Consider the following 285,762-nt stretch of genomic DNA (forward strand, 5'->3'; position numbering starts at 1 on the left):
TGATATTTTGGGGTTACTGGTTCTAGCAGTCAGCCTTCTGTGTCTCCTACAGAAATCAGGACAGAAGGTGGGATGCTGGTATGATGAAAGCCTAAAAATGTGTGGTGTTGCTTTTGTGGTCAAAAAGCAGACAGTATGGAAATAAATAAAGCAAGCTAGAGAGTTAGAAAGCCTTGATACTCTCCAGCCAAACATTTCATAAGTTTCATCTGCAGTAACAGAAAGACCACATGCTTCTGAACCTGAAGCTGTGAGGAAAGCGGATGGAAAGACCTAGAGGGAAAAGCATGTTGATTACTCTTAAGTACCTACAGTATTGGAGCTTAGGCAAGAAAGGAGTGCTCTTCATGCAGAGACTGAAGGGAATGGAAAAAGTATAAAAATCAAGAATCTCACAGATTTGTCAGAGTTGACTGAACTGTCGTACAAACAGTAAGAGTAAAGACTGGACAGGATCCTAAGTTACAGAGGTCCTCTAAGACTTCTGCTCATATACTGACTTTGGAGCAAAGATCAGCATAACAGAGTATCTTGGTATCCAAGCCTATTGTTTCAGGGAGGTTCAAGTTAGCTGCCAGGAAGTTGGGATGAAAGAATAGAAAGAAATCAGGCTGGAGCATTATGTTTAGGGAACAATTTGCATATGGTTACTTATTAGAAGAAAACAAGTCAGAAGTCTGCTGAGTCCCTGAGTCAATTATATTGCCAAACTAATCACAGGCTTGTACTAATGAGAATCCTGATTGTTTAAGGCTTAAAAACATTCTTGAGCTCCTGAACTTACATGAGCAGGAAGCAGGCTGTTAAGGCTGTAAAGCTTACAGAAAGACTATATTGCTTTGTGTACACTTCAGATGAAGCCATGGAGGAAAACAGAAGGAAAAAACTTCCAGTTAGGGTAAATCAAGGGTCATGGAAAATGGGGAACACAGCACAGACTCTGGATCCACCAAGTCAATTCCTCTGCTATCAGGGAAGGGCTCTTCAAAAATGTCTGGCTAGGAAGATTTCAAAAGTATAGCGGACCAGTGACTGCCTTGTATAGTCCATTCTGCCCCTTTTTAAATAAACATTTAAGTTGTATATAGCTTGACCATTGCCAATTGAGGGAAAATGCGGCGCCATGGAGGGGTGAGGAGTGGAAAATGATAACTTGTTTTTTCACTTCAGAGGTCATCAGAGGCTCCATATCCAAGCCTAGTTAGGATTTTCAATCGCCCCGAAGTCCTGGACTTTGAACTGAATGTAGGAATTGGCTGGAACTTAGGGGAGTCTCCCTGGGCAAGGAAACAATGGGTTCTATATATGTGGAAGGATGACTGAAATTAATATTTAGTGACCAGAAGATAGACTGTGGCATAGATTAACTAGCCACAAAATCTATTTTCCTGCTGTGACTCAACCAGACTGCTTCTCCAGTCTCTTTTGCATGTGGTCAGGTTCTGGCAGTTAGGAATATGAGCAGAAGTGATGTGTCCACTTCCAGGCCTGGATTGTGAACAGTCCCAATGTGTCAAACTCACCCCTTCCCCTCATTTGCTAGCTGTAAGCAGAGAAATCAACAGAAGACTCCAGAAATGGCAAGAAGGAAGGAGTCTAAGTCTTTAAAGGCAGAAGTTCCACTTCTGCCCACCCGCCAACACTGACAGCCTTGATGTGAGCAGAGTAAACTTCTGTGTGAAGCCACTGAAATCTGCAGTATTTTCTTCCAGCAACAAGGCTTCCCTTATTCATACATGTAGGCAGGGCACCAACCACTCATACTTAGAGGATCGTTAATTGAAGGAAGACCCAGAGACATGGACCTCTGAAATAGGTATCTATTCTTTTTCCTCCTGTGAGTCAAACACTGAATCTCAAGATAAGAAGGATCCTGTTGTGTAATAAAGGAGGCCTGATTTTAAATCTATGGTCTGTCACAGATTAGGAGCTAGTTGCTGGGTATCAAATCACTCTGAACTAGTTACCTTCTAGAGTTGATGCGAGGATGGAATGAGGGAATGTGAAGGCACTTAGCATAATTTCTGGCAGTGTTCTCTTCCTTTCTTCTTTCTATAATAATAAAGCAATGCTTATGGAGCTCTTTCTCTGCAAAAAGTGCTCTAAGCACCTTAAAAGCTTTCTTTAACTGTATCTAAACTATATAGAAAAAGCAAGTGTAGCTGTATATCTGATCCTGCCTGATGTACTCAGGGAAACTCAAAAGAAGCAGGCCCCTCAGGTCTCCATTTTCTCCTCTCTGGTATCTGCTAAATTGGCCTCCCCATCCCATTCAACAGACACATACTTGGGAGGGAGAGTAATGATTTCCATGCCACCTATTGGGTGACCCGGTAACAGTGGTTCAGAAATCCAAGAGTAAACCACCCAACAGAGCATTAAATCTAGAAATTCTCATCACTGATCATGTCTTCAGCAAACCTGAGAGCAGAGTGTACCTTCTGGATTGTGGGGTCCCCACAGCAGGAGAAGATATTCATCCAGGAGCTGAGAGTTTGCAATGAGTATTCAGAGACACGGCTTCTTCCTGGCCAATGGCACACAGCCCACATGTCCAACTGATAGGCTTCTAGCCTATTTAGGAGATATCCATCTTTTCCTCTCTTGCTGCTTCTCTTCTTTCAGTGGTAACCTTACTGTGGTACCATTGTCAACATCAAGTGAAGGCTTATTAAGTCTTGACCTTTTGCCATTTTGTTTACTATTTTGGTTTTCTTATCCCTTCCTAATCCAAAATCAACTGTCTTAACTTTTTTTTTTTAGTATAAAAGTCTGTAGCAGCAAAGGCGAAGCTTAGCTGAATGTAATAGGTACAATTAAATTGAATCCAACCTTCAGCATATATTAGTGCCAACCACTTCCCTGTACACACACGCACGTGCACACACCCACTTTACATTTACTGTTTACCAGAGTGATTTTCAATTTACAAAATGACCCAATTCAAATTTTCCCTTTTTTAAAATAATTTTTTTAATATAATTTTTTATTTTTTATAAACATATATTTTTATCCCCAGGGGTACAGGTCTGTGAATCACCAGGTTTACACACTTCACAGCACTCACCAAAGCACATACCCTCCCCAATGTCCATAATCCCACCCCCTTCTCCCAAACCCCCTCCCCCCAGCAACCCTCAGTTTGTTTTGTGAGATTAAGAGTCACTTATGGTTTGTCTCCCTCCCAATCCCATCTTCTTTCATATGAGGAAGTGGTGTTGCAACATGGTGGCTTAAGTGGGTATGAGAAGAGTAAAATAATTTTTTTAAAAACTTTATTTATTTGAGAGAGAGAAAGTGAGTGAGAGAGAGAGCACGAACAGGGGGATTAGGCAGAGGGAGAAGCAGACTCCCCACTGAGCAGGGAGCCCAATGCAGGATATCAATTCCAGGACCCCAGGATCAACACCTGGTAGGCACATGCTTAACCAACTGAGCCACCCAGGTGTCCCCAATTCAAATTTTCAAGTGATTTAAGCTATTCCTCTTCATTCGCCATAAGTTCTTACTCAAGTTTCTCAAATGCAGTTGTATGGTGATTATCAGATTTGTTTGTGCATTTTGTAGATGAGTGCTTAATTTGCAACATTCATAGGAAAAAAAAAAAAAGAACAGCACACATGACATTTGCTGCTAAAAATAAAAAAATTAAAAAAAAAAATTTGCAACATTCATTAATACCCCCTAGAAGAAAATCAAAGAGGAATAGTCTGTTCTGTCAACTCCCAGAGAGTTACAAGTTAGTTTTCCAAGGAAATCTGTCTCATGTTCTTTAAAGGAAGTTGGGAGAAACACCTTATAAACACCTTATCTTACCTGGACAGAGCAGAAGCCACCCTGTGTGGTATGAAATCAGCATAGTGATCTTCTAATCATTGTTGGTAAAGAAAAGTGTGCAGAATACTCTGTGGGTTTGGGTAAAGTCACTCCAGACATGGGCCATGGTTGGTTTTTGTCCCTACAATGATGACAGTAAGATATTACAGTAGTACCAGTGGGGCAAACTTTAAAAGGAATTATTGACCTGGGAGTTAGAAAAATCATATGTATTCAAAAGAGACACTAAATAAGCAGAACTTAGTTGATGGAATTATCAACTATCCGACTACCTCCTTAAAATGTGTTCATATATAAGGTGGAAGGGTGTTCTTTTCCAAGCCCATGGATAAAAACACAAATAGTTCCATGACTTTATTTAGGATGAATGTAATTCTATATTCATCCTAATCTTAATGCTGTGTTAAAAGTGTCTACTCCTACATTACCACAGTTTCAAGTTAAATCCTTTCCTAGCTATAAGCAGGAAGCTGGAGAAAAAACCACATGGTCCTTCTTTTCTCTTCTCCTATCCCATGCTTTCATCCCTCCCTCCTCTTACTAACTGTGGTTTCCGACACACACCCCCACCCAGGGTCAATCTGAGGAAGGAAGGAGGGACACAGGGATGTTCTGTTTGAATGGGTACTGTTGTAAGATGCCTACATGGCTTCTGAAACTGACCTACTCTCTAGCAGGAATGGTTTTTTTTTTTGTTTTTTGTTTTTTTTTTTTTGCTTCCCCAGGACCACTCTATGACCAGTGTTGGGGATTTTTAACCTGTAGTTCTCACAGAGTAGTTGACTCATTATTCCTGATCATGTTACCTAGTCCTCCTACACTCCCTAGGAGTCCAGAAATATGTTGAACTTATTTTTTTGCCCCTTTAGCTCTCTACTGAACAGGGTCTCATGGGAGTCCATGCTGGTTTTCTTTTGAGGTGGCCCACTGTGAGCCACAGGAAGTAATTATCTGTTGTTTGTCCTCATAGCTCTGGGAGTGTAGGCTGGGAGTATAGGCTGATCCTAAAGCAGCCCCCTTCACTTGAGCTCATCTGTCAGAATCTACACTGTCCATCACTCTCTCTTTCAATTTTTCAGGTAGAAGTCAGACATAAGTCTATTCTCCTTCAAAGGGAATACACATCAAATTCTTCCAGTCAGCCTCTTGAAACCTTTTTTCTTGGCTAGAGAGGAAAGAGAAGTAGCCCTCCACCTCTCCTCCTTGATGGAAACAGGACTCAACAGTACAAACCTTCTCAAAGAAATCCCTCTGGAAGTCCTACCCTATGATCTTCAGCAAACTGGCACTTTACATTCTCACTGTGGATGAGAGGTCCCAAACTTGTACACACTTATCACTTAAAATTTGGGGCCTGTGGGATCACATGATGAATGTAAGAGTCATTGATAATTTGACTTCCCACACAAATATAACCATTAAGCATTTGGAGGAATACTTGTTCAGTCCTCTTCTTTTGCTTAGAACCACACTTAAAAACACATACTTTGGGAAAGTAGAATTACACTGTACATATAATTTGTAAACTGTTCTTTTTCCTCAAATACTCTGAACAACTTTCTGAGTCAATAAATGTATTTTTACATATTTGTACATGGTCGTTCCAGATATCATCTTTGGACATACCACTCCTGACCCAACAAATTATTTACTGTTAGGTTATTTTTCAACGATTCCTTTACATAAAAAAACACTCTTATGAACATATCTGTTCATAGCAAAATATAAATAATAAAAGTAGAATTATACTTCACAGTAAAAATAAGTAAAATATAAACCCTACCATTTAGGAGAAGTATTTCAAGCTGTAATCAATAATCGCAACATGTGCATTGTCATAAATTAAGAACCTAAGAGCATATTTTGACTAAATGTCCTATAGAGAATCCAAAACTCACAAAATGGATTCCAAAAGACCCATTTTCACAATTTCCCCCCAAAGCTAGTCTTTAATTCTCACCATTCTCACCTAAAAATATCACTATATACTATTAATGCTACTCCAGAAATACTTTCTGCTTGTAGTCCTGTGTCCCCTTCTCCTCTATCATTTCTTTCATTCATGCCATCACCATTTCCCACCTAAACTCTATAATCACCTCCAGACCCCTCCTTACCTTCCATTCCCATGGACACCCTTAAAGCATATCAATTCTTGTATTACATCTAGAGTTAAGTTCTATGCTGGTTTCAGAGGCTAAGAAAGTCAAAATGCATCTCACAGTAATTCAAGGCATTCTCGATGGAGCTCATTCTTGTTTCCAGGGTTATGTCTGACTCTTTCATTGTCCCCACACTGCAGTTTATGCTTTAGCTATGCCCAGTTTCTCACTGATTCTGAGACACATCGAGGTTTTCTAATGGTTTCTGTACATACATTCCTTCCTTTGTCTGGAGTGATCAAGCCTTGTTCTTTATTCATCTTTCAAACTAGTCCCTACTATCTCCTATCTCTTCTGCTGAAATGGCTAGGTGGTATCCATTGCATGCTCTCTCTCCCTCTCTCTCTCTCTCTTTCTCTTTGCTAGTTCCCAGTACAGTGTTTAGTTTCATTCTTGCCTTTATCATGTTGTATTGTTTTTTCTTTGGCCTGCCTGTGTCATCAGACTGAAAGCTGCTGGAGGGCAATGACTTGGTCTCCTTGGCGCTCGCACCATTAAACAAGTAGAATATGTTTGATAAATGAGAATGATCACTTAGAAATCTTTGGGGCATTCATATAATACTTAACTCATAACATAATAAAAAAATAAGTATTCCTTTCTCTCATATTTTATAGCTCAAAGAATAAAGCTAAGGGCAGGGGAAGTCACAGCCTCAAGATAAAGCATAGGAGTGTCTGACTAACAAGAAGATCTAACAATTATAAATATTTATACCCCCGACATGGGAGCAGCCAATTATATAAGCCAATTAATTAAAAAATCAAAGAAACACACTGACAATAATACAATAATAATAGGGGACTTTAACACCCCCTTCACTGAAATGGACAGATCATCTAAGCAGAAGATTAACAAGGAAATAAGGGCTTTGAATGACACACTAGACCAGATACACATAACAGATATATTTAGAAAATTCCATCCCAAAGCAACAGAACACACATTCTTCTCAAGTGCACATGGAAAAGTCTCAAGAATAGATCATATCCTGACTCACAAATCAGGTCTCAACCGGTACCAAAAGACTGGGATCATTCCCATCATATTTTCAGACACAGTGCTTTGAAACTTGAACTCAATCTCAAGAGGAAAGTTGGAAAGAAGTCAATACATGGAGGCTAAAGAGCATCCTACTAAAGAATGAATGGGTCAACAAGAAAATTGAAGAATAAAAAATTCATGGAAATAAATGAAAATGAAAACACAACTATCCAAAATCTTTGGGATGCAGCAAAGGACGTCCTAAAGGGAAATGTATATAGCACTATAAGCCTTTCTCAAGAAACTAAGTTCTCAAATATACAACTTAACTCTACACCTAAAGGAGCTGGAGAAAGAACAGCAAAGAAAGTCTAAGCTCAGGAGGAGAAGAGAAATAAAAAAGATTAGAACAGAAGTCAATGAAATAGAAACCAAAAGAACAGAAGAACAGATTAACGAAACTAGGAGCTGTTTCTCTGAAGGAATTAATAACATTAATAAACTCCTCATCAGACTTATCAAAAAGAAAAGATTGGGGTCCCTGGGTTGCTCAGTGGGTTAAGTCTCTCCCTTCAGCTCAGGTCACGATCTCAGGGTCCTGGGATCAAGCCCCTCACTGGGCTCTCTGCTCATCAGGGAGCCTGCTTCCTCCTCTCTCTCTCTCTCTCTCTGCCTGCCCCTCTGCCTACTTCCGATCTCTCTGTCAAATAGATAAATAAAACCTTAAAAAAATAATAAGATAAAGGACCCAAATAAATAAAATCGTGAATGAGAGAGATCACAACCAACATCAAAGAAATACAAACAATGATCAGAACATATGACCAACTACCTGCTGACAAATTAGACAATCTAGAAGAAATTGATGTATTCCTAGACACCTATAAACTACCAAAACTGAACCAGGAAGAAAGAGAAAACCTGAACAGACCCATAACCAGCAAGGAACTGCAGCAGTAATAAAAAATCTCCCAAAAACAAGAGCCCAGGGCCAAAGTGCTTCCCAGAGGAATTCTACCAACACTTAAAAAAGAATTAATACCTATTCTTCTGAAGCTGTTTCAAAAACATCAAAATGGAAGGAAAACTTCCAAACTCTTTTTATAAGGCCAACAGTACGTTGATCCCAAAACCAAAGATCCTACCAAAAGGGAGAATTACAGACCAATATCCCTGATGAAACACAGATGAAAAATTCTCACCAGCATAGTAGCCAATAGGATCCAACAATACATTCAAAGGATTATTCACCACAACCATGTGGGATTCATTCCTGGGCTTCAAAGTTGGTTCAATATACACAAATCAATCAATGTGATATACTACATAAATAAAAGAAAGGACAAGAACTATATGATCCTCCAATAGATGCAGAAAAAGCATCTGACAAAGTACAGCAAACTTTGTTGATTAAAACTCATCACAGTATAGGGATAGAGGATACATACCTCAATATCATAAAAACCATCTATGAAAAGCCCACATCAAATATCATTCTCATCAGGGAAATACTGAGAGATCTTCCCCTAAGGTCAGAAACATAACAGGGATGTCCACTAACACCACTGCTTTTCAATATAGTACTAGAAGTCCTAGCTTCAGGAATCGATAAACAAAAAATAAATAAATAAATAAAAGGCATCTAAATCAGCAAAGAAGATGTCAAACCCTCACTCTTTGCAGATGGCATGATACTTAAGTGGAAAACCCAAAAGACTCCACCCCATAATTGCTAGAACTCATACAGGAATTCAGCAAAGTAGCAGGATATAAAAATCAATGCACAGAAATCAGTTGCATTTTTATACACCAGCAACAAGACAGAAGGAAGAGAAATTAAGGAGTCAGTTCCATTTACAACTGCATGCAAAACCATAAGATACCTAAGAATAAATTTAACCAAGGAGGCAAAGGATCTGTACTCAGAAAACCATAGAATACTCACAAGAGAAATTGAGGAAGACACAAAGAAATGGGAAAATGCTTCATTCTCAAGGACTGGAGGAAAAAAATATTAACAAAATGTCTATATTACCTACAGCAATCTACATATTTGATGTAATCACTATCAAAATACCATCAACTTTTTTCACAGAACTGAAACAAATAATTCTAAAATTTGTATGGAACCAGAAAAGACCCCAAATAGCCAAGAGAATATTCAAAAAGAAAACCAGAGCTGGTGGCATCACAATTCCAGACTTCAAGCTCTATTACAAAGCTGTAATCATCAAGACAATATGGTACTGGCACAAAAACAGATACATAGATCAATGGAACAGAAGAGAGAACCCAGAAATAGACCCTCAACTCTATGGTCAACTAATTTTCAATAAAGCAGGAAACAGCCAATGGAAAATAGTCTCTTCAACAAATGGTGTTGGGAAAATTGGACAGCCACATGCAGAAGAATGAAACTGGACCAATTCCTTACACCATACACATAAATAGACTCAAAATGGATGAAAGACTTAAATGTGAGATAGGAACCCATCAAAATCCTTGAGGAGAACACAGGCAGCAACCTCTCCCACCTCAGCCACAGCAACTTCTTCCTAGAAACACTGCCAAAGGCAAGAGAAACAAAGGCAAAATTAAACTATTGGGATTTCATCAAGATCAAAAGCTTTTGCACAGCAAAGGAAGCAGTCAGTAAAACCAAAAGACTGACAGAAGAGAAGATATTTATAAATAACATATCAGATAAAGGGCTAGTATCCAAAATCTATGAAGAACTAATCAAACTCAACACCCAAAGAACAAATAATCCAATCAAGAAATAGGCAGCAGACATGAACAGACATTTCTGCAAAGACATCCAAATAGCCAAGAGACATATGAAAACGTATTCAGTGTCACTCATCATCAAGGAAATGCAAATCAAAACCACAATGAGATACTACCAGTCAGAATGCCTAAAAAATGAACAAGTCAGAAAACAACAGATGTTGGAAAGGATGTGGAGAAAGGGGAACCCTCCTACACTGTTGGTGGGAATGCAAGCTGGTGTAGTCACTCTGGAAAACAGTATGGAGATTCCTCAAGAAGTTGAAAATAGAGCTACCCCATGACCCAGCAACTGCACTACTGGGTATTTACCCCAAAGATACAAATTTAGTAATCCAAAGGGGCACCTGCACCTCAATGTTTATAGCAGCAATGTCCACAATAGCCAAACTATGGAAAGAACCCAGATGTCCATCTACAGATGAATGGACAAATATGTGCTGTGTCTCACATACACACACACACACACACACACACACACACACACATACACACATGCACACACAAGTACCCATGATGGAATATTACACAGCCATAAAAAATCTGAAATCTTGCCATTTGTAAGGACATGGATGGAACTAGAGGGTATTATGCTAAGTGAAACAAGTCAATCAGAGAAAGACAATTGTTATAAGTTCTCATGATATGTGGAATTTAAGAAATAAGACAGAGGATCATAGAGGATGGGAGGAAAAAAATGAAACAAGATAAAACCAGAGAGGGAGACAAACCATAAGAGACTCTTAATCTCAGGAAACGAACTAAGGGTTGCTGGAGGGGAAGGGGTTGTGGGGATGAGGTGTTTGGGTGATGGACATTGGGGAGGCTATGTGTTATGGTGAGTGCTGGGTGTTATGTAAGACTGACAAATTACACACCTGTACCCCTGAAACTAATAATATATGTTAATTAACTGAATTTAAATTTTAAAAATAATATTTTTTTAAAAATCTGGGATTGCCATCCTGCTTGCTAGCTTACTTGATAGTAGCTGGTCCAACTTGACCTTAATGAGGTACATTACAGAAAAACCTCAGATTACTAGGTTAAAACTGACACCTAAGGATTTGAAAATATATTTCTCCTCCCACTGTGCTGATCATGTACAATGATAGCATACCTGGTATAGCTAAAATACAAGCCCAGATAAGCATTTCCAGGATGAGTGAAATAGCGCTCCTATTCAAGTAAACATCGTTTTTACTGCGTGCACTAAATGATAGATTTAAATTAGAATAAAAAGACAGAAAACAGTATGTGAAACACTTCATTACCTTTTACATTTCTGTGAAGCCTAGGGTAAAGGCAAGTACTAAAATAACAAGATTGAAAAGTGGCTGGTGGAAAGGTCTTTAGCACTTCTCAACTGACATTTTTAAAGGGGCTTATTAATGCAAAAAGCCTGAGGCTTTCAACAGGCACACACAGATCCTGACTCTCTGAGGCACAGACAGGAAAGGAAATCTGCCCTATTTGAGATATTCAATAGAAAAGGGTGAAAGGACACTGAAGCTTTTATTCCTTCAATGTCTCTTCACCCACCCACTTCCATCACCACATCCCCCAAAAGTCAGGCTGACAAATTGGGTTTCAATCCCTATCCTAAATGCTAGCTTCGCCAAACTCTGCAGGCTGCCACGCCTCATTGCCTGGCACCATTACAGGCTGCTGGGTGATGCTGTCCATCCCACTGCTAAAGGAGTTACATGATAACTGTCACTTTTCCAAGGGCCAAAGTGGGTGGTCAACCTGGCTTTCTGGTATTTTTTGACAGAGCATGAGAAATCCCTTTTACAGAGGTCAATCAGTCTCTCTTCTTTCAAAGCCAGCAGAAACCAAGAGCTAGCTTGCCGGATTCTCTAACATCACATCAGAGACATCTTTAAGAAAGACTATAATAGCAGCGTTCGAATTTGGAACCTTGAAACTTAAGGATACACCTGAGGGACAGAGCAGCTAGAGAGACTTTAAATTTCCAGGGCATAATCAATAAGGAAACTGTGAGGGTCTTCAGAGATGTGGAGACAACTACAGCATATAATACCTGATTTCTAGCAAACATGATGAAACTTGCTCATGCAAACTTGTGTTTTTTGTGTGTGTTTTTTTTGTTGTTGTTTTGTTTTGTTTTTACCTCAAATACTCACTCTGTAAGAAATTTATCATTTATCCTAACACATATATTTGAACTTCTCTTTGGAGATTGTTATCAAAGCCTGTGCAGAATTCTTTTTAATATATTTGGTGTTGGTCATTGTTTGTCTTCAAGGTGGATTTGGTTATTAGAAACAGACAAAAGTCACTCTTACCTGGAAGAAACAAGATAGGTAGAATTATAATTTTTTTGTTTTACAAAATTGTATATTGATAATGACACCAATTTTGTGAGTTGTTCTGAATGTGCTTCCAAAAGTGTCATTTCAAAAATAATCTAAGGAACGGCAGAGTCACTGGAATAAGGATATAATCTTCCCAGGTAATTAAAGCAGAGTCAACATTCATTGATTCAAATAAGTTTTGGTATTGTGATTCAAAGACTAGCTATAATAAAATGCATGCTGTCCTTTCAATGATGGTTGAAAAGATGTTTAATAGCTTAGAAAATGCTTTTGTTAAAATGGTAAATTAAAAAAAAGCAGGGTATAAAATTATACATCGAGTTTTATGGTAACCACAGAAAAATACAAATAGATAAAGATTGGAGGAACAGATACCAAAAAGTAAAAGTGAGGGTTTTGTGTAGTGGAACAGCTGGTGACTATCTTTCTACTTTTCAGAATTTACTTATTTTGTCTACTGAACGTGTATAGTCTGTATAATGAGCAAAGCTTTAATTTCTTTCTTTTAAAAACTCAATTATATGTGAGCATTTTCTCATAACAAAATACTTGCTTATATTGGCCTCCAACTATGATCACTTCCCAGCATAGTTCCTCACCTCTAACATGACGTGGTTGGGAAGTTACCATCACTCTGAAAACTTTAGTAAAGACCAATATGAAGCAATAATAAATGCTAAGAATAAACACCTAGAAGAGCCACAGAATAATCAAATAGTAGGGTTGATTCTAGTAAGTAAATATTTTGTTTACTTAAGTATGTTGTACTATAATTAGACTAAATTCTGCAACCATATATTTTAGACCAGTGTGACCATGTGTTGGTTAAGAAGCTTAAACATAGGGGCACCTGGGTGGCTCAGTGGGTTAAGCCGCTGCCTTCAGCTCAGGTCATGATCTCGGGGTGCTGGGATCGAGTCCCACATCGGGCTCTCTGCTCAGCAGGGAGCCTGCTTCCTCCTCTCTCTCTCTGCCTGCCTCTCTGCCTACTTGTGATCTCTGTCTGTCAAATAAATAAATAAAATCTTTAAAAAAAAAAAAGAAGAAGAAGCTTAAACATAACCGCACAGAGCAGAGCAAGACTTAAAAAGACGTGACATTCTTTAATTGAATAACCTGTTTGCCTACTACTCAATTCATTCCTTCAGTAGACATCTGTCTGGTGTCAGAAAACACCCAGCACCCAGAAGATCTATGAGCAACTGTTATCAATGCATTTATGGGATAGTTTTTCCCATGTTCATGAAATACGCTCATGTACATTACCTCGTTGATTTTTCACACACTTCTGTATTCATCTTATAGCTACTATCAGTGTTCATCACACTGAATCAGAAATAGTTTTAGGGTCAACTATTAATACTTTGATGGCATGGGCCATGTCTCATTTGTCTTAATGACCAAGAAATTTGCCAAATTAAATACTGATTGTGCAAATTAGGAAACTGAGGTTTGGGGTTGTCATGTGGTTTGTTCATGGTCATAAAGCAACATGAGGCTCCACTTCTTTTCTATTCTATGCCTTTTCTATAATAATACCTGTATTTTTGATACCTGTGATACCATTTAGCTGTGGTTAACAGAAAATTAGTTTAATACTCAAGAATCTATATTCCCAGAAGGGACAAAATGTACAACTAAGAGAGTGATTCTTTACAAAAATGCCTGTAATTAACCACACGAACAACTAAGGATGACAATTTACAGTTAGGCAATTACAAACAAAAAGTGCTATCAGAACATAAATAATAATGAAGTATGCAAGTTGAGTTTAGCCTCACTAGGAAAAATAAGACCTGGAACTGTGACCTAACAGAAGCTCTCAAAATCCTAAAAGAAACCAACAGAAGTTGAGAGATACATCCTTTATGTGGGTAAAGTACTAACAAAACTGTCCAGAGACCATCATCTAAGAATAAAAAATGAGAACACAAAGGATGAAGGGGAGCCTATCTTCTCACAAATAGTAATAAACACAGCTTCCCTGGATCTGACCAGCTATGAGCTCAAATGTCACACATTTCTTCCATAATATCACTGAAATGAAGCCCTCTACTCAATGATGTGTTGTAAATGTTCACAACCAGATCTCTGGGGTGGAGGGAAATGCATGCACGTATAAATGCATCTATGTTTATTATAATTTTGCTGATATAAAAGATATAGATCAACCGATTTGAATAGAAGTAACAAAAATGTTATTGTTTATCATAAACTCTGCAGTCAATTGATTCTCATAGAATGCTATTGTTGATTTTTTTCCCACATTCTTGTATCTATCACCAATCTATGATTGCAATTAAACAAGTTCAGTTCAGACTCACTGATGTCACTGAATATATTAATCAGGAAGGGACATGCAGTAAGGCATCATATATAGTATTTCCACCATACAGATATAATAATGTTAGTAACCACAAAAACATATATAATCATAAATGTAGTAAAATGAGAAAAGTGATGAGTTTTGTGTATGTATTATATCAGTTTCCAATATGATTTATTTGACTTTTAAGTTCACGTAATTGAATTCTTAAGAACAGCTTAAGAATTGTTCTGTTCGGCAACTTAAGAAATGTTCCACAATTGTTCTTGCAAGTGGCTTGCAAAATTCCTCTGGATTTAACAATAAGTTCTCCCAGGCTAGCATGAGACAGCTCCTGCACAACACAGTCCCACTGCACGCCATCACTCTCTACTCTTACCCTGCCTTGTTTTTGTAAATGGTTTTCATCATTCAGATTTATATATATGTTTATTGCTTGTCTCTCCCTGCATAATGGAAGCTCAGTGAGGGCAGGAATTTTGTCTGTCTTGATCATTACTGCCATGATGTCTGGTACTTGATGGACAGGAGTGTGAGGAGGCCAGGCTCTATCTGAGGGAGCATGGGTAGCGGAGTTCAAGTAATTCATGCCATCATCTTTGTGTGCTCGGCAGACTGACTCTGACGTGGAGATTAGAGTGAAGGAGTTCATTAGGAGATGTTCTTAGCAACACCTGCAAAGAAAGGTGAAGGAGGAAAGGCTGGCACAGGAAGAATTTAATACAGGCCCAACCACAGTGTCAGCTTACCCACAGGAGCTTGGAACTGCGACAATCCTGTGGAGTTGCCCTGAGATGGGGCAGAGTACGAGCCTTTCCATCCTCACATCAGTCATTAGATGTGGGCTGCCCCCAGGACGGGGTATGACCATGAATGAGGAAATTCTCATATTGATAAGTGGATGACAGCTAAACAGGGTCTGCGGGCAGTACACTTAGCAGCAGGGGAGCGTGTCCTAAGGCAAAGTTAGATCCAGGACAAGGTGGCAGTGCCAGCAGGAAACTGTAGTGCAATGAGAAAATGAAGAGGAAGGAATCACAGGAAGTTGCAGGAATCACAGGAAGGGATCGCATCTGGTGGGGATCGAGGGAAACGCTCAGCTTGGAAAGCACCTGAGTTCCCAGAGCTTGCTCCACAACTGTTTTCTGGAGTTGGGAGACAATGATAAAAATCAGGGTAGGAGTACACAGCCAGTCTTTCTAATTTACCTCCCTGACTTACTCTAACACACAGGACCTAGGTAGTGAATCTCTATACAGGAGTCTTCAAAGCACAAGTCACTCAAAAATATTTACTGAGTATCTGTTATGTGTCAGGTCCTGCACTGCAATCTACAAAGGAAGGAGTGCATTAAATAGACACAGTCCTTGTCCCAACGGAGCTTATGTCTCGTGTGGGGGGTTCTTCACCCAACTTCACGTTAGTACCTCCTGCAGAGCTACTTTAACATGGCCAACGCCTGGCTTCCTGGCCTCATCACCACAGATTCGGATACAATAGGTGTCAAATGCAGCCCTGGCCTCAGCATTTTCTAATTCATGTTACTATGTAGTCAGGGTTGAGAACCAATGCTTTCCGCCATTGAAAGAAAAGAAAGTAAACAGGTTACAAACCCAATACTCCCAAATTCAAACTGAAATGCGTACACTCTGGATGCAAAGAGACAAAACCAAAGAAATAAAAACCCAAACAATTGCCTGGTCCAAAAATATGATTCCACCTGCTTCTCTGTACCCCAATCTGAATCAACAGTCATGACTAGAGCAAGTCATTGATATCACATCTCTGGGATGGACCATAAGTAAATTCCTTTGCTGATCATTTCAGATTACACGCTGTACGTATCCCCTGTGTTGTGTTTGATGGCTCAGTAGACATGCCTTGCATACATCAGTAGACATCAGGGCAACCCAAACATGTTCCAAACTGTTCCTGCTGAAAATTGGCAGCACCTTGGGCATCTGATTCCTGATCCTGTTGACAGTAAGTCAGCCTTTCTCTCTGAATTCCCAACTCTAGTGCCCAGACACAGTATTTAATTAGTGTTTCAATTATCATTTAAATGTTTGCACATCAAGTTCAATAAAGATCAGGCAGATGAATTCTGAGACAAGTGGGTGTATCATCAGTGATTTCCGCAGAGATAGCTTATGTGAAGGTTAACAATTCAAGCAGAGGGCCTCAGAAAGTTGTTAATTGGTGTAAATACTTTCTCAGCTGCAGAAATCAGCAGTGTGAATAAGTGACTAGCTCCTTTGATCGTAATGAATTAAGATGTTTTTCATGCATCACAGCAGCTGGTTGGGTCCTAAACTGCAGTTACCAAGAGCACAGAGGTCATCTCTTTTCCAAACAATCTTTCATATTGGCTAAACTCTGATAACCCTGTATGCAATTAGCCATCAGCTCACTAGAATGACTTTATTGCCTGAATGTTTTTAAAAATCATGCAAATAATAAAAGAAAACTTGAATGGAACTCTTTCGGAGTGGAGAAGCCAGCTTTATATCACTATCGGAAGATGAAAGAGAAGTGGAAGCTACCGGGAATGGGACTAGCTGTTAATATTACCTTATCTATTTTTGTGCTTAAAGGGTAATAACATTGTTTATGATCAAAAGCAACATGTGGGAGATAGAAGGAAGGGAGGAGAAAGGAAACTTAAATGGCATATCTACCCCCAGCACTTCATCAATACTAACATGACTTTAAATGCTATAAAGATTCATTGAGAATATGCCAAGACCACTACCCTTGTTTAGGGAGGTACAGTCGGATTTTCATTTAATTCTGAGTTTTCCTGCCCACAAGCCTTAATGGTTTGGGGCTTTTTTTCAACTCAGGTTCAGTATGGAGAAGGTAATGTTTAATAGATCATCAAAATCAGATGAAAGGATTCCAGAAAGCTGAAGATACCAAGAACTAAGGCAGATTACCCGGCAATGCCTTGAAATGAAATCTTGTATTTTTATAGAACCTCAGGCTCTGTCCTCTGAGCATCTGATAATTAAAGAGGGAAAAGAAATCACATAATGTGTCTGATTCTCCCATGAGTCATTTCTTCAAAACTTAGATTCACCTTACTGTGTCCAAAACATATTGATATCCAATATTTCAGAAATCTTTTCAGGATTCTTCTAGGACTCAGGTACTCAATTGTTGCTGCTGCTGCTGTTGTTGGCTTCTCCACCCAAAGGAATTTGCTTGCTCTCTATTGCTGGCTTTTCCCAAGGCCAGAGTTGTTATTATCTTTTATGTCATGTCACCTTTTCTTACACTCCATCCTTAAGAAGAGAGAGTTGGAAAGGATCTTAAAGCTGGCAACAACCTTATGAATCACTGAGTCCAATTTCCTTACTTTAAATACTACTGATGTTCAGAGTGGTTGGTTGGTCTCCCAAAGACCAATATTCTTTGGCAAGCAATGACTGAGAACCCTAGTCCAAACCCCTCTGCACTGGTTTTGACACCAGCACCAACACCATTTGGTTTAGGAACCTTGTGAGAGCTCCTTAACCTCCCTGAGCCTCAACTTTTGAAACTGTTGAAACAGGAATAAGAAGAGTACTCTCCTGTAAGAAATGTGAAAAGGATCTAATGAGAGTTTTCATGAAAAGCACTTAGCCCAGTGAATACTTGAGTATCTGTGGCTGTTATCATTAGAGACAGAACCCAGACTAGGACCAAAGATTCTGACTTTCAGTACAAGCTTTATTCCCTTCTGTCATGTTGAACAACTTTTTTAGTTGTTAGGGCTCTATCATGAAACTCAAAGTCCTCTTGCTCCAGAAAGAAACAAGTTTCCTTTCCTCTGTATTTGAAGATGAATACAAACTCCCATAAAAAAAGTGAGTTAAAAAATGACTGTCCCTTAAAGGTGGCCCTTCCAAAGTGTCTAAGAAGAAGCAAAATGAAGTATAGGGTCACTGCCCTGGAGGAGTGAGAACAGCCCTCATTATTTCTAGCTGCTCTGCAGTCAGGCCATGTTGGACAGAATGTTCCACCTTTGATTTCTTGCCTGTTTTCCCCCTGACTACATGGTTAGTCAAGTTTGGCCCTCAGCTCCAAGAACATCTAATTTCTAATTATGCTCTTTTAAAAGGCAACCAACACATACAGGGTAGAGAAACGTACCACAACACAAAGTCAGAAGTCCTCCTTCTGAAAGATGGCTCTGCCATTCCCAAAGGTTATTCTCAGGATCACTCACTTAGAAACTACAACAGCATCTTCCTAATAAAGAAGGCAAAACAAAACACTAAGCCCACCACTAACATTGATTATGTTGTCAAAAAGAATAGCTTCTGAAGTGTGTCAAGCATGAAAAGCCGTTAAGGTGGAACGTTTTCAATTTTCGACCCTGGTTCATACAAGATGAGTTTCCCTCTTCTGATCTGTGTCACTGTGAGAAACTGCCGCCTCTGACGCACCAATCAGAGCCCTGGGTGGGAAGGCAGTGCACAGACCACCAGGCGGCTCAGCTGTCAAAAACGTTTTCAGGGAAGCGGTGGTTGTGTCACTGTGGAAAACGTCAAGGGAGCAAGGGAGCCTACTTACAACACTGTGAGGCTCACATACAAAGACAGAAATGTTCTGAAAAACCATACTCCCAGCTCTGTCAACTGGAAGGGTAAAAAGTAACATAAAGCTCACACTGAAACTTAGAGACCCTAGTATCTTAGAATATACCTGACTCTCCACTGAGTGAGCTTTAAAAATTACACCTTTAGAGGTCGAATCAGAACTAAAAGAATCTTCAGAAGCCACATTAGAATCTGTGAGCTCTCTCCCACCTTGGACTTGGCTCACCTCTGCTCCCTTGTCTAGTCCGTGATCACATTCTATTGGTCTTCCTCTTCCATGTTTCTCAGAGCTGCCTGTTCCTCTCACTTTCACCACCACAACCCCAGGAAAAATTCTTCAGCGTTCCCATCTCAATTACTGCCGCATTCACTTAGTTGGACTTCTTTGATATCAACTTCCTTATGGACCAAACCAACTTGTATTGTGTTACAGGACTGATCTTCCCTAGGTCATAATTTCCATTCTATCTCTTGCCTGTCTGCAAGGACACAATTATTCTGACTTCACGCGGGTACTCACATCCCCCCCATTTTCGAATACAAGTAGCTCCATTTCCAGAGCACCGTTACCTTAACATGTCTTGAATTTGCCTCCTTCCTTCTTACCTCTAGGCTATTTATTACTGTGTTTTCTGATGCAAGTTTACCTCTCCTTTTCTTCTATGCAAATATGACACTCTTTCCTTCTGAAGGCTCCTTCCCTGGGAGTAACTTCACCCACTTCGGTACTCATCACTTCATCTTTGAGCTCAGCTGCTTCTCTTATTCTCTGAACATTTCTCACTTCTTTACCACTCTATCCCTTGGTGACTCCACCCCTCCTTGTCCTCTGAATACACAGGGTCCTCAGAAGTTCCCCTTTCCCCCACAGCTTTGTTCCTAATCATAACCAATCTCCTGGAATAGCATGAAACATACACCTGACTGAAATACTCAAAAAAGCCTGGGACAGGGATTCCAATGTGACTACTATTTCCAGCAATACTTCTAGGTATACAAAATGCCTAAAAATTCTGGAAGATATATAAAAGCCTTTTTTAAAAAACGCATGGTTAAACTGTCTGGAAAGTGATAGATGACGTCTTTAGAGGTCAGAATAAAGAAGAAATCTCAAATCCAGAAACTGGCTATCAGACTTCGTCAAAAAGAAATGAAAAGTCAGCCTCTGTCTTCTTCCCACCCTGATGACCTTGAACTTCACTTAGCAAACCATGAGGAGATAACTGGGGGTACTGACATCACAGACACTCAGATCAGGGATCGCTATATTAAGCCAGGCTCCTGGAAGCTTCTGAGAGTAAACCTGGGAAAAAACTGCCTCAAAGAGATGTGGGAGAGATAATTATCTGACCTGGCCTTGGCTCTGAGAAAAGGAAAATGACTGCTCTGAAATTTTAACCACAGTCCTGCCCTCAAACAAATTTGAGGCTAAAATCCACATTAATTTTAAGAAACATTTTTTAAAAAGCACACACGCACACACTAAAAACGACGTTTAAATCAGAAGGTGGCAAACTGGGCGCCTGGGTGGCTCAGTGGGTTAAGCCACTGCCTTGGGCTCAGATCATGATCTCTGGGTCCTGGGATTGAGTCCTGCATCAGGCTCTCTGCTCGGCAGGGAGCCTGCTTCCCTCTCTCTCTCTGCCTGCCTCTCCATCTACTTGTGATCTCTCTCTGTCAAATAAATAAATAAAATCTTTTTAAAAAAAAAAGAAGGTGTTAAACTATGGTTCATGATCAACCAGTCTTCCACCTTCTTAAATATAGTCCATGAGCTAAGATAACATGGTTTTTAAGTGTTTAAATTGTTGAAAGACAATCAGAAGAGGAAAATATTTCATGACACATGTAAATTATATTAAACATTTATCAGAACATAGTTATGCTCATTCATTTAGACACTGTCTACAGATCATTTCGCATTATAATGATGGGGTTGAGTAGTTGTGACACAGACTATATAGACCAAGATGCCTAAAATATCCTAAAATATTTACTCCCTGGTCCGTGACAGAAAACATTTGCCAATTCCTCATTTAAAATGATCAAAATCAAAAGCAAACACTAATGGTCTCTGGTAAGCAAACTTTAAACAAAAACCTCAAGGAATGCCACAGGTAAAGTTCTAAGGAATCTAGGCATACAGTAAAACTAGGAAGAAAGAGAGGCAGAGGGAAGGAGAGAGAGAGGGACAAAGGAAAAAGAAAGGGCACTAATATCCAGGAATAAGCACAGGTGACAAGAGAAGTAACTAATCAGCGAATCGGACCTGCAAAGAATGCAGATGGCCTAAATATCAGACACGGAAAATAAAATATGTTTTATCACACTTACCCAAGTCCAGCTGGGAGTCTCCCTCCAGTCATATTTATGTATATATCTGTTTGTTTGCTCATCTATTTTTCACTTGCTGTCTGCTTCCTTTATAGAGAGTGACTGATGGTAGTTTGGGGTTTTTCTGTTTGTTTTTCCCTACATGCATTATAAATGTCATCCCTTTTATAGACCATGATATTTTAGAAATTAATTTTAAACTTTGTTTAAAATAGATCCTGGGGGCACTTAGCTTCTAGACACAATCCCAACACTGGCATTTCACCTACTCAGAATGTAACTGTCCACAATGGAATTATAAAATTCTAGTCTACTGGTGTACTTACCACTAAGAAGTACTGCAATCCGCTTAGATTCCTAACCAGGACAAGTTTGTAAGTTGTATTCTACAAGTACTCGTGAAATTGGAAAATCTTAGATCTATCTGACCTTCCAACAGGTCAGTCACCTACAAACACTAAGTCATGCTACCCGATGCTAGGGGTCATGCTCGTCCCCTAGATCACTGAGAACTCAACTCAAATGTCACTTCATAAGAGAGGACTGCCTAAGTACCTTTTTAAGAACCCCTACATACATACCTTGTCTTTCACATGACCTATTTAATTACCTTCAAGACCCTTCAAATTATCCAAATATTATCTATTCATATATTCACTGTCCATCTCTCTCTCACCCCCAGAATGTAGGTTGCATAATAAAGGGATGCTGTCTTTGTCACACATATACACCATTCCGGTATAAAGACTACTTTTATTCCTAAGACCTAGAAAAGTTCCTGACCCACAGGTATTTTTTTTTTTTTAAGATTTTATTTATTTATTTGAGAGAGAGAGAGAGTGAGAGAGAACATGAGAGGGGAGAAGGTCAGAGGGAGAAGCAGACTCCCCATAGAGCTGGGAGCCCAATGCAGGACTCGATCCCAGGACTCCGGGATCATGACCTGAGCTGAAGTCAGTTGCTTAACCAAATGAGCCACCCAGGCACCCCCACAGGTACTCTTAACAGTTTACTCATCAGTGGAATTTTGCCTGAAAAGATGAATGTGGACACACTGAGCCTTTGAGACTAGCTAGACGTTATAGATTTTTTTTCTTGCCTCTCCATAAAAGCCAATGATCTCTGGTTTTACTTTCATCTCTAAGAATTCAGGGTGATTGTGACACACCAGACTCTAGATTTATTTTCAGCCTTGAAAACCTAGAAAGAGGAGTTTATAAGTTTTCATGTTTAATTGCTCTTGAAAACTGAACTCAATCCTTCTAGTATACTACACTTTCTCCCACCAGGTAATAGGAAAAACAACAAATATTTGGCCATTCCCAGGACCATGAAACATCCCCAGTTAAGCTTACCAATATCAATGAACAAATCACCATGGCTCTCCCACAGTGTGGTGAACTCCTTTCTCACCAGAATGCACCCCTGAAGATTCTGTCCTTGTAATTACGAAGGTCTAATTCTTGGTGCTAATTTGTCTGCCTACAGACTAGAGATGAGTATACATTATCACATTATCCAATTATCAGAAAGGTGACTTTTTTCCAGTTACTGTTGCTTTGCAACAATCTACCCCCAAATGTATGGCTTAACACAAGAGCCATTTTATTTTAAGTATGGATTAAGAGTACAATGGCAGTCAGCACATCTCTACACCATGATGCCTAGCACCTCATCTGAGAAGACACAAAGACTGGGGAGGACTTGGTGGCCAGGCTGGAATCATCTGGAGGCTTTCCATGTCTGGTGTGTGGCATGCTGACCAGAGCACTGACATGAGGGCTGTCTCTGTAGCTTGACTCCGTCACAGCACAGTGGACTCAGGTTTGTCAGACCATGGTGTCCATGGCAGCTTGGGGCTCCAAATTGGAGTGTTACACTGAACAAGGCAGAGCTTCATCACCATCTAGAACCCAAGTCAGGAGTCCTACAGCATCACCACCCCCATCTCCAAGTTCAAAGCAGTCAAATCCCTCCACACTCAGGGGAGGACTGTCAAAGACTCTGCAGACAATTTTATAAACTGCCACACTCTCCTTATCTCTAAAATTCGCCCCTCTCTCAACAAGCTAGCTGAGTGTATCTAGCACTAAGGTTTAAAAAAATTCCTATCACTAACAATCTGGGTAAGGCTGGATAACTCATCTGCATAATAAAGGTGTTAGACTTGATGATCTTCCTTCCAGCTTTTACATCCCATGCTTCCACTATTATAGTGTGTTGAATAATGCCATCCAAAAATTCTTGTCTGCCTACAACCTCAGGGCATGACCTTATTTGGAAGGAGTGTCTTTGTAGATGCGGTTAGTTAAGGACCTCAAGATCAAATCATTCTAGGTGTAAAATGAGCCCTCACTATAATGGCAGATATCCTTATGAGAAGAGGAGAGGACACAGAGGAACACAGAGAGGCCATGTGAAGACAGAAGGAGACACTGGAATGTTGTTACCACAAGCCAAGAAATCCCCGGAGCCACCAGAAACTGAAAGAGGAAAGGAAGGATTTCTTCCTTAAAACCTTTCAAGGGAGCATGGCCTTGTTGCCACCTTAACCTCAGAACCCTAGCCTCCAGAGCTAAGGATAAATTTTCATCATTGTAAGCCACTTACCACTGTGGTAAGTTATTAGGACATCCCGAGGAAACAAACATAATTACCTGCTCCACCTCCTCCTTTCCCAAATCAGGACTCAAGTACCAAAGGCAAAAAGCTCTTCCTGACTCCCTGCTCCTGACCTGCTCCACAGTGATGAGTTCCTTCACGAGCCCAGCGGCGAGAAAGTAAAGAACCGAGACACTAGGGGAGTGTGCTCATGTTTTCAAGCTTTGGTGCACCCAAGTCACCTCATAATTGTTTTGTCGTCAGTTCCCCTGGGCATGAGAAAACATGAGGCTGGGGCTGAGGAGTCCTATTGTTTGGAAGACACAGATGTGCTCTGACGCAGGCTCTTGGGGAACCTTCTCTGAGGCAGGGAAGATGGGACTGTGTACGTTGCATCTACCGTCCATGCCTACTCCTTGAGAAGAGAAATGGCACAACTGAGAACCCCAAGTGCAATTATCTGTATTCTCAAGACATGGAAACCAGAATAGCTTCGCCCTGATACAACAATGTCTTGGAGGCAGGAAAAACAAGAAATAAACTTAATTTCATCAGTCATAAATAGTCTACAAGTAAATCATAAAGCTGTGATTTATTCAGCAGTTCACATTTTGATGAAGATTTTGCAAGCAGCCAAAGGCTGGCTGCTCCTTCGCAGCTTGAGGGATGCTTTCATCCCTTTCTCTCCACTCTGATGCAGCTCTCCCCACCCCCAGGACTGCTGAGTCCAGAAACCAAAGCTTTCTCACAGGAGCACTCCCCTCCCTCTCCCACATCTCATTTAAATTTCTAATTCCCCAAAGCTTAAAAAAGAGAGAGAGAGAGAGATGCCCCAAGAGAAGCCAAATTGAGAAACTCAAAGTGAATAGTAATAAGGGGTTCAATTACAGACCATGTATTCTCCTTCTCCGGGGGACAAGCACACTCATACAATTTGACTTCCTGCCCTCGTTTTACTTCGAAAATGATTCGATGGCCTCCATATATTTCAAAGAAAGCATCTTGTCCACCATTTCTATCTACATAGATCACATGCAAACTAGCCTAAAAGGAGAAATTTTGTTTTGAAGATTTAAAAAACTGCCTTTTCTAATGTTGTCAAGTTAGTGCTAATACGTACAGCTATTCAGTTATTTAGAATATAGGGCCTTACACCATTTAGAGAGTATTTTTTTATTTGTGCAAACCATTTTGAGTAGATTGTGGGGAAAAGGAACATATGTAATAAGGACATTAAGCTTTACTTTACAAGGCAGAAGATCACAGGGGACAGCAAAGGAACTGAGCTGTTTATCATGGGACTTCAACTGAAAAAGGGCAAAACAGGCTGGCCATCCCAGCACGCAGGTCAGTGAAAACTAAGACACTGCTCAGAGCCCTTCTGGAAGCTGCAGAAATTAAGCCTTTTGTTCTTGTATTGTGGCCTGGTTGACTTTGCACCAGGTCGAAGCAATGATCTGTATAATTGCAAACTCTCCCTATTACCAGCGGCTGTCACTTCAGAAGTGATGTCTGGGCTCCAAGCCAGATTTTGGTTTCACCTTAGCTTGCAGGATGCTCCATATTGATAAAATTAAGTATATTATGATGCATAAAGGAGGGAGAGTAGGAGCAGGAGGTGGAAGGCAGAAAGAAGGGCAAAAGGGGTGATGAAGAAGGAGGGGACCAAAAAGATTGAAAACCACCAGCAGAGGAGGTTGGACAGAAGGTGGTCTGCAAGATGGTGACATTGTTTTCAAGAACAGCGTGTCCGTAGTTTGAGGAAAAGCAGTGTGAGGACATATAGCAGATTTCCCTCTAACCAAGAGTCTACATCCCTCCATGTTTTCCACCACAACTTGTGCTCCAGCACCCCCAACTTGGGAAGCAACTCCATCTTGTTACAAATGAAGCTCCACCAGAAATCATGCAATTCTGGCTCTAGTGCTGACTCTGGTGAAGGCCAAGGAAGTAGGGGTATCCAACAGCTTGCCTGATCTGAGTTCTGCAGGAAGGTGTGGATGGAAGAAGAGCCTTGCATGGAGCCCATCTGGGCACCTGGAAGTGTTTAAAAAAGTTGTTGGATGAGCTGAGTTCAAAGAAAATCTATTCTGCATGTAATAAGAATACATGACTCACGGGTGCCTGGGTGGATCAGCGGGTTAAAGCCTCTGCCTTCAGCTCAGGTCATGATCCCAGAGTCCTGGGATCCAGCCCCACATCAGGCTCTCTGCTCAGCAGGGAGCCTGCTTCTTCCTCTCTCTCTCTGCCTGCCTCTCTGCCTACTTGTGATCTCTGTCTGTCAAATAAGTAAATAAAATCTTAAAAAAAAAAAAGAATACACGATTTAATTTTTAAAAATCATTAAAGTAATGGTATAGCATAGGGAATATAGCCAATGATCCTGTAACAGTGTTACATAAGGATGGATGGTGGTCATACTTGTGAGCATAACATGACATACAGAGATGTCGCATCCCTATGTTGTACACCTGAACCTAATGTAACTTTGGGTGTCAACTCTATTCAAATAAAAAACAAAGTTTTAAAATCATTAAAGTAAGGTCTAATCTTGAACTGAACTATATTCAATAGTTTGAGGATTTTGGTCTTTTTTTATTTTCCCTGATACTCATCTGAAGGTTGAATCTCTGAGCCCATTTCTCCTGGATCCACACAGAAAAACCCATCTAGATCATCAAGATTCTCATGGATCTTTACAGGTTCTGTGGTATTTAGTGGTTTTCAAAAATTATAAATTGCAATGCAGACAAAATATAAAATTTTTTAAAAAGCAGTAAGAGGTATGATAGCATCAAAAGATTATCACTCTCTTGGTATGTTTTGCTATACCTGTCCTTTGGGAGAACTATCACCTTTATTCTTAATATTTGCACTCAAAAAACTATCATCTTAAATCATGTATCATTCATTATTTAAATTGCAAAGTAAGTGTACAGAAAACATTGTAGCATGGGAAGAAGGAACAACTCAAATCCAGTGGAGGCAGGGCATATGAAAGAATAATGCACTGATGTGTAATCACAACTCCACTAAGTAATTCTGTAGAAATTATTTCTTCTGAGGAGTATTTCTAAACCATAAAAATCCCTAATAGAAGCAAAACAGGCCTATTCCCCCTAAAACTCAGAGGTTGCTGCCATCTTCTTCCCTTGACAAACACTGACCAACCTTCCTCTTAATTTGTTTTTGCCCCAGGCTGTTAGTCAACAATGAATGGCAGGAATAATCAGATGATCGATACTGGTGAATCTGCAGGAATAGGTAATTTTCTCACATTCACAGGACAGGGGAGGAAGAAATAATACAATTGCTTTTCTCACTGGCAGGTGAGCAACTCTAGCAATGGTGTACCCAACTCCATTACATTCTGCCTCTTTATCCCAGGGAAAAGTGATACTGCACCTTCACAAAGCCATGAGTGGACAAGATTTCCCCTCTGTATCCTTGGAATCTCCACAGTATCTGGGTACATGGCTCACACCCTCAGTAGCTACAACTCTCTTACTAATATCTTTTTTTGGTTCTCCAAGTGAATTCACATAGACTAGTTTGCTTAGTCTTCTAATCATTTTGCTCTCACTAGGTGAAGAAAGTCTCAGAGATACTAAGTGATTTGCTCAAGATTTCAAGTCTAGTAAGGAGGGGCCAGAAACCAGGTTTCTTCCCATTATAGAAGAACTAAACTCACTTAGCTGCTCAGAAAAAATAGCATTTTGGACTGGACAATGGGCTAACAACAACAACAAGAATGATGATGATGATGTTATCACCTAGGAAAGATAAGTAGGAAGTTTTTTTAAGTTGTGTCTACCATAATTAAAGATATGACTATCTGATTATGCTTGATAAATGGAGAAGAAACCAAGTATAGCTTTTTATGCCACCATTCCTATGGTATATGAAAATTAGATCATTAATAGCTTTCTACAAGAAAGCACCTACCTCTAGTTAGCACTTCTTTGTATTGGTCTAAGCGAACCCCCCTTACCATTCCTTAACTTTTGCCCATCCATCTGAAACCACCGTTTCACATTACTGTGATTCTGTTGTTGCAAATGGAAATATGCCTTTTTGTTTGTATATCAACCAACACACTTATTACAGTATTTATTGAGAGTATATCATCTTAGGCACCAAGGGTAGAACAGTGATCAAGACATCAAAAGTAATCATTCCTACTGTGATTATGGAGCAAAAAGTACCCATATTATGTAAAGTCACTTGTATTATCAAAACTTGTATGGGGTTGGTTCGTCTGTCTTATCCACGTGTGGATGGCTATGCTCCAACATCAGCAGGAGTGGATATGGTGACTCTGTCCAAGGTACCAGCATAAACAGTACCCTACCCCTCATCTCTCAAGAAGATGAGTCAATACTTAAAGTGCAAAATCTGGCAAGATTAGATATATAGAAACCCTAATTATAAGTACATAAATAGAGGAGATGATGTGGAGTAAAATCCTGGACTAACAGAGTAGGTAATAAAGTAGGTATTTACTTCAGTTGGCAACTTCAGCCTTCTTGGCAATGCACCACAGATTGCATTTTAAAGTTTTCATTCTGTCAGTAGGATATTTTTTCTAGATGATAAATAAATACATTGATCTCTTATCAAAAATAACCCTAGAGATCATTAGAACATTTTCTTACAAGTTACATTACCTTTGAAGTTTATTGCTGGTAATTTATTGCAGCATATTTAACAGAGCAACGGAAGATGGAGTTAGGTCAGACTCACAAAACCACCCATATTTCAAACATCAAGGATTCTCTGGAATTTCTTATTATATTAACTGACTTGATAGTCTACGTGGTTCAGAAGCTCTCTCTTTTATTCTCCCACTTTTATCCATTTACATTATGTCCACTCCTAAAAAGAATGTTATACGATTTAAATACATGCACTTAAAAATTAAGATTAAAGAAACAATTTTGGAGAGAAGGAATAATTTTGTCCATTATCAGGATGAGAACATTACTGCAAGTAAACACTTATTTTATCTCCCAGCTTCCTAGTAGTTGAGGCTAACATTAAACATAATATTATATAGCTATGTTAAAAGAAGCCCACAATTTTATCTGGGAAGACATTTTCATGGCACTAAATTCCTGGACAATGTTCTCCATTCTGTGTTGCAGTAAGCAATAGAGAAAGCACAATAAAAAATAGAATTCTGGAGGTGATCATGAGATATTCCTCAAATAGCCCTTCCTAGGTCAACATCTAATAAAAATCCAACAACATAAATGTTTGCATGTAGGTATCTCTGTGGGAAGTTCAGAGAACAGTCCTGGTACATAACATCCCGAGGATCTTATTCTACACAAGGATAGAGTTTGAAGAACCTAAAGATAAGACGAGGTGGCCTGCCTCTTAATCACAATCTGTCAGCTGTATTTGAAGGGATGCTATTTTATAGGGGACACCGTGAGTCTGAGATCTTTTACACGTGCCTAATGTGCTGATTTTCTCTGCTGTGGGTTGATGATAGTCTTGAGTTTTTGCTGTGCACATGAGATGGATCTTTGTTAAATCAAAGTATCGGTGAGATTCCCTCATGTTGATTACAGGATACTAACCTGGACACCACCCACCCCTCTGGTACCTCAACCTGAGTGAGTTGTGCTGTCTGGAGAGAGTGATTTCACTGACCCACTAGCTGAAAACCATCAAGAGAACAGGTAACAATTTTAGTTTGAACAACCTGTGTGTTAAGCATCAAATCTTTGTCAATAATTCATTTGTCTTTTAAAAGACCCAGTCAGAGAATTGGAATCTTAAAATTGGAAGGTACTCCTTCCATGTTGGAATATGAACAGCAACCGGTAACTTACCACTAAAAGAGACAGCTTGTGGGGCTTTAAAGAAAAAAAAAAAAAAAAAAAAAAAGATTTTATTTATTTATTTATTTAAGAGAGCGAGAAAGAACATGAGCAAGGAGAGAGGCAGGGGCAACAAGAGAAGCAGAATCCTTGCTGAGCAGGGAGCCCAATGCAGGCCAATCCCAGGACCCCGAGATAGTGACTGGAGCCAACGAAGTCACAGGCTTAACCAACTAAGCCACCCAGGGATCCCAAACTTGTGTAGCTTTTAAAACACTCTAAATATGAGAATTTTTTTTATATATAATGCCTCCCCGCCTCATACAACTTACTTCTGCTTAACTTCTAGCTACAGCCCTTTCTTTCGCCCTCTGATACATGCAGGATATGCATGATAAATAGAAAACGTCCATTTCAAATCACAGCTATACTGAAATTTGAATTATGCCATGAGTGAAAAGTTTATCTTTGCCCATAGCGGTGTGTGGTGCACCTATATCATTTCCACACAGAGAGCTCACGGCACAACTGCTGGCTGTGGTGCGAACAGCATCATTATACTATTCTTCTCTATCAACTTAATGCTCCTCTACTTCCCCCTGTGGTGGGATCTTAAGCTGTATGTTTTTTGGACCTGTCCTTCGTATAGTTCCTAAAGAGTCAGTCCTATGACTAGGATGCTAAGCTAAGCTAGGATGGGTTGGAATATGGACAAATATCCCAACCAAAGTCTTACCAATCAAAAGCCCAACTGCTCCGGCTTACACACAAGAACTGGTCCCATAACATTTTCTCAATATTTCAACTAACATACACACTATGTCGTTAGTAAGTGGGGAATGTTGAAATACCAAGATCATGCAGATTGGAGGCTGTCTTGGCTGTCTTAGCAGTTTGAGGGGTTGCCCGGAAACTGATAAATAGGAGAAAATAAGTATTTGGAGAAAGGAGAGAATGTGCACAGAAGGACCAAGTCTGTAGTTCCTCAGGCCCTGAGTAACAAAGGAGACAATTTGACTCCCAGTGAGTCTCATTTCCTAGTTACAGCAGCTCCGATCCTCAGATCCCTATGTGAGCCCTGAATCCTGACAGTGTTCTCTCATCTCTACTTGACCTCATCTCCCTGGGCCTCTGTTCTTCACCAATGAGACAGCCCTGACTGAAAAGGAATGGGACAGAAAATCCCAAGGGTACAGATGGAGCACCCAAGCTGCCAAGCTGCAGAATGAGATCAGAAGCAACAAAGAACACTAAGATCCACATGCAACACTGGCCGCTGAAAGCCTCCCCTCCCAAACTCCATTTCATACAGGCTAATTTCAATAACACAGATGGTTTTATGCACCTTATGCACAAAAAGGCAGACTTCTGATTAAAATAGATAAACCATGATTCCAGTGATCTTCACACACAAAGCATTAAGTGCACTCAGTACCACAGACCATCACCAGGAACTTGACTCTATTTAATGGTAAGATGCTGGCCACACTTCCCACGAACAGTGTGGATCACAGAATTTATGGGAAGCTTCTTGGGGACTCCTCCTCACACACCTCTCATCTTTGGATGTGTCATAATTCCAGGAGGACAGGATTATGTCTGACAGAGGGACGGTGAGGGCAAATGAGGGACAGAACAGGTCATGATCACTGTGAGGAAAAGATATGGATGACGTTTGAGAGCCACTGGTTTGGAACATGATTCATAGTATTTTCCAAAAGGGAGTTAGTACCTCAGAGCACACAATTTCATACCATGCTGTATGTATTCATTTTCAAGCTTCTTGTCCAGCCTCTTACAGAGTTTCAGTGAGTCATTCTTCACATGTGTTGTATTATTCTAGAAACCAATTATTTTGAAAAACAATATAGAATAAAATGGTCTCTCATCATTCTGTATTCCTAGGAGCAATTGGTAATTTCATTTGGTTTGTAATATTTCTCTTTCTTCCTCCTCTTTCCTTTTTCTTTTTTTTTTTTTTTTTTTTTTTTTGGTTCTTAAAATGTACCCATCACAGAAGCCTCAAGGTAATAATGCATAAAAAATAAAAATATTAGGAAGCAAAATTTACCCCACAAAGTTCCCATACACTAGAGAGTTTTCTATTGGGAATTAGAGTGGGAAACAAGAGGGAGAGAGCGAAGACCAGGACTTCATAGTTAAAGTGATTGCTAACTGGCACGGGGGAGGAAAAAAAAGGGGAGGCAGAAATTATATTCAGTAAAACCAGAGCAAAAAGTGCAAAATGAATCACAGAAATAATGTCTGCTCAGAATCTGAAAATTAAAATACTGCTCTGAACAGAACAGATATGATTCCCAATTGAACAATGAGCTGAAATCCAGGAAGCCTTCACAAAAAAAAAAAAAAGGTAATCACAGTGAAGAATAAAGGTAAGTGCACCTTCTCATTTACAGGAGCGGACAGTAGTTCCTCAACTACTTGCTTATTGAAATGGATTGTTAACCAGACTACAAGGAGCAAAATGAAATGGATCATAACGTTGCTCATTTGAACGCTACATTCTCTCAATGAAAATGTATTTTTAAATTAAGATATGATATGCGAGATGAAATCTCAACATCTGAGTGATCACAGGACTGAGAGGGATTTTGAATTAGCCAACCTACTGTTTGGGGCAAAGTGAGTTTTTCTTTAAGTGACCCATCATTCTAACACAAGGGCTTATTAGAAGATTTCTATGTGTCTTTCTCATGCACCATTCCTGACTCTAGGTGACTGTAGCTCTGTAGTGTTCTCCAGGTGACTGTAGCTCTGCCCTCTTTAGGCAGAATGACTGACTCAGCCACAGAACGACTCATGGGGGCGCGTGGGAGATGAGCCCTAGCCTCAGTGAGTTTTCACATCTGTCAGTGGGTTATTCATTGCTGGTGAACAAACTATTCTCAAACTTAGGGACTTAAAACAAAAACAACTTAGTGGCTCATGATTCTGCAGTTTGGGCTGGGCTCCCTTGGGCAATCTGTCCTCCTCTGATCTTGCCTGGCACCACTCATGGCAACCTGACAAGAGGTGGGTGGTCCAAGATGCCCTGATGGAACTAGATCTGAGGTGCCTCATTCCCTCTCACGTGACTTTGCCACGTTTCTTACATGGAGACAGCCGCCTTCCAAGAGGGCAAACCCCAACTCTCAAGTGCATATTAACCTCTACGTGCATCATTTTTATTGCTGTCCCACTGGCCAAGTCACACAGCAAATCACATAGCCAAACCCAGAGTCAACATGAGAGGGAAATCACACCAAGGCGTGAAATTCCAGAAGTCATGATTCACTCTGGGGTGTCAATGTAACAATATACTAAAACTCTCATTCCACATTTTTTTATATATCTTTTCAAACCATGTATTCTGAAGTATGCTTTGAGTAAAAATGTTCTTGTTGAAGAAAAAAAAAAAACTTTAACTGAGGGTACTCATTTAAAATAAAGCATATCAGAGGGGAGATGGGGGCAATGGGTGAAATAGGTGAAGGGGATTAAGAGTACACTCTTTTTTTTTTTTTTTTTAAAGATTTTATTTATTTATTTGACAGAGAGAGATCACAAGTAGGCAGAGAGGCAGGCAAAAGAGAGTGGAGGAAGCAGGCTCCCTGCTGAGCAGAGAGCCAGATGCAGGACTCGATCCCAGGACCCTGAGATCATGACCTGAGCTGAAGGCAGCGGCTTAACCCACTGAGCCACCCAGGTGCCCAAGAGTACACTCTTGATGAGCATGATCAACGACGTACAGAACTGCTGAATCTCTATATTACACACCTGAAACTAATATAAAACTGTATGTTAACTGTACTGGATTAAAATTAAAAACTTAATAAAAATAAATTTTAAAAATATTTGTTTTAATTAAAACAATTTGGGGCTCCTTGGCGCCGACTCTCGGTTTCACCTCAGGTCATGAACTCAGGGTCATGAGATCAAGCCCCAAGTTGGGGGCTGAGATGCTGAGCACAGATGCTCAGCGAGGAATCTGCCTGTGCTTCTCTCTCCTCTCCCTCCTCCCTTACCCCCTCTCTAGGATAAATAAATAAATCTTTAATTTTTAAAAAATTAACTCCTATCTCCAAATTTCGGAATCATTTCTTTGCTTAACATTGCTTAACTTATAATATTTATAAACAGAATACAGAATAATAGAAAACAGAATATAGAATAATAGAAATAGAATATAGAATAGAAAAATAGAATATTTTTAATTGTTTAAATACTTATTAATATAATAAACATTTACTAGAATACAATCAGGGAAGACATTCCAAATAATTGAGAGAACAAACTAATAGAGAGTGGCTTAAATAAAATAGTAAGCATTTTATTTCATTTACAATCATCATAGATTTAGCTAAAAATTGATTTTTAGAAATATTTCAGGTTTAGCTTAGCCAAAATGCTTAAAGAGGATTTTTAGTAATGTTTTAAAATGCACATGTGTATAAAACCTTACCAATAGCCATTGAAGTGAATGTTTTTGAGGAAACTATGAATGGTAATCTATAATGTAACCCTTTTGTTGGTCTACTTCCTCTGGTTCTAAGGAAGGTTCTGCTTTTCTCCTCCAATCACTCAAATGTCCAAAATGTTACATACTTTTGGCCATAGATAATTTATATCTATGGTCATAGATATAAATTAATAGAGTCAAGAGTGGTGGGAGGAACTACTTCTCTGGAGTACCTGGGTGGCTAAGTCAGTTAAGCGTCTGACTTATTTTAGCTCAGGTCATGATCTGAAAGGGAGCCCCATGTCCAGCTCCACACTCAGCGGGGAGTGTGCTTGGGATTCTGTCTTTCCCTCTCTTTCTGCCCCTCCCCACCCTGTTCTCTTGCTCTCTCTTAGAAATAAATAAATAAATAATAAAATAGAACTAAAAAAATAAAAATAAAATAAAATTCCCATTCTAGGTTCAGCAAAGAATATACAAAGTCCTTGGCCGGGCAATTCTCTCAAATCACCTTTTCTTTCTGGCCCCTCTGAGTCCCACAGAAATGTTACAAAACAAAAGCAATCATATTCTTCAACCTGAAGATAGACTTCCTTCTGTATCAAGAATTCTACCTTCTCTTTGCTGAAAAGCCCTCTTAAAGCCTCCACTTCCCCCATCTAGCTCCTTCCATCTGCCAAGAATCCTTGCCATCCTTCAGGGCCCAAGTCACAGGGTATGCCTTTCCCAAACAATTCCATGATTGTCCCAACAAATGGGTATTTTTTCCCTTCTTTGAATGGGTATTTTTTCCCTTCTTCTGTATCCAGGTAGCACAGTATAGGAGAAATGACCCAGGCTTTGGAATGAGACAGATCAAGTTTCAAACCCCAGCTCTTTCAATCCTCGTTCAGGTTTCTTAGCTGTAAAAGAGGTCTACTATGTACAGTTGTTGTGAGGAGATTAAGAGTAATAACATGGTAAATGTCCGGTAGATTACATAACATATGATGGTCCTATAGACCTAAGCACTATTAGGAAACACACCAATTTTGTGATACCGAGGTTTAGCTTTTTATCCTCTTATTTTGTGAACAAATGTGTTCCATCATAGAATATTCATCCTTAAAGAAATAAATAACTATTGTACTCCATTTTATTGCTCAAGTCTGCCTCTCCTTCATTTCAGTGTCCAGAACTTTCTTGATGTTAGTTGAAGATACCTGTATCTTTTGAGAGGAAAGAAGGAAGCAGGGAGGGGAGGATGATTGATATCCACATTACATTTTAAGATTTTATTAATTTATTTGTTTATTTATTTGAGAGAGAGAGAGTGTGAATTGGGGTAAGGGGCAGGGGGAGAAGGAGAAGCAGACTCCCCACTGAGCAGGGAGCCCAATGTGGGGCTCAATCCCAGAAGCCTGAGATCACGACCTGAGCCAAAAGCAGACACTTAACCCACTGAGTCACCCAAGCACCCTGATATTCGCTTCTTAAAAAAATGACACAGAATATAATATCTCTATTTATAAAGGGCAAGTAAAGGATCACTACCTGGAAAATGTTGCAACTGCTAAACTGCTACAACATACTAAATGTCATTGCAGGAAAAGTTTGTTTGTTTGTTTGTTTGTTTTTAAACCATAGTACGTTTCTATTTGATGAAAGACAACTATCATATGATCTCCCTGATATGAGGAAGTGGTGATGCAACATGGGGGCTTAAGTGGGTAGGAGAAGAATAAATGAAACAAGATGGGAATGGGAGGGAGACAAACCATAAGTGACTCTTAATCTCACAAAACGAACTGAGGGTTGCTGGGGGGAGGGGGTTTGGAAGAAGGGGGTGGGATTATGGACATTGGGGAGGGTATGTGCTTTGGTGAGTGCTGTGAAGTGTGTAAACCTGGTGATTCACAGACCTGTACCCCTGGGGATAAAAATATATGTTTATAAAAAATAAAAAATTAAAAAAAATAAAATAAAATAAAGTAGAAAATAAAAGTAAATAACAAATGAAAAATAAAAAATAATAAATTAAAAAGAAATATCATAGATTTATAGACCTGGAATGGATGGTAAGAGGTTGTTTAACCTAGCTTACCCTTCAAACAGATCTGCACCTGCTTCATATAAATGAAGGCGAGGGCTGCCTTCACAGGGGAGGACAGTGAAGCTCCTGCAAACAATCCATGGGTTGCCCAAGGGCCTCCACAGACACTGGCTGCTGAGACCACATGGAAAATGCTGGTGGTGGATTATGTCCAGTAGATCACCTTAAAACTGCTTCTTGTTTGGCCATATATGGAGATCTGTCTATTCTCATTTGGAGTAGTGCCAGAAAGTTCTTGGGGAGATAATGAGACACAATGAAGCTAACAGGCAAGTAAACAGGACAACAGGATTCAAGCTGGGAGGTAGGGACTTGGATAAATGAATTTTTTTTTAAAAGTTGTCAAGATCAAATTTCCATTTCTATGTAAATATCCAAACATCTTGATTTGCACCGAACTATGTGAAACTTCTAAGGATATTAATAGATACAGAAAGACAGGATACTGTCTAGCATCACTTACTTGTGAAATCCAAAAAAGAAAAAAGAAAAAAAAAAGTCAAAGTCAGGAACAGAGTAGAAAAGTGGTTTCTGGGGTTGGTGGGGGTGGGAGGTGAAAATAGGGAGAGGTTGGTAAAAGGATACAAACTTCCAGTTGTAAGATGGATAGGGTCTGAGAATATAATGTGTAACGATAGTTAACATTGTATTGTATAACTGAAATTGGCTAAGAGTATAATTTAATGTTCCCCTCTACCCAGAAAAGTAATTGGTGAAGGAATGACTCTGTTAATTAACTCAATAGTGGGAGTCCTTTCACAAGATCTTACAACTGTCAATTATATGTCCATAAAGCTAAAAAAAAAAAAAAAAAAAAAAAAAAAAAAGAAAAGAAAACACAAAAATCAGTCCTTAAAACATTGCAATATTCCATATTCAAAGGTACTCAGGATAAGATAAAGAATATTAATTTTATGAAAGCCTTTTTGAACTTTAGAGCTCAAATTAACTATTCAATCAGAACATTAGAAATGAAACTTTTGTTAATTATACCTCAATCCAGCTGAAAAAAGAAGTCATTGCTAAAGCCAATGCCATGAAGATTTTTCTTTGTTTTCTCCTAGATGTTTCACAGTTTCAGATCTCACATTTAGATTTTCAATTTATTTCAGTTAATTTTTATGTATGGTGTAAAGTAAGGGTCCAATTTCATTATTTTTTATGTGGGTGTCCAGTTTCCCTGACACCATTTATTGGAGACTGTCCTTTCTCCACTGTGTGGTCTTAGAACTCTTGTTGAAGATCATTTGAGCACATGCAAGAGGGTTTATTTCTGGGATCTCTACTCTGTTCCATTGGTCTATACATATGTTTTTGTGCTGGTACTATACTGGTTGGTTACTGTAGCTTTGTGGTATGTTTTAAAATCAGGACATGTGAGATCTTCAACTTTGTTCTTTTTAAAGATTGTCTTGGCTCTTAGGTTCTTAATTGTTTTAAGATAACTTTTATAATTTTTAATAATTTTTAATAATTTTAAAGATTGTCTTGGCTCTTAATTCTTAAGAAAATTCTTAAGAATTTTCTTCTATTTCTGTAAAAAAATACCAATGCAGTTTTGGTAGAGATTACATTGAATCTATTGACTGCTTTGGGTACTATGAACAGTTTAACAATGTCTTCCAATCCATAAACAAGAAATACATTTTTATTTACTTGTGCCTTCCTCAATTTCTTTCAGGAATGTTTTGTTGTTCATTGTTAGTTAGGTTGTTCATTGTTAGTGTATAGAAATGCATCTGATTTTTGTGTGTTGATTTTCTATCTTTTAAGTTTGCTGAATTTATTTATTATAACCGTTTTGTTTATGCATGTGTGTGGAATCTTCAAGATTTTCTTTCTTTGTTTCTTTTTTTAAAGATTTTATTCATTTATTTGACAGAGAAAGACACAGCGAGAAAGCGAACACAAGCAGGGAGAGGTGGGGAGGGATAAACAGGCTTCCCACTGAGTAAGGAGTCCAACACAGGGCTTGATCCCAGGACCCTGGGATCATGAACTGAGCTGAAGGCAGATGCCTAATGACTGAGCCACTCAGGCGCCCCTCTTCAAGATTTTCTACATATAGAGTCATGTCATCTGCAAACAAAGATTTTACTCCTTCCTTTCCAATTTGGATGGCTTTTATTTCCTTCTCTTGCCTCCTTTCTCTGGATAGGACTTTCAGTAGTATATTGAACAGAAGTGACAAGAGTGAACATCCTTGCCTTGTTCCTGATCATAAAAGAAACACTTTCAGTTTTTCCCCAATGAATATGATGCTAATTGTGGACTTCTTACATGGCCCTTATTATATTGAGTTACTTCCTTCTATTCTAGTTTGTTGAGTGTTTTTATCATGAAAGGGTACTGAATTTTGTTCAATGCTTTTCCTGTGTCAACTTAAATGATCATGTGGTTTTTGTCCTTCATTCTGTTAATGTGGTATATTACATTGATTTTTAGATGTTGCAGCATTCTGGCAATCCAAGAATAAGTCCCACTTTGTCATGGTATATACTACTTTTAATATGTTGTTGAATTCACCTTGTTATTATTTTGTTGAGGATTTCTGCATTAATATTTATCAAAGACATCAGTCTGTAACTTTCTTTGGTTTTGATATCAGGGTCAGGGTAATACTGGCCTTATAAAATGAGTTTGGAAGTGTTCCCTCCTTTCTAATTTTTTGGAAAAGTTTGAGGAAAATTGACATTAATTCTTCTTAAAATGTTTGGTAGAATTCCAGTGAAGCCATCTAATGCTGTGCCTTTCTTTGTTGGAAGGTTTTTGATTACTTATTCAGAATCCATATTGGTGATAGATCTGTTCAGATTTTTTTATTTCTCCGTGATTCAGTCTTGGTATGTTGTATATTTATGGGAACTTAAGCATTTTTTTCTAGGTGATCTAGTTTGTTGGCATATACTTGTGTTTAGTAGTCTCATCACCCTTTTTTCCCTGTGATATCAGCTGTCATATCTTCTCTTCTATTTCTGATTTTAGTTGAGTCTTCTCCCTTTTTTTCATAGTAAATCTAGCTGTTTGTCAATTCTAGTGATTTTTCAAAAAACCAACTCTTGGGAGACATGGGTGGTGGTCTGGTTAAGCAGCTGACTCTTGATTTCAGCTCAGCTCATGATCTCAGGGTCCTGGCATCAAGCCCCGAACTTGGCTCCCCACTCAGCAGGGAGTCCATTTGAAGATTCTCTCTCTCTTCTCCCTCTGCCCTCCCCCCTACCCCGATCACGTATGCTCTCTCTCTCAAATAAACAAATTCCTTAAAAAAAAAAAAAGTGTGTTTTTTTTTCCTGATTGTTTTTCTACTATTACCTGTTTCTATTCTAATCTTTATTATTTCCTTCCTTCTATTAACTTTGGGTGTAGTTCATTTTTTTCTAGTTCCTCAAGGTATAAAATTGGGTTGTTGATTTGAAATCCTTCTTCTTTTTAAATGGATTTATTTGCCATTATAAACTTAACTCTTTGTACTGCTTTCACTGCATCTCAAATGTTTTGATATACTGTTTTTATTTTCATTTGTCTCAACATATTTTCTGACTTTACTTGTGATTTTTTTCATTGATTGGTTGTTTAAGAGTATGTTGTTTAATTTCCACATGATTGTGAATTTTTTTTAAGATTTTTTTTAAAGATTTTATTTATTTATTTGACAGAGAGAGATCACAAGTGGGCAGAGAGGCAGGCAGAGAGAGAGAGGAGGAAGCAGGCTCCCTGCTGAGCAGAGAGCCAGATGCGGGACTCGATCCCAGGACCCTGAGATCATGACCTGAGCTGAAGGCAGCGGCTTAACACACTGAGCCACCCAGGCGCCCATGATTGTGAATTTTATAGTTTTCCTTCTGCTACTTAATTCTAGTTTCACTCTATTGTAGTTAAAAAAAAGTTCTTGGCATGACTATTAATAAGTTTAAAAAGTCAGTCCCCCCAAGTGACATAGTACATGTTTTCATTTATACAGCATACAGAAAGGAAGAAATTACACAAATGGAGATCAGGTTAGTAGTTGCCAGGAGTTAGGATTGAGAGGAAAGTGAGTGTGGGTCTAAAAGGTAGCAGGAGGGATCCGTGTAATGGGACTATTTTGTAGATTGACTTAGCAATGCCAATATCCTGGTTGAGATACTGTACTATAGTTTGTAAGATATTATTGGAGAAACTGGGTGAAGGATCTACACTCTGTATTTTTTTGACAACTGCATGTGAATCTATCATTATTTCAAAATTAAAAGTTTAGTTCAACAAAATCCTAAGAGAGACAAGTATAGCAGTTGGGAGTTCAGAGTTTGTTGTCAGGCAGAACAAATTTCCATTCCCAATTTCATCATTAATAGTTGTTTGACTTTGGTCACTGTCTTAGCCTCTCTGAACATAAGTCCCTTGTGTGTCAAATGGGGTTAGTAGCACCAATTCCACAGAGGTGTGGCAAGGATTCAGTGAATGTGTAAGAAGTCTATTTCCAAAGCCAGGCACATAGTAAGTAGTCCAAAGAAAACCATGCTTAGTTATTATTGCACCCCTCCCCTCTCTCAATACAGTCTCCAGTCAATGAGCATCATTTTAGGGACAGAGGAGAAAAAGCAGGACAGAAAAATAGGAAGACTTGCTTTTCACACTGAAGTGGGGCAAAGACTTAGTGTGAATATGTCAGATGCATAAACTGTGTCTCATATAATGAGACAGAAATGCATTTATAATTAAACTAAACAATTTTATGAACTGGAAACAAAATCACTGCCCAGGTTTTTGTACCTTTCTTTTTTTTAATGAAACAGAGAACCAATTAAATAGCCTGAGTAGAAGTCTAAATAAGTATTAAACAGAGGCACAAAAGTGATAAAGATAATTCCTTCCTAGTTTCCTAAATTGCTAGCAATAATAAGCAGAATCAATTAAAGTTTTCCTAAGATGACCTTTCTTCTTCCTTGGAAAGAAATCTCTGAGATACTTATACTCATATGAAATAAATTCCCTATTGTTCTGCATGGTCTTCCTTTATGGGGATTCCCTACCTCCAACCCCCCAAATCAGGAGAGGCTATAAGATACTCAAATCATGTGGACATCTCTTTTCAAGAATAGTGGTAGATGGGGATAACACAGGCAACTGAAGTCCCTTATATATGTTGTAATGATTGTTTTTGTCTTTTTTCCCTACCAAACACCTAACCAACAACCAAATGGGCTGATCAGCATTTGCATGTTCTATCTGTCCTGATCACCAATTCCTCAAAAGGGAAGAAAAAAAATACCCTGGGTCAGGATAAATTTAAGCAGTCTGTAGAGTCAAGGATATCATGACTTCCTTTGTACTTTAAACCATCATAGATTCAAGAACTCATGGAACATGAAAATTAAACTCTGAAAGAGAGAAAAAAGGAACCCCGTATAACATGGAGCATATGATTTTCTTAATGAGATTTTACTATTTGTGAAGATGAATCTATTATCCTGTGAAATGGATAGAGCACAGATACTGAAATCAGAAAAAATGTAGTCAAAACCCAAGCTCTGCCAATTACTTGCTGTGTGACTGAGACACATTATTAACCTGTTTGAGATGCAAAACTATAAAACTGCGATTAAAGCAGCTATCTTCTGGCAGTTCTGGGAAAAAATGAGAGCACTTCTGTGCTCTAGCTCAATGGGTAGCTCAAAAGTGGAGCCCAGGACAATATTCGATCTTTTCTTTCTTTGCCCTTGTACTCCTTGTTCTCTTGTCATTGTGGCTTATTACTAGGCCAAGTGACTCCCAGCTTTTGATTATGAAATTGTTCCTCAAAGACTGAGCCCTGACTTTTCAAGGCAATGCTGAAGGAAGACATGATGCCTGTCAAATCTCAATATTCCATTTCTCTTGTATTATTAAGTAAGTCCTTCTGAATCAATTGCATCCCACACATACCAAAATTCACACAACATTCATTCTTTGGAATATTTAGGAAAGAGAGATAGGTAAAGGGAATGGATCTTAGAGAGGAGTTCGAATCCAATGACAGGGGCCCCTTCAGAGACCAATGGGTTCATTCCCACTGACCATGCAAAGTGCATGGTCTCCCCATAACATTAAGTGAAGGCCTCTGACTGATGCAGAGAAGCACAAACATCCGTTTCTAACCCATTTTCAGCCACCAAAAACTCAGGAAATTGCTAGTGGTAAAGTGGCTGTCTCCTTGAATGAGAGAAGGAAGATGGCACCTATGGGTCAAGAAGCAGGAATCTGGTTTTATGCCAAGGTCAGAAGCTCCTTTGATTACTTATCCATTATGTATTCACTTCCTTATGCATTAATTTTTTTAAATAGACTAGAAACAACATGCCATGGCAGGACATAGTCAGATATGTAAGCAAATGTTAATATTATCATGTGCATGAAATGGCCATCAGAAAACTGATCCTTTCCTAAGTTTCTGCTTATGCTGTACCAGAAAGTTAGACATCCAGCCAAGAGCCAACCATCCATCATGGGAATGAAGGCATCTAGGACTAGCCAACCTCATGTGGATCAATCAACTATCTTAGAATATGAATGAGCCAACACTAAAAAAATAGAATTTCCTAGGTGAGCCCAGCCCTGTAATACTGTGATTTACAACAAGAAATACTTATTTGGTCTTGTCTCTATTTCTGGTGCCTCCTAAAGCCCTTGGAATTTCCTAAGTGATGAGAGAAATAAAGGAGCCCTTTGTTATTTAATGGGGTGATTTTGGGATACAGCTAAGGACCTGGTCTAGTCTTCCCCAGGATGAAAACCATGTGATCAGGGAGCTGAAACTCTCAGTCCCACCCCACTAACCTACAGGGAAGGGAGAGGGGCTGGAATTTGAATCAATCACCAACAGCTAATGATTTAATCTATACTGCCTCTTAATAAAGCCTCCCAAAATCCCAAAATGATGGGGTTCAAAGGCTCCCAGCTTGATGAACTTGTGGAGGTCCTGGGGGAATGGCATGCACTGTACCCCTTTCCTCATACCATGCTCCACAAATCTCTTCCTATGACTCTTTCTGAGTTACATCCTTTTATAATAAACTGGTAATCTGGCAAGTAAAAGGTTTCTCGGGAGTTCTGTGGGCCACTCTAGCACATTCATCAAGCCCAAGGAGAGGGTACTGGAACCCCCAATCTATAGTCAGTCAAAGCAAAGGTGACACCTGAACTTGTGATTAACATCTGAAGTTGGGGAGAGGGACAGTCTCGAAAAATACCCCTTAACCTGTGGAATCTGACACTGTCTCTAGGTAGATAGTACCAGAACTGAGTTGAATAGTTGGACACCCTGCTGGTATCAGATAGTTCCTTGGTGGTGGAGAAGGAAATAACATGTTGTAACTGGATACAGTATCATAAATCCAAGTTGCCAATGAACAGAATTATAACTAAATACACAGTTATAGTTTTAAGCCACTAATTTCTGGCTTGGTTTCTTACCTAGCTATAGATAACATACTTGGTGAAAGGATCTCTGTATGCTTTTGATACAACAAAAGACACAGGAAACCTCTTACTCTCACCCCCATTTTTCTTATATCTAACTGCCTTTGTTCTCTCCTTTTTTTCCGTATTTCTGCAACTTTTGAGATGACCGACCACCTTCTTTTTGAACTATCTCCCTTGATTGTCTTCACTGCTCTTTCCCGTCACCCCCATCTCATCAAGTCTCCTCCTTCCAGCCACTTTTGCTGGTCTCTCTTCCTCCAGATTTTCAGCACATCACTTCTTGACCCTCTGTTCTTCTTGTTCTGTCTCACCCCTTTGGTGAACTCAACCTGATGGCTTTATCCTGAGAATTATCCTCTCTATCCTGAAGACATGTAAGTTCTTACTATAATCTTGATCTCTGTATATCATTGTTTTCAACAATTACCTGGGAGCTGCTTTTCATACAGAAAACACAATACAGGCATACCTTGTTTTATTGTGCTTTTCAAGTATCACATTTTTTATGAATTAAAGGTTTGTGGCAATTTTTCTAACTGTAGCATTTTCTCACTTTTTGTTTCTGTGTCACATTTTGGTAATTTTCATAGTATCTTGAACTTTTTTATTTTTATTATATTTGTTATGGTGAACTATGATCAGTGATCTTTGATGTTACAATTGTAATTGTTTTGGAGTGCCCATATAACACAGCAAACTTTATTGGTAAATGTTGTGTGTGTTCTGAGTACTCTACCCACCAGCTGTTCCCCATCTCCCCTTGTCATGGGGCCTCTCTACTCCCTGAAACACATAAATATTGAAATTAGGCCAACTGATAATCCTATGGTGGTCTCTAAGTATTCAAATAAAACACTTTATTCATTTTTATACAAATAAAACACTTTATTCACTCACTTTAATCACAAGCGAGAGATGACTAAGCTTAATGGGGAAAAGTATGTCAAAAACCAAGATAGGCCAAAAGCTAGACTATCTGCACCAAATGGTTTGCCAAGTTGTAAATGAAAAGGAAAAGTTCCTGAAGGAAATTCAAAGTGCAACTCCAGTGAACACACAAAAGATAAGAAAGCAAAATAGTCTTATTGCTGATATGGAAAATGTCTTGATAGTCTGGATTGAAGAGCAAACTAGCAACAACTTTTCCTTAAACCAAAGCCCAATCCAGAGCAAGGCCATAACTCTCCTCAATTCTATGAAGGCAGAGAGTGAGGAAGCTGCAGAAGAAAAGCGGGAGGCTAGCATAGGTAGGTGTCTGAGGTTCAAGAAAAGAAGTCATCTTCATAACATAACAGTGCAGGATGAAATAGCAGGTGCTGATGAAGAAGCTGCAGCAAGTTCTCCAGAAGATCCAGCCAAGGTAATTCATGAACATGGCTACACTGAACAAGAGATTTTCAGTGCAGACAAAACAGCCTTCTATTTGGAAAAGATGTCATCTAGGACTTTTATAGCTAGAGAAGATAAGTCAATGCCTGGCTTCAAAGCTTCAAAAAACAGGTGGACTCTCTAGTTAGGAGCTAAGGAAGCTGGCCCCTTAAAGTTGAAGCCCATGTTTATTTACCATTCTGTATAATCCTAAGGCCCTTAGGAAGTCTGCTCCATCAATTCTGCATGTGCTCTAGAAATGGTACAACAAAGCCTAAATAACACCACATCTGTTGACAACATGACAATGAGATTAATGCTATTATCATGATGGCTAATACAACATCCATTCTGCAACCCACGGTTCAAGGAGTAATTTTGACTTTCAAGTCTTACTATTTAAGAAATACATTTCTTAAGATAGTGGCTGTCATAGATAGTGACTCCTCTGATGGATCTGGGCAAAGTCAATTGAAAACCTGCTGGAAAAGATTCACCATTCTAAATGTCATTAAGGACATTCATGGTTCATGGGAAAAGGTCAAAATATCAACGATCACAGGAAACTGGAAGGAGAGGACTGCAACCGTAATGGATGACTTTGAGGGATTTAAGACTTGAGTGGAGGACGTAACTGGAGATGGGGTGGAAAGAGCAAGAGAACTGGAATTAGAAATGCAGCCTGAAGATGTGACTGAGCTGTCTCAATCTCATGATAAAACCTGAACAGAGAAGTTGCTTCTTATGGATGAGCAAAAAAAAGTGGTTTCTTGAGATGGGATCTACTCCTGGAGAAGATGCTGTGAAGACTGTTGAAATGACAACAAAGGATTCAGAATATGACACAAATTTAGCTGATAAAGCAGCAGCAGGGTTTGGGAGAACCATCTCCAGTTTAGAAGGAAGTTCTACTGTAGGGTAAAATGCTATCTAACAGCACTGCATGCTACAGAGAAATTGTTTGTGAAAGAAAGAGCCAATCTATGCAACAAACTTCACTGTTGTCTTGTTTTGAGAAATGGCCATAGCCATCCCAGCCTTCAGCAGCCACCACCCAAAGCAGTCAGCAGCCATCAACCCTAAAGCAAGACCCTCCCATTAACAAAAAGATTACGACTCACTGAAAGCTCAGATGATGGTTAGCCTTTTTAAGCAATCAAGTATTTTAAAATCATGGTATGTACATTGGTTTTATTAGATATAATGCTATTTCACACTCAGTAGTGAAGCATAACTTTTATATGCACTGGGAAACCAAAAACTTCATTTGATTCACTCTAGTGTGATTCTCACTTTATTGTGGAATATCTAGATATTCCAAACTTAAAATATCTCTAAGGTAGGTCTGTCTTTACACAGACTGTGATTCTCAGAAGTCATGTCTGACAAAATTAAAAACATCTGGAAGTCTCTTAAGGGGTCCTGATTTCAAGAGAAGTTGTTTTCTTTGTTTGTTTATTTGTTTTGCTTTTAAGATTTTATTTATTTGACACAGAGAGAGAGAGAGAGCATGAGCACGGGGAGTGGCAGGCAGAGGGAGAAGCAGGCTCCCCACTGAGCAGGGAGCCGGTGTGGGACTCAATCCCAGGATCCTGAGACCAAGACCTGAGCCAAAGGCAGACGTTTACTGACTGAGCTATCCAAGCACCCCTCAAGAGAAGGTTTTTTTGGGGGGGTTGTTTTGTTTTATTTTGTTTGTTTTTTGTTTTTCCCACCTGACTGAAATTGCATAGTAAATTCAGGGCAAAATATTTCTCATCCTCGATGAAGAAGCCAAAAACCAACAAAAAAGCCAGTACGAGTCAAACTCTTCTGGTAAACCCAAGGACACAAGATAAATGAGATTCAAGTCCTACACACTCAATTATAACTGCTGCTGAAACACCGTTTTGTACTTAAGCATTCAGAGATGCTTCTGCCAGTTCCAAACAGGAATCCACATGTAGCTCTGGGCTTCAAAGAATGAAATAAAACAACAATTTCAATTTTATAAGTCCTCAGAGTGAAAACAACTGAGATGTAGCCTTTTTCTGGCTGTTGTGTGTTCTAGTCCCTGCAGGCCAATTAAGTTCTTTCAAAGCCCCAGCAAGGGCTTGAAGGTTAATTAAAATGTGTGATTTAGGAAAAGCTGAGGATAGTATATAGTGCACATACTCCACCAGCTGCCTTCGAAGCAACATTTAATTAACCAGCAGTGAAGCTCAGCACCTGCTTTTTTCCCTATTTCTACACAGACACCATGGAAGCGGAGAGCCAAGGTCTCAGTAGGTGATGCACATAAAGACAGTGAGGGGAACATCTCTCTATTCCCCACTCCCACTACCTCTCCTCCCCTTAGAGATGGATCCTGCTTTTTGGTGTCTCTATTATCATACTGTCCTAAGACTTTCTCCCACAAATGACAGATCTGTCCCCATTGCCCCTCCTCCAAAGCCCCACCTCCTGCTCTCCCACCACGCTACTTCCCATCTCTTTTCTGCATTTATTTCACTGTGGCAGCTACTTGGCTACTTAGCCAGTGGTCTGCTGAGATGCTAACCCTCACTGTAAATATCTGCATGTTAACTGAAGGGTCTATATGACTTGAAAGCCCATCTGGAAAGCAGTAGCCAGTCTCAAAGACAGCCCCCAGTGATCCCTGTCTCCTGGTATCTCACACTTGTATAATCTGCTCCACATATTTTACCAGGGTTGGTCTGGATGGTCAACAGCATATAACAGAAGTAATGCTATATCATTTCGGAGATTAAGTTATGAAAAAAACTTCCATTTTAGGAGAGGCCTTTCTGGTCTCGTGGCCTGAAGAGTTCCTGCAGCCCTCGTTATGCCTTCAGAAACTAAAGACTTGCTGGACTGTTTGGCTGCCACTTCGGGAGAGATCCAGACCTAGTCCCCCCCAGGTAAGCTGCTCCCAGATTCAAAACCTAGAGAAACTGTGAGAGAAGCATTTTGTTGTCTTAAACTACTAAGTTTGGGGGTAATTTGTTATGCAGCAGTCGACCGCTAATACAGAATATTGTATCTTTCCCATAGGATGGAAACATATAGCAGCACACAGAGGTGACTTGCTGTAGAGTGAGCTGAGCACCCTTCCTGGGGGTTTCTAAGAAAAAAGGACAAGGAGAGCAGTCACTTCAGGAAAAATGTCCAATCAGAAAGTGTTGCTAGGCAGAATCAGCTGCCCAGGAGAAGGAAAGAGGTAACTGCTCAGGAGACCGGCATTTTACTTTGTCACATTAGGCTTTGAAGCCTCCTCTATTCCCTACTTTCTCTCTTCCTTATACCTCAGCTGCCCTGAGTCTATAGACTGGCTACACTTTGTTTTGTCAGACACCTATCTCACATTACCTCTGTCAAGGTATATATCTCCTCTTTCTCCTAACGTTTCCTTTGAGGAGATGATACACATCTGTGTTCCTTATGCATGAAGTGAGTTTTTGTGTAATGATTCCCAAATGGTTAGTTAGGAGGAAGAATCTATGGCACATGAGTGGAAGATGTGAGTCCTGTTTGGTGAACTAACAGACTCAGATGGGAAGCTTTACTAGAATATGGATTGCTCCGTCCTATTCATGCTTTCATTCATTTCACATATAGTTGCTCAAAGGTTTCAGGCATGGGTACAGGTACAAGGATGAAGAAGTAAATGAATCAAACATCCTTGCCTGAATGAAGCTCATATCGGAAATTTTTATTCAGGAGATTTGACTTTTCCTTCTATGGCTCTGTAGTGCTGCCAGGCTGATGAATGACTGACCTGATCCGACCTTGGGCCCAACAATGTGACTTCCTTTTTGATACAGTCACTCTTTCTTATTACAGAATATCTGATATTTACTAAAGAATGTAACATCTATATGAGTTATAAAATATAGCAATAAAATGAATGTCTGTGAACCCCTTATTAATTTGTGAGCTAGAACATCACCAGGGCTGTCCCATCTACTTTTGCTTTCATCTCCTCCATCCTCCTGCTTCCACCAGAATCCTCCACCTCCTTGGTTAAGTTTATTCCTAAGTATGTTACTCCTTTCAATGCTCTTAAAAATGGGATTGTTTCTCTAATTTCCTTTTTTAAAAAGAAGGACCTCATTATTAGTGTAAGAAAACACAACTGATTTTTAAAGTTGATTTTGTACCTCGAAACCTTGATAAATTCACTTTTTATTTCTACCAGCTTTGGATCATGTACCATGACCAAGTGGGATTTATCCCTGAGATGCAATGATGGTTCAACATATGTAAATCAATTAATGTGATACAGCACATTACCAGGAAGAAGGATAAAAACCACATGACCATCTCAACAGATACAGAAAATGCACTGGACAAAATTCAACACCATTTCATGATGAAAAACTTTCAATAAATTAGGTATAAAAGGAACTCACCTTGACACAAATGAAAAGGCCACAGCCAATGTCATACTAAAACTGAAAGCTTTCCCACTGACATCGGGAATAAGACAAGAGAGGATGTCCACTCTTGCTATTTCTATTTAACATCATCTAGCCAGAGTAATCAGGCAAGAAAAAAAAAAAGGTTTCAAGTTAGGAAAGAAGAGGTAAAATTATATCTGTTTGCAGATGACATATTATCTTATATGGAAAACTTTAAACACTACACACACACACACACACAAATATTAGAACTAATAAATTAGGTAAAATTTTAGGACATGAAATTAACACATGAAGATCAGTTGCATTTCTGTGACTGTCTTTTATGATAGATTGGTGGTAGGGGGCTACTTTGATTAGTGGGAAAGGTCCTTGGACTGAACCTCAGATAAAGGGCTGAGGTACTTTGGTACTTTGAAATCAGTCTTGGGTATAGGTGTTTTTTTTGGGGGGGGGGTGCTGGGGTGATGTGCAGGTATTTTACATAAAGCACTGTGCAGTGGAAATAGCATGAACTTTGGAGTCAGTGAGACCTGAGTTCAAGTTTTCTTCCCACCACTCCATATTTTCTGACTCTGAGAAAGCCATTTTCTCTTTATGAACCTTAGTTTCTCATCTATAAAATGAGGCTATTAATATTTACTTCACACCTTTATTGTCTGAATAAGAAATGACATGGCATATATGAATACAGACGGCCTCAAATTTAATAGAGAGTTCCATATAATGCGGCTGTGAGTGGTGGCCATAGTAGAGTAAGTATTAACAGTAAAAGCAAAAAGCTTTATCAAGGTTATATTAAGTTTTATGTCTTGGGTACCAAGCTCTAAGAAAGAATTCTCCCCCTCCAAACACTGGGACTTTCAGGACTCTCCTCCTTCCCTAAATTCCTTAGAAACTGGACAGGAAAGATGTAAGCATGTAAGTATGGAAAGAGGTTAACAAGGTAACAAGTATATCTACTCCCCATGGTGCTCCTGAACTCAGTCAAACCCACAGTAGATTCCATGTCTTTTGACTGAGAAGCAACATGGTAGAGTTGGAAAAGTATGTTTGGGTACCAGATGCCTGGGGTTCTAATGCAGTCTCTGCAGTTTGCTTACAAGCAGTGTTAGGAGGGTAGTTCCATTCAGACCTGCTTTACTCACCTATAAAATGGGAATAATATCTCATCCATTGCAAGCATCAAGTCAGGTAATATACATAAATCTTTAAACACAGTTCCTGTCATCAGGAAAATCCTCGCCAAATATTAATACTCTTTCTTTCTGTTCCCCCATCTGAATGACACAGCACAACTCTAGTAACTCATGGAGATTTAGAAGGAACTCCAGGGCTTATTTATGATTCAAAAAGGAGGAGAGGTATATTAAAACCCATTCAGATGTGCAATCACTTGTCAAGAGAGAGGAAATCCGTTCTTTGCCCGAATTGTTATGTTATTTGTGTTTTACCTCCAAATAACACTTAAAATACAGAGGATTCAAATAAACCAACAAAATTATTCAAACCACAGATGAAGCATATATGGGTTTTTAACTATTACTTATGTAACAAGGACTACCTCTACGGAAGACCTAGTGATGAAAGGGAACTTAGAGCAACACCTCCAGGCTAACTGTACATCCCATATAGAAAGCCCAACTAGAACACCTTTTAGAGACAGAACAATACTAGAATGCCTGGATTCAAATCCAGGCCTTCCCCTCATTAGTTGTAGGACACTGGGCAACAAACTCTCCAAGCCTCAGTCTTTCCATTTCTTAAAATGGGAATAATTATAATATATAACTCATAGCGTGAGAATTTTTTTAGGAAAGAAAAAAACGCTTTATGTAAAGTGATTATTTATACCACTGCCTGGTAATTTAGTACATGTTAGTGGACACTATCATTTTCAAGTGGCCACTGAGCTCTAGCTTGAAGTTTCAGGAAAACTCAGGACACACAGGTCTCTCATCGTTAGATAGGGCTGGTCCTGTCGTATAACACAGATTAAAGGGAGGATGTTCTTTACCCACCCAGGTGGGTCCCCTGATGCTTTCTCTCTCCTGTGGCTTCTGCCGTGAAGGTTTCTAGCCAACCTCCCCACTCCATTCCCCAGCTTTCCTGCTCCAGTTTACTAGTGACCTTCCTAGAGTGCATCACGCAGCATTAACCAAGTGCTCAGGATGTGGCCGAGCAAAATTGGACCAGGGTTGCCACTAACAAAGAGTGACACTGAACCTGTACCAACAAAGAATCCCATTGGGTTAGGTTTTGTTTTGTTGTATGCAATATTATAAGATCAAACTTATTTGGTGCTACATATAGGCCTTATCTCTTAGGTTTTTACCTTATTAGTTGATTTCAATGTTCCATCTATTCTGTCCTCCTAATAACACTTTGAATTCTTCTTTTCCCACTTGTGTGTCAGCTACAAACAAAGCTACAAACGAAGTAAGAAGCTTCATCCAAATCATGAAGAAAGGGTATTTTCTTAAATTGCTGACAGTAAAGAGGAATGGTGCCCCACCTCAGTTTGTGTGACAGAAGGAGGGGTTGAGGCACATTATGGACCCAGTTTACCAAGGATAGGGTGGCCTGGAGTAATCTCTGCAAGCCAAGAAAAGCTATTAATCAACAGCAAAATTAATTTATCCATTAATCAATCAATCAATCATTGGGGAGATGCCTGAAAGAAGAAATGCCCAGGCTAAAATTCACACTGGGTAAGAAATGACCAATATCAGATACTCTGAGAAAATGTTTTATTAGAGAACAATCATTGGATTCCTGAACAAGGTTAAAAAAAAAAAAAAAAAGTTATGCAAAACAGGAAAACTGAAAAAAACCCATAGAAACTGCAGTTAGTTCATAATTCACTATGATCTGCTAATACTTGCAGGACTTCTTTTTTAAAAAATGTTGGAAGGAAAAGACTGCTGTGACTCATAACAGATATAGATTCTTAGGCTACATGATTTACACCTTCCATATATGAAGATAACTAAGAGACATAAAAGATGGATTCATTTCCCTGAGGGATTTGTGTTAGAATTAAGGAGAGAGAATGAAAACACATAAATAAAATACAGTCATATTAAATACTGAGGAGAACCCAAGGGAGACCAAAAAAAGGGGAAGTAGAGAGGAAAGCAAAATATTATTGAAAGCCTACCGACTATGTGACAAGTGATTTCCATCCATGATCTCTTTTACTCCTTGCCAAAATTCTTTAGTATAAATAACCCATTTTTATAGATGAAAAAACTGATGCTCAATGAGTTTAAGTAATTTTTTCAAGGCTCACAGGTAAGAAGCCAAACATGACTCAAAGTAGGTTTATCTGCCTCTAAATCCTACACTCCCTCAGTGCAACAAATTGCCTCCTTGGGTTACAGTCCATCTGGGGAGAGTGGATATATACAAATTGGACAAAACAAATTCTGCCAAAGAATCATTTCTCAAGAATATTTGTTAAGCCCTAGGATGGTGCATGATGGTGAGTGTAAAGGACAGAGAAGAAAAAATGGCACCTCCAAAGTGTAATGGCAACACCACTGCTGAGGGTCAAAGTAAAAGGTAAAAATGCTTTTAGATGAAAGATTGAATCAATTTCTTTCTGAATTACTGAATCTAGGATGATAGTGATTTACACAACTTAAATTCTTTGTAGAGGAGACCAACAAAAGCTGGTGAGAAAATAGGGCCTAGAGTTCTGAGAGGTACTTCGACATTGAGGTAGTTGCTGAACTTAAGGCTCTCACTGACCAAGAGCAGAACATAAGAGACAGAGTACTGCTGAAAATCTGTAATTATGTAACTAGTGGGTCCAATGAAAGGTCACCAGAAACCTTCTGAGACGTCAGAATGAGGCAGAGTCAACAAAAGCCAAAGTAGGAGAGGGTCTCAGGTGTGATACAGTCCATGAGTGGCTTCAATTCTCCACCACTCCCTACACCCACATCTCTGCCAGGGTCTCATCAGTAGTGAAAGCACTTCTCTTCCAAAGACTTGGGGTTTATCACTGTGACTTGTTTGACCAATGGTATATGGGAAGAAGTTACAGTGTGCCAGCCCCAAGCCTGGCTTTTGAGAATTTTACATGTTTCTGCTTAGCGTCCTGCGTCTCTGCCATTACCATAAGAAAAACACGGCTCAGCTTTCTCACTGATGCTAGGAGGAGAACAATCAATAGAAGAGCCTCCCTGGTCGAAAGTACAGCAGAGCCCCTCCGGCAGCCACAGCCTGAAGAGAGCCACCAGCCATGTCCGTCCTAAACCAGATGAACCCCTAACAACCTTCAAAATGTGTGAGCAGTAATGCCTAATTATTGTTCTACATCACTGAGTTTTTGGTTGGTTTGTTATGCAGTTGAACCTAAACATCAGGTGAGTTGACTTTGGCAAATATGTCAGACATAATATGGAGAAAAGATTATTGAACTTGGAAGCAGGTAGTCACTAGAGATCTCTAAGAATAAATGATACTTCAGGAAAATTGTAAGCTCGAAAATTAGATTTCAGGGTATTAAGAATAGCAGAAGAGTCTAGGAAATGCAGTCGTAAGTAAAGAAGATTTAGTTGAGAAGCCTCGAGGTTAAAATAAACAGGATAATTGTTAGTGGGATAATCAAACATCATATCCCAATAGAAGTGTCTTGTGCATATCTGGAAGGATGGGAAAGAAATCCGTGGGGCGGTCAAGGGGGGCACCGGGAGGCTGATGATCGTGGAGCACAAGAGCCTAAGTGTGGGGGGAAGGGGCCCCAGAAAACAGACAGAAGTGAGGTTCAGCACAGAACACAAAATTAGTGATTCTGTAATCATCAAGGAGACATAATGAAGGAACTAAAGTCAGTTTGAGTCAATAGGCCACACTTCATGGACGGGGTGTTTTCTCCAGTGAAATCCCATGAATGTGTAGACAGCAATCTGAACAGGACTCTGAAGAGGGAAATATCCAATCAAGAGATGTATCCAAAGAGTTATAATAGAGTTTTCATGGTAAGAGAAGGAATTTGACATTCCAGTCCACAGCTTTGAGTCTTTCAAAGTGTTTCTAAGAGGGGCACCTGGGTGACTCAGTCTGTTAAGCATCTGCCTTGGGCTCCAGTCGTGATCCTGAGTTCCTGGGATCGAGTTCTGTATCGGGCTCCCTGAAGAGTCTGCTCCTCCCTCTGCCTCTGCCATTCTCTCACGAATAAATAAATAAATAAAATCTTAAAAAAATAAAAATAAAAACCAAAGTGTTTCTAAGTGGCTAGTCATGATATCAGATGGGGATGTGAGTTTCTGGGGTCTCAAGGAAAGAGGAGCACACGGTGTTGGGGTATTAGCAGAGAAGCATGGTACACCATTACTGTAGGCTGCCACCAGCCCCCCAGGCTAACAGAAGTTGCCTGTCTCAGGGTTTCTAACACCTGGAACTCTGAGGTTTCCTTTTTTTGGCCTAACTTCATAATCCCTAGCCAACTATATGAATGCATCTGTCTGAAGGTTTTTTATTATTTATTTATTCTTAAAGATTTTATTCATTTATTTGAGAGAGAAAGAAAAAGAGAGAGAGAGAGACAACAGGAGTAGGGGGAGGGGCAAAGGGAGCAGGAGAAGCAGGCTCCCCTATGAGCAAGGAGCCAGATGTGGGGCTCGATCCCAGGACGCCAGGATTGTGACCTGAGCTGCAGACAGCTGCTTAACCGACTGAGCCACCCAGGTGCCCCGAAGGCCTTTTAGAATGGCGTAATAAGACTATGGAAAACACCTATGAACAATTCATTGATGAGGCTGGTTCTATTTTTGATCACTGGTTTGCACTGTTGTGCCCCAAACTAGCTGAGACCAGTGCATCACAGCCATGTGAGAAAAACGGAATAGGAGCCATCTTCCAAAGGTCTCCTCTAGGCAGGACTGCTGCTGACTCACCAGGAGACAGAGTCAGCACCACGGTGCCTGGGCTGTCACCGGCAAGCTGTTCTGCCTCATTTCCACTCTAATGGGGAGGCAGGACAGTATTTACTATGCCTGCTCTGACACCACTGGGATATTATGAAGCCTTCCCTGCAGCACAGCACTCCTTCTGGCCCTCCGCCCCAGACTGCGTGGGGACTATCAGCGAAAAACTGAGACCCAGATGCTTGGTGCCGCTGGCCCATCAGCTGCATCCGTACTTGTGATTCTGGCCAAAGTTACCCCCAGAGCACCGATCAGGTGGGCAGAGCATAATTGTCACAATGGGTTCGTGCAAGACGAGGAAGTGACGCTGTTTGGGGTTTTCCAGTAAAGGAAAAGCAGACACACTGCAATGTGAGATGAGAATTCGGCAGTCCGGCCTGCTCAGGACCGTCATTTCCAGCGGTGTGCCACAAATGCTGCTTAGGGGAAGGAAGAAGCATGTAAGGCAGACCTAGCCCTGATAGCGAGGACACCCCTAGCGACCCTCGGTTCAGATCTGAAAATCTGCTGTTGCAGCATGTCAGCAGGTTTATGACTGGAATAGACTACATTAGCATTCCTATTCCTACAATAGCATAACTATTCCTACAATAGCAGGAATAGACTACATCCACCAAAAACTTAGAGCAGCTCCCTAACCAATGAGTGAACAATCTGTGCTGGGTATTGTTTGTTGGAAATCAGAACCTTCCTATCTTTTTTAAGCTCTCTTCTGCCCTGCAGGGATGAGAAGCTCAAAAACCACAGTTCCCAAACCTCCTTGCCAGTGGGCCCAGCTCGATGTGGCTGATGAAAAGCATTTGTTTGAGATCTATATATAAAGAAAACAGTGTACCTGAGAGGAGGGAGTTCTTTAATAAATGGTAGTCAGGAAAGGCCTCCTGGGGAAGGTGATCTTGGAGCAGGGATCTGAAAGAAATGAGAGAGTGAGTCACGGAGCTGTGTGGAAGAAGAGCTTCCTCCCGGCAGTCTTGGAGGCCTGAATATGCCAAGTCTGAATGAGAAAATGCTGTGGCTGAGGTAAAGTGAGCCATAGGGAAGAAGAGAGAGGTTCAATCCGAAAAGTGAGAGGGGTCCCTATTATGGACAGTCTTACAGATCATGGAAAAGTTTCTGGCTTTTACTCTGAGGAAGATGGCAAACAGCTAAATCATTTTGAATAATACCTGTCATTCTGCTTTTGTACTAAGGAGAAAACTTTAGAACCTTATTGGACACCTCAGCAAAGAAGATACAAAGATGGCAAATAAGCATATGAAAACTTGCTCCCACATCATAGGTCCTCAGGGAAACATAAATTAAAACAGCACAGGGATGCCACTGTACTTCTACTGGAATGGACAAGTGCTAGCAAGGATGTGGAGCAAGAGGAACTCTCATGAGCTACTGGTGGGCAAAATGGTACAGCCACTTTGAAAGAGGGTTTGCTGTTTTTGTTTTTTTAAAGATTTTCTTTATTTATTTGAGAGAAAGACAGTGAGAGACAGCATGAGAGGGGAGAAGGTCAGAAGGAGAAGCAGACTCCCCAGGGAGCTAGGAGCCCGACATGTGACTTGATTCCAGGACTCCGGGATCATGACCTGAGCTGAAGGCAGTCACCCAACCAACTGAGCTACCCAGGCGCCCCGGTTTGGTGTTTTTTTATGAAACTAAACATACCCTACCATACAATCCAGCATTTACTCAAAGGAGTTGAAAACGTATACTCACACAGAATCTTTCATACAGATGTATACTGCTTGATTCATAATTACCAGAACTTGGAAGCAACCAATATACCCTTCGGTGGGTGAATGGATAAACTATGATATATCCAAACAATATGTCATTCAGCCTTAAAAAGTAATGAACTACCAAACCACAAAAAAAAAAACAAGGAGGCGACTTAAGGGCCTATTATTACTGAGTGAAAGAAGCCAAGTAAGAAGGCTATAAACTATATGGTTCCAACTAGATGACGTTCTGGAAAAGGCAAAACAATAGAGACAGTAAAAAGGTCAGTGGGTTGTCAGGGGTTGGGGAGGGAGAGATAAAGAAGAGATTTTTAGGACAATGAAAATATTCTTTATGATGCTATAATGGTAGATCCATGTCATTACACATTTTGCCCAAACCCACAGAATGTACAGCGGCCAAGAGCGAGGCCTAACATCAACTATGGACTCTGGTGACGATGGTGTATTAATGAACATTCATCAGTCGCAACAAAGTACCACTCCTGTGGGGACTGCTGATACTGGGGGAGGTGAGGGAGGTGTGGGAGAAGGGGTGAAAGGAAATCTCAGAACCTTCTGTTCAATATTGCCGTGAACCTAAAACTGCTCTAAAAAATAAAGTCTATTTCAAAAAACAGAGCACGAGAAAACACAGACATAGCATTTTATCCTCAAAAACCACTCCGCAAGCTACTTCCCACCAGCCCACTACTCCTCCCATATAATCTACTGGCTTCTTGAGTTTTATTTGAAAACATCAGTTTTTGCCATCCTAACAAGCTGGCTTATGAATGATTGTGAATTCTAACATCAGGCTCTTACCAGAATTTTCTGCAAATTGCAGAATAAAAGCTTAGACCCTGGATGGGCTACAAGACAATGTTAGATTTAAGGAGAGGCAAGAGATTCAAAAGTAATAAGAAGTTCATGCAAAGCAAGTAGATGCCTGGATTTGGCTGAGACAATTCCTCTGGGAAGAAAGCCCACTTGATGTTAGAAAATCTCTCCCTGGAGGGGGCTCCAGCCCAAGACCCGTGAGAGTCCCACAGCTGCCCTCCGTTCCACTGTGCTGAAGAGAGCCTCCAGATGAAGAGGTGCTCTCATGTGAGGACTCACTTCAGTTCTTAGGGGCTGCCCACAAATACTGTGCTAAGTAAGACTTGCCCAAGCGTAGGGCCTCTGGCACAAAATCAAGCTTCTGAAACAAGAGCTGAAAACCAAAGAAAATCGCAAGAAAGTGCTAAATTGAAGAGGTGAGGAAAAATGTGGATGAGGAGTGGGGGAGGGGAGGAAAAGAGGAAAAGAAAAAGGAAGAAAGAAAAGGATTTAGACTATCCCAGGTAACACTCAAATAAAGGATTCTGTGGGGGGGGGGGGGGGGGATATCCCCGACAAAACAAAGGAGAGAAAAATGTCTGAGTTTCATTAACTGACCTTAGCGAGAACTCAAGCAAAGAAGAATGCCAGGCTGACTTTAGAAACTTTCTCAACTGAAAAGATGAGAGAGGTTATTAGAGCTTTTATTTGTCGCTTGGTTCAATCAAACCCTTTCCCCAGTAAGCTTCTCATCTAAAGCCCCATTTGGGAAAATAACATCTAGTCATTAAAAAAAAAAAAAATCTTCCAGTTCTATGTAGACATGAAAATAGTTTAAAACGCCAATTGTACAGCCAGAATTCAGAGGGCTGTTCACACACAAATAACCCAGGTTTTAAAGAGGCACTCCTGGCTCTAATAGCTCACCTTGTCGAGACCCTGCTCGCCCCCCTCACCACACAGTGCCCACCACACTCCTGTGGCTCCTCCCACGGGCTCTGTATGTCCCACACCAGCCCATCCACACACACCAGCTTGTTCCTCTCATTGATTTAAATGCGTGACACACGCTGAATGGGGCCATCGACATCTGGGGCAGTCTTCTGCCTCAGTTACTGTGTTTGTGGCACAGCCGGAGAAACACTGAACACCTCCTGCCCCAAAGGACACGGTATCTGTTCATCTTCTAGAGATTCTCGCTATTCAGAGTAGGTATGTGGACCCCCAGCATGAGTATCACCCACTTGTTAGAAATAAAGAACCTCAGGTCCCACCCTCAAACCTGCTGAATCAGAGCCTGCATTTGAACAAGAGTGGCAAGTGTTCTGTCCCCAAGTGAGCTCTGAGAAGTCCCGTTCCACAGAGGCCTGCTTTGGAGCCACACAGAGCCAGGCATCAGATAAAGGGACTGTTTTCTTAAGTTCTAACCGGAAAGAGTCCTGAGGACCTTCTTTGATATCCTCACTCTGGTATCAACTTTGGACTTTGGACATGTCCAAGAGAGGGAAAGGCAAGCTAGCTGCCTCCTCACTTGTGCCTTTTCTAGTAGCCACAGTAAAAAGTCAAAAGAAACAGGTGAAAATAATTTTAACAATGTATTTTAACCCAACAAATACAAAATATAATTATTTCAACATGTACTTAATACAAAAATATATTAAAGAGATATTTTACATGTTCTCTTATACTGTGTCCCTGAAACTCAGTGAGGATTTTATAGGCAAGCACAACTCCTTTGGGCTCACCACACGTCAAGTGCTCAGTAGCCACATGTGGCTTGTGGCTTCAGTACTGACCTGTGTATCTCCCAAAATTGCTGTGCATCAAAGAACATATGTTAACAGACATTCTGAGCACTAAATGCTGACATTTGGAGAAAATTTATATATTAAAGATCACTGGAGTCTTTTGTAAGTTTTGCAAACTATCGTGGCCCCCAATTTACTTTGCTCCCTGAGGATGAGCCATGAACTGCACACACGGCCACACGCGTTTGTCTTTGGTGCCATGATTTGGTCTCTGAAGAGCACAGAACGTGCTGTCAGGATGCACACGGTTGTGTTTTTGACCATATCCTCATGGAAGGACTTTGGCCGAGTCCAGTTTCACTGTATAGTCTCAGTTTCCTTTGTTCTCTAAAGGAAAATAATCTCTCTTCCGTGAACCCCACAAAGTTGTTGCGAAGATAAAACGAGTATAATAGGTGTATGTAAACTATTACAGATTATGAATTACTGCTTCTTGTCCTACTTGCATTTATTAAACCTAGCATGCCCTCACATAATTCAAAACATAGATAATTATAGGTCTTTTGATGTTTTAGTACATTTCCTATTCACTGCTTCCGCTAGCAGAAAGCTACTTTTAAGGTGTTAAGGTTGAATATGCTGTGCTGTGCTGTCAGATGGGATGCCTACAGACACTCCCTCTGCTTAGAGAACATGTCCTGGGCAGACTCTTTCTGCAGGGGGCAGAGGAAAGCCAAGAGAAATTGAGACGGGAGCTGTGCCCAGAACATGGACTTGGAGTGAGAAAGAGCAGGTAAGAATACTGGTCCCACAACTCACCCTCCAAGTGGTTTTTCTTTCTGAGCCCCTGTGTCCCCATCTGTGAAATATGTTCCTACCTAGAATGGGAGTGGGCTTTACAAGAGAAAATCCTGTACAACACGGACCACTGTACCCAGCCCAGGGTCCACTCTCATTAATTTGTAACTTTTTCTATTATTTCAACACAGCAGATGTCTGGCATGTCATCTGGAGAGGGACAAGCTGTGGTGAGGTTCTAAAGTGGCCTGGCCGTTCATCTTGTTAGGCGGTTTTGTGTGGAGGCTGTTGGCGTCTGTGTTTAGCAGGGACGGGCTCTCGGTTGGCGCTCAGCTTTATGACTTCAAGCCACTTAACATCCTGCTGGACAGAATCATTATTTCTGAAGAGCTAGAGAAGCAGCTCATGAGATGGATGGCTCCCTCCAGTCTGGCCAGCTCCCATGGGGCCTCCCTCACAGCATCTGGTCTCTCACAGAGAACCCTTCTGCTTGATCGATTTGGGCAGCTCTAGTCCCTCCTCCTGAGTTCTCCCTTCCTAACTATACTCTATGAGTTTGTGATGGCGATGGTATCCTTCTGGGTGGATAGCCATAAGAAGTCTTTTCAGCCCACCTGGTGGGGAAGCCTCTGCAGGAATGAGAGCTTCCTGGAGTGGCCTCGGAGCTCTACACGGAATGGATCAGGGCCAGAGAGGTACCATTTGCAGGCATTTTTAACTGTAACACTGGGCTTTGAAGGATAGAAGTCTGAGCAACCAACTGTCCTGGTTGCTGGAGACTCAGAAGGTTCCCTGGAATGCAAAACTTTTGTCAGATTATTGGGAAGCCTAGATGATAGATTTCATCCTAAGGAGCAGCTGGGTAGAGCAGGGCTTCTCCAACTTTAGTACACATATGAGTCACCTGGAAATCTTAATAAAATGCAGATTCTGATTCAAGAGGTCTGAGGTGGGAATTTGAGATTCTTCATGTCTAACAAGCCCCCGGTAGTACTGATGCTGGGATTCACAGGCCACGCTCTTGAGTAACACTGGGTTGGCGTACTTGCACAAGGCTCTGGAAAGGCCTGGGCTGGCTTCCTGGCCACACCTGTTCCCAGATGGGATTCTGCGAACTGCACTTTCCTCAATCATTCTACTTCTCCTGGCCCTGAGAATGAAACCCATTGTTCCTAACCCCCTAATCTTCCATCATCCTAGAGAGCCATGGTCCCCCACTGCCTTTTACCTTCCCTATTCATACCAGTGCTTACACTTTCTCATAGTCCACAGTCACAGTCAACACATACAAGTTTCCTCTTCTCATTTCTCACACCTCCAGGAGTGGTGATTCCAAGTCACCACTATTAAAGCTCCCCCTCTTTTCAACTTACCCACTTCACCCATTTCCAATGTAAATTTGGATTTAGCCCTCATTGTGCTACAAACATTCCCCTTGTACATTAGTGGGCCCTAGTTGGAGGCTTTTCCGCCACAGTAGACAGAAATCTAAGCTGATCCCCAGGATTTCTAGGCCCCAGGGTATGTGTACCTTCTGCCAGGAATGCAGTCAAACACCAATCTAGGTGTTGTTATGAAGAGATTTTGCAGATGTAATGAATTTTTCTAATCAGCTGACTCTAAGTAGAAAGATGGGGACCTTTTGGTGGGTCTGGCCTAACCAGATGAACCCTTAAATGGGACAGGGCCTTTCTTGGCATAAGAGATTAGAACTGTAAGAGGGAGAGTCTCCTTCGCAGGCTTTGAAAACAGAGAGTGCCATGTGGAAGGGAACTGCAGGGTATTCTGGAAACTGAGAGTAGGCCCTGGACACCAAGGAAACAAAGATCTCAGTCCTCCCACTGTAAAGAATTAAATCTGGCCAACCACCTGAACCAGCCTGGAAGCAGATTTTTCTCCATAGCTTCCAGATAAGAATACAGACCAGTCAACACCTTGATTTTGGATTCTGAGACTCTGAGCAGAGGATGTCATTAATCCATGCCTGGACTTTTGATGCACAGAAATTACAGATGATAAATGGGCAATGTTTTAAACAACCAAATGTATGATAATTTGTTATACAACAATGGAAGATTAAGATATTAATGTATCTACCTAGATTACCAAAACAGGAGAATTTATGATTACCAGTCAATTTGGCTAGAATTTCACTTGTATAATTTTTTCCAGGAATCGAAGTATACTGGGTCAAGGTATGAGTGAAATGATATGATCAGTGCATTAGAAGAATGTTATAGAAGTGGTGGACCATGGCATAAAACAACACCCCTGATTCTTTTCTGATCTCACCTTTTACCATTTTCCCCTCACTTCCCTTATACTAATCATACCAGCCTCCTTAGTCTTCCTCAAATACATCTTGGGTGCACCTCCCTCAGAGCCTTTGCACATGCTGATCCCTCTGCTTCCATCACTCTTCCAGGCAGTTGCAGCACTCTGTTCCTCACAGGCTGTAGGTCTCCATTCACAAGCCTCCTTTTCACATTTACAGTGAACATGATTGGTCACACATGTGGTCAACTATTTAAAATATCAATCCTCAGGGACACCCAGGTGGTTCAGTCAGTTGTCTGCCTTCAGCTCAGGTCATGATCTCGGGGTTCTGGGATCAGGCCGAACATCGGCCTTCCTGCTCAGTGGGGAGTCTGCTTCTCCCTCCCTTCCTCTCCCTCATTTACTCCCTCTCTCTCAAATAAATAAATAAAATCTTTTTAAAAATAAAAATATAAAAAAAAATAAAATACCCACCCTTAAACCCTTCTCCACCAACACCCACCAACATTCATATGTATGCCCTGGCCCCCTGCTCCCCGACAGTTATCAATAGTCATTTATTTATTTATTTGTTTGTTTCCCCCTCTCCTCTAGTAGAGCCTAATTTCTGGGAGAGCCCAGTTTGATTGTCTCTTCCCTGCCATAGTTCCAATGCCTTGCAGAGATACATGGTGGGCCCTCAATAAATATTAGAGATGGGGATTATTGTAAATTGTGTGATACAGGAAGGCCTTCTGTACAAGAGGACAACCATGGTTAGCCAGACTGCAGGACACATCAGCCACAAAAAGAAAATGCTTTCTGACTTCAAATCCCTTTATAATCTCTTTCTATACTACTTTTAACTTGTAATAATAGCCTGATATACTTGAAAATGCCTACGTGTCTACGTTTTCACATGGGTACCCAGGCACACACTCATATACACACATTCATGCACATGCACATGTGTACCCACACACAGCTTAGTAACAAAGAGTGAGCACCATATATGGGGGGGGGGGGGTTGATGAGGGGGAGGGAATTCTCTACAAACCCTGAACAGCACAGCAGCCACTGCCTGAGCACAAAGTAGGGGAAACTTCTGTTGATGGGAAAAGTGGTCCTGAGCTTGGACTCAACTGAACTTGGATGAATTCACCAAATCTCTGTGTTAAGCACAACAGAGAAGAAAGCACATTTCTTTCTTGGCAAAGAGGTGCTTTGACTATTCCACGGTCGCCTTAATTTAGTGCTAATGGATTAATTTCCAGGTTGCACGTCCTCTCTCCTTAAATAGCACTTAGTGTAATTGATGCCAGGTTAATCACTATGCTAGCCACAGGAAGTGTCCATGGGGCAGGAACCACATGCTGTCTCACCTGTGCTTAAAGAGGAGAATGTCACACCTCTCTGAAGAAACAAGGATGCCTGAAAACAGTGCTGAGTCTCAAATGAGATCTTGGAGAAAAATAAAGCATGAAGCAAAATGTGGCAAAGAGACCAAACACTCACCAGTACCTAAGAATCAGAGTGAAGATGAGGGGGATTCGTTTTTTTCTTCTCTATATTACTAGATAGTTTCCAAAATCATTACAATAGGTATGTATCCAATTTAGAATTACTGACAGTACAGTGTTATGGCGAAAAAAGACATATGGAAAGTATTTCCAATCTGAGTTGGGACTTATCTTAGTCTGTTAGGGCTGCTATAACAGAAGACCACAGACTGGGTGGCTTATAAGCCATAGAAACGTATTTCTCATAGTTCTGGAAGCTCGGAGGCACAGTAGACTTGGTTTCTGGTGAGAGTCCACTTCCTGGTTCATAAACAACTGTCTTACTGCGGTCTCACACGGCCTCACACGGCGGGAGGGGTCAGGGAGCTGTCTGGGGTCTCTTCACTAAGGGCAATGACCCCATTCAGGAGGGCTCCACCCTCATGACCTCACCATCACCCAAAGTCCAGCCTCGCCCCTCCCCCATTCTTCATACTATCACATTGGGGGTTAGGCTTCCACATATACATTGTCGGGGGACAAATAAGGAACAACAAGACTCTATGGAAGCACACTAAAATGTTAACAGTTGATCTCTCTCAACACTGAGATCATTGCTAAATGTTATCCCTCCCCTCTTGGCTTTTTATTATTTTCCAAGTTTTTGATAGTGAGCTTCCAGAACCTAGTAGGGTATCACTCAGCTCAGTAAAAACCAAAGTGGTCAACACCTGACAGACTTCAGGTAGTAAACGAAGGTTTAAATGTACCCTAAAGGCAGTAAAAAGAAGAAAAAGAACATTTACTCTCCAAAGTAGGAAGGGTTTTAGAAGCAAAGAGAACATTTTCAGGATTTAGTAAGACTTACGAATGACAACGCACAGGCTTCTCCAATGACAGGATGTACATAAAATGCAAGGCTAGTTTTTCTTCTGTCCTTTCAATCAAACCAATTAGATTCTCCTCAATAGCTGGGCTTACTCTGTGGAACAGTCATTTCAAAAGGACTTGGGAAACCACACCACACCACTCACAGACATGGCAGCTACCAGAGTTGACAGAAATTTCTCTACCATCCCCATTATGAAGGCCTCCAATGCTAGTTTTCATATTTTCCCATCCAGAGAGGCCTTTTCTGAAGATTTCAAATTGTCTTTTTAACCTCAATCTTTGACCCAGTTGAAACACAATGCAAACAAGACAAGCACGGTATACCAGATGTCCTTTCTCTAAATGTTTTCTCTCCTATTCTAAAATGGAGGGTTTGAGTTTTCTTCACAGGGTAAGAAAACAAAAGGTCTCTGAAGACAATACTGTAGCATTGCTGTCCTATGTGTCATGGGGTGGGTATAATGGACAAAGATATCTACCTAGTTCTCATAGAGCTCCAATTTTCTTAGATGCTTCCCTTATTGGAGGACAGGATTCTCTTCTCAAGATAATCTCTATTTCTCTTATTTACTAACATCAATACCTAGACTAATTTGGTAAAAAGACGGCTCTTCTGACAGAGTTATCCAGGTTGAAAGGAAATATATTAAGGGCTTTCATCTTTAGGAAAGGGTCTTAAATACAGACATGGCTTAATATGCATTCATTAAGTACTCCGTGGAAGACAGACTAATGCCTCTTCCCAAAGATATTCACATCCTAATTCCTGAAACCTGTGAAAATGTCAACTTACATGGCAAAAGGCACTTCACAGATGTGATTAAACTAAGAATCTTGCAATTGGGAGATTTATCTGTATTTTCTTCGTGGGTTCAAGGTAATCACATGGGTTCTCATAAGTGAAAGGTGGAGGAAGGAAAGTCAGAGTAAAAGAAAATGCAAAGGTGCTGCAGCCCACTGCTGCTACCTTTGAAGATGAAGGAAGGGCCACATGCCAAGGAATGCAGGCAGCCTTCAAAATGCAAAAAGGCAAGGATACATATTCTTCCCAAAGCCTCCAGAGGGCATGCACCACTGCTGACACCTTGGTTGTAACCCAGTAAGACCCTTTCAGACTCTGACCTCCAGAACTGTGAAATATCAAATCTGTGTTCCTTTAAGCCACTGAGTTTATGATCATTCATCTCAGCAGCAGTAACAGGAAGCTACCACAGAAGCCCACTGAAAAGAACATTTGAGAAGTACCCAAATCATCCTTCATCCCTTTCTTTAAAGAGAAGATTGACAGAAAAAGCAACCCCAGAGACTTCTAGTGTGAACTCTTCCACCAGCCTCTCCCAACAAACCCGTGCCAGAAGGACTTGTAAGATCAAGCACATAGAACCACGACCACCTCCACTTGGGCTAATGGGCATTTCACAAAGTCATGTGCAATCAGAACAATCAATTCTAAATGATAGAGCTTTTTGTTCTGCAATTCAGCTTTCTGGCCTCCTTTTCACTCCAGATTATAACAAATCCAAATACCTCAGTAGCACATGAAACAAAGACATTGCCTAATGTGTAATTTGGGAGGGAATTTAATGATACATCTGTCTGTTTTGACAAAGCACAGTCTTGAAGTATCTATTTAAAATAAAATCAGCAGATTGGCAGCGATTAAAAATGAAAGTCTATAAAAAGTTTAGGGAAAAAAGCATTAAAGTCTAATAGCTCTTGGTTTATGTGCCAGCACTATAGTAAATATTTCTAGCACCAAATTTCTCTCCTAAAATTTCGGCATTGGCTACTGCAAAAAAATGCCACCATTAAACACATACCAAAAAATCCATCTTTTATAAATATTAGACAATGAATCTATCTGGGATGCAGTAAGACTGGGTATGCATAATATTTCAAGATGTTTTACTGGATGTTGCTAAGCATTATCTTTCAAACCAGTAAGGTAGGAACAATAAGCTTTTACTTTGTTTGAAGATTGCCTTGAAATCTTTTTGATACTACACTAATGTTATTATGCCTGAGCAATTTATTAGGGAATGTTGGAAGTGTGTGAGTTTAGGATGCTCTAAATGATCATTTGGAAATATACTAAATAATCTTTTTATATCTGTTCTCAAAAGCTTTAATATAGTTTACACCTTAAAGCAATAATGTACTGACAACCAGAGCTACCAAAATGAACTTTTAAGTAATTTAGTCATGAAATTGCAGAAAGTACCAGTGCCTGAATGGCACTTGTAAGAAGTCTCAGGGTAAATCTGCATATGCGACAGCCTCAGACCCAGAACCCCATCTTAAATCACATCCCAGTGCAGACCTCAGTCCTCTCTTGAGATTCATCTTACTTTACCTTCTGGCTCCAGTTATGCTCAGTGTCTCCTTAAGTCCCCTGTGTCCCTTCCCCAACTTCACTTACTGAAACTGCTAGAGATTTGTAAGAATCCAGTCCTTACTTTGTATCTTTTAACTGGTATCAACCTGGTAATACAAATTCTCTTATATGAGCTCCTTATGCTATAATGAAACCCTACCATCAGTGACTCTCCCAAGAATCACAATGTGAACTTCAAAATAATTTTACAGCTTTATAAAACTTGTTAATTGTATAAATGGCTACAGATGGTTTAAGGCTGGCATAGGACTGTGCAAATGTGGAATTTTAATACCTTTGTTATTTTTTCTACTTCCTTAGAATATAGTTGTCCAAAGCTTCTCCAAGAAGAAAATACAGGGAGAAGAGAATATGATCAAAGAAATCATGTTTATTCATTTATTTAATATATATTTATTGTATATCCAGTATATATTATGTCTTGTGCTAAGGGTTGAAAATATATTGAGGACAAGATGGACATGCTTGTGGCCTTTCTCCTCACGGTCTAAAATGACTGCTAAACCACCAGCCATCAACAAATGCATTCCAGTCATTAAGATGTAGAGAGGAATAAAGAATAGCATTCTTCCCTCTGTAAGGGAGGAACTGTCCACATTACCATTTAAATCTCATTACAAAAATTGGTTTCATGTTTCCACTGAGTTGCAAGGTTGCTAAAGAAAACAGATTCTTAGCAGCATGGTTAGTGCCCAGCTCAAAATTAGGGCCCTTAAAAAAAAAAATAAGTGCCCTTATTGCTAAGGAAGGAAAAATGAATCTTGGAGGTTAACTAGCATACTCTGACATAGTAACTTTATCCCTTTATATTAAATAGCACATAGCCTGACTTCAAGCATTGGAAAGTCTCCAGTTAGTCTGAATAGTAATCAAGTATGACAACACATGACACAGCTTTGTAATATATAAAGTGCCACATAAATGTAAAATATTATCATTGAAGTAAAAACCCACTAGCTGTTAATTCAGGAAATTGGCACTTGAAACACTCATGGTCTGAAAGATGTTTTAGGATAGAAATAGATCAATCCCATAATAGATTGACTTATTTTCTGTTAACAGTTCTTTCAACTTCAGGTTTATTTGGTTGCTAACTTTTACAGAGCTATTTCTATTAACAGACTGTTTTTCTTTTAAAAATATTTAAGAGTTTGGGTGCCTGGGTGGCTCAGTGGGCTAAGCCCCTGCCTTCAGCTCAGGTCATGATCCCAGGGTCTTGGGATCGAGCCCCATATGGGACTCTCTGCTGCGCAGGGAGCCTGCTTCCCCCACCTCTCTGCCTACCTGTGATCTCTGTCAAATAAATAAAATCTTAAAAAAATATTTAAGCATCATTCTTGTATAAAACACTTGTCCTTGAGTTTCTTTCTTGAATGCATTGCATATTCTCCTTATTCATCAAAAACGACTCAGGGATAAATTCACTCATTCAAGATATGCCTATTGAGTACCTACTGTGAAGCAAGCACTGTTCTAAGTCCCAGATAATAGAATACACAGTCCTTATTTTTAAATGCTTTCAGAGTTTATATTCCAGTGGAAGAAGAGAGAAAACAAAGAACAAAGAAAACTTTAGTCTTGCATTTTCTGTGAGTGATGCAAAGAAAAAGAAACACCAGTTAATGTCCCTTGACGTCTGTGATGATATAACAAACATAACGTGATCATTAAATAAACAGGGGGGAAGGGAAACCTTTGCGGGGCTGAATGGACCGGCTGAACAGGGGGTGACTTTATGGTAAGGGCAGGAAAAACAATAGAGAAGGAAAAAGCTGGCACATGTTCACGAGAGAACACTGCATTATGAAATGAAATGTTCACGAGAGAACTGCGAATCGTGATAGTGCAGAGTGTTTTGCTGATGAAGGTGTAAGACTCGTTGGTTCACCAACTCCAGAGCTTCCAGGGGAGAAATCCGAAAGTGGCCCCGCACACGGAGGGCAAGGACAGACAGACGACGAGGCAGCCCCTCAAGACGGCGGGTGTATCAGAGGTGGCGGGTTTAAGAAGCAAGGGAACGGACACAGGAGTCTTGTCTCCAGAAGCCACAAGGTGCGGAGATCGCCACACCGGCCGGCCAGAAACTTCACGGTTCACAGCGACGTCTTACCTGGGCTAAGTCAAGGCTACCGTCTCGGTGGTCTCAGCACGGCATGGCGCGCTCACAGCTGCCTCCTTGAACATCACAGGGTTCCCTCGCGGGGAAACGCGGACAGAGCGTGAGGAACGTGCGGAACGTGCGGAACGTGCAGACGTGCGTTCCAAGGACGGGAAGTGGGGAGGAGCCTCTGATAGCCGAAATCCAGCTCCCACCTCAAGGGTCAGCCGGCGGTCACGTCCATGGGATGACCTCCTCCAGCAGCTGAGAAAGGCTGGAAACACCGTAGCTTCTTTTGCCCTGTGCTGTCTTAGACTGAAGAGCTCACGAGCCAAGCGAGCAGAGGAGGGGCCAACCCCAGTGCGGGAGGAGGGGGCACCTGTGATGCAGAGCTGAGCCAAGGCCTTTATGCACCCCTGCATTCATGCTGCTGCTGGGGCCTCAAGCCTTCCTGTGGTGTCTAGTTGAGGGAGGGTTTCAGACACTCTAGGAACAAAAATAAATATAAATCCTACTTAGCACCCTGAAGGCAAAGCAAAAGGGTGATGAGAAACGATGACATGTCATCTGGGGTTAAGCTGGGCTTGTGCGGGGAGGGAGCGATCAGCAGAAACTAAGAAGGAGGCATCTGAACCCAGACAAAAAGAATGAATAGACGGTCAGCTGGGCGGTAGAATGGGCTACTTCTGAGAAAGCGTTAAACACTGGCAGTTACTGGTGAGAAAAGAGATTTTGGTGACTGAAGTCATTCAAAAATTCCCAGTGTCTGTGTGCAGATGACTCATTTGAATGTTGATATATAATGTAGAATATTTTCCATGAGTTAAATTTAGTATATCCCTAGCACTGGTGTGCTGGGCTAGCTTGAACTGGCTCACTAGATTCCACTGTAAGCATCTCTTCCTAAATCTGTGTTCAGTGATGTCAAAATGGTAGCTTGAAATTGGCCTTGGTCGGAGTCTTTACATCATGGGAACTGAGAAAGGCTATACCTGAGAGCTTTTTTTTTTTTTTTTTCCCTTTCAGAGAGCTGGTTGTTAAACATTTACCAACACATCTGCTCTGATGTCAACAAATGCTAGGATGGCAAGGCAAGAAACACTTGGAGAAAAGCAATAAAAAGCAGTAATCTAATTAAGCTATTTTAAGTAAAAACTTGATACAGTATTTTGCTATTTTGCTAATGGTTTAACTTCCTCAGAGAGAAGGTATCAAGGTTATTTGGGGAACAAAGGGAAAAATCACACATTTAAGTTTGCTACATCTGTAGCAATTTGCTTAACAACAATGGTTCTAGAATTTACCTAAATCTAGTAACATCACTTTTTTTCCTTTTTTTAAAAAATAAGATTTTATTGATTTATTTGAGAAGATTTATTTGAGAAGAGTGAAAGGGTGGTGGGGAGGGACAGAAGGAGAGAGAGAGAGAGAGAGAAGCAGACTCCCTCCTGAGCAGGAAAGTCTGATGTGGGCTCCATCCCAGGACCTGTAGATCACGACTTGAGCCAAAGGCAGACACTTAACTGACGGAGCCACCCAGGTGCCCCTGATAACATAACTTCTAAAGAGAACGTTGTAATTTTTTGAAAACTCCAACACATTTTATTGACTCAAATTACTCCTTATTTATTCAACTATAATCATTCAAAACCCGTCTTCTGATTACTAATTATTGTGCCAGGCTCAGCATGGGAAATACCAAATGAGAATAAGGATCCTAGGACTCAGTGAGTTTTCAGTGTAGTTGGAATAGGGAGGCTTTAAAATAAGAAATGTTTAAATATTGAAAGGGTACCAATATTAGTGAATGGCTCAAATATTATGAGATGTAAGATAGAGAGAGGTAACCACAGGCAGAGATGATGAGAGAGAGATGTCACAGAGAGCTTAAATGGGCCCGGGCTATCAGAAATGTGCAGAATGTGATTTTATTGTTACAGAACAATCTAACATATTGCTGCTGGGAATATAAAATGGTGCAGCCAATCTGGAAAAGAGTACGGAAATTTCTTACGCAACTAAATATGGGTTTACCATAAAATCCAACAATTGTACTCCTGGGCATTTCTCCCAGAGAAATGAAAACTTAATGATCCCCCCCAAAACCTATACACAGATGTTCATAATGACTTTATTCAGAATAGCCCCAAACTGGGCAGGGTAGTGGTGGTTCAGGGATTCCAGTTTCTTTGACCATTTAGCCTTGAATGGAATGAATGACTAAACAAATCAAGGTACATCTATACCATGAAATACAATGTGGATAGATCTCAGGGGGGATTATTCTGAGTTAAAAAGCCAATCGCGGGGTGCCTGGGTGGCTCAGTGGGTTAAAGCCTCTGCCTTTGGGTTAGGTCATGGTCCCAGGGTCCTGGGATCAAGCCCCACATCAGGCTCTCTGCTCCGCAGGGAGCCTGCTTCCTCCTCTCTCTCTGCCTGACTCTCTGCCTACTTGTGGTCTCTGTCTGTCAAGTAAATAAATAAAATCTTAAAAAAAAAAAAAAAAAAAAAAGCCAGTCTCAAGAGGTTACATACGGTGTGATTCCATTTATACAGCATTTTTAAAATGACCTAAGTAGAGGAATGGAGAACAGATTAGTGGTTATCAGGGGTTAGGGAGGGGCAGAGGGGAGGAGGTGGCTATGGCACAAAAGGATAGTACAAGGAATTAGTTTGTATCTCAGCTGTGGTGTTGGTCTTATGAATCTACACATCTGATAAAACAGCTTAGAACTAAGCACACACACACATATACATGACAAAAGTGAGTGCATTTAGAACTGGAATCTGAATAAGGCCCATAAATTATATCAATATCAATGTCTTATTTGTGACATCATACTTCAGTTTTTCCGAGATTTTACTGTGAGAAGCGAGGTGAAGGGAACACAGAAAACCTTCTGTATTGTTTCTCCCAACTGCATGTGAATCTGTAATTATCTCAAAATAAAATGTTATTAAAAATTATAATAGTAGAAAAGAGAACATAATCTCCATAATACCAATTCACTGTTATAACAATAATGGCCATTTCTTTTATTCTCGTGGGTAGTAGCTGGATAAACACAAAGAACAGGATGGGGTTTATTTGACTATCTCAAATAATAATGTATGATTTTAACAAGGCACCAATTGCAGCTTTAATTATTCTCTGTATAAGAAGAAAATAGTACTCTCATTCAGGCTACTCTACCACTGATGAGTGTAAGTCTCAGACCACTTCCATCCTCCATGGCTCTCCGGACTAATGTGAAGAGTCGTAGCTACGACTGCAGATACCATTTAGGCCATCTGGGCAGAATGCTATACAAGCAGAGTGCTTCCTTCCCTACCATCTCTTAATTTTTTAAAACAAAGATTTTATTTATTTATTTGAGAAAGAGAGAGCAAGCAGGGGAAAGGGGCAGAGGGAGGCGGAGAAGCAGGCTCCCCACTGAGCAAGGAGCCTAACTTGGGGCTCAATCCCATGACCCCGAGATCATGACCTGAGCCAAAATTGGACCCTTGACCTACCGAGTCACCCAGTGCCCCCTTTCCCTTAATTTTTTAAGATAGAAGACAATCAGGAACTTTGTAGCAGAGTGGATCCAGAGCCTTGGCCTGCTATTGCGTTAGAATGTAAAACTTAAGGCTCGGAATGGCAGTGAAGCCTTATTTTTCATTTCATAAGGGGGGAAAAAAGGCGATAATCTGTTTAGTTGAAAATCATAATTGAAGGGTTTGGATCTTCATGTATAATATCCCCCACCTCCCCACACACACACTCAAAAGAGACACCTACTTTATGTTCTTCTTATAAATGAATATTGAAAATTATCTAGAACTTACTGATGAAACCATGCCATAAATTTGACATTTGAATCAGTTCTCTCTTGAGTAGCCCCAGGTAAGATCCAAAAGCCACAATTTAATTTTAGACCCATAGTGAAAGGTTTATGACCGTGTTATTCAAACAAACACATGTTGCTGTGAAATACCACCATGGCCAGGCCATCTGTTTATCTGGGCAATTTCATTTAGTACACAGATCTGACGGATAAATCAGCTGCCTTTTGGCATCACCGGGCCTGCAGAAAAGGCCAAAGTCTGTAATTCAGTTTCTGCTCATCACTGGTCAAGCAAGAAGCCCTAATCAGAGGAGAGCGGTAAATGGCTGATTTCAAACTGCAGCCTCTGGTCTTTCTGTCTGTAAGCTGTCTTTCTAGAAGGTCCTTCAAGTTAGATCGGACATACAACCATATATACCTCTGTATGACTCACCCAGGTAGTGTCTTGAAAATGCTAATGACATTGTTCAGCATTTTCGGCTGTTCCTCAGGCCACTGTTTTCAAAGCAAAGGTATTTTAAGATATGAGGTCAAAATAGAATCATTGGTATTACTGGGCATTGTTGTGTTGGTCAATAAGGATCTCATGTGGAAAATTTAATAAATATACATATGCCTTATGAATTTTTTAAAATATTTACGTATTCAAAACAAATTCAGATAGATTATTTTTCTGTACTTCTTTGTGTAGGATAGGGGAATAAATACAAATGTGAGATCAACGGACACATGTTCAAATATCTACTCTCTTTCTTGACCCGCTCTAAATTGGGCAAGTTACGACACCTCTCTGAACATTACTCTTTGAACCTCTTCCCTCATCTGTAAACAGGAAAACTACCTCTCCAAGTTGTGTAAGAGTTAACCCAACAACAATTACACAGTTGCAGATTAAAAGCTTGCTCAAGTCTTTCTTCGAGCTTTTCTTAGGTAACAGATCTCCTTGGGTTGTTGTGAGAATTGATCCAAGAGTTGGCATACAGTAGGTGCTCAATAAATGCTTGCTCTAGCCCCTTACTGAGATTTTCTTGGGTAACCAAGTGCAACCACTGAACAGGAACAGCTGTTAATTCAGGGCACTGTGTACGGAGTGGTTCAGAGTGCGGATCCTGAGGCCAAACTGCCAAGCTGTGAATACCAGGCTCTAGCACTTTATGTGTACATAACTGGGGGCAAGTTATTTCATCTTTTTCATCTATGAAGTGTGGATAATAATAGTACCCCTACTTCAAAAGGATTAAATGAATTAATACAAATATAAAGCGCTCAGAGCAACACGTGGCATGCAGCAAGTGCTGGGTCAGGGTTAGCCCCCACTATTATCATTACCATGTGTTGTTTAGAAACCTATACTTCATGGCTCATATCTATTATTTGCAATGACCGTTTTTTTTTTTTTTTTAAATCAGTCATTTAATAGATCTATTTCTTTTCCCATTGCTTTATATTAAAAATACCTGAGTAAATCTGGCTCTCTTTTTTTCCCCCGTCTCATCAAGTCTTCCTGGGTGAAATTAGGCTTCAAATGAGGGAATCGATGACCTTTATGAGTCTCTGCCAGGAGGAGAAGCTGGCTCTAAGGTTCTTTTGAATATCTGAAAAAAAGGGGGATTTTTCTAGTAAATCTACCCTCGGGCTTGACATTCTCTAGGGTTCCTTCCTGCATTAAAATTCTGTGAGGAAATCCTTTTCCACTCTTGGAGATGATTACGGAGAAAGAAACACGTTTATCTAAATCTCCATGGGAAAGAAATGAATAGTAAAAATGGAACTAAGACACCCTTACTCCCTTCTCTTCTTCAATGATGAGTCCAGTAATGTATTTCAAAACCATTCTAGCATATTAACTTTCACAAAGCTTCCTTTTTGCTTTCCTCTTTTGGGAAACCGCATATTTAATTATATTAAATGAAAATGTCTACAAGCCAGATTAGTAGCAGTGGTCTTCGAAGAGAAAAAGAGGGTACCGATGGGCTTGTATTTTGCGTGAACTGGTGCTGGGATAATGGATTTGCACTCTTCCCAAACACTCTTATGCTCTACTTCCCTTTGACCAAGGTAACATGTCATTTGTTTAAAGATTTTATTTATTTGACACAGAGAGAAAGACGGGAGAGAGGGAGTGGGAGAGGGAGAAAGAAGCAGGCTTCCTGCTGAGCAAGAAGCCAGGAAGGCTGACAGGACTCCATCCCAGAATCCTGGGATCATGATCTGAGCCGAAGGCAGGTGCTTAATGACTGAGCCACCTAGGTGCCCCTGACCAAGGTAATATGTTTCGGGGATGGCTGCCTCAGGCTACACACGTGGGTTTTCTCCATAGCCACAGCACAAAGCAGAGCCGTTGTGGGTCCACACCATGGAAGCTCCTGAGGTGCTGGGGACACTTCTGTGCTTTACTGACCACCCACAGACTCGAAGACAGGGTAAGCCACCAAAGCAGGTATGGGTCAGAGCTCATTTCATTCATCTTAGCGATCCTCCAAAGTAAGGTGACCGAGACAGGGGACCACATTTAAAAGACATCCTGGGTGGGGCGCATGGGTGGCTCAGTCAGCTGCCTTAGGCTAGGGTCATGATCCCAGAGTCCAGGGTCATGATCCCAGAGTCCTGGGATCCAGCACCACATTGGGCTCCCTGCTCCCCGGAGAGCCTGCCTCTCCCTCTCCCTCTGCCTGCAACTCCTGCTTGTGCTTGCCCTGTCAAATAAATAAATAGGATCTTAAAAAAAAAAAAAAAAAAAAAAAAAAAGACACCTTGAGTCTTTTCTCTTTCTTCCCCAAGACAAACTTCTGTGCTCTCATCCTATTTCCTAGTCTGGGTCACAACACAACATTTATGAAGCACTTGAACCCTCGTGGAACTCGGGGAAACCCAGTTTAAAGAAAGAATTCTCAATGATAAAGCTTCTAGGAAGAGGGTGCCCGACACTGGGTGTGGCTCTCAAGACTTGGACAGGCCGCCAGTCGCCGGTAGTTCCCTAGCTCCGCCCCCATTGGAGCTGATTGCTCAGGCACTGCAAGTAACTTGCACCTTGAGATCAATTGTTTCTGTCTTTAGTAGACCTGTGAAAAACTGAAGGCTACCATTGAAAGATAGGAGAGGACAGATTTTTTTTAACTGCTTATCAAATATATAGACTTTCAAAAGCTTAGCAGTGAAAATACTCAAGGTCCTTTAGGAATGAGCTTGGAGGTGGCTAAATACCACTGGCCTACTAGTTCATAGGTGACTAATTCTGCAGCAAGCTCTCCTGGGAGCAGCAGCATGAGTGAGAAGAAGGCGGGCTGCCCATTGAGGCTGGAGTAATCTAACTTGGGTGGGGAAGGGGGGTTCCCAGAGCAGACGCCACTGATGCTCCAGCCAGACACACAGTGACCATAAGACCCAGCTACACCAGGATGGTTCGATGTCATGCCTTTTTTTTTTTTCCCCTCAAAGAAGTAATTTGCTAAATATAACTAAATAGTATCTAATTTTTATACTGAAAAGACTTTTCCAAGACAAATTGGGAAAAAGTGTCCTGTCCCACATGTTCTGGTTTGAGGTTAAGAAAATATAGCCTTTAGAGTAAGGAATGCATTAGCCAGAGCCTGGAAACTTTGTGTCCTGCCAAAGGAAGAGAAGCTACAGACAGCTCCAGAGCACCCACGGGTTTGGGAGTGGGGTCAGAGCCACTCTTCACCTGACCAGAGCCTGGGGGGGTGGGGAGGCAATGTGTTCAAGAAGTCCCCCAGCTAGGCCTTCCAACTGGAGCAGGTCTGCCAGAACAGGGAGAACAGGGGCATCCCGAAGGCACGGGTTACACTCCAGCTGCGCTTTGCCTCCAAAAAACCAAACCACATGCGGGGCCAGCCCAGGAAGGCGTCTGAGGTTTGCTGCCTTGGCTCATCTGCTTTGTGGTCCATTCTCATCCTCTGCAAAACACAAGACTTAAGAGCCGTTGCTCTAGGAAATCACTCAAAGAGAATTCATTTCAGGGACAACAATTTTTATTTATTTTTTAATATTCAGAAGACACCCATTATTCTAGGAGCTCAGAATTCCTTCCAGCCTTCTTGTATGTTTCCTTAGTTTCTGAAAGGCTTCACAGTCCACGGAGTTCATCTCAACAAGCACAATTTTACACCATTTTTTGTTTGTTTAAAGATTTTATTTGTTTATTTGACACAGAGAGCGAGCACAAGTGGGGCGAATCAGAGATGGAAAAGCAGGCTCCCCATAGTGAGCCGGAGCCAAACTCAGGGCTCCATCCCAGGACCCTGGGATCATGACCTGAGCCGAAGGCAAATGCCTAACCGACTGAGCCACCCCAGTGTCCCTACACCATTATGAATATTCTGCTCCACACTGATTGTTCCTTTTGCACATGAGAAAACATGTTAAACACATCAGCTAAGAAGCTAAAAGGGTGTGACTTCTCAAGTGAGGAAGGGGGAAAACTCACTGAGAGAAGCACTATTTTTTGTGGACTTCCTTCCTGTCAAAGTGTGAAGTTATCCACCACTCCAGCCACTAACAATGTTTACCTTGAACTCAAGTGTAACCGCCTTTGTGTGTTTAATGCTGTTTTTGAGACCATAAAAGTAATACATGTTTTTTATAGAAACTCTGAGAAAGGCGAAGCCTCTTACACTGTTGGTGGAAATGCAAGCTGGTACAGCCACTCTTGAGAACAGTGTGGAGGTTCCTCAAGATGTTAAGAATAGAGCTACCCTATGACCCAGGAATTGCACTACTGGGTCTTTACCCCAAAGGTTCAGATGCAGTGAAAAGAAGAGGCACGTGCACCCCAATGTTCATAGCGGCAATGACCGTGACAGCCAAATTGTGGAAGGATCCGAGATACCCTTCAACAGATAAATGGATAAAGATGTGGCTCATATATACAATGGAATATTACTCAGCCATCAGAAAGGATGAATACCCACCATTTGCATCAACATGGATGGAACTGGAGGGGAATAAGCTAAGTGAAATAAGTGAAGCAAAGAAAGACAATTATCATATGGTTTCACTCATATGTGGAACACAAGCAGTAGCACGGAGGACATAGGGGAAGAGAGGGAAATGCAAAGGAGGAGAATTCAGAGGGGGAGATGAACCACGGGAGAAACAATCTAGAGGTTTCAGAGGGGAGGGAGGTGGGGGGAGGGAGTAACAGGGTGACAAGTATTGAGGAGGGCATGTGCTATGATGAGCACCGGGTGTTATACTTAACTAATGAATCACTGAACACTGCATCAAGGACTAATTGTGTATTATACGGTGGCTAATGGAACATAATAATTTAAAAAATCTTAAAAAAAAAAAGAAAATCTGAGAAAACACACAAACATAGATATAAAATAAAAATCAATTTTAACCCCATAAAGGAAGGGCTGATAACATTTATTTATATTATGTTAACATGAATTCACCCAGTTTTACTTATACAATACATATGTACACAGTTTGTGATTGTGTATCACACCACCCATATGCCATGCTACGGCAGCTATGACACAACTGAGATCACAGAATTTTGAATCTTACCATTTCACTTAATAACAGATCATTAGTATTTTCTTTGGTTTAAAATATTCTTTGAAGATATTTCAATGGATACCTAATGTTCCATAGTATAAGTGTATAATTACATATTAACTTTCCTCCATTAATGAATTTTTGTATTTTTCCAAATATTTGCTTTTTTAAAATAATTTAATACAAATGTTAACACATGAATCTTTGCCTAATTGTTTTACTATATCACAGGGTAAAGTGCTCAATGGGAAATTATTAGGTCAGAAAGTGTGGGTTTCCTTTTCGAAAGATGCGTTCGTTAGTTTATATTCCTAGAGGTGGTGTATGAAAGTATGATTTTATTAACCTGCTTTCAATACTAAATATTATAATTCTTAAAAAATTTTCTGTTACTCTAAGGAGTGAAAAATGGCCATATCATTGTTGTTTCAAGTTTCACAGTTTCTAAGAAGTTTCGTTTTTCTAGGAAAAAAAGCACGATTGCATATATGGCATATTTTCTTCAATACATCTATAGTAGGTCTGTGATGCTTGGCCTTATGGAAACATCAGAGCACTGGCTGCCAAAAGGGGAAGGGCAAAGGGGGCAGTTTGGGGAAGGGGCAGGCTCTCAAGCCTGGAGCAGTGGCACAGCAAGAAGGCTGGGTCAGAGATGGCTGGGAAGAGGACTCTGGACACTGGGGAGAAAGGTGCTGGAGGGGAGAAGAGAGAGTCTTCAAGGATGTGATGGTCTGGAGACAAACACCGTGTGATAGTTTGTCTTCCTGAAGACATTTGTTTTGGGAAGCCAGCCTAGAATGGATGCTGGGATGGGCAGGAATCATGAAGTCCTCCAGCAGTGCGTGGCAGACTAGGGCTAGGAATGCAGCAGGTCAGACCTACCCATCTGGTAGCAGATAGTGGGAAGAAGTTCATCTAGGAAGGCTGAGGATGTATCCAGAGGGTAAGGTGGTGGCAGTTGTCCAGGTAGACAGCACTTGGCATCAAGCAAGTTCACTGAGTGGTCCTTGATAGGACCTGGAGACCCCCAAATGTGAGGCGAGATCAGGGTGCTGCAACATGTAAAGGCAGACCCTGGACCCTTAGCTGTGGCTCAGGGGAGAGACCAGCAAGGCTAAGGGGGGACCCTGGATGATCTCAGGATCTGGACAAGTTAGGTCAGATCCTTGGGCATCGACATCCAAAGAGGAGGCCAGTCACTACAGCTGACGTGCAAGGCTTGGGCTGGCTGGACAGGAATATCCTGAAGACTTTGGCACCAGCTTCAAACATTCTCCTGGCAAGGCCTGGGACCAAGCCCAGTTGCTGCCTCCTGTTGGGGCCCGAGAGATCTCAGCTGTGGGGACTGGCAGACGGAGGTGGCAAGGGGCCAAGAATGTCATCAGAGAAAACAGAGAGAGAGCTCTTGAAGACACCCCAAATGAAATTCAAAACACTGCATTTCATGCTCACCGTGCATGCTCTTGAACAATTGGAAAGTTCAAATGATAAATTGCAAGAGATTTATGGGTGAGGGGGAAAAAAAAAAAAAAAGCGTGTACTAGAAAAGACCCAATGGGGAAGGAACAGAAACTAACCAGTAAAGCACGCTAACCAGAGTGGGATGAGCAGTCTAATAAAGTATGTTTTGATACCAGCAAGGGCAGGGAGAGGGGGGTCTGAAAAGCAAAAGAAAGATTTGTAGGGACATATATATATTTTTAAAAGCCAGATTATAAATCAAGAGCATGAGATTAGTGATGACTTTTAAATGGCTAAGGTATTGAACTGATTTTCTTAATCTGTCTTTAATAAGAAAAATGGAACCAAGCAGTCGTTTCAATTAGGTAGTAATGTAGAGTTTGCAAAAACGTCCACAGCTGGTAAGAAAAACCTGGAGACTGTAAATATGCAGCTCAGCGGGTCTCGATGAAATTCATCCTTGAAGTCATGCCTGTAAATAATCCACACAACTTGGGGAAAGGGGTAGACAGAGTGGTGAGCGGGTGGGAGCCATGAGGAAGGCGGGAGAAGGCAGCCAGCTCCCGAACCCCTTGGAGAGTGCCATGGGAGTGCCGTGGGAGTAGGTGTTATGCCAGAGACATATGAGAGATCTCACCATGGCCTTGGGAGGCAGGCATGATAGAGCACTACTGCTCCAGGAAACACCATAGGCTGAAATGGTTCAGAGCTCGAGCAAGGAATTGCAGGTGAGGGTCAACGTCCTTGTGTTTTCTCATGTGTCTTTAACACCTTCAGGACAGTTTGCCAGGTCGCTGTGAAAGGCATTGATGGAAAGAGCTATCTTTGTCTTGAAGAGCATATGTTGCATTTTGTTCAACCCAGCAAATATTTGACAAACACATATTATGTGCTTCTTCTGTTCTGGGGGAGCGATGGAGGAGACAAAAATAGGTTATGACTTTTTAGAGCTTATGAGCTCATGGAGACACCAAAGACCAAATGAGGAAAGACCACACAATGGCGTAAGCTACGTTGTCAGCACAGTCGGTGCAGGCCGTAGGGGCCAGGTCAGAAAACACACTCACATGGACTTTCAACTAGGGGAGATGTCAAGAGGGGAAACTTGAAATGGGCTTGAAGGATGAGAAGGATCCCAGACAAGAAGAGAGTGTAGACTCTCCCTGGAAAGGTTAGAACAGCAGGTAGTGTGTGCTGGGGAAATAGTACACTGGCTGGTGGGAATAGAGAGCCTGTGCTGGGAATTGGGAAGGGATAAAGTAGAGAGGAAGAAAGTCATGTTGCAAAAGGTTAGAGTACCAGAAAACAGGATAGAATGTGAGTTGGTCAGCAAGAGTTATTGTGGCATTCTTGAGCAAGACAGTGACATGTAAAAAAGATGTTCAGTCCTGGAGAATGCAGGCAGGATCAGAGCATGGAGAGATGAATAGGAGGGTATGCCTTCAATAGAAAGCCACTTTTCCTGCCACCACCAGGATCTAAGCCACCAGACTTCTCCATTAAATGCTTTAGCCAGCCTCTAAACTAGACTCCATGGTGTGCTTGCCCCTTTTTGGTCAGTTACAAGATGGCAGTCAGAGTGATCCCGTTAAAGCATAAGCAGATTATATCTCTCCCCTGTCACAGATCCCTCCAATGGATCCTATCTCACAAAATAAGAAGCCCAAGTCCTTACAATGACCCACAAAATAGTACCTGATCCAGGACCCACCTCCCATTCCCTCTCAGGCCTCATCTACCTTTTCTCCCCCATTCATTGCTATTCCAACTGTGGTGGCCATAATCCTGCCACAGGACCTTTGCACTTGCTGCACCCTCTGCCTGCATGGTTCTTTCCCCAGGTACATGGCTCTCCACCCCTTCACACTTTTACTTAAATATCACCTTGTCAGTGAGGCCTTCCCTGGCCACTCTATCTCACCTGTAAACTTTGTGCCCCCCTTCCCTACTTTGTTTTTCATTTATACTTCTTACAATTTTTAAACTAAATTTTTACTCTCTCCACCTCTGTCCCCATGAGACAGAGATTTTTATTTGTTCTGTTCATCATCATACTCTTAGTACCTAGAGCAGAACTTGGCAAGGGCGCAACCCTACGGACTGCATGAGTGAGTGAATGACTATTACAGAAAGCTGAGAGGGGTTGAGGGTGCACAGTGGATGAGAGCTGTAAGAATGGAGAAAAGGGGGGCGCCTGGGTGGCTCGTTTAAGCAGCTGCCTTCGGCTCAGGTCATGATCTCAGGGTCCTGGGATTGAGTCCCGCATCGGGTTCTCTGCTCAGCAGGGAGCCTGCTTCCTCCTCTCTCTCTTCCTGCCTCTCTGCCTACTTGTGATCTCTCTCTGTCAAGTAAATAAATAAAATCTTAAAAAAAAAATGGCGAAAAGGGGGATCACTGTATGAGCAACTGTATAAAGCTGCCAGAGCCTAGATTCCCGAAGGAAGAGTTAAGGAAATGCACATCCTCTCAGCAGAAGCCCAGCTGTTCCTCGAGGAGTCTGAATCCTGGGCTGATAAGGTCCGAGGCTGTAAAGGGGAATCATCTTTGATGCATGAGACCCATTAAGTGACCTGCTACATGAGTAAACCTCAATCTTTTCAGGATATTCCTAATGAGGTTTTGAGACACGTACTTTCTCTCCTTTTATCTTTAATTCTGCTTAATACTACTACAAAAAAATCTATTTTAATACTGTTCACAATTCTAAAATCAGTAGTAATGCATGTTCTACACACCCTAAGAGTTCATTTTTTAAAATAGCATTTAGAGGTTTCAGGTTGCTTAGGAGAAACATTATAATCCATTGTTTTATAATGAGAATTCTTAAAGACGCTCACATATATGGAAATTGAAAATAAGGAAGAAAAGAGATTATGGGATGAGTGATACGAAGGGAATGAACGTGAATGTGAGGGTGAAAAAAACAAGAAACAGATGGAGTCAAGGTTTTTCTAAAAGTGCTCCTGTAAACAAATACTCGTAGGACTCGAGTCAAGGTTAGATCCAGGCAAGAACTGGCAAGTGGGTGGGGGTGGGGTGTGGGTGGGGAAAGAGAGGAGCCACCGCGGGGCTTCGCATGAAGTGCTGCCCGTCCTCTCATCCGTCTGGCCTTGTGTGTAAGCACACAGAAGGTACCTGCGGAAGATGGGATCTGAGAGGACCTCAGCAATGATGAGTCCATAAATAAAGAGCAACCGGTCTAATGAAAATAACTAGCTGCGTTCAGTGTCTCTCCCGGTGTGAGCAGGGAAAGGGAGGAAGAGCTCATTGCTCTAGCCCTCAGCCTGTGACCTTGCTGCCGGGGGGTCTCCTCACCAAAGAGCTGGGGTGGACGGGGCATTCATCTCTAAAGAAATCTTTGCATACCAAAATCCATCTCAGCATCTGCTTCCAGAGACCACAACCTGCCACAGTTCTTCTAGTAGTCCTAAAAAGTGGTCAATAAGATGGGATTTTTGGAGCCAAATCACTAGCCACCTGGCAAGCAATGAGGATTCGGCTGGTGACAAACAGAACAGGGCATCCCCTGGCCCAAGGTGATGGTCCAATAGGCAGTTAAATGAAAAGATACATCCCTGGAAAGGGACCAACTAGCAGGTGAGGTTTATCCGGTGTTGAGAAGGGAGAACGAGTAACTAAGAAGACAGTGGAATTGGAGGAGTATTGCTTAAAGCCATTAACACACAAAAGGCAGTGAAAAGCTGCAGGCAATGAATAGGCAAATAAAAGTGGAAGGTGAGACCCAGAGAATCTCCTTGGTAGTTACAAAGAGACTCTCACATCCTGCAGCTGAGCCCCAAGCCTGGAATTAAATCTAGTGCTGATCTCCAGACACCGCTAAATATCCCACCAAGATAGACCCTAGGAGCTATGCACCCCACTCAAAAGACCTACCCTGCCTCTTCTGTTGGCTACGAGGCCCATGGTAGGACTAGGTCACAGAATGACCACCCGGGGTCAGGATCCAGAAGAGGGACTCTGGTCCAGAGGATCTACAAGGCCTAACCAACATCTACTGGCCAAGACCAAGGCCATGTCAGTGGCACTGGATTCTGGGGCTGCTTGAGCAAGAGCAGCAGGGACATACGACTGTAGGGAGACTACTGATTTGGCAGCATTCTCCTGAGGCACAAGATTCAGACCTTGGCAAGACCCTCATCCCCCAGGAGATGGTTACCTTGCTACTAGGATGGTTCCTAGGTGCATGAAGAGAGAAACAGCTTATACTCAGTCAAGCTGAAATGCCAGAATTTCCTTAGCAGACTGAGGAAGAAAAAAGGATCAGGAATGTAGACATGCTAGAGGGTCTCCATATATATTATAATATATATTATGTGAGGCCCAGCAACCCACCAAAGGATTAGGTTCCACAGAAAGGCCTGGAGGACATGCTAGATACCAAGGCCGTCAGGAACACGCTGGTGGGAAGGGCTCCAGCATCTGTTCAGCCATGATTAAAGGACCACAAATGATGATAGGCGAGAACCCCAAATGGTAAGACTCCCAAATAACAGAGGCCAAGTGGGAAACCGCCGGCAGCAAGCCAGGTTGCTATTGGCTCATTGAGCAGGTGGGGGACAGTAGCAGCCACAGGGGCTTGACCTTCAGCGTTGTGAGCAGCTTACAGGATCCCTGGGCCAGCGGCACCAGCACCTGGGAACGTCTTAGAATTGCAACTTTTCAGGACTCCATCTAGACCTACTGAATCAGAAACTGGGATAAAATCGGAGCTTCGTCAAGCTGTGCAGGTGATCGTAATGCAAGCTAAAGTTTGAGCACCTCAGGATAGAACACAGGTTTAACAGGACTGACTTTGGAAAGCAGGGCTGTGCCAGGAAACCCAAGAAGTTGGAATGAATTACAGCAGGGGATACCTGGGCTAGGATGTCCTTTGCATTTTCGAACAAGTTCTGCTTTCTCTTTAGCCAACAGAAGCATAGGAGTTTACAAAAAGTCACAGAGCCTTCAAGTCCCTTTACCCCCACCCACACTGCCACTTGGGAAATGTATTTGGGTAACTGACAATTTTTAGTTCAGAGCAATGAGTAGCTCCACCCCTTGATCTATTAAACAAAGTAACGTAAGACCTGCTTCTACCCCAGAAGCTGGTTCTTTTCTTTGATCTGAGCAGATGAATAGAGGTAGGTCAAAAGCACCAATCCCATACTGTCACTTTGGGTTTTACCATCCTTAGGAAGGGGAGTGTGTAGAAAATGGAGAGGGAGCCTCAGGAGACCGTGGACAAGAAGGCAGAGCTATTCTTAAACACAGTTCGTGAACTGATAGCAACGTGGAAATGTATGAGACTGGAAATTCAAAGGGCCATTTAAAGTCTGAGGTATGAACTAATTATTGTCTGGATGATTCACCACCTAATTTCTCTCTCTAGCTATTTCAGAAGGTATAAAAGGACTTTTCCCCACTTGTATGTGCTTTTTGGTGAAAGCATAAACCTAAAGTCGAGGCTTTTCCCAGAACCTATGGGAAGAAGAAACTTGCAGGAAAATCCCTGATTGCAGGGGTTTGCAATTGTGTATTTAACCACCAAGACAAATCTTCCCCACATGTGTGCCCTTGCACATTTGTACTCTTGCACAAACCATCTACATGTGTAAAATATGTCTGCTCTTTTGTTTACCAGGTCATTTCCTACCTATGCAACACCTAGCTAAAAATCTATGTCCAGAAAGCCTTTTGGGTGGCTCAGAATACGTTCCCTTGTGCTACTTTATCGTTTTATTCCAATACATTTTTTGACATTCCGAGGAGTGAGATGTGGCTATGCTCCCAGAGTAATGAAGGTCGTTGGGGAGTCTAACAGTACAATGGGATGGGTAGATATTCTCCCTCCCACTAGCTGCCTATAGGAGTGGAAGAGATAACCAAGGACAGCCTTGAGGGTGGTGGTTACAGTTCCTGATCACCATATGTCATACCAGTTAGAGAAGGTTTGGGTCGGGGACCTGCTTGCAGCCGCCAATTATGCATATCCCTTCCCAACTCCAGTGATGGTGTGTCCATAGCTTCAGACTGGCTACGGTGAGATACTCCTACTGTGGGAACCAGAAAATGCTGTAACCAAGTTTTGTTTTGTTTTCCAAATCCAACAAGATTTATCAGTACCTTTATCACCTGTATTCTTTTTAACATTCTACATCTCCTTTGAAGAGGCTCATGCTTTCCTCTACATTCTTGAATATAAAGAATGTATTTATAATACCTATTTTAATGAGTCTGTCTACTAATTCTACCTTCTAGATTCGAATGTTTGGCTAACTATGGATCTAATCCAGCCCAAGTCCCGTTTTTATATGGCCCATGAGCCAAGAATGGTTTTACATTTTTAGAGGGTGATAGACAACAAACAAACATTATTAGCCATCAGGAAAATTCAAATAAAAACCACAATGAGATCACACTTCATATTTACTAGGATAACTATAAGCAAAAAGATAACAAGCATTAATGAGGTTGTAGAAAAACGGAGCCCGTACACACTTTTGATGGGAGTGTAAAAAATGCAGAAGCTTTGGAAAACAGTTCAGAATTTCCTCAAAAGGTAAGTAAGCCATAGAGCTGCCATAGAATCCAGCGATTCCACTCTTAGATATATATGCAAGAAAAATAAACACATATGTTCAAAGACTGGTACATGACAGTTCATAGCAGCATTGTTCATAATTCATAATTTCTTCCCCAAATTGTAAAGAACCCAAATGCCCATCAACCAATGAATGGATAAAATGTGGTATCTCCATACAATGGAACATCCCTGGAATATTATTCAGCAATAAAAAGAAGTGAATGATAAATGATACAAAGCATGGATGAACCTTAAAAGCAGGCCAAGTGAAAGAAGCCAGACACAACGGGCCACATAGTATATGATTCCATTTACATGAAATGTACAGAAGAGGCAAATCCACAGAGACAGAAAGCAGTCTGGTGGTTGCCAGAGGTAGGGGCAGGGGTGGGGTGGGAAGGTGGGTGGGAGTGGGTTTCTTTTGGGGAAGATGAAACTATTCTAAAATTGATTATGATGATGACTACCTAACCCTGGGAATATACTAAAAAAAAAAAAAAAAAAACAAAAACCCACTGAGGGGCACCGGGGAGGCAGTTGGCTAAGTGGCCAGCTCTTGATTTCAGCTCAGGTCATGATCAGGGTCCTTGGGTGGAGCCAGCTTCTGGCTCACTCATGTTGGTTTCAGGCTCCGTGCTTGAGGATGAAGTCTGCTTGAGGATTCTCTCTCCCTCTTTCTCTGCCCTTTCCACTACTGGTGCTCTCTCTCATATAAATTTTATAAATAATGCATGAATGAGTAAATAAATAAGTAGTGCTTAGTCGTTAAGCATCTGCCTTTGGTTCAGGTCATCATCCCAAGGTCCTGTGATTGAGCCCTGCTTTGGGCACCCTACTCATTGGGGACCCTGCTTCTCCCTCTCCTGCTCCCCCTGCTTATGCTCGTTCTCTCTCTGTCAAATAAATAAATAAAATCCTTTTAAAGATTAATAATTAAAATACTGAGTTTTATACTTTAAAAGGATGAATTTTAGGGTATCTGAATTAAAAAAAAATTTTTTTAAAGATTTTATTTATTTATTTGACAGAAATCACAAGCAGACGGAGAGGCAGGCAGAGAGAGAGAGAGGGAAGCAGACTCCCCGCCGAGCAGAGAGCCCGATGTGGGACTCGATCCCAGGACCCTGAGATCATGACCCGAGCCAAAGGCAGTGGCTCAACCCACTGAGCCACCTAGGCGCCCCCATAAAAAAATTTTTTTTAAGTGGTTCCCAGACTTTCACATTTCAAAGACCAGTGAGCATCCATTCCTAAAACAAAATTCAGGGATCTATGATAGATAACCAATTTATTTTGGGTAAGTAATAATCTTTTTTTTTTTTTTTTTTTTAGATTTTATTCATTTATTTGACAGAGAGAGAGAGGTCACAAGTAGGCAGAGAGGCAGGCAGAGAGAGAGGGGGAAGCAGGCTCCCTGCTGAGCAGAGAGCCCGATTGGGTAAATAATAATCTTAAAGTTACTGGGGTGCCTGTGTGGCTCAGTCAGTTAAGCCTCTGCCTTTGGCTCAGGTCATGATCCCACAATTCTGGGATCGAGCCCCCTGTTGGAATCCCTGCTCATCGGGGAGTCTGCTTCTCCCTCTGACTCTCCCCTCTTAGCCCTTCACCCTCTCATGCTCTCTCTCTCATTCTTTCCAATAAATAAATACAACTTAAAAAAATTTTAAAGTTATTATCTAATACAAGTATTATTTCATAAAAAAAGGATATTTTAATACCTAAGGATTAATAAGGAATGAAGAATTCTTTAAGTGGAATGAATTTAGCTTCACTGAAATATTTTCACAACCACTTATAATAACATGTAACTGATCATGTTTCAAAAATATTTCCAATATGCCTTAAGAAAGTACTTCTGTTGCTATTTTTATTATCTTTTTAAAAAATGGATCCCAGTATAGAAATTTACCATTTTAATTAAAGATGTTTTCAAATCCTGAATTTTACAGTCATGTAATTAGGTTATCACTTTTTGTATGTATTTTAAACATAACTGATTTATTGATAATAAGGTAAATGAAAAACTTCAGTTGATAAAAACTTTATTCAAAACATGTCAAGAACCATACGGTTCAAAAATAAAAGGTAATTTCTGGTAACTTAAAAATAAAGAATATCTATAACAACCACATTAACTCTACTATTTATAATACAGTCTCAAAATCAAAACTAATTTTTGTATTTCTATATTTTGCCACATTTGAGCTAAAATCGTCCTTTCCCCACTACCTTGTTACGCAACCCTTTTAGTTTTAACACTTAAATACAACTTGAGCATTTTCTAACAAGTAAGAATATATACTATTGGTTTCTTTCTTTACATAGTTCAAATTCCCAGAAACTAATTTTTACTAAAAATATTTTTAAAAGAAAAAAGGAGAAAAACAGGTTAGTAAAACATTTTTATTTGAAAACAATGGGTAGATTAGTATTCTGAACTGAGCTGTACAAGAATACATTTCTGCTTGAAGACTCTCCAGATTACTTGTTACATGTTTACGTAGTAGGGGACACATCTGCAAGATGCTTTCCAGCACTTACTAGCCAAGACTCACGACCCGCAGGTGCTGTGAGATAACAGAATTAACCTCAGTTTATGCAGGGAAACCGAGGCACATGATCAGATCTTCTCAGGGCCAGAGTGAAGTCTCACTAGACTAGCTTCTGACTTATGCACAGAGCCAAATGTTTGCATATGTACTATAATTCGCTGAATGGTGGGAGTAAACGTAGGTGGGATCTGCTGTGGGAGAATTAGTTTTGGCTCTGTAAATAAAAAGTTCAGAGAATGGATAAGGAGAGAGGACAGCTTCACTGTAAAAAGGGTTAATGGGAAGAAAGTTAAAACCAGAGGAAGCCTATTCAGACAGAGATCACTTTCCAGAATTAAAAATAGCAAAACAAGAATAGGAAAAGAATTATAGCTATAGTATTTCTCATTTCTAAGCCCAGGGGATTTTATAAGATAACTTTAAAAGTAGGACCTCACTTGAAGACAACCCCAAAGTATCTTATTTGTCCCTCCATAAAGTCATGTGAGGTACAGAGTACAAACTTACAGGTAAGACTGAAGACTACAGAAGTGAAGATGTTAAGACCACTTCAAGAGGGAACAGGCTGGAACAGACGTCATGTCTTTAAGCACTGGCTTAGGAGTAGAAACAGAAGATAGAGGATAAACAGGAACTTTTCTGCACGGACACGTGGAATAGTCCAGGGATCCAGTAGCCACAATAGCTACTTAACTTTTTTTTTTTTTTTTTTTTTTTTTTTACACAAAGGACTTGGAATTTCAAGTACACAGCGAAACCTAAGATGGCAAATGCTCTTCTGGGTATTGAATACGCAGTAAATTCTCATAAGACCGCGGGAAAAAGCAGAGGCATTACTGAGCCACAGTGTGGGGAAGTGCAAACCAACGCATTGAGGGCAAAATACTGCTGTCTGTAGCCAGAATATGAGGGACACCGAGTTTATCAACATGTCTTGAGAGAGGAATTTAAATTAGCCTGATCAGCGTGCTAGGGCGGGTTAAGGAAGAATACTGGTCGTTTCTGGAACCATTGTTAGAAGCCAAAACAGTGACATTCCATCACTTGACCCTGGGCTTCATAGATCTATTGTGAGTTATTATGGGACTTTAGGGATGTTTGAGGTATATTCCTAACTTCTGGAGGAGACTCACAAAACATCTCTTCATGGCCATTGGACATAGTTATAGTAGCATGGGTCAGAGTTCTAAGCCCGTGTAGGACATCTGATATTCTGGATTCCCAGGCAGTCTTTCGTTCTAGGTGTCACAGTTCAATCCCATGTCGTGATGATAAATACCACCAGTTCAGGCTATGATACCAAGGATCCTGCTGGGGAAAACCTCAAGGGGGCAACTGTTTGGTAAAGAATACAGAATATAGCTAGTTCTTTTTAGTGCAGGGAGGTAGGTAACTTGACACATAACACGGCCTTAGACCCCAAACATGGATTAGAAAATTCCTGCGAGTGGACCAGTGGAAGGGAGGTATTCCCAAACGATGACATGGAGAATCCTTTTCTTTATCCACGGCAGCTTCCCTTCTCCCTGGGATGTGGAAGGAACTCCCACATCATGCTCTCAGTTGATACTGGATGATAAAACGGTACGTAGTGTCACCTGAGGTTTCGGCATTCTTTCTCATTTTAGATTACTTGGTGCCACAGTCAAACTGAAACTTGAGAATAACTAACTTAGTAATGAAAATGCAGTAGAAATAACCCTAATGTTTTATGTATTTTGACCATCAAAGTAAATAGAACCTTTCTTTTCCTACTCCTAAACTTTTTTTTTGGAGAGATAATGTTAAAGCAAATATGATAAAATGCACCTGAAAGAGTGAAATGTTTGCAGATGTGAGGGTTCTTTTGTGCGTGTGAATGGAAAATTAAAAAAAAAAATTTTTAAGTGGACCCTACTCCCCTCTGTCTCTCACACATATCGTCCCTGCCTCTTTCCCCCCAAGAAAGGAAAGGTCCTCACTAAGGAGAAATGTTAGCAGGTGTGATATCCTGAGGAATCCTGAGCAAATTCTGTTACATTATATGTAATTGAAATTATTTTGGCAATCTTTAATTAGTCCTAGTAAACACCCTGGAAGCCATTAGTTAACATTCGAAGAATCCTGCTGGGGGGTGGGGGTGGGTGGTGGCGGATAACATCCTCAGAAGGCTGTTAGCATTTGAAAAAGTCTCTTTAGAGGCTTCTATCACCAGTGTTTTATCGGTAGCTTAACTCCAGAGACTTTGTGAATAAATGCTAATTTTCAATGGCCAAATTACTAGCATTAAAGGTACATGGACTGGCCCAATACTCCAGGCCTCCCATCAGTAGGATAGGAGACTCAAGTAAGCCCACTAGCCCCGGATCCCTTGATTACTAACCTATTCTGTGTCTAGCAGTTAAAACAGAACTGGGTCGCCTGACACTAAACATTCTGGAATACTACTGGATTTGCTTCTAATAAACCTTTTGCGTAAGATGCTGTTGAGTTCCCTAAAAGAACAGAACTGGGACATTTTCAAGCTTACAGGACAGGCTGACTTGTTACAGGATGCCTGCTTGCTTGTAAACATGAATGATGTAGAAATTGGTCTAAAAGCTGATTTCAGTGTAAAGAATCACCTGGTGAGGTTGGGGGATGAGCTGCAGCCCTCACCCACCTCTACCTACTGGAGGCTACCAGAACACCCCAATCCTTGCAAATGACCAAACTGGTCAAGTCCAGTTCACGACAATTTTCTTTAATGGAGAAAATGTAAATTCCTTTCTAAGTATCATAACAGTAATCCAGGCAGAGTCTATAGTCAAATAGGCTTGCAAATAGCAGTTTCTAGTTTATCAGAAGAATGGGAAGTCCCGGGTCCTCCTAGAAGATCAGCAAACAGTCCAAGGATGAAGAATCTTGTCAGCTAAGGACACGGCTGAGCCACTGGCAGGGACCCCGACATTTCTACCTCATAGTCCTCCTATTCTTCTTCTGGTTTTCTACCAAATCTAGCCAGTCTTCCATCTACCCTCCTCTCCCTGGGAGTTCAGTAAAGGTGGGACACAGCAAACAGCAATCAGTGCATCAAAGAACTAAGGCAGAGGTGTTCCGATGCTGGGGCCCAAATTATTCTAAACCAACTGGGATGCGGTGGCTTTAAGTACTGGATTGTTTTTGCAGCTCCAGTTAATCTAACAGATGTAAGACTCTCTGAGCATTTTGAGAAGTTCAAAAGCTAAGTAAAAATGAGCACGTGTGCTTCTTTTCATTTTAATAAACATTTCTTACGGGTTTTCTCCTGTGTATTTTCTTAGATCTCCGCTAAAAAACAATCAAGAAAATGTATTCCCTAACTCCTCTCCCCAGCAGCAGATTTTAAAGAAGTCACAGCTGGCCAGCGATTGGCACGGTCTGTGAGTGTGTAGCACAGGAATGGTCTGTGAGTGTGCAGCACAGGAATGGTCTGTGAGTGTGCAGCACAGGGGTGTGGGGCTTTCCATCCCCACAGGGGCTCCCGGAGAGGGGTCGACACAGGAGTGTGGTCCTTGTCCATGGGGGATTCAGGTAAGCGGCTTCTCCTGGAATCCCGTCTCTACCAAAAACTCACTAATGTAGCTGTTATTAGTAGTAGTCTGCAAACTAAAAGCAACCACTGGCTATGGCAACAGGCACCTGCAATTTTAGACCAAGCTTAAGAGGCTAAGCTCCAGATACGAAGCTTTCCATAAGACAAAATCGGTGTTATCGTAAAATAAAGTGCAAGTCCTACTGGCACTCGTCTATACTCAGACTGGGTCAAATTGAAGTTCTCGGGTTACCACTGGTTCTTCCCAGTGCTGGTGAAGGTTTTAGAAGTTTAGGTCCAACATTTAATCATAATAGAGTCAAAGGACTTTTCGATTGGAAGAGAACTTCTAATTTCCCATCATCATCTTGTTTAACCCTCACATTTTGGAGAGGCTGGGTAAAGTCTCTGCTTTATGGATAGTGGGCAACTGAGGCCCTGGTGAGGTCAGGTGACTTGCCCAAGTTTTCATGGCTAGAAAGGGGTTAGTTGGGAGTAGAATCTGTTCTTTTAATTCTTGGCATATGGTCTGTTCTCGATACCCCAGGGAATAAAAGGCTACAATGAAAAATGAAAGTGACTTTCAGATTACTATGAAAGAGAAATTAGGATAATATATATCCGCAAAAGATCGACAAAGAAATTGTGCTGTCCTTGTGAGTACATGAGGCCATGAAGGATTTACGAGGGAACTAGTTCATTTAGTTTATAGGGCATTTATTTCTTCACTATCTACCATGTGTGTATTACAGGGAGGTCTAGCACAGGTTAAGAATTTCATGTTCCAAGTCCAAAATGCATAGACTTCTTCAAACTTAGAAAATACGAGAAGGCCAAGGATGGGAGAACCCTCACAGAAGAGCGGCAAATAACTGCCATTGAAGAATTAATCTCAATTAATTTTCTGCCATTGAGAATTATCCCATGATGTTAGAGCAACCCTAGACAGTACAGAGGTGTGGTGTGCGAAGAGCCTGATGACACGGCGATGATGCACACTCCTGGAGCCTGGGCTGCCTACACCCCGCAGGACTCTGGGGCTGCAGGTCTGAGAGGGAGCACGTCCCCACCCAAAAAAAACGATCAGCTGCAACCGTTAAGTGGGTAAGCGCTCTGGGGATTTATTTCTGTTTCAGTGTGTTTTAGTAAACCAGTTATGGGAAGAGTAGCTAGTATCAGTTGCGGCTTATAACACTCATTGACCTTTAAGGGCCTAACTTCCAAATTTAAATAGCCATCATCAAGTCTAAATGTAGAGATTGACAGGCTAATTTCAGATGGCATTTTTTTGGTTGAGGGGACTGGCTGATCAAACCCTTTTAAAGCTCCTTTCCGTTCTACTCAGTATTCAGAGAGAACAAACGGGAGACACCGGGATAAAGAAGTATATAGCTATCTGACCCATGAACAACAGCTATAAAACCTACTGATTCATTCAAGAACTATTGAAGCTGACAGAGAAGCTAGGAGGTTGGTGGCTATAAGAGAGCTGTCTACACCCTGAAATTTCTTTCCTGTAATGACATCAAAATGTTAAAAATTTTATAGGGCTCTGAAGATAGGCCCCTAGGCTCCTAAAACCATCCAGCCCTTCTAAATTTAGCAAAATGAAGAAATCTTTACTCCCCTCCCCTACCCAAGGTCCAAGATGAATTTTTGTGATGCTAATCAGCAACCCCCTTCCCGGAAGGAGCCTAGAAACCATCCTTCATGTGTTAAGTCTTTTTAAAGCTTTCTAATGGTAGTGTCATGGCACCACATCTCTTCCTCTGCAACATCTAGGATTTACAAAAACTGCTTCTCTCTCAAGGAGAGCTGACCAGAGCCATCTCTCTCTTGTTGGGAAACAATTGTGGGGACTCCTCCACCTTCAGCTACACTGTTCACTGATGGGATCGCAGGTAATAAAGTCAAATACGTTCTTTCAGCGTCATCTTGCTAAAAAAGGGCAGCAAACTCTAACTGAGGTAGCACAGTGACAACAGCGAGGAGGGTCCTTGGGGTTTACCCTTTAATTCCACGTGACCAGATAGCCTTGTCAATTGCTAAAGCACTGAGTTAGAGTTTAAGCATCTTTTCGCCCAGAACCGTCGGTCCCCCAGGCAACAGGGGCAGACTGTGGGACTACTGTAGAATAACCTGGATAACTTGTCTGAACGAGCGTGGCACCTAGAAAAAGGAGACAAACACACAAGCAGGAACCAGAGCAGGCACATGAATCGCAAGGTATCTTTGGTATCTCATTTGAAGTCTATATTCATATTCTCCTGTTCCCCTCTACACCCGAAACTTCGGCTGGAAGCGTGAACTCTTTTATTAGTACTTATGTCATTCTTTCCTACTATACAGCAAGTCTGTAGTGTTTTTCGTATCTGTGACATACCTCTCATCCTCCCGAACACGCAGGAAAACAACGCTTCCCTTAAGATGCGAGGGGAGTGATCGACATTTGGGAGGGTACCTGGGCCCCCTCCTCTGCTCACACCACGAAAATCACTACCTTCAATCTCAGGGAGGCTACCTTGGCAAAGAGGGTGAGAAAACTCAAGATGGCTGTTTGCAGGCACCAGAGTGCTGCACTGCTAAGTCAGTCACTACACAATTCGCTTTTTAGCATCCCTTCGCTCCTGTTCTTGACCAGGTAAGAGCGGGTGGGAGGATCAAGGGCAACATGGGGGTCGAGCATATAGGCCATACTGGAGTGGCACTTTAAAAAAATTTTTTTTTCACATTTTCTACCTGGCTTTTAAGAGCAGGAGTTATTTCACGGTGATTTTCCAGCAGGCTTTTCTGAGGTAGATAAAACTTGGATGAGAAGCAGTCTGAAGAAGCGTGAGTGCAGTGGAAGCCTTTGTGGATAGGATTAGTTTGACAGGAATTTCAGAAGGCAAAGGTAAGCTTGTCATATACAATCCTACAGAAAAGAGGGACAGGGCTCAAGTCTGTCCACCAGGTAGACAAGGCTTTTAGAATGGAATAGGTGGGAAACAGGCTAATCTGGCTAGGAAAGAACAGAAGTGTGGGAACAACAGAGCAGAACCTTGGTGAGCAAGCAGCTAATCCAGGCTAGGCAGTGAACAGCACAAAACATGTATCCCTCAGGACCTTAGCGATCCAGAAAGAACACAGATTGCAGTTATCACAAGACTTTCAAAAGCAACCAACAGGCTTGAGGGTTTCAACTGCTTTTTTGTTGTTGTTTTTGTTTTTGGATAAAAAGCAAATTTTGCCTCTTTCCTCAGGCCTCCTGTTTGCACAGGTACTGTAATTGCATTAAGCATGTTAGGGAAAGCCAAGTCCCAGAGAAATAATTAGGGAGATGGATTCTGAACTCTTTTTTCTGCTCATTTGAGTTACAGATGAACAGGCTGGCCTTCCTAAAACTCAGCCAGGCTAACAGTCCCAGCTGGGGCCTTTCTTTCTGGAGAATCACTGCTGCCATCACGGGCAGATGTTCTACGTTTAACGAACATGCCGTCGGCCAAATATTAGTGGTTAAACACTATCATCACAGAAACAAGTTCACAAACACAGCTGGTGGCTAAGAAACTCTTAAGGAAGGAAAGAAATTGGCTATTGGCTCCAAGCCATTCATCACGACTTCTGATACAGGTAAACTGGGATTGTTTTATACGAGAGAGAATAAAATGATAACCATTGACCTCAGTTTCTCTCCCCAATTTAAGATAAAATGTTTGTCAGGACATCCACTGGAAAGAGAGGGAAATCACACGTAATGTTCTCGCGGGTTGATGTAGGCTCTCTCGGGCTCGTTGCTTTGACGATGTTTGCCAGGACTCCGGTCTTGGTAGCATATCTGACTGTAAAGGGGGTACATCTGCTGAATCCCATCTTCCCCCACGGGGCTCTCATCTTCATAGTCCAATCTCCTCCTATTTAGTCCATTCTAAAAATTCAAATATTACTTACATTAGCAGAGCAGCTTGTTTGCATTTTCCTAGCACTTTGGTAAAAACAGGCAAAAAACTGGATTCATTATCTTCTGTGTCTCTGATTCATTATCCCACAAGCTACTGAAAGGCAAGGTAAGGTACAACAACTTATCATTTTCCAGTCCTGAGTTACTTACAATACCTGAATAAGAGTCACAGCAGCTCCTCAATAGAAAGTTATGACTAAAGGGAATATAGTCAATTTCAGGTTTCAAAATTTGGAACCAGTATCAACTAAACTAGGGAAGAACAAGGCTGTGAACTTCCAGAGTTCCTTGGCAGGCCTCAAGCTGGGGATGGGTGGCTGAAATACACAGGGAATTACATCCAACAGCCAAAACAAAACCAAAAATACCTCAGGATTCAGTGCTGGGGAATTAGGGAAAAGACAGTGAAATGAACTGGTATTTGACCATACGCCCAACATAACTGAGACTCACAAATGCTGTCATAGCTATCACCATCAAATGAACCCCCAAGATGCTGCTCTGTGGCATCTCTGGTACTAACCTTCTGCCTGGTTACTGGTTTCATAAAACTTGATTACTTCTAAGATGGGCAAGCAAGCTCAAGGAATTTACAAAATCATACTATGGATGTTCAGATAGCAGAGAGGTGAAAAAAAAAAGCAATTTTCATGGAAATCAAATGATATTTTAATAAGTATAATAATAAGTCCACTTGGGCAGACCCCCACAGAAGGACCTCGTTACTTACAGAGTGCTGGAGACCGCCAACCTCCCTTTCTTTGAACTGAGTCTGCAAAGGCAGGTGTTCGGTCTGGAGGAAGAAGACAGAACAAGACAAGCATTTTAAAGAACCAAGCACGCAGTGGTACACATCAACCAAGACCATCCATGAAGATGCCTAAAGCCTGTCATGTCTTGCCAAATGTATGTCAACTAAGCAAATGTTCCATTTGAGGAGGGGATAAGTAAATACATTTCTTGAGTTTGTCTCTCTCTCTCCCTACTCCAGATCTCCCCCCTACTCTAGACTTCTGGAAGGAAGAAAACATACCAAACATCGCCTGCAGAAACTCGAAACTCTCATGCAAATTTATACACATCTTACTTGAGGGAGGACTTTGCATAAAAGGTCTCTTACCTCTTCTGCAGAAGAATCAGATACTTTTTTTTTTTTTTAAGATTTTATTTATTTATTTGACAGAGATAGACACAGCGAGAGAGGGAACACAAGCAGGGGCAGAGAGAGAGGGAGAAGCAGGCTTCCCACCAAGCAGGAAAGGAGCCCGATGCAGAGCTTGATCCCAGGATCCAGGGATCATTACCTGAGCCCAAGACAGATGCTTAACGACTGGGCCACTCAGGCACTCCAAGAATCGGATTCTGTGAATCAGCTAAAAGTGACTTTGGGGTGATAATGAAAAGTTATTTTTTGTCCTTATCTATAGATACATACATAAGGTCAACCTTCTCTTCCTGAGAGCTACTCTCTGCCTCCCATCCCCTGCAGACCATAAAGGGGATTCCTCATTTTCAAACTTCACCCTAGGAAAAATCCCTCTCGGCTTCCCCTTGGCTTAAAAACGCATCCTTACCCTTCAGCCCCCAGGTCAAATATTAGCTCTTCCAAGAAGCCTTGCAGAAAGCATATATTATCGCAATTATTTGTTTATATTTGCTTGTCTCCTTCACCAGGATTGAGGGTGCTAGTTGGAGTATTTTACAAACATCATCTCATTCATAATCTCCCTAAAAATTCTACAAAACGGATGTTTTTATTTTACGGATGACTAAATTTGAGGCTCAGAGTGATTCAGTAAAGTGTCTCCGGTCACACAACTGGGGAGTGATGGATTGTGATTCACACATGGCTCTGTCTGAATCCTAATTCTATATTCCCATATTCCCTGCCTCTAGCTCAGTGTCTGGAAAATAGATGTTTAGTAAAACAGAAGAAGGCTGGAAAATCCCAGCATGCAGGCATATCTATCAACATGTCCTCCTTTTCAATGCCTTTCCCCCCATGCTGTCCTTCCAGCCTGGAAGGTCTGCCCCTTAGTCTCTGGCAGTTGAAATACGCCATCCATCTCAGCTTGGCTGCAGTTATTTTTTTTTTTTCCCCTCCTACAAGGCCCATCAAAATTAATTTCTTTACTCCTAGTTTTCTTAATTTTCTTGTTTAGATCTCTATCAAAGCACACACTATTGATCTATCTGACAACATCTGTTCCTTTTGACCCTAGTGAAGAGTGAGAGCCTTTCCTGGCCATTGTCCTCCAGCTCCACACCCTAGCCTGAGCAGGAAGTCAAGAGTTAACTAATGAATTTAGTTAACTAAATGATTAAGTCTTGATATCGCATGTTAAGGTTATCCAAATTATAAAGTATGTCAGACAAATTCATTCCTTTTATCACATTCTGCATGAGTCTAGGGTGCTTTCCACATGACCACGTGAGATGGAGAGTACATACTGGTGAAAGCCCATGGCAGGGCCAACTTCATGGAGTGTGACCAGTCACACAGGGCCTTGTGTTTGGGTCTCACTTTAATGCTCAGTGGTTGTTGCCATCTCAGATTCTGTGTTTTGTAAGTGCTCTAATGAAACAGTGGAGCATCACTCAAAGGTGTCCTCTTCTGCTGCTTGTGTTTGACTTGGTTCTTGGTCCTCACCCTTACCCTGGTGTCCCAGATCCCCCTTGCTTTCCCCTCTCTGTCCCTGTCCAGGGACTGTGCTGTCCTCACCCTGGCAGGGGCCTGAGTGCAGGTACAGGGAAGGCTGGTGTCAGGACTGCACACCCCCCACATCATGGTATTTCTGGCAGGTGACTAGAGGACACATCTCAGTGAGGACAAGTGTCTCACCCTCATCTAGGAACCTGACATCACCGTCTTGACATTGGCTGGAAAACAGGGAAAAAATAGGAAAATAGGGAAAAAAAAAATACTTTAAATTTTTTTGCTGTTTTATACGATCCTGGTTGCTGTTCTTCTCTTCTATCAATATAGGTAATTGAAAAATTATTCTACATCAGTGCTGTTATATAATTTGACAAGAGACAGGCAGTTAGAAGCTTCTGTGTATAAAGGGCAAGTTCCTTTCTTCCCACTGGTGGCAGAGTGTAGAAAGCAAGGGTGCAGTCAATACTGAAAAGAGACCATGTTCTAGAAATACAATGATTACAGCCTTAAGAGTTCAAGAAAATATTGGGTTGGAATATGTGCTGCTCTATGTTTATGCTACAAAATTCCAAATGGCATATTTAATATGACTAGAAAATAAATTATCATCCAGATTTTCCTGAACACTCAGGGTCACACTTATTTGGTCATTGTCGGTGAAACACAGCGACAAGCCATATAGCTTTGGAAGCCAGTGTTCACCATGGGTGGGATGAACCATGTAGCATCCTGAGTAACAATATAGCCAGTAATATATTAATAGCATTAGAGCATTATAGAGGCAAGAAAATCTATTTCATTTCAATAAAAAGAGACTGCAATGTGTAATAACAGCATTGTAATAATAGCATTGCTACCTTTTTCTTAAGAGTAGAAGATGCATAATTAGCCAGAAAGGTACATGTGAAAATAAAGGACAAGAAGAGAGAGTTTCTAGAACCGGGCAGACAGAAATGGTGCGTGGACACTCTGAATATATTGCACTTGCACTGAATGGACGACAAGCATGTGTGTAAGGTCCTCTTCTCTAACCAATATTGTAAACTGTCACTAACAAACCACCATTCCTCATGGGCGCCCATGAATTTTGTAATATAATATTGAACCGAAATCTATGGAAAGAAGTACGACACATCCTGGAGACAACCCTGCTTTAAGGATCAGGGGTTATGGAAAAGTATGCTGCCCTTACCTTGGCATTGTGCAGCCCTCCGATGTCTGACAAGAGACATAAGGAATTTCATTAATCTAATGGTGGGTGGGAATACGTGTTCTATAGTCTCTGCACTCCCTAAACTACTTGAAATGTTGAATATCTGACTTTAGAAAAAAGTTAATCACCAGTATATTGAAAAGTGTCTTGTGTAATACCTTACTTATGCTTGGTGCTTAGTATATGTGTACTAAATTAACTTACAATATTTTAACTAATGGATACACGGCATATATTATTCTATTAGTCTTACATTTTTTCGCCCAGAAAGCATTGAGCTACTCTGAATCCCTAATACATATTTTGATTTCCTCACTGGTGTGTACTATCTTTTAACAACTTTTGAGCTACTGAGCTACAACCCATAAGCACTTTCCTCATTTCTTAAGTCATGTAGACTTTCTGGCTCTAATGCTTCTTCCTTATAATGACAAGTGATACATTGTTTATTTCTGCTTCAGTCATGATGGAGAACTAATACCACACTAGCCCTCGTGTCACAAAAGACACACCATAAAACTGGACATAATATAAGAAAGAACAATTTTCAGACACTGGATAACTGTGCTGCATGCAACTGGGATCTGAGAGGTTGAAACACACATGGTGATCCTATAATAACCCCGGCGACTATCTGACTTTTCTGCTGATCAGGGAAGAGAAAAACCCAAGAAGAGCACAGAGCCTTGCTCAGCTGCAGGGACAGACTTCAGCACTCAGGCAAGCTGAGCTGATGTAATCTGTGGGACAGGGTATGGAAGAGAAGGTGAATCCCCATTGGATATGCGAGACATTCAGTAGAGGCCCTAAAGTCATGCTTTAAGACTAAGGCTAAAATAGCTCCAGAGTACAGAGTATTCTAGAACAACCCTAACAAAGCTTAAAAACAAGCTTCCAGAAGAACAAGTTGATCTTAAAGTAATTTAACCGACGGCCAAAAAACAACTCGATCCTTATTAAGGAATGACAGCAAAATTCAAATAATTGACAAGGTAACATTCACAAAATGTCCAGCATTCAATTGAAATCTACTGAACATGGGGGGGAAAAAGCAGGGAAAAAAATAAGTCGATAGAAACAAACCCAAAAGTGACAAATAGGGAATTAGTAGACAAGAACTTTAAAACACTTATTATGAATAAGGATAAGAATATAAAAAATACGACCACAATAGGAGAACCAAAAATATGAAAGAACTGAATATAACTTCTAGGACTAAAAAAATACAATATCTGAATTGGAAAAGCCACTGCAGGGCCTTAACAGAGACCATAAAAGAAAAGCTCAAGGCACTTGAAGACAGAAACTATCCATACAAAGAACAGATAGGAAAAAAGCTTAAAAAAAAAATTAAACATAACTTTAGTGATCTGTGGAATAACATCAAGAGACCTATCATTTGGTATAACTGGAATCCAGAAGGAAGGAAAGACAGAAGAAAATATTTGAAGAATTGCTAAAATTTTCCAAATTAGATGAAAAAACACATCAATAGCTCTAAGAAGCTCAATGAATTCCACTAAGGGTACATATAAAAAAATGACTCTGATACATATCACATTTGAATTGCTGAAAATAATAATAAAGAAAATCCATGATGTGGCCTGAGGAAAAAGTAAGATACAGTAGATACAGAGAAATAAAGATAAAAATTACACTGGCCATTCACCAGAAAAAAAATGAACTCAAGCCCAACCATGACAATAAATATATTTAATAAAAATAGACTAACCAGGGAAACTAGGTGGCTCAGTCGATTGTCTGCCTTCACCTCAGGTCATGATCCCAGGGTCCTGGGATTGAGTCCTGTGTCTGGCTCCCCAGTCAGTGGGGATCTTGCTTCTCCCTCTCCCTCTGCCTGTTGCTCCCCCTGTTTGCTCTCTTTCCTTCTCTCTCTGTCAAATAAATAAACTATTAAAAAAAAAAAAAAAGAAAAAGAAAGAATAGACTAAACACTGCAGTTAAAGTCAGGGATTTGGGGGCACCTGGGTGGCTCAGTTGTTAAGTGTCTGCCTTCAGCTCAGGTCATGATTCCAAAGTCCTGGGATCAAGCCCCGAATCAGGGTCCTTGTTTAGCAGGAAGCCTGCCTCCCTCTCTCCCACTCCTCCTGCTTGTGTTCCCCCTCTTGCTGTGTCTCTCTCTGTCAAATAAATAAATAAAATCTTTTTAAAAAATAAATTAAGTCAGGGATTTTCAGACTGGGTAAAGAAGCAACTCAATTAGATGTTAGCTGTGTGAAATGCATTTTAAATATTAAGATTATAGATAGATTACAAATAAGAAATGGAAAAACACATACCAGGAAAGCATGATTCACTAAAAAAAAAATTTTAAACTGGCGTGGGTATAATATCGAAGTGACTACAGGACAAGGAAAGTTACCAGAGATAAGAATCTTTCAGGGGTGCCTGGGTGGCTCAGTCAATAAAGCATCTGCCTTCAGCTCAGGTCATGATCTTGGGGTCCTGGGATCGAGACTTGTGTCATGCTCCCTGCTCAGTGGGGAGCCTGCTTTTCCCTCTCTTTCTTTCTATTTCTGATTTTGAAATCATAACAGAGTTTAGTGAGTAGTCGATAACAAAAACATACCTGGAATACTCAAAAGTGTTTAGAAACTGAACAACATACTTTTAAATAACTCAATGGCCAAAGGAGAAATAATAAGGGAAACTAGAAAGTATTTTGAATTAATTATAATATACCAAACTTTTGAGATTTTGAAAAAGAGTACTGGTTAAAGAAAAGTTTATAGCTTTAAATGCTCATATTAGAAAAGAAGAAAGTCTCAAATTAATGACCTAAGCTGAAAAAAGAAGGGCAAATTACAACCAATGGAAGTTGAAAGAAAGAAATAAAAAAGAGTGAAAAATCAATAAATAAACAAGGGGTAAACATTTTATAAAATTAATGAAACCTGGAAATCTGGTTCTTAAGATTAATTAAATTGGAAAACCTCTAGTAAGAAAAAAGAGAAAACACAAACCAGTATGAAAATTAAAAAGGTGATACTACAACTGATCTCATATAAATTAAAAGAATAAGAAAGATGTACTATGAACCATTTGATAACAATCTCAAAAACCTAGATGAAATGGACAAATGTCTTGAAAGACACAATTACAATCCTTTCCACAGAGAAACTCCAGGCCCGGATGGAATCACTAGTGAATTCTCTCAAACAATTAAAGGCATCTTAAATTCTTTCTGCAAATGGTGTGAGGGGGTCTCTTTGTAACTCCTTTTATGAAATTAGCATCACCCTGGTACCAAAACAAAAAATATTAGAAAAAAAGAAAACTAAAGATTTTTATTCATAAATCTCGAAACCCAAAACAAAAATAGCCTTCAATAGTTGAAACAATAAATAAATCATAGCATGTTCATAAAATGGGATACTACACAGCCACGAACAGAAATTTATTCATGCAACAACACGGAACTCAATAACATTATGTTGAGCAAAAGAAATTAGACACAAAAGAGCATGCTGTGATTCTCTTTATGGGAAGTTCTTTTTTTAAAAGAACTAACATACTGTGATAGAAATCACATTAATGGTTGCCTGAGGCAGGAGGGTGTTGGAGGAGGGAATGGTGGTAGAGGGTATGTATGACACATTTTTCTAGTCATGGAAATGTTCTTCACTGGGGTAGTATTCACATGAATGTAGAGCTTTGGCAAAGCTTATAGCATAGCATTATGTAAGTTATATCTCAATAGAGTTGAATATTAAAAAAACTATACCTTCCATTTTATCATAGTTATTCAATATTGTAGGAACATGCGTGGGGAGGCAAAGTAGAATGGGAAGTCATTGACACAGTCTGGAATCTGTGATACAGGTACCTAGTAAATTTTTAATAAATACTTCACCAGATTGTCCTTGATGAAGGAGTTTCATGGTAGTATCAACTGCTTGCTTTGTTCTAGTGACTGAGTCCCATTCTGTAGAGATGATTTCCCAGCACTAACAGAGGAACACATGAAGAAATGGCTACCAAACATAATACACAAAAAATGGACTCCTTAAGGCATCTAGGATATTACATTCCTAGCTATTAAGTACCTCTCTGAAGGAATTTATAAAATATTACTAAAAGATGAACCAAAAGTCAGTTTTCCCTTTTACTTCATTTTTAATAACTGTGAGAGTGTTGACATGTGTGAGCAACAACTATAAAGTGTGTTCTAATCAAGAGAAATTTATAACATTAATTAGGTACTTGTTTAATGAGATACATAATTGTTACTGTTCTCCATGATAATTAACCATAAAAGCAAGCTATTCACATAAATGTCTCTTATTATTATAGTAGACCGTTGGCCTTCATAGATTTAACATTGCTGGTTCCAACCATTCATGAGTGAATTTAGAAAGGTTATGACAGGTTGTAAGGTTGTAATTTGTAATTTTGTTGAGACACAAATTTGAATCAAGACGGGGGAGGCTTCTGTGATGGGATAATCATTTAGCTAGTTAATGAGCTTAGCAACTGCTTCAATATCCACTTTTCAATGTGTCTTTGTTATTCTCAACTCTTATAGATGAGTTTTATAGAAGATGGGGTATTTAAGAATATAGGGTTTCTCAAAATCTTGTGAAGTATATCCTCTAGGAATGTCAATGAGGAGTGCTATATTATTAATCAAGCTTTTCCTTTGAAATTTAGAAATGGTTCCTTATTTTTTTAGTTAATTCTTATTTCTGCAGTATCTACCATCAATCATGATTAATGCAGATTGCCACGACACATTCTATAGGTTGAATATATAAATTCGGTCTGGATCTTATTTTCTAAGACATGGGATTTATTTACTTACAACTCCTCTTTCCCAGTGTCTGAGAAGTAAGGTTCATTCCTATGTTCTGTCTGCACACCCCATCCTATAATTCCTTTACTGTTAACCCTCTAAGAGACAGGGAGGTTTTTCCTAAACCTCATGTGGTGCTATCACACAGCAGATGCTCAGTTAACACTGGCTATGTCTGAGCCATGCCATGCACAGGATCTGCCTGGACTCCATCTCTTCACTAGTGGTCCCCACAGAGGTCTTGGGTGCTAGCCCATGTTGGGAAACCTGGTTCAATTGAACTGGAAACCTCGGGGTCTGACTTCCTAACTTCAAGGAACACGGCAGAGTTTCATCTGAGTTGGGTCAGGAGAAGGCGGTGAGCACCATAAAAATAGATTCTAGTTCCTTAGTACTGAGCAATCTTGTAAAGAAAGACTGAAGGAGAAGGTCTAGAAAGAAGTTGGCTCAGTAATGCCAACGTGGTGAAAACAGACCTTCGTTCCATTCATCATAGGCAAAAGAACAACCATAACTTGTAAGGACTGACCAAAGATTCTCCCCCTCCTCCCTGCTACTTAAAGTAGGTATTGTACAAGATGCTTTAATGTGCTCAGGGTCTTATACTGTCTCCCCGAAGTAATTCTATCATTGTTTCCATAAAAGAGGCTTGGAGAGAAGTAGCAGTGTTTCCATGTTTGCAGAGCTAAGATTCAAATCCATGTTTATGTAATTACAAAGTGCATGTCTTACACCATAACACGAAATTGCCTATTTTCCGTCTTGAATATATCCTGTCTCTTCCTAATGTGACTGCAGAAAGGGGACTGAAAAGCAGGAGGACATTGAGCATGTGAAAGGGGAGAGGACAGGAACTAGAGGAAACCTCAGTCCTCGCCAGCTTTGCCACCTGCTCTGCGTTCTCTACATCTGAGCGGGTCAGATAAAAGCTAGGGCCTGTGTTACTACTTCACCTCCTGCTGGGGCTCCAGCCTCGATGGAAGGAAAACAAAGAGAAGGCTTTCCTTGACACTCTCAGAGTTTTTAATCTGCTTCAGGCCATCGATGAACACAGAATGGTCTAATACTCTTTAAAATTAGTTCAGAGGTCATCTTCCCTCCAGTTTTACTGTTTGTTTATAGTTTATATAGTTATATAGTTTATAGTAATATAGGTAGTACCTTAAAATGCAATGTCCACTTCTCTAAGATCTAGTATCAAAGACAGGTGCAAGAAGAAAGGACTACAGAATGTCTTATGGTAAATTCTTCAAATGTGTGCTTAAATCATGAGATTTATATGACAGAAGAATATTAGATAATTTATCTCACAAGGTAGGATTGGATTTTTCTCAAATCACCAGAGAATTATAACAGTCAAGTTGTTGTTGAAAATGTTGTATTATCCAAAAGGGAGACAGTGTTCCTCCTTATTGTTGGTAAATAAATTTCATTACTTCTACGAGTATACATTCTAGATTTTAATTTTTCAAAGTGAAATTTGATATGACACATTTTAATGAGAATTCTTACCTTGGTTTTGGTCTCAATCCTTACATTAAAATACCAAGACAGTGACACTTCACTAAATTATAATGTGAATGCACAGCCAAGCATCTAATTAAGGAGACAGATGATAAAGGTGATGGAAAATTATTTGTGAGCAAACTAGACACCCACATTTAATGCTAAGATGTCCCCGATCATAAATCCTACCCATTTCCAGGACACAACTGATTATGCATGCATTCATATACACTATTTTCCATAACTAAATATTTTAACATCAGACTGCTATGCTGGCCCTGCCACAATGGGCATCTTTGCGCTTCAAACCCTTGCCCTACTGCTATACCATTATTACCCACTCACACCACTTTATCTCCAAATTTGCTTGCAAGGTAATCTTTCAACTTAAGACTGTTAGTATAGTTTCCTCCACACACCAAACACCCTCAAAGAAATATTAATTGCTTTTTAGACATCAGGCACAGTATTATATCCCCCAAGACACTCTGCAGAAATATTATCCACCATTCTGTCCTATATACTTTTTGAAGATATGTATTCTCAGAGAACACATGACAAAAATGGTCCCATTTCTGGTTTAGTTGTAGTGGTCAAAATTTTACACGCTAAAAAAAGAACCCAACTCCAGCTCCTCTCTAGAAACTATTAATATGTGCCGCCTCTCCAATCTCATATTTAATCCAGTATCTAAGTTCCTTAACTTGTAGTATTGAAAAAAAAATATCTGGCAAGACTTTCTTTGTGGTTAATAAATTATGCTATTCTTAGCAAAAAAGATTAAAAGAAAAGTAGGAAGAGCCTCCTAAAATCATCAATACGAAACATATTTTAGATTGTGGGACAAAAGAACATACTACATGTAGAACATCGCTATCGTCTTATTCTTTGCTATTGAAAGGTGAGATAATATAGGAATCATTTCCCTCCTTTTTCCATTGAGGGTTTCACTAGAAAGTAGAAAATAAAATAAAAGAAAGGTCTTATCTGTTTGCTTAATGGTTACCTATCCCATAAACCATCAAAGGGATCCCCGAACATATTTAGTTAATAATTACATGTATTTTCCTTTGGGATCTTAAATTTAATTGAATGGTATTCTGCACCATTTTCCTGAAAGGAAAATAGAAAAATATAGACAGCATGCCCTTTTTCTTCTTCTGAAGGAAGATAACCTAACAGCAATAAAGAAGGCGAGACAGAAAGAGAAATCATCTGCTATGGAAAACTAATATTAACCTTTGGGGACAGCAATTTTGTAAATATAAAACCCAGAGTAGGCTGCTTTGTTTGAATTACAGAAGTAACTGTAATCCCAGCTTGGCATTTCCCTGAACACAGGCACTGAAGTCTTCCACCAGCTGCACAAAGGTACCCTGAGGGAGAATTCTGCTCATGAATTAAGCACAACCAGAACACATTAGCAACTGATATGAAGGTTCACAGCACCAGTGGTTGGAGGAGGCAAGTGAAGCAGTGGAGGTATGTTGCTTAGCTAACAAAATGAGTCAAGGATCTTTTTCAGGTTTTCAGTTCACTCTAGACTGTCAATATTGGATGTTTACAGAGTGATATGCTCTTATTAGATGCTACTCTTCGTTGAGGCAAGAAACACTGCTTACTAAACAGCAGTTAAAACAACATTTTGTGTTCATGCACCCATAATTAAATGGCCAAACAGAGCTTAGATGTTTTCTATTAGCCCACAGAAGAGGCTAACAACTACAAATAACAGGTCATCTACTTGATCTGGGATTCACGAATACCACTGCAAGATCTTGTCTTTCACTCAATGATTAGAGGAAGGAGTTTCGCTCTGTTAGGACATAACATTTCCATTATTTAAAACTCAGAACCAAATGTGGACTTTCGGAGAAACAGCAGAGGGGATGAAACAAATGTTTTAAATATGAACTTAAAAAATATTTAAATTCACTATTGACAAAAGTTATCTACCCGCTGCCCACGCTGGGATGGCCCCAGGCTATGGGTGACCCTGGCTGCAACTGTTTCCTCAGGAGCCATCAGAGGGTGTCCCAAGCGGCAAGAGCGCTTTCCCCAGGCCCATGCAGTTAGTTCAGACCCAGTGTTTATAAGGAGTGCCATTGTGTTTGGGATGTCTGCCCTGAGACAGGATGGGAATTTGGGTTCTGCTGTCAATGACAAAAGAGTGCTACAAAGGTGAAGTTAAGTCTTCTCCTAAATGGCCTGGAAATAGTCTGTCCTCTGAAATAACCTCATCATTAGCAACGCTCTACTAATAGGGATCCAAAAGAACTTACGGGCCACTGCCCTCCAGGAATTTACAATCTGGTTTCCTATGGCTTGTCTTCCCACTAAACAACAAAGCAAGGTAGTTTGAATGCAAGCACCTTAAAAGTGGAAAACCTATCTTAGCCTTTTACTTTTCTTTTCTACCACAATGCTCAGTGCACATAGGTGTAGAACGATACAATCACCTGTTGATCTGATCTGATTCTAACCTCTAATAGCCGCAGATCCACAATTTCTATCTGAAACTTCCAGGAACAGGTACATTTTGGAATTCTAAATTTTTCAGATTTGTAGAAAAGTGAGATTTACTTATTCCACATACTTGTAAAACATCTCAAGCAGGGTCTGGTACAGAACCCCATAATCAAGCATATAACTATTTATACAGGGGAGAGTATGAGTATTCACATTAAGTGAAGAAAGAAATGGCTAATTTAACTTCACGAGAGTCAGCAGTTTAGGTCTAATTTTGGTGTAAAATGAGTTAGGGAAAACTTGAGATGCTTAGGGATTTTTGGAAATGTAGAGAACACTGTGTATCTGCGGTACATATCCCAGGAAAGACAGGAGTTCAGAGACTAGAAGTCAAAATGAGCTGAGGAGAGATGGTGGTTAAACAGCGTTAGGGAGGACTTTCCTGGTGGGATGGGAGGACTTACGTGACCACTTTGAAGGTCCTGGGTTAGGTACAGTCAGTCCAATCACGGAGAACCAGACTGGGGTCCCTAAGCCTCCGGAACCACACAGATCCCAGGTTATGAAGCCACATAGTGAAAGCAAAGGCTGAGAAACACTAACTAGCTAATGATAATGATCACATCGATGATGGTGACTGTGGCTAAGTTATCTAGATTCTTCTTCCTGAGCACAGGAGAGCTCCTCGAGCTCTAGGTCTTTCTAGAGCATAGGAGAATCCAGGATTTGGAAACCAATAGTAGAGAGCAAAGAAAAGGAAAAGAGAAAGCAGAAAATGTCAACAGATCTACAGACCCAAGTCAAGTCTGTGGATCCTAGAAGCTTATATAAAGATAAAAAGAGAGTAAGGTATGGCCATATACTTCATTAAGGCTTATAGGACAAAAGGTGTAGTTGTCTGCAGAAAGGATAACAGTGTAAATAATAGCAGAGATTGCTACCATAGATTGAGTGGAATCATGAGAATGATCACCTTTCACCCAGGAAAACAACATACATTTTTCAAAAGCACAGTGAAAGGAGAAAAATACCTGCTCAATTGTAGGAGAGAGTATATCATAGGGGCTGACTAAGGGGTACAATGACACTGCCTGAAGAGAAGGCGAACTACAAAATCCCCAGGGAGTGAGCAGCTCATGTTACACTGAACCAATTGTGAGGTTGCAGAGGAGTAGAAGGGATGGGGTGGCTATGCATGAAGCGGTAGATATGACTTTCTAGACCCCAGTAAAAGATTGAGGTGAATCAGAGTCAAATCAAGGGCTCCTGATTGAACGGATCATGCAGGATTGCAGGTGAAAGATCTAGAAGAGTGAAGGCCTGAAAACGACAAGATGCAACACAACGGGAGGAGTTAAATGTTCTCACATGAAGGAAAACGCTGCTGCTCACGTAAAGATGAGGAGCAGCTGCGAGTTCAGAAATAGGCCTCCCTTGTTCATAGAGATGAAGCATGTTGTATTAAGGAAGGGTGGCATGCACTTGGAAGAGAAGTCGTGTTCTCCTAACAGCTCCAGAATGGGTAACACATCAAAGAAAGTAAGCACATCTGTGTGTTAAAGGAAAAGGCATAATGTTTGCTTTTGATTGTAGTCCCTCTCTCTCTCTCTCTTCTTTTTTTTTTTTAAATTTGCATTTCTATGTAAGTTGCTTGGAGGAGAGGGAAAGCACACACTCAATGCAAGTAGCTTCAAAAGCTGCAAAAATCTTTTATTACTTTTTCCTCCAAAGAAGCTCACTGTCTCTGCTAGAATTTCATTCTAGTTCAAAAGGATTTCGTGAAACCCAGCAATACAGGTAGAACAGACAAAGGTTCTTAGAAAGACTTGTGCAAGATCTCACTGTCAGTCTGGGTGCTCTACTGTGTTCACAGAACAAATGAGGCCTCCAGCCCATGTGCACGGTACATGGCAGATCAAAGAAACAGCCAACAGGAAAAATATCCTCCTAACAACAATTTGTGCATGGAGAATTCTCTAACAGGTATCATGGCACCATTGAGGATGAAAGTTTCACTTCTTAACATGGTCAACAATGAACTGATGGACCCACTGTGTTTTTCTCCTTCTAAAATCAAGTTTGAATACCATTTCATCTTGTATTTAGTATGGTATGGGGAAATATAAATTTTTTAAAAATACATGCATAAAGAAGCTAGATAGTTCAAATTTCTTCTGTGATAGTTCATTTTCATTTATGGACATATATTTTAGCTTAGCATCATTCCAGTTTCTGCACCAAGCTAAAGGTCCCGGAAGGGCATGTGATGTGTATATATGCTGAGTGTGTGTGTGTCTGGGTGCAGAATGATGGTGAAAGGCATGGAAGGAAGGAAGGAAAAAAGAGAAGCATGGAAAAAAACAGCTGCCATATACACAGGCAAAGAGAAAAGCACTAAGAGCAGAGGGCTTAAAATCTACATGTAGAACTCAAGGAGCAAAATCATAACGTATGGAAAGTATCCAAAAGAAAAAGGTGTATGACAGTACAAAGCCCTCAATTTATTTATTTTAGACTATCATTTTAGTTCAATCTGCTCTCAGTTCAAAACAAGAAAAGGCTCAGAATATTTAGAATAATGCCAACAAGATGCCTGAATATTTCCCTACTTTGTGAAATGTTGACAAAAAACATCTACTCAAGTACTTGGCTACAAATCTGTGCAACAGACCTTTAAAAGAGTAAGCTGGATGACGAAGTGAGGTGTTCTAGGAAAATACATGTGCTTCAGTGGAGCTAAACTCTTTTTCTAACTTAACAGGAGATGACACACATATATATTTCAACTGTTTTTAATTTGAGATGATTTTTTTTTCTTATGAGTTTCCACCCACATGTGCAGTGAGGTCATATGGTATCTCCTTCTAAATGGCTTTCAAATGGCAATAGGCCCTGGAGTACAGAGCTCTGTTCTATACAGATGCAAAGTCACCTGAGTTGTAGGGAAAGGACGATGTACTAAATTGCAGCCGCTGAGCATCTTCTGAGTACAATCCCACAGGCTGTGGGACAATGTAGTTACAGAAGTCTGGTTGTTCTTACTAATTGATGAATCAGAAGCAGGAGATTTACTTGTTCCTTTCCATTTGAGAAATTCCAAAATGTTAGTGCTAGAAGGGCCTCAGGAATTATCCAGAAACAAATGGATATAGGAAGGAACAGAGTTCCTTCTTTCATATAGGAAGGAACAGAGTTCCAGAGTAGTCAAGGTATTTCTGCAAGGATTCACTCATGGCAGAGCTGGACCAAAAATCTAGACCCATACTTCTTAGACGCCCAGGCCAGTGATCTTTCCAGTATTTACCTGCAATCCAATGTGAACTCTCAAGCTAGACTGCCTGAGTTCTAATCCTGGCTTTCATAGCTGGGTGACGGTGAAGTTCGTTAATGTTGTGAGCTTCAGTCTGCTCATGTGAAAGATGAGGATAATCCTAGCACGTGCCTCACCAGGTTGTTATGAGGACCACACGAGTTAATACATATAAAGCACTTACAGCAACGTCTTGCATTTAACAAATGTTAAATAAATGTAAGCTCTAATTAGTGTCAACATGTTTTCTCAAAACAGCTCTAGGAGAGCTCGGAGTCCATTTAACACATTTCTGTAACAGTGGAACAAAAAACCTGAGCATAACCACGTACAACAAACAGAAGGAAGAACAGCTTCAATTTACCTGTATCACTACTTCCCCTAGGCTGGCTCTGCTCACTGAGTGCCTGGAAAGAACTTCCCAGCTACACAGAATTATCCTTGCTGGGAAAGGAGGGGTAGATGACCAACCAGCTCCCCCAGGGTTTTGGGGTACCACAGGAAGGATCTGAGTTTCATGCCCCCTCCCCAGACAGACAAAACTGAGAGGCAGAGCTGGCTGGCTAGGAACAAGGAAGAGAAGGGATTAATATTGGTCACACAGCGGGGGCACCTGGATGGCTCAGTGGTTAAGCCTCTGCCTTCCGCTCAGGTCATGATCGCAGGGTCCTGGGATCAAGCCCCACATAGCATTGGGCTCTCTGCTCAGCAGGGAGTCTGCTTCCCCTTCTCACTCTCTGCCTGCCTCTCTGACTACTTGTGATTTCTGTAAAATAAATAAATAAAATCTTAAAAAAAAATATTGGTCACACAGCGGGAGCAACCAGGGTTCTCAGTGACCTGCTCTGAAGAGGACCCCAACAGATTTTGCCATTGAAAAAAACAATGGCCTATTTCCTTTTTTGGGTGTTGAGTTGTAGAAGTTCTTTATATATTTTGGATACCAACCCTTTATCATTGGATACCATTCCCTTTGTCATTTGGAATTATCTCCCATTCAGTAGGTTGTCTTTTAGTTTTTTCACTGTTTCCTTTGCTATGCAGAAGCTTTCATTTGATATATTCTGAACAGTATATTTTTGCTTTTGTTTCCCGTGTCTCCGGAGACCTATCTAGAAAAATTTTGATATGGCTGATGTCAGAGAAATTAATGCCTATCCTCTCTTCTGCAATTTTTATAGTTCTAAGTCTCACATTCAGGTGTTTAATCCATTTTTAGTTTATTTTTGTGTATGGTATAAGAAAGTGGTCCAGTTTCCTTCTTTTGCATGTTGCTGTCCAGGTTTCATTCTCGACACCCAAAAATATATATAATCCAATTAAAAATGGTCAGAAGAAATGAACAGATAATTCTCCAAAGAAGATATCCAGATAGCCAACAGACACATGAGAAAATGCTCAGTATCACTAATCATCAGGGAAATGAAAATCAAAACCACAAGGAGGTATTATCTCATACCTGTCAGAATGGCTAAAATCAAAAAGGCAAGAAATAACAAGTGTTGGTGAGGATGTGGAGAAAGGAATTCTCATGCATTGGGACAGCACTATGGAAAGCAATATGGAGGTTCCTCAAAAAATTAAAAATAGAACTACCCTATGATCCAGGAATCACATTATTTGATATTTACCCAAAGAATACAAAAACACTAATTCAAAGGAATACATGCATCACAATGTATCGCAGCATCATTTACGATCACTAAACAATGGAAGCAGCCTGTGTCCATTGATTAATGAATAGATAAAGAAGATGTGGTATATGTACACACAATGGACTACTATTCAGCCTTAAGAATGAAATCTTGGTATTTACAACACGGCCATCTAAGTGAAATAAGTCAGTCAGAGAAAGACAAATACCATATGATCTCACTCATATGGAATTTAAGAAAGAAAACAAAGAAAAAAAAAAGAAAGACAAACCTGAAAATAATGCTTAACTATAGAGAACTAATCGTTACCAGAGGGGAGGTAGGTGGGGTGATGGGTTGAATAGGTGATGGGGATTAAAGAGTAGACTTACCATAATGGACCAAAAAATGATTTAAAAAATTAAAAATGAATACAAGTTTCAAATTTTTAAAAATAGGTACAAGGAACAACAGGTTTAACAGAGTTTCAGATGCCTTTCTTGGAACTATGGAATCTTAGTTATCTTCTAATACTCATTCTAGTCAGTAAGTTTGACTAATCTTTGATGTCTGGCACGGTCACTTCTGAAATACAACTACTTTTCACATTTTATGCTTTTGTAATTTACTTTCCTTTTTGTTTTACAGATAGTAATTCTTTATTCTTATTGGACTTTTTTTTTTTTTTTTAAGATTACTTTGATAGTATTCCTAGCTCTTACTTGTTCTCCCTCTTTCATTGGGCCATCTTTTCCTGATTTTGAATCGTCCATTTACTTTAGAGATCTCTTCTACCTATATGTGAAAAAGAAGCAACACTCTTTTTCAAAAATTTATCCAAGGAACTGATCATGACATTGCATAAAAGATCTGAAACTTACTGGGACATGAAAATATTCATTAATGAAATAACCATCTACAAAATGAATTTCCACTCAAACATCTTTCCCTACTTAATTCCATTTCATCAGCATTAAAATCTTAGCCTTTTAGTCTTTCATTGGTCATGAAATGTTGTGAACATCCAATAAAGTATGTCAAATACAATGCAAGTATAATGTAAATAGATTATAAAGTGATATTATAAGTCTTTACAAAGATTTTCTTTCCTATATTGATATCTATTTCACTTCTAGTTTTATACTTGCATGTTTCAAAAGGCTTTGGATACAAGAAAATACATAGAGAAAGCAAATTTTATTTCAAAAACAGCGGCAACATTATTTCCAGCCTCACATGCTTTTCCAGAATATAGCAATACCCCAGTAAGAGGTGGAGTCTGTGTCAGCATCTTGCCTTGCATCTTTGAATCTTGAGCTGCTACGTAAGAAAACGTGCTGTCCTGAATTTGCCATGCTGGAGGGCTCATGCAGGGAAAATAAAGGGGAAGAAAGAGAGAGAGAGATCTTCATGAGACAGGACTGCAAACTGCTCCAGCCCCCAGCTGTTTGAGCCTTCCCAACCCATGAACCAGGTAAGTGAATGAGCGTTCAGATGTCTGCAGTTCCAGCCACCATCCGACTGAAATTTTGTGAGAAACTCTAAGCAAGAACATGCTAGTAATAAACGACTGCTGTTCACGTCAGCTGTTAAGTTCGGAAGATTTGTTATGCAGAAATAGGAAAGCAACAGATTTTAATACTTGGAAGTAGGGCGCTACTTTAACAAAACCAAAAACATGGCAGTGGCTTTAGGCCCAAGCAACATGCAACCATTGGAAGGGCTCTGAAGAGAGAGCTAACAACAAAGCTTGATAGACTTCAAGAAGACTTTTGGCACACAACTAAAGGAACGTTAGGAAAATGCTGTCAAAGCTGAAGGAAAGGGAATCTCACCATATAGTGAGAAAAGTTTAGTAGCATTGTTGTCTGTGATGGTACGGAAAACATTATATGTATAATGAAATGGTCTATTTACCTAAGGAGATTTCTAGGCAGAATATTCTTAAGTGCCTACTAAGTTTTCTTTAAGCTGCATATGACAGAGAGAGATGTTCTTTTTTAGTAAAGGAAATGTTTAATATTCTACATCAGTTTACCCTAGGATAAACTGAGAAGTGTGCCCCTTCTCCTAAATTGAAAGATTTTGACAGTTTATAAAGATAAAATTCTGAGAAACCTACATGGAAATAGATCTTAAGGGTTTTAGATCAGGTGGATGGAATATAATGAATCAAACAAAACATGTCAAGATTCTCGATTCAATATATTAATTTGACTGGCTACGAGTAGCTCTAAGAGTTCAGTTAGATGACTGACATACAGGCCCAAAGATGAACTACACTAAATGAAGGTGAAATTCTAAATTTCTTTGGAATACCAAAGAGGAAAGTATCTTTAGGCTTAAGGAGATCAGACGTTAAAGTAGATTTCTTACGTAAGGTTTATTTTAACCACGCCTCAACTGTACCTGGCAGGCGCATCCTGAGAACATTTCTTGACCAACTTCTGCATGAAATGCATTCACGAGGGGCGCTCTGGCATCCTTGAAGAGTCCTGTGGTGGCTCTTCTCTGTAAGCCAAGAGGGACAGTGCTGCCAATGTAGAATCCAAATGTATTTTACAGTTCTCCCCACCTCACTTTTACTCTACACCCTCAGGCATTCTTACTTTCAAGATTACTAACGATACACCTTCATCCTTTCTCTACCTCTGTTCTCAAAAGTTGCTCCTCCTTATGTCCCAATCTAATGTTTTTCTATGAGTTCCCATGTCTTAATTAGAAAAAAGAAATAAATCAGAAAATATGTGCCCACTATCTGAAAAATCTATACAGTATAAACTATTTAAGGTTAAAAAAAATCACATTAAAAAAAGGTTAAGTGACCCATAAGGAAAATAGCAGGAGATTGTCTTCAAATTTGGAGGCATGAATGTTATAATACCCGATTTTGATAATCGGGTATTATCATCTCCTTTTATTTGAGTTGTATCACTTTGGATACCTACTTCTCGCACCAGTTCAGGGTATTAAAGAATCAAAATTTCTGCATTTTGACTCTTAATACAGTTAAACACTTGCAATAGTGTTTTGGAATTTTTATCTAAAATAAAGGTTAAACTTAACAGAAAAATTCCTTTATCTCTAAACCTCCAAGATAGTGTCAAGAATCATTCCCAAGCTTATGGCCCACTGATATACATCTAAGGGTCTCACGAGAAGATATTTATTATTGGTAATAAATAACATTTCTCCCAACAATAGCTAGCCCCCCAAGGTCCTGGAGACCTTGCTTCCGAAAGTCCTTGGAGACTTACATCATCCATAATCCTCTTTGTCCTCACCCACCCCCAAGTCCACCCCTACTCTGCCTTTAAAAATTCTGACTGTAATCTGGTTCAGGGTCCAAGTCCCTACTCTGCTGTGTCAGGTATACTTGGGCCCAAGCACAAGCTTGTCAAATAAACCCTTGTTTGACTGCATAGGTGCTTGGCTCCTTGGTGGTCAGTCCCTCAGACGCGGAAACTCGGGCATAACAAATCGACTTAAGAAAATCAATATAACTGCAAGAAAGAGGTCTAGATTAACAAAACAATCCTTTATCGCTGGCTGTCTCACACACACACACACACACACACACACACACACACACACGAATGGAAGCAAACCATTTTAACCAATGTAGGACGTAAGACAAAGAGATTATAATCCAAAAGCACTTGATACTTGCCATCCTGGAATATTGCATTTTGTTCCAGAGAACATATTTCATGAGAAATACTAAATTAGGATTTTCTCAGTGGAGAGAGAGACCAGGGAGGGAACCAAAACTATATCCTAAAAAAACCAGTGAAAGATAACTGGGGCACAGTCCAGTCAGTTGTAGAAAATAGTGAGAACAAGTCAGAGAGCTTGAAGTATTGGGAAAGCTATAAAACAGTTCCTGGAAGGGTTGTTGTAAACATTTAAGGGACGTATGAAAAGTATCTGGATTAAAAGAAATTATGTTAATAGATGCAGCTTTAAATGCTGAAAGGAATTTTAAGAATTATAGAAATCAGAATCAGGACTAAGCTGGAAAGAGGCTAGATTTCTAATTTTCTAGGAATTTTAACTATCAAAAATGAAATCTAGTACCTTATGAGGTAGTGAAATTGCTAATGCAAGTGTTTTAAGTTGAGGCTGAGTTACCACCTTCTTAGATATTGTTGATGGAAATCTTGTCTTGGGTGGGAATCTGGGCTATGAAACCGCAAACGACATTTTCAGCTCCAGGGCAACGACTCCCATTTGCCTTATGCCACCTGGACTACTCTCTTCCCTGGCAACTTAGCTGACCCATGATGTCACATTCCCCATTTTTTTTTTTTTTTTTAAGTACCATGTGGATCATAGGCAGTTAGTTAGTTCACTACAGGGGGCTGGGAAAAAACTACTGTTAAGCACAGGATTACTCAGTTATAGAAAACTTTAAAATAAAAATACAAATGGGTCACTTCTTGTGGAGCCAAGAACCATATCACATATTCATTACAAATCCTTTTTGTAAGAATTTTAATGAGGACAGTTTTTGGCATTTGGGCTTCTAATCACATATAGTAACATTGTACTATAAGAATAGTAAATAATGAAAACTATTGAGCAAACATGGAAAATAATTCAAGTATAAATTAATTGTGTAAAATTAAATATAAAAGTAGACTTATAAGTAGGAATTATTACTAATTATGTCAACATTTAGTATTTTAGACTTTAGCCAATCTAATGGGAGTGTAGTGACATTTCACTGTGGTTTAATCTGTATTTCTCTTAGTACTGTCAAGCTACAGTACCACAATGGTGTCAAGCTACTTTTCCTGTGTTAATTGACCATTAGCATATCTTCTTTGATAACAAGTCTATACAAATCTTCTATTTTTTTAATTGAATTGTTGTCTTCCTATTATTGAATTTTAAGACTTCTTTATTTATTCTGGATATAATTCTTTTGTCTGATCTATGTGTTTCAAGTATTTTTCCCCTATCTGTGGTTTCCCTTTGTCTTCTTAATGGTATCTGGAAGATCAAACATTTTTACTTTAATGATGCCTAATTTATCACTTTTATTCTTCTATATTCTATATTTTTCTGTTCTCGTACAATTATCATGTTTAGCATATGTGTGTGTATGCACGATATATGGTTATACAGTTTAACATGCAGTACCTAGCTCAGCGGTACAAAACCACAGTAACATTTTCAACTTTGTAGCTACTTTTCCTTGAATAGAGCCTGCAATTTCTCAGGTTCTACTTAAAAGTAAAGCTGTTATTTTACATCATTTTTCTAAAGGGATATTTGTGGTTTCCATGGGAACATATACATCAGTAATGAGGAATTTAAATGTTTCAAACAAATACATTTACATGGCATCTCTTTTAATAAACAGGATTGATAGCCTAAATAATTACTGCCCACCAAAAAGCTGAAATTGAGATTATTACCTTTTGTAAGTGCCAATGAATTTAAAGTAGGAATCATTATAAAGCTAAGTATTTCCTTTTAAAGACCTTTTACAATTCTCATTCGTCTAAAGTTACTTAGGTGTAAGAAATATTCTGCAGTTAGCAAGTTTTATATCTCATCTAATTTTCATTGTAGTTAAAGCTGCTGTAAAGATATCATTCAAAGCTTCAGTATCTATGTGAGCTGTCAGTTATAATTGTAAACCAACCATAAAACAATGTATAATTTGCATTTACAGAAGAGAACTTTTTTCTTCTTTAAAAAGAGGCAAAAAAATTTTTTAAGCAATTTTTGCTTACATCAAATTGCTTTTCATAAAGACTCAATAGTGTCTGAAAATGCCAAAAGACCTTGAAATTAAACTCAATGGAAACATGTACAGAATAGAGTTGGCTACCTCTAAAGTACGTGCTTTTGGTAACTCATTAGCTAACTAATCAAATATATAAGTATATATATATTTTAAGTTAACTACACATACATATTTTATTTGTACACTCAGAATCACATTAAGATATCTATGAATATGGCTGGTTCCAACTAACTCCAATGTTACATTTTAATCTACCTCCTATATTATTTTCTTAAGGTAAAAAAGAAACAAGAGAAAGGAGTAGGAGGGCCTTAAAATTAAACTTGATTTCCAATGTAGAAATGCCTCCAATAAGATACAACAAAAGACGATAGTGGAGTCCTTTAAACAAGAACAGTTGGGAAACGTATTTGACCTCTTGATTATCTGTCCCATTATCATATAGACCTAATTACTGGAGAAGTCTTCTTTATCATAAGTATTCAAATCTATGTTCTTATCACCTTCTGATCCGAATTTTGTTGTCTAAAACTACAATGAAAAATACAGTCCCCAAATCAATTTAACAATAGTAAATAATCATGGAGCTTAGCTCTGTGTGGGGGTAAAAAAGAAAACAGAAAAGCAACTATGTAGTCATAGATATGCTAAATGAACTTGAAGCCAAGGAGAGGCTGCCCAAAAATGTGCCACTTTGTTATGCATATTATTTTGAACTGAAAACAACGAAAGCCTAAAAGATTCAGGAAGAAAACTTTGCCTTTCCAGTCCCTTCCAGCTGCCAAAAGAATTCAGATAGGAAGACAGCTATCACCATAGATACGGAAGATAACTACATTACAAAAGGAACTAGGTACTAGATCCGGAGAAACCGAGCAAGCCCTGTTTGATCAAAGTCTTCTATGTCCCATTGTTTCTAAGTGGCCCAACAAATAATGTGTTTACCAAACATTTACTCTTTTTGATCTTCCTGTGAATTGCTTTCCTTCCCTTTGAAGTCCCAGACCCCTCCCCCTTCTCCCTAGTTGAGAATGACAGGTATACCACACATTACCAGGCTCTCTTTGTAGTGTCATGTTTGCATGGATTCCTGGTACATACAAAACTGAATTTGATTTTCTCCTGTTAATTGATCTCAGGTCAATTTAATCCTTAGTCCAGTTAGAAGAACCTTGTAGGGTAAAGAAAAATTTTTTCCTCCTGAACAAACTCAAGCTGGGTCTCAAAAAACAAGAAACTGACCTAAGAATTCATCATAAGGAATGATCCCTTCTTACATCTGCATTTGCTAGTAATCAGTACACAAAGATATGTAATGGGAGGTGTTTGTAAATATGGAAATGATTATAATAAAATGATTTTTAAAAAATAAAGGCATCAAAGATTCAAACTAAAGTGCTACTCTGGATAAGTTTCCCATCCCTCCCAACAATATCTTATTAATTCCTCAATAATAAAATGCTATTTACTCTGAAATACAAATTAAACTTTTAATTCACATGTCCAAGGAAACAGATGCTACTTTGAGGCTTATTTCTTCTTAGACTCTAATTCTCAAATAGCAAGCAATATTTTAAAAAACAAAAACAAAACCATGGAGTCAATAATAGATTAACTGCTTGCCCCACACATATTTCTAATTAAGCAAATATTAGTAAAGCAAACAAAGGAGATTACTGTACATAAAACTGAGGGAACAAACATCTTGGTTGAAAATATGTGCCAAAGAATCAACAAAATAAATTTGGGATTTGGAGTCCTGCCACAACCAAACTTAATCAAATCAGTGGTGAAAACATTATCTCTGAGGAAAGAAAGTGGTAATCCTGTTTACTATCAGGCCCAGGAACAAGAAATTTGCATACAGTAGCTTGTAAATATGGAAAGTTATCTGACAAGATGCCAAGACACACTGGGTAAGACAATCACATACTCATATAAGAAAACAGAATAATTTAGTGGCTCTAGGTCAAATGACTAAGGTTAATTTACTCAAGGATAAATTGTGGTCTTGACTACCCAAAACAAACTCTTCTGGATGTTTTTCCATCTATTAGATGTTTTTTAGTTTCTTAATTTGGGGCATTTTAAAAACTTATAAAACAACAAGATATTGAATTTAATTTAGTATTTCTAACTGATGTCTAATTTGTGGCACTTTTTAAAAAAATTAAGGCCTGTGTTTTATTAGTAATTTTTTTTAAACCAATGAACTTTAGAAACATTTAAATTAGTTAATTCAAACATGCTTTCTTCAAATTTAAGAGGTTTCAAACATAAATTTTAATGAAAATGTTCATTCTAATTTTACCTAAGATATGTGAATAGATTCAAAAACAATCAAAAGTATGTTAAGTATTCAGGGGCTACCTAGGGACTCAGTTGAATGTCTGACTGGATTTCGGCTCAGATCATGATCTCAGGGCCATGAGATTGAGCCCCACATAGAGCTCCACAGCTGCCTCCATGCTCAGTGGGGAGTTTGCTGAAGATTCTCTCTCACTCTCTATCCTTGTGCCTCGCCCCAACCCTATGTGTGTTCTCTAAAATAAGTGAATCTTTAAAAAAAAAAAAAAAAAAAAAAAGTATTCAGTAAATCTGTCATGAAATGAACTGGTTTCAAATGAAGTGACCAATTACCCATGTTCTGGTTTTTCCTAAAAATGTCTTACACTATTTTCTAGTGGAAGGGCTGAGGGTAGGCTGCCCCAAGATGGGTCATTTCGGCATGTGGGTTATTTTGAGCTGAAGGCTATCAAGACTGTGTGCTCCAAGAGAAAATTTGACCCTTCTTTAACTATACAGAAGAATCTAAATTATACAGAGAATAAGTGTTATTACCAGAGATAGATTTTATCTGAGTAACCTGTCTACATGGCAGGACAAATATTTATTTACCAAACATTCTTTTTCATTTTCCTGTAAGTTGCATTGCTTCCCTTTAAGTCACTGAACCCTACTCTCTTTCTTCTTAGTTTAGAATGACATATACCTCATTTTGCCTATCTCTGGAACTTCCATGTTTGTAGGGATTCCCTATTAAATTTTATTTTCTCTTGTTAATCTGTCTCATGTCAATCTGATTTTTAATCCAGCTATAAGGATCTTTGAAGGGATAGGAATTCTTGTTCCCTAGTTACTACACCATTTTATGAAAATAAAAAATTAAATAAGTGATATAATTCATAGCAAGTCATAAAATTAGAACCCAAGGTTATTCTCCATTTCTTAGAGTTCTCTAAATAAGATGGCTATCTCCAATTACACTTTGGAAAGTGACTATCACAATACAAGTACTTTTACAAGTACTTACGTTCACACTGGTACATTTTTTTCTAAGTTAAATATTCTTATCAGCTTAGGAAGACTTTTTTTTAGAGGAGGCTGAGATGTAAGAGCCATTTTGACTATGGGAAGAAAGCACTTTGAATTTAACGATCAGAAATGGAGGAGGCTATTAAGGAACTGGGGTAAAGGCATGAGACTAACAAGTCAGATGTACTAGGGAGATCTCTCAGACAAACAGCAGTCTCAAAATTGGGGTTGGTGCACTGGGGCACATAAATGTGAAATCAAAACATTCCTGGAAATGCTGGGATAAAAGATTGCTCTGCCAATACCTAGGAGAGTTTTGATAATAATAAATAGCCTGAGAGAGTCTCCCCATAGTATTTTAATGTCAACAGGTAGTAACAGATATTAGTAAATTAATTTCTATTATTAATCTCTGTTACTATTCTCTGCTAGGAAATCAAGCACTGTGAGGGGCATCAAGACCCCACTGGCACTGCACACATCACAATTTTTTTTTTTTTTTTAAAGTTTTATTTATTTATTTGACAGAGAGAGATGACAAGCAGACAGAGAGGCAGGCAGAGAGAGAGGAGGAAGCAGGCTCCCTGCTGAGCAGAGAGCCCGATGCGGGACTCGATCCCAGGACCCTGAGATCATGACCTGAGCCGAAGGCAGCGGCTTAACCCACTGAGCCACCCAGGCGCCCCACACATCACAATTTGAAGGCAGCTGCCTAAAACGACTCTCCATTTAAGTCAGTTTGATTTAACCTAGGACTCCATAATTGAATCTACTTTAATGAAAGAGTGTTAAAAAAGGGGGAAAAGGTCGCTCAGCAATGCTTACCATCATTCATCAAATGAATGAATGAACAATGTAAGTTTAGACATAGTGTTAACATTTAACTTAAATAATATATTATTTACATTATTCTCTCAAAAGCTCATAGGGAGCCTTTACTCATTTCTTGTTTGTAACTTGTCAAAAGAACTTCAGGAAAACAAAACAAAACCAAACAAAAAGCCCCACAAACAAACAAACAAACAAACAAAAAACAATTGGCCAGGACTAAAATCGAGACTAAGTAGTCAAATTTAAAGTAAAATTAGATTAATGTCCATGTAAAGATTTAATTCACAAATAATGAAAATGTGTATTTCCTGAAAACAATTTACTTTGTTTTGCATATTTTAAATAACTCAGTTCTCTGTCCAAACTTTTCTACATAAAGAGGAATCACCTTCCAAGGACCCCTAGGTGACTGAGTCAGTCAAGCTTCTGCCTTTGGCTCAGGTCATGAGCCCAGGGTTTTAGGATCCAGCCCCACCTTGGGGAGTTTGCTTGTCTCTCTCACCCCCTACTCATGTGCACGCTTCTTTCTCATTAATAAATAAAATCTAAAAAAAAAAAAAAAAAGTAATCACTTCCAAAAAAGGAAATCATGACCTTTTAAATAAAGGCGACTATTAGGTCCTCTAAAATTTGGGAGGAAATTTCACTCAGCCTAATGCATTTAACTTCAATAGTTCTTTTACTTTGACTTACTCATGAGTCAGTCATGAGTTGCCCTTAATTAAGACCTATAGTTTCCTGATGGCAGTATGAATTTAACACGGGTATCAAATAAACCACTCAAGATTTCATGTTCTGATTGTATCTCAAGTATGAATAGTCTAAATTTAATTCTTTACAAAAACCAAGAAAAAAACACAATTTAAGTAAATTAATGGTTAGGATACTACCTTTATACCTGAGTTCCAAGTAGCACTGAGCCATTATTTTGTTTCCCCAAAGTTTAGTGTTACATCTGAGTTAATGGTTCAGACTTTAACATACTTTATGAGGTACTTAAAAAACATTTTGGTGATAACATTAAAAAGTTGAGGTTCATTTCCAGTTATTATGGATAGTGATAATTCTTTGGAAATGATAAATTATTACAGATTGAGATCTTGGTTATATATCTTGCTTAAAAACAATGATAGACTGGCTATAAAACTTCCAAACTGTTTAAAATAAGCTTTCTAGATATTACACAGGTAGAAGGATGAGGTAACATTGTATATAAATTCTGACATCTTTCATGTTCCCCCAGAATTTCTGGAATTATCCTCAACTAGCTTGGGAAATTCCAACTTCATAAACAATTTTACTATCTCTGCAACTCAACAATGACTGAGTAGCCTCTACACAGAGCAGTTTATCAGATCTCAAGAAAGATTACAAAGGCAATAGTAGTCATGGTTTTCAATTCGAAAGACAAAAAGTAGAAAAACGGGAGAACCACAAACATATTTGAGAATAGGGAGTATGCAATTTTTATAATGAATTAGTTCTTAAAACTCAGTGTTAAAGATTTGAAAGGAAGAGAAAGGATAGTATATTTATAACATCAAACCAAGCGGAATTATACTATAAAGTTTTATGAAAAGGTGTGAATTGGCTGTTCTCTCTTCTGGATTGTTCAGGGTCTCCTAAAAGGCCAACATTTTAATTTTCTTATATTAATCATTTTTTTATTTATCCATTTATTTTTTGGTTATTGAGTATTGGTGGCTAGAATGAAGCCAGTTCTTTTTGATAATTTAAACTTCATAAAATAATTCAGTCAGTAGGAGAAATAGTTCTGAGTGTACTATTGCATACCCAACTTTTTCTGTTTCATTTTTGGTTTTGTTCTCCTGTCTTTATGAGGTGCCGGCTGGGAAACCCGGGCTCCAAAATGGCGGATCTTCCCGCCAACCCTCTCCAAGATGGCGGACTTTCCCGCCACCCTCACTGCAGCCTCCGCGTCACCGCCGCCCCATACCCTCCGATCACCGCATACCTTGCTTTATATGGACGCAAGGCTATGCCCTACCTCAACCCGATGAAAGGACCTGGCCAACTCCCTCCCAGCGCGACTTCCCCGACTCACCATCTCTCTCCCCCCACTCTCTCTCTGAGTCGCGGAACCTCGCCGGAGGGTGCTTGCAATAAAGTTCATCTCTCGGATCCATTTGCCTCGTAGGCTTTTTTTCACTATCATCGGCAGGAGCAACCTAACACTTTATATAGTCCTAACTCACTCAGGCAGTTCAGCTACAAACCAGAAACAGACTGCAATGAGAATGAAAGTCCCAAGTTTTTAACTTCTTTGAGAAAATCACATAATCAATGTGCTGATACTGGTAATACCACTAAAAGTACTGACGTGCAGTTAAAAACTCAGAAGTTTTATCAGTTAGAAATCATCACTCCAGGTTTTCTGGATCAGTGGTGGTTTATATGTATACAGTAAGTCTAAAATAAATTTTCTTAGAGTAATTCTACAATTTACAGCAAGTCAAAATAACTCAGTCTCAACCTTCTTAATTGTAATAATATTATTAGATTCCATTTGATTCTACTAAAAATAAGTGAACAATATCCCTCTAAAACATTTTTTCTCTGTGATAATTACTGTTTAATACAGAGATGAATAAAATATATAAAAAGATAGTGGCTAGTTAGGTGCTATGGGCCACAAAACACTATTAGAGGAGCCAAGTCTTCCTAATTTCCATATTTCTCAGATGAGGTGAGAACTACTCATACTATGTATATATCCTGAAGATACTAGATACTGAAAGAAACTAGTGACTAAGCAAAATTACTGTCTTTAAATTAATTAAATTTCCTATTTAGTTATGAAGTTTATACAGGAAAAATAAAGAAAATAATATATCATAAAAATGTTTTAACTAATATTTTAATAGCAATTAGCAAAAATAGGTATTACTTCCCCTACCCCACTGAAGAAAGCATGGCCTCACAGTGTCATCATGTATCAACTTCATCAAAATTAAAAAATTTTTGCCCTTCAAAAAATCAGTTAAGAGTATTACAAACAAGAGAATGATAGAAAATATTTCCAAATCATGTATCTGACAGAAGACTAGTCTCTAAAATGTCTTATTCTATTTGGGCTGCTATAACAAATTACCATGTACTAAATGGTTTAAAGAACATTTATTTCCACAGTTCTGGAGGCTAACATTTTAGTTCTTGGTAGACGCCCTCTTCCTGGTTTGTGATGGCTACATTCTTTGATCTGCACAGAGCAAAGAGCAGAGAAAGAAGTTCTCCCTTGTCTCTTCTTAAAAGGGTGCTAATCCCATCATAAGGGCTCTACCCTCATTACTTAAAACCTCTCAAGGGCCCCACCCTCCAAATATCATCACACTGTGGGTTAAGGTTTCAGCATGTGAGTTTGAATACATGTTTGGACACAAACATGTAGTCTATAAGAAAGCACTTTCAAGATTCAACAATAAGAAAGCAATTCAATAAAAAAATGAGCAAATATTCAGACACTTCACCAAATAAGTTAAATGGATGACAGATCAACAAGTAAAAAATATGTTCCACATATGAGTAATTAGGAAAAACATACAAGTCAAAATCATAATGAAGCACAACCACACATCTATTAGAACATCTGAAATTTTAAAAGTCTGATCATAACAAATGGTGGTAAGGGTACAGCGCAACTCATACACCGCTGGTAGGAACATAAACAGGAAAACTGCGGAGGATGATAACTTGGCATTTTCTTAAAAAGTTACACCTTTTAAGTTGCACTGACCATATGATCCATTGATCCAAACCTAGATGTTTACTCAAGAGAAATGAAAACATATATTTATGCAAAAACTTCTATACAAATGTTCATAACAGCACTGCTTGTGATAGTAAAAAAATGGAAATGGTGCAAATGTCCATTAATAGGTAAATTTAAATAAAATGTAGTATATCTACATGGTACACCTATCTAAAAAATATAAACCACTGACCAACACCACATGAAGGAATCAAAATCAAAACCATTATGATGTGGAGGGAAAGAAGTGACACACACACACACAAAAAAAAAAACAAACAAAAAAGGATTATATGATTTATTATATAAAATTTGTGAACATGTAAATTAATAGAGACAGAAAGTACATCTAGTGTTTGGGTCCCTAGGGATGTGGAAAGGGAGCAAGGGCATGACTAGAGGGTAAAATACAAAGGGGCATCAGGAAACTTCTGAAAATGATGGATACATGCACCTTTTTAATTGCAGTTATGTTTTCCTAGTGTGTATGTATATTCATAAGTATATTTGTATATTGTGTTTGTGTATTTTATGTAAAACTATCAAACTCACACTTTAAATATATACAATCTGTTGCATACCAATTATAAAGTTAATAAAGTTTAATAAAGTTCTTTTTTAAAAAAGAAAGAAAAAAAGATGTCATCATAGGAATTTGTCTATTCCTCACTAAAATGTAAGCTCCATAACGACAGTACTTATTTTTTATATCTTACTATGTATTCCCAGTACTGGCACATAAGAAATATTCAAGGAATATTGGTTTGATAAATGAATGATGGAGAAAAAATAAAATAGAATTCTGAATCAAAAAAGTAGACACCGTACCTTTTAATTTCATTTCAAGCACTACAAAATTTATAATAAAAGTATCAATAATTTCCAAAGGAAATATATGCTGAGTTTTCATGAATCAAGTACTATCAGTTTTATTCTTCTAAAATAATTTCACTGCTGGGTCTCTAATATTTTGATTAAGAATTATATAGTTTACTTTTTAATAATAATAAGAGCAAACTCATAGTACTTTCTATCTGTCAGGCATGTTCTAACATTTTCCATTTTCTAAGAATGTAATCTATGGTGATTTATTATGTTCTATTTTCTTTTCTTTTTTTTTATGGTTCCATATATTCTATTTTCTATGTTCTATTTTCTAAGGATGTAACTGATGGTAATTTATTAATCCATATAAAACCTTGGGTTTATCTTTTTTGCATTTATCAGATTGATTAGCAAGAGCTTTTAGTAAAGATACCACTCCTTTATACTTCAAATATTGTACCTATATTTCATTTGAATATATCATTAGTTTCTTTTTTTTTTTTTTTTAAAGACTTTATTTATTTGCCAGAGACAGAGGGAGAGAGAGCGAGCACAGGCAGACAAAGAGGCAGGCAGAGGCAGAGGGAGAAGCAGGCTCCCTGCCGAGCAAGGAGCCCGATGTGGGACTTGATCCCAGGACCCTGGGATCATGACCTGAGCTGAAGGCAGCTGCTTAACCAACTGAGCCACCCAGGCGTCCCATATCATTAGTTTCTAAATCATGGTTTCTTCCAAGCTTTATTGATCACAAAATTCCCCCTACCCCATAGACCAGAGTAAAGCCCCATAATTCTTTGACTACTTTTCTCAATAATTGCCACTAACTATTAATTGGAGGCAATATGTAAGATGCAAACTTTTTTTGCCATTTGAGGGCAAAACCATGCTAGAAATACTCTATATTCATTTACTTGAAAATAATCCATTTAGTCACATAGTTTTCTCTAATTTGGATAAAAAATGTTATTTCTTCTGTCATCTTTCTCTCTCCCTTCTCCCTGACCACAAAGCCTATAACTACTGTTAGTATCTGAATAGACAGTAAAATATCTGGATAGACAGTAAAATATACAGATCCTGGGAGAAAACCAGAACACTGATGATAATTAACAAAAGCAGCTAATCTAAAAAATATTATTGGAAAATGGTAGTGATGTGTTTGAAAGATGAATTTTGAAAGGAAATAATGCAAATGTATAAAACACAGTACTAGTAGGTGGGCAGGTTCAAGAATAAAATATGGCATGACTGGTAACGATTAAGATATTTGGAAGACATATCTCCAATTCTAGAAATTGTTAGTCCTCAAAAAATTAAAAATAGAGCTACCCTATGACCCTGCAATTGCACTACTGCTTATTTACCCCAAAGACACAGATATAATGAAAAGAAGGGCCATATGCACCCCAGTGTTCATAGCAGCAATTTCCACAATAGCCAAATGGTGGAAAGAGACAAGGTGCCCTTCAACAGACAAATGGATAAAGAAGATGTGGTCCATATATACAATGGAGTATTACTCAGCCATCAGAAAGGATGAATACCCAACTTTTGTATCAACATGGATGGGACTGTAGGAAATTATGCTGATTGAAATGAGCCAAGCAGAGTGAGTCAATTATCACATGGTTTCCTTACTTGTAGAGCATAAGGACTAACATGGAGGACATTGGGAGATAGAGAGGAGAAGTGAGCTGGGGGAAATCGGAGGGGGAGACAAACTATGAGGGACTGTGGACTCTGAGAAACAAACTGAGGGTTTTGGAGGGGAGGGGGTTGGGGGAGGAATGGGCTGACCCGGTGATGGGTATTAAGGAGGGCACACATTGCATGAAGACTGGGTGTGGTGCATAAACAATGAATCTTGGAACACTGCATCAAAAACTAATGATACACTGTATGGGGACTCACATAACATAATAAAAGATAAAAAGTAAAAAATAAATAAATAAAATAAAATCAGAGTTCAAAAACATTTGATCCCAATCATAACAGCATTTCATTTTTATCTTATAATATGTCAATGGAAATATAAGATTCACTTTACTGAACTTTTTGTACCACAAATTTGGATACCAAGAAGCAATGTATATATAATTCACACTGGAATTAAAAGAAAAAAGTTTCATTATCTACTTATTAAACGTTTAAATGATCATAATTTTGTCCAATAAATAAGCACACACAAGAATGAGAGCTTACAGGAAAAAATGGCCTATTAAGACACTTGAAAAGATGCTAAAACTCACTACTAATGAGATTGCAAAATTAGAATTTTATATGCACATTCTTTTTTTACCTATTAGATTATCAAAACTCAATTGGAATACACATGCTGTTAGGAAGGATGTAGAGAAATCGACGCTTTCAAGCATTACTCATAGGAGTGCAAAACAGTGCAATATTTATAGAGGACAATTTGAAAGAATCTATCAAAGTATAAACACATTTACTATTTGATATAGCAAGAGCAAATCTAAAAATTTATACTGAAGATTATGCCTGCATAGAAGCAAAATATCATACACATAAAGTTATTCCCTGCAGCATTATTGGTTTGTTAAAATATTTTGACATTATAAACTATGTAATATATGCATATTAGAATCTTCTGTAGACATTAGAATGCAAATGCTCTGCATCCCAATAAAAAAAGATCTTCAGTAAGTCTTAGGAGGAATGGTAAAACATTTAACGATATCTACAGTTACATTTTATACAAGAAAAAATAAGATGGGTGTGTATTGTTTCCTTTCTATGCTTAAATAAACCATATTAAGACAATCAAGAAATTCATAAAAGTGATTTTCTGTAGAAGGTGCTTTAGAAAACACCTTTTCATATTGTTTTGTATGTATTATCTACTCAAAAGCATATGTAGAAACACTTCCTTTACAACACTTTGCATAAGCATTTACAAAAATTTACTAAAGAATGTGATATACCATAATGAATTATTGGGGGGAAAATCTTAATTTTCCCAGATAGTAAATTCTATTGAAGTATTGCCATAATCAATATGACTGATAACAATATTACAGTCCAGTAATTCAGGTTTTCAACTGATTTCTATTTTCTTATGCTATAAAGTCACTGACAGGAGTAAAAGCCCTGTACGAAAATTATAAAGTACAGAAAAAATACAACATAGAACAATATTCACAGAGAAGTTGAATACATAATCATTATTAATATTTTAGAATATTGCTATACAGTCTCTTGGTTCCCTTTGATCTTTTTCATACACAATATATTGATACCTGACACCGATGTTAGCTAAATGGACATTAAATATACTGAAGCATAGCAATGTATCTGGGACAGAGATATTCTAGAATATCATAGACTGAAAAGAATACAAAGAGGGGGGTTTGATTCTTTTTTCACTTTTGCATTCAAAAAAAAATTTTTTTTTTCTGAGTTCTGGAATTTTTTTTTATTAATTAAATTTATTTATTTTCAGCATAACAGTATTCATTATTTTTGCACCACACCCAGTGCTCCATGCAATCTGTGCCCTCTATAATACCCACCACCTGGTACCCCAACCTCCCACCCCCCCACCACTTCATTCCCCTCAGATTGTTTTTCAGAGTCAATAGTCTCTCATGGTTCACCTCCCCTTCCAATTTCCCCCAAATCCCTTCTCCTCTCCAACTCCCCATGTCCTCCATGATATTTGTTATGCTCCACAAGTAAGTGAAACCATATGATAATTGACTCTCTCTGCTTGACTTATTTCACTCAGCATAATCTTTTCCAGTCCCATCCATGTTGCTACAAAAGTTGGATATTCATCCTTTCTGATGGAGGCATAATACTCCATAGTGTATATGAACCACATTTTCCTTATCCATTCGTCTGTTGAAGGGCAGAAAGATTCCCTTCTTTTTTTTTTTTTTTTTAATAAACATATATTTTTATCCCCAGGGGTACAGGTCTGTGAATCACCAGGTTTACACACTTCACAGCACTCACCAAAGCACATACCCTCCCCAATGTCCATAATCCCCAGGAACCCTCAGTTTGTTTTGTGAGATTAAGAGTCACTTATGGTTTGTCTCCCTCCCAATCCCATCTTGTTTCATTTATTCTTCTCCTACCCACTTAAGCCCCCATATTGCATCACCACTTCCTCATATCAGGGAGATCATATGATATCTATGCCCCCAACGTGGGAGCAGCCAACTATATAAACCAATTAATAACAAAATCAAAGAAACACATGAACAATAATACAATAATAGTAGGGGACTTTAACATTCCCCTCACTGAAATGGACAGATCATCCAAGCAAAAGATCAGCAAGGAAATAAAGGCCTTAAACGACACACTGGACCAGATGGACATCACAGATATATTCAGAACATTTCATCCCAAAGCAACAGAATACACATTCTTCTCTAGTGCACATGGAACATTCTCCAGAATAGATCACATCCTCGGTCCTAAATCAGGACTCAACCGGTATCAAAAGACAGCATTCAAAAATTTTTTATTGGGTAACTACAATGTGCTAAGCAAAGTGTTGTGCCCTAAGACTACAGAACTAAGCAAGGGAGACATGATCCTTGCCTTCATGCCTAAAGCTTAAGGTCTACAGCAGAGGTTCTCAGAAATGGGGCATCAGGATTCCCTTATACTTTAAAATTTTGAGAACCCATTTACATGGGTAGTAACTACCTTAACTACCTTAGTAACTACTTATATTTATCATATTAAACATTAAAACTAAGAAAATTTTAAAATATTTCATTCATATAAACAGGATAATATGTCACAAACATCACCTTTTACATGAAAAAAATAACCATGTTTTCCAAAATAAGGATTGGTGAGAAGAGTGGAGTTTTATTATTATTTTTTAACAGTTTTGCAAATCCTTTTAATATCTGAGTCAAGAGAAGCAAGCTTGATTTTCGTATCTGCTACATCATTCAATCTGTTGCAACAGGTTGTTTGGTTGGAATACATGAAGAAAAAATGGCCTCACAGAGATACATTGCTAGAAAAGGGAGAGACTTTAATATTGCTTTCAGACAACTGAGAAAATTTTCCTTTGCTACTATACCAAAACTTAACAAGTAGAAGTTTCTCAGGGTTAAGTGCTAGTTGCCATCTGAAAACAGACCAATGAACTTTTCATACTCTCTTACATGAAAATCCATACATTTATCTTATACTTTGAATGGATATTTTACCCGTGTCATTATAACAGTGTACATTATTAGTCATTTGGCAATCACTGGTTCACTAAGTTATGCAGACATTCCAAACATTGGTACTTTCTATGATTAAATACACACACACACACACACACACACACACACACACATAAATAAAATTCACTAATTTCCTCACCAATGTCGATGCCATGATTGCAGTTACAGGTTTTATAGAAATTATAATTTTTATTTGGACTCTTAATTTTTCATTGGTAACAAATACTGTCAGTTATTTGAGTGACAGGTTCAGTTCATTAATTTGTGAGAAAATGTTCAGTTCATTAATTTGTGAGAAAATGTTACTCAAGCCTGAAAGGCATAGTTTGTTAGTCATTCTTTTATGTAAAAATGGTGTTCCACAAAAAAGGCAGCTAAGTTTAGCTTGGAATTCAGTCACAGAGCACTTTATGCATATATCCCATCTAATCACACAGAATATTACTACACACATACACATATACATATACAAGTATCTGAAATCATGAAAACTGATCTGTGTACTCTAACACCTGAAACACTGTTCATAAAACACTTACAAGCTTGTTAAAAATTTTAAAAATTACCAAAAATCAACTGACATAATGGTTACTTCTGCAAATGTGGTTACCAAGGAGGGGAAAAAAAAAATCTCATGATATTTCAAGAGATTAGAAAGCTTTTTTTTTTTTTTTTTTGCTTCAAACAAGACGAATTTATTATCTTGTAGTTCTGGAGGTCAGAAGCTTTATATAAGTCTTACTAGGCTGAAACTAAGCTGATAGCAAGTCTCTAGAAGAGAATTTTTTTTGCAAGTCAAGTAACAGGATATATTTCATGAAATTTACTAGACCTGACTTTCAAAGAATAAATGCTATTTTCAGTTGAACTAAGTATTCTAAAAGATATACATTTACATCCAGATTTTTTCCCATATCAGAAATCAAACTCTATTTGTTATGTATATTCTTCCTGAAAATGATTCCTTGATTATTTTAGTTGGTTTGGGAAATATTTTTTCATATCAGAGTATTCAACTCCCAATACAAGGCCAAAATATCGCATTATTCATAGAATGGAAATTGTTGTCCAAAATTTTAATATAAATAAATTTTATATCAGTGTTCAGAACTTCATGCTGGATTTGAAGCTGGATGAGATTAAAAAAAAGCCCCACTAAACTATAAGCAACATTGGTCAATCTGAAAAATACTGGTCTTATAATAGAGTGCAAAAGCAATTTCTAGAACAACATGTATTCTATGGTCACATTTGTGTTAAAAAATATATTTGTAGATGTGAATATGGATGATATACACATAAAAGTAAACTCATGGAAAAAAGTGTGGGAGAATATTTAAATTCATAACAGTGGTGATCACTGGAGAAGGAAATTAGGTTTTGTGATGGAATTATGAAAAGGGACTTTCACAGTTGACTGTAAATTTCTGTAGTTTCTAGTTTTTCTGTTGTTCTAAGAATATACTTACGGATTACCTATACAACGTTAATACAACATAACAAAGCGTAAAATACATTTTAACGTCATTAGTTAGTATTGGTTTCCTAAATAAAGACCCAACTTTTGTGGGATTATTACCTAGCACGTGACAAGCTAGTAGTATTTCTTTTTTTTTTTCATTTATTTATTTTCAGCATAACAGTATCATTATTTTTTCACCACACCCAGTGGTATTTCTTTTTTTTTAAACGATTTTGTTTGTTTATTTGACAGATAGAGATCACAAATAGGCAGAGAGAGAGGAGGAAGCAGGCCTCCGGCTGAGCAGAGAGCCCGATGAGGGGCTTGATCCCAGTACCTGGGATCATGACCTGAGCTGAAGGCAAAGGCTTTAACCCACTGAGCCACCCAGGCGCCCCCCCCAGTGGTATTTCTTAATTAATCTTTGCCTTCGGGCAAAATATTCCTTTTTCCTTCCCTCATACTTATGCATGCTTCCATGCATCGTCTCTGCAGTATGGTGATAGCTACCACTCAAGGAAACTGCCTTTACACAATACCAGGACACATTGTCTTAATTTACATTGAGAACAGAACTTCTCAGGGATGAGTGTTGGCACCATTCCCACAAAAGCAACAGTTACACAAGGTAGACAAATGTGGGTTGTGAGGAAATGCTTCCTTTGAGGCTTCCCAAGAATAGAATAGTGATGAGTAGAAGAAGTTGCACTCTTCCTTAAAGTCATGGAAGCATTTGGGAGCATGGCCTAGTGACCTAGTTACCTAGGTCAATGACTTCAAGCAGGAATTACCACATCATTTTAAAGGTGAAAAGTCATCTACTGAAGTGAAGTGGAACATTAAAAAGGCATTTAGTATTACAACATGCTGTCATTGCACGAAACTAAATTGGATAGTAATAACACACTCACGTATTTCTTAGTAACTGAGATACAGTTCTATGTACGTTACATTTTGAGATCACATTAATTAAAACACAAACAGCCATATAATTAATATATGACATTATAATGGATGAATCATAACAAATTCTTACTGATGGATAATAATTTTAGCTTAATTTATTCTTTATTTTTTGGGGGGATAGATGGCATGTGCAAAAATGTGCTCATGCAGCTAGTGGTGGGGGTGAGTGAGGGAAAGCGAGAATTTTAAGCAGGTTCCATGCCCAGGATAGAGCTGGAAGTGGGTCTTGATCTCACAGCCCTGAGGTCATAACCTGAGCCTAAATTAAGAGGCAGGTGCTTAAATGACTGAGCTACCCAGTTACCCCTAGCCTAATTTATTCTTAAAAGAATACAAATAATTTAATAATTCTATAATTTAGAGAATTAGGAGTTATTTCATCTCCAACTCAAGTTCTTACTCTCTTAAGCAAAATGACAGCAAATAGTTAACTCTCAGCTATATTTTATAAAACTAGTTGTATAGCTATAAGATAGAAAAAAACAATCATGTTTTTCACCTGCTTAATTTCAAGGTGAGGAAAAAGTCACAATGTTACTAAATTGTCTCTGATTCCCAAAGTCCAATGTTTGTTATTCATTGCAGGTGCTCTCCTATCAATTTTCTTTCTAAACATTCCATTACTTTTCCACATGGCTCTTCATTTCCACCCAGGTTTATGCTTTTGAGTATGCAATTTACTACAAATCAAATTACTCTAATCAACAACTGAGTATTTGCATCGATGTATCATAACTCCCACCTCCAAAGGCCAGGAAGGCTTCCCTAACTCCAAGCTAAAAATTGTAGTTTCTAGCATTGTCAACTCAAATCATCCAAGAAAGATCTTCCTTTTGTGTTTTTTTGGTAGCAAATACATACATAGCAATCATATTTTTTAAACTAAAACCAAGGACACATGATGATCAAAACCAAATAATTTTTCTCCAATCCATAAGCTTTTATAAATATTTAATTTGAAGGTATTAAACAGTAAGTTATATAATCAATTGATTTTACAGACAGGAATGAAATTATATGCAGTTAGGGTCATCCTAGAAAATTACCAACAACATTCTAAGAAAATTCCCAAAACCGAATCTAGAAATTCTCTGATTAATTACTAGCTTTGTGGAGGGAGAAGACAGCTTGCTTTCTGCAGCAGTTAACAACAGCTCTAGCTAAATATTTTGTTGACATTTCACACTACTTGTCAAGTTCATTTATTTGCCAAGAGGGATGTGAGGCTACACTCTTTCTCTGAAAACAAGGAGTCTGAAAAGATGGCATTTCTTCACCCCTCAGACACGATGTTCTGTAAGACAACAGAGCCGGTGACCCCTGTCAATGAATGTTCTTTTCCACCCCCTGCTCAGGCAGGAGACTGACTATCTGGTGAACTAAGATACAGAAGTTGAAAAAATCTTAACACATATATTTCCATGGAGTTTTCCCACCAAATTAAATTAATTTGTGGACAAATAATTTGCCTTATTTGAGCTGAAGACACAAAACATATCTTTGGAGGAAAATATTATAGAATATTCCACAGGTAAAAACAAAAACAAAACCCCAGTACAGGGTTAAAGCCCCAAAAGGTACATGGATGTGAGAGGAAAAAAAAACAAAACCAAAACTACTAATGCTAAGAATAAAAGTATTCAAATATTCTGATGGATTCAACTTTCCCAAGGAGAGCATATTAATCTAGATATAGAACATAAGATAGAAGCATTTAACCAATACTTTCACATGAGTTATTATAAACTGATTCCAGAAGAAAATTTTAAATGATCATAAATGTAATATGGGACCAATATTCATACTCAGAATTTTAAACTGGAATATAAACCCTTCATTGCTAAATAAAGGAATGCTAAAATTTAGACTTTGAGTATGCTGAAAAGAAACAAAAATAAAATACATACTCCAAGGAGAAAAAACTCTTCATCATACCCTACCAAAGGCATTCAATTTTTCTTTTATATAAAAATGCATATTATACAGCGATTCTGTATGTCAATAAAACTGTTTTAACAGTAAGTCTTTGGCCATAAGCTTTTAGTAAAAATTTTTACTCCTAATACAGTGTTGATTTGTCCTATCTACTCTGGCTTCACATCTTTTCTTACTAATTTGTCAACAGTTTGATCCTTTAAATGTTTCAGAGAAATGATTATGTGTTATTATGCAACATTTAATGTATAATGACTAGATAATACTCAAATAATATGCATTTTCTCATATTTTTAATTTCATTTTAAGTACAATCATGAACACATACCTGATATAGAAGGTCTTTTTGAGGCAAGGGGGGAGATCGTTCTTCATACATGGGAGGTGGTTTATGTGTGGGTGGAAGGTCGATCCTGCATTAAAAAGGTTAATAAATGTGATTGCAACATTTACCGAAAAAAAAAAAAAAAAAAAAAGGCAAGAAGAAGGGGGAAAACAATCAAGGTTCTCAAGTTTTGTGGATACTTTCCTCACACTAATATTTATGTTAGTGCACATGCTTAATTCATTTCTTATATTTCCACTAACCTATCATAGATCGGGGCGGGGGAATCCTGGTTTTAAACTTCCAATGTTTAAAACCAATCTAATTGATTCATTTAAAGAAGTAACTCAAATGAAAGCATGTTTCTGAAAATTAATAAAGTAACCAGTAAATAAATAACCAATTTACTTCAGTAAATTCAATAAATACACATTTTTCCATCAGACTATGTCTACCATATTTTAAAGATAGTCAAATGTATGCAATGGAAGGCAAAGTGTCATAAAAGTAATTTAAAAAACTGTATCTTAAAATGATAATGAAAAGAAATTATACTGCATTTTGGAAATACTTCCAAAACTAATTTTCAAAACCCATAATTACACTTAGAATAACTATGATGCAAATTAAGATTTTTCAATCTAAAGACCATTATAAATCTTGTCACCTGAAATAAACAAAGAGACCATTACATCCTCAAGGAATATTTATTTTTGCCAATGTAACTTAATAAAACTTTTAAAAAACTTTCATATATTTAATATTGTTATAATAAAAACAAAGTTAAGTATATCTTGTAGCTCTCTGCATTTTAGAAAACAATTTTTAATATATTCTTATAGTTTTGAAGTTCACAGATAACTAATTTTCAATTCATGTGATGACTAAATCAAACAAAATGTTACCTATATTAAAAAATAAAAAGAATGAAATCTATAAAGGCCAAAGTAATTACAAATTCTCTTTGGTCTAATAACTTCTCAATGTGGGCATGAAATAATAATTTTAAATGAACAGAACTCAAATGACAAATAAAATGGTTACATGGATGTAATTATTTAGTCTACTAGTAAATTATATTTTTGAAATTATAGAAATGGCTGAGATAACTTGGAAACTAAAATGAAGTTAACCACATGCTACTCTTGAAATAGTAAAGAACTATAAGCATAATTGTAACTATAAATATTATAACTATAAATATTAAAGAATCAGTGTTACAGGTGTTGCACTGAAAAGGTAATTTGCACTCCTTTGAAAGTAATTATTTCCTTTCATCTAATGAAAATCACAGCAAATTTATAGCTCCAAGGTGCCATCAGTCATTTGGGTGAGAAAACCGAGGCCCATGGAGGCAATGTGACTTGTTCAGGATCATACCACTAATTTGATCATGATAGAGCTGAGACTAACACTCCGTTGTCTTTAAGAAGATCTATGCTATACCTGTGTCAGATTAGAGAGGGAGAGTCACATACAAAGAATTTATGAAGACAGAAGAAATACATTCTTTGAGAGATAACCTCATGTCCAAATACAAAAATATTAATAACTATGTAAGAAATAATGCCATTTGTATAAAAGTCACAGTTCATCAACAATATCATCTTATTCTACTCATCACAACCATAGAAGGTAAAGAGGAAAGTATTATTTACATTGCACAGATGAAGCAATAAAAGCTGTTGATGGAATTCAGTGAATTGGGACATTGTTCTTTTGATTCTAGGGTGAAGTGCAATTTATGCTTTAACATTCTAGCTCAATGACTAGGCCCAAAATATTGCTTTCTCTTTAAATAAAAAAGTTGCACATTTTGTAACTCACCAAAATAAAAAATATTTAAGGAAAAAAGCTTTAAAACTAGACATATTTGATACTTCTTGGCAGTTCAGAGTAAGATCTAGCTATACATAAGACTGGCATATACAATCTGGAGGAGTTAAACTTAAGATATTTTGAATCTCTCTTTCAACCATAACTCATCAAAGACCTGCATTTTTATTCATAAGGCAGAACAAAAGAAAAGTGCCATTACATTATCATTTAGAAAGATGTCCAATAAATTTTTTGGTGAAAAAGGTGTCTAATATATTTGTCTCCAACAACCCCATGACACTATTTACCTTGACACAGTCTGATGAAACCACAGTCGTCTCACAAAGATCTAACAGTATCTTTATTCCCATCCCTCAGACATTTCACAGCTATAAGCAGCTGTAAAGATAAAGCCTGACTTACACTGAATGGTGAACACAAGCAAAAAAGTTACCTACACTTTGTCAAGATAGGATGGTCTCTTTTTTCGAGGAGTCAGCAGGACAGTCACAAAGACAGCAATGATGAAAAGAGCAAGGACAGCTCCAATTACAGCTCCAGCTACGGCTATGGAAGAGGTCTGCTTAAATGGGACATCTGTAAAGCAACCAAAATTAGGCTTTTCAAACAATTTTTTAAAAAAGAGTTCTTGAGTTTCCATACCCTAATTTCTAAAATGTTCAACGACTGATTGAAACATGTTACCCAACAGCAAGATTAGAGAACCCCCAATTTGATTATTTTTCGTAGGATTATGCTAACCCTGTTCTTCCTTGCAGGATGTCACCTTAGTACTTCAGCTTTGCTTTTTTTCCAAGTTATGAAAATAATATCCCCAGTCAGACATCAACAAGTTTATCTATTTTCTATGGGCAAGGAATGTCTGAAGAGAAGACAGAGAAAAGGATGAAAACTATTTTAAATTCCTACTCTAAAAAATAATTTTTTTCATTATTCTCAGTTAACCAACAATATACATTTGCCATTTTTATTCTAGTAGAACATAAGAGAAATTCTATTAAGGAAACCAAAGGATTACAAGAAGGGGCAAACCAAAGACATAAAAAATATCCCAGATCTAATAAGTACGTTGAAAATTACACTGTATGTTTTTACATAGAGGTTATTATAAAAACAGCACTGTTGCTGTTAATCTTCCCTTAACTCATAAACATTTAATACAAAGTCCACTGAAGAGAGTGTCTTTACTACACAATTAAATGAAAAAATCTTCCCCATCCCTTGTTTGTAAACACACTACGTAATTTCTAAATACCAATTTCTCTTTCCTAGCCTGTACCATAAATTTTGTTAAGAAAGTATTTTAAAAACATATTTATCAATTTTTAGCAATTATCACTTCATACAATCCTGAAAAGTCACTCTACTTTATGAACATCCAAATAAGGGAATTAAGGAATTTACTAAAACTATTGTTATCTATGTGCTTTCAAATGTAAATGTTATGGGTATGACAATACAATCAACCCTTACATGTAAATATTACTTTGATAATTTGTGACATCAAACTTTTTGAGTAACTGCCAAGTATCATCGATATATAAAATTGTTTTATCTTTCTAACCAATAAGAAAGATAATAGTAAAAATGAAAATACTGCAATTCTAAAGTTAAATATTCTGCCCAAGCTCTTTCAATCAACTAATAGAGAACAAAGAGTAACATAAACCTAGCTGGGGTAGGCTTGAAGCCCTCACCATTATGTCCTTGTTGGGAGAAAATGGTTTTTGCAATATCTAATATAGAGTCTCTTTTTGGTCCCCTACTTGGAAATGGAGAGTTCTCAGATTTCACTTAATGGACATTCATATAAACTTCTAAATAATTGCAATGACTGGTAGAACCAGACATGGCAAATTTAAAGGAAATTAAAGCACTATCAGTTTTGAAATACGTTTCAGTGACTTATCATCCTAAGTGTTTCCATATATTACGTATTTAGAAATATTTTCCAACTGTTTCTATTAAAATGTGAGTCATATGATGTTTGCTTTTAAAAAAAGTTTTACTTTCTTGTTATAAAAATTTCTTTAGAAAACTATCAATCCTCAGTTCATTTATTAATGTCATTCTGTTAGTCTCATTCTACACTAAGAACTTTATACCAATCTAAGTAACCCATTTCATTTAGATTAGAATCTAAAAATATTAATATATACAATTTTTTTGTTGTTGTTAAAGCAGGTTCCATAGAGTAGAGTTCAATGCAGGGCTTTAATTCATGACTCTTGAGATCAAGAGCAGGATGCTTAACCGACTGAGCCACCCAGATGTCCTCAGATAAGACAATTATTTTAAGCAATATAACCAGCTTACTCATGTGAGACTTTACCCTTAATTGCTAACACATGCCTAATTTATCTTCCCATTATTGCTCATTTGTCTAATTCCCACTATTTCTATTTGAATATGTGCTGCACGAGAAAAGGTCTGAAATCCAAGCCAGCAAATATTATTCTGCTCCTGTAAATGTTTAAAAACTTAGAATGACCTAGGAACAATTTCTACTCTATATTATCACTTTTCCCACTGTATAAATTATATTTTTGTATTCAATCTTTAACAATAGGTCAACTGAAACCTATTAAGATTACTGTGCCCAAAGTTACCTGCCCAAGGTCATACACATTGTCAGTGGCACAAATAAAAAATCCCAATGTGTCAGGTATGCTACTTATGTCACACTAGTTATTCTAAAGGTTTTCCTTTAAAGGAAATCTTCATTTTGCTAAAGGATAAAAAGCAGCCTTATCATTTTTGCCCATGTGTACTGAATTCAAATCTGAGGGTTATCTTGATGGTAAGGACAAAGTTAATACCATATTTATAATAATACTTCCAAAGGTATTTTTGGAAAACTCAGGTTACTCTTTGAATATAGATTTTCAATGTATAGATCATTATACATTCTTCATCAAACAGCACACCTCCAAAAAATCTTTGTTAATCTTAGCGAAGATACTCAATTTGGTAGTGGTTGTAAGAAAACATAATCACAAACTTTACATATCCTAAAGTAATTCCCAACTCTATACACTATTTTTCATACCCTTAAGTAATTCTCAAGTCCAATAGACACTATTTTTAAACATTTAAGTTATATTTATCTACTTCTGTCCCATTAGCCTTATAACTCCTAGCTCTAGAACTTTGTAACTCAGAGTTGACTGCACAGACCTTAACTCCTCCTTCTATCTTAATTGGACATATTTCTTTCACTGAGTTCTATTCATTCTATATTCATATTTATTTTTGTACACCTCTTCTTAGTATCAGAAAAGTATAGCAAGAGCTGAAAAGAGTAACAGAAAGGAAAGCTAGGTATGAACCCATTTATCAATAGGCTATTCTATAAAGGTAAATTAACTACGTTAAATACATATATGGGATATTTTCATATTTCCATTTCGATTTTTCTACTAATTGACCAAAAAACCCAAAAATATATTTAAGGGTATTAATAGATGATGAACACATTATATGAAATGCAAAGGAAGGGCAGAAATTTCTTGCATTCAAGTCAAAGAATTTTAATGAAAACTAAGAATTTTGTTCTAACACTGTCTCCTCCACATTTGCCCACATAATCTACACAGACTCTATATTACAACAAAATAGGAAAAAAAATAAGCAAATGTATAAAAATTTGGCATTCTTAAACATTCAGCTAATTTACTGACTGACATAAAGCAACACTGCTATCACCCAAGGAAATGGTATACTAAATCTTTTTTTTTTTTTTTAAAGATTTTATTTATTTATTTGACAGAGAGAAATCACAAGTAGATGGAGAGGCAGGCAGAGAGAGAGAGAGGGAAGCAGGCTCCCCGCTGAGCAGAGAGCCCGACGCGGGACTCGATCCCAAGACCCTGAGATCATGACCTGAGCCGAAGGCAGCGGCTTAACCCACTGAGCCACCCAGGCGTCCCATAAATCTTAAAGATATGCTTACAATCAGCAGAAAACAAGGCAAAAGTGTTAAAATATTTGGCATTAAAGGATTGGTGTATGTGTATCTCAAAAGAATAGCTTCCTATTACCACGGCACCTATTCTGGATATATTATACTGGAAACTCATCTACAAAACCAACAAAAAAATAGCATTCCCCAATACAACAAAACCTTACTGCCCATAACCAGAGATATCTTACCTATGCCTTAGCCTTAAGGGGAAAACGTTAAAAAATCTGTTAACATATACCAAAAGAAACCATACAGATATAAGAAATTTCATTATTTTGAAAAAATATACATATAATTACTAAACTGAATTTGTCTTTATTACTGATACAGAAGAATAAAAAATATGTGAAAGCTATTCAAACGTTTGCTCACCTAATTCACATCTTGCAAGATTTGAAAAAAATACTTCTATACAATAAAATAAAGCAATTAGCTAAAACCACTTAAAATGGGTGAGTATAGAAATCTACTTGCCCTGGGCACCTGGGTGGCTCAGTGGGTTAAAGCCTCTGTCTTCAGCTCGGGTCATGGTCCCAGGGTCTTGGGATCAAGCCCCACATGGGCTCTCTGCTCAGCGGGGAGCCTGCTTCCCAAACCTCTCTCTGTCTGCTTCTCTGCCTACTTGTGATTTGGTCAGATGAATAAATAAAATCTTTAAAAGAAAAAAAAAATCTACAAGCCCTTTTCACACTTGTATTCAAACAGTAGGTCCTAATAATTAAATGAAACCTTCACTTTTTTATACCCTTCATCAAAACTTCAGTGCTGTATCACGATTCATACATTAATATGAATTATCTACAAACTTATCTCAACTTCTATTTGCCCCCATAATACCTATCACTGTGTTACCAATTTTCCCCATAAATAGATCTCATTTTTATTTTTCAATAGCCTCCTTTAGTGCTTACCTTTCCAATACATCTAGTTCTTTATATCCATCCAAATATTTATCTACTTTTTAATAAAAGTCCTCTCTTTGGCTCAGAACAGTGTTGTCAGCATCTCATTCAACAAATTCTCAATAGTAACCTAGTATGTGTCAGGCACATGCTCAGTGCCAAGAATGCAAGGATGAATTTTATATCATCCCTATCCTCACCATAGAGAGCAAAATCCTCAAAGTGGGGTCACAGAATCCATACATATATATTCCAACATAGGGATTTATCATCATTTATCTTATCCTTTTTTTGGGTAAGTGATAATTAACAAAATAAATGTTGTACTAGTACATAATATGTAAACTGGCACTGGTGGCCCCACATCATCCAAATGTCAGGAGTTCACTTGCTACACAAGACACCCACAAAATCCTGTGGGAAGCGTGGAGTGGGTTAGTTCCAGAACATAATCAAATAAACACTGGGTTGTTCCCTCTCGGCACAGTCAGCATATTGTGACCCACTATGATATATGAGAGCTGAGGTGAATGAACTAGCCTCAATTTAAATAGAGGTCAAGAATGTAAAGGAGGCACAAGATAAGTACCCTGAGTGACAGGGGAACATCTGACACATAGACCAAATGAGGGTATCAGTGCTAATCCATGTTATTTATTAGTAAGCATTTATTCCCAGTAGGTATCATTCCTGCAAAGAACTGGAAGAATGAAGAACAATACTAATAATGAAGGCACATTTAGATACTAAATGAAATTGCAAATTAATTTTTTGTGTAATAATAAATCTATAGTACTTTTCCTAAATATTCCTTCTCTTTTACAGCTGTATGCTGCTATATTTACAGATGAACTAATGGCAGGAGGGATTATGTGGGTAGGAGTTTAAATGGAACAAGAATGACCATGAATGGATAATTGAAGCTGGCACATGAAGGTTCATTATTCTATCCTACTTTTGTATAATTTCCCACAATACAGTGTTTTCTTAAAAAGGGAGCCCAGTCTTCTAGATCTAGCTACCTCTGGCTTTAAGATCGGACTGTCCCTTCAAGACTAGGTATTTCCTGAGATATTTCTCATGAATTAAACTGTGAAATTAGAGATCATATCTTTATAGAAATATTATACATGTAAGGAAATGGGGTCTTGACTTACTCTCAAATATTTTAAAGTTATCCTACTAAACTCACTTCACTCTGCTTCACCTATAACATCCAGCCAGACACAGCAGCAGAAAAGGTAAGAGAACTAGTACAACCCAAAATTGAATCAGGTTTTATCCTCATAAATTGAAAGGAACATGGTAAAATAACTATCATCAAGGTTCAAGAAAATGACCCCTGTGGATATAAACAGCAAAAGCTATTGTAAGCAAACCTATCACTACTCAACTCAAAGTAAATAGGTGGCAAACAAAACAAAACAAAAAAACTTGCAGATTATTGGAATAGGAGAAAACAAATATTAAAAAGAAAGCATTTTTTAGAACATAGAAAAGGTGATAGGCCATGTATACTATTCTAGAGATTCTTTCAATGCATGAATTTTCATTGGTATAACAAGAGAGAAACCAAGCTGAATCTAGTCAAACTGTATGCTATTTAAAAACAAAAACAAACCAAGAAACACTGCTGCTTGCATTAAGATAATTTAAAGTTTAGGAAAACCAGTATAATTTTAAACATCAGAGATAGAAAACAGGGAGGTGATTACAATTAGAAACAATGGCATTTATACTGAAAGCTATTATAAGTAAAAACACTAAATGCCAACTTACAAAAATTTCGTGAAATATGTTCATCCAAATGAAAGCCAATATAAATGATTTAACTTATGTCAAACAACAGCAAAAACATTCAAAATTAGTTTTAACTGCTAAGACTAAAGAAACAGGTAATTAATGATTGTGGAGAATGTTATTCATAATGTGTAGACAGGAAAAAGGAATTAAATGGTCAATTAACACTAAATTCTGTAATAGCTAAGCTACAAACTTAGGTGCTCTCTCAAACTTTATTTAACTGTATCCTTAACCTGATACTGTCTTACTTGGGAAGAGAAATAAAATAGTTTCAAATTCCCAAAAAACTTAATTAAAATATAAGAACTAGGTTATATATCACACACACACACACACACACACACTCTCTCTCTCTCTCTCTCCATCAAATGACATAACGAGTACAAAGAAGGTAATACAGAGACATAGGCTTGTTATAGAAATATGCCTCTAAAGAATTTTTAAAAAGCTTTTATTTAAAGATTTGTTGCATGGCTATTAGGGCTACCACCTGATAAATAACTTGGTAAAAAATACCACTGGTACAAATTAAAGTTAAATCCAAACCCAATACACCAAAAAATTGAAAAAGGATCTTCTTATGGATAATACATTTCCAATTAACAAGTAAACAGAAAGAACAATTAAATTTATCATTCCTCTATTAGAATTAAAGTCAATACGATACCGTTTCTTCCTCTCTTATATTTTACACTGATTACTTCCACACATTCATAACTTCTTGTTCATATACCTTTACTATTAATCAAAAACAAAAATCAAACTCAAATCGGATGTTTTCCACATATAAAATTGTTATATTTATCTCAATTTTTGCACTCATACATTGTAATTCCTACAAGCCCTTCTGCTACACATTTAGCTAGGGTTATCTTTAGAAAACGTTCCTATATATGGCTATCAGAAGCAATACTTTCTACTGAAAAACCTTAATGGTTTCTTTAAATGTTAGACTTATCAAATAGAAACCTTTTAGGCACATGGTAAAATACTAAATATTTCAACTATAATGTATTCCTCAAATGTCACTTTTAAAGTTAACCCCTAGCCTATTAAAGTTTTAATGTATTTTAATCAAAATGGCAGGAAAAAATAAAAGTTGCATTCATCATCCCTGCATCACTGAAATATTTTAACCAGTGTGAAAGAAAACCCTAAAGTGAATACAAAAACAAGAAGCCAGTTCAAAGAAAAAAGAAACAAAAATAAACATGGTCAAAATAAAACATTCTTCCATCTTTTCCAGAAAAAGAAAAGGTTTTTCATATGTATCTATCAATTAGCTGTGTATATCACGGATATTAAAAAATTAACAAAAAAAGTTTAATGACTATTCATGTTCACAAATAAGTCTCTAGGTACAGTAAACAAACCTCTAATAATCAGCAGTGCAATGTTTCAAAAAGTCTTAAGTAGTATCAGATTCTTAAGATTTTGAAATCTTTTAGCTTGCCAAATGATTTAGTTTAGGGATACAGAATGTATCAAACACACACTTGTAGTTTTGCATGATGCCCTCTCCCATCAAAAAACAAAACAAAACAAACAGACCAAAAAAGGCCCACCCTGAACACATAATGGCCACAATATAAAGGAGGGTCTTAATCACTAAGTATTTTTATTTTTGAAATGCAGTTCTTAAAATATATTGCTGATTTCCTTCACATAATATTCAAGTTGAGATTTAGACAGTGATTATCCTGCTCAGATTCATATAGCATTTCAAACCATTGTTCTAAAGATGAAATTGTGAACAAAAAGCCACATATTCACATCTTCCATAGTGAGAATTTTAGATCCATCTTTCTTGTGGCCATATCAGTGCTATATTTAAATTAAAAAATAAAGTCTATTTCAATCACAGAGTATTATCAATAAAATTTCCTTCCAATGACTTGGACCAAAGAGTTAATATTTGTGTATCAGTGGTTAAGGATATTAAAGTCAGATATTCTTAACAATGTATCAGTGAGCTTACCTGTATCCTTAGCTGATATTATAGTTTTAGACTAAGTGTGTGAATGTTTAGGAAGAGAAAATAAGTTCCTAATTCCCACAAAATATTGCTAGTTCAAAGAAAGGAAATTACGCTATAATAGTTTAGAATAAGGCCTTGACTACTTGCAAAATTCTATGAACATGTTAGAACTCTGCCTTATAAAACATTCCTTCAGATTTGATGAGAATCACCAGGATTTGGATGGTTGGGGGGTTAAAAAAAAGTACCTACTTTGCCTTTTTATTAACAAAATAATTTATTTATGATTTTCCTACTAACTTCCACTTCAGTTCCCTGGCAAAATACCTAAGGCAATTCTACACAGTCCTTTTTCAAATGAATCATCAACAGAAAAAACATTCTTTGGGCTTCAAAATAGTTGTCATTATTACAATTTTATAGGACTCCATTGTAGAAGCAATTTATAATTACCTCACAAAGAAGAAGATCCACATTTGAAGATTTAGATAACATTTCTTTTTCAAAAGATACATGATTTCTGGGAAGAATATACTTAATGAATTATGCAAAAAACAAAAACAAAACAAAAAACCTTATGATGTTTCCAGTTTTAATTGGAAAAACAAAAACCTTGAAACAAATACATACATTTAGGAGGAAAAGGGGGATGGTTTGCCAATATCCATCAGCAAGCGTTAGTGACTGGTTCTATAATCAGATTTTTCTCATTAAACCTCAAATTTACAAGTTTATTCTAATTTTTCTATATATTTACCTGTTTGAACAACATCAATATTAGATGACTAAAATAAGATGGGCTAAAAAATTCTTTGTATAGATTCTTGGCTGACATGTCTCATTTCTGAAAACCAGTACTCCAATACTAGCTTATCCACGTTGTTCCATATACTGAAATGCCCTCTCTGAACTATATTTAACTGTGTACCATCTTTTCATTATTATTCTTATATTTAGGACATAAAGCATTCAAACAAAACTATGCCACTTAACATACGAAAATCCATGTTCATACAACATTTAAGAATTGTCCTCCAGAGATGAGAAAAATTGTAATAATTATGTTTAAAAGGCATGTTTTTATTATAACTCTTGTATTTTGGACAAAAATACTGACCAGCTAATTATGCTCTTCCACACATCATGTTCACTGAGTTTACTACCACAGTTTTAGTGCAACAAAATATCTTTGAAAAGCCACTCTACAGTAATTATGGCAAGGCTCATTAAAATGCAGAGGTAAAGATTCCATTTGTGTAGAAACTTAGAAAATAATGTTTGAAAAGCAAAGGTGTTTCATCAGGCTGAATATTTTTTGGTATACTAAAAATATATATAAACATTTCTTGAATTAGTTTTATAGTCAATTTTGATGTAGTATCATTTAGTGGTGATAAATTTTGAGAGGTATATGTTTAACAAACATTATACTTGAGATTATAGTCTTAGGTAAACATTTAATACACAATGCCAAGGTAGTTTCCTTTTTTTTTTTTTTTTAATTTTTGTACCAAAAAAGTCATACATTTAATGTTGACATTTCTTCTTACCTGTGTGCCTCAGACCAATAAAGTACTCTGCATTAAAATTTAAATCTTGACAGTAGTACAGCATTGAAAAAAAATTGTAAAGCAGCTCAGATACATTGAACCCAGATTTTACATTTTCATTTGTCAAATTAGAATATAAAAAGCTTGAAAATCAAGTTGAAAAAGCTTATTCTTCCTCAAGAAAAAGTATGAACAATTTGAAAATGATCAACTAGTATGAATGAAACATTGTACATAGGTAAGTCACATATAGTGGTTGCTAAACATACCACTCCCTCCTGGAAATTACCGAACCATCTACGTGTGAAACTAAGTCATCTTCATTGTCGTCATAATGTTCATCGCTGACGAACTTCATTCCCATTTTTAGATCTTCATAATAATCCATCGGTCTTTCAAACCTACTGAGATTTTCTACATTGTTCCACTGCGTTTTTTCAGGCTCTTCTAAATAGTCTTTCCGTATTAGATTGTTCACTGGATTTTTGTTTTCTTTTTTCACACTGTCTGGGTAAGAATCAAGCTCATCTTGTTGAAGAACATCTATTTGTGATTCTTTTTGCATATCTGATGGTGGAATGTAGTTCTTGGCAAAATAGTCTCCACGAAACGTCCGTCTTCTCCTATAGCAGAATATTCCAGCCAAAACACTTACAAGCACTATGAAGAGAGCCCCACCCACTACACTAGCAATGATTGTGCCAATTGTGTCATCCTTAATTGTTGCCAAAGTTGACAATGGGAAGGGCAATTTTTTTGGTTCTGTTGCTAGATCCTCGATGTCAGCTGTTGAGGGATGCCACTGAATTGTAGGCTGAAGGGTGGTAGTAGTAGGAGGATCTAATGGAAACAGTAAAGATAGACAAGACACAGAAAGGCAAAGAATGTCAATGCGGGCTGATTCGGCAGCAAGTTGAAAAGACAGCACAGTTAATGAATATATATTCATAGTAATAATAGTTTTTCATTCTTAAGATCAGAATGTAGTGGTACTTATGTACTTTTAAAAAATAATAAAACTGACATTTAGCCAGTTGACAAAGAAGTAAAAGGAATGAAAAATTACCTATGGTGTAAATCCTAAATTATTCTATTCCAAGTTTAATCATGGTATTAAATGTCAAGGAATACTTTTTTCTTCTTCTTTTTTTTTAATGAAAAGCATACTTAAGTGTCCTATATACAGCTGGCTTAAGAATTATCACATAAAAAGATTAAATAATCCAAACATTTTCTTAGCCAGAAGAATGAAGAAATAAAATGAAAGAATAAAAAAAAAATTAAGGTATGATTTCTTAAGATCAATCTTTACCTAATTTCATTTACTTTTTTAAGAAAAGAATGAAAAACTATAGATTCTTGTTAAGTGGCCATAGTATAAGCTATTGGTTTAATAATTCTCTCAAAAATATTTTCCTTAAGTAAAGAGAACTCTTCAATTTTTAGAAAGGACACCATTATTAGGTAATTTGAAAATAAAAAGCATATGTTTAAATTGTGTTAGCCAAATGGGCTATATTATCAAATGAGACTAACAGACAAAGACAGTAAAAACATGTTACCAAGTGTTATAAAAATGTCATCACCATGTCTATATCCCATGGGTAAGATTTCTGAACACTTAGGAAACTGGAAGAATTTCAACCATATCTGCAAAATTTAGTGTCACATTGCTTTAGTATGGAGTCTCAAAGAATAGCTAATATTTTAGAGAGAACATTCTAATAATACTTATATTAGATGCAAATGATCCTGTGTATTGCCATTAGATTACAGAATAAATAGCTATTAATATTAAAAAGCAACTAAACATAAATAGTAAAAACTAAAGATTGGTTAATAATCAATTAAGTGGTATTTGTAGGTCATGTTACACAAAATGCTAGAGTTTGAAGATAGGATGAGTTAAAAAATCTTGAATTTCTTCTTTGATAAAAATAAATGACCCGAATGGTAATCTCCTAAAATTAATTTTTAAATGAGTGGTACTGATAGAGCTTTTAAAAAATGATGGTTAGAAAAATACTAAAGCTACATGGGGTAAGTTATTCTAAAATTACAAGCTAAAGAAAAATACTTACTGAAACAGGTTTCATCACGGAATGCCATATGTACAGAATGTGGTAAAAATTTAGCAAGTACAATATAAAATTTAACAAGTACAGTATAACTAATTTCCTATGAATTTAAACCAATATAAAAGGCATTCTGCCAAGTACTTTGAAATATTAGTTATCATATTATATGTAAGTGACTCAAGGAAGAGTTTTAATTTGTAAGAATATATTATTAACTAGCTGAAAAATTTAATTTAAAAAAAAATTGTGAAATTGTAGGATGATTTCTAGTATAAAGTAGTAAAGCTTATCACATAGGGCAACTTCAGATAACCAGGACATTAAATAAATTAAAAAGTAATCATCTGTCAGATAACTCGTGTATTTTCTGAGGTGGTGGGACTAGTGGGAAAGTTTTAAAAGCCAAATGTCATCTTTGTAATGATTTCCAAAGAAAAAAATATTACAATAAACTGGCATTAGCATGTTTAAATTTAAGTACAAATCATCTACTAACTATATGTAATTCACACATTTTTGTGCATGTAAGATTTTAAGACTTTTTGATAGCTCTTAATGAAATGCTATTTTTCTCAGACCAATGTATGCATCTGAACTCTCACCAAGTATAAGATATATAACCAAGTATCCCTTAAAATAAAAACAAAAACAAAAACAAACACTGGTATTTTTTAGTTCTACTTGCAATGTTCTTTATGTAAACACAGATGGATGGCCTCTAATTATATCAGATTTAACAAAATACAGCTTTCAGAAAATCTAACTAAAAAAAAGAGAGTAACCAAAAAAACCCAACCAACCAACCAACCAACCAACCAACCAAAAAAACCCTATTTTAAAAACTTATTTGTCAGTGGTTCCAGAAATTTTTTAACCTGCCATCCTCTCCTCAACCAAATAAAGATAGCACAGCCTCATTATTAACATGATTCCATGAAAGAGGGACTATTGTTAATAATTATCCTGTATTTTAAGCAATGGACATATATAAAACAATGCACACAAGACATTTATTCATGCTTTTGAATTCTTGCCCTGCTCCAAAATAATTACACCGAGAGTTAGAATTTGCATAAGGAATCAAACGGACTATTTTGTAATCACTAATAGCTACTTATTTATCATAATTTAAAATCCTTCCCACAGCACTCCTTATTTTTTCATTGTGTTTTGATATTATTTGCAGAATGTGTGATAAATGAGTATATAATGAATGTGATGAGCTAGTAGAGACTTTGAGTTCTCTACAACCAAATGAAGATAATTTCCCCCCCTCCAAATTCATGAGTTCTGCCAAAAAGGAAAACAAATAGTCCGGTAAGGCTTCGTTAGCTATAAGGTGTATTTTAGCCCAATATATTTAAAAAATTACATGAATTTAATTTCTTTTTCTTTTAGGGTATATAAGAATTGTTTACACAATCAAAATCTATGAATTTTAAAGTTTAAAGATTGCTAATTATGTGTGGATTCTTATACCAGATATTATACCTAATTCCTAAATCAATAGGTTTCAAAATTCAAGATTTGCATAGGAATATACTTGAGTTTCAGGCATGGGAGAATTTATATGATATATAAAAATTTGTTCCTCTACTCTCAAAGAAAAGTACAAAATATCAGAGTAAAACATGCCAAAAACAATTAGAAAAACACAATTTGCAACAGTCATTTAGTATTGGACAAAGATTCACTGTACCTCCTTGAGTAGTAACTGAAGTTGAATATTACAGTCTTGGATCAATCACCTTTTGTCCAAAATCTTACACTTACCAATGTGGAAAAAATGTAGAATAAAATTACAATTTCCCTCAAAGAGAGCTGCTAATTCTACTCTGTTCTGAGTAGATCTTTTAGTTTCCCATCATAAGATGCATTCACTTTAGAAATATTTTAAAAAATCATTTTCTAAATTTTTATATATCAATTTTAATACTGAGGTAAAAAATTTTCTCTAGAGAAAATAAGGTACAAATAATTTACAATAAAAAAGAGCAACAGCTTGATTGTTTACTCTGGGTGAATTATGGCCTTTCATTCTGATAAAAGCCTACTAGGATTTACTAGACATTTTGGAAAGGCAGTATTATATCTAGGATATTTAATGTCCTCCTGAAAGCTCTCAGGGGCGATAACTAAACTCAACATAGTGTACTGTATTAAATATTAAAGATGCTGGATAGAAACATAAAGTCTAATTCTAATGATTACTTAAAGAAAATCATCTCATATAATGCTATATTTCTGAAGTACTTATCAGTAATCAATTGATTTTTCATCAGTTATCAATAAATAAAATTTCATCAGTAAATAAAAGTTACTGGAAATTTTATCTCTTTTAGGACTTAATTGAGGTTGATCAAAAAATGTGTGAAGTTTACCATCAGTGTTACGTTACTTCCCTTGTCAAAGAAAATAAAGCTATATAAAGCACATTCTGGATTTTTAATTCTTTCCTGATTGTTTTCTTCTCAACTTTTTCACTCATGCAAGAAGAGTTTACTGAACACCTATCAAATGCCAAACATTACTGCAGATGGTAGAAATACAGTAGGGATTAAAGCAGATGAAAGGTCTTGGGTTCCAGTAGAAGTAAAAACAGAAAAAAATATAAATAAAATGTGTAGACGTTATTTGGCAATATATGCTGTAGAGAAAAATAAGGCAGAGGAGACAGAAAGGAGTAAAAGGTTGAGAAAAGTACTTTCAATTTTCAATTTTAATTATGGTCATGAAGGTGAAACTTCAGCAAAGACCTAAAGGAAGTGAGAGAAAGAGCTATAAGGATACCTGAAGAGCTTTCCAGATGGAGAAACAGCAAGTCAAGGACTCTGAGGTAGCAATGTTCTTGTTATGTTCAAAGAACAGTAAGGAAGCCAGCAACAAGGCCATGCGAGCAAAAAATATAGTAAGAGATGAGATCATCTAGGACCAGAGCATATATAGACCCTTAAAAGTCATTGCAAAAACTGGTTTTCATTATGAGTCAAATGAGAAGTTCACGAAAGGTTTGCAGGAAAGAAGTGACATGATCTGACATGCCCTTTGTAAGGATCATTCTGGCTGCTCTTTGAGGATAAATTAAAAGTAGGAAGATTAAACGGCTCTTTTATAAGGGCTGCTGATGGCCTGTGTCAGAATACTCACAAGAGAAGTGGAAAAATAGTAAGGTTCTACATATAATGTAATGGAAGAGCTACCATGGATTTGTTGATGGGATGAGTGGGGTATGAGAGAACAACTGAAATCAAGAATAAGCATCAAGGATTAAACCCTGAGCGAATATAAGGATGGATTTACCAGTGATAGAAAGGAGGGAAACTGTTGGAGGAAGAGGTGTGGTGCAAGGGGCAGAAGAAAAATCAGAACCTCAGTTTTGAATGTTAAGCCATAAATGCTTATTATACCTCTACACAGAATTAGTGATTTTAACAGGCAGCCGGACACAGAAGTCGAAAGTACTGGGAAATGGATCCAGAATGCCAAAAGATGTAATAAATCAGGATATCATCAACAGAATCAGTATATATAAGAATGCCCAAACTGAGTTTTGGTATTTAAATGATTACATAATAATACATTGAGCCTGAGATTTATACGTAATATACCATATCAAATTTTGTACAACAGAAACAAAAAGGAAGCAGTCCTTAGGTAACTACATTCTAAATATGCATTCCCTCTGGCTTTAAGATCCAAGAAGGAAAGGAAAAGGAAAGGGAGATATCCTTAATGGAAGAAAGGGAGACTAATAAACTAATATTTAATTTCATTCTGATTTCCACCAAAGCACTGATACTGGCAGAAAGGGCTAGCTAGGGATGTACACAGGTCTAAGCTTCTTGTGAGAGTCATGAAAAAATATATTTGCATCATCCCCATCATATGCCAGGCACTAAGTAAATGCTGAGTATTCAATGATAAATGAAGCAAACACAAAGTGCTTAACTATGAAGATGGATAGATAATAAGTACACAAGTAAGCATGCAACTACAAACTGTGAGAAATGCCATGAGAAAATAATATGGGGGACTGTTCTTAGATTCAGTGATCATACAAAGACAAATAATACAACATCAAAATAAGCTTAAAATTTCTCTAAAAATCTAACTACTCAGTTTTAGGTAATTACATAATTGCCATACAAACCTGCTTTTCTTAGGGTTCTCTTCCTTTTTCTTTAATTTGCCATTGTTTAGACATGAAAGATTGCTAAATTCTTGTAGTAAGTAGATGCTCAAAATATTTTATACAATTTTTATAAATGAGCATTACATTGATAATCTTTGATAATATTTATAGCCACACCCATGAAAAAATATACTTTAAGCTCTAAATGTATTTTGTACCTGAATTTATATACTCTAACAAAAATATCCATAGAAAAACAAATGGAATGTGAAAAATCTAAGTTCTTAGTAGCTTAAGGACTGACAATAACAAACATCTTAAATTTTATTTCAATAGTACGTTTTCAGTAGCATTCCTACTTCACTCTCAGTAACTCAGTATGATATAGTTTCATATTGAGTGACAAACTGTTATTTAATAGGCCAGATCATCAAAGTCAATAACCCATTTTATTTGTGAAACACCTGTGTCCAAGTAGCCACCAAAAAAAACACCAAAACCAAAACCCAAACCAAAAAAACCCCAACCAAACAAAAAAAAAATACACACACAAACAAAGCCAGTATTTGTTCTTGGGTGTAAAAATGACAGAACCTAGAATAGTACACACCACTACCTATAAAAGGAATACTTGATACTATATAACTGAAAAATTAACTATAAATAAACAAAGATCTTAAAATGTATATAAACTTGCTGCATAGATATTTTGACATTTCCTTAAAGTAACATCCCCTAACATATGTAGTTTAGGTAGGGTTACTTTATTATATATATGTTTTTTTGATTATTTGGAAAACTCAAAGTGAGGAATCTGTATATTAGCAAATACAAATTACCAACTAGAACATAATATTATGACTATTGTTACAGGAAGAACTTAAGTAATTCATTTTGCAAGTAGATAGTAACTTACCTGAAATGTAGATGACCTTTTGATCACTTCTTTGACCAAGGGAATTGGTCACTTTACAGACATAAACACCAGAATAATTGAAAGTCAACGGATGGACAAAATGAAGAGTATTGTCTGAAGCCAATAAACCGTCAGGCCATTGTCCATCCAACCTAGATTTTAAAAAGCATGAAATTATTTTAAATACCTTCAAACTTTATTCACAGCTATTTAAATAAGATATTATACTGTTGAGATGTTAGTGAAAGAACTGGCATTCTTTAGATAAAATTCACTATGAAATGGATAAAGATACAAATTTTTATTTCAATAAAAATAAAGTTACTGTTAAAATCCATTAATACCCACTCTTTCAAAATAGCAACTGACCTAAGTGCAAGCAGGTCAACATATTAGAATGAGAGGGAAGGAAAGAAAAAAAATTAGATGATTTTAAAGAATTATATTCAGAAAACTGGAAAGGAAAGCTGGAAAATTAGAAAAAATTTATTATTTGAAGACCTACAGTATCAAAAGAATTAAAAATAATTCTCAGTGAATAGATCTATTCATGATATATCTATAAATTTCTTAAGAAATTTAAGATAAAATCCATTTAAGTACATGATAATGTTTAAGCACCTTCTGTTACATATTCAAAGAACATCACTTCATACTGAGCAAATCTATACCGAACCTCATTCAAAGATGGTCAGTTTCTAAAGCATCAGAAAGGGTCTGCTTAATGATGTATTAGATAAGGGACTATAGCATCCAAAATCTATAAAGAACTTATCAAATTCAACACCCAAAGAATAAATAATCCAATCAAGAAATGGGCAGAAGACATGAACAGACATTTCTGCAAAGACATCCAAATGGCCAACAGACATGAAAAAGTGCTCCACATCACTTGGCACCAGGGAAATTCAAATCAAAACCAAAATGAGATACCACCTCACACCAGTCAGAAATGGCTAAAATTAACATATCAGAAAACGATAGATGTTGGCGAGGATGCAGAGAAAGGGGAAGCCTCCTACACTGCTGGTGGGAATGCAAGCGGGTAAAGTCACTCTGGAACAGTATGGAGGCTCCTCAGAAAGTTGAAAATAGAGCCATCCTATGACCCAGCAATTGCACTACTGGGTATTTACCCTAAAGATACAAATGTAGTGATCCAAAGGGCCACATGAATCCCAATGTTTAGAGCAGCAATGTAGATCATCAACAGATGAATGGATAAAGAAGAGGTGGTTTGTGTGTGTGTGTGTGTGTGTGTGTGTGTACACACACACAGTCACAATGGAATACTATATACAGTCATCAAGAAATGAAATCTTCCCATTTTTAATGACTTGGATGGAACTACAGGGTATTATGCTGAGCAAAATAAGTCAATCAGACAATTTTCATATGGTCTCTCTGATCTGAGGACTTTGAGAGGAAGGGTGGGGGTTGTGCGAAATAGGGAAGGAAAAAATGAAATAAGATTGGGAGCGGGATGGAGATAAACCATAAGAGACAAACCCAATCTCACGAAACAAACTTGAGGGTTCCTGGAGGCTGAAGGGGCAGGGATAGGGTGGCTGGATTATGGACACTGGGGAGGGTATGTGCTATGGTGAGTGCTGTGAAATATGTAAGCCTGATGATTCACAGACCTGTACCACTGGGGCAAATAATACATTATATATTAATTAAAAAAAAAAAGTGGAGGTTACTAGAAAAATAAAGGGTCTGCTTATAAAACAATCTCATTTGTAAAGTGGGCATCTGTGACAGTAAAAACCAAGGTACAATCTGGCATCAATAAAAACTTTTTAAAAATGGTGTCTATACTAATTTGGCTAAGAGATCTAGTGTATGCATTACTATATACCACAATAGGAATAAAATCTCACTATGACAATTCTAAAGCTATTTATTGCAAAGGAACTAAGTACACTGTTAGACATCATACTGCCAACCTTAGGGTACCAAAAAACACATAAAGATATATTTATTTTGAGGTTATTTTTAAAGACCATGAGTTATTTTTTAAGAGAACAAGAAGTCAAATAAACTTAGCACTCAACTATTATAGTTTGATCTAAGCAGATTTTCAAAAGGTTCACTTACTCATTCACTCAACCATCCATTACTTAATTGCCAGGAGCTTAATATTAACCATACTCCACTCTGCTGGTGTTGTGAGCTACAGAAGTAAATAAGATATTGTCTTTGCTTTCAATGATCTAAGTACACAGAAAACTGACCACTAATTATGAAGAGAATAAGAACAAAAACTAATAAACAAGTAGAAAGAAACAAAACACTGGACAATAGGAGGAATCATTTTGTTCTGCAAATCCAACAGTAGTAAGTGGAAAAACAGTCAATAAAATCTTTTACAGTGCAGGAACTTCAATTTAGCATTGAAGAAAAAAGGTAATATTCTCACATGGTTTTAAAAAACAAAAACACCCAAACTCCTTCTACAAAAACATTGAAAAGAACATTTGTGTAAGCACTGACTTTCAAAAGGTGAACTTCTTCTAGGAAGATGAGAATGAATATGGAGTATATAAATACCAATTATCTCTCTTCACTTTGAGGCCCAAATTCTAATCCCTTTAATTCTGAGAAACACAAAAATGGCTTATAAAATTAAAATTGCTTGTTCAAATAAGCCACAGTCAAAAAATTCTAAATATCACATTAAACTCACACCAAATATGTTAAGCACCTTCTATACTCTTTACCTATGTTACCTGGTTTATGTTAATTGTCTCTATCCTTACATCTCTATGATGTACTATTAAGAAACAAAGGTCCTACTCAAAAAGACACCTCCAAGTACAGGTACTAGGAAGGGAACTTGGAATTGTACGACTTTTATACATGACCTATCCCACATCTTAACCAATGACTGCTTCCCACTTTTAAGAAAATGTAAATTAAAACAAAACAAAATCTGTATTTTTGTTTAAAGACAACAGATTGATCAAATACAGTTTCCTCGCTCCCACAAAATCCCACCTAAAACAAAAGTAAAGGAAATGAAAGGTATTAAAAACCCACAGGAAGAAAGAGAAAAGGAGGCAGAATTCATTAGACAAGATGTTTCAACAAACTTCTAGAAGAAAGAAAACAGATGGAGGAAACAATATATGCTGTGAGCCACTGTTTCTCAATCAAGAGTGATTTTGTCTCCAGGAGACAACTGGCAAGTCTGGAGACATTTTTGGTTTCTACAAAGGGGTATAAGGCCAGGGATGCTACTAAACATCCTGCAATGCAGAGGATTACCTCCCACAACAATGATTTATCCAGCTCAACTTGTCAACACTGCCAAGGATGAAAAGCTCCACTTTGGGCTGAAGAAGTGCTTCTAAAAGGCATATGAATGGGAATGGAGCCAATTTAGTCCAAGGAATCCAAGATTTGGAATTTGACTCACTGTACTAATACAGAAAGCCAGAGTGAAGCAGAGGGCTAGAATTATGGACATTAGTTGAAAGTTGAAAAAACAGACTCCTCTCAACTCTGTACAGACACTAGGCATTTGTGTTTTAAAAAGAAGATGAAGGTTAATCCAATAAATAAACTGAATGACCACCAAAAAAGACTTCCACTCTTCCTGAGTGACATCTGAAGCTTCCCCAAGAAAATAACTCTTTACCTGATCACTCTAACTGTATCTACTAATGAGTAATCTCCACTATAAAGACAGAGTTTCTACTCAGAATTTTAATACATTTTAATATTCCAATGCATCACTGTGAAATGACTGGATAACTGAGAAATTAAGGAATATCAACAAAATTAAAAAATAAAGGGAAAAAAAAGACAAAATAAGAAGCAGTAAAAACTCTCTGAAGAGGCAATAACTTTAATATTGTGTTTCTAGGGGCACCTGGGTGGCTCAGTGGGTTAAGCCTCTGCCTTTGGCTCAGGTCATGATCCCAGAGTCCTGGGATCGAGCCCCACATCGGGCTCTCTGCTCAGCGGGGAGCCTGCTTCCTCCTCTCTTTCTGCCTGCCTCTCTGCCTACTTGTGATCTCTGTCTGTCAAATAAATACATAAAATCTTTAAAAAAATTGTGTTTCTAGGAAGAAACAAGACATTACATATACAAATAAGAAAAAAATGCAATGCAATGAAAGAGAAATAAGAAAATGCTCTTAGAAATTAAAAGTATAGAGGTACCTGGGTGGTTCAATCAGTTAAGTTGTCAACTCTTGATTTTGGCTCAGGCCATCCCAGCCAGGACTTCTCTCTCTCTCCCCGTCTGCCCCCTCCTCCCTTGTCCCCCATCCCTCAAATAAATAAATCTTAAGAAAAAAGAAATTAAAAATATGCCCCCCAAATGTTTTAAATCAATTAAGTCAACGGGGGGGGGGGGGAATCAAGGAAATTTCCTAGGAAAAACAAAACAAAACAAAAGACTATGAAAAATAAGAAAGGACGTTTTGTATATAATAAATAGGAGGTCTAGTAAAAGCAAATTTTAAAAAGGAGGGGAAATGATAAAAAAAATGACAAAATTATACACAGGTGACAGATACAAGTCTTAAGACTAAAGGAGGGGGCTCCAAATACTGGGAAATACAAATGAAAACCTCAGTATGACAGTTTGAAAGTTCATAGATAAAGAGAATAAGGATATTTTTGGAGGCTAAGAATTATTAGCTTCAGGGAAAACAAGATCTTAGACAAAAGAAAACAGAACTCTAGTATACTATGGTCAGTAAATAATACTTACATGCCATAGGGAAGCAAACAATGATTACAAAGTTTAACTAAAAGTGGCTTAATTTCATTGGGATTAATGAAGGTAGGAATATGTATATGGACACCTTTGTGTGTGAAGGGGTAGATATAAAGTTAAATTTTCATCCATTACAACAGAAGTCAATAGATAGTATTAAGAAGTAGCAATTTAAGACCAACAATGATAACCACCAGAAGGAATTGCTAAATGGCTAAAAGGAACTGCAGGGGTAAAAGGGGAGAGGTGGGACAGAGAACACTCAGAAACCCTTAATTTAATTTCCAGCCATTACTATCATCATGTATTACACTGATTTAAAAAAACAACTTTAAATATGCACTTAATACTTTCCACTTTTAAATAATTTCCCTTTAGAAGTATCTGACATTATTACCTGCTCCACACAGATTTGAAGGGTGGTGGATTTGCATCAGCATTACACTTGAGATTAACACCTTTTCTTCCTACAAACCAATTCCCATCATAGCCTGTCACTGAAACTTCTGGAGCATCTATAAAATAAATGCATAACAGTACAAATTATCTTTTGTTAGTAATAAATGCAATAAATAATGACAAAGCATTAACATAATGACTAAACTTCAAAGGAACAGAAATCGTTTTCCTTCTGTCAATATACAAAACCAGCGTGGAAAACAGCAGTTAATAATTATTAGTTGATTGAAAGAATGAGTGCATGAATGGAAAATGAGTTCCCAAACACTAGGCAACGAAAGCACGTACAGTTCTAGTTATTTTGGACACTGAATATAAGGATATTCACAAACATATAAACACCAAGAACAAAATATGAGAGTCCTATTATGAGAAGTGTAGATTTATGAACAAAGGAAATACATTATACTACTAAATTTGATTAGACATGGCATTTAAGTACCAAGTGACCATATAACACTGTCTTTTAAGAAATGTCTAATCTGAAAGAGAATATCCCCCAAGAGATACAAAGTCAATTACAGAGATTAGGTTCCCTGTATTATAATTAATTACTATTCTATGGGTAAGCAGAAATGTGAAACAAACTTTCTAAGGCTATAATATCAACTAAAGTAAGTTATCTGTGGCCTCAACTGTTCTAAAACAATTTTATCCATTCAATGCACCCAAATGTCTTCTGGTACATGTGTAATATTGTGTAATATAGTTTGTTAAGTAAGCAATTATCAATATCTACCAGCAATATAAATTTATGCATTTAAATCATACGATCCAATATGAATCATTCATTCAACCATCATATTGTTTTTTAACTCCTAATAAGTGGCAGGCACTGTTGTAGGCTTATGGCATACATATAGATTCTGTATTCATAAATTTATTTATTTTTTTATTAATTTTATTTTTTTTAACTTGACAGACACAAGTAGGCAGAGAGGCAGGCAGAGAGAGAGAGAGAGAGAGAGAGAGAGGAGAGAAGGAAGCAGGCTCCCCGCCGAGTAGAGAGCCCAATGTGGGGCTAGATCCAAGGATCCTGGGATCATGACCAGAGCTGAAGGCAGAGGCTTTAACCCACTGAACCACCCAGGCGTCCCTTTTATTTTAAATTTTTTCTTTCATAAAATTAATTTTTAATAGTTTTTAATAAGAGGATATTTTTGAAATATTAAACTAAAGCCTCTTATGAGAACCAAGAAGGAAAAGAATAGGATGATATAGAGAAGAAGGGCCTAACTGCGAATGAGGTACGGGTCATGAAAGCTTCCCCAAGGAAGGGTCACTTATGCATGGTACAGGGACCCTCCTGTGAGTTACACAGTAAACTAGATAAAGAGTACAGTGACCAGATGGGAAATTAGAGAGAGACCAGGTCAGTTTAATTCTGTCAGGGAAGCTGGGTCTATTATCAATCAAGGTTTACAAAAAAGGGTGGTAAAAAATTAAACTTTTACTAAGGTACAATTAATTATTTAGTAATTTAAAGAAAGAAATGCCTATCTCTTAAATACCAAGAATTAACACTTTTGTAACTAACAATTGGTACTAAAAATTGTTGCTGAAAGAACAATAAAGAGCTCTGTGAGTTTAATTTCTTTTAATTGGGAGGAGGGAATAGGTACTAAGGTAAGGTATCCCCAAATAATACCTCCAAATTTAGAGATCTGAACTTTGGATATAAGATTTTATCTCCTCAAACTTTGTTCACATGTTTTATAAGTCCCAATTAAAAAGAGGGAAAAAAATCACCAGTACTCTAAGAACATTTTAGGAGCAAGACAATAAATCTAAGCCATAATTATATAAATCTTACATTAAGAGAAATATTTTTATATTTAGGATTTCATTCAAACAACCAACCAAAAAAAGCATAATGTACCCAATACAAATTGAAGAAAATTTCAGTCATTACTAGATATAAGGAAGGACAAAATATATATAAGGAAAATACTAATAGTACTTACAATTGGGATCTGAATTTTACAAGAAAAAGGAAAAAAAGTTAAGAGTCTATGAAAGTAAGGTAGGAAAAGGAAACAGAAATTTTAATTGGATTCTTCAGAGTAGTGAAAAGAAGGTATCTGCACTTAGAAATAGAATGGTAGTAACATTCATGTAAGGTAACTTCGAAGTTTAACCCAATAAATGTTGAAAAAGATTCTTACAATTAGCTTTAAAAACCATTATACCGTGTAATGAATATGTGCAATTTAAAATTCCATATATGTCATATCAAAAAATAAAACACTAAGAACACTGTAATACGTCCTTTTAAAAACCTATTAATTTTCCTTACCTTAAGTTATGTGCATTATCACTTTTTCTTCTGCTCAAAATTTTTAAATGCCACACAATGTTTCAACAACTGAGCTAATGTACAGGAAAAAAATATATGCACATACGTATATAAACATACAAACTTTACACAAAAGGGAACATCCCTTAACAAAAAAATAAAAATAGGAGATGGGCTAACCTTTGAACCTTATCCAAATGATGTCTTTAAAATACTGTCTTATTATATGAGAATCTTACAACATGATCAGTAAAATGAGATGAGAAATAGTATTGGAAAAACAAAGATTTTCAAACTAATTAATATGCATTTAGACAATAAAAGATTCTTGCTGAAAACATCATGAGTAGCATCAAAAAAAAAATGAGCAATAGTGAAATTAATTGAACTGGCAAAGTAGTTGTTTGCCTCTAAGTATTGCACATTTTGAGGTATAAATTTCCACAATTTGCTTAAGCCCAGCCTATTTTTAAGGTCTGAAAAGGAGAAGGCTAAATAATTTTAAGTTGGAGAGCAACTTTAAAGTCACTGCCAATTTCACAAACTAATAAGAAATGGTCTGATTAAATGAAATTTCCACAAAGCTATTTTTAAAAATTAAGGAAAAAAATTTCAACATGGAAAAGATATAAGAATATCTGAATATTAAATATTCAAACTAACAAGTCTGCCATAGAATTATGTCACAGAAGAAAATTAAAGTAAAATGTTTAAGAGCAAATGTTATTGTTTACTTACACTGTATATCTAATATGAAAGAATATCGGATGTCCTTTTCCAAGGCTGGATGTTTTACAACACAGGTAATCCGCCTTCCTCTAGCAAATCTGGTTGGAAACAGCTTGTACTGGCTGACAATTGTTGCCGTTTCATTTGGAAAAGAAGTTGTAGTGGATTCCATTTCACCAAGATCACCTTCCCAGTCAATATGTGCAACTGGCTTTCCAGTGGCTGCGATACAGATGGCTGCTACAGTTTCATTTCCTCCATCAATTAAAGAATCTGGCCCTTTTATCAGGCTCACAGTGGGTTCAACTGTTTACATTTAAAAAAAAAAATTAGTCACATTTCAATGAAGAATATATTTATATCTTTCCAAGATATATCTAGCCATAGTTCATAAACTTAGGGGAAAATGTATATAAAATCTAGGCTTTAAACATGCTTTTAAGTAATGCTAACATCAGCTAGATCTTGGGAAGAGGAGAAGATCATGAGTTAAGACAAACAAGAACCTCAGCAAGACTTGAAAACTTTAAAGAAGGTTCTCCTTAGGAGAGATACCATTTTTCTTTATAAGGACTGATGAGTTCTCCCTGAAGTTAGTATATGAAAAATTCCTGTAAATTGGGTAATTTTCATTATAAGAGTTTAAGTATTACTCTGAAAGGGGAAAAGATGTAGTTTTAAAACACAGTGCTTCATTTTGCAGCAAAACACTTACAAAAAACATAAATTAAGTTACCAGTATGGAACCTATACAGTTAGAATGTAATGTCAATAATAGCTATGTTTATTAAAATGTGTATTAGAATGTATATCCCATTATCTTCTTCCAGTATAAGAAAGCTCCTCAGCAAGTGAAAGTAACCTTAATGTTCAGATCCTTTCATCTACTTTCCATATAACCTTTCTATCTCTTCACATTTTCCAGCAAATTTCATGTGTTTCTTTCTGCATAAATTCCTCAGTCTTACCTCATGAACTGTCTCACTTTCAAAGCTTCCAACTGATTTTTAATGCCATCTGTTCTTGATTTGTATCTAAATATTTTTCATAATTTACTTGAGATACTAATATTTTCCTAATGTATTGTATGAGATGTATTATTGTAAAATAACAAAGGAAAGAGTACATACAACACATGTAATCAATACTTTGTAGTAAACATCTGTGTAAACACCATATATCTTAATAAAAACAACAGTACCTCCCAGGTAGCTCAGCATGTCTCTCCTTGATCTTAACACCTACCAGCCCAAGTATGAAATCATTATAATGACTCTGGAAATAAATTTTTGCTTACTTTTCATAACAGGTCTACAAGCAACAAATGTAAAGTTTGTAAAACAACAATTATATTTTACCTGTTTCTGAACTTTACATGAATGGTACTAAACTATATATATTTTTATATAGTTCTTCTTCGATTCAACTTTGTGCTCCTGAGATTAATTTATTTGAGAACAATCAGACTTTATTATTTTAGAATTCAAGATTTTTTCACTTTTTAAAAACCATTTAAATTTATATGCAGTTCTACAGATTATTAACTGCTGTACAGTTTATTTACCATTGGGTTTTGGTGCTATTTCCTGTTTAGTATAAACAACTTTATAAGAAACATTCTCATTGGTATATCTCGGTATATTTGTACAGGTATTTCTTTACTTTGTCTCTTATAGTGGAATTGCTACTACTATTTTTATTTTCAACTTTACCAGATAATGCCAAAAAGCTTTCCAAAGTAAGAATTTACTACCAATCTTAGAGCACCTGTTGGTCCAGACACTCACCACAGGTGGTATTGTTTGACTTCTCATGTTTGTCCATCTTATATGCATATAATGGTGTACTGTTGAGACTGTATTTTTTATTATGAATGACGTTAAAGTTCCTTCCATGTTTATAGACTATTTGGAATTTCTTCTGCAAAATGCCTATTAAAGCCAATTGCTTTTACTTACTGATTTGGAAGAAGAGCCCTTTTTTTATTACATGTGGTAAAAATATCCTCTAGCAGTTTAGGGCTTATCTTTTTGCCCTATAGTGTGTTTTGATGAAGAGAAGTTTTTAATTCAATTGTACTAAAATTTACCAGTTTTTAATTTCCCTTTTATGGTTAACTACTTTTATACACTAAAAATTACTTCTCTACTTCAAGGCCAATTACTGTGTCATTTTTTAATAGTTTCTTGTTCTCTGCAGAAATTTTATAGATTGACTTAACTCTTCAAATGTTAAACGATGCTGTTTAATAGGCTGTGTCTGATAATTCCAACAACCTATATCTTTGAATGTCTGTTTCTGTTGTCTTATTTGTGCTGCCTGCTACTTGTGGGTTCTTCTTTACTTGTATTCCAGAAAACTATAAGCCTGTGTTTGAATAATTAAGATAGAAATACTGTGAGGTCTAGAATAAAGATAATTTTCCTCCAGAAAAGATCTGAGTTTTCTTCTGCTAAACTCCTGAAATCACTAACCAGTCTAGGGCCTCCTGATTTTAAGATCAAACCACTCAGGTCATTATAAACCTGTAAGTCTATAAGAAGGCTGGTTTACTTCTACTAATTTCCCACTATTCTAAAAATGTAAGCCTCTGGATAGCAGATGAATAAGAGAAGGGTTATTAGACATCCCCCATCTTAGCAGAACTACACTTAGAAATCTGTCTCTTGCTTCTTAAGGCTTTCAAAATCCCAGCTAAGCACCTCAGGTGTTTCTTCTAAATTATCAGAAGTCCTCAGGTTGCATGCAACTTTCAGTGCTAAGCTTATTTCTACTTTTACCTTCTCCTAGACTTAATCTACTAATATTTCTCACTTGTTTTTACTTCCTTGAAGCTTTCAGTGGTATTTTATTTCACACCCATGGGAGAGTTGTTTTGAACAACTTACACCATCACTAACTTTTTTTTTTTATCTTTGAGGAACTTAAAAATTTATTTTAAAGTCAATTTTAAGTTATATTTCTGCAGGCGCCTGGGTGGCTCAGGCAGGTAAGTGGCTGCCTTTGACTCAGGTCATGATCCTAGGGTCCTGGGATCCAGCACAGTATGTTGGGCTCCCTGCTCAGCAGAGAGCCTGCTTCTCCTTCTCCCTCTGCCTGGTGCTCTGTCTACCTGTGTTCTCTAAATAAATCTTGAAAAAAAAAAAAAAAAAGTTACATTTCTGTTTCTTCTGAAGGAATCAATCTCCTGGTTGTAGACTTTATTAGCTTTCCAAAGTTACTTTTCTCATAGACCTCAATATTTTGGTTAACTTCCCTGTAACCTTCACTGTCTAGTTGTTTTGCTGCTGCTTGCTCTTAAGATGCTATCAAAGGGGGCGCCTGGGTGGCCCAGTGAGTTAAGCCTCTGCCTTCAGCTCAGGTCATGATCTCATGGTCCTGGGATAGAGCACTGCATCGGGCTCTCTGCTGGGAGGGTAGTTTGCTTCCCGTCTCTCTGCCTACTTGTGATCTCTCTCTCGTCAAGTATATAAAATCTGTTAAAAAAAAAAAAAAAAAGATGCTATCAAAGCCCTCTATACTCTGAATGGAGGTAACATGGTTTTCCCAGTTCTGTGTGAACATCAGGATTGTTAGTTAGATCTAATGCTTTCCGGTGGTTCTTTCCCCAACCTCAAGATTCCTCTCCATCAACACAGATCAATACTAATCCAAAGACTTTAAAGGGGCCCTCTGTAGATCTCTAAAACACACACACTCTCTCTGATGCTCTCTGCTTTCCAGTATTCTGCTCCACAAATTCTAATCACCTGTCCTCCCTGAATTCCAGAATTTCTCTTTTACTCCCTAATACCATCGATCTCTGCTTCAAATCCTTGTCACTGAGTTGTACTCTGAAAACTGACTAAGGTGGAAGCCAGAACATTATATGGACTCACCTTGTTTGTTTTCCTTCTTTCAGGGATCATAATCTTACATGGCCTATTGTCCAATAACAAAAAACTGTTTCTTAAAACTGTTTCTTATTTGCCTGGTTTCTTGTTCTCAGAGAGAGGGCAAATCCAGTCCCTGCTATTCCATCATCTACAGCAATGGAAATCTATTTTTTTTTAAATTATGTTCAGTTACCCAACATATAATGGAAGTCTGTATTTTTATTGCAAAAGCAGTATTTCTAAAAATTGGGAAAACAGGGAAAAAATTAGGCACAACTACAATACCCTAATGCAATTATTATCATCTTCCACTTCTCTTTTTCTAGTTTCTATATGGATGTAATAATCATGGCATACGTACAATTTTTTAGTTCTTTCCTCCCACAGCAACACTTCTCTTAACCATAATTTTAATAGCTATAAAATATCCCATCAAGAGAACTAAGCAATTGCAAAACAGCTGTTCTACTGTGGGGCATTTGTTGTTAAATTTTCCCAAAGCTTTTTTGTTATATCACATTCCCTTAATTTGATTTCTATTACTACCACTCCACTGAAATTCTAATGTTACCATGTAATCGATAGGCTAAATTTTTTATTTGCCATTCTCTTTGACCAATTTGGTAGAATTTCAAACTTTGACACAGTTATTAGCATTCTGTTCAAAAAGAATTAAGTACTAATAATGCCTTAAGGTACCTGTTCTAAGTAATGAATTGCCTTCTAGGCTATACTTTAAGAATACTAGCTGTGTACCACTGGGCGCCTGGGTGGCTCAGTGCCTTAAGCCGCTGCCTTCGGCTCAGGTCATGATCTCAGGATCCTAGGATCCAGTCCCGCATTGGGCTCTCTGCTCAGCAGGGAGCCTGCTTCCTCCTCTCTCTCTCTCTGCCTGCCTCTCTGCCTACTTGTGATCTCTCTCTGTCAAATAAATACATAAAATCTTAAAAAAAAAAAAAAGAATACTAGCTGTGTACCATTCTTAGGAAAGCCAAAAAAAACAAAAAAACAAAAAAAAACAAAAAACGGTTGTTCAAATCATTTTGTAAAAAGCTTAATTCTCACTGTGGAAAAAAGAAAAAGCTGCTAAAATAATCTTAAAAATTTTATCTTCTCCTGATATAAGTAGTATTACTTTGCCAGAGTTTTCCTCAAAGCTCTCTTAGAGTTCTTCATTTCAATTTCTTCTGACCTCCGCCCCAATAAATACTGGGTGTCAGTTACTATTTGCATCTCCCTTAGAAACGTTTATCTGATACAAAACTACTATCTACATAATCTCTAATTTCCTTCCTTTTTCATACAAGGCTTGATTCCATAGTTTCTAACCACCTGTCTGGTACTGTTTGCCTATATATCTTCAAACTCAATAAAGACAATGCTGATCTCATTATCTTAGCCATCCAATCCCAACACCTGGATTTCATTCAGACATGCCCACTGGAATTTATACTAATATAACTTACACAATCACAAAGGCTGGAAACCTTTTTATGCTCAAACCTCCCATGTTTCTTGTATCCAATCAGTTACAAAGTCTTGACAGATATTCCTTTGTAATAGCTCCCTTCTTCCCTCAAGTGGCGGAAATCAGAAAATTAATTTCAAGCTTTCATGGCCACATGACTGAAGGATTAAGATTTTAGGACTTCTTCATTTCTTTATTTTTTAAAAAATTTTTATTTATTTATTAACATATAATGTATTATTAGACCCAGGGGTACAGGTCTGTGAACTGCCACATTTACAGACTTCACAGCACTCATCATAGCACATACCTTCCCCCATGTCCATAACCCTACCACAACCTTTCCCTAACCCCCTCGCCCTGGCAACCCTCATTTTTTTTTTGTTTTCTTTTTTTTAAAAAGATTTTTATTTTTATTTATTTGACAGAGATCACAAATAGGCAGAGAGGCAGGCAGAGAGAGGAAGGGTAACAAACTCCCCGCTGAGCAGAGAGCCTGATGCAGGGCTCGATCCCAGGACCCTGGAATAGTGGCCTGAGCGGAAGGCAGAGGCTTAACCCATTGAGCCACCTAGGTGTCCCAACCCTCATTTGTTTAAGAGTCTCTTATGGTTTGTCTCCCTCCCGATGCCATCTTGTTTAATTTGTTCTTTTGGTATCCCTCAAACCCCCCACATTGCCTCTCAACTTCCTCATATCATGGAGATATGATAATGGTCTTTCTCTGAGTGATGTATTTCGATAAGCATAACACCCTCTAGTTCCATACATGTCGTCACAAATGGCAAGATTTCATTTCTTTGATGGCTGCATAATATTCAATTGTATATATATCTCTATCTATACACCATATCTTCCTTATCCATTCATCTATTGATGGACATCTAGGTTCTTTTCATAGTTTGGCTATTGTGGATATCGCTGCTATAAACATCTGGGCGCACATGGCTCTTCGGATCATTACGTTTGTATCTTTACGGTAAATACCCAGTATTGCAAATACTGGGTCGTATGGTAGATCTATTTTCAACTTTTTGAGGAACCTCAATGTTGTTTTCCAGAGTAGTTGCACCAGCTTGTACTCCCACCAACAGTGTAGGAGGGTACCCCTTTCTCTGCATCCTCACCAGCAAGTGTCATTTCCTGACTTGCTAATTTTAGCCATTCTGACTGGTGAGAGATGGTATCTCATTGTGGTTTTGATTTGTATTTCCCTGATGCCGAGTGACGTGGATCACTTTTTCATGTGTCTGTTGGCCATCCGGATGTCTTCTTTGCAGAAATGTCTGTTCATGTCCTCTGCCCATTTCTTGATTGGATTATTTGTTCTTTGGGTGTTGAGTTTGATAAGTTCTTCATAGATTTTGGATACTAACCTTTTTTTCTTTTTTTAAAATTATATTTAATTATTTGACAGAGGGAGAGAGAGATGAGGGGGAGGAACAGGCTTCCTGCTGAGCAGACAGCCCGATGCAGGGCTCGATCTCAGGACCCTGAGATCATGACCTGAGCTGAAAGCAGAAGTTTAACCCACTGAGCCACCCAGGTGCCCCAGATACGAACCCTTTATCTGATACGTCGTTTGCAAGTATCTTCTCCCATTCTGTCAGTTGTCTTTTGGTTTTGTTAACTGTTTCCTTTGCTGTGTAGAAGCCTTTGATCTCGATGAAGTCCTAAAAGTTCATTTTTGCCCTTGCTTCCCTTGCCTTTGGCAATATTCCTAGGAAGAAACTGCTGCGGCTGAGGTGAAAGAGGTTGCTACCTGTGTTCTCTTCAAGGCTTTTGAGGGATTCCTTTCTCACACTGAGGTCTTTCATCCATTTTGAGTCTATTTTCATGTGTGGTGTAAGGAAATGGTCCAGTTTCATTTTCCTGCATGTGGCTGTCCAATTTTCCCAACACCGATTGTTAAAGAGGCTATCTTTTTTCCATTGGACATTCTGTCCTGTTTTGTCAAAGATTAGTTGACCATAGAATTGAGGGTCTATTTCTGGGCTCTCTATTCTGTTCCATTGATCTATGTGTCTGTTTTTGGGCCAGTACCATACTGTCTTGATGATGACAGCTTTGTAATAGAACTTGAAGTCTGGGATGTGATGCCACCAACTTTGGCTTTCTTTTTCAACATTCCTGAGGCTATTCAAGGTCTTTTTGGGTTCCATATAAATTTTAGGATTATTTGTTCCATTTCTTTGAAAAAAATGGATAGGATATTGATAGGGATTGCATTAAATGTGTAGATTGTTTTAGGTAGCATAGACATTTTCACAATATTTGTTCCTCCAATCCATGAGCATGGAACATCTTTCCATTTCTTTGTGTCATCCTCAATTTCTTTCATGAGTACTTTATAGTTTTCTGAGTATAGATTCTTTGCCTCTTTGGTTAGGTTTATTCCTAGGTATCTTATGGTTTTGGATGCAATTGTAAATGGGATGGACTCCTTAATTCCTCTTTCTTCAGTCTTCTTGTTGGTGTAAAGAAATGCAACTGATTTCTGTGCACTGATTTTATATCCTGATACTTTACTGAATTCCTGTACAAGTTCTAGCAGATTTGAGTCTTTTTGGGGTTTTCACATAAAGGATCATATCATTTTCAGAGTGATGGTTTGACTCCTTCTTTGCCGATTTGGATGCCTTTAATTTCTTTTTGTTGTCTGATTACTGAGGCTAGGACTTCTAGTAATATGTTGAATAGCAGTGGTGATAATGGACATCCCTGCCGTGTTCTTGACCTTAGCGGAAAAGCTCTCAGTTTTTCTCCATTGAGAATGATATTCGCTATTAGTTTTCCATAGATGACTTTGATGATATTGAGGTGTGTACCCTCTATCCCTACACTTTGAAGAATTTTGATCAGGAAAGGATGCTGTATTCTGTCAATGCTTTTTCAGCATCTATTGGAAGTGTCATATGGTTCTTGTTCTTTATTAATGTATTCTATCACATTCATTGATTTGCAGATGTTGAACCAACCTTGCAGCCCTGGGATAAATCCCACTGGGTCTTGATGAATAATCCTTTTAATGTACTGTTGGATCCTACTGGGTAGTATTTTGGTGAGAATTTTCACATCTGTGTTCATCAAGGATCCTGGTCTGTGATTCTCTTTTTTGATGGGATCTTTGTCTGGTTTTGGGATCAAGGTAATGCTGGCCTCATGAAATGTGTTTGGAAGTTTTCCTTCCATTTCTATTTTTTGGAACAGTTTCTGGAGAATAGGAATTAATTCTTTCAATGTTTGGTAGAATTCTCCTGGGAAGCCATCTGGCCCTGGTCTGTTTGTTGGGAGATTTTTGATGACTGCTTCAATCTCCTTATTGGTTATGGGTCTGTTCAGGTTTTCTATTTCTTCCTGGTTCAGTTGTGGTAGTTTATACGTCTCTAGCAATGCCTCCATTTCTTCCACATTGTTAATTGCTGGCATCTAGTTGCTCATAGTTTCATTGATTTGTTCTATTGGTCTTTTGCTTTCTATTTCATTGATTTCTGCTCTGATCTTTATTTCTCTTCTCCTGCTGGGTTTAGGTTTTCTTTGCTGTTCTTTCTCCAGCTCCTTTAGGTGTAGACTTAGGTTGTTTCTTTCCAGATGGGAAGCCATCTGGAAAGCCACCTTTCTTGTTTCTTGAGAAAGGCTTGGATTGCTATATATTTTCCTCTCAGGACTTCCTTTGCTGTGTCCCACAGATTTTGAACCGTTGTGTTTTCATTATCATTTGTTACCATGAATTTTTTCAATTCTTCTTTAATTTCCTGGTTGACCCATTCATTATTTAGAAGGATGCAGTTTAGTCTCCATGTATTTGTGTTCTTTCCAAATTTCCTCTTGAAATTGAGTTCCAGCTTCAGAGCATTGTGGTCTGAAAAAATGCTGGAAATGATCCCAATCTTTTGATACCGGTTGAGACCTGATTTGTGACCCAGGATGTGATCTATTCTGGAGAATGTTCCATGTGCACTAGAGAAGAATGTTTATTCTGTTGCTTTGTGATGGAATGTTCTCAATCTATGTGTGATGTCCATCTGGTCCAGTGTGTCATTAAAGGCCTTGATTTCCTTGTTGTTCTGTTGCTTAGATGATCTGTCCATTTCAGTGAGGGGGTTGTTAAAGTCTCCTACTATTATTGTATTTTTGTCGATGTGTTTCTTCGATTTTGTTATTAATTGGTTTATATAGTTGGCTGCTCCCATGTTAGGGGCATAGGTATTGAAAATTGTTAGGCCTTCTTGTTGGACAAACCCTTTGAGTATGATATAGTGTCCTTCCTCATCTCTTAGTATAGTCTTTGACTTAAAATCTAATTGATCTGATATATGCATTACCACCCCAGCTTTCTTTAGATGTCTATTAGGATGGTAAACTGTTTTCCACCCCCTCGCTTTAAATGTGGAGTTGTCCTTGGGTCTAAAATGAGTTTCTTGTAGACAGCATATTGATGGGTTTTGTTTTTTTAATCCATTCTGATACCCTGTGTCTTTTGATTGGGGCATTTAGTCCATTTACATTCAGGGTAACTATTGAGACATATGAATATAGTGCCATTTTATTGCCTGTAAGGTGACTATTAATGTGTATTATCTCTATTACTTTCTGGTCTACTACTTTTAGGCTCTCTCTTTGCTTAGAGAATCCCTTTCAATATTTCCTGTAGGGCTGGTTTGGTATTTACAAATTCTTTTAGTTTTTGTTTGTCCTGGAGGCTTTTAATCTCTCCTTCTATTTTCAATGATAGCCTAGCTGGGTATAGTATTCTTGGCTGCATGTTCTTCTCATTTAGTGCTCTGAATATATCATGTCAGTTCTTTCTGGACTGCCAGGTCTCTGTGGATAAGTTCGCTGCCAATCTAATATTTTTACCATTGTATGTTATAGGCTTCTTGTCCCGAACTGCTTTCAAAATTTTCTCTTTGTCACTAAGACTTGTAAATTTTACTATTAGATGATGGGGCATGGACCTATTCTTATTGATTTTGAGGGGGTTCTCTGCACCTCCCGGATTTTGATGCTTGTTCCCTTTGCCATATTAGGGAGATTCTCTACAATAATCCTCTCCAATATACCTTCTGCTCCCCTCTCTCTTTCCTCTTCTTCTGGAATCCCAATTATTCTAATGTTGTTTCATCGTATGGTATCACTTATCTCTCCAATTCTCCCCTCATGGTTCGGTAGTTGTTTGTCTCTCTTTTACTCAGCTTCTTTATTCTCTGTCATTTGGTCTTCTATATCACTAATTCTCTCTTCTGCCTCATTTATCCTAGCAGTAAGAGACTCCATTTTTGATTGCATCTCATTAATAGCTTTTTTTATTTCAGCTTGATTAGATTTTAGTTCTTTTATTTCTCCAGAAAGGGCTTTTATTTCTCCAGACAGGTTTCTCTAATATCTTCCATGCCTTTTTCGAGCCCGGCTAGCACCTTGAGAATCATCATTCTGAACTCTAGTTAGATACAATGAAGGATAAAATATGAGTATATTAATGAAGGTTCAGAAAGATCTTTTTTATGAAAGGTGTTGTTAAGATAAACTAGTTTAAAAACGTTAATAGAGGAAAGGGTAAAAGTTAAAAAAAATTAGCATATAGAAAAAAATAAAATTTAAAAAATTAACTTTGCAAGACTAAAGAATAATGAGGACAAAGCCATGAATTCCATGCCTTGCTTTCTCCTCCTCTGGAATTCTGCTGTTCTTGATAAGTGAACTTGGTCTTGGCTAGATTTCTTGCTGATCATCTGGGGGAGGGGCCTGTTGTAGTGATTCTCAAGTGTCATTGCAGGAGGCAGAATTGCACTGCCCTTACTAGTGGCTAGGCTAAGTAATCTGCTCTGGTTGACTTTTGGGAGCTTTTGTTCCCTGAAGGCTTTCTGTAGAGCTCTGGAGAACGGGAATGAAAATGGTGGCCTCCCAATCTCCAGCTCGGAGTAATGGAGAGCTAAGGGCCCCATTCCTCAGTGCACCCTCGGAGAAAAGGATTCAATCACTCTCGTCTCCCTGGCCTCTGGCCACACTCCAAGCTCACCCAGCCTGTGACCAAGCATCTCTGTCTCTGGCACACAGCTCCGCCTGTAGTCTCCAAACCCAGCAGATCCCTGCGGCTCTTCTGGGGAGGCGGGGGGGGGGGGTCTCCCCGGATCTTCTGGAGTCCCTGCTCAAAGAGCAGTGGCCTGACTGTGCCACGGATCACAGTTTAAGGTAACTCCAAGTTGAGAGCTCACTCCTCAGCTCTGTCTCTGTAGCCAGCTTCCTTGCTCTAATACCTGTGAGCTCGGCAACACTAAGACACCCCTGATTCTTCTGTGACCCCATGGGATCTGAGACCACACCGCCCCCAAGTGGGCTTCAAGTTGGCTTAGCCTCTGGAGCCATGTCCCTCAGTGGAGCAGACTTTTAAAAGTTCTGATTTTGTGCTCCGTTGCTCCCCTGCTTGCTGGGAGCTGGCCTCTCCCCCTGCAGTCTATCTTTCCGTCGCTTTGGATTCACTCCTCCGCAGGTCCTACCTTTCAGAAAGTGGTCGATTTTCTGTTTCTAGAATTGCTGCTCTTCTTCTCTTTGATCTCCTGTTGGATTTGTAGGTGTTCAGAAAGGTTTGATAAACTACCTAGCTGATCTCCTGCTATCTGATATGATCTCAGCCTGCTACTCCTCTGCCATCTTGACTCCTCCCCCTCGGACCTCTTCATTTCAATCCATCAAAACACCTAACTGACCTTCATAAATCATAACTTTTATCACATTACTCCCTAAATCTAGTCTATTATGACTTAAATATCCCTCTAAGCAAGGTAAGAAGGTGATCAAACCAGTGTTTCTCAAACTTCATTCTGTATACAAATCACTTAGAAATCCTGCTAAAATGTAGACTTATCATTCAATAAGTTTGAGAGGGACCCCAAATCCTATATTTCTAATAAACTCCCAAGTGATGCCAATGCTGCCAGTTCAGCAACCACACTTTACATAGTAGGAGTCTGAGGGTAGAAGAAGGGAGGCAAGAAGTACAATATCTTATACAAATTTGGCATTTCAGGTAATACAAAGCTCAAATTCTCCATTATAACATTCAAGTTACTTTAATGCAGTCCTACTCAAACTTTCTAGCCTTTAGTTCTTGTACTTTACATAAATCCTCTGAACAATCAAAAAATTATTCAGTGATTCCACTAATGAATGATTTCACTAATCGCTCAACAATGAGTGATCTCTCCTCTCCTCTTCCAGAGGACCCTTGGCAATATCTGGAGACATTCTAAGTTATCAACACTGAAAGACCCACCAGATGCTAGCAGCAGTCTTTCAGTGATGATAACTTAGAATGTCTCCACAGACATTGCCAAACAGTCTACAATGGACAGGACAGCTCACTAGAGCAAAGAATTCCAGCCCAAAATGTCAACAACGCTGATGCTAAAAAGAACTCTGCCTTATTGTATATTGTTTTCTGCCTCCCCGCACTGGCTCATTTATTCTCCCTATACTTACTTCCCTCTGCTTACCCCAAATCTATCCAAAATTCAACGACTGGTTCAACTGTTTTTCTATACAACTTTTGTATACTACTAAGTTTTACCAATCCATTCCTATACCCTACTTAAATAACACTCATGGTGTATGGCTGCTGTATACCAGGAATTCTTGTAGGCCTTAGAGATAAAGTTAAATTTAAAAGTACAGAGCTGTAGTCCACCATGTGTTTATAATGTAGAAAAGACACAACAAACAGTATGGTAACTGCTGCAATAGATAAGCTCAAGAAAAAATGGCAAAAGAGCCAAAAAAAAAGAAAGAAAGAAAGAAAATCAAACTGCAAGTGGGTATATATTTCAACAATGGCTTTCTAAAAGGATGTGGTTTGATAAATAGCAGTTAAATATAAGAACTAGGAAGACAGGAAGAAAAAGAAAGCAATCCAAGAAGAAAGAAAAACACATGTAAAACAAAAACCGGTATTATCAGAACTACAAATAGTTCATCATGATTATTTGTGTTGTAAAGTGGAGAAAGAGATGAAACAGATGAAGCTAGATACATAGGCGTGGTGAAGATCATGAATAGTCTTATACTATAAACACTCCTCAGTTTTAAATCACTGATAATTTAGGGGCAATTACTAGAATTTAAAGCAAAAAAACCCCTTACTCCAATGGGTTCCCTCTTCCATACAAAACTACTGTTTTCTAGCCATTGAACTTTTTTTATGACCTTTTTTAACCCTGATGGCCTGCACTTGATTTTTCAGGTATTTATTTTTGCCTTCTTTTTTGTTTTGTTTGTTTCTGGACCTATTCTTTTTTTTTTTTGTAATGTTAATGTTAGTCACCATACAGTACATCATTAGTTTTTGATTCAGTGTTCCAGGATTCATTGTTTGTGTATAACACCCAATGCTCCCTGCCTTCTAGTCAAAGTTTCTCAAAAGTATCTTTCATAAACATGAGTTATATTTTCCCACAGGTGTTCAGGCATTGTCATAAACATATGAAATTCTCAAATATTTAATTTAATTTCTATTTTTAAGTAGTATCTCTCAACATGAAAAAATATCTGACAAGAGCTGAACAAAATGGCTTTCCTGCATGTCAGAGACCCTGAAATAATGCCTTTAAATATTAGGGGCAGTGCATTTGTTTGCTGCTCTGGAAGCAGACACTAAGACCAAGTGAGGAGCACAAAGTGCTTTTTACTAGGGTGTAACACCCAGAAGGAAAGTGAAGAAGGAGGGTTGAGGAGGGGAGCTATCAGCAGATCCAACCAAGTCCCCAAGAGACAAACAGGCAGATGCAAAGACTGCCTGTTAAAGGAGTCCTACTTTGATTGGAAAATGCTAAGGTTGCTATTACTCCTTAATCTTTACTCTGGTATTCTAAAAATACAAGCCAGTATTTCCAAATTAGTATACCTTTCACTGCAAGTGGCTATCTTAACAATAATAAGCTCATTTTAAATTCCTCCATAAATTTTAAGTTATGAGAAAGGAAAAAGCAGAAGACTGCTGATTAGAAGCAAAGGCCCAAGGATCAAACAGCTATGAAATCCACAGTGGCAGACGTAAAATCTGATTTCAGAAACATGGAAATATATCAATGGCTCTAAGACAACAGTCATTTAAATAAATGGACAAGCTTATTTAAAAATGGAAATTTAAAGTTTGAAATTTTGAGAAAGAATACTGAAAATTCAAAAACACTCAGCATTTTAGTATTGTAATTAAAAACCAATCTTTCATGAAAAAAGTAAAATAACTAAGAACCACACAGCATTACACAGATAGGTAGGTAGATACAAAATTTTGTTTAAATTGAGAGAGCAGAGAATCACAGATTTTTAAGAAAACACTTGAAAAATCATATCTGAATTATTTCAAATCTAGGCTTATGTATATACAGTTAATTATTTTAAAATCTTAAAAAAAATTTTATTATAATCCTTGCCAGTACCACCAAAATATACAATTCAAGCATACCTACCTAATACAGTTACAGTTGTAGAGGATTGAGCATTTCCAAGCGGGAATGTAACAGCTTTGCATATGTATTTTCCAGAATCAGAAAATCCTATGTTATGTAGAGTAATTGTCGCATCATTAAGTGAATAGTTTTTAAATAAGACTCTTCCCTGATATTCTCCTTGAACAGAGAATCCATACTGAGGATGATGAACTGCAACAGTCTGTGAACTTTTGCCATGGATCTTCTCCCATGAAATCTGTGTTATAGTTTCATTTACTTCAATTAAACACTTCAATGAAACATTCTTTCCCCATACTGCTGTGACATGTGGCTCCACAATAATTGGCCCAGCTAAGGCACCTATGGGGGAAAAATAGTTCTTAAAAATAGAAAAAAGTTATACTAACATATGATCATTCTCCCTCCCTGCTTGTTTCTCTCTGTCCCTCCCACTTACCCTTCTATAGATGCTCACCTGCATGTCCATGCACATTCACATACACACATACATTTATGACTAAATAACAGGAAGAGCTCAAAAGAGGTAGATGTTCCTGGGGCTGAATGTTAGACCCAAAGAGTGACTCTCAAATAAATCAAATACCTGTCAATATGTGTCGCAGTGGGAAAAGCACTACATTGGGCCAAGAATAAGCTTGGAAGGAGATCATTCCCCAGTTAAGCCTCCAGATGAGATCCCAGCCCTGACACCTCTGACTGCAGTGTTGTGAAAGACTCTGAGGCATAGAACCCAGCTGAGCCATGCATGAATTTCTGACACAAAGAGAGATAATAAATGCATGTCGTTTAAAAGCCACTGAATTTTAGAGTAATTTATAATTTGTAATAGATCACTAATACATGCAGGATCTGTCAAACCAAATATATTACCAAAGTATCTTCTGGAGGATTCCTCTATCAAGAATCTCTATTAAAAAACTTCATTTAAGATAGATCACTACTAGAAAACATTAATTTAAAAAATTATGTAAATGTGAAATTAATTTTTTTCTATTTCATGGATGAAGAAAAATAATTCCATAAGCAAAAGTTAAAATGAAATGACATCAAATTTCTCCCTTGTAATACTGACTTCCGTGGTCCAAATCTAAATTATTTTAGAATAAATAAGACCAATATTTATGAATACTAAAGTCAAGCAAGATGTTACTGATCGACAAGTATATTAGAACATATATATAAAGCCCTTGGAGAGTTTATGACTCATATGTACTGATAAAATAAATATTCAAATTCAGAAGTAAACCAGTATAAACACTCAAACAAACTTTACAGTTTTTACAAACTGTAAAAACAATACACTGCACAAATAGTATCTTTGAAATTTAAGGTCTTATTGATATTTTTAAATAAATACAAAAATGTAGAGAGTATCACTTAAAAAGTAAACAAGAAAAATGTATTTAAACATGTTTAAAGAGTTCTAAACAACAACAAAAACTTCACAAATTATTATTTCCACTAACCCTTTTTGGGATGAAAACAACATAAATGATATATAAAATATAAATAAAAAACTAGGCAAACTATGCCATCCAAATTGTAAATGAATTTTAAAAAAGAAGTAAACAAACAAGAGAGTGAATTGTACCATTTAGGAGATATATTACGAAAAAGGATAGACAATTCATAGTGACTATACTTAACAGTTAAGGAAGAAAAGGGTTTTTTAACCATTGCCCCAAAAAAGTACCGAGACATCAAAATTTGCCACTGTGTTTTACCATGCTTTCAAGTGTAGATAATTACTAAGTTAATATATAAATTTTATAAGTACTGTAATGTATTTCAGCAAGCTATCATAAGTCTAGCACTAAACCAGAATATACACATAAAAGGACAATTTATGAATATTAAATTTTTCATATGTTATGAAATAATACCCAGCTTTTTGTTTAAAGAAAAAGACATATGATGAAGTAGGAAATTTCAAGAATATAAAGAGATTTTTAAACTATCACAATGAAAGCTCACATTGACTTCCTCATTTGAGGTTGAAAAGGCATTTTATAAAATTTAGCATTCATTATCTGAATTTTTAAGAAACTCTAACAACTGAGGAAAAAAGGATTTTCATAAATTTTTATTAACATATAATGTATAATATAGAATTGTTTATATATAAGTAATTTTGTACATAAAATTCATATAAATACAAGTTATATAAATATATAAATATAAAAATTATTTATATATAAAATATATAAAATAGATTAATATATAAATATAAATATGTAATATAATTTTAATTAACATACAATGTAACATATAATGCCCCATCTGTGAGTCATCAGGCTTATACATTTCACAGCCCTCACCATAGCACATACCCTCTCCAATGTCCGTAACCCAACCACCCTCTCCCTATCGGAAAAAAGGATTTTTTTTTTTTTTAAAGATTTTATTTATTTATTTGACAGAGAGACAGATCACTAGTAGGCAGAGAGGCAGGCAGAGAGAGAGGAGGAAGCAGGCTCCCTGCTGAACAGAAAGCCCGATGTGGGCCTCGATCCCAGGACCCTGAGATCGTGACCTGAGCTGAAGGCAGGTCTTTAACCCACTGAGCCACGGAGGTGCCCGGAAAAAAGGATTCTTAATAATTAAGTAGATTCTTCTCAAATCAGTGGCCATCATCAACACTAGAAAAAGGGGGCATTGCTATTAAAAAAGATCAAGACAAAATGGTGCTGTATCATTATCACTGTTCAAATGAAAACGGAAATTCCAGCGCAATGATGTAGAAAGAAAGAAAGAGAAAGAGGGAAGGTAAAGCATTAGAAAGAAACAGACAGAATTATTATTCGAAAAACCTGTTAACTGAAAAATCTAAGGCGGCCAAGTAAAGGGTGCATATAAAATATGGGTGCATAAAAAATATGCAAAATACATTAAAAATATATAATCAACATGTTAGGATAGGTGATAATCTTTACAAATTTATTACAGAAAAAACAGTATCTGTAAAACATTAATATTTCAAATGCCCATGAAGAAAGTTGTGAAGAACTAATAAACCTGAGCAATTGACTTGAATAAATGTAACATGTGCCATATTCCTGTAGGAAAAATTAATGCTATTTAGACATCATATCGCCCCATACCACAAATGCAACTGCAATGAAATTTCTGATAAAAATTCTTGAAACAAGACTAGGAACAATAGCTAAGAAATATTTCTAAAACATCAATGGTCCAGTAGGAGGGAGGGGAAATGCTAAAGTAAAAATAATAAAAAGCTTACTATTAGTATCTGAAAACAATTTAAAGTATACAAACTGACCTATAAATTTATCAGTACTATTATATATATTATACTGATATACAACAATATTTTTCTATGAGCGGGGAAATAATGAATTAATCAAGATGCTGAAAGGACAAGAGCTAAATACTTGGAAATGGATCCCTGCTTCACACTAAACACAAACACGACTGAAGATCAAAATGTAAAAAACAGGCACACGTGTGTGCACATATACTGACAATAACTTTGTATATTCTGGCAAGCAACATTAGTTATTCCTAGAGAGTAGGATACTGAGGATTTAGGGAAGAACTTTCAGTTTTTACTTTGTGTTCCTCTTTGATGTCAAAATCATTTATAAGTAATGTTCACAATAATAGCAAATTAAAAATAAGAATAAGCAGAATTAAATTCTCCTCAGGTGGAAATGGAAAAGAGATAGGAGGTGTTACGGACTGAGTATTTGCACTTCCCCAAATTTTTTTATTGCAGCCCTAATCTCTAAAGTGATAATGTCTATAGATGGGGCCCTTGTGTGGTAATCAGATATATGAGGTATTGAGGGTAGAGCCCCTATGGTGACATACAAGAAAAGGAAGAAAGACAAGCTCTCTCTCTTTCTACTATGTGAGGACAAAGCAAGTGTCTGTCTTCAAGTCAAGAAGAGGGTCCTCATCAGGAATGGAATCTGCTCACACCTTGATCTTGGACTTCTCAGTTTCCAAAACTGTGAAAAATAAGTATCTGTTGTTTAAGCCACCCAGTCCATAGTGCTTTGTTATAGCAAACTGATCACCAAGACATTAGGTATCAGAATAACCTGGGAGGGATTATGCTAAATTATATTTCCTTTCAACTGGTAAGAACTATGGCCTAGTGAGCCACCATTAATGAAGGGGACTATTTGGAGACAGGAAAAAGAAAAAAAAGAATCCACTGACTCAAAAACGTATTTATAACATGTAAATATATTCTACAGTATTTAAATAGGGAAATCCACTCTCAGCATAAAAGGTAGAAAAGAGTTTAATAGATTTGATCAGAAAAACTGATCCCTTAGTAAAGAGCTTGAGTAGATTTAAGAAACTACAAATGGCTATTTTTAGTACGTTTTTAATTTTACTCATAAATATTAACAACTATCAAGTTTTTCTTTTTCATCTTTTGTTTTAATATCTAGGAGATAATGAGTAATTTTTACTCTCCAATTTTTCTACAAAATTATTCTGGGAAATTTTTGCAAAAGTAAACTTGGAAATTTTCTATTTTCTATTGTTTCAATCCTTAAATCCCTGAAGAAGTTTTGATAATCTGGCTCTCCCTTAGAGATTCCATGAGCTTCTAATAATGTATCTCCTTTTTTGTGTTTTAGTCAGCCAAAGTTAAATATCTGTTCCCTGCAAATAAGTGTATAACTTTCCAATCCTAGACAAAACCCCAAAGTTAAAAACCACTTCTAAGTAAGATTTCCACCCCCATGGAATCTTAAAACTGCGGAGAAAGAGTTTCTCCACCATGGTTCTTATCCAAAGTCACTATTCAAACGCCTCATTTCTCAAGGTCTCCAGAACACTGAGACTACCCCTACCCTTTTCTTCCCCTTTTCCATATGGAGTTTGACAGGAGAGCAGAAGTGTATACTGAAGAAACATAAATGTTTATTTCTAAAGACCTAAATTATCTGAAGTAACTTCATCATTAGGAATGACGTAAGTCTAAAATATAAAGAGGCTAAGGAACAGCAAAGACTTGAACCTTTCATATCTGGCAAGACCCTATCTGACATTGTCAGAATGTATTCCAGGCTACTGTATACTCTAGAGACCAAAGAAAAACATATCATTTGTACCATTAACTGATTAATTGTCCTTTCAGAGAGAAAGAGAAGTGTTTCCCTCCTACCTGTAGCTCCCATGAAAACTCTAGATCTGTGAAAATAAAGCTGTCTGGATTTTTCATGTATATTTGAATTTATTTATTTAGAGCATACAGAGAACACAAATCATTTGGAAATATTCAAAAACAATTGTGACAGAAAAATAAAATGTAATGATTCATGTACTCTAACTTCTATGGGTTATTTGAAAACAAAAACAAACAAAATGACTTGACATTCATATTAGAGATCACATTAAAGTGCTAAAATCCAAATATAAAGTGACAACAGTTCACTGCCTCTCCCTTTCCCACTCCCCCTACTTACAGTCTCTCTCTCACTGCCATCTGTCCAATAAATAAAATCTTAAATAAAAAATTGCTAAGGTGAATTAAAGACCAAAATAAATGGAAAGATAAACTTTTCTCATAGGTTAAAAGACTCAATATTCTTAAAATACTAATTTTTTTCTATATTGTGCTGCTGATAAAACACAATCCCAATCTGAATCCAAGCAAATTTTTATAAAAATTGACAAGCTTTTTTTCTTAAAATTCACACGGACATGCAAATACAAATTTTTGTGACTTTAGACTGGCAAATACATCTTAGGTATGTTACCAAAAGCACGAGTGGATTTCATCAAGTATTTTCTACTCTTCAAAACACACTCTTAAGACAAGCCATTTAATTGGGAAAAAACTTTGCAGAACATATCTGATAAAGAATTTATATCTGATAAAGAACTTGAAAGAATTTATATCTATAAAGAATAAAATACAAAAGATCTCCTAAAACTTCATGAAAAAACAAACAAGCCAATTAAAAAATGAGCAAAATATCTGAACAGACACATCACCCAATAGCACATGAATAGGTGCTCAACATCATTAGAAAATGCAAATTAATATCACAGTAAGATACCACAACACTTATCCATTAAAGAGGCCAAAAATCAAAAAGACTAACGATATGAAATTTTAGAATGTGAAGGTACTGGAACTCTTCTTCATTGCTGGTTGAACTGCAAAATGGTACAATCACACTGGAAGACACCAGCAGTTTCTTAAAAGTTAAATATACAAGCACCATATCATCCACCCATTTCTGTCTTGTTTTCATTCACTGGAAAGGAAAACGTGTGTCTATACAAAGACCTGTATACAAATGTTCACAGCAACTAACTAACTTTCTTTAAGATTTTATTTATTTACCTAAGACAGAGAATGAGTAAGGGAGAGAGCATGAATGGGAAGGAAGGGCAGAGTTGGGGGAGACGCAGACTTCCTTCTTGGCAGGGAGACTGACTCAGGGCTGGATCCCAGATCCCGGGGATAACAACCTGAGCTGAAGGCAGATGCTTAACCAACTGAGCCACCCACGCGCCCCCAGAGCAACTTTATTCTTAATAGCCAAAAACTGGAACCAACCAAAATGTCCATCAGCAAGTGACTGAAGAAACAAATTGTAGTACAGCCTTACAATAAAATATTATTCACCCACAAAGGGGAAAAACCAAATAGAAACAGAGGGGATTATCTTCAACTCGAGAAAGAACACCTATTTTTTAAAAACCTACAGTTAATATTATACTAATGCCAAGAAACTAGCTGCTTTCCCAATCAGGTCAGGAACAAGGCAAGGAAGCCCTCCTCTGTTGTACCTTTTCAGCATTATCCTAGAAATTTAACATAATTTCTAGTATATAAATTCTAGTATAATTTCTTACATTCTAGCTAATGTAAGAAAGGGAAATAAAGTGATTGGGAGAGAAGAAATAAAACTTTGTTCACAGATGACATGACTGTCTACATAGAAAATCAGAAAGAAATGACCAAGAAAACCTCTTCAAACTAATAAGCAGTTATAGCTAAGCTGTAGGATAAAATTATCTTCCTATATGCTAGCAATGAAAAGTGGAATTTCAAATTAAAACACAGTATCATGACCCAGCAATTGCACTATTGGGTATTTACCCTAAAGATACAAACGTAGTGATCCAAAGGGGCACGTGCACCCGAATGTTTATAGCAGCAATGTCCACAATCGCCAAACTATGGAAAGAACCTAGATGTCCATCAACAGATGAATGGATCAAGAAGATGTGGTATATATACACAATGGAATACTATGCAGCCATCAAAAGAAATGAAATCTTGCCATTTGCGACAACATGGATGGAACTAGAGCGTATCATGCTTAGCGAAATAAGTCAAGCAGAGAAAGACAACTATCATACGATCTCCCTGATATGAGGAAGTGGTGATGCAACATGGGGGCTTAAGTGGGTAGGAGAAGAATCAATGAAACAAGATGGGATTGGGAGGGAGACAAACCATAAGTGACTCTTAATCTCACAAAACAAACTGAGGGTTGCTGGGGGGAGGGGGTTTGGGAGAAGGGGGTGGGATTATGGACATTGGGGAGGGTATGTGCTTTGGTGAGTGCTGTGAAGTGTGTAAACCTGGTGATTCACAGACCTGTACCCCTGGGGATAAAAATATATGTTTATTAAAAAAAAAAAACAAAAAAACACAACCACAGTATCATTTACATTAATACCCCAAAAATGAAATATTTAGATATAAATCTTAACAAAATATATACAAGATCTGTGTGAGGAAAACTACAAAACTGATCAAAGAAGAACTAAATAAATGTAAACATATTCCATATTCATGGATAGGAAGACTCAATATTGTCAAGATGTCAGTTCTTCCCACTTAATCTATGCATTCAACATAGTCTCAGGCAAATCCCAGCAAGCTACTTTATGGATAGCAACACACTGATTCCTGAAAAAAGGGAAGACCCAGAATAGCAAACACAATATTGAAAAAGAACAAAGCCAGAGGACTATCACCACATGACTTCAAGATGTAGTATAAAGCTATAATAACCAAGAAAGTGTGGCATTAGTGAAAGAATAGACAAATAGTTCAAAAGAACATAATAGAGAGCCCAGCAATAGAGGACTACAGTCAATATATTCAGATAAAGGAGAAAAGGCAATATAATAGAGCAAAGGGAATATTCTCAACAAATGCTGCTGGAACAACTGGACATCCACATGCAAAAACAGGAATCTAGACCAACCTTATACCCTTCATTAACTCAAAATGGGTCACAAACATAAATGTAACATGCAAAACTATAAAATTCCTAGAATACAAACACAGGAAGAAACCTAGATGATATTGGGGGTGGTGATCATTTTTTAGACATGACACCAAAGACATGATCCAAGAAATAAAGGACAAACTGGGCATCATCAAAATAAAAATTTCTGTTCTGCAAATAACAGTACCAAGAGAATGAGAAGACAAGTCACAAACTGGGAGAATACGTATGTTTGCAAAAGAAAAATTGTAATAAAGGGCTAATATTCAAATTAGGGAACTTTTAAAACTCAACAGTAAGAAAAAAAAAATTGAAAAATGACCCAATGACCTTAATAGACACTTACCAAAGAGACACAGATGGCAAAGAAGCATATGAAAAGATGCTCAACATCATATTATTAAATAACTGCAAATTAAAACAACAACTAGATAATCACCACACACCTATTAGAATGGCTAAAATTTAAACACCGCCAATACCAAATGCTCACAAAGTTATGGAGCAACAGGAACTACCATTTATTACTGGTAGAAATGAAAAATAGTACAGCCACTATGGAAGACAGTCTGGCAGTTTCTTAGAAAATTAGATATACTCAAACCAACAACTGTATTCCTTTGTCTCTACCCAAACAAGTAGAAAACTTATGTCTACACAGAAACCTATCATGGATGTTTATGGCAGCTTTATTCAGAACTGACAAAAGTTGGAAGCAACCAAGGTGTCCTTCAGAAGATGAATGAATAAACTGTGGTATATCTGGACAATGGAATATTAGTCAGCACTAACAAGAAATGAGGTATGAAGCCACAAAAGCCATGGAGGAACTTTAAATGTATAAAGTTAAAAAAAGCCAATCTGTAAAGGCCATATACTGAATGATTCCAATTATGCAGTATGTTGGAAAAGGCTAAACTATGGAGACCGTAAAAAGATCAGTGGTTGCCGGGAGTGGAAAGGAGGGGGGAAAATGAATAGCTGTAAAATATCAAGAATTTGTAGGGGAGTAAAACGCATAATACTATAATGGTGAATCCATGTCATAAATTTGTCAAAACCCGTGGAATGTACAATACCAAGAGGGAACCCTAATGTAAACTATGGCCTTTGGGAGATGATTAAGTGTAAAATCATTTCATCAATTTTAACAAATGTATCACTCTGGTAGAAGATGCTGATGGGGGTTGCTGAGGGGAAGGGTGACTAGAGTGCCTATGGGAACTCTGTCCATTCAATTTTGCTATGAAGTAAAACTACTCTTAAAAGGTAAAGTGTATTATAAATTTTAAAAAGGAGTACTTATATAACCAAATACTACCCACAATAAAAGGAAATAAACTGACAGATGCAACACTATGGTTAAATTTCAAAGTAATTATGCTGAAAGAAGAAAGTAAGAGTACACAAAGTATAGTTCCATTTAGATAAAACTCTAGAAAATGCTAACTACTTTACAGTGACAAAAAACAGGTGTTTGCTTAGGGGAAGGAGGATAGGCAGGGATGGGACAGATGATTTACAAACACAAGGAAACTTTTGAGAATGACAGATAATATTCACTATCTTCAAGGTAGTGACGTTTTAACAGGCAACGTCTTTGTTAAAACTTATCAAATTGTAAACCATTAAGTAGGTGCAGCCTATTTTATGTTACTTATACGCGATAAGGCTGTTTTATATAAAAATGAGGCTAGGAGAGGAATTGGAGAACATTTTGTATATAGATAACTTAAGATGATTTTTACTATAAAGACAGAGATTGGTCAGTAGCTCAAGAGAGATGATGCATCACGAAAAGTCTTTTCTTAATGAGAAATATTATAGTGTATTTTCACACTGACTGAAATGACTGAAAGGAAAATTTATGAGACAAGAGAAGGCACAGTTGTTAAAACTGGTTATCTTTTAGAAAAGAGTGTGGGATAGGACTCAGGGATATTAAGCCACTGACTGCATCTTAGTTGTAGATGGCAATCTACCTTTACAGATGGGTAGGTATGATAGTAAAAGTTCTTTTCTGACTACTTCCATTTACTCTTTAAAACAGAAAGCAGGGATTTCATGTGCGAATAAGGGAGGATGTCTAGAGGCTTAAAAAGAAGGTATAAAACAGCTATGGGGAAAGAGTCAATAGAATGAAGTAGTATTCAAAGTATGACTTTTGAGAGTCCCTAAGACCTTTTCAGATGGTTAATAAAATCAAAACTCAGGTCACAAGTCATTCCAGGTAACTATCATTTTTCATTTCTTTCTGTCAAGAGTATACCATATATATTCCAGAACATAGGATATTCAGCAGGTTAACCACAGAAGCAGGTATGAAAATCCAGTTGTTACTAAGATAGATGTTAAAAACATTTGCAAAATAAAGAAGTAGTCTACTCATCACTATTTTTAATAAAAATTATTATTCATCAAAATATTTATTAACATATAATGATTGTTTTTGAAGGAATTAAAACATTTTAAAATTACCGTTTGAATTTTTAATCAAGTAAATACTGGCAGATAAGAGCCACACTAACAAAAGCCTGCTGTAGTCCTCGATAATTTTTTTAAGAGTAGGAAAAAAAAAAACCACTGACTAGGAAAATGTAGTTTTCAGGGTAGTACCAAGAATCACCTGCGGGACGCCTGGGTGGTTCAGTTGGTTAAGCAGCTGCCTTTAGCTCAGGCCATGATCCCAGCGTCATAGGATCGAGTCCCACATCGAGCTCCTTGCTCAGCAGGGAGCCTGCTTCTCCCTCTGCCTCTGCCTGCCATTCTGTCTGCCTGTGCTCACTCTCTCCCCCCCTCTCTCTCTCTGATAAATAAATAAAATCTTAAAAAAAAAAAAAAAAAAGAATCACCTGCAGTTACTACTCTTGAATTATGGTGACATCCAACAGCATTCAGCTGCCTGACTGGAGGCCTGGAAGTGGCAAACAGTATGCAAGATTTAACCTAGGTTGAGAGTTTTACCAGGCTAGCAGAGACAAAGATGAAAAACGGGTTGATGGTACAAAGAAATAAGTTCAGTGATAGACCATATACTTTCAGCTCCTCAAGAAGGGAAGAAAAGGAATTAGGATCAAAGAATTATACAAACCAATGTAGCTAAAGATTATCAGAATTAAAGTTCTAAGCAAAGTAAGGTGAATAAGGTGAGACAGTGGGGAAATCAATTTCTCTGAAACTCAGTTTTCACATTAATAAAATGTCTCACCACCTTACAGTTGTACATTCCTGAAAATTGTCAGTTTTTACATACCATTTTGTTGGATTTTCATTTTACCATTTCATTTGATCCCCATACGATATCCTTCTCCCTCCAAAAAGCACATTGTGAGGTAGATAGGTAATTTTTTCCCCATATGACACATGAAGAAAAAGAAGAAGAAAAAAAAAACTTAACGAGGGTCATACAAATAGTAAGAGACAGTGCCATCTAACATCGTAGGAAAAGCTTTGCAAGAGGTGGAATCCAAGATTTTCATGGCTAGGAAGGCCAATGCAGGTTAATAACAGATCCAGTATTACATGAAAATACAGAAAATAAGATTGGAAGGTTGAATCCAAAATGAGTAAAGGGCAGTAATCAGAAATAACACAGCAGAGAATAAACTAAAACTAAAACTTCTAATTATGCTTTGACACAGTGTTTAACAATTCTGAGAATAGCTCAATTACTACATCTGGCTAATAACTACAGTACTGAATAGTACAGCTATATAACATTTGTTACATGGGGTACCTTTCTAGAATGGAAGTCTAATAAAAGTTAACTTCTGACTACAGATTTGAGTTTTCTATAAAACACAACAAAAAAATGAGCCAAAAAGAATTAAATAATGATTTACATGTAACCAAACAGGGAATAACGGATGCAAGAGATAGCAAACTTCTACTAAAATATTTCCATATGTTAACACTAACTATAAATTTTATCCTATTGTATCATATCATCTTATCTGTAAGTAGTAATTCCAGCCTTTACAAAATGCTCTAAAGTGTTGTTTCCACCATCTACTCTCAATCACTACCTTTCAATTTCAAATAAAGAAAATATCTTGATTTAACCAACATAGAGGTTCTCTTTAGTTATTATGCTTTTTTAAAAGCACAGTTTCTTCATATTTTCAGAACAGAAGCACAAAATCTTAGACCTGGAAGAGAACTTAGAGAGCATCTGATCTAATATAATTTTATAGAGACATTTGATGTGATTTGCCCTTAACATACAGCTAGTGGCAAAAAAGAGACAAGAAGTCTTCTGGTTTCAAAAAGTAATCATTCCAACTCCTTCATGCTCAGCACATTATAAATAAATTCTAAACGTTTCAGAGAAAGAATATCTAGAAAGGCTATTAGTGGGGACATTCAAAAGTTCATTGATTTCCAAAATAAAAAGGGCTTGGGGGGCTGCAGTTATTAAATCAGTGCTAATCCCAACAGAGGTGAAATGCTCCTGGGAGAATGGATTTTTCACAACAATTACTAAGAATTTGCTCTTTCAAGCCTATTGCAAACTGTGAAATTGTGGCAATTTTCAAACACTAATGAAATTATGAGTTTTAATCCTAATAAACATGTATTTCCCCCAAATACTACAGTAAGTATATTAATTTAAGCTTTAGTTATTCCAGCATCAAAATTCATAATCAGCATTAAGCAATTTTTCAACCGAAAGAATTGTTTAACCATACTAATGAATTTGTTTCTGATCCTTTAGTTCACTTTAACCTTATAAGTGATACATAAAAACAGAAGACCTATTATTGAATACATACTCTCAGATGAAGTAAACACCTGTTTTGTAAAGAACAGATACTTAAAAGACACTGATCTCTTTTCAATTCTCATAGGAATACAGGACCCAAGTAAAAATTTATACATTTATACAACATGCATTAATTATCTAGAAATCTCAAATTTACTGTTTTATTTTAAAAAGACATCTCTAAACAAGTACATGGAGGCTATGGTTCAGTAGAGTATGATACTTCTCAGATGTGAGAACTGAGACTTAAATGGTGAATGATAAGAGGGTAGAACAAAAAAGCAAGAACTCTGGAGGCAGACTAACTTATATTCAAGAACACACAGATGTCTAAATTTTTATCAGTGTGACCCTGGGTACTCGCCAGCCTATTTCATCACCTATAAAATGGGACTATTCTCACCTAATTAACAAGGTTTCACTAATTCTTTTTTTTTTTTTTTTTAATTCAAAGCATGGGAGTATGCACTGATTAAACACCAAAGGAAACTGCTAGAATTGTTTTAGGTCCAGTTAAAGCTAACACCTAATTCTATAGTAGCACCATATATAAGCATGGTTGTATAACTTTCTTTTTTCTCCCCAAGGACCATTAGTAGTTGAGAGGTAAGCATAAAACATCTGTACACCTGTACTGATTTAGAGTTAAGATTTTACAAGGCTGGTGGTTAAATGAAAAATATTGGGTCAAAGGATTAGATACTACAGGACAAGTCTAGGTTGAAAAAGGAAGTGAGTTAATATTGACCAAAATAGAATAGGTATGGCATATAGTAAGAGTTCAAATATTTACTGAGTTTCATTTACTGAGTATTAAGTACTAGGTACTATCAGGTAGAAAATAGTGTACCTTGAGATTTCCAAGAGCTAAGAATCTAGAAGAGAAAATAATGTTTCTAAGGCAATGGATATTATGCGTAGAGCAATCACAGAATTTGTTATCTGAGCCAGAACATAGATTTTTTAAAGTGAAAGGGAAGTGAAAGAGCACTACTGATAGATTACGTCAGAATATCAGTTACCTAGACATTCCAGACAAAATGGGATATATCACATTTATGGGAGCCACCCCAGTCAAGCAAGGGTGGCAATGCATACTAACTTGGGAGAATGTATGAGAGACGTGTACAGTAAGAAAAGCTCCATCTAAAAAGGGAAATTTTCTTTTAGCTAAGCCTAAACTAGTAATCCTAATTTTATTTCAGTAAATTTGTCAGAGAATAGTGGGATTTAAACTGGATCTTAGGCAAGGTGAGTTTTTCCAAGCAGAGAAAGGGCACTTAAGAAAACAAAAATAAAAAGATTCACAGACAGAAAATGCAAGAAGAGTCTGGAAACCAGAAAAATCCAGGTATTGGTAAAAATAAAAAAAAAATAACAGAGATGAAGCCAGAAAGACAAATTCTTAATTCAGTTTATTTGTGCATCCACCTTGATCACTAATACTTTGAAACCTACCTGTATTGACCAGTCTTCATGTTGAAGACGACCAAGGAGGAAGAACATTCCTTACCCTTCAGAAAGCTTAGAGACAAATCAGAGAAAGTATAAAGCAGGAGGAAAAAAAGAGAGAGCTTAAAACTTTTATCAGAGCAGCTCTATTCTTACACATGTAAAATTGTTGAAGGGGAAAGAAAATGGAAAACACTACAGAGTGAAAATTTAGGAAGCCAAAATACGAGCTAAGAAAATTCATCTAGCAGAAATTCACATATTATAGTGGAGAAAAAAAGCACAGATACAGAAAGAGCAATTAGGAATGTAAAGCTCTAATTATGACCTTATTTGAAAGAAGATTCTCTGCAGATATAATTAAAAATCCTTCCTGGATTATCCAAGTGGGCCCTAAATCCAATGACAAGTATCCTTATTAGTAACAAACATGGAAAAGACAGTAGCAAAGACCATGTTAAAACAGAGGCAGATGGAGTTATGCAGCCACGGAATGTCTGTGGCCTCCAGAAGGTGGGAGAAGCAAGGAAAAGAATCTCCCCTAGAGCTTTCTAGAGGGAATGTGGCCCTGCAGACACCTGTAGGGTGGACTTCTGTACTGCAGAACTATGAGAGAAGAAATATGTTGTTTTAATCCACCAAGTTTATGATAATTTGTGATGGCAGCCCTAGGAAACTATCATGGGAAGTCACAGCACTAAACTAAGCATGAGATATAAATGCCCAGAACAAAAGTAGTAACAATACAGATGCAAACAGAAAAGATGTTCAGACTTACGGGGGAAAAGTACAAAAGAGAGAGCTTAAAACTTTTATCAGAGCAGCTCTATTCTTACACATGTAAAATTGTTGAAGGGGAAAGAAAATGAAAAAAGTAAGGGAGCTGAATATTACCAGACTATATGTCTATAATCATTTTCACCACCGTTTGGTGATTTGGTCCTTCTGCATTCTGGTCAAAAGATGGACAAAACAAAATTCCCAAGATTTATACTATAAGCCTGCCACCCACCATACTCTCTCTTCCATCCCAATTTCCATAAAAACTATCTCAGCAGCAAATATTGAATCTAGTTAAGCGCCTTATATACCATTATATATAACAAGCAATCTCAAAAAAAGTTTTTAAGTCACTTTTTTCCCACTGTCTCCAAGATGCAGATCTTTCCATCTCTAAAATGGGTTATTAGTGGCCTATATATATATGCAAACTTGGTTATTATTCCTGGTGGCATGACTCTGACATTTGATGAAATGTGATAATTGTAGGCAAACCTACAACCTACGACCTACCTTAAAGCAAGAATGAGCTTATCTTTCCAGTAAGATTAGGATAGCATCAGAATGAAAACTTGCAGAATGGATATTACAGGCTTATAAGAAAATTCTCAGAGATAATGGTCTCCTGTACGAGTTAACATAGTGAAACTGCTATCCTAAACTGCTATCCTTAGAAAGGCCTTCATGTAAGGATGGCCGCTGACTAATGGTGGGTAACTTAAAAGATCTGAGGAAAAGTTCTCACCATTAATTGGTAATGATGGCTTACTGAGCCCCAACTATTTTGTACAAACAATAAGTTTATGATAAACACCTACTTTCCCCTTCTAAGAATCTGGAATTTAGATATGTCCTCGGCCTACATGATCAATCTCCAACAAAAATTCTGTTCTTGGAGTTTCTAATGAGCTTCTATGGCTAGCAACATTTCACCCATCTTGTTACAAATCATTCCTGGGGGAATTAAGTATATGCTGTTTTGACTCACCAGGAGAGGACTCTGGAAACTTGTGCCTGATTTTTCCCAGACTTTACACATGACCTTTTGCTTAGTGTGGGAGCTTTTACCATAATAAATCATAACCTTGAGTACAAATATATGCTTAGTCCTATGAGTCTTCTTAGAGAATTACTGAATCTAAGGGTGGTCTTGTAACTCTACAACACATCTTTTTTTGATGTATTATTGACATACAGTAATATATTAGTTTCAGGTGTACAATATAGTCGTTTGACATACATTACAAAATGCTCACCATGGTAAGTGTTACCAAGCTGTCATCATATAAAGTTATCAAAATACCATTAACTATATTCCCTATGTTACAAACACATCTTCTAAAAAAGAGTATCAAAGAGCTCTTCACAGCACAGGGGGAAAAACAATATAAAGAAGGTCTCTGAGGGACGCCTGGGTGGCTCAGTTGGTTAAGCAGCTGCCTTCGGCTCAGGTCATGATCCCAGCGTCCTGGGATCGAGTCCCACATCGGGCTCCTTGCTCCGCAGGGAGCCTGCTTCTCCCTCTGACTCTGCCTGCCATTCTGTCTGCCTGTGCTCTCCCTCTCTCTGACAAATAAAAAAAAAAAAAAAAAAAAAAGAAGGACTCTGAATTTGAAGACTAGAAATACTTTTAACCATTTTTCCACTTACATTTTATTTTTCATGGATGCACACAAATTATGATTATTTCTAAAAATCCATGAATATAATACTGTTAAGTATGAAATAAAAGTCCAATAAATATAAAATAAGTCAATACACATAAAGTAAAAACTCCAGGTGATAGGAAAGTACTGTCAGGTTATTTTTTTCTTCCTTAATGGTATATAAAATAAGTGTCTCTCTTAATCAGTGACCTCTGACATTTGATGAAATGTGATAACTGTCAAAATCTGATATCTTAAAGCAGTAAATCAGCATCTGCAGAATAAGTATCACACATAAGTCAGAAGTTAATGAAAATTATAACACTTAAAAAATAAGACTAGTAAAAATTTTATAGAATTACATTTATATTGTTTCATTTCATATGCTTTCTAAATATTTAATTAAAATGTTTTATTTACATGAATATATAGCTCTCAAAATTTCTAGAAAAGCACTAACATAGACACGTTTCATCTCATTTGGCTTAAAAGGACAACAAAGCACATATTTATCTTCTAATCTCATGTACCTTAAAGTGCCTTTATACTATGGAGACGAATGTGTTATCAATTTTTTGTCTGTCAACTCCAAATGCACCATCTATATATGCTGATAAACAGAATTCCTTTAAGCACTTCTCCTTTCATGTAAATATGGTATTAAGCTTTCTCAGAAGATGGCATTATAGGAATTCTGCAGGAGGGAGAGGCTCTCCTGGCATGTCCAATGCAGATCTGAAGTGAAAAGCATGAGTTTGAGAATAGTGGGAAGACCCAGCCCTAGCCATGTGTCCAGAACCCAGTCCCCCTACAAACTGCAGTCTCAGCCAGGCAATCTTCATTCCTCGGTCCTCTTAATGTAGAAATCAGAGACCCTATGCCGTCCAAATGTTCTCAAAAGTCTACTGCCCCACTAGCACCAGAACTTTCACTACACACTCACATCACCACTTTCACTCCCAAAATAGCTTATTCCTTGCCTAATAATTCCATACAAGCTCCAACCTTCTTTACTACCAGGTGTCATGAACTATACCTTCTCAATGAAAGTCTGAGTCCCTTTCAAGTTTGTCCTTTTTCGAGGATAGTCCCTCACAGCCTTCCCATACAATACAGTCTCCTTATAACTGTATAGTTTCTTTCTTTTTAATCAAAGTTAATTAATTCTTTAAGTTAAACTTTCCCTAACTTATTGTGTAGTTTCTGGCATGAATGCTGAAACTGACAAGGTTACCTTAAATTTACATGGAAATTAAAGTGAGTAGGAATAGCCAACGCCCTCCCCCCAAGAAAGAACAAATTTGGAAGACTAACATCTTCTAAATTTCAAGACCCTGCAAAACTATATAGTAACAAAAAACATGTGGTAAAACTATATACAGTAATCAGAACTGTGTGAAACTAGCCTCACACGGACACAGAGATCAACAAAATAGTATGGAGAGTTCAGTAATAAGTTTATTACATTTAAGGTCAACTGATTTTCAATAAGGGTGCCTGTACAATTCAATGGGGGGAGAATAATCTTTCAACAAACAGTCCTGAGACAACTGAATATCCACATAAAAAAGCCCGAGTATACATAAAAATTAACACAAAACAGATCACAGACATAAATGTAAGAGCAAAAACTATAAAACTCCTATAATACAGTAGCAAATTTTCACAAGCCTATGTTAGGCAAAACCTTTCTAGTTAGATAGGACACCAAAAGCACAAGCAACAAAAGGATAAAGAAAGGAAATAAACTGGACTTAATTAAAAACAAAAACTTTTATGTTTAAGTGGACAACATCAAGAGAGTAAAAATAAAGCCTACGGACTGGAAGAAAAAATGGCTGGTTGTAGATCAAAGGTATTTGTACCTAGAATATAAAAAGAACCCTTATAACTCAATAGTAAAACCACACACAATCCAACTGACAAATGAGTAAAGGATCTAAATACACATGTGCCAATAAGCACATTAAAATGTGCTCAACATCATTAGCCATTAGGGAAATGTGAATTAAAACAATGACTTACCACCTCATACCCACTATAATGGCTACAATCAAAAAGTCAGAGAGGGGCATGTGGATGGCTCAGTCAGTTAAGCTACTGACTTGGGCTCCGGTTATAACCGGAATGAGCCAGCATCTGGCTCTGTGCTCAGCAGGAAGTGTGCTTGTCCCTCTCCCTCTGCCTGGCATCTGCTTGTGCTCACTTTCTCTTTAAAATAAAAAAGTAAAAATAAAAAAGCCAAATAATAAGATGTGTTTGTTAGGGGCCTGGAAGAGCCCCTACAATGCTAGTACGAATGTACTGCAGTATAGCCATTTTGGAAAACAAATTGGCAATTCCTCAAAAGGTTATGATTACCACCATTCCACTCCTAAGTAAATACCGAAGTGAAATAAAAATGTATGTTAATACAAAAATTAATAAATGAATGCATATAGCAACACTATTCATAATAGCCAAAAAGCATAAATAATGCAAATGTCCATCAACTGATGAATAAATAAAATGTGATATATGTACACAATGGATTATGTAGCAATAAAAAAGAATGAAGTACCGATATATGTATTATATGGATGAACCTTCAAATCGTTATGTTAAATGAAATAAATCAGACATATTAGACTGCATATTATATGACATCTACAGGAAATGTACATAAGAGGCAAATCTATGAAAATATAAGGTATATTAATGATTGCCCAGTACTGGGAGGGGTGAGGATAAATGGAAGAATGACTGCTTTGGCAGGGAGCAGACAGTGATGAAAATGTTCTAAAAGTGAATGATTATGGTTGTACACCTCTGAATATACTAAAAACCCATGAATTATGCTCTTTAAATTAGTGAAGTGTATGGTATGTGAACTATATCAATAAAGCTATTATATGTTTTAAGAGAAATTTCAGGCAAAAAAAATTAACAAAAGAAATTAAGGAGATTCTCACTAAAGAAAATACAAAGGATGTTCTTCAGGCAGAAGTAAAAGGATTCCAGAGGGAAACTACAAGTTTCAGAGAAAAAGAACTATAGAAAAAGTAAACATATTGCAAAAACTAAATAAACACCTACTGCATAAAACAATGTCTTAAAGGATACACACACGCAGACACAGATGCTAGCACTAATAGCAAAATAAGGATAGAGTTAAAAAAGAGTTTGACGTTTTCCTGTATTGTCTAAAATGGAATAATATATTTAACATAGTAATTTTATTGAACTTTAATAAAATCAAGAACATATTTTATAATCTCTAGCTACTGAATGAACAGTAAGAACCTACAAAACAAATAATTTAATAAAGGGGAAAACAGAATGAAAAGTAATATAATGGAAAGAAACGAATAAACAAATAAAACAAAGAACATATGCACAAGTAGAAATTAAAATGTAACATAACAGATTTAAGCCCAAATATGTAAGTGATTAATTACAAATAACTAAATATGCCAAATAAAAGACAAAGCTTAGCAGCTTTGATATAAACAATTAAATGCTGCTTACAAAGGATACACCTTAAATTTAAGAGTGCAGGAAGGTTGAAAGTAAAGGCTGGGGAAAAGAGAAAATGTGAACACTAACCAAAATAAACCTAATGTAGCTATACTAAAATCAAACAAAGTAGACTTTAAGGAAAGAAGTATTGCAAGAGATAGTGGGCCATTTAATAATGATAAAAGGGTCAGGTGCCAAAAGGTAGAACAATTCCAAATTTAACTGTACTTTATAATTCAGCCTCAAAGTATACATAGCAAAACTTCACAGAATGTATAGAAAAAAAAGAAAGACAAATCCACATCATGGAATATCATTCTAACACACCTCACAGTAATTAACTGAAAAAGTAGGGGGAAAAAATCAAAAGGGATAAAGATTGAACAATGCAACCAACTTGACTTAATTGATATATAACACACAGAGAAAACAAATAACTGAACAAGCACAATGTACATTCTTTTCAATTATACGGGGAATTTCAACATTGACCTAATATTGTGCCCAAAGACTGAAATCAGACACAAATTCTTTGACACAATGTAATTAAGCTAAAAATAAAAAACTAGGGGCACTAAAATATCTTCATGTTTAGTTACATAATATATATTTTTTAAGGTTTTATTTATTTCAGAAAGAGAAAGCTAAGTGCCCACACAAGCGGGGGTGGGGGGGTGGGGGACAGAGGAGAAGGGAGATGAAGAGAATCTCTCAAGCAGACTCCAAGCTGAGTGCGGAAACTAACTCAGGGCCTGACACCCGCTTGATCTCATAACCCTGAGATCATGACCTGAACTGAAACCAAGAGGTGGATGCTCAACCAACTGAGCTACCCAGGTGCCCCAGAGATAATTTTGAAATAACCCAAGACTCAAAAATGATAATCATGACTAAAGGGAAAAAAATAGGCTCAGATGTATATATAAGAAAAAAGAAAGGCTGCAGATCGATAATCATTCATGTCAAGAAGCGGAAAAGTAATAGGAAATAAACCCTCCAAAAAAGGGAGAAGAAACTATGGAACAGAAAATAATGAAACAGAAAAAAAAAACCTTAAAATAGAGAAGATCAATAACAAATCAAAGGTGAGTTCTTTGGTTAAGTCTAATAAAATTGATAAAACTCCCTGCAAGACTGATGCAGAAACTAAACTGACACAAATTACAAATAAGAGGATGAAAAGGGGGCACATCACTGCAGATTCTTCAGATATTCAAAAAAAATAATAATAAAATAAAAAGGTAATAAGAGGACATTAAAAAAACTTCATTAAAGGGCTCCTGGTTGGCTCAGCAGGTTAAGCCTCTGCCTTCGGTTCAGGTCATGATCCCAGAGTCCTGGCATTGAGCCCCGCACTGGGTTCTCTGTTTGGCAGGAAGCCTATTTCCACCCCCCTCCCCTGCATGCCTCTCTACCTGCTTGTGATCACTGTCAAATAAATAAATACAATCTTTTTTAAAAAAATCCTTAAAAAAAAAAAACACCAAAAAACTTCATGTCATTAGATCTGAAAGCACAAAACAGACAAATACCTACAAAAACAGAATGGTCCTAAGTGACACAGATTAAAGAAAATCTAGTTTTTTTGAGCCCAGAATAACCTTGATACCAAAACTTGGCAAGATCATTAGAAAGGACTATTCCAACACAATTGATAAAGATGAAGAAAAGAAAATAACTGACTCCAGTGATATAATAAGAGATATACTCATCAAAGCCAAACTGTGATTATTCCAAAAACACAAGATAGTTTAACATTTTCTTAAAATGGAATTTAACACATTATTTAAAAGGGGGGGAAAGGGACATCTGGGTGGCTCAGTGGGTTAAGCCTCTGCTTTCAGCTCAGGTCATGGTCTCAGGGTCCTGGGATCAAGCCCCGCACCAGGCTCTCTGCTCAGCGGGAAGCCTGCTTCCCCCCCTTCTCTCTCTGCCTACTTGTGATCTCTGTCTGTAAAATAAATAAATCTTCAAAAAAAGGGGGAGGAGGGGAAATTCATCTAATCACCTCAAATTTAAGACATTGTATTTGTGGGGCACCTGGGTTGCTCAGTCATTAAGCATCTGCCTTTGGCTCAGGTGATGATCCCAGGGTCCTGGGAAGGAGCCCCACAAGGGGCTCCCTGCTCCATGGGGGCCCTACTTCTCCCTCTCCTACTCCCTCTGCTGTGTTCCCTCTCTCACTGTGTCTCTGTCAAATAAATAAAATCTTTTAAAAAATTTTTTTAAAAGATATAGTATTTGATAAAATTAAACACCATTCATGATAAAATTTCTTAGTAAACCAGGAATAGAAACTTTCCTAATCTGATAAGGATTTTATTTAAAAAAAAGTATAAGGATTGGAGAGAAATAAGGCTTTCATTTTTCACAGATAGCATGATGTGTGATGGAGAATCCAAAAGATTGGACAAAGTATTAGAAATAAATGAATTTAGCAAGGTCTCTCGATAGAAGTTCATGATAGCTAAATCATCAGATTTTTATATGCCTGTAAATAATGAGAAATATTTTTCTTTTTATTTTTTATTAAGTATTATTTGCTTATTTATTATTATTTGTTTTTATTAAGTATTATTTGTTTATTGTATTATTTGTTTCAGGGGTACAGGTCTGTGATTCATCAGTCTTACACAATTCACAGCACATACCGTCCCCACTGTCCATCACCCAGCCATTCCATCCCTTGTAAATCCCTCCACTCCAGCAACCCTCAGTCTGTTTCCTGAGATTAAGAGTCTCTTATGGTTTGTCTCCCTCCCTGGTTTCATCTTGTTTAATTTTTTCCTCTCTTCTCCTATGATCCTCTGCCTTTTTTCTCAAATTCCACATATCAGTAAAATCATATGATAATTGTCTTCTCTGATTGACTTATTTCACTTAGCATAATACCTTCTCGTTCCATCCACGTTGTTGCAAATGGCAAGATTTGAATTTTTTGAAGGCTGTATAATATTCCATTGTAGACAGATACCATATCTTTTTTACTCACTCATGTGTCGACAGACATCTAGGCTCTTTCCATAGTTTGGCTATCGTGGACATTGCCGCTATAAACATTGGGGTGCATGTGGCCCTTTGGATCACTACATTTCTATCTTTGGGGTAAATACCCAGTAGTGCGATTGCTGGGTCATAGGGTAGCTCTATTTTCAACTTTTTGAGGAACCTCCACTCTGTTTTCCAGAGTGGCTACACGAGCAGTGCAGGAGGGTTCCCCTTTCTCCACATCCTTACCAACATCTGTCATTTCCTGACTTGTTAATTTTAGCCATTCTGTCTGGTGGGGGGAGGGGAAGGGAGATGGAGAGAATCTCTCAAGCAAAGAACTTATTCAACAAGAACATGCATAAAATGATCCAGCAAATACACCACTAAAAGAAAGGTATGTGATGTTCATAGCAGTACTTTTCAAAAAAGCCTCAAAGCAAAAACATCCCAAACGTCTGTCCAACATTAAAACTGATAAATTATGGATCAGCAATGGACAGAATACTGCATAGTGGTGCTAAAATAATGCTACATTTAACAACACGAATGAATCTTACAACATCAACAAAAAAGTATTATATAAAGTTCAAAAACAGATAACAGTAATTTATGGTGTTAGAGGTCACAATTGCAGTTTTCACTGGGAAAACAGAGATTTGTGACTGGAAAGAGTGTAAGAGTGTAAGGGGGCTTCTGGAGTGCCAGTAAAGATTTATTTCTCAACCAGGGTGATAGTTTCATGGACATGCTCACTTTGCAACAGTTCATCCAACTGCACAATTACAATGAATACTTTTCTACTTATGTATGTCAATAAAATGTTTTAATATTTCATTATTCTATGTTTCCAGCCTGTTCACAAACTAATACCTCACATCTTCTAATGCTATGTTCACTTGGCACTTTGATTCAAATCAAGCCTCAAAATCTCAGTTAACTCAGTCAAAACCAAAATCATTACTCCTTTGTCACAAGTTGAGTTATGTTACCCTTAAGATACACTGTAACCCTTAATTCCAAGTACCTGTGAATGTGACTTTTGGAACCAAGGTTCCAAAGACCTTGGAAATACGGTCTTTTCATAGGTAATTAAAATGTAAGTTAAGATACGGTCTTATTGGAGGAGGGTGGGCTTAATCCAATGTGACTATATTTATACAAAAAGCAAAATGCCATGATAACAAAAAAAGAGACTGTAGAAATGAAACCCATGGAAAGCCAAAGATTGATGGCCACCATCAGAAACTAGGATGGGACAAAAAAGAGTTCTACCCAGAGTCTCAGAGGAAATGTGGTCCCTTCTGACACCTTGATTTCAGACTTTTTAGGCTCCAGAACTGCGAGAGAATAAATTTCTGCTGTTGTAAGCCACCCAGTTTGTGATATTTTCTTGTGGCAGTCCTAAGAAACTAATAAACCCTTCCATGTAGTATCTTAATTCTTACCTCAACCTCCATTCCAGCAATATTTAAACGATTCTCCCATCTGTCTAATATGCAAACTCCAAATGCACTCCTCATATACTGGGATCATCAATATATATTATTTTGTCTTTTAATTATTTTTTTAAACTTTTCCCTTTCATTTCTACCACTGCCATCCTAATTCAGGCCTTAATACCTCCACAACTAGATAATCCCACTTATGATAAGTAAATATTGCTTCAATACTTCATTCCTGTGTCTTTTTTTCTGCTCCCAAACTTTCAGTAACAATTACATCATATTCAAAAGGTACTCGGCACTCTGGCTCTATTCTACTTTTGTCAATATATAAATACAATTGGTCCTCAAGAACACATTTTTAATATTTTATTTATTTGAAAGTGAGAGAGCACAAGCAGGGGGAGTGGCAGAGGATGAGGGAGAAGAAGACTTCCTACTGAGCCGGGAGCCTGATGTGGGGCTAGATCCCAAGACCCTAAGATCATGAACTGAGCCAAAGGCAGACACTTAAACAACTGAGCCACCCAGGTACCCTCACATTTTACTCTATCAGCTAGCTTTACTCAGTACCTAGAATAATTCTAGTAGACACAGTGCTCAACTAAATACTAACCACCAACATAAACTTATTACTACCTCCATATCATTGTATTTTATAAGTTCATGTTATGCTAACTCATGCTTTCAAATACTGACCCATTATTTTATTCATTCTTAGTTAATATCTTATTTCATTTTTGCCCTCAAAATTCTATTAAGTCCCATATTACCCTACACTCACTTATTCTCAAAATATATAATTTATAACATGAAGATCCAAGCCTTGCCACAACCTCCCTTTTCTAGACCTTGACATTTCTCTGTATCTTCACCCACCATGTTATTGTCCCCTGTCTAGTAGAAAAAAGAGCTTCTCATCATTTCTAAAGCTATCCTCTCTCATCTGTGTTCTTAATCTTTCTATTTACATTCTGTTCCTGGACCTTACCATTATCAATGTGCTTCTCCCACTGTCCCTCACCCTCTCAACCCCACCAAAGACAAATACCATCATAAAAACTAAAAAAGATTTTAAGAGAGGTTAAGGAAACAATCCCACTTATAATTGCTTCAAAAAGAATAAAATACCTAGGAATAAATTTAATCAAAAAGATGAAAGACTTGTACTCTATAAAAACTGTAGTACATTGATAGAAGTGAAGATAACACAAAATCACATGAAAAGCTATACCATGCTCATGGATTAGAAAAATTAGTATTATTAAAATGTCCATTTTATCCAAAGCAATCTACAGATTCAATGCAATCTCTATTAAAAAAAAAAAGTATCTTCCATAGAACTAGAACAAATAATCCTGAAACTTGAATGCAACCATGAAAGACCTTAATAGCCAAAACGATCGCAGATTTCAAGATATACTACACAGCTGTACTAATTAAAAAAGCATAGTGGCATAAAAAACAGACATATATATCAAGCCCTGAAACAGACCCGTACTTATATGGTCATTAATCTAAGACGAAGGAGGCAAGAATATATAATATGGGTGCAAAAATTCTCTTCAATAAAGGATGTTGAAAAAATAGAACACCTACATGAAAAAGAAAGAAAAGAAAAGAAAAAAGAAACTGGACCACTTTCTTACAGCATACACAAAACCAAAATGGATTAAAGACTTAAATGTGAGACCTGAAACCATATAGTTCCTTAAAGACAAAGGCAGGAATCTACTGGACACTGGCCTCAGCAACATTTCTCTAGATATGTCTCCTCAGACAAGGGGAAAAAAAGCAAAAATAAACATTAGAACAACACCCAAATAAAAAAACTTTTGCACAGTGAAGGAAACCATCGATAGAACAAAAAGACTACTTAATGCATGGGAGCAGATATTTATAAATGATGTATCTTGTAAGAGGTTAATATTCAAAATACATAAAGAACTTACACAACTCAGGACCAAAACAAACAAATAATCCAATTAAAAATGGGCAGATAACCTGAACACGCATTTTTCCAGAGAAGATACAGAGGGACAATAGACACATGAAAAGATGTTCAACATCACTAATCATCAGGGAAATGCAAATCAAAACCGCAATTAGATATATCTCCTTACACCTGTCAGAATGGCTAGTATCAAAAAGACAAGATAAAACAAGTGCTGGCGAGGATGTGGAGAAAAGGACTATATAATGCACTGTTGGTGGGAATGTAAACTGGTGAAACCTCTTGTGGAAAACAGTACAGAGGTTCCTCAAAAAGTTAAAAATAGAAATACCATGATTCAGTAGTTCCACTACTAGGTATTTACCCAAAGAAAACAAAAACACTGATTTAAAAAAATATGCACCTCTCTGTTTACTGCAGTGTATTTACTAGTTATGGAAGCAACCTGAGTGTTCATCAGTAAATGAATAGATAAAGAAGGTGAGGCATACACACATTCTCCCCCCCACCAAAATGGAATATTACTCACCCATAAAAAAGAATGAGATCTGGCCATTTTTAACAACAGGTATGGACCTACAGTGGATTATGCTAAGTAAAATATGTCAGACAAAGAAGGTAAGTTCCATACGATTCCACTTATAGAATCTAAAAAACAAATGTAGAAACAAACAGAATCACAAATACAGAGAACAAACTGGTGGTTGCCAGACATTAAGGGGTTGTAGGGATGGGTGAAATAGGTGAAGGGGATAAGAGGTACAAACTTATAGTTATAAAGTAAGTTATGGGGATGATAAGTATAGCATAGAGAATAAAAATGTCAATAATATTAGAACAACATTGCATGGTGACAAATGGTAACTATACTTATTGTAATAAGTATAGCCTAATGTGTAGAATTGTCAAGTCACTATGTTGTACATCTGAAACTAATAGAACACCGTATGTCAACTACACATTTCTTTTTAAAAACTTTTCAACTTTTTGTAGTGACACCATTAGAAAATATATTCGCCTGTGCTATGATAACAATATCCAGTTTCTAAGAATAGTAATGCCAGTCTAAGAGGCAAAGCTATAACATCCAGTGTCTTAAGAAGCAAAAAGGAATGACCCTGACAGACTGTCCCTTGGCATTATCTTGGCTGTAGTTCTGGATATTGTTCTAGATGCCTAGTCTCTTCTGAATCTTAATTTCCATACCTAAACCACCTGATATCCTTCAAAAAATTTCCTTTTAATGAAAGTTAAGTTCCTAATGTTTCTAATTCAGGACCTTGGTTGATGTCTTAGTCAACTCAGGCTGCTATAGCAAAATACAGACTAGGTAACTTAAACAGCAAACACTTCTCATAGTTCAGAGGACAGGAAGTCCAAGAAGTCCAAGATCAGGCTTATGGATGGCTGACTTCTTACCTTATCCACAACATGATGTAAACAGGAAACTCTGAAGTCTCTTCCTCTGCTTATAAGGCCACTAATCTCATCATGGGGCTCTAACCTCAAGAACCTCATCTAAATATAATTACCTCCCAAAGAACCCTTCCTAATACCATCACATTGGGACTTAGAACTTCAACATAACAATTCTGGGAGCTATATGGTTTCAGGTCTCACATTTAAGTCTTGTGTTATCTTCACTTCCATCAATGTACTACAGTTTTTATAGAATACAGGTCTTTCATCTTTTTGATTAAATTTATTCCTAGGTATTTTATTCTTTTTGAAGCAATTATAAGTGGAATTATTTCCTTAATCTCTCTTAAAATCTTTTTTAGTTTTTATGATGGTATTTGTCTGTCTTTGGTGGGGTTGAGAGGGTGAGGGAGATAACTGACATCAAAGATATTGGTCTATTTATCAAGTAAGTTTTTTTCTTATCTTCCCTCCTTCTTATGCGATTAAAATACCACAATCTTGAAAAGAACGTTCCCAGTCCTCTACCCAATTCCCTTTCCTCTTCTTCCTTCTCTTCTCTCTCTCTCTCCTCCCCTTCTACTACCTCTTTCTCAAACAATTCATCTATTCCAAATACCTCAATCCCAGTAAGTCCCAATTCCACATACCAACCCCACCATCTCACAATAAATTTCCAACTACAGCTCTAAAATGTATCCCTGAGGTACCACAATTTAAATGCCTCCAAAAAAGTTAAGGGACGAAAATTAATCAACCCTTTTATTACAATCCTTTGCCAGCCATTCAAAAGACAACCATTAAGTATACATCCAACTCTTCCTTCTTCACTCACTGTGATATCCAAACACTAGGTCCATTCAAGCCTTTTGCCAAATTGCCATTTGTCTCCACAACCTTGTCTTCCATGGACAATTACAATAGTTTTCCCTTTTATCTCTCATACCCTCCATATATAACAATATACATTGTTATCAGAACTATACAATATCCTCAAATCACAGAAAGACTCAGTAGTTACTTGGCTTCAAAAGCTCCTCACTGCCTACCATACAAAGTCTACTCTCCTCAGCATCAGCAAAGTTTAAAAAAAATCCACGACTTCCCTACAAAAACTTCATGCTTGAACCACATGGGAACACTTCTTCTAGAGAGCTCTCAGTCCAGTGATTTTTTTTCAAGCTGGAATGCCCTTTTTCTTTGACTTTTCCTCACAAATGGAAATCTAAATTTTTCCTTCAAGGTTCAGCTACAGAATTAGATCCTCCATTACCAATAAAACTGCTCCTTCTATAATCCCACAATACTTTTATATTTCTGAGACAATTCATTTTCCCCTGCATTATTGTTAGTTGTATTTACAATGCACTTTATTGGAGTTTCATGAAGATTTCATTTAATTTTCACAGCAAGTCTGTGAATGAAGTATTTAGCCAACTTTGTAGGGAATGAAAAAGGCAGAGAGGCTAAGTAACTGGATTTAACACACACGCATGCATGTGGGCACATGCATGCACACACACACACATTCTAACTCCAATTCTCCTAACAATTATATTTTACATTTATTAAGAAAGAATCCAAGGCCCTTGCCTACACAGTCCTTTCTGTGTAACAGACCTGCTTTGTGTTTTAATATTCTTTTCCCTGTTTGAAGTAACCCTGTTTTACTTGTCCAAACTTAATCCATTCCTGAAGACAGAGTTCTAAAGTTTCACCTCCTCTAATCAGCTTTCCTTGACTCTTCCAGGCCTTACTGATCTTTTTTAAAGGATGTATCATACTGGTTACAATGTCCTTACAAATATCTTTGTCTATATTTTAGCATGCAGTTAGTTTTACTAAATAAACTTGGCACCAACCACTATGTCTTATTTCACTGAGGTATCCTCTCAACTACTTCACAGTCAGTTGGTGCTCTATTACCTATTTACTGATTGATGCTCAATGGTCCCCTCATCTATCCCCTAATTTCTAAGTCCTTTACTTTTTGCATTGCAGGCATGGATCTACTGTTGTGACTAAACATTATATTTTAGTAGTAAATTTTACTCATCCTACTCCTAAAGTTTACAGGTCTAGTAAGTATTTTAATCATCTGACTGAAGAAAAATCTAGAGTGACTATTTTAGACAACTGTAGAGGGCAGCAAAGCAACAGTAGTATCCCCAAAGAAAGCGATGTATTTTTCTTAGGCAGTTTCAGATTTGTTTTTATATTTTAACAGATGTTGTTAAGATTAAAACTTTTAGAAGGCAAGACACATTTTTTGCACACACTACACAGATTTCACCAACTACTTATGCACTTAAACATTTGCACTGTTAGTTATAAATATAACAAAACTGTGTCAATGTCCAGATCCTTTTATACATAATATGGAAAAATAAGTTTGACGAACAATCCATGGCTTCAAAAGAGCTACCATAACTGCTAATTCTTATGAATCGAAAAGTTGAAATGCTTTTTCACTTAAAAAGTGTAAAAATAATCTATCTTAAATACAGAAAAGAATGTCAATAGCCTAAACTGTTTATTTCTTGCTAAAGAGAGATGTCATCATTAGTGTTATTAATTCTAGCCTTGATATGCCTTATTTTTTTACATTCAAAATCAGTCAGGCAACATAGGAGCTATACCAGTTTTAAAAGAAAAAAATAACAAATTTCTGACATTGCACTAGTGTACAAGAAGCAGAAGGTAACGACTTGAAAGGGAACAGGAGTTCCTACCATTATACTTTAATGTTAAAGTTCATTCTGGTTTTAATATTAGCCAAAGCTGTATAAATAAATAAATTAATTAAATAATCATATAAGTATATTTATAATCATATATTTACAATGCTTGTAAGAATGGTGAAACTACTATAAAAGTTGATATAACTGCATTACTTGCACATATTACTGAAGGCTTTTTTTTCTGGTAATTTCTTAAAATCTCTTCTAAGTTTAATAAGCAGAAATCAGATTTAGAATAGCTGCTAGAGCCATTAACATATGCAGACTCATGGTTTAGTGAAAAATGCTATGACGCTCTAGCCCTGTGCCCTTAATGAGACGACTAGACAAAGTACTTTCTCCCACTTGAATCTCTTCAATAAAAAATAAAGAAGCTTTTTAAAAACTTTACATTTAAAATAAAGGATCCGGGTATCTCTAAGCAGATTTAAAAACTAGACAGTTTAATGGTTGACTTAGTCAATATTAAATTGAACTTATAGCCATGAATGATTATCTCTAATCTAAATCAAATTAGAAGGGAATTTGGAGTTCATAATGACAGGACACTTGTGAAATGAATCTTAATCTAGCCCGCAATAGCTAAGACTAAATTAGAAATCATATTAATAATTTTCAAAAACAATGGCCTAAGATATTTTAGTAATGACAATAATGTCTATCGTGGATAACACACAGAAATAATTAAATGAAAATGTCTCGCCACAGTTTAGCAATACTAACATTTCATTAATATTTTTGTTTTTCCTCTGAAGCCATTAGAAGAGTCAAGTACACTCTTAATTTTATACAATGTTCTCAACACCAAGTTGGAATCCTCACTGTATGCACCTGTTTTTATAACTGTCTCTTTGTTTTTTTATGTCCTTTTTAGTAACAGCACTGACATATTCCCATTACAAAACAATTGGTTATCTTAAATTTACCTAATTTATTTCAAAAATTCAAACCTACAGTGAGATGTGTTATACATAAAGTGAGGTATGTCACACAGAAGCTGCTTAAACTACATAAGTCCTGAGATAAATAATACACAACTGATATTGCAATACCAAAGGGAAAAAAAAATTGCATTCCTTCTAGGTCAACTCTGCAAACACCTCAGATTCAAAATGGATAAGACAATGTGGAATAAAGAGAACTAAGGAGAGCAAAAGGAATTTTTAGAAAAAAGAAAAACCAATGAAGAACTACCTCATCAAACAACATCTTTAAAACCTACCAACCTCTTATATATATTTATATATGTATAAATATATATAAATAAATAAGTTTATTTATTTATTTATTATTTTTATCATGTATTTTATACACACACACACACACATACATACATACATATATTCCCTCATCTTGGAAGGTAGGAATAGGTATGTCAAAATAGGAATAATATAAAATATATAAACCTAAGGATGTATTTTCTAGTGTGTTCTGTAAAATACAGTTTCTGCAATATAACAGGTATTACAAAAAAAAAGAAAGTTTAATTAATTTGCAAACAGGGTATCTGTGGAAGAATTAGACAATTAACAAACTAATTAACAATTAGACAATTAACAAACTAAGGCACATAGTGACTTTACATAAGGGGGTTATATGGTTAGTTTTTCCCATTCCCAGGTCTTTTTCATCATGGTACTTTCCCCTAGAAACATATCTTCTGAGACTTAAGGTCCATAGACACACCTTGGCAAACATTGCTCTAAACCTAAAAACATGAGGGGGGGGGAGGGGAATAGAATATGCATGTGCATGTTTAATAATGTGATCGCACGTCACACTATTAAACATAGAAGAGGGTAGGCATCCAGGGACTGAGGAATAAAAGACATCTAAGATCAGATAAGAAATAAAATCAAGTTCAGAAAAGTTTCATAGTTACCTAGTATAGCTATTATTGTATTTTACTATTTTATTTCAACATGAAAGATGAAATCATAAACCAAGTATTCCCTTGATGCCATTTATAGTACAGCAAATTTGTGGTCAGTTTCTTAAACAGGAGAAAAAGCAAATGTTAAAATCTAGATATTCTGAAAAATACTTTGTTTATTCTGTGATATGTGTTATGATACACACAATGAAGCCTGAGGCAAGATCTTCACTGCAAAGAGCACATATCACAAAAGAACTTGTAATTACATACTACATAACAAGTATAAGGACTAACTACTTTATAAAGAATTTGCTCATTTTAGGCAGGAAGTGGTAAGAGAAGGTTTCACAGAGAAAATTAACCTTAAACCAGGTACTTGAGAATTTGAGTTGGTAGGCAGGAAGGGTAATGTCATTTTAGGCTTAGTAAGTAAGGACCAAAAAAAAGGCACAACAATTTAGAGACTACAATTTAGATCTGCACTGACCAATAATGGTAGCCACCAGCCACAACTGACTACTGAGCACAAGAAATATAGCTAGTTTAAAATAACAATCAGTAAGTGTAAAATACACACCAAATTTCAAAGACTTACTAAGGAAGAAAATGTAACATGATGAAGTGATATTGGTTATATTGTGTTAAATAAAATATATTATTAAGGTTAATTTCACCTATTCCTTTTATTACTTTTATTTTATTTTTTTTTTTAAAGATTTTTTTTATTTTATTTATTTGTCATAGAGAGAGAAACGAGAGCAAGCACAGGTAGACAGAGTGGCAGGCAGAGGCAGAGGGAGAAACAGGCTCCCTGCCAAGCAAGGAGCCCGATGTGGGACTCGATCCCAGGATGCTGGGATCATGACCTGAGCCGAAGGCAGCCGCTTAACCAACTGAGCCACCCAGGCGTCCCCCTTTTATTACTTTTAATGTGGTATCAGGATAACTTAAAATCATGTATATGGCTCCATTATATTTCTGTTGGACAGTGCTGGATTAGATTAACTTGATTTTGCTGTTAAACTCTTGAAATAAAGAAATCTGAGTGCCTACAACACGCCAAGTATTTCTGATACATTAGTGAACAAAACAGTGGACTATATTCTTTCAGAAGAGGGACCATATCTGGTCAAATCATAAATTAAAATGCTGTAATAAATAGCACTCACTGAGGAAACAAAGAATCATATGACGATGTCTCTTAATATACAAACACCCCAAATCCCCAGGCTCCATATCCACCCCCCTTGCAAAAATTGTTCCAGGAAGTCCATGGTGGGGCCTAGGATGTTGTTTCAAAAAGATTTCCTAATAACTAAGACATGAACACACCTGCACACCCTACTTCTGCTGACCCCAGCCAGCTGAGAACAGTGATTTATAGCCCCCCAACCTTTAATCTATTTCTTTCCAATAACCCTAGGCTGAGAGCCTAAAAAGCCTCCACTCAGTGCAAAGCCAACCTATTTAAAATAAGAATAACTGATTCTTTTTAACCAATAAAGTTAAAGAAAATCAAAGATTTTTAAACTTTCCTCTCCTATCTATAGAGCTGCATGTATAATTTACTATCTTACACCTACAAAATAATCATCTGAGGTGCTGAAAAGCATACTGCCAATTCTTAGCCACTTAATCCAGTTATGAACTGGCATATTCTCACATATGCCTCAAATTCCAGTTTAAGAATATCCACTCACAATGCAACAGGTAGTTTTTTTTTCCTACTCATCTTAATTAGCAGATGACTGACTACTGGGAAATTGCAAGAACCACAACCCCTCTGAATGCTAAAATCAAAGAGAATATGTAAAATTCATATTAAGTCTGAAAACAACATCCTTTCTAAAATAACTACAGTGCTTGCAAAATGGCTGTACCTAAACTCATAAGGGGCAGCTCTTACTAAAATTTTAAATTAATGACCTGTGGTATAATAAGTGAGTCATTTAGGAAAAAACTCAAAAGCTCACCCTTGATAAAGATTCACAACAAATTTTATTTAAATAAATGATTAAATATCTCAGAACCTATTATAAAAATAGAAATCTTAAGTTTTACAAAATTCAGGGAAGGATACAGATTCAAGACCTTAAAGAATTTTAGATAAAAATACAAAAGGTAATCAAAAGTATGAAATTTATGGTACCCAGATTTTTGGATCTAAATGCCTGGCACATAAAATTATCTTTAATAGTCTTTCTGTCACTAACTTAAGGATTATTTGAAGTTATCCTAAATGTATATATTGACAGCCATTATTAATTGGATGTCACATCTTTCACAATTAGTTTGTCTTTATTATAAATTGTTAAGAGCACCTTAATGAATTACAGAATATGCTATAAAAATTTTACTAATTTTAAAAAGGCAAATTACAAAATGTCAAAATACTCCATTTTTTAACAAGAGTATCCCATTCAGCTTCTTTTCAATAATTTCCAAAAAACAGGCAATAAGCCCTAAGTTTTACTTAACTACACTGATGCAAAATGTACATCAGAGTTGCTGAGTCACTAAATTAAACATATATAAATATATGGAAGCATAGGTGAAATAAAGTAAGACGGTAAATACATATATGCACACACAAATATACAACTGCCCAGTTTTTTCCAAGTCCTATTTCTGATGATGTAGCTAAATATAAGAATGGAAGATCTGGGTCTTTTGCTTGCTTCTAAGTTTGGTTCACTTTCCAATTATATCTGTTTAGGATGCAGAAAAATTTATATAGGTAGTATGTATTATAGGCCCCAATCTGATACCATCAGTAACTTGAGAAAGTAAACTTAATTGTGACACTTTTCTCCAACTCTACATTTTCCGTATTAAACACTAACATTCCAAGCAACCTTACGGAACTGCCAAATCTTAAAATGCATTCTACATCAAGGGAAGATTCAATTTGGTTCCATACAATTACACAAGCTAGTTAATTTCACTATATCCTAATATTCTGAAAACTGGTCTTCTGAATATTTTATCTGAATTTAACAAATATTTGAAAAACACTGCATTATATACACAAAATAAAGTGCAAACAGAGTAAGTCAGTTACCTTGAAAACCCAGTTAATCAAGATATCAGGGTAGAATTTAAGAATGACAAATACCAGGCAGGTTAGTTTATAAGGAGCAATCTAATAAGTGCTAATATTTGAATGTTGACTATATTCCATGCAGCCTAAGTGTTTTTATTTTATTCTTTGACTTAATCCTCTCAACAATTCTATAGGCAAGGTGATAACATCTTTTTTTTTTTTAAAGATGAAAAACCTTAAGTTTACTGAGTAAACCTTAAGTTTACAGCTTGCCAAGAATTCAAAAAGTTAAGTGGCAGCCTTTTTTCAGAATCAAAATGCCTATTTAGTACCTATACCATAAAGAGCAGAAAGAGAGAAACCAAACTTGTACCACCTACCACAATGCCTAATCTCAATAAGATATAACTCAACTGATTTTTAAAATTTTTTTAAAAGATTTATTTATTTGAGAGGCAGGGGCAGAGGGATAGGGAGAGAAGCTCCCTCTAGAGGAGGATCCTGAGATCATGACCTTAGCTGAAATCAAGAGTCAGATGCTCAACCAACTGAGCTAGCCAGGTACTCTGCAACTCATTTTTTTTTAAGTAATTTTTTTCCCCCTCAGTTCACATTCATATATCTTTACCCAAAGGGATACATATCCCTCTTCTGGGCAACCCCCGATTACCTCACACAGATGTCTATCATAAACACTGGGCTGTCCTATGAGCAACTATTTCCTTCATGTCTCTCATCATAATGTTGTAAGCTCCTTGAAGCCAGGACTCTGCCTTACTCATGTTTTATGTCCCCAAATGCCTAACAAGTGCCGAAATACAGAAAGTACTATAAGTGCTATTAAAGGTTTAATATAATATTAGATCTTCTTTTTTATCACCTTCTAACATCCATCTTCAGATAAAACCTTCATGAAAAATGGAAAGTCGCAGAATCCTAGATTCAAAAAGAAACTGACAAAGGTCAAGAAGTCTTTACCCTTCTCCTTCCTTGATACCATATCCCTTTTAGTATTTTCTACCTTTCAAGAAAAATGGTGGAAAGCAAGTGAGATAAATGTAATCACCTGTGAATTAATTACTGCCATCATAAAGAAATATGGCTGAAACTAATGTAACATTGTGTGTTAACGCTACTTCAATAAAAAGAAAAATACAGAATTTCTGAATCATGAGCTTTAAATAAATGAAATTTCTGAAGTCACATGGTATTGTAAATCTAGTGCCCTTGACCTTTATACCCTGGAATTTCTTAGGCTTAGAAAACAAAAAAGAAAAAAAACCTGACAGTTTATAAATGTTTTAAAAGTTCAGTTCTTCAAATAAGACAGTGTACACCCTCAAAACAACATAAATGATGTCATTTTTAACAGGTTTCAGAATATCAAGTCTACCAGTTGCAAGGATTTTTTTTTAAGCAAATGAACATGATATAAAAATTACCTTGCACTAATGGATGATACTGCAGGTGTTAAGCATAGCTAAGGTCGTGCTAAATTTACATAAGCCTTATATAAAAAACAGCAACAGAAAGAAAAAGATATCCATACATGTTGAACAAGCATTCTGATTAACAAATAATCAGATAACAATCTCTTTAAAGCCTAAAAATCTTTTCAATTCCAGAACTGGCTACAATAGTACACACAAAATCTTATCAGTAGTACTATGAATATCACATCAACAAACAGGTTACATTAAGAAAATTCCACTTCTATTCTTACTAAGCATCCGGAAGTCAGGGCAACTGTGCCCTCCTCAAAGACTATCTAAAACAGAGAGAGGCTGATGGAAAAAAACTTATCATAAGGGTTCACAAATTAGGGTGTTATTAACACTAGACTCCAGAAAAGGAAGCTCTTTAAAAGAACAGTGCACACAGTAACACAAAGCTAGTGCCTGTCTCTACAACTACAAGAACTGACTCTAAAAACTTCAGTTTACACCTGCTCTAAATCACAGTTCATTTGCCTATATTACTTGAATTTTTAGGACCTAAAATAAAAATATCAAGCCCCTCCAAAAGGACACTACTAAAGAGGTCTGAAAAAAAAACAAAAACAAAAAACAAACCCCAAAACAAGTAACTCCTTTCTTCCACATGAAAACCAGTGCATTCCTCCAAAAGTAATCAACACTTCACTTGTATAAGCACTATGAAATTACTACTCAAAATCTATATCCTTGAATATCTGTACACATCACCTAGTTTCAGCCTTCTATGAGGCTTTCCCCAGCTAGAAAAGCCTTTATTAGAGATACAAATAATATTCACCGGGTCCTTAACACAATCTAAATCAGGCTACTAAGCTGTTAACATCCCCTCCAACTTTGCTCCCACCCAACTGTAATCCACAATCCTCCCTAATGGAAAAAAACAGTACACAAATTCAACCTAGAATCTTCCACCAATTTAAAAAGGTAACGGCATTAAGAATTGTGTTGTGGAACCAAACAGCTGGGGAGTGGAGCTACAGAAACAGTGTAGATTAGATAATGAGCCGTTTATCAGACTATACTCTGTAAATCAGAAACTTTCATTACAATCCTTGAAACGTGGTGGTGAACTGGTAAGAGGAAATTCTCAGCCTATAAGGGGCAGCCAATCTCCTGAAAACTCTGCCTCTCTCATAACCTACTACCCTGACACACCTCCCGGAACAGGACACTCTTTCTTCTAAACCACACCATCCCAGAAATTTGCAGGCATCTCTCCTTTTAATAATTACTGATAACACTTCTGGTTTCATTTACGATTTCATTAATCACAGATCCAACAGCAGCCTTATGTACCAGTACAAATGCCTTGGGTAGACCAATCTTCATGCAAACGTTGAGTTTTTGCTTGTCCACCTTCCTCACCAAGTACGAGTCTTAGAAATTAATAACTTCCTGCAATATTTCAGTATTACCAAAAGACAGGCGGAGCTAATCCCCAAAGACTGGTGACCCTACTTTCTCAAATCATCACCTTCCACTAATGATAACTTATGTCCATCTCTCTTCCCTGAGAGTTCAATTTTTTTTTTTTTTTACACGATCCTTAACAAGTGGACTTCTGGGTTCCGACACCCAGGAACGAATTTACAAAGAGACTAACTCCCAAATGTGACAGGAAAACTCAACACAAAACGAGGGAAGAGAGAGACAGGGAAGAGGCGTGGGGTCTGTTTTGATCAGAACAGCCGCAGCACAGTGGATGCAATCAGGTATTTAACTCATCAATCGAAGTCCTGAGGACAAACGGGGTTCGCAAAAATAAACATGGACAGTGTGAGAGACGTCCTACAAACTGGAAGGCAGCGGTGGTCTCAATGCAACGCGACCCAGGGGCTGCCAGAGCAGAACCGGGCCGGACGACCGTAGAAAACTGACTGTAGGGGATGCGGCAGGCTGGGCTAACATGGTGCCTTCCACGGGGTGGAAGGCGATGAGGGGTTGGGAGCCAAAGGTTTCATCCCGTCGGGCTCTGGTCCCTAAAGGTATCCGGGCTCAGAGCTCAAGTTTCACCGGGGGAAAAAGGGGGCAGCAAACATGCAGCCCGGCACCTTCGTCCCAGCCCCTGAGCCCGCGCCCTCGGCTTCCCCCGCGAAACAGCGCGGAGGTAACGGTCCCCCGAGCAAACACCGAGGAGCTCCCCGCGCACCCAGCACTCGGCGTCCGGCAACCGCGCGGCGAGCGGGGGAGGGGAGCGGGCAGCCGGCGCTGCACTCGCCGGCCCCGGCCCTTCCCCGGCCTCGCCCCGGGCGCGGCCAAAAAGTTTCCAGCCAAAGTCCGCGGTACCCGCTCGCGCAGCCAACCGCCGAGCACAACTGCCTCGTCGCCCCGGAGAGCGGCCCGCGCCGGCTCGCCGCGGCGCCGCGACCCTCGGTCGCGCCTCCCTCAGCCCGCGCCGGGCTTGCCGAGCTTCACCTACCACAGAGCCGGGAGAAGAGCAGCAGCGGGAAGAGCAGCAGCAGTAGCGGTGGTGGCGTCGGGGGCGGCAGCAGGAGTCCGGCCCCGGGGGGAGAAGCGGAGGAAAGTTGTGCTTTGCCGCCTCCGGGACACAGCGGGGCCGGCCCCGGGGTCCGCGCCATCCCCCACCCTCCCCCCGGCCCGCTCGCTCGCCCACCCCCCGGCTCCCCAGGCCCCGGCGCCTTAGGCTCTGGGCGGCGGCAGCAGCGGCCGCGGCGCGACGCGGCGGCGGCGGCGGCGGAAGGTCCGGCGCGCGGGTGCCCAACTCCCAGTTCTTGAGCCGTCGCCGCCGGCTGACACTCAGCCGAGCGCTCACGGCTGCCTCGACTCCGCCGTCGCCGACGCCACTGCCGAGGCTGAGGCGGGAGCCGCCCGCAGCCGCCGCCGCCGCCACTCCCCTCCCCCAGGCACCCGCCCGCCTCGAACTCCTGGGAACTCGGAACGCACCACCCCGCCCCGCACGGGAGGGGGAGAGGAAGCCGACCCTCAGAGCGGGCGCTGGGACTCGCCCTCCCTTCCTCCCTCCCCGCACAACTCCAGCTCCCGTCTGATCGCCGACTGCAAGCCGCGTCTCCTCCCACCCCGCCCTCCTACACACGCTCCTCCCCCTTAAAAAAAAAAAAAATCTCTTCTCTCCACTTTGATAACGGGTTTCTCCCAAAGCAGAGCTTTCAAGAGGACAGGAAAATCTGGAATAGGTTAGCAGGCCCCGCCCCCTGTTCCTGCCTGGTCCCCGCCTCGTTCCCCCCTTCCCAACATTTCCAATGGTCTAGCCCACTCCGCCCCTCGCGGGTCCACCGCGGCCCCGGCGCAGACGGAGGCGGAGGGCGGCGGGACAATCGCGCTGGTTGCTTTCCTCGCCCGGGCCGCGCTCTCCCTCTGGCGGGGAGCCGGGACAGAAGGGGTGGGGGGTGGGGGGAAGTGAGGAGGGGCAGGCAGGATGGGGCTGCCCTTCCGTTGCCCACGCTAAAGGTCCCTGTCTAGGAGGCTGTACATAGCCTGCAGAACTAGTCCTCTCCCTCCTCGCCGGGGACGCCCGGGGCTGAAAGGAGAGACTTTCTCCTTCCTGCTTCTCGGGACAGCGGCGCTCCCCGAATCCCTCCTTTCTTTCCAGCTCCACGTCCCCCAGCCCTCCCAGGCTTGTTTGCACCAGGCGTTTTTCTTGCTCCTTCTCTTGGGAGGGCGGCTTGGTGGAAGGGTCAGCGAAATCGAGCGAGAAGAGGGGCCCCGGAAGGTTTGCTTTCTCGCTCTTGCTTCTCCGGCCGCCGAGCTGTCCGCTGTCCTCGCCGGGCAACTGGCAACAGGAGGCCATGGATTTCCCCCATCGGAGCGCCTAGAGTGCGGTGGTGTTTTTCTTCGGTTTTGTTTCATTTGCATGTTCGCACGTGTAATTTTATTTTCATTGCCTGTTTTCCTCTGAACTGATCGCGGTAAAGCGACCTCGGGAAGTGTTAAGCATTTGCCCGTAAGAGGTCTGGGATGCCCCAGGACCCTCCCTCACCCCAGGTGGCTACGCGCCCTACCCTCCTCTTCCGCCCGCCACGCGAAGCCGGGGTGGCCTGACCTTGAAGCCACTACCCCTGGCAGTTCTGCAGGGGCGAAGGACAGTTTGGACTGTCCCAAGGGGACTGGAGGCAGAGGACATACGTCCTCAGTCCTAACACCATTAATTCTGTATGGGCCCTGACATCTCCACCAAAAGCAAGAAATGTGCTCCCAATAAGAAGGAAAGTCGAACAAGGATTTAGCCGCCTGGCGCAGCTAAACTAATGCTTGCCTGCCGCCAAGATCACACCCCTTCCATCACTAGCCACCACCCCCCACCCCTCCACCCATTGGTTTACAGTGCTTTACTCACCTGCAAAGCTATACACCATTCTACCCCTGCCTACCGCTCTTTTTCTTTCTCAACTTGCGCCTCCCATCCTGTCTCCCAGTGCTCGGTTTAGTACCTTTCTTCCTCCATCCTCTCTCTCTTTCTTTCTCTTTCTCTCTCTCTCTGTCTCTCATCCAGCCTGTCTCCTGCAGCCACTCCTTTCCATCGTCTATCCTCAGGATGCGCTTATGAATAAACCTTGTCCTGCGTCTTTCCCGGAGATCCCCTGATGATGATCATAATTGACGAAATGCAGCTATTGTGACATTCCTCAGCTGTGCTGACACCACCGCTTCCCTTGAGAAAATTTCTTTTCCTATTTTCTCATTCTCTAAACCTAATTTCCCTGCTAAATTTACATAAAGCCCACTGTGCAGCGACTAGCTAATTATCTGTTTAGATAGCACTTCAACACGTTGTTGAGAGCCAGTTAAATGTTAAACAACCAAAATTTTAATATCGTTAGCCAATTTCATTCCCCTGGCCTTCCCCTGATGGTTCCAGTTTCCAGAAAAAGTAATTTAGCCAGCATTTGAAAAGGTGCCAGAAGCTTAACATGGGGGGCCATTGTGCAATTGCTACAAGAGACCATAAGGGATTAGCAGGTTTAGCGCTTCTCAAAAGGATGATATGGAGCTTTAAAAAATATGTTTCCTCCATAATTTCAGAAATTGGATTAGTGACATACTATGATTACATTCTTCTCTGACCTAAAGTGAAGCCAGAGCATGGAAGAGCAGTATTTATAGGTATTATACAAGCATTAAAAGAGCACTATGCTGGTATTTTATGTGCATACTGGCATTATGTTCTAATATTAATCATTTGTGTTGATATAGCATCTTTGGCCGGTGTCAAAGCACAGGCTTACTTCCTATGGAAGATAGCAATTACTATTATCCCTACTGCACAAGGGGAGGAACCTAGGCAGAGAGGTTAATTGAAAATACTTCAAGCCACATGTGGTGGGTTTCCTGCCAGACCCAAGTTCTTGCCTTCCGCTGGGCACCACTGACCTCTCAAGATTCCTTTTAACACGAAAAACAAATTTACTGAGGTCACTCAAATTTCTACTTTCTAAGTGTCTAGTCTTAAATTATGTTGTTCTCAAATGAAGACATAGTCACCCCAGGCTTTCCTGTTGGAAATTATTACTAGCTACAGAATGAGATTTTATATGGTATAATTCATTTTCAAGTACCAGAATTACTGTTGACTTAAAAAAAAAAAGAATACTTTATCATGAAAGTATTACTGTGTTTTATACCATTTTCTCTAACTTTACAGATAAGTTCACTTTTATTATTTGAGTGACAAACTGGCTCAGGAATAATTATAGCTAACTTATTAATATTTCTGGCACCATTAAATCCAAAGTATGCATGTATTTTCCAAGAAGAAAATTATCTGAACAAAAGGCAACATGATCCTACTGCCAACAATGATTTCATTGTTTTGGGTTAAGAGTACTGATGGTGTCCATCCGACTTTCTGCCTCAAAGACTGTTGGCTAATTACTGAGGTTCATTAACTCTTAACTAAAAAACAAAGGTTGACATATTAACAAAGAAGTAACTATGTATAGTACTGGGCATCATACATTTACTCAAATAATCCAAATGATAGGTTTGAGACTATTAATAGAATTTCATGGCTGACTCTGAAACAAAGAAAGTATTTTATAGTGAAGGTGGGCCATTATGTACTCAGCTCATTCCCCTTACCATCAGCAAATCTTTTATAACCTGCTGCGTGAAGAAGTATAGCTTTTCCCTCAGTGGAAGAGATGAGCAATGTTTTGTGGAATGTTTGAACTTGGTACTATATTTGATAATAAATTGCTGTGACTCTACTAGAATCATAGTCTTCTAAAGCAGAACTATGCAAATAGTTAAAATCTAACTGCAAACCCACAAAAAGTCCACCCACTTGCAAAATCTTCATCAATGTCACATTTATCAAATGCAATTATTTTCTACTGAAAAGAGTCCCCCTATATATTCATACTGATTTCTCCCTCATATTTCCTTTGGATCTTTGCTCAAGTTTCACTCTATCATTCAGGTGTTCTATCACTGCCCCATACGAAGAGCTCCCCTATCCCCCATTCCTATCCCCCTTAACTTGCTTTATTTTCTTAATTGTACTCTGACACCATCTGACACCTTGTGTTTTTATTTAGTGTCTGTTTTTCCCTTCACTAGAATGAAAGTTCCACAAGATTGGGCAGGGACCTATCTATTTTTTCATTGTGGATGCCCAATCACCCAGAACAGTATCTGCCATGCAAGTCCCATACCGGATTACTAAATGACCTGTAGTGACATAGCATACTCAAGTGTGTGTCTACAAGTGTGTGTCTAATCACAGACAAACTCAACAGAAGAAAATTATTAATTTTTTAAGGCTTTGAGCATATGATCATGTTGAGTTTTTTAAGCTGGAAGATGATTCGCTGACTATTGCTTAAGAGTCTCTATTTAGGGGTGCCTGGGTGCTCCATTGGTTAAATATTTGTCTTTGGCTCAGGTCATGATCCCAGGGCCCTGGGATTGTGACCTGTGTTGGGCTCCCTGCTCAGCAAGGAGTCTGCTTCTCCCTCTCCCCTCCTGCCCTCCAACCCCGGCTCTTTCTCTCTCTAATAAATAAAAAAAATTTCTAAAGATTCTGTATTTAATTACTCCTAATGCCATTTATTTAGCTATCCTCTCTCTACTCCTTCACATTCCAGGTTTGTAATACTGGGGCAGGGGCTCTGGAAACTCTGCTTCCTTTACCAGCTGCCTTTCTGGTGGTTTCTGTCAATAGAAGTCCCTGGAGGAAGGGTGGAAGGCAGGAGTAGAGGCACAGAGGCTTGATCTTCTCTGTTTGCTTCCTGTTCCTACCAGCATCCAATCATCATTAATAGCCCTTTCCATTGTCTTCAGCAGTTGGTTCCAGCCTCCCACTTTTACACTCTTAAGAACCAGACCCATCCTACTTCTGCAGAGGTACCAGCACTGGCCAGGTTGTGCCAATTCTCAGAGGTTTGTGCCCTCACTCAGCAAGAACCCTAACCTGCGAGCTTCTGAGCTCTCATAACCCAACCCTTTCCCTTCGTTTATCTGGCTTTAAAGGTGGTAATGGCTCCTTATAGTTTACATCGCAGGATTACCTCAGTGTTCCTCTTTTTGGTGTGGAGACTCCCTCCAAAACCCTGTGTAAAAATACCTATTATTAAATTCCCTCAGTACCATAGTATGCTTCCTGTGCTCCTGATTGAACCTTATTTGGTGCTCTTTTTTATTTCAGTGACTATTTCCCAAAACCTTCCCTTTGTAACCGTTACTTTTCTCTCCGTCAGACTGTCTAAGATAACAGAACTAACGTCAATCTGTCAATTAATATAAATAAAAACAATAAGGTAAATGGACAAAATTTGTTCTATCTCATTAGCAATAATCCCATTAACATGTGGGTTTGAAATAAGTAAATTTGGTGGTAATTATGTTGGTATTTTATTCATATATATATATATATGACTTATTTTTGTTGTTGCTAATATTCTTTAGATCGTGGTTAAAACAAAAAATTTCTAATTTTAGGTGGTTTATTTATTTCACAGAACTTGCTTGCACTTGAGAATCATTATGGAACTAAAAGATAAGAGGATTATTTGGGAAAAGAAGCAATGGACTTCTCTCCCAAACCTACAGTGAAAACAAACATACATTTCACATAGCTATCTTAAAGCTTAATTCTATAATATACAACTCTTTTTTAGAGACACCAGGGTTCTAAAGAATACAGTTCAAGAAACTGGTGTTGAGGCAGAAAGAAGAGCTATGCTATAGCGTTATGGAAGTTCAGGTAAAAGAGTAAGCTAATTTAGCAAAGATGATTAAACTCCAAATGACAGGTGTTGGGGATGAAAACAACCCAAGTCCAGACCCCAAATACCAATAACAGTATTCTTACAAGCAATGGAGGGAGGTACACTATTGGAGAGAGCAGGGTAGTCCCAGGTCTGCCTGAGAGAGACTGGGAAGGCCTAAAAGCAAAGATCATATTTGAATAGTCCTATAGGTCTACAGCCATACCACCCCGAATGCACCCAATCTCATCTGAATAGTCCTAAAGAATGACTCGGAATTCTCCATACAGATGGCATAAAAGCAGCAGAGGGAATAGAAGAATGACAGATGGAAGGATATGGGGGCACGACAGAGTATGATGTGTTTGGGAAACCACAAGTATTACTGGGCTGCTAGAGGGTTACCTGCCAAGGGGAATTAGAAGGAAGGGCGAAAAATGAAGTTAGACAGGTAGGCAGGGAGTTTTGAGGTCTTCTAAAGAAGTTTAGATTGTATCTGGTAGATCATAGGAATAATCAAAGGATTCTGAGTAGGCAATGACAACATCTGGTTTTCTAGAAAAGTCAGAGATATGTGTGGAAGGGAGGATGGATGGATAGATTGTCCAGGGGCTTGGAAAAAATCAGCAGAAATTTCAGAAGGAAGTTCCTGTGAAGAGCACAGCAAATAAAAGTCTGAACTCAAGCCGCGATAAGTGGATGGAAAGGAGAAAATGAATTCAGGAGAATGTTATTATTTTAAGACAAAATCATCTATTCCCACAGTGGTCTGAGTATACATGGCTAGCTAACAGGTAGTAATGGAGGCAACTGTGGAGGCAAAAGGCACATGAACAAAAGGACAAAGAAGGATGAAAGGAGAGGCACACGAAAAAGGGTAATGAACATGTGGGTAGAGGCAGAGGCACATTAAAAGAAGAAAGAATGTGGAGAAGAAAGTGAGGCCAGGGGATCAAATGAGAGAGGTCGAAATAATATAACTGATGGTTTAATAATTTACTGGGCAAATTTTATAATTCTACTTTATATTATTCCTTTAATTCCTGTGGGTGTAACTCAGATTCATGTAGTGGCCTGTACATTTTCCTTTATATATTATCATTAATAAATATCTGTTGGATGAAAAGAAGAGAAAAAGAGTTTTGTGGATGGCTTCGTATTTCGATTGACTGAACAAAAGAAATCTGGTGTCTGTGTAGGTTCAGTACAACGAAGAGCCACTTTTCCCCTCGTGGGTGTTTCAACAAATCCTGTCCTAATTAGTTGCCTGAAGCTGTATTTCTAACTTGTACCCTTTGGTATCTAACCCACAGCAGATACTGATCAGCCCTCCACGTCTGCTGACCCTGAGATTTAAGGAGGCTTTGTAATGTAAGGTTAAAACCCCTGGAGCTTTACTGCCCGGGTTTCAGTTCCAATCTTCTGCTTTGGCAAGTTACTAATTCTGTTTAGAGGAATCGTTGATTCCTTCTTCACAGCATTGTTTAAGGATAAAATTCATTCATACAATGACTTTAGGACAAGTCTGACATACAAAGCCCAAGAGGGGTTATTTTGTTGTTGTTATTAGTAGTAGTGTTAGTATGTTTGAATATAGTTTCAGGAATCGTGTTATCAATCATCGGCAACCTGGGAGTGGAATTTTGAGCAGGCTTTCGTTGCCTAGGTATAATTGAAATCTTGAAACCGGTTCTGATGAACTCTGCCTACCATTAACCAGACTGTGCTAATTCAGCATTCCTCTTCACTGTTTGCAGACCTCTGCAGTGGACCCTCTGCGTAGGCAGAAAAATGGTCTCCCAAAGATGTCCATGTTCTAATCCCCAACACCTGCGGTTGTGTTAGGTTGCGTGGCAAAGGCCAATTAAGCTTGTAAATGCTTATGGTTGCTAATTAGCTGACTTTGAGAGTAGGAAGAGTATCCTGGATTATTCAGGTGGGCCCAATGAAGTCAGTCACAAAGATCCTTAAAAGTCAAAGGGGGGGAAGGCAGAAGAGTCAGAGGGAGAGGTGACCATGGAAAATGGTCCAGGCATGCAACATTACTGGCTTCAAAGATAGAGAAAAGGGACAATAACCCAAGGAATATGGTAAGGTTTGGAAGATGGAAAAGGCCATGACCTGGATTCTCTCCTGGAGGTAGACTCCAGAAAGGAATGCAGCTCTGCCCATGCCTTAATTTTAGCCACGTGAGACCCCTGTTAGACTCCTAACCTACAGAACCGTAAGGTAATAAATTTGTGTTATTGTACACCATTGAGTCTGTGGTAATTTGTTACAGCAGCAGTAGAAAACTAGTTATGATGTAGAAATATATACTTAATCTTTGTGTCTCAGGCTCCTGGCACAGAGCTCCCAGAAGCCTTGGAATTTCCTGAAGGGTAGGAGTGAGAAGAATGTTTTTGTTATTTAATAAGCCCCTTTCAACCAGATCTGCATTCATGATAACAATGCAACTCTTGGAGGATGGGGCTTAGTCCCTGGAAAAACCAGCCACATGATTAGACCTCACTATCCCACTCAACCTCCAGAGTGTGGAGAAGAGCTAGAGATAGACTGAATCGTCAATGGCCAATGATTCAATCAATCATGCCTCCTTAGTGAAGCCTCCATTGAAAATTCTAACTGAAGTGATTTGGGGAGCTTCCAGGCTCATCATTACATGGAGGGCCGGGAGCAGGGTGCACTCAGAGAAGGCATGAAAGCTCTGCTCCCTTTCCATAGACATTGCTCTGGGCATCTCTTTCCTTTGGCAGTTCCCGAGCTGTGTCATAATAAACCAGCAAATGTGTTTCCCTCAGTTCTGAGAACCATTCTAGCAAATCATTAAATCTGAGGAGGGAGAGTCATAGAAACCCTCAATATTTTGCCAGTGGTCAGAAGTACCAGTGACGTTTGGGACCTGTGCTTGGTGTCTGAAGTGGGTTAGCCTGTTGGGTCTGTGCGGACTCCAGGTTAGAAATGTAGGATCCCCAGTTGGTAGAAAGAGTTGGGAACACCCCTCACCACATTTGGTGTTAGATGTTGGTGTGAGTAGAGAAGAAACTTGAGTTTTCTTTTACTAGTACACCTCCCAAGCCCCCTTTTTTAATTTCTTTGACCAACACTCAAGGACCTGAATACAAAACTCAGCACTATGCCTAATCTACCCCATCTAGCTTCCCTTAGCACCACTGTGGGCCAACTTCATTCTTTACCAGTCAACTTGCTGTCTTCATGAGACTCCAGAGGACACCTATACTGTCATGAGCCAATATCCCCATATCCTTGTTCTTAACATTCCTGCCTTCTCAAACTAAGTGGAAAAAAAAGGATTTTCTCTTAATATTTATTATCTTTTACATTATCTTCTACGAAAAAGCTTCTGTTTTTTCGACTTCAGTCTATGCCGCCCAAAGCAGGACTGGCTGTATCTACTTCCTGGGCCTTGTTCTGCAGGCCTTCATTCAACAACCCAGCCACATACACTTTTTTATTCTACTACTACTTGAAGCCCTTGACAATATCATTATTTCCAGCCCCCTGTAGACCTTCTCCCTGAAGAGCTTTTCTAGCCTAGCCCCCCATTTTCCTACCAGTTTATCCTCACTGTTGAATTTGCTCTTCATCTTCCTGTTTTTGTCTTCTAACACTTATCTCCAAATCCATTATTCCCCATCCTGGCTTTTCTGCCTTCCTCTCCAGACTGGGCATTTTCAGTAATGCACTCACTGGCCCTTGCCTGCTTTGCTGACCCTCTCTAACAAGGGCATTCTGGCCCCAGATCAGGAGCTGCTGGATGAAATCTCAGTAAGGATACCTGTTGTAATTCCTGAAATTTCATGGTGTCAAATTTCCCCTCAGGTTCTCAGTTACTCCACAGACCTTGCACGTATCCTTAGTAAAACCTTTATAGTCATTGCTCCAAAATTTTTTCTTTCTCTTCAGGTTTCCATTCCTTTCTTTACTCATGAACTCTCATTGGATAAGGTTGTTTCTTATTTCCCTGAAAAAAAAGTAAAACTCTCTCGTAGGTAAATTACATCAGTCGCCTTCTCATTTAACTTACCTTGTCGCCCTTTCCTCTCCCTTAGCATTAATTTGAAAGCTTGTTGACAACAACCTCATCTCCACCCTCCCCCACTAATCAGAACCTGTAGATTATTATATTCTAAGCAGCTAAAGATGGAAGAACATAGATGAACCACTTCTTAGAAACAGATCAAACACTTTGAGAATTAGAATTCTTTAAATCCATCTTCAGAATCAGGAACTCAGCTTTAAAGATAATGCATTGCTGATAGCTTTGTTACTCTCTGGTACCCTACACGCTTTCTCTGACAGAAATGAAAATCCAAAGGAGTTGTCCTAATGCATAGAACTAAATCAGGGAACTACAAGCCAGTTTGCCAAGGGAATCAGTTCTGTCCCTTTCATGATAAAAAATGTTAATGCTTAGCTGTTGCCATTTACTGTTTGAAAATATCATTTTGCTACAAATGATGGTAAGTATTTGGGTAGATAAACAGGTTTTGTTATTGTTTTCATATGAGATTCTATAACTAGGTGCGTAGAGCCTCAGGATTGGAGGGAATCTTTGCTTTCTAATTTTCCTTGTCCTTTTTACTCTGACCTTTATACATTCGTAAGAATTCTATCTATTTAATTCCTTGAATTTGTCTTTTCCTATATATTTCCATAACTATCTCTATGGTTACTTAAATTACTATGAAATATACTGTATTATTGAAAAATATCTAGGCATTCATACTTCCAACACAACTCACCTAGAGAAACTAATATGTCATTTTTGCCAATCTCTGTTTATAACAGCATGAGAGGAATTCCTGGGGGAACTAACCCTTTTGCCTCATGATAAAATAACCTTTCAGAACTATTAAATATTTTGCCCCTGTAGGGATTATTTCCAATAAATAAGCTATGTTTTTGAATGCTATGATAGAAGATACATTTCATTTATTCAATAAATATTCCAGACTGTCCATGGTCCATGGAGTGGAGATATAGCAATAAAGAAGACATAGAGATCCTTCTCTTTAATGACTTTTCAGTTTATTAGGGCAGACAGATATTAAATGAATAATTGTGCATTTTTTTGGTCATAATTTTATTAAAGGTATGAGGAAAGGCACAGGATGCCAGAGTGTATATAAAGGGTTCTGAATCCATACATGCAGTTAAAAATAACCACACTGAAGTGTCTAAAATAAAGAACTATACAACTCAACACTCAAAAATAATCCAATTTAAAAAAATGGGCAGAAGACATGAACAGATACTTCTCCAAAGAAGACATACAGATGACCCACAGACACATGAAAATATGCTCAACATTACTGATCATCAGGGAACTGAAAACCAAAACTACAATGAGATATCCCTCTACCCCTATCAGAATGGCTAAAGTCAAAAACACAAGAAACAGCAAATGTTGGCGAGGATGTGGAGAAAAAAGAGACTTTATGCTCTGTTAGGAATGTAAACTGGTGTAGCCACTATAGAAAGCAGTATGGAGTTTCCTCAAAAAGTTAAAGATGGAGCTATCTCATCATCCAGTAATTGTGCTACTAGGTATTTACCCCCCAAACATAAAAACACTGATTCAAAGGGATACATGCACCCTGATGTTTATAGCAGCAGTATCAACAATAGTCACACTATGGGAGCAGCCCAAGTGTCCATCAATAGATGAATGGATAAAGAACATGTGGTATATACATACAATGGAAAATTATTCAGCCACAAAAAGGAATGAAATCTTGCCATTTGCAATTCCGTGGGTGGAGCTAGAGAGTATAATATTAAGCGAAATAAATCAATTGGAGAAAGACAGATGCCATATGATTTCACGTATATGTAGAATTTAAGAAACAAAACAAGCAAGCAAAGGAAAACAATGAGAGAGGGAGAAGAAACAAGCCAAGAAACAGACTCTTAACTGAGAACAAACTGATGGTTATCAGAGAGGAGGTGGGAGGGATGGGTTAAATAGGTGATGGGAATTAAGGACGGCACTTGTGATGATCACTGAGCACCGGGTGATAAATGGAATCATTGAATCACTATATTGTACACCTGAAGCTAATATAACACTGTACACTAACTATACTGGAATTAAAATAAAATAAGTAACTTCATTGAATAAGTGTTATTTAAGCTAAGACCTAGGAAAAAAATTGGTATCATCCCTATGAAAACTGTGTGAGTGAGTGTGTGTCTGCATGCGTGTCTTGCAAGGGTCCTGGTAAAGGCCACAGAATGTCAGTTTTGAAAAATTAGAGTAGGAGCATGTGCCAGATATATGCATGTAGATTTTGCTTTGACTCCATCCTGACTTTCCATGTTTTTCAAAGCACAGGGCGGGGGGCTCCCAAACTACATTTTGCGGACTCCTTTGTCAGCACGTTTCCTGTGAATTTCTGCCACTATGCAGCACTGGTGGGCCATTTAGCGTAGGAGAAATGGAAAAGTCATTTTTTTCTTCTGCTTTTCTTGGAGCCTCTGGGAGAGCAAAAGAAGTGGTAGAAGACTGTGGGCTTTAGAAGTCAGTAAAAATTTTTAACAGCATTTGTAGAACAAGTGCCTATTTAGTCCCACCAGCAATAGGAACACATAGCATGTCTCCAGCGTATGCAAGAGAAGTGAAGGCTAGTGGACTCTGGCCCAGGGAGCAAAGCAGCATCCTGATCTTCAGGTAATATCTCGTTCATTGAAATGGTCCTTTAAGTCTGTTCTCCTGGCTGTATACTGTGTCATAAGAGACTAGAGAGGCAGAAAGGGTCCAGGTAAAGGAGATGTTATAGGTCATGCTAAGTATTTTGGACTTCTTCTCATGGTAATGGCAAGCCACTGAAAGATTCTCAATAGAGAAGTGACACGATCAACTTTCCATTTTTAGAAAGCAATCTGACTGCCAGAGAGAATGTATTGGTAAGAATAAAAGGAAATTCAAGTTAAGTATATATAGGAAACCAAGCAAGAAGTGATGATAGTTAGAGCCACAATGATGAAAATAGAGAAGCTGACAGAGTTGAAAAGGAATTGGTAGGACTTAAAGATTGGTTGGATTTTGATGGTAAGAGGAACAAAGTTAGGGCTGATCTAAAGTTTCTGACCTGAGCACTGAGTAGGTACTGATGCCATTCATTGATAAAAGACAAAAATTTATAATTAGTTTCATTGTTTTTATCAATATTATTTTTTTAAGATTTTATTTATTTGAGACAGAAAGAGAGAGAGAAAGAGAAAGTACAAGTCGGGGAGGGGAGGAGGGCTAGAGGGACAGGGAGAAGCAGGCTCCTCCCTGAACAGGGAACCTGATGCAGGGCTTGATCCCAGGACCTTGAGATCACGACCTGAGCCGAAGGCAGACTCTTAACCAACTGAACTACCCAGGTGATCCTAACTATATCAATATTATTAATAATATAATAAATTCTGCCTATATTAGCCATAGTTGGTTTCTGTTCCTTGCTTTATCTGAGATTATCAATGTCCTCATTTTAATCATAATATTCAACATAATTGACTATTCCCTCTTTCCAGAAACATTCCTGTCCCTCAGTTTTGATGCCACCACATTTTTAGTTTCCGTTTTTCCTCTCTGGCAATTCCTTTGTTCTTTTTGCTAGAACTGCCTTTTCTTCAACATGTCATTTAAATATTCCTCCTTCTCAGGTTTACGGCTTATGTGTTTATTCTGTATCATGTCCTAAGTGAACTCATGTATTTACATGGCTTGAAATACAATTAATTTGCTGATTATCTCTTAATTTACTTCCCCAGACTAGACCATATCTGGATATCCAATAGTACAACTATCTTATCTGCATGGAGGTCTTATATACCTTAAATTCAAGATTACAATATTTGCCCCTAAAATTGTTTTTTCTTAGTGAACAGCATCTCCACCTACTCAGTTCTCATTTTATATTAATATAGTAACAGAGTTTATTAAAAGTATTTTGGGTAGTTCATTAAATCTCTAGGAGGTAAATCTCTAGGAGTCTTGATAAATAAGAATGGAGACTAGCAGCCAGAAACAATAGTCCAAATCACACTGCAGGGCTGATCCAGGAAGGAGCCAAGGCACTAAGTGCCACATCAGGCACCAAGAAGACTTGAACTGTATATTAGACATGTAGGGGAGGAGAAAGTTTTCCTTAATCCTCTTAGCAAACCTGGTGAGTTCTGAAAATGAAACGGACAAAGACAAATTAACAGAGAAAAACCTACTAACTTACCTAATGTAAGTTTTATGTGACAGGGGAGCCTTCCTAAGGAAATAAAAACCCAAAGAAACTGTTAAACCCATTTCTTGTCCTAGTCTCCGTGAAGGGTGGACTGTCATAGAGAAATGTGATAAGAGCAAAGGCGATAAGGTAAGTATAGCCAATTGTGGACAACAACACAGCCTGTTTGATTCTTCTCAGCATCCCTTGTCTTCAGAGATAAGGATGAGTCTCTTTTCCAGGTACACCTTCTCACAAGAGGGTCTTCGGACCGACTTTCAGGGAAAAGAGCAAGGGGAAGGTCAGAGTGGTCTTCTTGTTTCTGCCATTATCTCAAATGTCTCTGGCTTAAAATCTTCAGCATGTCAAGGTGCCATATTTGGGGATAGTTGTGTTCTGAACCCAGTCAGGCACCATCTCTTATGCTGCCGCCACTGTCTGAGGTTCTCAGTCTTTCTGCCACCATCACGACCACCAAAGAGAGTTTCTCGAGCACTGTGTGTTTCATAGGCCAGGTCTCTGATCTGCCCAGTGTGGAAGCAGAAGCTAGACTGAAACTAGCTCAGGAAGGAATGCAAGAGGAGAATGTGAGAACAATAAGCTTAGGTGGCTTTTTCAAGTCTTCTGGCTATGAAAGAGGAGCAAGGCAGCTAGAGCCGGAGTGCAATGTAGTATCCACAGAATTCTTCCAGACTGGAAGATATTAGGAGATGGGGAGAAGCTGATGATATTGGGGATTAGAAGATAATTTACAGCAAAGGAGTACCCGAATAGCGAGATAAGAATAAATATGATCACGCTATTGTCTAACATTATTCTGAGGGTACTATGTGGAGAAAATGAAAAAGAGAAATTGGATATTTAAACATTAGAAAGGGAGAAGTTGAATTATCACTGTTTGCAGGTAATATAATTGTACACCAGAAAATCTCAAGACAATTAACTGAAAACCCATTACAATTTAAGAATTCAACGAGGTGGCTGATTACAAAGTTAACATACAGAAGTTAGTACCCTTCATATATTAAAATGTGTTAGGAGATCTAATAAAAGATAGGATCCACTTATAATGTCAGTAAAATGGTAAAATATCTAGAAATGATTTTAACACGAAATATGTAAAATTTGAATGAAGAAAACTTTAAAATAGAAATCATAAAAGTTGTAGAGAAAACCATAAGAATTTTTTCCCCATAAACCTAGAGTAAGGAAGGGCTCTTTAAGTTCATCACAGAAGCCAGAAGCCATAAAAGTAAAACTAATAAATCTCAGTATAAAAAATGTTCTGCATGGCCAAAAAAAATTGCAATTCGTATTACAAAAGTTGTCTTTACATATATAACTTCTACAGATCAATTTTTTGAAAACACAGTACAATGGAAAAATAAAGCATATGAACAGCTCTTTGAAAAGGAATTAAAGGACACCTGAGTGGTTCAGTTGATTTTAAGCAGCTTCCTTCAGCTGAGATCAAGATCCCAGGGTCTTGGGATCAAGCCAGACATGGGGCTCCCTTCTCAGTGGAGAGACTGCTTCTCCCTCTTCCTCTGCTCATCCCAATGCTGTGTGCGCGCTCTCTCTCTCTCTGAAATAAATAAATTTTTTTTTTAAGGAAAAGGAACTAAAAATCGCTTCTAATTATTGGAAAAGACTGTCAATCTTTCTCATAATAAGCAAAATGCTCATTTTAATGAACATAATAAGCAAAATGCATATTATGAAATCAGCAAAAAACTTTGTGACGCCCTTTTGTTGGGTGAATATTACCACTCTCATACTTTTTCGGTGGAAGGGTCATTTGGCTTAACATCTGTGGAGGATAATTTGGCAACATCAATCAAAATTTCAATTGTATTTTCCCTTTCACTGTGCAATCCCACTAATAGGAATTGAATGTATAGGTATATTTCCAATGTTCAGACGTATCTGTTGCCACATTGTTTATAATTATAAAAGTTTGGAGACAAGCTAAATATTTGTCGATGAGGTCAGCTTCAATAATGTAAGGGTCATTCATAATTAACCTAATGTAGTTAAAGAAGAAAGAACCAGTACTTTTGTAACTGAAGCAAACAAGACTTCTTCACCTGATGTGTAGCAAGTGAACAAAACTGATACTGAAACTTTGCAGTGAAGAAAGATGATTTATTGGTATGGCACCATCTAGGAGAATAAGGAATTAATGCTCAAAAGTCCCAAACTCCCCTGTGTCTTGCAAGGGAGGGGTTTTCAGGGCAAGATTTGTGGCAGGAGTCTCGGGAGAAGGTGGATGGTGGTGGTTGTAGGCCCATGAGGTCATGTTAGCAGGTGTTCTGCTATCACTTCATCTGGTCCTCCGGGGGTCTCTTCGTTCTCAAGAGACTTGGAATCTGAACAAATATCTTTATTCTTTATGTTAGAGAATTCATTAGGTATATCTGGTCGTTCTATCTCCAGGTTGCTGCAGGTTAACTACTTGTCCCACAGGTTCCTGTGAGTGATAAGCATTCCTATCCCTTGAGCCTAGGCCCACGTGCTCCTTTGTCGGTCCAGCCGTGCCTCGGGTGGTATGACCTCTACTGTTCCTTCTTCTATCTGAACTGATAAGATGGACACTGTTTCTACCTTATGAATTAATATTGTCTCCAAGATGCATTTTTTAAAATGAAAACAAGATACGTAACAATGTGTTCAGAATATTCCTTTTTTATTTTTTAAAGACCTAAGGAAGAATATGTTTTTATGAAGGCCAAGGGTGAACTTCCCCAAGATGAGGCAGGTTGGCATGAACATTAATTTTGAGTTAAAAAGCAAGCAGAATGCAGCAGATTCAGGAAAAGCTCTTTACCTCCCCCTCAACTGCTTGCCTGCACCATTACGGAGCCATTAACGGAGATTCCACTACGTAAGACACTTACCTGTATGACGGCAATTTCTGTTTTCCAAACATCTCCTTTCACCTTTCTGCTACAGGGCTTCCTCACATGTTGTATTCCTATACCCACTGCTCTCCTTAGTTCCTGGGAGTGTCATGTCAGCCGGCTGTCTTTGTAATTTCATATCTATGTGGATTCCCTGTACATACAAAATTAAATTTGACTTTCCCCTGTTAATCTGTCTCATGTCAGTTTGATTCTTCATCCGGGTAGAAAGACCTGGAAGGGCAGAGGAAATTCTTCCTCCCTGATGTTTGTGTACATTTTCTTGTGTGTACATAGAACACTTGCCTCAAGTAGAAGACAAGATACCTGGCACTAGGAATAAAAAGATTTTCATCATATTCCCTCTTATCATTTTTGAACCTTGAACCATTTATATATATTGCCCAATCAAAACAACAACACTGGGAGCACAAAAAGCCTATGAATTTCCTGGAAATACAGAAGGAAATATAATCCACGGAATTTGTGGAGAGATTGGCTTTGAATTAATGATTTCCTGAATTTTTAGGGCCAGAAAGAAAAGAGGGAAGAAGTAGCATTGATTTGGTGACAGGAGATTGAAGGGTTGAAGATATTTTCTGTTTGAGACTTTTTTTTTTAAAGGAGAATGCAAAGTCCTGAGAGTATTAGGAGTACAGAGGGAATGGAATCATAGAAGATAGAACTTGGAAGTAATTTTGGTGGAGAATAGGAGAAGGAGCTGACCATGGGAATGTGGTCAAATTATGAGACTGTATTAAAGGCCAGGTGGATGCTGGTTATTAGAGATCCAAACCAGTTCCTTGCTATGCAGGTGTCCAATTTAAGTGCAACTCTTAACTGGTTGGTGTCAGAGATTAGTGAAAGTGAAATGTTTAATTTTTACTCTTGTGTTCTTGCTAATAGGAAAACTGAGGAAAAGATGGTCTCTGAACTGGAAGACACCATGAGAATGGGCGATGAAGCTGCCTGGAAATACCACCCCTTTAGGAAAAATAGCTCATTTTTACTCTTTGCAATCATCTGTCACACAAAGACAAGAACGCATTTACAGTGATTTGCTTACCCAGAAGCAACACGAATTCAGTTTGAATTTCTTAAGTTCTCAGAAATTTGGTGAGATTTGGAAAGTTTAAGCTCCATCTATAAATTTATGAACAAGTTGTCAGCTTAGTTAAACTCTTTTTTACTTGTTTATTATTCATGTTAAATCTAGTATAAGAAGAATCTGTTTTGAGAGGTTTTTAAAAGGAACTTAAAAAAGTGTACCAGACTGAATTTTTAAAATATTCCACCATTTACACTAAACTGAGAAGTAGAACTATATCCTGAATCATGCTGAACTATAACTATGAAAATGTGAAGAGCAGAAAGCTGGTATGCTTCACCTATTTCTGACATAATAACCTAGCCATTAAAAAATTGAGGCACAAAAACATAATAACACATTGTTATTTTCTCAAGCTTTTCACTGCAAATATTATACTCTGAAAGATTCTGCTCACTAAATTGCTTTTTTAAAATCCTAATTTTCCAGATTGAAAATAAATGTATTTTCTCAGGAATTTAATCTTCAGATGTAGCTAAGACCCTTCTCTCATTTAAGACTCTTAAAATTATATGTGGGAAGACACAATAGTTTTTGTTATGATAGGATAGTCTCCTATTGAAATTAAAGGTAATATTCATTCCCTGTAAGTCTGTTGTTGCAAATCTACTTAGGAAGTACTTTAAAAATCCCTTACCTTCATTCTTTTGCCCATGGAGATAGTTCCTTTCAATGACCAAGCATTACCTTCCATAGTGATCTTTAAATAGCAACAATAAAAAGATATTTTCTTTGAAGTTGTCATTGCAAAAGGTATTATCCTTGTGCTAGTCTCAGAGTAAAGACTGGATTGACAGGTGTTTTGTGATGAAGTCTTAGTCTTCCTAAAATAGACACTCTTCAGTGTTAAGGCCAATAGTTCTGTAATTGTATAGGAAAGTATAAATTGTACATTTTGGCTTTCTGTGTAAATCCAGTGGAATATTCCCACTGCATTGACTAGAATCCACACTTGTGAAGAATTATGAAAACACAAAATACTTTGCATTAAAGTGATACAACCATTTCAAGGGTAAACAAGTAATAGCAAAATATGTTGAAAATATGTACTATTTCATATTCCCATGGTACTAAAAGGTAAGGCTACTTACAAAATGGAAAGGAAATGTGTACAGTATCTTTTTAAAAAACTGTTTCTGAATACAATGGAGCCAATGTACTTTTTGAATCAGAGACTTCCTAGATTTAAAAGAGTTCAGCCTTCTTTTATTTCATACATGAGGAAACTTAGGTTCAAACCCTTTAAGTAAGTAGCTCAAAACTATACAGTGTTATTAATTAAATTCCTTCAGCTGTACATTACAAATAATCTCAGGAATAGTAGCAAATCACAAAGAGTGATTTACTTTCTTGTATGATGAAAGGGCTAGAAGTAACCAAATGCTTGTGTTAGTCCAGCTGAGCAGTAACATTTAAGGCCTAGGCAATTTCAGTCTTTCTGCCATGGGCTCTATAGATTACTGACTCTTGGCCTTCATTACCTTCAATGTTCATGGTCACAAAAGGGCTGCAACAGCTCCAGGCATCATGGCCAAGTTAAAGGCAAAAAGAAAGAAGGATCGGAGGTTAATAACTTCTCTTCAACAATAGTGAAACTCCTCCCAGAAACGTCTAAGAGACTTCCCTCATATTTCTTTGGCCAGGACTAGTTCACATGGCTATGCCTAGTATGGGCCTTTCTAGCCTTCTGCAAGAATCGTCTTCAGAATGATTATATGATTCACCAACAAACTATGTCAATCAGGCACAGCTATTGTGATTTTAGAAAACAATTTTCCTTGGGGCGCCTGGGTGGCTCAGTGGGCTAAAGCCTCTGCCTTCGGTTCAGGTCAAGATCCCAGCATCCTGGGTCAAGACCTGCATCAGGCTCTCTGCTTAGGAGGGGGTCTTCTTCTTCCTCTCTCTCTCTCTTTCTCTCTCTCTCTCTGCCTGCCTCTCTGCCTACTTGTGATCTCTGTCTGCCAAATAAATAAATAAAATCTTTAAAAAAAAAAAAAGAAAACAATTTTCCTTATAATTAGAAATCAGCCATATTCTACCTAAACACTCTGAGATAGAAAATAATTCAAGAATGCCTAAGTTGCTTAAAGTAGAATTATTTCAGAATAATGGAGACAGAATTGGTAAATGTGTCCCATTTTCTATACTACAAGTATTATCATTACTACTGGTACTACTACTATTACTATCATATTACTTGAGGCCAGGAACTTGCTTTTCTTTAAACACTGAAATTATTGGGATGCACAGATCTCTTTTCAGAAGGATTTTTGGTCTCTTTTAGAGCAATCAGGCTTGTGAAGAACCCTCTCCACTAAATATTGTTCTAGGAGGAGATGGTTTCAGCATGCTTTCAAATTCTTACCCAATTCAGAAACCTCCATACTTTTTATTCATTTTTCTTTATGAAAGACACTTATGGCAGAAATAAGCTCTGAGAATGTGAGTCTCACCTAAGCCATGTTTGCTTCCACAGGTGCTAGTCACAAGGTGCCTCAAAACCATATTAAAAGTTAAGATTTATCTGCCCTTCTGCTTTTGGATGTGAGATCCTATAATGAGTCTCTGAAGGAAACTAGAATGAGATGAGGTTGTGACCCCTTGGTCTCCATGAAGTGACACAGCAGCAAGCATGATTGTCCACTGACATTTTGCTCTGTGAAATCTGTCACTCCACTCACGACAGGCTCAGGCTATTGGACTTACAATAAGGCTTAGCAGTGTGATATAGTAGCAAGACCACAGGCATTGGGGTCAGAAAATCAACTTATGAAGCTCAGTTTCCCCATTCACTAATACACTATGACATATCTGAACTCTATTTCTTCTTTAAAATGAGGAAAAGGACACCTGGGTGTCCCAGTTGGTTAATGTCTGCCTTTGTCTCAGGTCATGATCCCAGAGTCTTGAGATGGAGCCCTACATCAGGCTCCCCGCTCAGTGGGAAGCCTGCTTCTCCCTCTCCCACTCCCCCTGCTTCTATTCCCTCTCTCGTGCACTCTCTCTGTCAAATAAATAAATCAAATCTTTTTTTAAAAATAGGGAATAATAATAATTACTTCAAAGATCTGTTTTGAGAACACAGTGGGATGTTATTTAAGCATTTCATAAGTGAGAAAGGGAGTCATAAATGTATCTTGTTAATTCAATAATTTCATTGGGATAGACACTATCTCATGGATTTATAACAAAGTTCTAAAATCAAGGCCATGTCTAGAAAACTTTCCCCCTCACGTTTGTGTGTTCTTTGCCCTCTCTGTATTCTTAGGATAGCAACAAAGGAGCAATCAAAAAAGGGTTTGAATGTGTTCGTAGTATTAAGCAGACTCCTTTTCTCATTCACACTGAGCTTTTAAATCCTAGCACTTTTAAAGGACAGTGTGTCTGGTCCACTGCTTTTGTCTTAACTCTGTCACTTTATATAGTAAGACCCATTGACATTGAATATGAAATATTCTTATCTGGGGTCTTCTTTCATAGTTCTAGAAGATGCAAGATTGCTGGATGAAACTGGTCCACTTCGGGAAAAATTAAGAGACCTTCACTGACAAATAAATGTTCACACATTTTGTTATGTTTATTTTATAGTTATTTAGATATGCTCAGAGATTTTTATACCAGAAGACTTAGGAGAACAATTAAATATCTTTCAGATGTTCATATGTGTTATCCACTCAGAGAAGCCTTCTCTGGCCCGTCAGTCTAAAGCCTTCTCTGGCCCGAAGTCTAAATTAGGGACCAACCCAGTTTATTTCCTCACGTAGCAAATAGTTGATTTACTATCTAACTCAGAAGAGTAGAACTTTCATTAAGACCTTGTCTATGGGTGCCTGGGTGGCGCAGTGGGTTAAGCCGCTGCCTTCAGCTCAGGTCATGATCTCAGGGTCCTGGGATGGAGTCCCGCATCTGGCTCTCTGCCCAGCAAGGAGCCTGCTTCCCTTCCTCTCTCTCTACCTGCCTCTCCGTCTACTTGTGATTTCTCTCTGTCAAATAAATAAATAAAATCTTAAAAAAAAAAAAAAAGACCTTGTCTATTTTGTTGACTACTACACACATACCCAGCACTTAGCTAACACAGAGATGCCTTCAAAGAATATTTGTTAAGTGAGTAAATGAATAAAACCAAAGAGCAGATAATGTTTTCAATGAATATATTCCATATTTTTTCACATATTTACTCCTTCCATAGCTTGTGAGGTAGAAAATAGGTAGGAAGAGAAGACCAAAAGACAGGGGGAAAGAGTGATTTAAAAGGCATTCATGCACTGAGTTTTTCCTTTATTTTCATTTCAGTTGCCAACCCCCAAAATCCCGGTCCAGAAGAAGTAGTGCCAGGCAGTTCTTGAAGGCCCAGTCTGATTGTCTAGTAATTGTGGCAAGGTTTGTCCATGTCCAGATTTAAAGGAAAAAGACAAATAAGGCAAAAAAAAAAAAAAAAAAAAAAAGTAAGAGGCATCTGGGAAGCAGGTGGAGAGTGAGTGCTGCTGACTAATTCTCCCCTTCCCTGCCCTTCATAGAGAACAGGCAGGCTAGTTCTCACCCTTTAGATTCAGCTCCCTTTGTCTGCCCTGGCAAGAACAGGGGCACATTCTACCGTATACAACATGTTCCCCAAAGAAAGGTGATGCTGCTAACTATGAAATTGAAGCTCCCAAGGAGCCTGTCCTGGTAGCTGTAATTATTATCTTGAAATATTTTGTAAAAAGTGTATTTGAAGCAATATTTTCTGGATTATTTTTCTTAAAAATGTGCATGTGTGTGTGGATATATGAAACATTGTGGAGTAAGAAAGATTAGCAATATTTTTGCAAATGTGATTTCTAATTGCATAAATTGCAACTCTGAACTTCTCCCTTAGGTTTGTAAAATAAACAATCTCAGACGTGTTCATTGTTGATGGGATCCTATTTGAAGACTTCTAGAGATTCAAGGATTGTACCTCTGATTTATTTTTTCCCCAGAATATTAGATTTCTTGTTACACTACACAAAATTATAATGCTTGGTAGTTGAAGCATACCTTTGTTCTTAAGAATTCCTGCTGTATGTAGTCTTTGGCTCAGGGCATATATAGGAAGGTACATGTATGCGAAGGCCTTCTCACAAGGCAAGACAGCCCACAGTGACCTACTGTGTCACTGATCTTCACAATTCAGAGAGGTACACAGAGAAGTTAGAACCAGAAGCCAGGAGCTGCCTATTGGCCTCAGGACAGCAATTCAGCTCCTAGTAGTTTGCTTTTCTCAGACTGAAGGATATATTGAAAAGAGGTCTTCCTTGCTTGATGGGGAATTTAAGCCATAGCATAGAAGAAGTACGAAAGAGAGAGTTATTTGCTAAGTTTTAAAGCTTCTCTCAGACCTCTCTCCCAAGCGGAAAGGAAGATGAGATCTTATTCCAATTGAGAGATTTAAGGCAGTCATGAAGAAGGTAATTATGTATAACTAAATTCACGTGAAATAGGAATGATGGCTTAACAGCTATTTATAGCTTGAATGCTTTGGAAACAAGTAGAAATTTAAGACTGAGTGGTTATGCCAGTGTGTCTCTTTTGTGAAATAAAACCTTACTTCTAGAGGAGTAGTTGGTGGAATGTGAAAAGTGGAAGGTTAGTCTACCAGCAAAAGATGAGACCTTGTGAGAGCCCCCTGGTACCTGGGGTAATACACAGGATAACCCTAGAAGTCACTCTGCAGACCAGCTACAGTCTAACTTTCATACCTATGCCGCATTAAATATATTTTCTTTCCTTTTTTTTTTTTTTTTTTCGCTTTCCAGTTAAGGGAAAGGAGGGGAAAGCAATCAAAGCTAAATAAGATTATGTCCTCCCCACACCCCAAACCCACAGTTTGGTAACTGATGGAATTGTAGAACTGTAAGGGATTGTAGAGATCACCCCGTCTTTAACATACCCGCTTTTTGTTGATATACACAAGAGATACGTGGAACGGAATCAACTGACCTCCCATAATGCAATGTGAAAGGAAGGATCGTGTATAGGAAAGGACAAATAGATTTGAGTGCAGGACCTATCACTACAGAGCTTGGGCAAATCAATCAATGTCTTGGATCTTGGTTTCTTCTCCTTAAAAGGAAGAGTTTGGGGACACCTCGATGGCTCAGTCCATTAAGTGTCTGACTCTTGGGTTTAACTCAGGTCATGATCTATATGGATCATGAGATCGAGCCCCAGGTCTGGCTCCCTGCTCAGTGGCTTGGAGATTCTCTCCCTCCCCTCCTCCCTTGTTTGCACGTGTGTGAGTGTGCTCGCTCTCAAATAAATAAATCTAAAAAAAAAAAAACAAAAACAAAAAACGGAAAGAAAGAAAACTTAAAATAGAGTTTGAATTGCAGTGATGGCTCTCAGGGAGGTAGGCTTGTGCAAGCTTCCCAGCTGAGACCCATGTGAATAAAACAATTAAGTCAATGCCTTGAAACTCTAACACTACAATATTCTAAATCTGTGGCATAACAAAGCCAGTGTCTCATTCATTTCCTTAACGTTACACGGTAACTTATATAAAAAACATAATAATAAAAAAAGAAGGAAGAGAAAAATGAACTTTTACATTGTCCTTGGAAAGCAAACACAAATGACAAGTCACTCTTTACCTGTTTTAAAGTCATCAAAATGTGATTACATTATTATGTGAACAACTCAGTGCTGATTTAATTACTTTGAAGATAATGACCCAAATGGCCCACTATATAATCGGTATAGCTTTAGAGATCAATTTTTACCTCCTAGGGACTTGACACATTTAGGTTGGTGATGCCGTGGTTCATTCTAGCAGTGTGGTATATATATTTTCCAGCCATTTGCCATAGAATCAGTAAGTGTGTGTTGCAATCTATGTTATAGTACAAAACCTCTGTCAGGTACAAACACGGATCTCGCTGATAATCTCAATGGCCAACAAGTCAAATTTCAGCAGAAAAAAAAAATGTCAGAGAACTGTGTATGGGTTTCAAGCAATTCCCCTTTTAAAACTACTTTTCTTCAATTTCATTTACTGATTTTAAATTGATCTTTAAATCATCCTCACATTTTTTTTTCAGAAAGAAAAAGTAATATTCACTTTATTTTATTTATTTTAAAAAGATTTCATTTATTTGACAGAGACACAGCTAGAGAGGGAACATAAGCAGGGGGAGTGGGAGAGGGAGAAGCAGGCTTCTCACTGAGCAGGGAGCCCAATGTGGGCCTCGATCCTAGGATCCTGGAACCATAACCTGAGCTGAAGGCAGAGGCTTAATTGACTGAACCACACAGGTGTCATGTAATATTCACTTTAAGTCTGGGTTGGCATCTAATCATTTGTGTCTTTTCTGAGAATGTATTTGCCAATGGAGAACTACTGAAGGAACAAATTCACAATTTTGATTTTTGTGGCCTCACAATAGATTATTGGAGGATCTTTCCACCTATATAATTTTAAAAATTAATAGACTTTATTGTTTTGAGACATTTACAGAAAACTTGAATGGAAAGTCTGGAGAATTCCCATGTGTCCCCCCAAAACCTTGGGAATTTTCCTCTGCGGTTAACATATTGCATTAGTGTCGTACATTTTTTAACAGCTGATGAGTGAATATTGATACATTATTATTAACTTTGGGTTGTATAATCTGTGTGCTTTGACAAATTATAGTGACATTTCTCTTTTTTTGTTATAACAGATCCAGTACCATAAATAAATGGACATTAATTTATAGTAGGAATGATCAGAGAAATATATAAAATTGCCTATTTATAAAGATCTTCAATTGCCTAGAATCACCAATTACATGTTTCACTTTACCCACCATGTTTAAAACTCAGATTTGCTATCTTCTCTCCAAGGAAAATTCTCTCTGTAAGTCTTTTTTTTTTTTTTTTTTTTTTTTTAAAGATTTTATTTATTTATTTGACAGAGAGAAATCACAAGTAGATGGAGAGGCAGGCAGAGAGAGAGAGGGAGGGAAGCAGGCTCCCTGCCGAGCAGAGAGCCCGACACGGGACTCGATCCCAGGACCCTGAGATCATGACACGAGCTGAAGGCAGCGGCTTAACCCACTGAGCCACCCAGGCGCCCCTCTCTCTGTAAGTCTTTACTTTTGTCAGTACTTTGCCATCAACCAGAATAGCAGCTGCTTTATATACTGGGGACACCACGGTGCAATTAGTGTGTATATGGTTATAAGAGTTATAAAGTTCTTTAACTAATTTTGTCTTTCTCTGTTAGCAACAGCCTCAAAATAATAACATTTCATGGCAATGACATTACATTAAGACTTGAAAAAACCTAGATGGTGATCTTAACCTTGATGTTAACCAGATGTGAAATTCCAAATATAGTCTTGTACCACCCTGGGCTTCAGTTTCCTATAAAAGAGAGGTGTGAGATTAGATGATCTCTCAGGTCCTTTCCAGCTCTGCTGTAATTCCTCATTCTTTTTGATTTTCTGTCCTGATGGCTTTTTCTTTACTTTCTCTCCATCCTGCAGCCATCACCCATGCAGGTCAATTTATATCATGCCCATGTTAGCATAACCAAATCTGGATTAATCTCTCTGGGATCAGGCTCTTCCACACTCTAGATCATTACTCATAACACAGGCAAGCTAATCTCCCTGAAATACTACTTTTATCATTGGATACTTGTCCTCAAAATACTGCATAGTTTCCTATTACTGCCCTATGAAGCATCAAGTATTAATTCATTTGCTTCTCCTAGGGCAGAAGTTACAAACTTAATGCTCACACAGGCCAGGCAGGCAAGGGAAAGTGAAGCCACCAGAATGGGTCCTATAGCAAAATCTGAGAACACACATCTTACTAAAAAGGAAGTCTCTAGAATGCATGGCCAAGTGGGTAAGTAGACTCTGTGATGCCAAACAGATCTTTCAATATTTCAAAAGAAATGAAATTTAGATTTCTTTACAAAATATTCCAATTTTTAAGTGTTGACAACTAAATCAATATTTTCTCTTGTGATTTCATTTTATTTGTTAATTATGTCAAAAATATATTCCAAAGTCAAAATAATATTACAAGTTACAGTCATAGAAATCTTGTTTCCACTCCTGTCCATTCTACCGTTTCAGCTCTTCCCTGTGAGTAATGGCTTTACGTAGTTGTTGATTGATCCCTCCATCATTCTTTTTGAAAATATGAACATTTTACATGTATATTATTTACTTCAATTTCTTACACAAACGATAGCATTCTACAAACATTGCTCTGGCCCTTGTTTTTTTTCAGTTACTAAATTCTGGATCCATAACAGTAAATAGATATCTTCCTCACTTCTTTGTGCAATTATATAGGGTTCCATTGTTGGGATGTACCATAGTTTATTCCAGAGATTAACAAGAGTACAGCCCAAAACCCAAATTTAGTCTGTGATCTGTTTTTGTATGTACTTCAAGCTAAGAATGAATTTTACGGTTTTTTGGTTTTCTGTTTAAGATTTTATTTATTTATTTGACAGAGAGATCAGAGTAGGCAGAGAGGCAGGCAGAGAGAGAGGAGGAAGCAGGCTGCCCGCTGAGCAGAGAGCCCAACGCAGGGCTTGATCCCAGCACCCTGCTATCATGACCTGAGCTGAAGGTAGAGGCTTAATCCACTGAGCCACGCGGGGGCCCCGAATTTTATGGTTTTAAATGGCTGAAAACAAAATCGAAAGAAGAATAACATTTTGTGACATGGAAGTTATATAGAACTCAAACTTCAAGTATTCACAAATAAAGTTTTATTGAAACACAGCCACACATTCGTTCATGGTTTCTGGCTGCTTTTATGGTTAGATGATAGAGCTAAGTTTTACAATAGAGACCATATGACCACAAAGCCTAATATATTTACTGTTTGGCCATTTACTGGAAAAGTTTGCCTGGTTTGTTTAGTCAGTCTACTGTTAAGAGATAATTTTGGCTGTTTCCAATATTTCTTTTTTTTTTTTTAAAGATTTTATTTATTTATTGGAGAGACACAGACAGAAAACTAGACAGCACAAGTTGGAGAGAAGGAGAAGCAGGCTCCCAACAGAGCAGGGAGCCTGATGCAGGGCTCAATTCCAGAGATCCTGGCATCATGACCTGAGCAGAGGGCAGATGCTTGGCCGACTGAGCCACCCACGCACCCCTTCACTGCTATCCTAAATGATGCCTTAAGGAGCAGCCTTGAACATAAAGCATTTTGTATTTTTGCCAGTATGTCTATATAACAGATGCTTACAATTGAAATTGCTATGTCAAAGGAGTAAATGCATATGTGATTGCACTAGATTTTTTCAAATTCCTCCCTGTGGGGATTGTATGAGTTTTGCTTTCCAGCCAAAAATGAGAGCACCTGTGTAGCCACAGCCTCACCAAACAGAGCATATTATCAAATGTTAATTTAAAACATTTTAATATGCTGGAAAATTCCAACAAAACTATCTAAATCTAGGATGCAGCTGGGTATCCACTCATTTTCGATCTGCAATATATTAGTAAGGTTGTGCTGTGAAGGAGGGTATCTGGCCCTGGGGGTGCAGATGGAGACTGACAGCCACCCTGTCCACCTGGTTCTGCCCTAGTGCAGGCCTGCTTGCCTTCCTGGAGGAGAGAGTGGTCTAGGCAGAGAGAGTCACCATCGTCTAGCCTACTTATTGAAGGTGCTTTTTGCAGTTTATTGATATGGGGCCTGGGTGACAGGACTACAGTGATAGAAGGTGGGAATCTGGAGAAGGGAGGACCCTCTACATCCAGTGACCTCTGTTGTGGGCTGTTCAGATGCAGAACTCATTTCACTAACCTATTTATTTTTCCTACTTCCCTCCAGTAGGCATTCCCCAAATCCATCCCATCCTTTAAGGCCCAACTAATTAAGATCCTAGCCTCTCAGCAAAGTCTTTCTTAATTACGCCCATTAATCCCTCATTCATTCATTCGTTTATTCATTCTGTGACTTATAGTCCATCACCAAACTGGTTCATTTTCTCGTTTTATCTTATCACCTTTCTTCTTCCCCCCTAACTCAACTTTCTTTCCATCTTCTAACCCCCACCTCTTCCATGGTAGAGTGCTAGGTCTATAGCAGATACTTCATATCCATAGTGGTCAAGAGTGGAAATACACACTGGGAAAAAATGCACTGCACTTTCCAAAATTGCATCCGGAAAGCACTTGAAGATTCTTTCTGGATTAGCTGCTGGTATGGACTTCTGCTTCAGAATGGGATCTGCTGGTGTCCTCTCAGATTAGCAGCAGGGGACATCATCACATCAGCGGTAAGTGTGAATTGTGGTTAAGACAAGAAGCTGAGGTCAGAGCCACCCGAGCAGCAGCAGCAATGAGGATATGGGTGAGGGATGAGGAGCAGAGCACTCAGGATGGGTTGACTGGTGGAAAGCTAGCTGCTACGGGGTGACTATTTCTAGATGGAGAGACAAAAATGCCAGAGCCCAGGAATGGTTTCACTAGGTTGTATCTGTGTAGTGAGAAGTCGGGACTCATGGTCTGGAGTCAGCAAACTTTTAAGATCTAGACAGGAAATATTTTAGGCTTTGCAGGCCATGGGTCAGCTACTCAACATGCTGTTGTAGCACCAAAGTCACCACAGACACTGGGTCAATGAATGCGTGTGGCTGTGTTGCAAGAAAACTCTGGATGCTGAAATTTAAATTTATGTAATTTCAGATGTCACAAAATGTGATTTCATTTTTCCAACCATTTCGGAGTATATTATAGACAAAATATCTGTATTATAAACATTGTACTTGCTGAGAGATCTTAACTGTCTCCAACTCCAGAGGCAGTGATAATGTGACACTATGGAGATGTTAGCTAATTCTACATTGACAGTCATATTGCAGTATAATTGTACTAAATCAACCCTACACTTACACAATGTTGTGTGTCAAATATACCTCAAGAAAAGAAAAAGAAAAGTGTAAAAATCATTCTGGGTTCATAAGTTGTAGAAAAACAGGTGGTAGGCTGTAGCGTGTGGGCACCTGGTCTAAAGGCTCAGTGCTGATCTAACGAGAAGCTGAGTACTCATTTCTGTTCATGAAACTAAACATTAGTATATTGGAATTGGGCTGTTTTTGGAAATAATTTTCTGGTACAAAACTTGGTATGCTTGGTCATTTGAAAAGTAGAATTATTATTCCTATTCTTCTTCATGAGATAGATCGTAATAATGGCAACCATTTGCTGAGCACATACTATGTGTCTGAAATCTTCATACTTTAGCTAATACCCACGACAAACCTATGGGACTCAAAAAATTCTGTAATTTACTTGATACCATATAGCTGGTTAGTAACTAATCCAAGATTCAAACAACAAAACAGAGCCAACTGCACACGTACCCATGAAGGTAGCTTAAGATTGGGTAAAGGTCTATAATTTTAATAGGGTCACCAGCTAAAACTCGGGGCAGAATAACAGTAAATCATGCTCATAGTTACCTACATGTTTCACAACTTAAGTGCTGACTTTAAAATGCTATTTGTAAGGTGAAATTAGAAATTTTAGTAAAAAAAGTCTTAGAGCTTTAGATTACGATGTAATGGTCAACAATGAATTATAGCTTTTCTTGTACAAAACTCCAGTGTTGGAGTGGCTCTAAATATAAATATCTGAAACCATGGAATGTCTATATATCAGTTATCCAGTCATAAAAGACGATACAACGGTGCACACAGAACCCAATACTTTTTATCAATGAATGATAAAGGAAAATAGTCCATAAAGGCTTCCTCTTCTTTATACTTCTATGATTTACACAGCGCTCACACATATATTATTTTTACCATGTTATGTATGATTCACCACAACCCTGGATGCTTAGTAGGATAGATGTTATTCCTATTTTATAAATGTGACTATATGGCTCAGTGAAGTTCCATGAAACATTGAAGATTAAGCAGATGGTTTTCAGAGCCAGATCTGAGACCTGGGCCAGGCTCACAGGTGTGCCACCTGTGCAGGTACACATGACCCTGCACTGAAAAGGCCCTTGTGCTTGGTTTAATGCTCTACTGGCATTGTTTTGAAATTTTAAATGGTTTATTAACAAAGGGCACCACATTTTCATTTTGTATGGGGTCCCTCAATTTATGTAGTGAGTTCTGCCTTAAACCAAAATCTTGTTATCATGTGATCTATATTCTTCTTTCATTCTCTAAAAATTCTTTCTTTCTTTTTTTTTTTTTTTTAAAAGATTTCATTTATTTATTTGACAGAGATCACAAGTAGGCAGAGAGGCAGGCAGAGAGAGAGGAGGAAGCAGGCTCCCTGCTGAGCAGACAGCCCTATGTGATGCGGGGCTCCATCCCAGGACCCTAGGATCATGACCCCAGACAAAGGCAGAGAAATTCTTAAGATGCTTATACTTGGGAACACCAAACTAGACCATGGCATGTTTAATCCATAATCTTCGAGTTTATTCATAATCGGTCATTTCCTGTCTTTAGAAGACAACAAAGAAATCTTTTCAAAATCCTGATGGGAAATGATTTTCTACCTAGAATTCTATGCCTATGTAAATTACCTATCAAATGTAGGGTAGAGGGTCGTCTGGGTGGCTCAGTCAGTTAAGTGTCTGCCTTTAGCTCAGTTTATGGTCCTGGGGTCCTGAGATGGAGTCCTGAGATTGAGCCCCTCCCCAGTGGGATCCTGCTTCTCCTGCATTTCTCCCTGCTCATGCTCTCTCTTTCTCTGTCGCTTTATCAAACAAATAAAACCTTTTTTTTTTTAAATTGTGGTGTAGAGAGTAAAAGAAAAACGTTTTCAACCAGCAAAGACTCAGAAAATGTGCCTCCAGCAATACTAAGAAATAGAATGACATGAAATTCAGGAAATGGTGGTTACAAACCCAGGACAGGAGTCAAGGGTGGTCCCAAGATAACAATGGTGGAGAGCAGCAGCCCCAAATGAAGCAGAAGGTTGATGTGAAAACTTTCTGTAGTTGGAGTGCGAGAGAGGAGGGACGCATCTGATCAGTACCTGATATGATGGAACTTCAGAAAAAAACAAAAACAAAACCCCCGAAAAGATGGCTATTAGAAGAAGTTGTGAGAACAAAGTAAAATAATCAGGAATTCCAGGAACAAAACCAAAAGGCTACGTATGAAAGGATGTGCAACTGTTTGATAGTACACCTACTTGACTCTGCCCAGAAATTTTATATATACTCAAAATAGTCCACTGTTACATTATTTAATCACGACCAATATAATCACAGAGGAAGGAATTGGGGAGGTGTGTCGATGATTGCGTCTTAATTGCTAACTCCTCGTTTATCAGAAGGGTATAAAAAGTATCTTTCTAACATTGGTAAATCAAGAACAGCGATATAAGCATACTATTTATAATACCAAAGTCAGAAGTTCAGAAGAGGTTGTCTCTAGGGAATTTGGGGTTGGGGAGGTATGGAGAAAGATGTTATTGATATTCATTATAACCCTTTCAGTCCTATTTGATTTTTGTAAGCATATGCATACATTATTTTTATGTAAATATGATATTTAAATCAGAAACCCATTTCAAGGTTGGAGTTCCATGTCAGTTATTAAAACGAAAGGAATGAGTAGACTGTCATCTTTTCAGGTCATTCTGATAGATCTATATGAACCCCTATTTCTTAAACTAACCTATGTGGTTCTAGTCCATGTGTTCTAATTCTGACTTTCCCGATGGAGAGATTTTATTTTTTATTTTTTTTAAAAGATTTTATTTATTTATTTGACAGAGAGAGAACACAAGTAGGCAGAGAGGCAGGCAGAGAGAGAGAGGAGGAAGCAGGCTCCCTGCTGAGCAGAGAGCCTAATGCGTGACTCGATCCCAGGACCCTGAGATCATGACCTAAGCCAAAGGCAGAGGCTTAACCCACTGAGCCACCCAGGCACCCCTGATGGAGAGATTTTAAAACTTAATTTGCTAATGCCTATAAAGGGATTTCATGTGCTTAGATGAAAGGCTTAGTCAATGTTGAAGCTATTTTTTCTAATGAGAAATTTTAGGGTACATTTAGCTATGACTTTTATTTGATATCAAATGACAAAGAAATATAGGAAACTGAACATTAAAACTACCACTGTAACATTCTATTATAGTGTGCTTTACTTTAAAAACTCTAGGTAATTTTATAAATCAAAGGAAAATAGAACTTTTAGACTTCCTAGAGGTCACCAAAATGAAGAAGGAAGAAAGTATCGATAATAAAGTTAAATCAATTTTTAAATGAAACCTAATGCACTCTGAAGACATATATAAGATTAAAACATTATTTTAACATATCTCATGTCATTACCTGGCATTAGATGGCATTTAAAAAAGATATATAATTTAAATAACATTAATTGAGCACCTGCTATGCCATACCATTTTGCTAACTTCTTTCAAATACACAGTATCTTTCAATCCTCTCCATTGTGCAAGTATGGAAATAAGCTTCAGAAATAATAAGTGACTTGTTGAAAATTAGACAGGTAATGTGATCACATTTATAGTTTATACTCATGAGGTCTAATTCTAATTTGTGCTCAGTCCAACACATTGTGCAACTTTTAGTTAAAGCACATGAAACAGAAATGAAGACAATGAGAGTAATCATGAATCAGATACAGTGGCAGCATCTCAAATTGCTACCGAATTTGAAAAGCTGTGAGTTGGCAACTTGGGCCTGAAATATTCACAGTAAAATTGGGTTTGGTGTGATCAAAGCAGGGGTTAAAGCTGAAAAATATTTTGGGGAATTTAGACTCAGGCTTTTTTTAGGTAGCAGGAATAATAATTTGAACTTCAAGATCAGTGGTTCTCAAAGTGTGGCCCCTGGACTAGTAGCATCGATATCACTTGAAAACTTATTAAAAATGCAATTTATTGGGTTCCAATCTAGACCAAGACCAATGTGCATCTTAAACTTTCGATGTACCTGAACAGCTAGTTACAGCACAGAATTTTGATTCCCACCAGGTGTTCTGATTCAGTTGGGGTGGGGACCAAGAATTTACATTTTTTTTTTAAAGTAGGCTCCAGCATGGAACAACATGGGGCTTGAACTCACAACCTTGAGATCAAGACCTGACCTGAGATCAAGAGTCAGATGCTTAATTGACTGAGCCACCCAAGGGCCCTGAATTTACATTTCTAACTTAATCCTTAGGTGATGTTGATATTGCTCTTCTGTAGACCACAGATGTATTTGAATTATAGTTCACTGAATCCCACTGTAAGTCACTAATTAATACTTGTTCAAAGAATGAACAATGAATGAATGACTGAACTTTTCACCAGAACAAGGGGTTGGAACAGGGAAGTGGATAGATCTAGAGGATATATAGAGATATAAAGGATTGTTAAAACTGAAGAATTAGGGGAGATAGGTCAAGCAGATAGCTCCAAGTCAAGAGGCTTGGTAATCAAGGTTATACCTAAAGAAGATAAGGTCCACGTATAGTACTTATGTCCGGGAATGATCCGGAATGTCCCTTAGCAGCCCGAATTTAGTTTCATCTATGCTGCATTTACTGGGTCTCAGACATGCCAAGGGAGGGAAACTTTTTGTGTCAATGATTGCAACTAGTTTTATCCAAAACTCCAAGAATCACTGGAGGGAAAAAGGAGCACAGGAAATTAATTCCTATTTTTTAGCATTGTATTTTTTTTCTCCAAGGCATTCCCCAAATGGGAGGTTGACCAAAACCCAGACAGCACCTTCTCCAAACTCTTTTGTTTTTATGTCAGCATAAAGTAGCAGTGTCTGAGGACATATAATAATAATAATAATAATAATAATAAATTTCATATTTCATATTATATATAGGTACAAAAGGTACAAAAGGTACATAGGTACAAAAAATTTCTAAAATAAAGATTTAAAACTTAGAAACAGTGAAGCATAAAATGTATCTTGTTCTTTTCCTTAAAGATTGATTGATTGATTGATTGATTTGAGAGAGAGAGAGAGAGAGAGAGAAGGAGAGATATTGAGAAAATGAGAGAATGAGTGGGAAGAGAGGCAGAGGGAGAAGCAGACTCGATTCCAAGACCCTGGGATCACGACCTGAGCTGAAGGCAGATGCTTAACTGACTGAGCCACCTAGGTGCCCCAAAACATATTTTGTTCTTAAAATAAATCTCATACCTCATATAACTTTCCAGTACTTCCAATTTTCTTTCCCAAATTCAGAAAGGAATGTTGAAGTCACATTTGCAGATTCCATTGAAAATATCTGTTTTCCAGACTAACAGTTCAGACAGACATGTGTAGTTTCTTTGTAATTTGAAAGTCATATTTAACAAAAACAAATACCTCCACAGCAGAACTCAGAAATCCACAGAAAATTATTGTACCTTGCAGTAATAGATATAGAACAATGTTTCCTTTTCTTTCTGAAACAGACCTAGAGATTCATAGAATTGTAGAGTGGGGATGGACCCATGGGAGCTTGAATCCTTTGTATTCAAATTAGAGAAGGAGGAAATAAACAACAGGGAAATGATTAAGTTTGCTTATGATTCCTAAATAGCAAAAGGTAAACAAAAACACAAACCCCAAAGCCTCTGAATTGAGAGAAGCCTATGGAAGAAAGGGCTTTCTTCTGTGGGAGATACTTATTTTTCAATTAGTCAAGGATATTAGAAATCTCTTAAATGTTGGTTTATGAGTCTGCCTTACTTTGGGTTTCTCCAAAAACAGACTCATGAATTTAAATCCAAGTGGTTGATGTGACAGATGACGTTAGGATTTACCAGTGGGGAAGTAAGGAAGTGAGACAGAGAAGGGAACTTTATCAAGCAAGTTAGCACATGCAAACTGGAGCTGAGTCCTGAGGGGGGAATCTCTGGAGCCAAGACAAAACCCGTGCTTCATAATTCTCCCACCAATTGCAACAACCAGTCCTTAGTTAAGGCAGGATGAAGGGGGTGAGGCAGAGATTCATTCTTCAGAACTACTGGTCTGCCATGCCTTCGGGCGGAAAGGGTTTGACTCAGAGTCAACTAGAAGATTTGTATGGCCCAGAGCAAAATGAGAATGTGGAGCCCTTGCTCAAAAAGCTAGAAAAAGGTGGCTCTTTGTGTCTGTCTCATTCTCTCTCTCTCGGTCATGGTTTGTGTGTCTGCACTATGCTTGTGTATGAGGCACATGCATATACATGTGTGTGCGTTTACAAGCATGTGTTTGTTATTTATTTAATGTCACACTTTCTTGGGCACAGGGGCACTCAGAGCAGCTACAGATGCTCACAGTTACCTGATCCCTGTCCCAGCCCGTCCCACACTTGGGCACATGGTAATGGGTTATAGACATGTACCTGACCCCTGACTCTCACCCCAGCTTGTGCCCAGGCCCCCTGCTGCCACCCCACCATGGGCAGAGAGTGGCAGAACACTTGGTCAGTGTAGGGGAGAGGCAGAAAGGTAGCAAGAGGAGAGTTCTGAGTGAGGTTCTGAGCCTCCTGTAGATGTTTTAATGTCCCACGGGACTTCACGTACAGGACACAAGAGTTCAAGACATGCTTACTAAGAATTTCAGTATAGCAACTGTGAAGAATGAAACCGCAGCATGGGACTCCCTTCTGAGGACAGGAACTGGTAAGACTGCAGTGCTCGTACACTGACAAGTCCGCCCTGATTCTGCCAGCCAAGTGAGCCCTTCGGCAAAGAGAGGAAGGTGCTCGTCGCCTAGAGCAAACTACGGTGGTAAAACCCAAGGGGATTTTTAGGGAGTGGGACACCAACAGTGTGTGCCCCAGTTTCAAAGATTTAAATTGTAGACTCTTTTTCCTGTAATTAATTTTATCTTGCTAATGGGATCCCAGGAAGTTCTTTAATTGGCTCTGGACAGAATTACTGTAACACTTCCAGATAATCTTCCCTTTTGGCTCACCCCCATATATTAGGGATTAACATGGTCGTACATCTCAACTTAGCAGCCATGCTAACATGTACAGTTTTCCCAAACAGTCTCAGTCGTGTATGGAATATATTTACGGAGCTCCTATTACGTGACAGACACTGTGGTAGGTGCTGAGGATGTAGTGATGAACGAGACCAACAGGCTCCTACTACAATGGAGATGGTGTTTCAAGTTTCTTTCACTCAAGGAAGTGTCTATTTGTATCTCACTGAAAATCTCACCACATCTTGGAAGCAGTGCTAGTATTCGGAAAGGAGCAGTGATATCCTTATTTCATTTCCATTATAGCCCTTGAGAGAATTCATGAGGACTCAACAGCGACACTTAAATCCATTTAGAATCCTTGCTAAGCTGTAAATGCAGAGCAAAGTCCCTTGGGTTAATTATAGATTTTGTAAAAATAGGTCTATTTTACTTTACACAATGACAAGCTCACCAGCATATCATCCAGGAAAACACATAAGCAGTTGTTCTTAATCTACTGTGGTTTTTAATTGTCATAAATTTGCTTTAAAGAGCTGAGATTTATACTGAATCACTGGTGGTCGCTCACCGAATTCATGGGGTTCACTTTTCGTTACCCAAGTAAACTGAACACAAAACTTAGTTTTCCATTTAGGCCTCCATCATTAAAATCTTAAAACTGGTCCTGACCATTTATTTTTTATCTTTTTAAGATTTTATTTATTTACTTGACCGAGAGAGTGTGCATGCAAGAGAGAGAGAGAGGGAAAGCAAGTGGGGGAGGTGGGAGAGGGAGAAGCAGGCTTCCAGCAGAGCAGGGAGCCCCGTGGGGCTTGTGGGGCTTGGGACTCATGGCTCCATCCCAGGAGCCCAGGATCATCACCTGAGCCAAAGGCAGATGCCTAATGACTGAGCCACCCAGGGGCCCCTGTCCTGACCATTTAGATTGTAATTTCTCTTCAGTGCTCCTTTAAAATATGAAAATAGCACTATCTTGATGGCTCCTTTCTCTCTCTCTCTTTTTTTTACTCTATCTTTGGTGTGAAGAAGATTTTTAAGAAATAACTCCTCCACACCAACAAGGCTTTCAGAGCTGTGAAATAAAAATCACATCATGAAACGAAATAATTCTCACATTGTTCCTGGAAGAAAATGGTCATTGTTTCTTATCTCTGAGGTAGCTCTTGGTATGATGGGTGACATGGCAAGAATAATTGAGAAAAATAGCTGTGTGTATCACAAAAGCCAAAACGCATCTTTTCTATTCCATAAATAATCATCAGCTCTCACTGACAGTGGATATTGTGTACTCAGAGAAGAAGTGTTTATATTCCTAGATCTGATATGAAAAGCCTCTTATCTCTCCTTCACCATATTTGTAGTGATTTAAAATACCATTTGCAGCGTGCACTATGCATACTGTACGTATAAAGATGTACTACATCTTAGCTCATACCTGTTTCAAATGAGGCTGTCGGCCGACGATCCCTCTCCTTGTAGATCACACATAGCTTGCATAAGAAATATCAAAAGTAAGGATCACACAGAAACCTGATTTATGTTGGTAGCTGTATATATCTATATATCTCTATATATAGATATGTTATTGATAAAATCATATGAAAAGACAGGTTTCAGACATTTAAAATGCCATTTTGCACCACTTTAGTACTTTTATTTTCCTTATCATAAGATAGGAAATGAATTGCAAAACAGTTCACTGGTGAAACATGGCAGCAAGGGAAGCAATGTGCCATTTCTCATTTAGGAAGTCCCTGAAACCAAAGGAACATGTAAGAAATTCTAGGTTAGCTGGACTTTATTTGAATGAAATAAATATTACACTAACTTTAACCTGCGTTTTGATGTCTCTTTTACACATGGCATTGTGGAAACTTCCAGCCCCTGTAAGACATCTCACAGTTCTTCCTGTAGTCTCCCTGCAGTGTTTTATCATCATGCCCAAGCTATATCAATGATTATCACGTGGCACCTTCCTTTTTATCTCCAACTTCCCTATCTCCAGCTCGGACCTGCATCTGAGAATGTCTGATGCCGACACGCCCGTTGTCTCGAGGCCAGAGGAAGGTGGCCCATGAGCGTCTGAATATTTCACAGATGTCCTGCTCACCTCTAACTGGCTACTCTCCTGGGAGTGGTCTTCATTCTTTCAGGACATTACTTTCTTTGCTAGATATTTCCTTCAACTGATGTGACGGAATCCTCCAAGAAGTCAAGATTTCCGATAACATAGCTTCTGTCCCTCCTACCGTAAGTATATTCTCTGCTGATCTTTCCTTCTTCTAGTGTTCGAGTCTAAAACCCCGAGTCATCTGAATTCCTCCCTAACATTCACACCCCATATCTAATCCTTAAGTAAACACGCTTGACTCTGCCTTTAAAGATATCCCATACCTTACCAATTTTCACGCCATCCATATCTATCATCTTAATCCAAGTCTCTGTCACACCTTGCCTGGGCTGTTAAAATAGTTTCTACCTGGTGTCCTTTTTCTAGCTTTGCCACTAACACAGCAGATGGAATAATCATTAAAAAACCCACATCACACTTCTGCTGTAAACACTGTAATGTTCTCTGTCTCACTCAGAATGGACTGAGTGAGACCAAAGGATTTCCCTTGTCTTTAGTGATCTGCCTCCTGGCTACGAATACTTCATCATTTCCGTTCCCCCCTCACTTACTCGCCCCTCGGCCCCAACCTTTACCTTCATAAAGCTTCTTTCCTTATTTCATTTTTTGCTTTCTGCAACTGTTACCTCCTCAGAGAGGGCGTTCCTAACTTGGCTAGCTTATAAAAATAGAGGACTGTTCTCTGACCACTTACACTCCTCTCTCTCTCCTCCCTTAGCTGAATTTTTCATATCCACACTTTTGACTATCAGATACATTGAAGATTTATTTTATATATTCGTTTATGACCTGTCACTCCAAGTAGAAAGTCAATTCTGTGGAAGTAGCAATGTGATTTGTTTTGTTCATTACTGTATCCCCAGAATTTGGCAAATAGTAGGCGCCCAATAAATATGCATTGACTAAATGAATCTGTCACCCACCTATAGTGGTGGGTGACTACTGGGACAAAATTCTGATATATTTGGATCCTTGACTAAGTATTATAATAATAGTATTGCATTCTACTATTACTCTAAGCTATTATATTGAACAATAATACTACCACCAGTGATTGAAAAAAATATATTTGTTGCTGAATGAATAGCTTCAAATATATGGCTACCTTTTAGGGAAAATTTGGTTACAATTCTGGGTAGCTGTACTAAGAATATCTTAAGATGTGATATTCAAATTATATTTACCATAAAATTTATGTAAAGGAGAAGTTTTAACTATTCATTTGATTCGATGATATCTAAGTTTTCTCTCAAAAGTTTTATTTTATAGACCTTTCCTTTTGAAGTTAAATAACTGAGAATTATATTAAAGGGGGCAGAAATTTAAAAAAAAAATTTTCTTACTCTATTTGTAAACTTAGAAAAGAAAAATGTTTGTAAGTGGAAAGGACTTTGTTGTTTGTTTTCCATAGCTTACACAGTTTTATAGTTAAGTGTGGATATGTGTTTCTGCCTTTGTCTTTAGTGACTTTCTCCTTTCTCATCAAAGTAATAATTTATTTTCTGTATAAATGACAGTGCATTTAAAACCTTCCTTCAGAATAATGTAATTTAAATTAGTCTATTTTAAAATGGGCCCTTTGTCTGCAGGAAGGCTTGATTAGGCCTAAAACTCTATCCAAACACAGATTTTTTGGAGAGTCTTATAAAAGTTGTTAACATCCTTACCAACCCAAAATGGTTTTATAACTGAAATTAGCTTCATTAATTCCTGGACAATATTATTAGCCTCTAAGGGCTCTTGTAGATCAACGGGGGGGGGGGGGGGGAGTGTTGCTGAGAAGCATGGAGAGAGATGCAGGAAAAAGAAACAGAGAAATTAGACCATAAAATAGATAGTAATCAATTGCTAATGTTAACTAGCATTTATAACATCCTTTGAAGTCTTCAGAAGTTCATTTATTGGAAAAATAGGAAGGTAAGAAAAATGAGATTTGAATGAAAGATGATCTTCTGGAACACAGAATACTAGCCTAAAAAACTTTAGGCCAGGGTAAAACTTAAATCTGAAAATTTTAATTCAAGTTCTTGAATTAAGCAACCTCATTAAATAAGCATTCTCCATCATTACTAGAGTATCATTTCTGCAGTGCTGATTACAGAGAATTCCATAATTAGAGTCTTCAGTAGCAAAAGAAAAATTGTTGTAATACTATTAGTAACACTTTTCACCTGAAAAATGGAAACTTGCCTTCTTTTATCTAGAATAAGATACTGCTTAAAGGCTGTTGAATTGTAATTATTTTGGTTAATCGTTATATCCCAGGCTGAATGATTAATCCATCAAGGCTTAAAAGTACATTTGTAGGTGTTTTGATGCTGAATTCATTTCTGTCAATGACCAAGATATTTTTCTTTTTTCGATAAAGGTCATCAGACTAAAATTGTTTAAACCCGTGGTTCTTAAAGTTTAGTGTGCATGTGAGTCATCTGGAAGGCTTGTTAAAATTGCTGGGTCCCACCCCCAGAGATTCTGATTCAGTAAGTCTGGAGTGAGGCCTAAAAATTTATATTCCAAAAAGATCCTATGTAGCATTTATGCTACTAGTCTGGGAATTGTACTTTAAGAATAGAGAGCCTCTAGTTTAGATTAGGTAAGTGGTTCCCTCACAAAGTATTTTGTTCGAACACACGTTCTGGTCTTTAATAGAAAAATGTTATTTAAAAAAAAAAAAATTTATTTATTTGACAGAGAGACACCAAGAGAGGGAACACAAAGAAGCAGGGGGAGTGAGAAAGGGAGAAGCTGGTTTCCTGCTGAACAGGGAGCCTGATGTGGGGCTAGATCCCAGTACCCTGGGATCGTGACCTGAGCCGAAGGCAGACACTTAAAAACTGAACCACTCAGGCACCCTTCAAAAAATGTTATTTATCATCTAAAACAAAATATTTGAAATGGACTGCTCAGATACGATGTTTAAAATGCATTGAGCTCTCTGCTGTACCTTACTTCATCTTGCTTGGGTCTAACCAACAGTGCATGTTTTCAAGATTGCAGGACTATGCAGTGTTTAAAAAGCTGTTGGCCCATGGAATATAAATTGGTATAGCCACTGCTGAAAACGGTGTGGAAGTTCTCAAAAAATTAAAATAGAAATGTCATACCATCCAGTAATTCCTCTACTGGGTATTTATCCAAAGAAAATGAAAACATGAATTTAAAAACATGTATGCACCTCTATGGTTATTTTAGCATTGTCTATAGTAGCCAAGATATAGATAAATGTCTGCAGATTGGTGAGTGGCTAAAGAAGATGTGGTGTGTGCTTGTGTGCGCGCGCGTGTGTGTGATCTCTCTATATAGAATAAAAAAGACGGGTGCCTGGGTGGCTCAGTGGATTAAGTCCTCTGGCTTCGGCTCAGGTCATGGTCCCAGGGTCCTGGGATGGAGCCCAGGGCTCTCTGCTTGGCGGGGAGCCTGCTTCCTCCTCTTTCTCTGCCTGCCTCTCTGCCTGCTTGTGATCTCTGTCAAATAAATAAATAAATAAATAAATAAATAAATAAATCTTTAAAAAAAAAAAAAAAAGAATAAAAACCTGACATTCACAACAATATGGATGTACCTAGCGGTTAATATGCCAAGTGAAATAAGTCAAACAGAAAAAGCTAAATACTATATGATTTCACTTGTGTGTGGAATCTGAAAAACAAGACGAACAAATAGAAACGGACTCATAACCACAGAGAACTGGTGTTTGCCAGAGGGGTGGGGGTGGGAGGATGGGTGAAATAGGTAAAGAGGATTGAGAGGTACAGACTTCCAGTTAGAAAATAAGTCAGTCCTGGGGATGAAATGATAGCGTAGGGAATATAGTCAATAGCATTATAAACTTGTGACAGATGGTAACCACACTTACCATAGTGAGCATTGCCCAATGCATAGAATTGTCGAATTGCTATGTCGAATCACTAGACTGAAATTAATAAAACAGTGTATGTCAACTATACTCGATTAAGAAAATGGATCAGGAAAAAAAAGCTCCTGGGTCATGACTTCTATCTCCTAATACTTATCAAATTAATTAGCTCAAAAGAAGTATGGGTAATATGAAATGATAATCTTCTAGTTTGAATTATTTCATTGATTGTCTAATACTTTATTTACACTGAACTGATTTCTGGAACTCTTTATTAATGCACTGGACCTAGCTTACTTCAAAAGAGTCCTTGATCTAGTTTGAACTTTACTTAACTTCCTTGACCAAAAAAAAAAAAAAAAAAAAAAAAAATTGTATGATCAGATATACAATGCCAAGCTATTAAGATATGATTCACTCTGAGTAGATTCTCATTTAAATAAATTCCTCACATTTTTAACTATCTTTTGTTCAATTAAGTATCCAGTTTGAAAGAAGTTACTGCTGAAATAAAAATGAGAAATAAAAGAGTAAAAAACCCACTTCCAGGGTTATGGCAATAAAAAGGAAATTGTCTTCTCAAAAGAGTTTTTCCTTAATTCGACCTAATTACAATTGTCTTTCTATACATAACAATAGAACTTTTTAGTTCTACATTAGAAAATGGCTTCTATCGCTCATTTTGCACCCATTATCTTCTGAGATACAACCACATGTTAAGTCTTCTGTTCTCAGTCTGTCTCTCTCCACCTCAGACATTTAACAAAGCACCAGACACAGCCTGAGTCTATCTTGTCTAGAGGAGACTGGCATCATCTCCATGGGCATACTTACCATTAAGGTTATCTGGAATTGATGACCTACCATGTCCTCTATTGTGATTCCCAGGGTGGCTTTTGTTATTTTCACTTTTCCTGATGGTACAGCTATTTTGTGTTTACTGGGCTTCTCCCAGGCTTTAGAGTTTGCTGAGATGCTTCTGATTTACAAAGCAGCCCAGATTTTTTTAGGCATATCTTTATGAATAAGCCGTATAGAAATTTCCATGGATAAAATAATCGGATGAAAATTCAAATGTAATGTTACTAAAAGCATCATATATGAGTATTAAAATATTTATTATACTGAACTTTGGAACATATGCATATTCCCCAAAGTCAAGTCTTAGCAGGCCATTGCAATGATTTAGGAGCCTTTAGTATCCTTCCCTTTCTGCCCCACATTCCATTTTAGAGAACCTGCCCATTTCCTATTCTCAGAGCTCTCCCTCAATCCCTGTGAACTGGTGCAGATGACTGACTTCAGAGAGACAACAATGTGGGGTCTGAAAATGAGACTTAGAACGTTAGGTAGCTAGCTATAGAAGCTAGTTGTAGAATATAATGTAGATGCCAAAATGGAGGACAGCATCTCTTGTGAACAGAAAAATGGAGGAAAACTGTTTATGCACAGAAAAAGAGAAGAGTAAAGCAAATTAGCACAGAAGAGCAGGGAAAAGGGAACATTTGGGTTGGAGAGCTCCTGCCAGCTTTTCAGTTCCTGGCCATCCTGGATACCCTTCCTGTCCTCTGCAATGGCTCTGCCTCAGCTAGCTGGAGTGAATTCTCTTTCTTGCAACTAAGTAAACAATGCTCAACTAAGACAATGAGTAGGGTGAAAAGTTCTTTATTTGCAGTTGGAGGGATAATAAAATAACAGAGATAACAGAGTTGGTATCAGAGCCACCATGCTGTCCAGCCCAAATGTTTCCCATTGCATTTTCTTTATTAATAACTTAAAATTCAAAAATTAAAAGGTAATACATTCTTATTATAAAAAAATCAAATAATGTGGAATTAAAGAAAGTTAACGATATGTATTTCAAGTTTCACTTTCTTCTGATGCATTCTTCAAGCAAATTCCTGTTAGTCTGTTGCATAGATAAAAAATGCATTTATCTATCTATCCATCCATCCATCCATCTATCTATCTATCTATCTCAATTTAAATACAATGTCTCTTTTTATTCTTTTCCAGACACAGGAAACATGTATGCAGGATTCTCCTATAAGGAGCCCTTCATGGGTCTGAGGCTGATCATCAATTATTTCTTAGTTTCCTTTCTCCAGGTTAGGCAATTCCAACTCCATTATCTTTTCCTTGGTAAAATCTATTTCAAGCTCATTTTTTTTCTCTTTCTCACTAGAAAGGAAAACCAGTCTCTGAATTAAGTGCTCTAATAAAATTTTTTACAAATCTTTAATATTATAATTTTAATACTGACTATCTTTGAATCAAAGTCTCATCATCTGTATAATGGGGTCATTGACTTATCTAGTCAGTTCTGAGGCTTAATTTTGTTTGACATTCAGGTGATTATTCTCAGCTAATACATATTATAGTCATGTATAATGTGATGTCCTCTCAGTTAATTCATTGTCTCTTTTAAAATTTATACTAAATAGAAACATGGCTTTCTTTCTTAACAAAATGTGACCATCTTAAAGCCAAAGATGGAGAATGGATTTTCTTTAGAGGTACACTTCCCTTTTCTCCACAATCCCCCTACAGTGGTGATCATCTAAATTATTCCCAGAACATCAACATTTGAATACTTATAAACTTGAGAAAGTTCTTTGTAAGTAAAGTAGTTAATTAAAATATGTTTTATAGATTTGGTATTTCTGAGATGGCAGAATAGGAAAAATCTCAGTGCTTTTCCTTTCAATTATTTTTTAAACATCTGTTTTCAAATAATTTTTGAAATGTATATCTACACAAAGCATGTAAGACTTACCTGTAAAGTTAAAATAATAGTGAAATAAATATCTCTGTACTTACCACCCAGTGTTTGGAGACAGGACATTACCAGCACATTGGAGGCAATTTGCCACGTGTATTCCTTTATGCTCTCTCCTGGAAGTAACTTCTGTCCTAAGTTCTTATTCCTCTTGCTTTTCTTTGTAGTTTTGCCACCTAGATATTTATCCTTAAACATTATTATATTGCTTAGTTCCCTCAAATGTTAAACTTTATACAAATTGAATTATATTGCATGAATTTGTCTGAGATTTCAGCAAGATGATTTTGAAATTCATTCATGTTGATGTCTATAGGTTGAGTTCAATCATTTCATTGATAAATAATACTGCAGTGTATGAATATTCCACAGTTTATTTGTCCATTGTATGATTGAAACGTTTTGGGGTTGCTTTCCAGTTTTTGCTACTATTGATAATGCCCACAGACATCCTTAGATATTTGTCTAGCAGCAGGGTTTCTTGGTTCCATCAAAAAAAAAAAAAAAAATCTTTTTAAACATGAAGCAAATGTCCTTAATATAATAGGGCCTGAGAAATGCTTCAGTGAATTAATTTCAAAAATCTGATAGTTGATTTAAAGTCTTTTTAATATTTCCTAGCAAATATGTACCAAGGAACAATTATGAACTTATTTGTAGATGGAATAAAGGTGAAGACTTAGTAATTGTTTAATTTGTTTTACCCATTCCAAAAGGAACTATCCCCTTGCTGAAGAAAACATGGTATAATAGGAAAGGGATAACAATTCTATCATGTGTGCTCCTTGCTAGGCCACCGAGCAAGAACACATTTGCCCACTAAGCCCTCTTAAAACTTCCCGGGACAAGGACAGATGGAGACAAATACAGTAAGTCAAATATTTGGCCAGCTGACTTTTTTTGTCAAATTGGTCTCTGCATGGGTGGCAGTCAACTTTCCCTTCAAGTCTCCCTCTTACCCTGTTATTCACATTCAAACATTCCCATTCCTATTCCCATGAAAAAGCATTTATTAAACACTTAGTTATTCATTGTACTGCAAATGAAATCATGCCTATAAAGTGAATTAATGAAAAAGGACACTATTCTTTGTCACCAAAGAAAGTTTAATAATTTTTTTAACCTGTACCTTCTGTTAAGACTCTAATTGCAATATCAATTCTTTCCATACAATCTGATTGATTTATATGCCAACAAAGACCTAGACATTAAGAACACAAGCTCACTTATGATAATGTCCTTGTAATCACAAGCAACCTTGGGGAAGCCTGAGTTTGCCCACTGTCTTCCCCTCTGGCAGGAAATATTAAGAGATTAGGTACTTCTCGCCTTGGAATTAGACCCTTCCATGTTCTCAAATGATGCAGCATTCTAGATTCCAGATTTTCTTGCCCTGACATTGGTAACCAATCTGACTTCTTTCGCTTTTCTTACCTGAATTCCTGGCTTCCAAATGCTTGGTTTATTTCTTTTGTTTCTTAACAGTTATTATTCTTTATTGCCCAAGTAACAAATTATCATTGTGGATGTAATTGGGGGTGTCCCAATTTACAGTCGAGGTGTGAATAATTGCCCTGGGTAGTGAACCACATCTCCAAATAGTGTGTTTGACTTTAGTCATGTAGATAAGCAGATTAGCAAGAAATCACTCTTTCTCTGACACTCATCTCCTCCCAAAGGTCCTTTCCATATTCCAAGGGTCAGTTCTATTTGTTCCTACCTTGTTTTCAGCTTTATTGTCTTTGTATTTCTTGCAATTAAATTAAGTCTAAAACAATTCTTATTGCGAAATGTTCTTTTAAAAAAATTTTAATTAACAGATAATGTATTATTTGTTTCAGGGGTACAGGTCTGTGACTCATCAGTCTTACACAATTCACAGCACTCACCATAGCACATACTTTCCCCAATGTCCATCACCCAGCCACCCAATCCCTCCCACCTCCTTCCCCTCCAGCAACCCATGGTTTGTTTCCTGAGATTGAGAGTCTCTTAGAGTTTGTCTCCCTCCCTGTTTTCATCTTGTTTCTTTAAATCTAATCTATAGACTTCTAGCTCAAGTGTGATGGGAGCATTCTTACTGCAAGAGTGCCTGAGGTCAGCTGCCTTTGGCCATCTTTTCTCTTCTTTGTAATGGTTACCGGCTAAGGCATTAGAGCTGCTATGAGCTCTCACACAAATGTCTCCTGCTATAATATTTTCTTTAGTAACATTTTAAGTTAGAAAAATGAGAAGTAGCATATGCTTATCTTGTTAGAGTGGGGATTTGGACTCATTATCTTGATAAAATTGCAAGATAAATACAGGATTTCCAATTAAACATGAGTTTCAGATAAAATATATATATATATATATATATACTTTAATATATATATTTTAGTCTAAGTAGGTCCCATGTAACATTTGGGACAAACTTATGCTAAAATGTATTCATTCTTTCTCTGAAATTCAAATTTAACTGGTCATCCTGTATTTTAGTTCGCTAAATCTGGCAACTCTACCCCCTGAGCTGGCAGACTTCACAGCGGCCAGCAGATGTTGGTTGCTCATTAAAAAGCCACTACCTTCTCCAACACAGGGCTGCTGCCTTAGAGCTGGTGTTGCAGCCAAAGTGGAGGCAACCAGAAGTCTAGTAATCATTTAGAATGGCTCATGTCCAAGAGAGCAAGAATTAGAGTGGACTTTATGCTCCAGTAGATTTTGCATCAGCTGGTACAGATCAGTCTGGTGATTCTTCAAGATCTCAAAGAAGGATTGTCTTTCTCCCCAACACCTTCTTCATTGCTCTAGTAAGATAGTGGTGTTCCATAGTAAAATTACCCTGAGTTCCTCAGTCTAGCTTTTTAGATTCTCTTCTGTCCTCCTCGCCACTTTGTCCCAGCTTTTTCTGCCCTCTTGGTGACTTTATTTCCGTGCCTTTTTTTTTTTTTTTTTTGGCTTTTTCTTGTCATTGGGCCTCTGTGGGGGTTATCGTAATCTATTGTAACAGATTTCAATAATCTTGACTTTTGGGTCAAAGTGGTTTGAGTTCCTGTACTCTCATATCTCGGGAAGCCACTGATCTTATGCAAATATGGTTCCCTCAAGCAATTTCAAAGATTGTCTATAATAGCTGTAGCTTCTCTCGAAGAAGAAGGAGGAAAGGACGAAAGGGCAAGAAGGGGGAGATGAGGGATAAGAAGAGAGGGAGGGAGAAAGAGAGGAAGTGAGGGAGAGAGGAAGAAAAAGAAAAAAATAGAAATTGCCACTTCCTCACTAGCATTAAGAAAAGGAAGGAAGAAAGAAAACGATTGAAGTTTGATAGTTAGATCATAAAATGCAGTGTATGTTAAAATTAGGGAAAAAATGAAGCAGGACTGATTCTAAAATTTCGCGATAACCCCTGGAAACATCTTTGGTGTTCCAAAGATTTTTCTGTGTGTGGTGTTTCTGGAGGAGTGTGTATATAATCATACATACAAATAGGTTCATACTCTATAGCCTGTTTTCAAATCCTTTTTTTTTTTTTCCATTTACTAGAATTTTATAAGGATTTTCCCATATGTTAGAGGTGGAGGAGAAAGAGTAAGGTATTCCCCAAACAGAGAGGTCACTCTGAGACGGGAAAACAAAGCAGACCACCCCATACAGTTTGCAGAGTTTCATTCAGGGTAACTTACTACATGGCAGGGCGGGATCAGATGAAGGATATCCACAGCGGCTGCGTAGGTATTCTCTGCAAAATCCAGACCTCAGTCCACAGAATTTACAGAGTGAGGGGACACGCAGAACGGCAACGAGACCAAAGAGTTCCCACGCACCTCAAAGGGCTTGCATGGACCTACTTGACAGCTAACCCTTAATTAGATCTTGTGGCAACACCTGTGCACTAGGAAGGAAAAGATATGTTATCTCTAGCAGATTCATCGTAGGTCAAAACAAGCCTCCTCTGCATTCTGGGCTTTGGCGGGCATTTCTAAGGTATGTATTAACCTCCAAGGGACCCGGAAGAGGTTACTGAGCAAACATGAACAAGAGGGAGGGCCAAAGATGAAGTCAGTCTTGTCAGCACTCCTACACCATATCATTAAAAAATACCTGTAAAATATCACTCTAAACTAGAATATTCCGCTGATTGTAATGCTTAATTATACATAACCAATCACCTATTACGTACATATAAATTGTTTCCTATTAACGTGTTATGGCTAAATCTTTGCAAACATCTTTTTTTTTTTTTTTTTAAGGTTTTATTTATTTATTTGACAGAGAGCAGAAGAGAGAGGGAGATAGAGCACAAGCAGGGGGAGCGGCAGAGGGAAGAGGAGAAGCAGGCTCCCCACTGAGCAGGGAGCTCTATGTGGGGTTGGATCCCAGGACACTGGATCATGACCTGAGCTGAAGGCAGATGTTTAATGCACTGAGCCACCCAGCCACTTCATGCATACACCTTAAATTATTTCCTTAGAATAAATTATCAACAGAATTTCTGGAGCTGGGTAAAGGGTATATTACCTATACACTTAAATTGATTTTTAAATTTTTGAATAATTATTGATTTACAGAAGAGTTGCAAAGATAGTACAGAAATTCTTGTACATCCTTTAACCAACTTCCTCTGATGTTACCATCTTATGTAACCATTGTATATTTACTAAGTTAACACTGTAAATATTAAATTAAATCATAGCATTAGTGTCTTTTTTCTGTTCCAGATGCTAATACATAAAATTATATTGTAATTAGTTCTCATGTCTCCTTAATATTTTCTGAATTTTTTTTTGTGACCTTGACACTTATGAAGAGAACCCATTAGTTATTTTTAGTTTATATTTGTCTGATGTTTTCTCATTATTAGACTGGTAATATGACCATTTATATGGCTTCATGGTTTTTGACATATACTTTTTCTTTTTTTTGAAGCCCTTTTGCACAATATAAGTGATAAGCTAATTGAGAGAAGTAGTTTAAAGCAGATCTTTTAAAATGATACATATATATCCCCCACTTTTTTTTTTAACATTATATACTTTCACTTGTCAGTATTTTCATGTTGGGCCAAAGTTTTGTTATCTGTTTTATAATATATTCTTGGAATTCCTTTTTTTAAATTAAATTCAATTAGCCAATATAATTATAACTACAATGAATAAATCACTTAGGATTCTAGTTCCACTTTGCTTAAAATGGAGAGAGAACTTAAGCACTTGAAAAGTAGCTCTTCAAGATCCTTATAATTTTCTTTTGCATTTGACTTACCCTTACCCACATCTAATTTGACAGCAATTTTTTCACTTTTAAAACTACATTCATTGAGTCTTTGCAAAGCACTTGGCTTCCATTTGAAAAACAAATCAGTTTCTATTTAATCAGATTATACAATTTAATTAAATAACAATTACAATAATGAATAGAACTGACAGAAATTTAGGGAAAACATAACTAACTCTTGGTGATCAATGCCTTGATTTTAAGTGAAATATTAAACATTGAAAAAGCAGCAGTGCTGAGGTGAATGCGAGAGAAGATCTCTAGGTTCAAGCATCCAGTATTCAGAGGGAGCTAGTCAATGTGCTTTGTAGCAAGAATGGTGAGTGCTGGTTAATCTAGAAAAGTGGTTGAGAAGAGACCAGTAAGGGAGCAGCTGGTGTTCAGCCAAATTGTTCTAACCTATGTAAATTTCCCATTATATGTTAGGAGAATCTCAGTTTCCCTACCTATGACAGCAGTAGATAATAGTATAAAACTTATATATCCAACTAGATTATATAGAAATAATCTATGTTGGTAGTAGAAAATTCCTTCTTGGTGATGACTAACAAGACTGAATTACTTTTCATCTTTTAGCTTATTGATCATCTGTATTTATTTGTTTATGATCTTAATGTATTTAGCAGTTAGCAGGTCAGTCGCTGACTGCATTTATTTCAAGGTTTCCAGACTTCAAACGGCTTCAATTATCTGGTAACAATTGTTCTACTAACTGCTGTATCACTAATCTGGGACTGAACTATTGCCTCTTTCTCCTCAATCAATCTCTGGTGACTCCCAGTAGGAACATTATAAGGGTCTGTAATTACAAAGCCACGTACAAAAAGAGAGGGAACATTCAGCAACTGAAAGGGGATTCAGCATGCCGATTAGAAATATGTCTAGGTAAGCCTTGCTACTTATATGATCTGCCACCTCTGTCTCCAGCCTCTCTAACATCCACTCCTACTGCTTTCCCCTTTTTTGGCCTTTGTACTGTTCTTGGGACACACCGAGCTTATGCTCACCAGGGGCCTTTCTTTTTTTTTTTTTTTTTAAAGATTTTATTTATTTATTTGACAGAGAGAGATCACAAGTAGGCAGAGAGGCAGGCAGAGAGAGAGAGAGGAGGAAGCAGGCTCCCTGCTGAGCAGAGAGCCCGATGTGGGACTTGATCCCAGGACCCCGAGATCATGACCTGAGCCGAAGGCAGCGGCGCAACCCACTGAGCCACCCAGGCACCCCTACCAGGGACCTTTCTGCCAGCTGTTTCCTCTGTCAGGAGCAGTCTGGCAGTTATCTGCGTGGTTCACTCCCTTACCTCCTCCAAGTCTTTGCTCAGGTGTCACCTTTACACTGAAGTCTACATTGGCTACCTACCTACCACTGTAACTTGCCACACCCACCACTTTCTAACATCCAAATTGCTTTTTTTTCTGCAATATCTACAACACCTACAGCTTTACTTATTCTATTTCATGTACTTACTTATCACATATGTTGTTTACTTCTGACTCCCATTACTAGAATGAAAACTCCGCTCTATAGATAGGCATCTTTGTCCATTTTGTGTTCTGATATACTCCAACATCCCAGGACAGTGCCTGGCATGTTATAATCATTCAATAAAATTTTGTTAAATGAGGGGCATCTGGGTGGCTCAGTTGGCTGAGCATCTGACTCTTGTGTTTGGCTCAGGTCGTAATATCAGGGTTGTGAAATGGAGCTCTGAATTGGGCTCCATGCTGGGCACTGAGCCTGCTTAAGGTTCTCTCTCTCTCCTTCTGCTCCTCCCCCTGCCTCCCCACCTTCCTCTCTTAAAAAAAAAAAAAAAGTGTTAAATGAATGAATGAATGAATTTTACAAAGAAAGCCTTCAGATATGCAATGGAGAGACACAGGAAAGAGAAGTCCCTACTAGTGTACACTTTCTGGAAAAATGTAAGTGAAATTTTAGTCCGAGGCTTTTGAAGATATTGCTGCTTTCTTTGTTGACTACCCCATAGGAGTGACTTTGGATCTTCAAACCACATAGATCCATCCTTTGTAGCTCTTTCAGATGGTCTGGTTTGCCTATGTAAGCCTATGGTGGTGTTATGTAAAAAGCCACTTCGTAACTAAAACTCTCTAAATTAGAGATTCCCACACTCCAGTGCCAAACCATAACAGTTTTCACTGGAATATCTCTCAGCTGTTTCTTGAATGCTCAGTACTGGGTGAGTCAGCTCAGGATGTTATAACAAAATACTGCAGACTCTGTAGTTTAAACAACAGACATTTATTTCTCACAGTTCTGGGCTAGGAAATCTAAGATCAAGGTGCTGACAAGGTCAGTTTCATTCTGATGCCTTTTCTCTTGGTTCATGGGTGGTTGCCATCTTGCTGTGCACTGGACCTCTTCTCTGGGTTTTTGCAGTGGGGGTGCGAAGCAAGCTCTCTGATACCTCTTTTTATAAGGATGTTTAACCCCATCATGAGATTCCTACCTTTATGACCTCCTCTAACCCTAATTAATTCCCTAAGGACCTATTTTTTAAATACTATCCCATTGAGGTTAGAGCTTCAACATGTGAATTTCAGTGGGACATAAACATTCAGGCCGTAACACTGAGTGTTCAGGACTCTGAGTTCTGCAGCCCTGAGTATGAGAAGCATTAGGGAACATTTCTTACACCCTTCTCTCCTAGCTCACCTGCCACATATCCGAACTAAGGCAATGATCTTTTTTCCCCAACCCTTGGAGGAGAAAGCCAGAAGGACTGCTGTAGGCAAAGACAATACTGGTCCTCATTTTCTTCTCTCCCACTGAGACTATTACTATGTTTTAAAATTTTAAGGAAGCTTTAATAATTTTTTGTTTTAGACAATAATGAGAAACTGGTTTCCATTTTGTTTCGACATAATAAACCATAAAAAATGTTGCCCCCCCATACTAACAACAGGAATAATCCAGATAGTCTTAAAAAGTGTATCTTTTCTTCAGTTTGAACTTCAGAGACCTGAAGCTGCAAGCAGCTAAGGTGACAGAACCTCAAAGAGCGACAAGTCCCTCTGAGGAGGGACAGGACACACACACACTTGCACCATTAGCAGAGGCTGGGAGGCAGAAAAGGCTGGAGGCAGAAGCTGGGAGGCTTTCATGTAAGCAGGTGGAAAGAAATCCGTTGGAATGTCAACAAATTCCTGTGGGCCAAGTGTGGGGTAAGATATCACTTTAGAATAACTGAGAGCCCAGTTCACAGGGAACGTTCACAGGGATCTGCAATCTGTTTTCCATGGGCTTACCCTGGATGCTCACAGGAAACACCGGTCCGGGCAGACAACCTGGGAGAGCTGCTCTTGCAGCCTCAGAAATAAGATGAGGTCTATTTGCCATGGGGAGAGAGGCAGAAACAGGGGACGGGCCCAGCCCCAAGGCCCAGGGGCACGGACTCTGCCTGACCCTGTGGCTGGTCTGGGAGAATCAGGAACCACCTCCAGTCCTTAGCAGGGGCCTAACCTCAAATAAAGAGTGACAGTAGTCTGCTGCTGACAGAAAGGCAAGGAAGAGCTTGGAGATAAACGTCCTCGGAAGCACGCAGACGCTGATGAACACCGAGGAGGGGGAAGGCGAACACTGAGAAGAGCTGCCCCGCCTCCCTGGCCCTGCAGGCCTCACCTGATGCACAAACCCTCTGCGGAAAGAAAATGAGGACATGTGCTCTGAGATCATGTAACGACAAAGCTCTGACGGGACTTGTACATGGTTTATAGAAGGGTTGAGAAAGCAGGTACTTAAGGGGCACATCTTTTCAGTCTTTTCAGCCTTACCTGGCTCAAAACTTCTGATCTTAAAAGAATGAGTGTTTGAGGGATGCCTGGGTGGCTCAGATGGTTAAGCATCAGCTTTTGGCTCAGGTCATGATCCCAGTGTCTGGGAATCAAGTCCCATGGCATACTTCTTGCTCAGTGAGGAGCCTGCTTCTCCCCCATCCCCTGCATGTGTGCGCTCTTTCTCTCTCTGACAAATAAATAAAATCTTTATTTAAAAAAAAAAAAAAGAATGAGTGTTTGAGATTTGGGGTGGCTTCACTGTCAGCAGCCAGAGAGCCCTGGGAGCCTTCCCAGCGTGGCCAAAGTGGCGGCAAGGTGACTAGGAGGTGTAGAACAGGAGCAATTAAGTTATCGTTCTGCTGCACTCATTTCTTGGGTCCTTAGTTTTGTCATAAATCGTGAGGTTCTATAATTCAAAATCAAACCTCGTGAGTGGTTATTTGTTCTGCCCACCTGAAGGGAAGACTCTGGTTTGGGGAGTCCTGTGCCCACTCCTGCTTCTTGCTATGGTTTTCATGGTCAGATTTTTGTATCCAGCTCTTAGTCCCTGCACCGGTATTTACGCTAGTACAGCCAGACTAAGTGGTTATAGCCAGGATGAATTATAGGAAAATTCATTTATCATTGTTTCCAATGGAATAATTTTTTTCAAACATTACACGCTGGAAAACATGTCCAGGCAATTTGGCTTTATAAAACCGGCTAAAAAAAAATCAATATAACAATGATGATGTTAAATATTAAGATTATTTTTTAAAAACAATATTTCCCTAGATTCTCCAGCACATTCTCTAGCAATTCTTGTATGAATGTTATAAACATTCACAAGAGGCTATAGAAAGTTGAAGAGACAATTCACTTTTCAAGGTTAAATTTGCTTCTTAGAAGGCCCTCTACTTTATATTCTGCATGTGAACATAATTGCATAGTTAGGAAACACAGACTCAAATATGTTGATTACAATATAATTTCCATCACTTCATATATGAATTGCCAAGATTTCAACTTCAAATTTAATATACAACACATACTCAAAAGAGAGAGAGAAAAAAGGTAACATTTACTCATACTGTTCCCCAGAATTTCAACTGATAATATGTTGAATATGAACTGATAATATGACTGAATCAAACTTGGAATTCAAGATTACCTCGAAAGTATACAGATGCAATTTTTCTTAAAGCAGCAACCACTTCAAACAGCTGTTTTCTTCCTAAATAATGAGTTAAGAGAAACTGACAATTTAGTTTGTTTATAAATTATAACATGGCCCTATAATAAGAAAAGTAGAAATAAAATGCCTTAATCTTGTCTCAATTTCCTTCATATTCTGGAGGACCTGGCAAAAAGAAAACACAAGCAAGTTATAACATTTCTTTTATTTGTAAGTGATGATGGTCCTAAAAATAAAGGCAGTTGCTACCTGTATGAGAGCTTTGGTGTGCGAATCTGATGATATATCAGTTTTCCAGGGAACAGTCAGAAGGATAAAAGAAATAAAGAAAATCCCATGGAATTCCTTCTCTCTGTTCTCTTATCTTCTGGTCTAAGTTTTCACAAAACAAAAGTTGGCAGGATTACACATTCTATCTTTTTCATGTCCTTTCTTTCTTTCTTTGTTTTTAAAAAGATTTTATTTATTTATTGGCAGAGAAAAACACAGCTAGAGAGGGAACACAGCAGAGGGAGTGGGAAAGGAAGAAGCAGGCCCCCTGTGGAGCCAGGGGCCCACTACAGGGCTGGAGCCCAATGTGGGGCTCTGTTCCAGGACCCTGGGATCATGACCTGAGCCAAAGGCAGACACTTAACGACTGAGCCCCAAGAGTGGTCTTTCTTACTTCGTTTTTTTGTTTGTTTGTTTTTTGTTTTTCAAGATAGTCCTGGATCTTCTTTTTTTTTTTTTTTTTTTTTTTTTTAATTTTTTTTATTTTTTTTTTTATTTTTTTTTTAATTTTTTATTTTTTATAAACATATATTTTTTATATACATATATTTTTATCCCCAGGTCTGTGAATCACCGGGTTTACACACTTCACAGCACTCACCAAATCACATACCCTCCCCAATGTCCATAATCCCACCCCCTTCTCCCCAACCCCTTCCCCCCGGCAACCCTCAGTTTGTTTTGTGAGATTAAGAGTCACTTATGGTTTGTCTCCCTCCCAATCCCATCTTGTTTCATTTATTCTTCTACCCACTTAAGCCTCCATGTTGCATCACCACTTCCTCATATCAGGGAGATCATATGATAGTTGTCTTTCTCTGCTTGACTTATTTCGCTAAGCATGATACGCTCTAGTTCCATCCACGTTGTTGCAAATGGCAAGATTTCATTTCTTTTGATGGCTGCATAGTATTCCATTGTGTATATATACCACATCTTCTTGATCCATTCATCTGTTGATGGACATCTAGGTTCTTTCCATAGTTTGGCTATTGTGGACATTGCTGCTATAAACATTCGGGTGCATGTGTCCCTTTGGATCACTACATTTGTATCTTTAGGGTAAATACCCAATAGTGCAATTGCTGGGTCATAGGGCAGTTCTATTTTCAACATTTTGAGGAACCTCCATGCTGTTTTCCAGAGTGGCTGCACTAGCTTGCATTCCCACCAACAGTGTAGGAGGGTTCCCCTTTCTCCGCATCCTCGCCAGCATCTGTCATTTCCTGACTTGTTGATTTTAGCCATTCTGACTGGTGTGAGGTGATATCTCATTGTGGTTTTGATTTGTATTTCCCTGATGCCGAGTGATATGGAGCACTTTTTCATGTGTCTGTTCGCCATCTGGATGTCTTCTTTGCAGAAATGTCTGTTCATGTCTTCTGCCCATTTCTTGATTGGATTATTTGTTCTTTGGGTGTTGAGTTTGCTAAGTTCTTTATAGATTCTGGACACTAGTCCTTTATCTGATATGTCGTTTGCAAATATCTTCTCCCATTCTGTCAGTTGTCTTTTGATTTTGTTAACTGTTTCCTTTGCTGTGCAAAAGCTTTTGATCTTGATGAAATCCCAATAGTTCATTTTTTCCCTTGCTTCCCTTGCCTTTTGCGTTGTTCCTAGGAAGATGTTGCTGCGGCAGAGGTTGAAGAGGTTGCTGCCCGTGTTCTCCTCAAGGATTTTGATGGATTCCTTTCGTACATTGAGGTCCTTCATCCATTTTGAGTCTATTTTTGTGTGTGGTGTAAGGAAATGGTCCAATTTCATTTTTCTGCATGTGGCTGTCCAATTTTCCCAGCACCATTTATTGAAAAGGCTGTCTTTTTTCCATTGGACATTCTTTCCTGCTTTGTCGAAGATTAGTTGACCATAGAGTTGAGGGTCTATTTCTGGGCTCTCTATTCTGTTCCATTGATCTATGTGTCTGTTTTTGTGCCAGTACCATGCTGTCTTGATGATGACAGCTTTGTAATAGAGCTTGAAGTCCGGAATTGTGATGCCACCAACGTTGGCTTTCTTTTTCAATATCCCTTTGGCTATTCGAGGTCTTTTCTGGTTCCATATAAATTTTAGAATTATTTGTTCCATTTCTTTGAAAAAGATGGATGGTACTTTGATAGGAATTGCATTAAATGTGTAGATTGCTTTAGGTAGCATAGACATTTTCACAATATTTATTCTTCCAATCCAGGAGCATGGAACATTTTTCCATTTCTTTGTGTCTTCCTCAATTTCTTTCATGAGTACTTTATAGTTTTCCGAGTATAGATTCTGTGTCTCTTTGGTTAGGTTTATTCCTAGGTATCTTATGGTTTTGGATGCAATTGTAAATGGGATTGACTCCTTAATATCTCTTTCTTCTGTCTTGCTGTTGGTGTAGAGAAATGCAACTGATTTCTGTGCATTGATTTTATATCCTGACACTTTACTGAATTCCTGTATAAGTTCTAGCAGTTTTGGAGTGGAGTCTTTTGGGTTTTTCACATATAGTATCATATCATCTGCGAAGAGTGATAATTTGACTTCTTCTTTGCCGATTTGGATGCCTTTAATTTCCTTTTGTTGTCTGATTGCTGAGGCTAGGACCTCTAGTACGATGTTGAATAGCAGTGGTGATAATGGACATCCCTGCCGTGTTCCTGACCTTAGCGGAAAAGCTTTCAGTTTTTCTCCATTGAGAATGATATTTGCGGTGGGTTTTTCATAGATGGCTTTGATGATATTGAGGTATGTGCCCTCTATCCCTACACTTTGAAGAGTTTTGATCAGGAAGGGATGTTGTACTTTGTCAAATGCTTTTTCAGCATCTATTGAGAGTATCATATGGTTCTTGTTCTTACTTTTATTGATGTGTTGTATCACATTGACTGATTTGCGGATGTTGAACCAACCTTGCAGCCCTGGAATAAATCCCACTTGGTCGTGGTGAATAATCTTTTTAATGTACTGTTGAATCCGATTGGCTAGTATTTTGTTGAGTATTTTCGCATCTGTGTTCATCAAGGATATCGGTCTATAGCTCTCTTTTTTGGTGGGATCCTTGTCTGGTTTTGGGATCAAGGTGATGCTGGCCTCATAAAATGAGTTTGGAAGTTTTCCTTCCATTTCTATTTGAAACAGTCATTAAAAATCTCCAAACAAACAAAAGCCCAGGGCCAGATGGCTTCCCGGGGGAATTCTACCAAACATTTAAAGAAGAACTAATTCCTATTCTCCTGAAACTGTTCCAAAAAAATAGAACTGGATCTTCTTTTGAAGGTATTTTATTTATTTTATTTTTCATTTTTTAAAAAAAGATTTTATTTATCTGATACACAGAAAGAGAGATCACAAATAGGCAGAGAGGCAGACAGAGACAGAGGGGGAAGCAGGCTCTCTGCTGAGCAGAGAGCCTGATGCGGGGCTTGATCCCAGGACCCTGAGATCATGCCCTGAGCCGAAGGCAGAGGCTTAACCCACTGAGCCACCCAGGCACCCCTTTTTAAGGTATTTTAATTTGTAAAAGAATGTAACAGGCACTTGGATGGGTTTGCTGGGGACCACACAGTAGTTTAGAGCTAGCCCTTGTGACAAAGACCATTTGCTTCAAGAATTAGTTTGTTACATACTTTCTGAATTAGGAGAACTTCAATTTTATTCCAGTGTAATTTGAACACCTAGCAAATTCTGTTTACAGTTTTTCTCAGTTATTGTTTTTGGTTTTTCTTTTTTCCGCATTTTTGTCTTTTTTTTTCTGAGCATGAGTTATATACGTTCATTATATAAAATCCAAATATTACGGAAATGCATCTGCTATAAGCTTCCCCAAAGACTTTAGTTTAGACCAATGGACTTTTCATTATGTAGCTTAAAACAGTGTAACAATTGTCCGTGTTATGGAGAGAGTACTTTAGAAAATTAGAGTGTAGTCAGGTTTCTCAGAAATTACCACAAGATATGTGGACCCAAAATTTTGTATATTTCTTCTGATCCTTCTTAGTCCCCATTCTGAGTCCGTCCTCTCCTTGTAAATTATGATACCACCATTTTTAGTCCAGCATAAAAAATAGCTCCAAGATCATCTCAGAGATCTCACAATACTGTCAGTAGTTGTCCCAAAGAAACTCATTTTGTTTGAATTTAGATTTAGATTTTGGGTCATTAAAAATACCTTTAGCTTACCTTCTAAATGACCACCAAATATACAGACCAAAAAGAAAACATCAGAACTGGAAAAGTTTGGCTTAATATCATTCGTTTTACTAAAGGTTAGTTAAATAATGTTTAAATAAATTATATTTAGTAGTTTTATTGTGCCACTTATGTACAGTAACATCTTAACTATCTGGAATTTAATTAACCGGCAAACTCATCCCCTAAGAACATAGATTGAAACCAAAAATAAAATCAAAATAGATCATACGAACAAGAGCTCTTGTTCCTCAAGTGTAGAAGGACTTCCAGATTTCCCCTCAAAGCCAATTGCTCTTATGTAGCACATAATTTTATTAAGTTTTATATAGCCTATGGTTTTAATAAACTTGGCTATCAGGTTTATGACCATCTTCAAGGTTAGAAGAATCATGGAATATGGGAGAGTTGCTTCTTCTTTCAAGAACATTGGCTACTGTGAGAAGAACTCTGAGCTTAAAGAAAAAGGGAAAAGAACAAGAAAAATTCTACAAATAACAGAAAAATTTCAGTTGAGATTTCGAGTAACAGCTCCTTAAGAGGTCTGTTTTATGCCATAAAAATCACACATCCAAGGGCTTTTCAACCTAATTAACCAATTCTTTGCTCTTCTTTGAGGATTAAATGTCTCTTCTGAGCTCTCTCAGGGGTAAGGTCAGTACTATGGTCCTACTCCAGTCTCCCGTAGGTTAGAGGCGGATTGTCCACATATCTGACCCTCTAACCATCTGACCCTCTAACCTCCTTCTAACCAGCACCACCCCTCCTTCACATTTCTTCTCACTTAGAGCCCAGGCTTTCTGGCTATTAGTATGCTATGGTAGAAAGGACACTAACTTTTGAGCCAAACAGGTACAGTTCTGAATCCAGGCTGCCATTCACAAATTCTATAACCTGGGATGAATTACTTAACTTCCATGAATTTCAGTTTAATCATCTGTGAATGGTTTTAATCATCTGTGTATGAGGATGAGGTCTTACTATCATAGAGGTATTGTGAAAATTGAATAGGAACATGCATGCTTAACTATGCGCAGTATATAATAAGTGCCCATTATGCCATTATAAACTAGTTACCCTCACTCTCCTCTGGTAATCCTCAACCACTAAATTTCTGATTATTCCATAATCATGGAAAGCTTTGGCACCTGGCTCATTGGTCTCTTTCTTTCTTAGTGCTTGATATCATTCATTTGATATTACTACCCCATTATTACTTTGCTATTTTCAGTAGCCCATTGTCGGCAGCTGACTTGTGCCTTGGTGTTGGATCTCACTATTTCCTAAGATCTTAAATTTCAAAGTATGTTCTTTCTGTTACTTTCTTCTTTACCTCCACTTTTTCTGTATTTGCTTTCACAAATATAGTCCTATAACTCTAGTCAAGTAACTGCTTAATTGTCTTCCAATATATAAAGTCCACTTTTTTGCTTTTTTCTCCTATCCAGTCTACAACTGCTGATCCAAGACTTCAAACATTCATTCAGTGCTTTCTTCTCTATTGCCCCTTGTCCTTCCATGGTACCCTCTAAAAATTCTTTATCTATGTACAATATAACTTTTCTGTTCACACAGGTCCTTTATCAGATAGATTTGTTGCAAATATTTTCTCTCAATCTATGTTTTGCTTAATCATTTTCTTAGTGTCTTTTGATGAATAGAAGCTTTTAATTATGAAGTCTGATTACCAGAATTTCTTGTACTTCCTATGTCCTGAGAAATCTTTGCCTATTCCATAGTTAAGAAGAATTTCTCATGTATTTTCATTGGAAGTTTAGCTTTTATACTGAAGTAAAAAAAAAAAAATCTCCAATTAATCATTGAATATTGTGAGAAGGGAGAAGTTCTGTTTACCTTTTTCATATACTTCTCCAGATTTTTTAGCACCACCTGTTGAAAGACTTTTCTCTCTGTAGATTTTGCAAATCTACATGTCTTGTGAGCAGAGGTACAGATGGCCTTTGTTCTGGATTATTTTTTCAAAAATATATATATAGATATTGAGATCTCTATATATATTTCAAAGATATATATATATATGAACTATATATATCTATATAGATTTATCTATCTATATATATAGCAAATAGTCTTGAAAATCAGAGATAATGTCTCCCTCCAGAATAAAAGGCAGGCTTGTTTATTGTCTACTATAATAAATACAGTAAAGAGGATATCTCCCTCCTAGGCAAAGGTCAGACAGGCTCACTGCCTAACAAAAATATTTGGGTTCCCTAAACTCAGGATTCCTCTCCTGTCCTATACTGTACAGTGTGTTCCGTTATCGTCTGATGCGTTTTGTGTCACCCTGTGGGAACTGCTGCTCAGTGAATTGGCACTAATGCTGATAATCTGCCTATAACTATTACCATGAGTAATAAAGTCTTTTATCTCTGATCCTGGCGTGTTATGTGTTCTGCCAGCATCCTTGAAAAGTGAGGCAGGCTATAGGCGCAGCATATGCTGTCTTGGTGAACTTTCTATGTGAATTTGTAAAGAATGTATATTCTTTGTTGGATGTTGGATTTTATAAAAATCAATTAGTTTAAGTAGGTAACTACTATCCAAATCTTCCCTATATTTATTTTCTTTTCACCTAATTGTTCTATCAGCTTCAGGAGAAATTTTAGAATCTAACACTATCTCTAGTTCACGCTTTTCATTTTTGCTTTGTATATTTTGAACCTCTCGTCATAGGTGCGTATGCATTAATGGCTATTATGTCTTTTTAGTAGAGTGATTCATTTTTAAACTATGAAATATCCATCTATACCTGTGGTAATATTTCTTGTCCTGATGTCTATTTTGTTTGCTAATTACATAACCACTTAAACTTAAATTCTCCAATGGCTCCTAATAGCCTTTACAATAAATGTCAAACTCTTAATCTTGGCATTCAAAATTCTTTATTGCCTATGGTCTGTGTCTACCTCTCCATCATTAAATATCTTATAGTTCTGCCACCTGCATGGAGTATAGTGCCCAACCAAACTTCTTTGAGTTTCTAAAATTCCTGTGCTCTTCCCTCTTCTCTAGCTGGCTAACTTCTCTTTATCTTTAGAAATCTCCTGTTTGGAAGAAAGTTCTCCCATCCCTTCTCCCTAAGCACACATCCTGGCTTTGAATTAGATACCCCCTTTCTGATCTCCTGAATACCTGTGGTTATCTATAGCATAGTTATTATAAAGTTGCTCTATTATTTTTAATTCTCTTGTCTATCTCCCACACCATAGTATAATTTCATCAAGAAAAGGAATTCTCCCTTCATCGAGGTGCTCAATAAATTGTTATTGAAAGAATGAATAGAGCATGATCCATTAGTTGTTCACAGAGAGGATCATGGATCATTAAAAAGATTTAAAATTTTATTTCACATATATGCTCTATTTAAGAAGGCATGAACGTATGTAATATGGCTTAAAATGCTTCTGTCCAAAATATTTAACGTTTTTAACATGATGCACATATCCTCAGAAACGCAGAAAACTTGTTATTTAGAGTAGTAGAAGTTACGAAGATTTCCTATGATTTATTGGTAGTTCTATATTTTTAATAACAGCGAAGGCAGCCATTTTTTAAAAATATACAGAATAAAAGAAAACAAGATAACCTCTCAGGCAAAATTACAATATACTGTCTAGATTTCTCCTGAAGACGTCTGTCAAAATTTCTTTTCACCTAAATGCATCTTCTTCAAGGAAGGTAGGTTCCTGACTTTTTGACCAAAGATTAGCAAGTCCTGACCCATTAACTGCTACTTCTGTTGTATAAGTTAATAACAGTCTCCATTTATTATTTGCCATGATTTGGTGCCTTTACTTATATCAACAAATGAAGAAGCGAAGCAAATTGCCTCAGGTAAAACAGCTCAGAGGTGGTAGACCATGTGGGACTACAGCCTGGAAATAAGCACTCTGGAGTACCAGAACCCTTTCTGTTTTCACGCTGTGAACTGTAGTTAATCTAGACACTAGCTTACTTTTGGTGATAACCGTGGATCGTAAACACAGAACTTAAAGTGACTATGTTGTTAGCTATTTTCCAACAAAACCTTCTTACTGGTGAATAAAATATCCATATATATTTCAGGTATTTTTTATCTGTAACATTTTATTGATAATCATTTTATTGATAATCACTCTTATGGGAAGAGTAAAAATTCTTTGTAATAAAAGTAATGTCTGAACCATAAGAGACTCTTAATCTCACAAAACAAACTGAGGATTGCTGGGGGTAGGAGAGTAGGGAGAGAGTGGCTGAGTTATGGACATTGGGGAAAGTATGTGCTATGGTGAGTGCTGTGAAGTGTGTAAACCTGATGATTCACAGACTGTACCCCTGGGGCTAATAACACATTATATGTTAATAAAAAAATTAAAAATTATAA

General features: G+C 38.0%; 1 protein-coding gene and 1 pseudogene across 4 annotated transcripts; one reads left to right on the plus strand and one right to left on the minus strand.

The window, feature by feature from the left end:
- Positions 1 to 44,700: 44,700 nt before the first annotated feature.
- On the plus strand, positions 44,701 to 46,283 carry LOC131825622 (tigger transposable element-derived protein 1-like; annotated as a pseudogene).
- Positions 46,284 to 89,111: 42,828 nt separating this feature from the next.
- Positions 89,112 to 223,047, minus strand: NECTIN3 (nectin cell adhesion molecule 3). 4 transcript variants are annotated; one of them, XM_059164199.1, is made up of 9 exons: positions 221,070 to 221,662; positions 181,308 to 181,649; positions 166,510 to 166,806; positions 163,414 to 163,531; positions 158,285 to 158,436; positions 141,399 to 141,537; positions 139,126 to 139,210; positions 97,841 to 97,903; positions 89,112 to 97,077 (listed from the first exon to the last, which is right to left on the minus strand). In XM_059164199.1, exons 1-9 carry the CDS (start codon positions 221,227 to 221,229, stop codon positions 96,898 to 96,900), a joined length of 1,536 nt encoding a protein of 511 aa, XP_059020182.1. In that variant the 5' UTR covers positions 221,230 to 221,662; the 3' UTR covers positions 89,112 to 96,897. The 4 variants fall into 4 exon arrangements, with proteins under 4 accessions (XP_059020182.1, XP_059020183.1, XP_059020180.1 ...); XM_059164200.1 differs by lacking the exons at positions 89,112 to 97,077; positions 97,841 to 97,903; positions 139,126 to 139,210; positions 141,399 to 141,537; positions 221,070 to 221,662 and adding exons at positions 148,065 to 151,998; positions 222,966 to 223,047; XM_059164197.1 differs by lacking the exons at positions 89,112 to 97,077; positions 97,841 to 97,903; positions 139,126 to 139,210; positions 141,399 to 141,537 and adding an exon at positions 148,065 to 151,998 and having other exon boundaries at positions 221,070 to 221,656.
- Between the last annotated feature and the right edge of the window lie 62,715 nt (positions 223,048 to 285,762).

Source organism: Mustela lutreola, chromosome 2 (assembly GCF_030435805.1).
Source record: "Mustela lutreola isolate mMusLut2 chromosome 2, mMusLut2.pri, whole genome shotgun sequence".
Lineage (NCBI taxonomy): Eukaryota > Metazoa > Chordata > Mammalia > Carnivora > Mustelidae > Mustela > Mustela lutreola.

Bases quoted from the DNA above. Each gene is read 5' to 3' on its own strand.
- NECTIN3 (XM_059164197.1), bottom strand. From the start codon at position 221,229: ATGGCGCGGACCCCGGGGCCGGCCCCGCTGTGTCCCGGAGGCGGCAAA. The intron at 158,437-163,413 runs GTAATAATGTCA...TTTAAAATCTAG, and splicing joins TTCAAATCTGTGTGGAGCAG to GTTGGATGGACAATGGCCTG. The intron at 151,999-158,284 runs GTAAGTTACTAT...TGTTTCCATTAG, and splicing joins AAAGGTCATCTACATTTCAG to ATCCTCCTACTACTACCACC.